Source organism: Amphiprion ocellaris, chromosome 2 (assembly GCF_022539595.1).
Source record: "Amphiprion ocellaris isolate individual 3 ecotype Okinawa chromosome 2, ASM2253959v1, whole genome shotgun sequence".
Classification (NCBI taxonomy): Eukaryota; Metazoa; Chordata; class Actinopteri; family Pomacentridae; genus Amphiprion; species Amphiprion ocellaris.
The window spans coordinates 37,254,284-37,499,015 of NC_072767.1; the positions used below are offsets into that span (position 1 = coordinate 37,254,284).

The 244,732-nt window shown below is 39.2% G+C and overlaps 16 protein-coding genes, 2 long non-coding RNA genes and 1 pseudogene across 22 annotated transcripts; 11 read left to right on the top strand and 8 right to left on the bottom strand.

The window, feature by feature from the left end:
- Positions 1-383: 383 nt before the first annotated feature.
- Positions 384-27,522, top strand: LOC111564995 (importin-13). Of its 3 annotated transcripts, none has more exons than XM_023264913.3 (23): positions 384-503; positions 940-1,026; positions 6,827-6,952; positions 7,058-7,414; positions 7,901-8,154; positions 11,422-11,562; positions 12,528-12,669; positions 13,502-13,668; positions 13,916-14,036; positions 14,324-14,471; positions 14,611-14,792; positions 15,582-15,608; positions 15,828-15,962; positions 17,683-17,835; positions 18,992-19,072; positions 19,189-19,326; positions 20,774-20,870; positions 22,823-22,875; positions 24,406-24,472; positions 24,632-24,690; positions 24,790-24,879; positions 25,011-25,192; positions 25,329-27,522. In XM_023264913.3, the coding sequence occupies exons 2-23, from the start codon at positions 958-960 to the stop codon at positions 25,423-25,425; spliced, it is 2,886 nt and encodes a 961-aa protein (XP_023120681.1). In that variant the 5' UTR covers positions 384-503; positions 940-957; the 3' UTR covers positions 25,426-27,522. The 3 variants fall into 3 exon arrangements, 2 of the variants coding, with proteins under 2 accessions (XP_023120681.1, XP_054875353.1); XM_055019378.1 differs by lacking the exon at positions 384-503 and adding an exon at positions 516-623; XR_002745836.3 differs by lacking the exons at positions 22,823-22,875; positions 25,011-25,192; positions 25,329-27,522 and having other exon boundaries at positions 389-503; positions 24,790-24,870.
- A 931-nt stretch (positions 27,523-28,453) lies between these two features.
- Positions 28,454-47,696, top strand: pfas (phosphoribosylformylglycinamidine synthase). The gene is made up of 28 exons (XM_023264900.3): positions 28,454-28,649; positions 30,907-31,029; positions 31,193-31,328; positions 34,120-34,225; positions 34,314-34,512; positions 37,417-37,522; positions 37,644-37,784; positions 37,874-37,998; positions 38,092-38,220; positions 40,204-40,341; positions 41,023-41,151; positions 41,267-41,340; positions 41,426-41,582; positions 41,672-41,733; positions 41,834-41,995; positions 42,141-42,377; positions 42,478-42,708; positions 42,901-43,081; positions 43,576-43,659; positions 43,877-44,032; positions 44,237-44,356; positions 44,453-44,598; positions 44,693-44,900; positions 45,956-46,047; positions 46,138-46,252; positions 46,343-46,486; positions 46,631-46,771; positions 47,070-47,696. The coding sequence occupies exons 2-28, from the start codon at positions 30,909-30,911 to the stop codon at positions 47,381-47,383; spliced, it is 3,954 nt and encodes a 1,317-aa protein (XP_023120668.1). The 5' UTR covers positions 28,454-28,649; positions 30,907-30,908; the 3' UTR covers positions 47,384-47,696.
- Positions 47,697-47,718: 22 nt separating this feature from the next.
- si:dkey-183n20.15 (RING-HC_RNF170 domain-containing protein) lies at positions 47,719-51,969 on the bottom strand. Its single transcript, XM_023264901.3, has 6 exons — positions 51,846-51,969; positions 51,284-51,373; positions 50,789-50,900; positions 49,786-49,859; positions 49,597-49,707; positions 47,719-48,660 (listed from the first exon to the last, which is right to left on the bottom strand). The coding sequence occupies exons 2-6, from the start codon at positions 51,296-51,298 to the stop codon at positions 48,325-48,327; spliced, it is 648 nt and encodes a 215-aa protein (XP_023120669.1). The 5' UTR covers positions 51,299-51,373; positions 51,846-51,969; the 3' UTR covers positions 47,719-48,324.
- A 3,048-nt stretch (positions 51,970-55,017) lies between these two features.
- On the top strand, positions 55,018-68,910 carry hook1 (hook microtubule-tethering protein 1). Its single transcript, XM_023264899.3, has 22 exons — positions 55,018-55,184; positions 55,921-56,006; positions 56,764-56,836; positions 57,412-57,462; positions 57,855-57,987; positions 58,296-58,363; positions 58,599-58,661; positions 60,176-60,259; positions 61,738-61,901; positions 61,984-62,124; positions 63,045-63,246; positions 63,395-63,505; positions 63,621-63,708; positions 63,794-63,860; positions 63,958-64,098; positions 65,180-65,267; positions 65,472-65,503; positions 65,610-65,692; positions 65,782-65,882; positions 66,001-66,102; positions 66,198-66,266; positions 67,199-68,910. The coding sequence occupies exons 1-22, from the start codon at positions 55,140-55,142 to the stop codon at positions 67,355-67,357; spliced, it is 2,151 nt and encodes a 716-aa protein (XP_023120667.2). The 5' UTR covers positions 55,018-55,139; the 3' UTR covers positions 67,358-68,910.
- Positions 68,911-69,063: 153 nt separating this feature from the next.
- Positions 69,064-75,856, bottom strand: LOC111564998 (cytochrome P450 2J2-like). Its single transcript, XM_023264917.3, has 9 exons — positions 75,625-75,856; positions 74,369-74,534; positions 74,133-74,285; positions 73,882-74,042; positions 73,513-73,686; positions 71,937-72,078; positions 71,661-71,848; positions 70,487-70,628; positions 69,064-70,382 (listed from the first exon to the last, which is right to left on the bottom strand). The coding sequence occupies exons 1-9, from the start codon at positions 75,817-75,819 to the stop codon at positions 70,207-70,209; spliced, it is 1,497 nt and encodes a 498-aa protein (XP_023120685.3). The 5' UTR covers positions 75,820-75,856; the 3' UTR covers positions 69,064-70,206.
- A 6,483-nt stretch (positions 75,857-82,339) lies between these two features.
- On the top strand, positions 82,340-93,462 carry LOC129349893 (uncharacterized). Its single transcript, XR_008603075.1, has 3 exons — positions 82,340-82,923; positions 88,172-88,476; positions 92,807-93,462. It is a non-coding gene; the product is annotated as an uncharacterized LOC129349893 (long non-coding RNA).
- An 11,772-nt stretch (positions 93,463-105,234) lies between these two features.
- LOC111564991 (cytochrome P450 2J6-like) lies at positions 105,235-111,460 on the bottom strand. Its single transcript, XM_023264908.3, has 9 exons — positions 111,131-111,460; positions 110,400-110,565; positions 110,163-110,315; positions 108,488-108,648; positions 108,135-108,311; positions 107,893-108,031; positions 106,128-106,315; positions 105,890-106,031; positions 105,235-105,795 (listed from the first exon to the last, which is right to left on the bottom strand). The coding sequence occupies exons 1-9, from the start codon at positions 111,320-111,322 to the stop codon at positions 105,620-105,622; spliced, it is 1,494 nt and encodes a 497-aa protein (XP_023120676.2). The 5' UTR covers positions 111,323-111,460; the 3' UTR covers positions 105,235-105,619.
- A 1,039-nt stretch (positions 111,461-112,499) lies between these two features.
- Positions 112,500-120,231, bottom strand: LOC111564992 (cytochrome P450 2J2-like). Its single transcript, XM_023264909.3, has 9 exons — positions 119,977-120,231; positions 119,459-119,621; positions 118,166-118,315; positions 117,909-118,069; positions 117,649-117,825; positions 115,105-115,246; positions 114,788-114,975; positions 114,540-114,681; positions 112,500-114,412 (listed from the first exon to the last, which is right to left on the bottom strand). Exons 1-9 carry the CDS (start codon positions 120,157-120,159, stop codon positions 114,237-114,239), a joined length of 1,482 nt encoding a protein of 493 aa, XP_023120677.1. The 5' UTR covers positions 120,160-120,231; the 3' UTR covers positions 112,500-114,236.
- A 2,666-nt stretch (positions 120,232-122,897) lies between these two features.
- Positions 122,898-130,355, bottom strand: LOC111564988 (cytochrome P450 2J6-like). The gene is made up of 9 exons (XM_023264905.3): positions 130,043-130,355; positions 126,929-127,094; positions 126,686-126,838; positions 125,948-126,108; positions 125,632-125,808; positions 125,391-125,529; positions 124,125-124,312; positions 123,886-124,027; positions 122,898-123,390 (listed from the first exon to the last, which is right to left on the bottom strand). The coding sequence occupies exons 1-9, from the start codon at positions 130,232-130,234 to the stop codon at positions 123,215-123,217; spliced, it is 1,494 nt and encodes a 497-aa protein (XP_023120673.1). The 5' UTR covers positions 130,235-130,355; the 3' UTR covers positions 122,898-123,214.
- A 2,736-nt stretch (positions 130,356-133,091) lies between these two features.
- LOC111564990 (cytochrome P450 2J6-like) lies at positions 133,092-139,054 on the bottom strand. Its single transcript, XM_023264907.3, has 9 exons — positions 138,719-139,054; positions 136,409-136,574; positions 136,166-136,318; positions 135,245-135,405; positions 134,931-135,107; positions 134,690-134,828; positions 133,902-134,089; positions 133,663-133,804; positions 133,092-133,568 (listed from the first exon to the last, which is right to left on the bottom strand). Exons 1-9 carry the CDS (start codon positions 138,908-138,910, stop codon positions 133,393-133,395), a joined length of 1,494 nt encoding a protein of 497 aa, XP_023120675.2. The 5' UTR covers positions 138,911-139,054; the 3' UTR covers positions 133,092-133,392.
- A 2,129-nt stretch (positions 139,055-141,183) lies between these two features.
- LOC111564983 (cytochrome P450 2J2-like) lies at positions 141,184-145,492 on the bottom strand. The gene is made up of 6 exons (XM_055005772.1): positions 145,253-145,492; positions 143,748-143,889; positions 143,432-143,619; positions 143,182-143,323; positions 141,422-141,561; positions 141,184-141,189 (listed from the first exon to the last, which is right to left on the bottom strand). The coding sequence occupies exons 1-6, from the start codon at positions 145,433-145,435 to the stop codon at positions 141,184-141,186; spliced, it is 801 nt and encodes a 266-aa protein (XP_054861747.1). The 5' UTR covers positions 145,436-145,492.
- Positions 145,493-146,486: 994 nt separating this feature from the next.
- LOC111564989 (cytochrome P450 2J4-like) lies at positions 146,487-154,104 on the top strand. The gene is made up of 9 exons (XM_023264906.3): positions 146,487-146,757; positions 148,302-148,464; positions 148,570-148,725; positions 149,265-149,425; positions 149,762-149,938; positions 150,030-150,168; positions 150,357-150,544; positions 151,307-151,448; positions 152,357-154,104. Exons 1-9 carry the CDS (start codon positions 146,557-146,559, stop codon positions 152,530-152,532), a joined length of 1,503 nt encoding a protein of 500 aa, XP_023120674.2. The 5' UTR covers positions 146,487-146,556; the 3' UTR covers positions 152,533-154,104.
- A 1,718-nt stretch (positions 154,105-155,822) lies between these two features.
- On the top strand, positions 155,823-172,410 carry LOC111564993 (cytochrome P450 2J4-like). 2 transcript variants are annotated; one of them, XM_055014668.1, is made up of 9 exons: positions 155,823-156,076; positions 157,491-157,653; positions 157,759-157,908; positions 158,448-158,608; positions 160,175-160,351; positions 160,443-160,581; positions 160,770-160,957; positions 161,897-162,038; positions 171,933-172,410. In XM_055014668.1, exons 1-9 carry the CDS (start codon positions 155,876-155,878, stop codon positions 172,106-172,108), a joined length of 1,497 nt encoding a protein of 498 aa, XP_054870643.1. In that variant the 5' UTR covers positions 155,823-155,875; the 3' UTR covers positions 172,109-172,410. The 2 variants fall into 2 exon arrangements, with proteins under 2 accessions (XP_054870643.1, XP_023120679.2); XM_023264911.3 differs by lacking the exon at positions 171,933-172,410 and adding an exon at positions 162,180-162,375 and having other exon boundaries at positions 155,824-156,076.
- Positions 172,411-173,048: 638 nt separating this feature from the next.
- On the top strand, positions 173,049-182,034 carry LOC111586280 (cytochrome P450 2J4-like). The gene is made up of 9 exons (XM_023295984.3): positions 173,049-173,322; positions 175,718-175,880; positions 175,980-176,129; positions 176,457-176,617; positions 176,936-177,112; positions 177,191-177,329; positions 178,724-178,911; positions 179,877-180,018; positions 180,706-182,034. The coding sequence occupies exons 1-9, from the start codon at positions 173,122-173,124 to the stop codon at positions 180,879-180,881; spliced, it is 1,497 nt and encodes a 498-aa protein (XP_023151752.1). The 5' UTR covers positions 173,049-173,121; the 3' UTR covers positions 180,882-182,034.
- Positions 182,035-186,142: 4,108 nt separating this feature from the next.
- LOC129349889 (cytochrome P450 2D17-like) lies at positions 186,143-188,722 on the top strand. The gene is made up of 3 exons (XM_055014687.1): positions 186,143-186,325; positions 187,065-187,206; positions 187,515-188,722. Exons 1-3 carry the CDS (start codon positions 186,191-186,193, stop codon positions 187,688-187,690), a joined length of 453 nt encoding a protein of 150 aa, XP_054870662.1. The 5' UTR covers positions 186,143-186,190; the 3' UTR covers positions 187,691-188,722.
- Positions 188,723-190,649: 1,927 nt separating this feature from the next.
- Positions 190,650-197,927, top strand: LOC111586282 (cytochrome P450 2J4-like). The gene is made up of 9 exons (XM_023295986.3): positions 190,650-190,888; positions 192,370-192,532; positions 192,638-192,787; positions 193,136-193,296; positions 193,592-193,768; positions 193,858-193,996; positions 194,184-194,371; positions 194,809-194,950; positions 197,206-197,927. The coding sequence occupies exons 1-9, from the start codon at positions 190,688-190,690 to the stop codon at positions 197,379-197,381; spliced, it is 1,497 nt and encodes a 498-aa protein (XP_023151754.2). The 5' UTR covers positions 190,650-190,687; the 3' UTR covers positions 197,382-197,927.
- A 7,545-nt stretch (positions 197,928-205,472) lies between these two features.
- On the top strand, positions 205,473-219,085 carry LOC111586281 (cytochrome P450 2J2-like). Its single transcript, XM_023295985.3, has 15 exons — positions 205,473-205,612; positions 206,786-206,948; positions 207,053-207,970; positions 208,240-208,416; positions 208,506-208,644; positions 208,832-209,019; positions 211,179-211,280; positions 212,834-212,996; positions 213,101-213,250; positions 214,969-215,129; positions 215,426-215,602; positions 215,696-215,834; positions 216,014-216,201; positions 216,629-216,770; positions 218,371-219,085. Exons 3-15 carry the CDS (start codon positions 207,959-207,961, stop codon positions 218,544-218,546), a joined length of 1,914 nt encoding a protein of 637 aa, XP_023151753.3. The 5' UTR covers positions 205,473-205,612; positions 206,786-206,948; positions 207,053-207,958; the 3' UTR covers positions 218,547-219,085.
- Positions 219,086-224,795: 5,710 nt separating this feature from the next.
- On the bottom strand, positions 224,796-228,213 carry LOC111586284 (cytochrome P450 2J2-like; annotated as a pseudogene).
- A 1,114-nt stretch (positions 228,214-229,327) lies between these two features.
- LOC129349890 (uncharacterized) lies at positions 229,328-234,598 on the top strand. Of its 2 annotated transcripts, none has more exons than XR_008603073.1 (4): positions 229,328-229,585; positions 230,508-230,608; positions 234,196-234,319; positions 234,383-234,598. It is a non-coding gene; the product is annotated as an uncharacterized LOC129349890 (long non-coding RNA). The 2 variants fall into 2 exon arrangements; XR_008603071.1 differs by having other exon boundaries at positions 229,333-229,585; positions 232,364-234,319.
- Positions 234,599-244,732: the final 10,134 nt, after the last annotated feature.

Here is a 244,732-nt window from a genome sequence, read left to right on the forward strand (position 1 = left end):
GTAATAATTAACAACTAACTGACCAGTTGTTGCAGCTGAAGTTTAATTTTTCCAGAGGCAACCAATGAGATACTGTATAGTAAATATTCTCTAGTTCATTGCCTCTGACACCATCTTAAACTCCATAATGTGAAGATTTTGCCTCATTAAATTTATGTGAAAATGCCGCATTCAAATGTAAATACTTACATATGACACTTGATAAACAAACAAATAAAATGAACAAACTAATAAAGTTTAATCTAAATAATTTGGCGACAGTATAGAAAGCTAAATTAACTAACTAAAGGTTAATAACAGTGATACACAAAGACTACCATTAATGTTTTTGAAACCTTTAAAAATCGCTGTCTCATTTACTGGGTGGTGCTTGACCGGTTACGCTTCGATTCCGGTTTTTCCCACAGCGCCTGAATGTAGCAAAGAGCTCCTGGTGACGGAGAGGAGGCAGAAAAGCGGCAGGGAGCTGCCAGCATCGTCTCATACCGTCGCAGGACAGAAAGGTGTGGAAATATCGGACCTCTGGATAGCCTAGAGATAATACACGGGGACGGCATTGTTTTGATAACATTGTCACACTCGGAGTATACTAGTCAAGCCGTCTCGCTCGGTTTTATTTGGCGGTAGGGCTGCGTCAAGTTACACTGCTACGTTAGCTAGTTTGGCGTTAGCATAGTGGCGCTAGCTGTTGCTATACTATTATGCTGTAGTGGAGGTTAGCGACCACTAGCCTGCTCTTAAGTTGGGCGAGCTAACGTTAGCTTGCCGGTTAGCCTCTCGTGTCATCCATAAATTAGTGAATTAGTAAAACCGCGTAGCTAACTTTAACGTTCCTATTGCCACAGTGGAAATATTAACGGAGACGACACTGTTTTTTTTAAAGGCAAGTTTAAAGGTGGCTGCTTCTCAATGTGTTGCTCCTCTTTGATCGTTTGACAGCTCCGTGTCCGCGGAGATATGGAGACGCCGGCGAGAATAGCAGCCACACCGGACGCCCTGGACTTCACGGTGGAAAACGTAGAGAAGGTGAGTTTTTGGGTCAGCTTGTCCCCGTCTGCTCATGCAGCACCGGAGAGGGTTTATGGACCAAAAGATACAAAAAAAAAAAAAAGAAAAAGAAAGCGCTTGTGTTTTGGCTGATTACTTGAGAGGGAAAGCAGAGGGGCTGCATTTGCCTTGTAGCCATATAATATTACGTTAATTAACACTTTTTTTTTTTCAGAACTGATTTAATCTGGAGAGGTGACGTTGCTCTTTTGAGGACTTTAGCCGTGACTGAATGTCCATAATGCACATCAAATAAGAGCAAAATAACAGTTTGCATATAATTCTTTACAACCTCTTGTCACTTTCTGTACCATGCTTATTTTTGGATGTTGTTATTCTTCAGTAATTTAAATATATATTACGCTGTGTTTGTGTTTTTGCCTGTGCATGCTTGTTGACTGCCAGGTTGCTGTGGTGCATCTCGCTGCTGGGTGGCCGCTGACTCCGGCAGGATGGGGATGGGTGGGGGGAGACAATGGAGAGGATGGAGAGGGAGTGAGAAAAAGGTGGTGCTCCTGTGGAAGAGCAGAATCGATGTGATGAGATGGAGAGAGGGGGGGTGAGGTGACGGAGGGAGGGAGGGAGGGAGAGGAGGGGTCGATGTCTGTGACAGCGCCAGAGAGAAAGAAATGAGGAGGAAGAGGGGGTGAGAGGAGGATGGCGATGCGACAGAAATGATTGGAGGCAGGTTTAAGGGAGAGATGCACATTCCTGTAGGGGGAAATGGTTTGGCTTGATTCTGTGGTTTTATGGTGTAATAAAAGAGGAGGAGGAATAACAGCCAGTATGCACAGTCCTGTCTGCCGTGGGATAATCTCCGCTTTCATTTCTTCATATTTCATTTCCACAGGTGGAGAGAGGGCTGTCTGTAGGAATTTATTTTCATTTGGCATTAGTAAAGGAAAAAACAACAACAAAAACGCTTCCTTGCCATTTTGACTAAAGTTGGAAAAAGCACTAGTACATACTGTATGGATACCTAAAATGTATAATTAATGTAACTGAGAGTGTCATAAATAGCTAACAATATATGACCATAAATGTAGTGAAAAGCAACAAACACCCAAGCGTGTAGATATGGACTGTTTTTCAGTTTTAAATGTCTCTGCTACACTGAAAGTGATACTTTGCATGCCAGACTACCCCAAGAGAGGAAACACAGCGCAAGATATTCAACAAAAAATAACCTGAACCACGTGAGTCATCATCTGTAGCAGTGTATGATGGTTTAATGTCAGTGTCGCAATTATTTCATGAATAATACATTTAAGAAATGTTTAGAAGCGTCATCTGTGATTTTGTACTCCTATTTTTTTTTTTTTTATGTGTGGGCGGTTTGTACAGTTTAAGATGCTTTTTCAGACTGTTTGACAGCTTGCATCAGCATTTAGTCTGCTCCAAGTGGTATAGCGCTATCAGTAATCTCATTAACTGATACAACACGGCAAACAGCATCTGAAGTATCATTTCCCATGAAGGCTACATGCGCTTTTGTATTCATGCCACACTTGTACTTCAAACCTGAAAAGATATTGTTCTTCTATGACTCTGCTATTTTTAGAAAATATATTTACCTTCTACTAAGATGTTTTTTTTCCTTTCCATTTTCTCCTTGTTTGTAAAGAATTTGACTCGGATGACACTTCATCAGTAGGATGCTAAGAGGAAGACAAAAGGTTTCTTTAGAAAATATATATTAACCTAAAGTATCATATCAGCATTTGCGTCAGACTTTCAGCTTAATGACTCAGATGCTGCTTTCACGAGTAATTGTATTATTCTTTTTGCCAAACAGTCCCAGCAACAGGTAATTGTAAATATACATGCAGGGAATTTAGAGCGTAGAGGAATTTTCAGCAGCTCCCAAAGAGGTTTTAGCCAAATCACATGTTGCCAGGATGATAGAAATTGAAAATTAAAGCAATCGTTTCTTTAACCAGTTTTGTGAATTGAGGTTTCTTCTATTCAAACATATCAAATGGTAGATATAACAGGAAAATTGATAGATTTATGTGAAACAAATTAACACAGTGTCATTGCTTTTACTGTACGTGCAGTAATATGCTTACTGTCTTGCATAGTAACCCCAAAATTTCTAATCTGACCCAAGAAAAACCCTGTATACCACCAGCAGACATATAATATTGTTTATTAATAGAAAGGCAAATTTTGCTTTCCCATAACAATATTAGAGCGTATGCCGTTGCTATAAGAGCGAAATAAAAAGATAAACAGTGCCAAATTGTCACTTTGGTACAGTGGGGTGCTGGTAAGTGTGGGTTTATTGTACACATGGTGGTGGAGATGATGGTTCCTGGCCCAGTATTTGTATGCGTCCAATAGAAAGCTCTTTGTTCGGTCTTGGGTCTGTGAAACAACGTATCACATTGTCAGTATCTTCATGTGTATAATGAAGGGGGGATCGTATACTGCCTTACATTTCCGCCCAACTATAATTAGCTTTAGAGTGAATATCTGCCAAGCAAGTGGAATTTAGAGGAAATTCATAGCTCTGCACTGTGCTGTTGCATTTCTCCCCCGAGACAAACTACTGTACCACCAGAAGGAAAGGCAGCATAATACTGGGTCAGTCCAGGTCTGCATCTTGCTCAAGGGCACTTGGATTCTGTGACTCCTGCTATCACAACCATCTGAAATCACGTCACACTTACACAGGATGCTATTGAAGCCTATTCAGTAGAGCTTAGTTCCTGGGTTCCCTCTTTCTCTGCCATTTGGAAACTGTAAGTAACATTAGGATATGATGTATGTGACAGGAAGGGCTGTCTCATTATTAAGTAGTTTTATGGAATTTTAAAGCGTAGGAGATGATTCAGCCTCTAGCGAACGAATTATGGAACATAGCGGGGCAGCAGAATCTGTCTCAGAGAGAAATGATACACGGTGTGTTGAGTAGCATTTTGGTAGTCAGAGTGGGAGGGTATTTTCATCCACTTATTGACGAAAATACATGTAGCTCAAGGTGGAACACATTTCTTGTAGGTTAGATGATGCACACATTTCCTAGTGTGAGTGTTTTTCAGTTTTGTGTCAGCAGCCCATTGATTCAGTGACTGGAGGTGATCAGTCTTCTGAATTATGCAGTGAAAAGGGAAATTGTTGAGACACTTGGTGCAAAGGATTATTTTCTGTTCATGTGCTGAGATTTCACCACTATTGGCAACATGGTATTCTTAATTTCTCTCTTGGCAGTTTGCTGTCAACAACCACCCGCGCACACTCTCACACAAACTATTGTTCTTTGTTCCCTCATTAATCATCATTCCTCTGCATGTCTTTGATTCTCACAGTTATAGTGCAGTGTCATGATGGGTCAGTGGTGTGATGATGCCTTCTGCATCACAGCACGAGCATTGCCCTCCCACTGCCACAATAGCTTCGAGAGTGACGCCCTGGTGGACAGATGGCTTGCAAACACAGTGAACCTATGGCCATCGCCTGCTGTGTGTGAACACTGTGTCCAAAGTATGTTTAGGCTTGTGCACTTGTGCCTCTTAAAGATGTGGGGACAGAGAGATTTCTCTGATACACACTGAAACATCATGAAAAAGGCTGACCCTTCTCTTTATCCAAACATCCTGCCTTGTACTTGATATTCATTTTAAGAAGAGAAACAATTACTTAGGGATTCATATTTGTCCTTGATATTCTGTATAGTGAAGGTATTGTACTGTTCTTTGTGGCTCAGGAACTGCTCTGTCCTTATTCTCCTGGGTTTGAGTATACAAGTGTATACAGCTAAATCCTTTGTAGTTGTATGGAAGAGCCGACAGTGAATCTGTCTAACTGAGCTGTGGTTTTTCACTTGCATTCCCATTTTCTTCCTTCTCCTGTTGAAAAAGGACCATAGAGGAGGTTAATGATCTTTGACAGTGTCTGCCAAGAGCGTGCCATCCTCAGGTGAAGCTCGGTGGTTCAGGCAGTTAGATACCATCTGTAGATACAATTAGTTGCTTCGGCTGTAAGTAAAACAAAAAGCTGCTATTTCTAGAGATGCATATGTTTTTTCTCTTGTTGTAAAACCCACTTAACAACAGACAATTAAACAACGTCAAGATCACTGCTAAGATGCCTTGTGTGATTTATAGGAAAAGACAGGCAATGCTTCTTTGTGAGAAGATTAAAGCAGCCAAATGAACAGACTGTTTTGCTTCTTGTGCTTTGATAATAAATCTCGGAAGGACAGACACGCTCAGACACAGCTCTGTTTGGGATTGGATGAGGAGAGGTCTGCGATCACACAGTGGACTGCAGTAATGATCCGCTGTTGCTTTGAACTGTAATATCACAGCCTCGTTTATAGACAGGGCAGAGCCGAGCTGACTAACAAAACCATCCTAACACTTTTTACAATGAACGCATAATAATGACCCTTAGACAGGCAATGTCAAATCACAACACAACAACACAGTCATGTTTCATAAGTTCTATCCTGCAGGTTTGTCTGTATTAACCTATGTGGATAAAGAAAACCTTGTATAGCTTGTTTTCACTTGTGTAGTGGTTTCTCTTTAACAGCTGAAATTGTAGTTACATGTGAATTGAAAACAGAAACCTAAAAGCTAAGAATAAGTGAAAGGCAAACATCTACTACACGTACAGTACTTCGCCACACATGCTGTAACTGAACCTATAGCTCTCTTTCACACATAGAATGCCACTCTACAAAGAAACATTCATTAACACCCAGCCAGTCATGCTCAGTCTCATAGAGTAAGTGGAGATGGATAATTGGATTGGAGGATGACAGACGTAGAGAAAACGCCACCTGAGACTCTGCTTCCAGTCAGCATTGACGTTGTATTGATGTTCTCTTCTTTACAGCTGCACTCGCGTCATTGTGCTCTGTGACCAGTCGTGGTTTCTTTACAGAATTGTTCATCCTCCGTTGTTAAACAATATAAATATTTCTCATTAGTGAATGGGTAAAATGTAGATCTTAGAAGATTAAGATCAATATCGAGAGCTGAGGGGTGGGATGAGACTGGGTGGACAGTTTAGGCAGGAAGAGGGTGGATAGAGAGATGAAATGAGAGGGAAGAAAGATGAGAGAATGGCGGTGAAGGAATTGATGTGAGCAGGCTTTAGGGGTAAAAGACAAGGATCAGAAGCTCGCTGAATAGATTTTTTTTTTCCCAGTGTTGCTTGTGAGACAATTTGCGCTAGCAGCCAGCAGTTTTAGTTCAATGAGCGTGTACATGTGCATGTGTTTGTGTGTAAGACAGCGAGAGAGAAATAAATAGACATTTTGCAGAGTTGTGCCTAAACCTTCTGGCATTGCTAGGATTAGAGGTGTCTGTTTAATTAATGCAACTTTTTCCTTTCTTTTATTTCCCCCTCTCTCACTCATCCTTTATCTCCTGTGTCTTTGGCTTGCTCCTTGTTGTTCTCCCTGCACTCAAGTACTCAAATTACTCAGAGCTTTGCTTCAGAGAGTGCTGTTTTCAGGTCATTGCTTTCTCGACTGTTGAGGCTTTGGAGGTAACCTGTCTTACTATGTGTCTGCATGTTTCCAGGTGAGAAAAGATGTTCCTTTCTCAAGGTAACCAACTCTTTCCAGCAAGCAAGCGCTCAGAGGACTGCGTTTGTCTACTCTCAGTTGGTCTGTTTTCTCAGACACCCACTGGAGTGTGGAGTGTAGCTGCAAACATTTCTCACAAGAGCATGTTCAACTCCTGCATGGTTCGACCATCCACAGATTTTATGGATTTGTGCGACTGTTCTCACTGTTTTTCTGCTTTTTCTTCTTTGTTCCTAGGCCCTCCACCAGTTGTACTATGATCCCAATATAGAAAACAAGAATCTGGCCCAGAAATGGCTAATGCAGGCTCAGGTCTCGCCTCAGGCTTGGCAGTTTTGCTGGGCCCTACTGAGCCCAGATAAGGTACAGGGTACACATGCACGCACGCACGCACACACACAAAGATGCACACGTACACAAACACTAAAAGAAACGTGTCATTCACATCCTTCTTATTTTCTCTCACAGGTGCCAGAGATCCAATACTTTGGTGCCAGCGCACTTCACACCAAGATTTCTCGGTACTGGTCCGACATCCCCACAGACCAGTATGAGTCTCTGAAGAGCCAGCTGTTTTCCCAGATTGCATGCTTCTCCTCTGGCTCCAAGATGGTGCTCACCCGGCTGTGTGTGGCGCTGGCCTCTCTGGCACTTAACACAATGCCTGAGGCCTGGCCTGGCGCAGTGGCAGAGATGGTGCGGGTGTTTCAAGAGGAAGGGGGAGGGGTGGATGGACGGGCACGCTGCCTGGCATTGCTGGAGCTGCTCACCGTCCTGCCCGAGGAGTTCCAGACCAGCCGCCTGCCACAGTACCGAAAGGGACAGGTACGTCACCTTCTTCCATCTGTCCACAGGTTGTCTTTGCATTAACCTTCGCAACAAAAGGTGTCAAGCCTCTACATGAGAGAATTAAATTAAATAAGTATTGAAAATGGTCAAGTCTTGGAGATAAATGCTTTTTCCAAATAATAGCTTTCTTTAATTCATATAATTCCTGTTATACCATTTAAATCTCGATTAATTTTAGACTTTTTTATGTTTTGTTTTTAAGTTCATGTACAGACACTTGTGTGAAATAATCATGCTTGGCTTGATGTGTTAAATAAACAAAAACTGAAACAAATATACATATATATATATATATATTCCAAAAATTAAGGTTTCAAACAATAAAATCAGTGTCAGTGCAAAATAGAATCACCAGCATGAAAACATTTTCAAGGATCCTTAGCTTTCATCATCAAGCTGAGAAACATAACACACATGAGCAACACTCCAGCAGTCTAATCCTTATTATTTTTGTCCCTCAAGGTTCGGGGAGCCCTGGGCCGGGAGTGGGGGTCAGTGTGTCCCTTATTGCAACAATTGCTTCGAAGGACGGACAGCCCAGGGGCAGTGAAAGCTCGCGTGCTGCGCTGCCTGTCATCGTGGGTGCTGCTGGATGTGCCCCTCAGCGAGAGCGAAGGCCTGGTGCACGACTGCTTCAGCGCCCTCCCTGACCCAGAGCTCTTCGACACAGCGGTGGAGGCGATAGTTAATGCCATCTCGCAACCCGACTCCCAAAGGTATGTACACAGTATGCTTGCCAATGTGTACTCATGCCAACCCAACAAAAAAAAAGGACAGTAGAAATGAAATAACAATATTATGGCATGAAAACTCATCTTGTTAATAACTGGAGAAATTACAAAGGAGCAAAAATGGAGGTAGAGGGAGAAAAAAAGAGAGGGAATAAAGAAAGATGTATTAGCCAAAGGCAGGAAACAGACAGGGTGGGCACTAGAAGGGCATCAGGGAGGGATGGAGGGAAGGAGGGAGGGACTGATACAGGGCAAGCTGACAGCCAGGGGGAGGAGAATGGCATTTCTCGGTTGGCTGGCGTTGCTATGGTTACAGAGCTGGGGAGAGATGTCATCATGCCCCGTTTGATTCAGACATGGCAGGCACCCATTACCCCTCCCCTGGAGACAATGAGAGAGGGCGGGGGTGACGGGACAATGCAGAGAGAAGAAAGGATGCTAAGAGAGGAAGGAGGAGGAGGGCAGGGGAAGGTGTGAAAGTGTGCAAGAATAAAAGACTTCGTCCTCCATACCTCTGCACTGCTTCACAGACGGGGGGGTTGGACCTGTGAAGTTGCTGCTGACAAGTCAGTTTAAGCACAGTGAGCAGATGGTAGGAAGACGATTAATGGCAGCGGAGTTACAGGTAGAATATCTTCTGTCTCAGAACAACACAAGTGTTGCTAGGCTCCCAGGATAGATTGTTGGAAATGGGGTCCTGATTTCTTTTCTGAATTTCAATTCTTAGCACAATCACTTACTTTCAATATGGATTTTTCCATTTTTTATTTATTTGTTCTGTTACTCATGACTGATCACAGCCCTGTGCAATGTATGCTTGCTGGTGTGTGTTCATCAGGTCCTCCCAAAGTGGTGACTATCTCACTTGTAGCATCCATTGAGCCACCGTTATGTCGGGGCATTGTGTGATTTATGGGGTTACAATGGAGTCACTAGAGAATATTGTGTGTCTCGTGCGTTTATGAGTGTCAAGGAAACAGATGAATCTATTACAAGACTAGGTGTCAGGTTTTTTCTTCCGACATCCTTAGAAGGTCAGTCAAAGTCCACATTTTTTTCATCCTGTAGATTCTCCTGTCTGTCTGTTCTATATATGTTATATTTCCTCCTACTCTACCTCTGTTTCTTTGTGCTCTTCCTTGCCATTTTCTCATCTCTCACCATCAGTACTAAGCCCTCCTCCCTGTTTCTTGTTCTCTCTCTCTGTTTAAACACATTACAGTCAACTCATTTGGGGGGATGCTATTGGTCCAGCTGCATCCTGTTGCCAGGCAACCCATTTCCCCTGTCTCAGAGTGTTGCAGTAATTGCAGAGGGGATCAGAGGTGGGGAGAGGGATGTGGGGGGAGGGAGGGAGGAGGTGGAGTGAGAGGGAGAGAATAAAGGAGGAGTCAGGAAGGAGGCAAGAAAGTGTATAACGGCAGGACAGGGGCAAAGGAGGAGAGGATGGACAACTGTGAGTTAGAGGAGAGGAGACTGCAGCAGACAGTCTCCAAGGAATCTCCAGAATGTCATGTCTTACGAGGGAAATGGAGAAAGGCATACAAATCCATTTTGCTCTCTTAATCGCATCACATGCACACCAAGTCCTCTTTTCCCAAACCAAGAGTGCATGACCTGCATCTGCAAAGCACCTTATTAAAAATGAATGATCCTCTGAGTGCATGAGTGCAGTCTGCTGTTCACATGTGTATAAACACACACAGACAGTCACTCAGTTGAGTGCAGTTTCTGGTGCTGCTCTCAGAGAGTAACTCAGACAGCCAAACACAGAGGATGTAGGCCAATAGGCACACAGGTATGGGCTTATTAGACGGAGGCCAGATTCATACACATTACATTTCAGCAGGGTGTAGTTCCCTCCAAAGATGGCTGAATCAGCGTGCGCTGCTGAAAAGGGGACTTGGCTTCATAATGCAGGACCATAGAACTGGCGCCTCGCCTCATAAGAGGGCCTGAGGGAAATTAAAATGAAAAATGCATCCCAGGACCGCGGTAAGAGATGCATTTAACCTGCAGAACAGAAGGTGCATATCATTGTCATTTTTTTTCTGGCCACTGTTTTCCTGTTTTTCCAGGCTGCTCCTGTTCTGTCAGGAATGAATCAATGAATCAACACAAACAATTAGTTGATTAATCAATGGGCTAGGAAGCCAATCAGCAGTTTTAATTATCTGGGCAATTGTTTAAGTTGTTTTGTAAGGCCAAAACTGAAGATTAAAATGATTGATTTAGAAAAAAACACCTGTCTGCTGTTGACAGCTGAAATAATCATTAGTCACAGCATTAGATTCAGTCCTGTGAGAAACATAGTAAGTGATAGTATAGTTTCAAATGCTGGGAAAGACACACAACCTTGCTCTGTCATTGATGAATATTCATCGACCTGGACGAGCATCCTTATTGACATTCTCATGAAAGATGAAGCACAGCCTGCATACGACAAAAACCTCCTGAGACGCACATAATATAGTTTACATGTAAGCATTCACACATGCACATAATCTTCTCGGTGACATCCAGGGACACACACAGACGCCCTTCATCTCCAAATGTCACCCCTTCTCTTGCTGTCATTAAGGATGACAGGAAGAGCGACGCTGTCTGATGTTGTCACCTGAGCAGATCTGAAAAGTGCATGTATGCGCGTCTGTGTGAGTTTGTGTGCATGTCAGCAGCACACGTGTGTTTTAGTCAGAGAGGGAATTATAAATGGCTGAGACAGCAGGAGGAAGACAGAATAATAACGGACAGCGGTGGAGCTCTGAGAAAGGAGCTTTGAATAGATTTTCCGGTTCTCTGGTAGATGTGTGGGATTTTTAGGGTGGGTGTGCTGGATCAGAGGTTGGACTGACTTGGATTGAGATTTGATTTGAAATAAACACTTGTCTTGGGAAAGAGCAATAAATACATCAACCTAGCGATGTGAGTCAGTTTTATATTCACCAGCAGATGTACAGTCTCTGGCTGAGGCTCCCTGGCCTTACATCCTGTGTCTTTCTCCACTCCATTTTTTTAAAATTTATTTTCAAAAACAGAAAAGCTCTCGGGGAAATTGTTTTGTAACAGTTGCTCAAGATTGTGGAAATTATAAATTATACAGGAATAAAGGAAAATGCTAGGATGCATTTTCTGGTGTTATTAAAGACCCCTTTTGTGAAAAAATTTAATCAGTGACTGTAGAGGTCCTTTCAATGCGCTGAGGCACTAAATGTTGACTGTGGTGTTTGTTTTTCTGTCGATGTGTTCTAGATATGTGAACACTTTGCTGAAACTGGTTCCTCAAGTGCTGGCCCTCCAGGAGCAGCTCCGAGAGGCTGTTCAGAATGGAGACATGGAGACGTGTCACGGTATCTGCCGGATCGCTGTAACACTGGGAGAGAACCACTCCAGGTGTGTTTGTGTGTTTGTAAACGGTATAATATATAACAATAAACATGTAATAATGCCATCATCTTGGCCAATGCCAGTGTCCTGAATGAGGCATCTATTAATTGCAAGCGAAATTATTTGAGCTTAAAATCATAATATTAAACAAATTTTAATGTAAAATACACAATACAAAACTTTTTATATTAGTCTAAATTTAATGACCTGCTGTGTACGAGAAAAAGGTTCTTAAAGGTGGAGTTTGTAAGTCTGGATTAATACTGTTGATATTAAGCTAGTTGCTGTATTTAGATGGTTAACGTGCCAGATTTACAGATATACCCCTCCCTTGTCACACACATTAGAATAGTGTTGTGTGGATAATTTTGAGGCACTTTGTTTATTTTCTATTTAAAGAACTATGGCTGTGTGTGTGAACTATGTCTGGCCAATTTATTTTTCGTCAAAGCACAAACAATATATTCAGTAAGTCATAGAGGCTGCAACTTAGATTACATATGTATATGTTAAGCAGTGCATCTAACTCAGAGTTTAAACTGTTGTGCCAATGGTTTTATGATTTCATGCTGTCCTTCTTGTGTCACAGTCACACTTTTGATGGTACCTCATGTGGTAGTGCTCCATCACGTTTGTAATCTATTACACAGTGATTACTGAAGTGAGGCTTGACTTTGAAAAGGTTGAATCACAACTCAAATCGCAGTATCTGTGAGAGAATTTTCAAATAGATATTTTCCCTGACTCATTCAGGCATAGTATGAACAACTGATTTGTGTTTTAGCACACCCAGAACAGACAGCTCGCAGACCATGAGGGGATATTCACTGAATTTGACAAAAATTGTATTGCATTAGAATTGCATACTTGTTTTAGTATTAGTTTAAATGTGTACTAACAGCACTGTGCAGCTGCCAAATCACACCTTTCCTCTTTCTTTCCTTTACACCCCGTTCTCTTTCTCTCCCTAGGACTCTGTTGGAGCAGGTGGATCACTGGCAGAGCTTCCTGGCTTTAGTCAACATGATCATGTTTTGTACAGGCATCCCCGGCCACTACCCGGTCAATGAAACCACCAGCTCCCTCACACTCACCTTCTGGTACACACTTCAAGTAAGACATGCCATCATATTACGATCTGTGAGACAGCGTTTAAGTAATATAGTAGTAAGGGTCTCTGCATATTGTGTTTTCCAGCTACTCAGGTTTCGTTTTTCATCATCTTTTCTTGGCATGTAAAACCAGCCTTGAAAATTTTGCTCGCTGTGACATGGTTTGGCACTATTTTAGAATAGTTGGCTTTGGACTGTATAAAACTGTGAACATGTGGTACATAAATGTGCTGCTTGTCTCTCACTGATATTCTGAGAACATATCTGAAATACATTTGCTATTTGCCTTTTATGTGATCTATTATATGTTTAAGTGAAGTGGCAATGTAGACGTGCTAGAACTAGGGATGTGAATGATTATTTGCTAACATTTTGATTGATTATCCAATAAGGCAGAACATGTGATCTGGGTTTATGGCGCCAGATTGCACCACTAGGTGAAGCCTCTCTTGTTAAGTGAGATGGAGTTGCAGATGTGTTGGATGATGACACCTAAAATATAGAATAATAATGCTGTATAACTGCTAGCTGTGCCAGTCGTGTAGATGAACTGTGCAACTTAAAGTCGTGATAAAGGTGTCTGGCAGCTGTTGGGTTTAGGGCTACCTGAAACTCATGCTAACGCTAGATATAAACAGTTTCACTGGCATATGGGAAAATGTTCAGTGTGCTTAATTAATTTCAATGATTAATCAATGATTGACTGGTTACGTGGATGGCTAACAGTTAAGGTAATTCTTTTAAAATTGTCTCGCTAGCCAGAACACTCGTTTTTGGTCTGAAAGGTCAAAGACTAATTCTTCTTTTTCATGATTATTCTCTCATTTTCTTAGGATGAAATCATGTCCTTTGAGTCGGATAAGCAGGCAGTTTATCTGCAGGTCTACAGACCAGTGTATTTCCAACTGGTGGATGTTCTGCTGCACAAAGCTCAGTTTCCCTCTGACCAGGAGTATGCATCGTGGTCCTCAGACGAAAAGGAGCAGTTCAGGATCTACAGGTGTGCATGATTGCATCTCCATGATTTGTACATCCTTATTTCTTCTGCATGCTACTGTGTGTTACGGTGATGATCTAAGTGTTTCAGAAATTACCTGCTGACAGGATGATTGGTCAGCAAATGAGTGTGTTTTTCTCTAATAGACTCACTGCACTGGCAGCTGAGAGGGCAAAACCTGTCTGGCAAGTAGACTGACAGATCTTTTGCGCACCCCTAAAATGTCTGTTTGTGCATGTCTGTCCTTCAGGGTGGACATCTCAGACACACTTATGTACGTGTATGAGATGCTGGGAGCAGAGCTGCTGAGTAACCTGTACGATAAACTAGGGAGACTGTTGACTAATGCAGAGCAGCCCACATCATGGCAGGTGGGTGAGACTTACACACACAGACGAGCAAAGAAATAATATGAGCTATTTTCTGTTTCTTTGAGTGTTGCACAGAAGCCTGTACTGAAAAAGTGTCATACTTATATTTGGGTACTTGTGATGGCTTGCATAAAGGCTCAACAGTCAAATCAAAATCAAGACAAACTTAAATGAGTGAACTCCTTTTCCACTGTAATTTTTTCAATTCACACCTCAAGTTTTTGCAGACTAATGCAACATTTTTATTGCCAGTTTATGCTTACATATAAACTGACTGCATCCTCCAGCACACAGAAGCTTTGCTATACGGCTTCCAGTCCATAGCTGAGACGATAGATGTGAATTACTCCGACGTCATCCCGGGCCTGATAGGACTCATCCCGAGAATCAACATCAACAACGTCCAGTTAGCAGACACAGTGATGTTCACGATAGGTGAGACAATACACATGATATAATAAAAGTAAAGATCAAATAAATGTAAGTTATAGACAATGCTGTGCAGGATAAACAAATGTTGCACTGTAATTAAATGGTTTCTCTTTCCTTATCTGAACTGTTATTCTGTTACTAGGTGCTCTGGCTGAATGGTTGGCAGACCACCCCGTGATGCTCAGCAGTGTCCTCCCCTTGGTGCTACAAGCTTTAGGGAATCCAGACCTCTCTGTTTCTTCTGTCTCGACACTCAAGAAAATCTGTAGGGAATGTAAATACGACCTGCCACCATACGCAACCAACATAGTTGCCGTCTCTCAGGTATGTGGACATTTATATGCTGTAGGATTTTTCTCCCAGTTGATCCAACTGTTTCTTTCTTACTTTAAAAGACCTCCTACAGTGAATATAAAGTGCTTTAAGCATCCATAGGGTGTTTTTATATGCTGGATGATGCATCATAAGTAAATAAGACCTACAAACTGTAGTGTACCATGTACTGCAGAGTAACAGTCTCAAAACCATAAATTCAGGTAGTGAGGGTTTCATACATTACAAAGCTAAGGAGCTAGTCCTGTCAGCTTGCAGCTTGTATTTGTTCTTCAGTGTCACTTTCTGATTAAGACTTTTATGACTGGAATACTCCACAGTATTGCAATTTACTGATCTGTAGTGAGTAGTTTTACTTTGTTTCAGTCAAAGATGAACTGGTGTGCTTGAGTTGCAGTGAGTTTTGAGGGAGGGATGTAAATAACGGTTGAGAATTCATAGATCTATATATTCTGAAGGAAGCAATAGTGTCAAATTACATCTGAGCCATTTTAAGGTAGGCAGGGAACATTTTTTGTGGGGAAAAAAACCCTTCTAAATATGTAACCTTGAGAAACAGATCAGTTTTTAGGGGATTAAGCAATGACCAGAGAGGGACTTGGAAAAACAGAGGTGTTGGAGGCTTTTGTAATGTTCTCACTCTCCAGAAATAACATTTACTCTTTGAAATCACTTCAGTTGTTTTATTTTGGAGATACTTTTTATAGCTATTTTGAGAAGGGTTTTGTTGTGCTTTCAGGCTAACCAAGTCTTCTCTCTAAATCTCTTCTTTCTCTCAAGGAGGTGCTTATAAAGCAGATCCACAAGGTCAGTGCTTGTATCTGTTCATATTCACTATCTGTTTCTGTCCTTGTACTCAGTTCAGAAGTGACATTTAAATAAGGAATGCTGTGAAAGAATTACATAGCATATTTGCAGCCCGATGTGTGAAAAATCTGTTGTTGTTTCTGTATAGAACTGTTCAATGACTTCAACCTCAGTGTTTGCTAAAGCTGAAGCTAAACCTGTGATGGTCTCTTCCTGCAGACGAGTCAGTGTATGTGGCTGATGCAGGCTCTCGGCTTCCTGCTCTCGGCTCTCCCGGTGGAAGACATCTTAAGAAACCTTCACTCCCTCATCACTCCATACATTCAGCAACTGGAGAAGCTAGCAGATGAGACGGTGCATACACAAACCAGTGTGAAACAGTACACACAAACACAGCACAAGCACAGTTGGACTGTAGCCAATAGGAACAGGCCTTGTGTCTGTGTGGTGTCACTGCAGTGGAACATTTCTCTGCAGGACCAGATTGGATCTGACCCTGCACCATGGGCTAGTGACTCACATGGAAGTAGCAAAGACACACTTTCGCTCACTCATGAAAACGTTCAGAAAAGTGCCTACACAAACGAGCTTACAGTAGGTCACGCTGATACACGTGTGAGTGCACAGTCATGAAAAAGAAAATCCTTGTCTCTGTTTAAATGCCACATCTAATAGAGCATGGTTATTCAGACTGTCACGCTGGATAGTACAAATATGGAGCCGGCCTTATCTAAAAATAGTCTGATATTTACTGTTTGTAGGACGCGGTATAAACTCTCCAAATGTCTTGTTCTGCCATCAGTAAAGAATAGATGGAGTCAATAGAGATGTCAGTTTAGATGAAGCTTTTCATTTCTCTCTGTGTTTGTGTCACCTCCCCTACCCTTCACATAACACACGACTGTCACACAAAGTCTCATCCATCCTCACTTCCTCCCTCTTTTATTGTTTTCTGTCTCACTTTTTGATGTATCAGCATTACATCAGACTATTAAATCAGGTGCTGTGTCTGGAGCTGGACAAATAGTGGCACCTAGTGGGGAGACCTTCAGGTTACGTTACATCAGGGGTGAATGACCGTGATGTCTGGAGGGGAAAAAACATGGTGTCACTGTGATGAGGCTGCTGAGCAGGATGTGCACATGTTATCATAGTACAGGCAGATTTGAAGGAGGCATTGGAGATCTGTTCGAGGGTGTGGCAGCCACATCATTTACCTCTTTGTACTCTTCTGGCTGTTGTATCACCATGGAGACAGAACAATGATTAATCACTGACAGCGAAACCCTAATTAATGTTTTTACCTGGGGGAGGTGTGTGTGTGTGTGTGTGTGTGTGTGTGTGTGTGTGTGTGTGTGTGTGTGTGTGTGTGTGTGTGTGTGTGTGTGTGTGTGTGTGTGTGTGTGTGTGTGTGTGTGTGTGTGTGTGTGTGTGTGTGTGTGTGTGTGTGTGTGTGTGTGTGTGTGTGTGTGTGTGTGTGTGTGTGTGTGTGTGTGTTTGTGTGTGTGTGTGTGTGTGTGTGTGTGCGCAGACGTGAGAAAACTGGCATGAAAACAAGTCATTACCTTCTTTGATCACCTTGCTGAAATATCTGCCCATTGACTTGTGTTTTAATTTCCAGCTATGACTGAAATTGTTATAGATCTGCTTTGTTAATAGAATGATATATATTATCTCTCATCTTCTGTATTTATTCTTAAAATGGTAGAGAAATGCCCTAAGTCAAATCCTTAGTTAGTTTCTAATCAGCTGAAACCCCCCCCCCTTTATTTAATGTAGCAATTTATTTTAATTGAATTATTTCTCATCAGAATTTCTAATTTGACTGTCAGCTCTCTACCTCATATTCCTGAGTTGTTGATACTTTACAGCAGTTTTTCTTAACTGTTAAACTGCTTAATTGTGGTATATTGAGTGTTTAAGGTTTGTCTTCTTAAATATTTCAGCAGCTAATTTTTAAGGCAGACTCTCATGCACTTAATGAGCCAGAAGAATCGGGTGTTTGAGTGTAAACAAGTAAATACCGTAATGGAAGTAATCTGTTTCTTCTTTCTGTTTTTGTTTCTTTGTACAGCCTAATCCCTCCAATAAGCTTGCAATCATACACATCTTGGGGCTGCTGTCCAACCTGTTCACTACGCTCGACATCAGCAAGCAGGATGACGAGTCAGCAGACAGCTCAGCGCCACCTGTCAAAACAGCTCCACCTCCACCTGGACCAAACCCGGTCAGTCACCACACATCCCCATCACTCTCATTAGTTAGGCTCTCCGACTGAACACCCAGAGGCATTTAAGGCTTTATATTACAGTATATTTCAGTTTAGTACACATAAAAACAGACCTTGGCAGTGATACAAAAGTGATTATGTAGCAGCAACAGACACTTACTCAACTGCAATAGGAAGGTTGTTTGATTTCATCGTTTCAGTTACATACATTATGCAAACTGCCACGAAGCACAAAACGAAAATGCAAAGTTTGGTTGTATAAACAAGCTTCAAGCACGCTGCCGCCATGGCTCATAAACAGCCAACAATATTAGACCCCCTTTGGATTTTCGTTGCTTTCCCAGTGGCTGCTCCTTGGCTCTGTGCTCAAAAAACACTCATGACTTTGTGCCCCCAACACCCCCAAATACAGCGGCGCACTCCAAGCGGCCTCCTTCAACTTATCAGGGTGCACTTGGAGGCTGATGTGGGATTACCTATCCAGTAATACCAGATTCTGGCTAGCCCCTTACCATAGCAACCTTAACCTCAGCACGTTGCAGCAGCTTCACATTAGTTGCCCTCAGAGCACCTCGAGGTTTACTTGCTTTCTTCATTTATTATATATGCAGGAAAGATTATTTCTTTATTCCTGTTTTTTATTTATGCATTTATATCTGTTTTACATTGTTATGTTAACATTAGAATTATTACTTGTGCACCTTAATAAATAGGCTAAAGCAGTTAAAATCAAAGGAAGATGGTTAAATTCATACAGTCCTATTTTCCTAATCTTTCTTAGAAATATTCCATTAAATATTATCAATAATTGTCGATTTCAACTAATATAAAAACTGCATTTTAATAAACTTTTGAGCTGCATCGTCCAGCCTTTTATTAAAAGCAGGGGGCACTTGGACCTTGCAGTCAAATGAGCTCAATATCTCACAACCCAACCCCCTGCTGTCTCCATCTCTGAATACATCGGCTATCACTGACTAGAGGCATGAGGGTGGCCAGCAGGAAAATTGTGCCCTGTCACTCAACCATAGTCATTAGTAATTCTGCTGAGAGGCAAGCACCCATGTATAAATGTTAATGCAGTGGTTCTTCTTGTTCATGACTTTGGTTTCTATTCATTTTACTTGATTTTAATAAAGTTTCTGTGTTTCAGGTGGTGGTGGTTTTGCAGCAAGTCTTTGCCCTTATACAGACAGTACTCAGCAAGTGGCTCAACGACTCGCAGGTTGTTGAGGTGAGATGTTTGAGATGTGCATCCACATACTGTCAGAACGCTGCTTTGTTACAACTGGTCCGCATACTCGGATACGATGGCATTTTCAGTCGAGCTGATCTTGTGATTTTCCTCAGGCGGTGTGTGCCATCTTCGAGAAGTCTGTGAAAACTCTTCTCCACGACTTTGCTCCGATGGTTTCTCAGCTAAGCGAGATGCTTGGGCAGATGTACGGTACAATTCCCCAGGCCTCGGCCCTCGACCTCACACGACAGGTACACACTCGACTTGTGCACATAGACACTAACGCACATTAGTAGTTGTTTTTTTTGATAGCTTATGGTTATGTGCAGAGAAATTTTAGCACTTCGTCAAAAAGGGCTGTGTATAAGCTAATGAGCTATGCACCAGTGAGTCTGAGGTTAATGAGGATATAGTAGAAGTCTGTAAAACTTCTTCCACAGTTAGAGTTTGTATGTGTGACTAAACTCTCAAGCATATGTTTTGTAGCCATATAAACTAAACTCAGTTTTCAATCCTTTAATATCTCTATATAATAATATTACTTTAACCAGCCTACTAATTCCAATTGCCTTTACAAAAGTAATCAACAACACTAAATATTCTGCAATTTTGCATCATGTAATTTCCTTATGAATTCACAATCAACTCCTCTTGTTTATAAACACTAATAGTTTCGTGATACTCATTTATAGCATTAAATGAATTGCATTTTTGCAGTAACCAGGCTTTTTAAAATGTCATACCAACTGTAAGAACGATTTCTTTAATCAAGCTAGAGGTGTTAATGCAGGTACAATTCTGCGCTTGGTGACAAATTAAAGGAAAAACCTGAATCCTTGACTCAAACAGTAAGAGGATCTGGTGGCTTTGTTATAATGTGGGGGGTGTTTTGCTTTCATGGTTTGGGTTCACATGTTCCCTTAGAGGGAACGGGTCACTACAAATCAATACAAAGTTGTTCTGAATGTCTGACATCTATCCTGATGATAGTGGTTTCTTTAAGGATGACAATGCCTGTGGGTTAATGAAAATGATGTGAATCATTTGCTATGACCTTCATAGTCACCAGATCTCAGCGCTATTTAACACCTATTTTTGCTTTGGACTGACGTGCTAGACAGCGCTTTCCAACACCAGCATCAAAACAGCGAATGGGGTAATATCTTTTGGGAGAATGGTGTTTTGTCACTCCTGTAGAGTTTAGGAGAGTTGTTGAATCAATGCCAAGGCGCATTGAAGCTATTCTGGCAGCACATTGCAGCCCAGCACCTTACTGAAACACTTGAAGGTAGTTTTTCCTCTAATTTGTCTCCTGTCTGCATACAAATGCTCTTAGATCTGTGTATGTGTATGACAGAAATTACAGGCAGGAAAAGCGATGCTGTGGCAGCAGTGTGAACAGATGACAGATCATTACTCATAGCGGTGTATGCATTAATTCAAGTCCAACTGAAACTGAAAATGACACTCAAGTAATTAAGTCTAAGTATGCCAGAATCCACAGTTGAGCTGAAGGCTATTTGTAAAATTCAGACACATTTGTATAATAAAAAACACTTGTACTCTCCTCACTGAGTGTTTTTTTTCCACTATACCAATAGACAATAGTGACAAATATCAGAATGTTTTCCTCTAATAACTTGTTTTGCTGTGTACAAGCAAAAATAGTGTGTCTGATTTGAAGACCTGCTGTTTCAGATGGTGCATATCTTTGCCAGTGAGACAGACCACTTCCCACCCATCAAGGCTCTGTTTGAGCTGGTTACCTCGGTAACACTGTCCATCTTCCAGCAAGGTAGGGGGTCCAGCAGGGGCGGGACTGTCAGTACTGTGAACTGTTTCTGTTCAAATGAGAAATGGATGTTTCTGATCATATTCATTTTCACAGGGGTCCAACATCATATCTTGGTATAATAAAATGAAAGTTTTAAACATATTTGTAAAAACACAAGAAAACAAATGTGTTTTGTATTTTAAATATTGACTTATGTTGCCATTTTCAGCTATGATTCTGTATGACTGATTTGCTGACACGTCACTAGATTTTGCTCAAATAGCTCAGCCTGGGGGCCTTAAAGTTAGAGCTCATTGGACAGTTGACCTTTAGACGTTTGCTCTTATTACTCATTAATGTAAGTGGAGCCACACAGTTGTCTGTGTGCTTGGTGTGTTAACGAGACAAAGTCTCAAGTGATGACTATATCGATGCAGACCTTTTCTCCCACTTATCATTGATTAAATCATTTTCAAACTATTATGATTTGCTTTAAACCTATGAAATCAACATGTTGCCGTGTTTTCTGTTCGTCAGCCTAGTCTTTGCTTATTTCATTTTTCATTATTTTTTTACATTTACAAAGTTGTGGATGAATTTATGGTTACAGTGTTTTGGGCTGCATGAAAATGAATTTCTTTTTGTGAAGTGCTCAAAGTTGATCAAACGTTTCCATATGTGTGAGACCACATGGCCAACCAATGTTTTGACTTCAATTCAAGATAAAATGAACATTAATGTGGTGATATAATATCATTCAGTGAAGCTGGCTTTGAGTATTTGTACCAGGTCTGTCTGATGCTCCCCTTCCCTTTGTTTTGTCCCTTTTTACCTCTTTTCCTGCTTTGACTGGTTAAGTAATGGCTGCCTCTCCTCCTGCCTCTAAACTCTTTTTTTCTGAGCAGGTGCCCTTCAGTAGACAGTATCAGTACAGGATACAGTCACAGCACAGAGACCACTAGCTTATTCAGTTGGCTGACATATAACATAGCAGAGAGGGCCAGCTCGATACGACTGCAGCCACTGCTGTGTTAGGATTAGAGTCGGGCTCTCCATCACAGCCCTCTGAATAAGCCCTGTTTTCTCTTGAGGAGTTGTGTGTGGATGAGGGCTGGAGGGGGATATTGAGCAGGGAACTTGTTTGGAGTCTGGGAACAGCCAAAGCTGGGCGCTCACTACGGACATTTGTTCTGTTTCATTATAAGTTTGATGTTGGAGTCCCTCCAACATCAAACTTAAACCAGAAAGTCGGAAATCTTAATGTGAATTCTTCATTTCAGAAGCGTTTACAGGAGATGTGTGTTTAATTGTACATCATTTGAAATCTGTTATACATTTTAAAGTCTCGTAGTTTGTGTCCAGCATAAGGGAGGTAGTGATATCAGAACCTATCCGGATCTTTGAGTGTGATTCTTACTGATGCTCTGGGTTCACCTTTGAAGCAAAGGGGACCAGTTGACCAGTTCTGAATGGACTCTTTACAGTAAACCTCCTCCTCTGAGGCACTTCCTTCAATCTAAGAGGAAATGCTTGTTATTTGATCACGACGATGCCGGCGGTGCCTCATGGGAAGGAGGTAAAAGAGGGTTCATTCAGGTTTGGTGCCTCTTTTCCTCCAAACTGTAACAGTAACAGAGGTGCCTCCTGGGTTCCCACTCCAAACCCACTTTTGTTTTTTTAGGTTTGTTCTTTTTCTCTCGTTACTTCTTTCTTTTTTTTCTCTCCAAACAGACCCATGTCTTTGTCTTCTGCCTGTTTTTTGTTTTTGGTTGGTCTCTTCTTCCAAGACTCTGCCAAAGCTTCATATGCCCCCCCTTCTCCCCTTTGTTCCTTACTCACGTGTGAATTATTTCAATGAGATATTTTTGAGTTCTCTTTTATTTCCACATGACTGTTGAATCTATTAAGTTGCTGTTTGTATATTATTCTTATTCTCTTATGATTTCTTAAGTTTCATCTTTATTATATTTTAGGACCCAGGGATCATCCTGATATTGTTGATTCATTTATGCAACTCCAAGCTCAGGTGTGTTTTTGGTTTCTTATTTCATTCACTTTGGGTTTCTCTCTCTCTTTCTCTCTTTTTCTACTCTCTTGCTGTTTCTCTGTCCTCTTCTCTCTCTCTATGCCTCTTTCTGTTCTTTGTTACTGGGCCCTAAGGTGTCCCATCACATAGGTGAGGCAGCGGAATGAAACACGAGGGGAACGTTTGAAAAAGCGACAGTTTGTCTCTTGTCAAACGCTTTTGATTCTAACAGTCACCTCCCCACGTATACACAGTCCTGAGCTCATTTAGTTTTTATTTTAGCTGCAGAAACCACTTTAAAGTTCACGCACAAATCATTATCTTGTGTGTTAAGAATACTTTCTTGTAAAACTTAAGCTATGTTCAGACAAATAAACACTGATAGAGATTTTTTACGGCTGTGTTCTCACTAACAGGATACCTTTGCTTTTGAATGATAATTAACTGAGTTTTATAAAATTTTCATAACCTAAGGTGTAGGTAAAATTCTAATGACTCAAATAAATCCATGTAATCCTTCAAATAGCTATGATTTTAATGTATTACACTGCTGCACATGCTGCTTAGAAAAAAATGAAATGAGCACTTGTGTGAAGTGGACAGATTTTAAGTGAAAATCCGCTTTTTGAAGCACTTCAGTTTGACTGGATCTTTTCCCTTTTTTCTGTAAAGTCAACATCAGGGCACATTTGCTCTTTGAAAAAAAATATCAACACACTCAGAGCCTACGATGAAATATTTTAGCTGATGCAGCGCTCTCAGGGAGATGATGCAACAGCATGACTATCAATGTTGTGGTCCCAGGTGACTGGTTAGTCTCTGAGCCCAGTCCTCCTCTGAAGTCATTCCAGCCCAGAGCCAATCAAAGCCCAAATGAATTAATATTCAACTAATATTAATCAGTTCAGACAAATTGGCTGATGGCTCTTCTGTTTTATATTTTTGTCTTTCGTCTTCATTCTTCTTCCTTTGTTTTCTATCTTTGGATAGATCTGACCTTCATCTCTCTCCCTTTCCCTCTCTCCCTCTCTCCTCTCCTCCATCCTGAATGAGTTCATTATTATGAGATGAGTTGTCTTCCTCTTTATCTGCACATGTTAATTACTTACACACTTCTGTTGCATATTCAATCCAGTCAACCAAAAACAAGGAAAAGTAATGTTGCAAATATAATTGATTTCAAGAAAACAAAGCCTAAACCACCATTGCCTTTAGTTTGACTTAAGTTTCAAATGATTTCAAAGTTTGATTTTTTGCAATTTGTTTGTTATACCTGCTGAGTTCTGCATTGGAGGATCTCTGTATGAGTTTGGATATAGTTTTTTTTAAACAGATGGAGAGAGTACTCGAGCCTGGTAGGCAGATCTGGTCCCAGTCCTGTATTGCTGTCAGATCCGGCTACCAGGCTTAGTGGGTATTGTTGATAGCAGTATTTTGAAGGAGCTTATGCAGTGGAATGTGGTGAAGCAGTACCGATTGGGTCGGGCCGACAGAAACATACTCTGTTTAATGCCTTTATCTGCCTCTTAGGCCCTCAAACGGAAGCCCGATTTGTTCTTGTCTGAGAGTCTTGACGTGAAAGCAGTGTTCCACTGTGGTAAGTTTGCACATAATTTACACAAACACACACACCCCTACACACTGTTGTGCTGGGTGTTTTTGCTTCAGTTTCTGTGAAATACGTGCTTGTCAGTACAAAGTACAAACTGTAAATGTTTGACACCAGCCTTCAGTTGTTTCTGTCTCTCTCTTCCAGGAGTTTTGTCACTCAAATTTCCTGAGGCTCCGACAGTCAAGTCGACGTGCTTGTTCTTTGTAAGCACACACACTCACACAGCTGAAACTGTGCTGGCATGTTTACAGATGAGTCCTTTGTCTTCATATTTGATGATTGCCTGTGTGTCTCTACTTCAGACTGAACTGTTACCCCACTGCTCAGATGTGCCTCCATTAGCCAGAGTGGTGCAGGAGGACGGCAAGCTGTTGGTGCAGGCCGTTCTGGAGGTGAGAAGCTCTGCATTACACGTCATGCCACCGAAATGTTTCATCATTTCACTGATCCAGCAGCCAAACTTTACTTCCTCTCCTATTGTAATTAAGTCCCTGATGTAAAACGCCTCCTCCGCTGTCTGCAGGGCATCGGGGGCGGGGCATCTCGGAGTCTGATGGACCAGTTTGCAGAGGTGCTGTTCTGTCTGAACAAGCACTGCTTCTCTCTGCTCACCGTGTGGTTGAAAGAAGCTCTGCAGCCTCCAGGATTTCCGTCATCACGGGTCACAGCTGAGCAGAAAGACAACTTCTCACAGCAGATACTCAGGTAACACCACTGGTGGTTTGTTTACAGACAAACAGGTCACTGCAGTTGCTCTATAGTGTGATCTTCACATACACTTTATAATTGTATGTTTCCCGTCTTTTCTGATTCCCTTTGTACTACATCTTTTGTTGTGCAGAGAACGAGTGAACAAGAGGAGGGTGAAGGACATAGTGAAGGAGTTCACACTATTGTGCAGAGGTCTCCATGGCACAGAGTACGCCGCTGAATACTAAACTCTACCTGGGAACTCTCACCTAACCGTGACCTCTGTCCTCAGTGCAAAACAGCCGGATGCCACAACAACACCGTTCTCTCCAACCCCATCAGCGAAGATATCATGATTGTACTGATAAACCCACACCATCGCAGGACAAGACATGGAAGCATTCCAGCACAGACCTGCCATCGGATTAATGGACAAACATTAAATCCCTGGTGGCTTTAGAAGGCCATCCTCTGTGCTCCAACGATTTTTCTTTTTGTTAAGAGATTGATTGTTTCTCCCTCCTTCCTCTCAACTCTTATTTAAAGGTCTTTTTGTTGGAAGAACTTTGAGCAGCACACCCAGCATGCTGCCTCACGCCTCCTCCTATCTCTGTCTTGTCCTGCCTTTCTAGATCTTCCTGGGGTTTCCTAGGTTGTTTCCTGGTGATTAGCATCCATATGAAATGATAGTGGTATCGTACGTAGCTACTTGACATTATTTTTCAGAATAAATCAAATTAATTATTTAAATGTATATGTATACACACATAGAAAGATAGTGGTTTTCAGTCCTGCTGCTGCTAATGGAAAGAGAGAAGGACCAATGTCAGGAGGGGATTCTGCAGGAAGAACGACATTAATACAATAATATTTACTCCTTGTCATGCCCCTATGATATCTGCATTTGCCAAATTATCATGAATAGTTTTGTGGATTTGTCTTTTTTTTTTTGTTAGTTTTTTTGTTTGTTTTTTAATCAATGCCTTTTAGGGGGTATGAGTGGAGACAGAAAGACTGCGTAACCAGGACTAAAGACAGTCTGCTTTTGTGCCCAGCCCTCTACGTATGGGGTTGTACCTCATGTACATACAATCCCACCAAGTCCTACTGCAGTCTCCTCGGGTCGTAGATCGTGGTTTTTATTCAGTGGTCCCTTAGATAAAGCAGGACTGCCTGGAGCGATGGCTGGACGGAAAATGGACTAAAGTAGCTGGAGGCGAAGGAAAAGGCACAAGATGGAAACTGAGAAGGGAACTGAGCGTTTGGAGGGATTAATAATCCTGACGGTGGACTGCTTAGTCACTGTAATCGTGCAAAAATATTAATCAAGTTGTGCATATTAACAGTTTTTGCTGAACACTTCTGTGTATTTGAGTGTATGCGTGTGTTCATACCTGTATGTATGAGAAGTTGTGCGTGCACAGATGTATCTTTTTCCACTTGTTCAGTGCACTTATATCGGACCTACAGTACACATGCACCCCCCCCCACCCTGTCTTTTAAACAAAGAGCCTGTTCATTTCTTCACCACTCTTTCAGACTATTCTTCATAAAGACTGACCAGGCACGTCCAGTATTTCCCCTCTGCTGCTCACCAGCAACTCATCTATTAAACCTCCTTATCATCCGGATAATCAATGACCAGACTCAACCGTCTATCTGTTATTGACACCGACTACTGCTGTCAACAAAATGAAAAAAAAAGCTTGTGTACAAGCTACCCAGAACCCTTTCACCCATCTGGGTCACTGCCTTGGAGAGGACCGAGAAGGATTAGAACATGTAAGACCTCTGAGAAAGTTACTCTACACCGACATTCTGTGCTCATCCGTTATTCCTGAGACGTTATTGGTGAAGTGATGGCTGTAAAATACAACGTCTTGTGAACCAGCAGGAGCAGACATCTAACAACTCTCGGCATTGAAATGTACTTTGTGGTCTCTGATAAAACTTTATCTCAGTCTAATCCCTCTGTCTTATCCGAGGTGCCTGCAGACATGTAGCATGTATGTGTTTTGTGGGGGGGTTTTGGGGCTCAGGGGACAAACATAACACGGTGTGTCAGGCTGCAGAAAGACGTGATTTAGACCGAGACTGGAGGCGGGAATCGGCTCTGCAGTGAGCTGTTCAGCTTCAGAGGCTGAACTGTGAATGATTCGATGTGCGTTCATTGCTGATCCCTGGTCTGTATTGTCTTGTTCTGAGGTGAGAAAATGAACAATGTTTGTCACAGTTTAAAGAAAGAGGTGAAGATGGAGGAGGGGAGGGAGGTTTGAAAATGTACATTATTTTTTTTTGTACCTTGGCTTTAATTTATTAAATATATCTAAGACTGCAGCTCTTGACTTTTTCTGTGTGTGGGAGTAGTTTTGTTCTGTTCCTTCAGTGCTTCCATCAAACTGTCTGCAGTATTTCCCCAGACCTCTGAAACAATTAACACAATTACCAGAGTAAATGAAAGTAGAAAATAGAAATCTATCTTTTATTTGCTTTAATTGCTTATTTTTGAGGTTCAGGTACATTCAGTCATTTAACTGAGAATGATTTATTGAGCTAATTAAGTTATTTATGGTGCACATTTGAGTTGACCCGAAGTTTCTTCATCTAGAGAATTAAAACCAAATTCACTTAACGAGTTTAAATATTCAGCTTACGATCCTATAATGTTAAAATTACCCAAACTAACTTAAATATCAATGCCAAAACCCTGCAACACAAATATTAAGAAACTACAACATCATACTGTATAATCACTATACAAGAAGTAGCTACACAGTGGGTCTTAGAAATATTAGAAATACTCAGTGCAGGTTATCATTATTTTCTGGTCGAAACTTACTATTTCCATTGTATTAACATGAATGGAAATACAAGAAAGAAATGCTGAAAATGCAGTCAATCCCAGAGAATAACTGCTACTGTAGTAGAGTACGGAGAACCATGGAAAATGTTACTTAAAAGATACTTTAAACTTGGTTTTAAAATAGTTGGAGTGCATTTTCATTCAATTTTGACTCCCAAACTGTTGCCTGTTGCCTTTCAAATGTAAATATTTTTAACTGCATAAGAGCATGGTAGCATGTAAATGTAAATGTAAAAGTCTGTGGGCTTATTAACAGGCAGAAATATGCCCCCCAAGAAACTGAGACACAGCAGAGATTAGATATTAAACATGTTGCAACTGCATTCATTCATTCATTCATTCATTCATTCATTCATTCATTCATTCATTCATTCATTCAAGGCCTTTCCAAACTGCCCCTTTTGCGCATGCGTGGTGCAGTTGCAGCAGCTCGCGTGTGAGCAGAGGTCCATCCTCCATCCAGTCCTGTTAGTTAGTCCACCCAGCTTCTCAAGTTAAACCTCCTCCAGTCCGTCCCAGGGGAGCAGAACTTTCTCCAGGACTTCCACAACCCAGCAGAACCTCAACTTTTCACCCCAAACTAAGAGCGAACCGCTGAAACTGCCGCGTGTAAGTGAGCTAACGAGCTTTCTGCTAACTTTTAGCCGTTTAGCTTCCACACAGTAAACTGAGGAAACAGCATGAAAAACAAAGTTGATGTCAACACACCGTGAATGTGTGTTAATGTCGTCCTGCTGTGTGACTTTTTCGACTAGTTAAGAAGTTGTGTTCTTCTGTTGTTGTTGTTTCCTGAAACATGCTAGTTGATAACATCAGTGTTGTCATAATGAGTGTTGATGAAGAGGTGTGTGAATGTGTTGCTCCATGTGGTTAACAGAAAGCTCCTGACCTACAATATGCACACAATCAATGGGGCTGTATGTGTGAGTTCATCTTAAAATGTAACCACGACTTCACAAAAGTTTTTAAGTTTGCCAGAGTTCTGATTTCTGAAGATAGTGTTCATTCATTGCATCAAAATGCTGTAGAAAAACAAAACTTTTAAGCAATGAAAATAAATCAAGGTTGCTTTTAAAAATGTTAAGAATCAGTTTATTCCATACAAAGTGCAAGACGTAGAAAAAAATCTAATTAGTATTGGATTTAAGGATCTATATTTGCCTCAAAAAAAGTATGTAGTCCTAGTGTTTTCCACTCCCAGAACTTATTGTAATGAACAGTTGAAAAGGGTGTTTAGTAACTTGCCTGAATCTTAAAGATCCAATCTCACTAAATTAATTTAAAGCAAATTTACACAACTTTCAGGCAGCCAGATGTTCATGTTAATACTGAGTCAGATTGGTCTTTGCCGGTTAATCATTGATGACTTAAGACATATATATTTGCAGTTTTATGATACTATATTACACTCATAATTAGGGATCAGATTTTTAGTAATCAGGACATCCAATAGTTGGACCCGATATACAATAAACGTAACGTATAAACATTGTGTGAAAGCAGGGATACGTAACTAGGTTTTTTCATGAATCAATAATTAGAACTACTATAACTGAATATATACAGTAGAAAGAGGTTTGATAAGATCAGTGTGTCATGTGACAGTAGAGTTGATTGGATTTGAACAGTTTCTCTCCTCTTTTCCTGCAGTTACTCTTTTTCTCTGTTTTCCTAATCGTCACATTTATCACCCACTAAGGTCCAGATCTTAAAGCATTATTAGACACTGTTTTGGGGTAATAATCTGTGGCTACTCCCTAACTTGCTGCCCATTACAGAGAAAGCGAGCTGACTGCATTAGCATTAACGTAGCACATTTAATTAACTGTAATCGTTTAATTAAAATAAAAATACAGATAATTGGAAAAATGCGGAATATTGGCTTAAATACTGAGCCTGGCCTATAATCGATCGATCTCTACTCTTAATCTTTATTTAAACCTCGTTTAAACTGTTATGTGTCTGTAACCTGTTGATTTGTGCCGCTGCCTGTCTTGGCCAGGATGCAAAAAGATTTTTAAAGTCAATGAGTGATTTCCTGGTTAAATAAATACTTAGTGTGAGCACCAGTTCACAACAGATGTAATCTCGAGGCACTTCACAAAGTATAACTGCAAAATTCATACAGACAAATCCAACGTTTCTTCCCCTTTGAGCAGCATTTGGCAACAGTGTCTTTAAAATGTCTCCAATTCTCCTAAATTTGTACACAGTTTTTCCATCGTTAAGAACTTGCTGCAGTCCGTCTCTGGATTTCGAGTGTCTCGGTCTTTTATCACTTCATATAACTCCCACTGACTCCTTAAGATCAGGGTTCTATGGGAGCGACAAACCTCCCTCTTCTTGTCCTTGAAGGCAGCTTTTCATGACTGTGGCTGTATGTTTGGTTTCATTGTCCTGCTGCTGACTGCACCGATGATGTTGCACGATGCATACGAACCAAAACGTATAAACATTTCCACAGCGCTGTGTGTAAACTGAGATTAGGTTTGATGCATCATGAGACGACTGCAGCATCCACATGTCCTTTAGCACACTGAGATGTTGCCATTTGTAGGCTTCACATGGCTTTCTGAGCGTCCCTCTATCTCATTATCGGGTTGTCTTGACCAGAAGTGATCTGAAGACAAAGGTCAGCGTCAGTGAGAAGATGTGACGGTACTTCCTTACAATTGATTACCAATAGTGACCTTTGGCCTCGGATTCAGAGATCGATTACCTTACAAGATGCAGCCTGCAAAAGAGTACATCAATTTTATCGACAAATGGTGCCTAAAATTCATTATCTCAGGTGTCTTATGATCGATGTTATGAAGGGGAGGCTCTCCATCTTTAACCTGGATTTATTTGTGCGACTCTCCATCAGTCATGGCTGTGGTGCGGTTCTACAGTAATGAAGCTGTGGATGGGCGGGCCTTACAGAGGGCAGCCAAGCTCTACCCGCATCTGTCAATCACTGCTGAGCTGTGCTACAACGTGGAACTGACAGGTGAGTGTGGAACAGCTTGTCAATTCATGATGAAGATGTGGATTCAGTGGACAGCAAGAGAATTGTGATAAACTGAGGTTTTTTGTTAGTCTCCCACATGCTGCTTCAGTCTGGCTTTCATCCTCTTTGCCACGTTGTTGTTTCTTCCTGATCTTCGTTGCAGGCTGTGAGAGTCTCGACGCCAAGCAGAAGGAGGTTCTCCTCTGGTTGTTTTGTCCTCCTCTGCAGGCTGAGCCACTGTCTGAGAACCCAAACCTCACAGAGGGTAGCGGGGAGAAGCTGGTGGAGATCGGACCAAGGTACCTCTACTGGTTCCAGTTGGAGCTGAAGGATATTTTGACAGATGTTGCGATATGAGTCACAATTTTGGTTGAAATTGTAATTTTTTTTCTCTGCACAAAATCTAAAAATTGCAATGTATTGCTTTGCATTGGTCTGCACCAAACCAGGACACTCCCTCGTGTTCAGGGAGCAGTACAGTTCATGTATAATGGCAGATGAAAGGCCTAAAAGACTCACAATACTCCTAACTAATCAAGTCATTCAGAGGTTCACTGGTTCTGATGTGGAATGGGAACTTAACTCTGTCCACAGGCAGCAAGAGTTCTGCTGAGGACCCCAAAAGTATCCTAAATAAAGGCCTCTTCTCAGCCAAACAAGTTCAGCCTCATTTGACATAGATCCGATGAACAATTGTTGAGATTTGAAAATAACAGAAAGACTCAAAGGCTTCTTTGTTTATTGGTGAAGTATATTATGTTGGCAGATAACTTTCAGAAACACATGAAAACAGAAACTGCTACATAAGAAAACAAAACGCAACTGCACTAAAACTGCTAAAACAACTCCAGCTTACTGCTTTCAATGTTTTTAATATTATATTGAATGTTGCCAACCTCAGAACTTAAACACAGAAAAGGTGTGAACAACATATATATGAAGACTATATATTTTTTTTCTGTATTCATTTCACATACATTTAATTAATCATTGCGAGAGGTAAAACAAGAAAAATTGCATTGTAAGGTTTTTATTTTATATTACATTATTTTATAAGTTCCCCTTCTGGAGAAGTGACAGAATCTATTCTTTACAGATTTTTTTTCGTATCATCTATATCTTGTTTTGTAATTCCACAAGTCGTTCTTCAACTCACGTGTGGACTTTTCCCTTTTCTCCTTCTTCTCTTTGACCGCCCACGTGAGACAGCTTGTAGTTTTAAAACGGTGGGATCTTCCATGGTGCCACTGGTGTCTTTCATTCTCCCGGTCGTCCTGAACCTGGACTTCAGCCGCCTTTATGCTTGATGTTGTTTGTAGCTGTTTTTGTAGTCTTTGGTTTTCTAGCCGCTGTTTTACGTTGGCCAGTGCAGCTTTCATTTTGGAAGTTTCTTCCAACTTTTGCATGAGGCAGATCTCAGCCTCCTTCGTCTTGTCCTTTTCAGTGCGTGGAGATGCTTCCAGTTATTCAGTTTCGAGGGAAGCATCTCTGTACATCTTCTCTTTTTTTATAGAGATCTACATAAATATCAGCCATCTGTTGTTTTGCTTCAGCTCACTAAGTTTTGAGTAGTTTTTTCAAGTACTCTGTCTCTCATTTAGCAAGCCAACCTTTTGTAGCTCTAGTGCAGTGACCTTTTTTTGCCCGATCATCTAAGATCTTATGAAACTCTGCCTTAGAGATCCGAAACATTCCAGGTGCTGTAGCAGCCTCCATTTTCCCAGTCGGCTCGATACGCAGCAGTTTGAATGTCATACAAAATCTTTCTCTGGCATCCTATATAGCATGGTAGGACGTATACTGGAACGTACTTGAGATAACTAAGACAAGAAGTCTGAAGCACCAACTCTAGAGGCTGCAGTTTTCATTACCACCCTGACATCTGAAGACCCGTTCCCATTGCACATGTCGTCACATGGACACAAACAAATTAAAAACTATTGCAGCTGGGCGCCCTTCTAGCTCAAAAGGTTGAACAGGTGACCCATAAACAAGGTCTGCAGTCCCGACGCAGTGGTCATGGGTTTGAGTCCGACCCATGGCCATTTGCTACATGTCTTTCCCCTACTCTTCTCCTGTCTCTCTCTAGACTGTGCACTATAATAAAGGCCAAAAAATAAGTTTTACAAGAAAAAAATAAATAAACCTACTGCAGCCAATGAAACTGTTCCAATTAAATGTGCATATTTTGTAACGTTGCATCATCAGAATCAAAGATTTATCATCTGTGTAAGCGATGGTGAATTTCAGCAGCCCTTACAGACGATAAAACTGCTACTTTTATCACGAGGTGCATCATTAGCAACTCTGCGTTGAATCTAAACATGCAATATGGCTTAATATCTCCTGGATCCTGTTCTGCATGAATTCTATAGAAGGTGGCAGCAGATACCCGTTAATTGGAAGTTTTTGTACCTGAGCTGCCCGTCTTGATTTGTTCTGCGTGCCATGAAAGTGCTGTAATTGAAATACGATTCTCTAAAAGCTTTCAGTGTGAACTCATTTTGGAGGATGCGTCTGAAATGTTAAGAGATGGCATCTGGGAATTAATTTTGTGCTCAATAAATCAAGTCAAGTAGAGCACGAATATTCATCCTGGGCTGATAATGCATATTTCTAAGCAGGTCTCATGTTCCGAAAGACTCAGAAAACGCCAAAACATGTCAGAAATGAATCAGATTCTAGCTGGTTCCAGCAGAGTGAAAGGAAAATATGTGGATGCAATGTCCAGGTAGATAAAAAGTTCAGTCTAGAAAAGGACACACAAGGATGAGTACAGGATGCTTGCCAAGATGTGGTTTATGACTCCCGGTAGCACATAAAAGCTAAAACAGATATTTCTACACTGAAGGTCTTTTGAGGTAGGCAGATGTTCACTGTGTCCAGGAGTACATAATGTGGATATCTTTAAATGATAAGTTTAAACAGACCGTGGGTGAACGTAATTTGCATTCTAATTAATTCGTGAAGAAACATTGAATCATTTCAAATAATTGGTAACTAGAAGATTTGTGATATCAGACACCAGCAAGGTAAACATCAAAAAGAACAGTCCTTCAAAGTGTTTCCTGCATGTTGCTGCATTTTTAGGTTGAATTTCTCCACCGCCTGGTCCACTAACGCCGTGTCCATCTGCCAGAGCGCCGGCCTCGCTTTCGTCACACGAGTCGAACGGTCTCGCAGGTTTCTCATCAAGGTTTCGAACAAACACACAAACGCAACGATTCGATCAGTGGTCACTTTATTTTCCTGACCCTGATGTTTTCCATCCATCTCCTCTTCAGCCCAAGAATGGAGAAAACCTCACTGAGCTTGACGGAGACGTGAAGAAGCTGATCGAGTGTCTGTACGACAGCATGACCGAGTGCATCTACCAGCGTCCCATCACCTCCTTCGCCGTGGAAACCAAACCGCAGTCGGTGTTCGAGGTGGACATCCTGGGAAAAGGTCGCGCAGCCTTGGAAGCGGCGAACGACGAACTCGGTGAGACTCTTCAGCTTCTCTCCGCCTCTGCTTTTACTTCTCTGACTCAGACTCTTATTGAATTTAACGTAATGTGACCTTTTCTTTCCTTCATGCTTCTTTCCAGTCTTGCAGGAAACTGTGAGTAGACTGTGTGTTGGTGGACATCGTGATGTCACATGATGCATGACATTATTACTTAGCAGCTTGAAGTCACAGGACAGCAGTGATGCCGCTCATTATATCACTCATGCATGTTTGTGTTTAGTGTCTGGTGTGATGAAACCCAAAACAGGATCAGCTTTTGATTGGTTGAATGAGGTCAAATTCCAAATAAGTTATTATTTGCAGCCAAGATTTTACGCTTGGAGGTGGCTGATGCAGTAAAAAATAGCCAAATCTCAGTGTGAGGTCATTGGTATGATATCTGCTTCTGTACTGACCCAATTAGGGCTGCATTTTATGGTGAAAGTGGTAAATATTTTCTCAAAGTTCAGTCTAAAACCATGTCAGATAATGGTGAGAAGTGCTACTACTCACATTTCATTTGTTTAATGAAGAAAGATCTAAGTTGGTCATCTATGAAGAGAAAAGTAAATCACTTTCTTACTGCGCACATAAGTTTATATAATATTGGCAAAGTCTCACTTCTGCTCCAATCCCTTCCCCTCAGGTGGACATTGATATTACTACTATTAGTTTGTGTGCATGCACTACTGTTGTAAAGTTTGGGGTCACTTAGAAATGTCCTTATTTTTGAAAGAAAAGCATGTATTTTTTCAATGAAGATAACATTAAATTAATGATAAATCCAGTCTAGACATTGTTAATGTGGTAAATGACTATTCTAGCTGGAAACGGCTGATTTTTAATGGAATATCTCCATAGAGGTACAGAGGAACATTTCCAGCAACCATCACTCCTGTGTTCTAATGCTACATTGTGTTAGCTAATGGTGTTCAAAGGCTAACTGATGATTAGAAACTGCTGTGCAGTTATATTAGCACATGAATAAAAGTGTGAGTTTTCATGGAAAACATGAAATTGCCTGGGTGACCCCAAACTTTTGAACGGTAGTGTACAAAATATGAATGTCATTAATTAAATTATGAATGATTAAACTTGGAAACATGACAAACATACACATGTAGAAGATCACTTTTTCAGTACACTAGTCTGTAAAATGTCCCAAACCCAAAGACTTTATTTGACATTAGTGAGCCTCCATGTGTCTTGCTATCTTTGCACTCTTTGCCTCTGTTGTTGAGACTCAGAAACAGCTTGCAAATGGCATTTAGTGGTGCAATTTAGTGCCAGCTCCCTGCTGCTTTTTCACACAAGGCAAATTTTTATTGTTTCTTTTGCGTTCTGACTGCAGTTAAGCACAGAAATGAGCTGAAATCGCATCAGTAATCTCCATCCAGGGATACTTGCGGGCTGATCTAATCATTCACCAACATTTTCATTCCAGTTTGTTTGCATGTGGTTGGACTTCCTGACGAGGATGGATGCAGGGGCAGAAACACAACATTACATCCTGAAAAGCTATGTAGCTCAGGAAACTAGTGGTGTTCATGTACTCTCTGCTTTAACTCGCTGTTTTCACCTCTTAAATATCTCCATGTGTCCATTGATAAGAAGTAGCCTCAGCTGTGCAACTACAGCTAGTGAATCTGCAGCTTTATGAGGCATCGCCGTCCTGGAGATGGTGCCAAACTCAACTCTGAGCTGTATAAACAATAATTAAAAATCCTATTAAAGGTGACTCATGTTAAAATCAGCTTTTTTTGGAGAGCTGCAAGGAGCTCAGGTTTCCCACAATTTCTGGATGGAAAGCACACCACGTTCAAAGTCTCTGAACCCTAAAACCCACCGACGGGTTTGAAAGGTGTGTCACCTTCAAAAAATGAAACCATTTATCACAGCCAGCAGGAATCATACAAACAGAGATGACTGTCAGGTTTCCAACAGTCCTTAAATTACTCATCTGTGTCATTTCTTATATTAGATGAACCAAAGCTAAGCTTGAAATCATGACATTTCATTAGAATCCCTCACATTCAAATAAAAATGACAAAAAATATGCTGTTTGCTCTAAACAAAAATCAAAAAAACATTTAGCTTTTGTCTTTGCTTGTTGTGATTTATGCTGTTACACCTGTGTTATACAGCATAGAAGAGAATTCTGAGTTTTTTCTCCTTCTAGTTATGGTTTCCGTAGAGGTGCAGGACTTCTTATTGCAATGGAAAGCAACGAATCCTCTTGTTAAGTATTTGGAACTAGGTGGTAATATAATATCATAAAAAATGGATTTAATTTTTTGGTCCTGACGGTGTTTGTTCACTGACTGTGGTTATTTCTTCTTTTTCTATGCAGCAGGTTTCAGTAGCCACAGTGACAGAACGTGGTGTGCGTACTTATATTCATGCTCTGCTTATTCACCCAGCTTCATTAATATTCACAAGCAGCTCAGACAGATGAGAATAATTTCAGCACACACTTTGCAGGCTCTGCCACGCTCATCTGGCAAATTGAGGCGATAATTAAGAAGTGGTACATGTGGAATTTACTGAGACTATAGCTGCTTGAAGCGTTTATCATGCGCTCACTGTTCTGCCTCCCCAGTTGAGCTAAATATGTTGTTCAATAGACGGGATGCAAATTATTCTAGGTGGTGTGTAGTTTTTCATAATAATTAATCTTAGCAGTCTTTGTGAAGTTTAAGTGCTGTGGAAATTGTCTAACTGTTTTGCAATTGAAACTATGTCAAGTAGTTGCTGGATTTCTGGATTCTTGGAGAATGCAGGTGTGCTTTTGTTGCATCATTGTGTGCATTGCCGTTTGAAAGATCATATATGACGATGGAATCTTTTCCACCTGCCTGGTTTTGATATTCAGGATGCCGTGTTTTGTGCTTGACGCAGGTTTGGCCTTTGACTCCTGGGATCTGGACTACTACACATCGATGTTCCAGAGGATTGAAAGGAACCCCACCAGTGTGGAGTGTTTTGACCTGGCACAGTCCAACAGGTGGGGATTGTCTGCAATGATTAGATCAGCAGGACTGCTTTGTGTCGTGTGCCTCCGTAGTTTTTGCTTCTGGGGGTTTTCTTTATTCTCCAATTCTTTCTTTTGCACCTCGGCGTCCCAGCGAGCACAGCCGTCACTGGTTCTTCCGGGGGCGGATGATAATCGACGGGCAGGAGCAGAAGGAGACTCTTTTCAGCCTCATAATGGACACACAGCGGCACAGCAACCAGAACAACGTCATCAAGTTCTGCGACAACAGCAGGTAGTTCTGGAAACAGCGCAGCAACCACAGATGCTGTGAGTGTGTTTCCACCCAAACTGACTCACTGTGAAATGTGTGTGTGCGTCCAGTGGCATCAAAGGCTTGGAGCTGGAGTGTGTTTATCCGAAAGATCCGTCCCAAGCGAGCGCTTACGAGACACGGCGTTCACTGCGACACGTCATCTTCACTGCAGAGACTCACAACTTCCCGACTGGTCAGGACACAAACAACAGTCCACATATTTAAACATAAGCGTTCATTTTTTAGTAAGTGGTAATTTTCACTCGTATCTGTATGGGCCTTTTAGGTGTAGCGCCGTTCAGTGGTGCCACCACAGGAACCGGAGGTCGAATCAGAGACGTGCAGAGTGCTGGACGAGGAGGCCACGTCATCGCTGGGACTGCAGGATACTGTTTCGGAAACCTTCACATACCAGGTCAGACACTATGGACCTCCCCTGTAAAAATAATCTATAGCACTTTTTTTATGACTTGTAATTTTTTTTATTTTTTTGATTTTAGAGTCAACAAACACATTAATCAACATACAAACCATCAACACCCAAACACCCACATCCCACCCACCCACAACCAAGAAGGGTCCATCACTCTCAGAGGTGATTTGCATCTCAGCCTATTATGGAAGGCAGTACAAATAATGAATAAGCTGGCTGAATAGTAAAGTAAATAGAACAAAACAAAATACATCTGGTACTAGCTCATTGACATCCTTGCCCTTATGTCCCAATCATTACTGTGACATCCAGATACTGTCGAGGTACATGCCCCACTTTAGATCATATTTTTCTGTTCTGTCCAGGATGACATTCTTTCATAAGCAGCAGCTCTGCCTGATTCAATTGTCCAGTCCTGAAAAGACGGTTCTCCAGGTTTCTTCCAGTTTCTGAGGATGATCTGTTGACCAATCATGATATAATCTATAGCACCTTTAAAAACACTAATGATCTTTACACAGGACTGAAAATTGAACTCAATAAATTAGAGACCAGAGACCCAAACCAGCAAATGGGCAGGGAGCAACAATTTTGTTGTTGTGGTGAAAAAGTTGTGCTGAATGGGTTTTCTCAAGAACCCTCAGGACCTGATTCACCTTCTGCAATCGTAGAGACTGCAGGTTCTTCCACTGGAAAGACCTTTGTTTGGTTTCTAGCTGATCGTAGCCGAACACCCGCTTCTTGTGACCAGTGATGATCCTCAATACGAAGGTTGGCTCCGGATTTAGATCCATGGTCAAATGACAAACGTGCACCTACCAGTGGTCACAACAACACATGCAGCACAGGTCCCACTGGTGATAGTGCAATGTTTCATTAAATCCTGACTCATGACGGCGACTGCTTGGCCCCGTGCACATGACACACAACAGTCCTAAAAGTAACCAGTGAGAGTGAATAATTTCTAAAACATACTGGGAAACAGGAAGCTAAAATAGTAACACCAGATAAAACCCTGCCAGCTGAGTTTTATACAGATAGATATCGATTATTACATTTCTCGTTAAGTAAAAAGGCAGTTGAAATCAAGCAAGCAGCATATAAAAGGGTCTGGGTGGTAACTCCCAGTGAAATATGATTGAACACGTTTTTGATGATGTGCTGCTCAAAACTATAATTTCTATCAAATAATGGATTAGATTTATATAGCGTATAAATTATATTTTTTCTGTCTTGTATCACTCCCCTTATATCCCCTGCAGCTTAATGGGAGAACTGAGCTGCAGCTGCCAGTATTTTGAATGTCAGGGCCGTTCTCAAACACATTTTGAGGAGCTCATTGGTGAATCTGGAACAATATTTAGTTTTGATTGTGTTCATAGTTGAGAAAGCTTCATCCTCTCAGTGTCACTTTATTTATTTTTCTTGTTCGTCTGCCCTCCTGTTGTCCATCCGTCGCCTCTCAACTGTCTTCTGATAAGAATGCTGTAAACACTGGAAAAGGTGCGCCGGTAAAATAGGAGCAACCCTTCAAATTTAAAATCCTGTTACAATTTACTGATTACAGGTCCGTGTACGTATAAGACGGCGTCTGGCTCCGGATCCGGGCCACCAGTTAGTTATCCTTGGTTTAAAGAAATACAGTGAAGCCAGGGCGTTAGTGAGGTGCAGCCAGACCGTTTTGCATTAGAGAATAATGTGGCTGTGTGAGAATAGTGACCCAGTGACGAAGATCCCAGTTGCAAGGGTCCAAATGTAAGACACATGTTGGTAGCATCAGAATAACAGTGAAAAGTGAAGAGATGTCTACAAATTATGTGGAGTTTGTAAAAGGAAAATAAAAATTGGTTCCAGAAATAAACCCTGAGTGATGAGTCAAAGTTGGTAGTAAAGATGTAGAAAACTAACTTGGACTGTGCAGCACAGATATTGAGTGGACACATCTTGTCTCTCTGTCCTCTCCAGGTTACGTTCTGCCCTGGGAGTCTGAAGGTGAAGGCTGGGAGTATCCGTCCAGCTTCGCTCCTCCGCTGCAGGTTGCCATCGAGGCCAGCGATGGAGCTTCAGACTACGGCAACAAGTTTGGAGAACCTGTCCTGTCAGGTATGAGCATCTGCCACTCCATGTACAGAAGCATTGCTAAATTATATTTAACAGTTAATTCTTTAACATCCACACAGGCTTGAAAATTAAATATTTAATTAATTATCGTAGGAAATTAGTTTGCAGAGGTAAACAAAACCACAGTGTGTTATTAAAATGTTTTCCTGAGGCTGTTTAGTTGGAATAAATGAAGTGTGAAACAAGGGAAAGGAAAAAACAAATTGCTGCATCTGTAAAACTGTAGCCTATTAAACGCAGCAATCAGTCACTTATGAATTATTCTAGTCTATTTTCTGAAAGTCTTCGTATTCAGAAGATTAAAATATTAACCCCTAAGGAAATTTTCCTGCCGGATATTGCTCAGGAAGCAAAATTACATACTATACGAATAAATGTACTGGCTCATTGAAAGGCAATAAGACATAAGTATGACACATTACTGAAAATGTAAATAAAAAAACTAAAATAAGACTAGAAGAGAAAAATAAGAAGTAATATTGGCAAGAATTCTGAAGTAGTGAAGTAATATTACACATGAAATTACAATATTGCACATTTTAAATGAATTATTGCACATGAAATTGGAATATCGCACATAAAAATAAAGTGATAGAATAATACTGAATCGTTTCAGCACTTCTACAGAAGTTTAACTGTAAAAATACTTCTACCCCCCTCTAGGTTTTGCTCGTTCCTTCGGGATGCGCCTCGCTAACGGGGAGCGACGGGAGTGGATCAAGCCGATCATGTTCAGCGGTGGTCTCGGTTCTATTGAAGATACGTATGTGAAGAAAGAAGAAGCAGAGCCTGGTAATGCTTTAACACAGCACCAGGAATGAGTTTAATCAATTCAGAAGCTATATTTACACGTGTATCGATCAGTGAGTCAGTGTCTTGCTGCTCCTCTGCTGTGCTCTTCGATCAGGAATGGAGGTGGTGAAGATGGGAGGACCGGTGTACAGGATCGGTGTAGGAGGAGGAGCGGCCTCTTCGGTTCAAGTATGGCCTCTACAGTAAATCAAACTGAGACTAGTGGTGACCTCAGCAGGTGCAGATGTGTATTTAAATATATTTTGGCTTTTAGGTGCAGGGGGACAACTGCAGCGACCGGGATCTGGGTGCCGTCCAGAGAGGAGATGCTGAGATGGAGCAGAAGATGAATCGAGCTCTCAGGGCCTGTTTGGAAAGAAGCAGCGGGAACCCAATCTGCAGTATACATGACCAGGGGGCAGGAGGAAACGGTACAAAAACTGTGGCCTTTTTGAAGGATCTATATAAAGCTCAGAAATGAGAGCAAAGTTACAGTATTGAGCCACATTCTCATTTCTAGGTAATGTGCTCAAGGAGCTCAGTGAGCCAGCTGGAGCTGTGATCTACTGCAGTAAATTCAAGGTAATCACGAACACAGATGAGCTTTTTGTTCTTATTTCCTTTTACAACCCATAAGATCAATTGCTATTGTTTGCTTTTCCTCTGTGTGTCTGCTGTGTAGAAAGGTGACCCCACACTGAGTGTGCTGGAGCTGTGGGGAGCCGAGTATCAGGAGAGCAACGCTCTGCTGCTGCGTCCATCAGACAGGTCCTTCCTGGAGAGAGTCTGTCAGAGGGAGAAGTGTCCTGTTGACTTTGTGGGAAACATCACAGGAGATGGAAAGGCATGTTTCAGCCGATAAAAGTACACCCACTCTGCCAATCAAACCACTTAAGTAATCAGTGGTTGTGTCATACTAAAGAGAGAACCTCAAGTGTTGCATTGAATGAGAGTCCAGTGTGTTTATTTCAGTCTAATTTCTCACACAGATTGTGCTGGTGGATGATGAGGGAGGCAGTGGTGACCAGTCAGGTGGGGGGCGTCACCCTGTCGACCTGCAGCTGGAGTGGGTTCTGGGGAAAATGCCGCAGAAAGAGTTTAAGATGGAGCGACTTCCCCCGAAACATCAGCCTCTGAGTCTTCCTGCTGGACTGACAGTCAAAGATGCTCTGCTCAGAGTTTTACGTTTGCCTGCTGTGGCGTCCAAACGTTACCTGACCAACAAGGTGTGTGTCACATCCCCGTCTTACATGTCTCTGTCTTTACAACTGAATGTGTGCACACACTTTGTGACTCTCCGTGGTTTTGCTGCCTCCCCTACGTAAGGTGGACCGGTCTGTCACTGGGCTGGTTGCCCAGCAACAGTGCGTCGGCCCTCTTCACACCCCATTGGCCGATGTGGCTGTTGTTGCTCTGTCGCCATTTAGCCTGGAGGGAGCAGCGACGGCCATCGGGGAGCAGCCAATTAAAGGTCTGGTCTGCCCTGCAGCAGGGGCTCGCATGGCAGTCGGAGAGGCTCTGACCAATCTGGTGTTTGCCAGAGTCACAGCACTGAAGGTGAGCAGATCATGGAGCCTGTGGGGAAAAAAATGGAACACAAACAAGAAATATATATAATAATAAACAAAAATATGTCGATCCTCTCAAATTGTCGGCATATACACGATAAAATGACGCCTCTGTAACCCTGATCCTCTTTAGGTTAGAACTGACATAGATTGCAGCTGATATGTGCTGCTGTTTTTTCAGGATGTGAAGTGTAGCGGTAACTGGATGTGGGCTGCCAAGCTGCCCGGTGAGGGGGCGTCTCTGTGGGAGGCCTGCAGAGCCATGTGTGAGGTCATGGGCCAGCTGGGGGTGGCCATCGACGGAGGCAAGGACTCTCTGAGTATGGCTGCCAGAGTCGGGAAAGAGACGGTCAAAGCTCCAGGTACGATGTGTGCACCTCTAAAAACAAATAAGATATACATCGTTATTTTTGAGTTACGGCAACTTCTAATGAAATTAAGTTCAACCAACAAACTAGATTGAGTTTTGGAAATTAGTTTTTTCTCTACAATCAATGGCATTTTAAATAACCAATTACTTAATAATTGGTTGCATAAAGACAAGTTTTTAAAGAAAAACAAGGTGAAGAAAAGTGTAATTATCAAGCCAGTTTCATTAATTTACCACAACTTGAATTTAGTTTCAAATCACCTAAAGCAGAACTTTTAGTTTTAATTTACACACAATATTAAATTAGAGTAATTAGCATTATTTGTCAACACAGCTCATCAAAACAAGTTCACAAGTTTCCAGTATAAAAGGTCTTTCTATATCAGTAAATTGGAATTTTACATTTTTTAAGTGGTAGTAACAAGTACACTGAATTACTTTGTAGAGTTTTAGTTAAGAGTTGCTTTTGCTCTGCTTCTGTTTCAGGCGCTTTGGTTATTTCTACATATGCTGTTTGTCCTGACATCACTGCAACGGTGACACCAGATCTTGAGGATCCAGATGGCAAAGGTATGACACAACACATAAACACTGCTTGTGATTAATACAGCAGTGTATGTTTGGCTGTCATAGTTTTCAGTTACTGATGGCAGAAGCAGGATTCACAGTTTCAACATCCGCATTGTTCAGCTTCTCTCGCCCACGTTACACACATCTCACTCTCAAACTCGCTCCACACACTCAGTAACAGACGGCCTGAATCTGACCTTCTGTCCTCTGTCTGCAGGCGTGTTGTTGTGGGTTCCTCTCAGTCCGGGCCGTCACCGTCTAGGAGGTTCTGCCCTGGCTCAGTGCTACAGCCAGCTGGGAGACTGCTCTCCTGACCTGGATCAGCCACAACTATTGACTGCCTGCTTCAGCACCACTCAGGAGCTCATCTGCGGTCAGTTTGTGCTCGCAGGAAACCTACCTGCCACGGAGGGAAAAAAAGTTCAGCATTGTTTACTGTGACTCAGTCTGTGAATAAACTTTTCTCGGTGTACAGCAACAGCTTTGTACTGTGCTGAGACCGCCACCTAGTGGTTTCACTCTTCAGGGTTTTGTTTAAAAACTTGTTGAGGAAGAATATTTTTTCTGTTTTTATCAGATCGTCTGCTGAGTGCAGGACATGATATCAGCGATGGAGGCCTCATTTCCTGCTTGCTAGAGATGGCGTTTGCAGGAAACCGTGGGATTGACGTTGAGTTGTCATCAGAAGGAACTGGAGGTTAGTCAGTCGATGCTTCATCTGTTTTAGTTTTCCTGTAATTTACCAATACAGCTTATAAACTGTGGTTGGAATCAGATTTTGTCTTCTGTACAGTCATGGAGCTGTTGTTCAGCGAGGAGCTTGGTTTGGTTCTGGAGGTTTCGCACTCTGATTTGGAAACTGTATGTCAGAGATACAGCGATGCAGGCGTTCAGTGTCGTCATATCGGCAGGACATGTGGCTTCGGACCAGAGGCGATGGTGAGCTGTCAACCTTGGGTTGGACTTTGGCTCAAAACCTTTCCTCTTCCTCTATGATGACCGCTGTCTTCTGTTTCCATCACTTGTCTTCCAGGTTAGTGTCCGTGTGGATGGACAGGAGGTGCTGAGAGAGTTGCTGCCTGACCTCAGAGCTCTGTGGGAGGAAACCAGCTTCCAGCTGGAGCGCCTCCAAGCCAATGGGCTCTGTGTTAAACAGGAAGAGGCGGGTCTATCCCGGAGGACTGAGCCGTACTTCAAACTGACCTTTGACCCCTCTGAAACGCCCAGCATCAGGCAGCTTAGTAAGACTGAAGAGGATTTTTACCATTATCAAAGATTTTGTGCATTCTAGAAATACAGCTAAAGGATATTGTCAACATGAAGTCATCTTTTAATTAACCCTCTGAACTCCAAACAGTTTCTTGCCGTTTTTTTACTCACTGTGGCCTCATTTTTAACTGCAATATATTCTACATAATCCTGCACCTCTTTGGAAACACCACAGCCATGTTTAGAAGCAGAGAGAACTCAAAGCTCTCTCTTGTGCTATATCAAAAACGTATAATGCCACAAATCATAACAAGACAAAAGGAAAGCTGAATGTCTTTGACTATTTATTTTCCAAAAATTGCAAAAACGAAGCTGGAACTTGTATGTAAAACACAGGTTTTACCAATACTAGATAAAAAAAGCTCCACATGCTGTAGATATTTTAGTACTTACATTTTAAATTTGTTTCTATACTTGTCTCCCATCCTTTCTGTGTCAACACAGCCTGCAGTTCAGCCAAGTCCAGCTGAGAAGTCCCTGAATTTTGTCATCTGACTGTTACTTGCAGCAGAGTCATTCATGGTTTCTTGGTTGTTTGTTTGTTTGTTTGTTTTTTGTTTTTTTACAGATTTTGGTGAGAAACTGAGAGAGCTGTTTGTTTTTGACAAATTTTTAACAGATATTTAGGAAAAAGGTATTTTGATGAAATATCACAATTTTAAGCTTCTTTTTGGATAATTTTCCAGATGAAACGAAGTCATACATGATAAGTTAAAGGACAGTCGGAAAGTTGAATTTCCGACAATTTGTCCTGATTTTACAGCTTCTAGATCTAATAAATGGTGTAATTTTGGCAATTTTTAAAAAGATAGCTTTCCTTTGAAAACCTGCCGCCAGGTTTTGGGGTTCAGAGGATTGAATCACTTGTCTGTAAAGTACACTTTTTTTTGATTTGCAGTTAAAAAACACATTATTAATTACTGTGACATTCTTATCTTTAGGAAGCAGTGATATTTGATAGTATTGTGATGCTTGTCAATTTTTTTGTGCCACTTGCTAATCTCTGTGACATGTTTTACTCTTTCAGCTACAGAGAAGCCACATGTTGCTGTGATCAGAGAGGAGGGCAGCAACGGAGATCGAGAGATGTCTGTGTCTCTGTATATGGCCGGCTTTGAGGTCATTAGTGAGAATTTCATGAAAAGAATATTTGCTCATCTGAGCAACATTTCTCATGTTCATTATTTAACCCTCTTGTTGTGTATGCAGGTTTGGGACATCACCATGCAGGACTTGTGCTCGGGCTTCGTGACCCTGGACCCATTTCAGGCAGTTGTGTTTGTCGGTGGATTCAGCTACGCAGATGTCCTGGGATCAGCTAAAGGCAATTAAACACGCATGCTTTCAGCCATGGACCGCTTTGAGGTACAACTGTTGTTGTGTAATGTTGTGTAACGATGTTTCTGTCATGAAGGCTGGGCTGCTACTGTCGCATACAACCCCAGGGCCAAGGCTGAATTTGATCACTTCCGCCGTCGGATCGACACATTGAGTCTTGGCGTCTGTAACGGCTGCCAGCTGCTCGCCCTGCTGGGCTGGGTGGGCGAGGATGGAGCAGGTAAGATGAGAAAACAGTGACAGCAAGCAGGCAGAAAAAATGAGACAATGTAACAGAAACACACACACATAATACCTTTACAATAGGTTCTGATTCTGATGTTTTTTGTTTTGTTTTTGTTCTTTTCTTTTTATTTTTCCCCAGAGTCTGAAGTGGTGCTGACTCATAATAAGTCTGGCAGGTTTGAGTCCCGGTTTGTCAGCGTTGGGATCCAGGAGTCTCCGTCCGTCTGGCTCAGAGGCATGCAGGGCTCTGCTCTGGGAGTCTGGGTTGCACATGGAGAAGGTAAAGTCAGGATCCAAGTCAAATCTGTTACAGAGTTGGTCATATAGCAGTGGTGGTGGTAGATTTGATTTATCACAGTGTGTGCAGTGAGTCCACTAACCATCAACAAATATTTTACCTGCTGTGGAATGCAGTGCTGAACTGTGACTGAGCATTCTAAGGTTAATTATTGTGAAAGTTTTAAAGTTACACAACAGCGATATATTCTGCTGACTCACAAGTCACAGGTCAGTGTGTTCTGTAATCGGCAGCTGTGTTTAATATTGATTTTCCCCTAACTTTGCTCTCTCCCTGGCAGGTCTGATGCAATTTCGTAGCTCCCAGGCCCAAGACCGGATTATTTCTGGAGGGTTCGCTCCGATCCGTTACCTTGACGACCAGGGTCACCCGACTGAAGAGTATCCTCTGAACCCCAACGGCTCTCCGCTGGGCATCGCGGGGCTCTGCTCCAGGGATGGGAGGCATCTGGCCATGATGCCCCATCCGGAGCGCTGCACCCTGGGCTGGCAGTGGCCCTGGGCCCCCAGAGACCTCAGACCTTCTCTCGCACCTTCACCTTGGCTTCGTATGTTCAGAAACGCAGCTGCCTGGTGCAGCAGCATAGAGGGATAAAAGCCCATTTATATATTGCTGTTCAATTAGTGGCGGTGTGTCAACTGGAACTACAAGGCTTGTTTACATTGTGTAATACACTTTCCCACTCACTGCGGTGCTTGTTTTAGGTCTTAATGCAATGTTACTTCCTGCTGTACTTTATACCTTTGAGGTTGTTATGGATTGATGACTTAATATACATTCCAAGCCTTTAATTCTAGTCATCACTGTATGTTTTAAAAAACTGCACTAATCAGGTCTGCTGATTTTATCACTGTTGCTGCGCTAAAGCATCAAAAACTGAACTTTCTAATAAATAAATGAAACAGAACCACATGTAGTATGACATATGATAAAGGAGAGCCAATAAATATTCTTTATTTTATACATAAAAACATAAATTCATACAAATAACAAGTATTTACAGGTATGTCAACATTACAGTACTAATGTGACAGCTATTCTTTAGCTCACTGAAACAAAGTTGCTGCCCACTTAGAGGAGTAAAAATGACAATTTGATCACTTTTTGGGGGTATGATGCTAACATGTGGATTATAGAAATACACTGGATCAATTTACAATTCCAATTGATATAATGCCCCTTAAGTGAACAGACGCTGAGGATTTTGCCTGTGGAACAAGGATTAAAAAGGCCTCAAACACTTCAGGACACAAGGACTGGAGGATTTGTAACTGCCGTTGAACCAGCACGCTGCATAACTTTTGTATTTCAGATTTCGCTCTCACACAGGCTCTGTAAACACTTATCAAACAGACATGGAGTCTGAGTCCATGTTCTGAGCAGCTCAGACACCATCTGACGTCGTGACTGTTACATGCTGTGTGGCTGTCAATATTCTTGCATCCGCTAATCCAACCAGCTACAGCCAGAAGGGAGAAATCCAATAAAAGTCCATGCTGAACAGCTTGTACTGACGCTCTCCAGCTGCGTCTGTCTCACAGTGAATTCCCCATCACTCCCTGTGAGGTCGGAGCAGAGTCTCTTCTCTCTGGCGCCATTTGCTGGTTGATGTTAATAACGCAGGTGAGGAGCAGGAAGACCACCACCAGGTCGTCCAGGACCCCCAGAAGTCCACACAGGGAGGGGTCTGTTTCCAGAGGACTGTCTGATGAAGACACCTGGTCCAGAGGAGGGGAGGAGATGGACACGACAGTCCCAACACAGCACAAGGCCACCCTGAAGAGGAACAACCACACCAGGCCTCCCATGGTGCCCAGACCTCGAGCCAGTAACTGGAGAAGAAGTGGAGCATCGCAGAGGTAGTCCGTCACCTGCAGGGGTCAGAAATCATTGCAGATCATTTACACATTCAAACATGATGTATAAAAATCTGATTTTTGAAGATACAGCTTCTCTAGATAGTCTTTTCGTACAAATGAAATGCAACACAAAGTGCTTCACAGACGAAAGTAATAAAAATGCAACAAAACGATACAAACAAACCCCAACATCATGTTATAAATGAAGGACTCAAAAAGACAGGAATTAAGGAAATGCCAATCTAAATAACACCTGCAATGAGGAAGATGAGATAAAATGAAATAAAATATCTGTTATTATAGATAGGTAAAGGGCAAAATAGAAGTAAAAATGGTGCATCGAATAGACTAAAATACGTAACTAAATGAATAGAGAAATGGAAATAAAATCAGTTCTAAAAAGAGTAATAATATCCACAAAAGCCTGATTAAAAAGGTAGATCTTTAGTTTGCCTTTAAAGAGCATCACTCAAGATTTCCTAATATAAATAGCCGTATATAGGGATTTATTATTTGCATTTGGCTGAAAACAGTCACATTTGCTATATTTTTTGTCAGATTATTCTCCTTTAAGCTGCAACAAAGCCCCTCTACTTTCTCAGTTCACTTATGTAAGAGTGTGTGAATAAGACCCATGTGGGAAATCAGATCTACAGAAACAAAATACACATCCAAAGTAGGCCACATTGTGAGGTGTTAACAAGATATCTCTTTTGTCTGGTATTGGTACTTGTACAGGACAATAAATGCATGAAGTTGCATAAGAGGTCTTCCTGTTACCAAACCTTTTATTGGACAAAATACTGGAATTCTCCTCCTCCTTTTTATCTAACCTGATGTAACTTTCAAGGCCTCACACCACCTGACACCTTTACACAACCAGAAACAAGCCCATTGGGAGGCGTCGACACAGTGAGGTTGTGTCTGAAGGTTTAGAGAAGCTCTCACCTTTCGTGGGGCTCCAGAATAACGTTTGTTGTAGTCGCTGATTTCCCCAAGAACCTCCTTTGACCGCTGGTCTGATCGGCTCTCGTTGAACAGGTGACACAGAACGCTGACCTGGACAATCAAAGGCATTTTTAATTGCATGTCTCACCTTAATATGTGTTTATAACATCCAGACAAACTATTATGTACCTTCTGTCTGCAGAGAGGGCAGCTGATTGCATCCAACCACGGCCCATGTCTCCAGTAGGCTATCAGACAGGGAGCTGCAGGGATAAATATGCAACTTTTTAACATCTTCTCTATTGAAGTCATTGGCTGTTTACATTACAAAACTGAGAGGCATGCAAAACTTTCAATGTTGTGTGATTGTTAATGATAAGGAAAAGAAGTGTTTGACTGGTCGAGGGTAGAAGAGGCTAAGATCCAGGTAAGTGAGGCAGGTGCAGCTGTGACACAAAGTGTCTGCTGAAACAGAAATAATCTGTAATCTCTAATCGATAATATCAAGGTTAAACAGGGGTTCATCTGCACCATAAACATGTACTGTAAGCGGTTTTCTATTTGGAGCAACAATAAGAAGAGTCCTTGTCAAAAAACAGACCTAAAATGACTGAAGTACTAAAATAAGTTGCACGTCTTTCCTCGAGTTACAGTTCATTCAGAAGGCAAATTTGCCTTAAAATTACTACACTGGCTTGCTTAATCCACTAGAATTAATATTAAGGTTGTCTGTAAATTCCACAATAAATTATGGTTATACTTAAAAGCAACAAGCCACCCAGACTTCAAGTGACGTTCTGCTTATCTTACTGCACCAAATTACTCATGTTTGTGCTCACCCCGACTTCATTTTAAAGCAGTAAATTACAATAAGCAAGTAAGAGTAATAATAGCGAGCAGACAAAGTGAAGTATTTCCTGTGATTTTCTCCACTGTCCAGGAGCAGAGCTTGAAAACCATGGCAACAGTTAATTATTGAAAGCCGAACCGACGAGGCCCCCGAGGCTTTAAAACCCACTGATGCTACAGCGGTCAGCCAATGAGTGACACAAACTCAAATATAAACACATGATGTAAGAGATGAGCAAGTGTGAGAATGATGAAAAATGAACAGATGTATGAATAAAAGAACAACTGGAGCCTGATGTGATACTGAGCAAGTAAAATGGCCAACTTGTGTGTGATCTCGTACCACAGAACAAATGGCCACAGTTGGTCTGGACTGGGAATCTGGCCGTCTGCAGACAGACCGGACAGTTCAAGTCTCGTCTGCTGCTTGTGGACGGACATAACTGTGTAGGTTCCTAAACAGGTGAGAGAGAAAAAAAGAGACAAATGTTTAAAGAAGCTGAAAAAATGCTGATAAAACTCCAATCAAATGTTCTATTTCTGATAACGTGTGCTGCGTAATCTCTGATAAGCTTAATAATAGATCCACAGTACGTGTCAGACGTGTAAACAGTGAGATTATTGTCTTGTTTGGGCGACACCAGACCTTGATAAAAGCAACAATTATCACCTGACAGGAGTCTCTTGCAGTTGTTGTGAACTTTTCTATGTGTCAAGTTTGAGAATCTCCAAACTTTCTGATTTTCACACTAATAGAAACAGTGACATGAATGGTTTTAACCCTGTTTAGAATAACTCAGCACTGGAGAACCTGCAGAACATCAGCTGTGAAACTCACCTTGTGGCAGCTCATGTCTTCACACTGAAGATCTGGGTGTCCCTAGATGACCCTTAACCCACTGCACCTTCAGAGAGGAGATGATCTGATCTGCAACGTGAGGATTTTGAACACACCTTCAATGCTCACAGATTTGGTGGAGGAGAAACACAGACACATACAGGAACTGAGGATTTGTGAGATAAGGCTGATGTAACTCGACTATTTTGTGAATCCCAGATACTGATAGCGCAGTCTACTGGTTTTCTGAAATGATTTTAAAGCTCATCCTGCATTTGGAGTGTAGGAAATGTAAATTTAACAATAGTATAAGTGCTCAAATGAAGGTATGATGCAGTTCTATCAAAGCTGTCATCTGGCTGGTGCATTCTGACTTTGATCACCAAATTACTTTTACAGTCAGTGTATTTATCAGGAAAAACATACAGAATTACATAAGCAGATCATGAATATTTAAGTTTTTGGTTCAAAATGCTTTAGGTGAAGGGAACCCGGGTGTCCTGGCTTCCAAACATGCACAACCTTATTTCTGTTCAAGAAAGCATAAGAAAATGAGACTCACCTGGATTGAAATCTGTGGTAAAGGTGTGTAGTAGTTCTAAAAGCAGCTGTTCCTTGTATTCGCTGTCTCCCAGAAGGAAGTGAAGTGCTGCACGACAGCATCACTGTACACAATAAATTAGAGCTGCTTGTTAATGATCAACTACACTCCAATATCAGCTGCTCTCGGAGTCTTTCTGCTTAAAGGGAGCAGCAGTTCAGTCGGATCAATACAGCAGTGTTTTGTTTATCACGAGGACGACTCTAAAACACACTTACTCAACTTCACAGCAGACTGTGTCTAACTTTCAGTGTAAAAAAAAAAAAGATTCAGATCAGTTAAATCTTAAAATGTTCACTTTTGTCCCCTCAGAGTGGTCAGAGCCAAACCATTTCTATCACGTGACCGCAGATCAAAGCCAAGAAAGATTCCTCCCACGCTGTGTTTAAGTAGGTTAGATCTGAAATCGCCAATCATTTACCCACAGTTTACTCTGCCAAAAACCTGTGCACACAACGCTTCTCTTACCATAACCGACTGGGCTGTGAAGTCAAAAAGATTAACAGTGTCTGCCAACGAGGGCGCTTTATGTGTAAATAATCAACCCAGGAGACCTAAAATTTTGAAAGCTAGTATTTTAGTGAGGAATGTCTCAAATGTTATTCTACAGTTCTTTTAAAACGGACACAAAATGATTATCCTGCATGCTGTCAAAGCTGCAAAAACACATTTACTTGCAAGGTTTCATTGCTAGGCCTTCTTCATGAATGTTTTTTTTTTTTTTTTTTTTTTTTACAAAGAGAACCCATGTCCAATAGGAAAGCATGAATTACAAAACATTATTATTTCCTCCAATAACTATAAGCAACATAAAAATAAGAATCACGTTAATATCCTGAAATCATTTACACTGAGTGGGTAAAATACCAAGATTTGAATGCTTAATATCCTCAAGGAGCAAAGTGCATTTTTAAAAAAAAGCATAAAATTACAGATTACATATGTAGAACAACCTGCAATTGCAATGAAGAAATGACACAAAATACTCTAATTAACCAGATATAGTTTAAAATTGCAAAGAAGAATAATTAACCACTTAAATAATTAACTCAAGTACACTATATATAGCATCTTAACCCTAAAGAATTCATGTAGCACTGAAGTATATCAATTAATACAATCAACAATTCCCACTGGTGAGTGAGAATGATTTATATTTATCTGCATCTCAGAGTGTCTAGAACTGGACAAGGAACCCCCCATTCTGCTTCTCAGAGTTTTTAATATTTTATTTTGCACTTAGACCCTCAGATCAGAGAATCAATGCTGCCTAGCCCAAACACTCAGGAACAAACTGTTTCTTACAGCCACAACAGCTCATTCAGTTCTTCAGTCAATAAAGAACTGTGAAGACGGACATTTGTGTTATGTTTTATCTCTTCTTTTAAAGTTTTCTTATTGCCCTTTGTGATGTTTCACCGTCTTTACTAATGTTTTAGTGTCACTTTCAAGTGATTTCTTTCTATTTTTATGTATTATAAAACACCCTGTAACTCCAGATTTGAAAGGTTCTGTAGAAATAAAGTTAATTATTATAGTTTTATTTAGAGATCAACTGAAGAATGACTCAAAATCCAGTAAGAGATCAGGAAACGAAAACAACTTTTCTTTACTCTACTAAATGCCGGCAGTTGAAATAAAAGCTGTTCAAGTGAGCAGCGATGTAACGGCCCTCACATATTTCATCAGGGCTCTTCAGTGCACCTCAGATAACAATGAGAGAGTCAGTGTAGCTCAGGTCATCTAAAAATAACTGACATCTCTCAGTGAGGGTCAGGGTGTCTAAGTGGCACAGTTCAGCAGATAAAACAGAGGCGCTCATTCACTGACAGGTAAACACATGACAGAGGCTGCTCCTGCAGGCCATGTGGGTAAAGTCCAGCTTCAGCTCTTCCACACACTAATTTTAGGATTTTGTGACATATGTGTTACGTTCAGTCGGTCGTTTGCTCTCACAGACTGTATACATGCTATGTTTGCACTATACATGATGTAAGAATTCCTCGTAGCAAATGTAGATTTGTTTGTAATTTTCCATAGTGAGGCTCCAGAGAGCAGTGACACACATAGAGTTTCTTATCTTAAAGTAGCTAATAGCAGACAGGACTCACCTCTGCTGTCAGTTACACATATCCTCACGTGAGATATGTAAATGTGTAACATGAGGCAGTTTATTATATTCTTGAGAAGTAATTTACCTTCAGGGGATGTTGCCAGGGGTTTGGTGGCTTTAGTGGAACAGTCTCTGTTACAGAAACTGTTTATTGTTAGTATTGATGGAAAAGCGAGGCGAGGGATTAAAGTTCCAATATTTTTTCAGCTCTAAACAATTCCTGGTAAAACTGGCTGAGCAGGATTTTTAGTCTGTTGGGTTATTGGGTGAGGTGATACAGTATTTTACAGCAAATCACGTAGTCAAACATGAAAGACACTGCAATAAAAACTTCATATTGGCTGGGAAGGCACTGGGAGCCAGACAGAATGTAAAATAATAATTTTGGGGAGGTGTTTGCAGGTTTTTTCTTTGCAAGCCGCCCCCCATTCTTTTTTCTTTCTTTTTCTTTTTTTGTTTGTATTGACTGTAACTTTGATTGATTTTTTTTTCTTGTCAATCATCAGCGTCTTCGTGGAAACTCTACATTGTCTGCTTTCTGTGTAATCACAAGCAAACGTGTGTAAAGATTTTTGCCCGCATGTTTCACAAAAGGCCATTTTTATCTGTCAATTTATGGCCGAGGAAAAAAGAGATTTGATACTGTAAAATTGGTAAAATTCAATAAATCAGACACGTTTAATTTCACTTTATCCTCTTGTATATATCGCATAGTATCCATCATTACAAAAACAAGCGGTCTGATAATTGCTCCACAATGTTATGTTTTTGTTCAGGAAATTAAGGGGAAAACAAAATCCAGATCAAGCTCTGTGATTGGTCACGGCGTGGTTTAATGGACGTCAATCTTCACAGATCTCTGTGCGGATTGGATTCAGTTTGTATGATCCCGCCCCCTCCTCCGCTTTACTTCAACTCAACCTGTGCGCAAACTAAGAAGCTGCGCCATTCTCGTACAGTTTACGTTATTTTATAGTGTAAAGGCCCTTCATTGGTCACCGAGCTACGTATCTGTCGTTAGAGATCTACCTTTGGCAGCAGGTGAGGTCAAATGCAGAGGAAGGAGCGGAAGAGCTTTGCGGACAGGTGGTAAGAAAAAATATTTTAGGTTTTAGCTAAAAAAAAAAAAAAAAAGGCGACAAATGGACGACAACAAAACGGCGCTGGTCGAGAGCCTCATCATCTGGGTGAGTTTATTTGCTCCTTTGAATGAGTCCTGAAGCCACCGGAGCGGTTTAATTTAACTGTTTGGAGCTGGTGGAGGTGTCAGCGATAGTTGTCCTCACAGGCTGAGAGGAAACGAAGCAAATATGAAGCGGAGTACACGGTGGACAGGTTAGCTAGCAGCACCTATTAGAGAGATTAGCTTCATCTCCTGCTCATTTCTGTGTCAGTCCAGCGGTAAGAATAGCACCGAGGTGAGGAACACAAATCCTCCTTCATCCTGCAGGGCTCTGTTGAATATCAAGTTATCACCCTGCTCATACACAAATACAACAATATCATCCACTTTACCCTCACTGGACTTGCTAATCCCATTAAACAGGAGATATTTGTGGAATGTGGCTCTTTGCATGTTTTGTTATGTAACTGATTGAACGTAGCTAACACCAGCCACCCATTTACCCCAGGCACAGCTAGCTAGCTTAGCATGGTTTGCAGCTGTTTATGGGTGTGAATGCACCTTTTATTGTGTGGTTTCCTTGCTGCTGTTACATGCAGTCTAACCTGTCCCTATCCCTCTATTCACTGAGCACTTCCTCCCTGTCCTGTCTTCACCTCTCACCTTTACTTGCTCTCAAAGAAGTTTTGAAACACTTGAACTGTCTCTCAGCATTTGCAGAACTGTGCATAAACTGTTGACTGATAAACTCATCATTGTTTATCGATACTTGTAATAATCCTGTGTTTTCTGCCTCTCAGCTGCAGACCTTCAACACCCCTGCACCCTGCACAACGGCGGCGGAGCTGACCACTGGAGCGGCAATGTCACAGGCGCTGAATCAAATGTGAAACAGCACATGCATTATTTAGTTACAACCAGTTTTGTTGAGCTTGAGTAATTCACGTTACACACTACAGCCCGAAGCCATGCATTGGAAATGCTAGGGACATTATACTTTTTCACAGATGTATTAAAACAAAAGTAAATTATTTTGTTTTCAAGGTAGCCCCAATTAACTGTTCTAGTGTGGCGCACAATGTCCTGATTCCACTTTAAAACACAAACAAAAGACACTCCTGCTGTTCTTGCATTTCTGGTTCTGTTTGTTGTTTTGACGAGCTGTTTTTCCTTTACATAAGCCTTCAGCAAACCTAGGATAATGTCAGACAGTCACACGATCAGTGAGTTAGTTCAGTTTACACCAGTTTGCGGACAAAGATTTTGCCAGTTTGTCTTAAGTGTCCAACATGCGTCAAAACTAGAAAAATCTTCTTCTCTTTTCACTGTTATCATATCATACTTTCCTCCTGATGCGAAACTAGCTCTTCACGACGTAAAACCCACAGCTAAATGAAACAACAAGGGATTGTTGAACATATTTCTGTCAAATGTATGCATTCAATAGCTTTAGTTAAAAAAAAGTTGAGAGACAGTAGAAAACAGCATTGAATAAAAAATACCATCTAGAATACACTCGGCATGATTCAATGATGATAATATAATAATGTTTATGATATCTGGTAAAGAATTTGTCAAGATGTCACATCACTAAAGTAAAAGTAATGTGTAGATTAACTATTGTTGCCCTCTGTGTGCTACAGAGACCCAGCGTGGTTCACTGAAGCGTGGCTCGGTCGTATAAAAACGGATGTTGAGGACAACTGGAGACTGAAGGTACAAAGCCCTGTCATTTTCGCCGTCCACTGTATGTCCTCTCTGACTTTACTCTTTATGTTGCACTAAACTGCCCTTGGCACTACACTAACCTCCAACCTCCTCCAGAGGTGCTGCTTCTGGCTCAGCCCACACTCTGACCCTGTGCTCTGACTCCTCTGGTGAAATGTGTCCATGTATGTTTGCTCAATTATGCCAGCTCTGTGTAATATAAGGTGGATTTAAAGCGAAAGGGGCATTCTTCTTTCCTCTTTGTAATGGTCTCTGCTGCTGCACTTTTTTCTCAGCAAATTAGCAAGAACATTACTTTTGTAAATGCAAATAATAGCAGCTGTATTCCATTTAATTCTGTCAGGATAACTGTTATGTTTTTGTTCATTCTGGTTGTATGAGTCACTTTTTTGGGACTTTGTTCAGGTTGTTATTTACTTTATCCACTTTGACAACTCAAAATGCCTGCTATGATAAAGACCTATTTTTACATGTGTGTGAAAAGTAATTTATGATTGGTCCTCTTGATCTATATTTTAAACAAACCTAATAATATTTCACAACCGTGTGTGTGTTTTCCTCAGGTGAATAACCTGAAGAAGATCCTTCAGATGGTGGTTGACTATTATAATGAGGTATGAAGTAAACAACACGCCCCTCCATGTTGTAAAGTGAATGCTGAAAACACCTGCTGTACCTGAGACATGAACTCTATGTGCTCATTCAAGTCTTTTGGGAGTTGTATTATGCACTGTTAACAAAGCCTGGGGTGACTTGACCAAAAGACAGTGCAGTGTGTGATCAAAATACACATCAAGCAGCTGAAGCTTGTACACAAGGCATTTTCAGTGTCATACAGCAAAGACATCCATCAATTTTTGTATTTATTTTGCTCTCCTGTACTACCACAGCTGTTATTGGGTGTTGCTGTGGAAGTCAGTGCAATTTCTTACTATATTTGTAATCTTTCTTCTGTTTTGTAAAGTGTCAACACTTGGTTTTAGTACATATGTTTGTGTACCATCAGGTCTTAGGCCAGGAAATCTCCAACTTTCCTCTGCCCGAGCTGCCCCTGGTAGCAGAGCATTCAGACCCAGTGCAGCTGGGGAGGCTGCTGCAGCTCATACTGGGCTGCGCTGTCAGATGTGAGCGCAAACAAGGTATGCTCTATACACAAATCAGACCCTAACAGAACCCATGTACAGACGTAGCTACACTACACATGTTGCTCAGTATAGATTGGGAAGGGGAATTGTTGTCGTCAAAATGCAGTTAGGTTAAAGCCGTCAGCCAGACAATGTTTAATTATTGCCCTGCCAAGCCACAGACAAAGGCAGAGCTCATCAGGCAGCCTGGCTGGGAAACCAATGAGGACAGTGTTGCATTTGGGAGCTGCTATGCAAGATTATTAAAAAAAAAATGTGTGTGTGTGTATGTGTGTCATGAATCTCTCTCATAATGTTGCCAGAATACATTCAGATCATCATGACCCTGGAGGAGTCTGTGCAGCATGTTGTCATGACAGCCATCCAGGAGGTCAGTTCATCTTAATGCCAGATTTCTACCTTACTCAAGTTAGATGCATTAATAATATCCAGAAAAGCTTTGTTACGCGGTTGTACCTTTGAAGAATGACGTGTCTTAAAAGGGCCTCAGCAGAAGGTGTTGAAGGAGGGCAGAGTGCATGCTTTCATGTGGTTAAAATAGGTTGACGCACTGAAGCTCTTTTAATGAGTGTGTGTAATAAACCCAGTGACATTTTCCCCCTCAGCTCATGAGTAGAGAGACCATGGGCCCATTTGGAGCAGAGCTGTCAGGGGACTTGGAACAGCAGGTCAGTGTTATTACTACAGAGATTCCTCTGAATGGATTCATTAATGTTGGGACTTTGTGCTGTGAGATTCTCCAACGAAGTCAATATGGAAATGCAGCTCTAAATTCCAGTTGGTTGGTGGTTCTAGCTTTAACCACCGCAAAAGAAAAATTTATAACAATAGCAATCAAACATCTACTTTCATTTGCAGTTAATGTGTAAAACGATGTTTACATAATCGTTTCAAATGTAGTTCATGTGACCTATAAATCATCATATACAGGCATCATCAGAGCCAGAAACCTTCAAGTAGTTCAGTCTGCAGTAATCTACCTTTGCTGTGCCTATCAAATGACTTGAACATGGACACCCATCAGCCACAACGTTAACACCACAGACGGAATAGTGAATAACCTCGATTATTCCATTATAATGGCACCTGTCAGGCGGACGGCTGTATTAGGCAGCAAGCGAAAAGTCAGTTCTTGAAGTTGATGTATTTTAGAGAGGAAAACGGGCAACGTGAGGGCTGAGGAACATGTCCAAAATGACTGCCCCTGTCAGGTTTTCCTGATACGAAATAGTTGGAAAAATACCAAAAGCAGTCCAAGAAAGGTTGACCGGCGTAACAGCAACAGGATCATGGACACCCAACGCTCATGGATGCTCATTGGAACTGGCCTAGACTGATAAATCACGTTTCCCTCTGCGATTTTCTTTTACGAGGATACGGACTTGGATTCTGGATGCCACCTACCTAAACATTGTTGCACATCATCGTGGCAGCTTTGTTTCCTGAAGGCGGTGGTCTACTTTAGCTCGATATTGCACACTGTAAAAATGATTCAGACAGTTTTAGGAGCATTTCAGAGAGTTTAAGTTGATGTCTTGGCCTCCAAATTAACCAGATTTCTGGCCAGTTGAACATCTGTGGGATGTGTTGTGAAAAAGCATTGCGATCCATGGATGCTCACCTCATAACAACAAGGATCTGCTGCTGACATGCTGGTGCCTGAACCTGTAGGACACATTCAGAGGTGTGTGGATTTCAGGCCTCGACTTTCTGGGGTACCAAAAGGACTTTGGGAATATTAGGCAGGTGGCTTCAATGTTGTGGCATGTCTGTGTGATTGAATACTTGGCTGGACAGCTCATCATTGTATTTCACACTGTGCACTACCACTGTGCAGAGAATCCCAGAGCTCAAATATTGTCATGCGCTGCACACTGTAACGCTCTGGGCTCAGCAACCTCGACAGGAAAATGAAATGAGGGGTCAGTCCTGTGTAACAGGCTTAACATTGAGTAAAAAAATGAAAATTGCTATCCCTTGATGATTTCACACTGGTTTTACTTCAGTCAAGTTGAAAAATATATAGTGCATGAACATTAGTTGACAGTTGAAGAAGGGTTTAAGAACCCTTTGAGCCTTCTGACTGCAAAAAAGGCAGTAAAAGGAGTCTTTCTTTGCTTTTTCTGATGCATGTGGCCAATATATTATGTTAGTTAATTCAACTTTTTATTCATGTATTCAGCTTAAAAAAGCCCTGGAGGACCTTGGTGAACTTCTTACAGAAAAGGAAGCACTCGCCCAACGCTGTCAAGAGCTGGACATACAGGTGAATACAAAGCTCACACACACACACACACACACACACACACACACACACACACACACACACACACACACACACACACACACACACGGACTCGGACGCACAGAATTGCTATAGAAAAATATACATTAACATCATTCATTTCAAGCTGTCCACCCTCTGCTCCATCTTGTAAGTTGCAGATATTCAGCTCTTCTTATGTACACACACACACGCATGCCTTGGTAGAGTATAAACAGGAGTTGTGTAATTTGCTGTAATGCTGGGGTCCATTGTCTGGAGCTGCTGTGGCAGAATAACTGTGGGCTTACAGTCTGGGCTCTGCTAGTCCCACCGTGGCATCCAGCCCATCCTCTCCCACTGCTAGAAGGCCTCATCAGCACTGTAGACTGGCAGACTAAATTTAGCAGAGGCACTGATCATCTGTTCAACTGGACTCTCGACAGATTGATTTGTTCTGTCCCCAGTCTTGCTCTTCTCTCGTCGCAGGAAGGTAAGTCCACCATGGCTGACCGTCGGGCAAAACTAAACCCATCTAAACCAACTGCTCAAACGTTGACTCTAACTCAGCTAACAGACGGCTCAATGTGGGTTCTGTTTGAGACAAGACATGCAGCAATTTGTCAATAATTTTCTTTATTATTCCAGTAATTCGTACTACAGCGTCTCTGTTATATTAACCATTTGTCATCTTGTTTTGGAGAAAAACAGCATCACGTTATTTTACAATTAATCTTTGTGTCACACGGTATGGTATCATTCATAGGATACATATTACAGATAATTTAATATCATTGGGTATAAATATGCCATTGGACTGTATTGTCATGATTGTATGTAATGATTTCAAGCAAACTGAAATCTGACGGACACAATGTGAGTCATTATATATTTTACGTATAGTAACTTTGCCGTTGTATTGCATGAAAGTAGAATACAAACTGCACATGCAAGTTCATTCTGTTGTTTTACATACTTCTTTCATATGTATTCTAACAGTGTTGGTTTCAACCATACAGTCCAGCCCTAGTTAAAGGTGTAAATTCTTATGTTGGTGGTCTTATTCCTCATGGTTGTTTTCATCTACGTTGTGAGCATGTTGTTAGTAGGACTTCAACAATAACATGCTCAGGTCTGGTAAACTGGTAAAGCAGACTTGAGGAAATGACCGTGGAGAAGGAAAACTAACTGACTGTGAATTAACATGTTTGCTTGAAGTGCACTTTGTCTGTGCTCTGCTTCCAGCATGGATTAACTGCACTGTTTGCTTAACAGCTGGGAGAGGAAGACAGTTATCTGAAATGGAAAGGGTGGCTCTTATGATGCTCAGATGTGACTTTTCTGCTTTGCATGCAATAATTGACTGAGAAGAGAATTAACATCACTTTTTTTTGTCCTTCTTGGCTGTAATTCCCCTCAATGTTAAAAATGTACTTTCTTACGAGTGAAAGTGGCTCCCTCACCTCATTGTCTCTGGACAGGTGGCTGTTCTTCAGGAGGAACGGAACAGTTTATTGGCTGAGAATGACGTCCTAACAGACCGAGCCAATCAGCTGGACACGTTCGACGACCCAAGCACTCCCTCAGGAAGAAAACACAATCAGTTACAGCAGCAGCTCGAATCACTGCAGGAGGAGAACTTCAGGTTTGCTGTTTTCCTCTTAAATGGACCTCAACCGTCTTATTATGATAAAGTCCAAACAGTTGCATGTATTTGCTTCAACTAGGCTGGAGGCTGCTAAGGATGATTACCGGATCCACTGTGAAGAGCTGGAGAAGCAGCTGATTGAGGTTCAGCACCGTAATGATGAGCTCACCAGCCTGGCAGAGGAATCAAGAGCTCTCAAAGATGAATTGGATGTCTTGAGGTTTGTGTCGACGGGGGGATGTGTGCTGCAGCGGGTCGAGTGGATTTGGAAAAATATTATCTTTTAATGCAGAGTGCAGAGCTTAAAAGTACCTGGCAAGGTTAAACAGCAGTGCTGGAGGAGCAGTATACCTGCAGACATCTTCATGAGAAACTAGGAGACAGCTTGGTCAGTGAGGTGGAGAAGAAATGCCAGAATGCTTTTCCACCACAAAAATTCTGGTTCTAGATTTAGCTCTATTCTGGTATCGTGGAACCAGGACGCCACCGTGCGAACCAGCCGGGCATTCACCAATTCATAACAGACTTTTTGTCCTACACAGCACGTTTATATCAGAGAAAATGAAACAACATGGCAGACCTCGTATTGTTTACCTGCAAGCTTTTATTGCAAAAAATGTACTTCACATTGTTCAGACACAGTTAAGCGAGCCAATAATGAAGAATGAGTTTGTTCAAGAGGAATGGTATATTCCTTTTTTATTTTTTTATTTGCAAACTTTATAGCTCCACCCTTTAAAACAGGAAGTGCCCACTGTTTGTGTTTGTGCTTATCAGGTTCAGAACCTTGTTAGTTTTTTGGTGGAAACACATGGAATTAGTTCAGATGACACTTGAGCGTCAACCGTAATCAGTCTAGAGGAGCTAATCAGGGAAGCTTGCTGATGCTGTGTTTCCTGACCTTGACGGTGAGAGCTGACTTTTTGCTTGAGCAGAAGCAGCAAAACATCAGCTCACAATGTATTGTTCTGACACGGAGCAAGATAATACATTTTAACAAAGCTAAGGTATATTTGAAACCCACCATTCTTTGTCTGTACTATTGGAGACCAGGGATAAGGCTAATATCTGAAGCAGTATTTTATACCTGTCTTATGATTTTGTTCACTGACATTTGTGTTTTGTTTTGAAACCCTACAGGAACTGCTCTGATCGGGTGGTGATGCTGGAGGCCTCGGTGGAAACGTACAAGCGTAAACTGGAGAATCTGGGTGATCTAAAGAGGCAGATGAAGCTGTTGGAGGAGAACAATATGACCTACATGCAAAACACTGTCAGTCTGGAGGAAGAGCTGCGCAAGGCCAACGCTGCCCGTGCTCAGCTGGAGACGTACAAGAGACAGGTAAAATATGTGCAAAGCATGGTTGGAAACTAAAGGGAAAATTCTCACAGTTTTCTAAGTCTCACACGTTACAGATCCAGCAGAGATTTCTTGTTGTCATTTGCTGGGAAAGCGTGTTTTGGTGCCACATGTTGTTTTGCTTGTTTAGGTCCAGGAGCTACACAGGAAGCTTTCTGAGGAGACCAGGCGAGCGGACAATCTGGCTTTTGAGATGAAAAAGTTGGAGGAGAAGCATGAAACTGTGATTAAGGAGAAAGAGGTACAGCAGATTTAAAATAATGTTGTTTTGGTTGTTTTTTTGTTACTTTTACTCTCCTGCCGTACAGTTCTTTACTAATAGTTGGCTTGATGGTTTAAAATCTTTCCTCCTTTAGAGGATCATCATTGAGAGAGATTCTCTGAAGGAAATCAACGAAGAGCTGCGATGCACTCAGGCTCAACAGCACCAGCTCTCTCAAGCAGGTATCTCTGCCAGTTTCTACCAGTAATTACACTGTTTATCCGTGTTGGTTTGATACTCTAAAGTTCACATGCTTTTGTGACACAGGGATGCTTTCCTCTGGCAGTCCCAGCCACGACAACCTGGCAGCTGAGTTAATACCTGTTGAGTACAGGTAATATCTTATTGCTATTACTGCACATCATATGATTTGTATCTAGTCTGCTCCAGTGGGGGGTGTGAGTGCTTACATTGTTTGTGCGGTTGTTTAGAGAAAAGTTCATCAGGTTGCAGCATGAGAATAAGATGCTGAGAGTGCAGCAGGAGGAATGTGAGCGTGAGAGGATCGCTGCTCTACAGGCTCAGCTGGAGGAAGCTCATAAGACTCGCAGTGAACTGGACACCGAGAACAGGTTAGCAGAGTTCATGTCTGATGTGAGTTAGCCATTGACATCTGATAGAGGTTCTTTTCTCCATATTTTTTTGTTCGTATTTTACAACTGTCATGTTGTCTCTGCTGTATGGTCAAGGTGGACTATGTGATTCTACACCGATACACTTTTTCAAATTCTGTGAATATCTCCTCACAGCTGTCAGGTCTGTGTGTGATGGAGAAAAAAATGCATTGTATGCACACAGTCCTGGATCTGTAAATGGATATTTCATCTCGAATCATAAGGGGCCATCTGCTCAATCATCAAGCTAACAAAAACATTGTTATTACACACATATAATGTTGTTTTCAGTCATTTTGGACGTCACATATTCAGCCCATTGCACTGTCCTACGACTGAAGATGCTTAAAGATATTAACCCGGTAAAAGGCTATTTTACCTCAAACATTTATCAAAGCAACTTTTTCATTTTATAAAATGAGCTCAAGAAAGTTAAATGAAAATTCTAACCAAATGTGACCAAGTATTTCATATTAATAACTATCCCATATGTTTTGTTTTTATTGTAACATGCAACTACATGTGGTATAGAAAATCTGACCAGTCGATTCCACATTAGCAATTATATTATTAATTTGTGCTCAACTTTTCATCATAGCTTCAACATAAATTTCAACTCATGCATAATCAGACAGTATTTGATCTATTTGTCCAATACTGCACATTCTGAATCAACAGAATGTTGAGAAAATAACAAGCAAGAAGAACTAAAAATTTGATGATTTCTGATTTGAGATGAAGTGACCATAAATGAGAAACAAACTAAGTGGTTCAGAGTCATCCACACAACACTATTTATTACCATTACTTTGCATGTTCCTTGTGCCATTTCGTCCTCTTGCACAGGACAGGAAGATAGGGGCAAAAGGGGAGCATAAGGGAGGGTGAATGTGTTACATGTTAACTATGTAAATATCCCAAGTGTCTAAATATAGACTGTCTTTCTGCAGAATCACAGACTCCTCCTTTACTTTCCTTTTCAAACATGTGCTTCCTACATGTTAACATTTCCTTCCTCTGCGTGGTGTTTAATCTCCAGATTGAGCCGAGAGCGGATCAGTGAGCTGCAGCAGCAGGTTGAGGACCTTCAGAAGGCTCTGCAGAGTCAGGCAGCCAAACCCGATGATGTAAGTGTGCCAACATGCCCTGGCACCAACACAGAGGAAATACCCCACAGAGTTAATCTTAGACTGAAAATCACAGTGATGATCTTCTGTCAAAATGTTAAACCGATAGCAAGGTTAAAAATCACTTTCATAGAGTTGTATTTGTTTATTATGCCGTCCAAAATGATTTGCTTTAATGACTTGTACTTTACTTTTTATTTTCAGTCAAACTTGAAGCGGAAACTTGACGCGCACATGTAAGTGTGGCTCTGGTTTGTGCTGGGAAAAGCTGAGTGAAGTAAGATGGATATGTGTTTTCTCCGGGAGGTGGAGTTGAAGAATCTTTTTTTTTTTCCCCTCCAGGGTCCAACTGAACGAGGCTCAGGATGAAATAATGAAGAAGAAAGAGCTGCTGGAGGACCTTCAGCCTGACAACACTCAAACCTGTAAGTTTTATGTAGTGCAATCATCACACAACCGCTGCTACCCTGTCACCGTGCTCAACAAATCATAATCACAATTTCTCAATCCTAAGCCTTGAAGGTGGATGAGCTGATGGCTGCTCTGAAGAAGAAGGATGATGACATGCGGGCCATGGAAGAGAGGTACAAGATGTACCTGGAGAAAGCTCGTAATGTGCGTACCTTTTTGAAAATGTATTTGATTGTTCCATAAATCTTTAAACTTGTTGTTGAGTCCAGTAGTTTGGCTATTTCACAGTATTTCACTGCTGTTCCTTCCTTCCTGTTTGCAGGTTATCCGAGCATTGGATCCTAAGTTGAATCCTGCCACCGCTGAGATCCAGGCTCTCAGGAACCAGCTAGCAGATCGGGACAAGCAGATTCTCAACCTGGAAGTAAATCGACACTCTGATTTTAATCAGTGTTTGTCACATGAATATCCAGGGGCTGTTTTCAAATCTAACTGATGTTTGACTGATTTGTCTTTTAGCGTCAGTGTGAGCAGGCCAGGCTGAGAGAGTATGAGGAGAAGCTGATCGTCACAGCCTGGTATAACAAGGTAAAATAAAATCACAGCAAATGATACATTGCATATTTACAGATGAGTGACGATTAAAGGAAAAACAGACAAAAAGGGTCTCGGTAAGATGTGGGGCCACTAGGACAGTTTCAGTGCACCTTGGCATTGATTGTCTAAGTGTCAGTAATTCTACTGGAGGGATGAAACACCGTTCTTCCAAAAGATATCCCCTCATTTGTTGTTTTGATGATGGTGGTACAGAGCGCTGTCTAATATGATATGTAGGTAGAATCTGCCGTTGGTGTTCAGGTCTGGTGACTGCAAAGCCATAGCATGTGATTCACATCATTTTCCTCAAACATTTTATTGACTCCTTGTGCACTGAGAATAAGGGCTTCATCACCCTGGAAGACACCACGTACATCAGGATAGAAATATTTCATCATAGCATGAAGACAATCACTCAGAACAACTTTGTGTTAGTTTGCAGTGATGCGTGTTTTCCAGACATAACACACACTCTTCTGCTCTTTTTAAGATTGCACTGTCTTCAATAGCAGTTTGCAAGCACCTTGTAACTCCAGGTTCAGAAGGTGCTAGAGAGAGAGATAAAGTTTATCTTCTTCTTTTTTTCCTCCTCTTGCTTCTTCTTCTAGCATTAGCATTATTTAGCATAACAGAGCTACCAGATGATGTAGGGATCAAGGGTTCAGGTTTTTACACCATGTAACTCTAGTTTCAAAAGGTGCTAGAGATATAAAGTTGATCTTCTCCTTTTTCTTCCTCTTCTCCTGCTGCTTCTTCTCCACCTTTTTCTTTTTGCATTACCATTATTATAGCATAACAGAGCCACCAGATCCCCTCACTGTAGCGATCTAAGGTTCAGATTTTTCCTTTAATGTGTCACCCGTCTGTACATCCTGCCTTTTATAATCTAACTTGCAGTTAGCTTACTGTTTCTCTGTCCTCAGAGTCTAAACTATCAGAAGTTGGCCATTGAATCCCGCCTTGGGGGTCGCGCTCCCTCCGTGTTATCCCCGGGCCAGTCCTTCCTGTCGCAGCAGCGGCAAGTTTCCAACGCCCCTCGCCGAGCGCTGTCCATCAGCGTGCCAGCCACTACCTCCAAGTAGACCACGCCACGGAGCCAAACGTCTTTCAGCGAAGGCAGACATCCTCTCTCCCTCCCACAAGTGAGCACTCAAGTGACCTTAAACACATCTGCTCTCTGCACTTGGGGACGAGTCAAGGATAAGCTGATTGGGATCAATGAGCACTTACTAGTCAAACACAACCCTAAAGGTCGCCCACCTGAGGCTACAGTAGACTGTCCCACTATTTCCACTAGCCTGAAAGCTGACCTTACATAGCACATTAACCCACAACCTGCTTTCACCTCACTGGCTCTAGTAACGCACAATTTACTGCATATTCCCATTTTGCCCTCGTGTTTGTGCTTTATCTCCTGCAGACTCAGCTAAATACTTGCTATAATCAGTTTAGCCTTGTCTCATATCCTGTCGTAGTTTGTCAGGAATGAGAAAAATGTATATGACTGCTTAGCATTTTTGTTCCAGATTAGAGCCTGTTATAGTAATGAATGTGATTTTTTTTTTTTAAAGGGTTACTTGAATGCTAATCAACTAAATGTGACTTCAGATTATTGTAAGTACGAACCGTACCATCATACTATGCAGTGAAAGAGTGGTACTGATATTGTCACCCAGCAGACTGATGAAACAAGCTTTGAGAAAACGTTAAATGCTATATTTGGTGCTGGCCGCCAACTGCTTTTACGGATTTAACATCAGTCTCTTACAAAGGTTTTACTAAAATGGAACAAGCTCCATCAAATGAAGCTGTGAAAATCCTATAAGTCATATTAACCATAAACAACCTTCGAGGTGCTGCAGCGACAAATCTTATAGAATAAATTCAGGAATAGTGTATTTATCAATTATTTTCTATATTCCCAGAGTGTGATTTGACGTCTGCACTGGCAGCAAGTTCTCAATAACTTTCTATTCACTGAATCTTATGGAGTAAAGAGTAATAAAGACCATAATCTATGAAGTTGTACAATTGTAATGTAAATGTGATTTTAACACCAGCTTTTGATCCAAATGTCAGAACCAGGTTAATCATCATACAGTACCTGCAAATTGTAACTCAGTGACTGTAGTCGGTCTTTAATCACAGATGTGTTTTCAGGCCATTTGGTGTCAGTTCGGAGTAAAGAGTGCTGTAGAGAAGCAGGTAATGTCTTTGATATTGTGGTTTATTAGCTGTCTGATGCTACGGAGTTTAAACTGCACTAGTTTCACAACATAACATGGCTGTTTGATTGCCTTCTCTCTTTGTATGTTTGCAGCAACACTAAAGAGGCATTCTGTTGTCACGGTTTCGCTATATGTGATGAATAGATGTACATTAAGGCGCTTTGATTTTTTCCTTTTGCTGTGGGTGATTCTTATCGATTGCTGATTTCAAAGCAGTTTCACTCATGAAAATAAGAAGTCTGATCAAACGTAGCACAGCACACAAACTACATGAGAGGAGTCGTATGTTTTGTGTGTAAATGAAGAAACATGAGAAAGGCATTATGAATTTTCAGGAATTTAAGAAGGTAACATTTTAAAGCCTTTGGTTTTCTTGTGAATAAATAAACTCTTTTTCTAAAAGTGTATTTTACATTCAGTCGTGTTGATCTCAGTTTGGGTCCAAAGAAGAAAAAAAAACACTCATCAGCACGTTCATGTGACAATAAAGCAGCAATTTACCACTCAGTCCCATCAAGTGAGATCCATCCAACAAGAAACAAAAAAGAGAAAAAAATCTGGCCTTTCTAATATCATGTTTATTTTTATAGTTTGCAGTAGTCCAATGAGATTGAATCACTCATAATATAACAAATACAAAATACCAGACTTCATTGTGAGAGTTGTTGAACTTGAGTTTTGCTGCTGCTTGTGGCCACTGGTGAAGAATTTTTACAGTTTCTGATTCTGGCTTCTTTAATATTTTCTAGTTTCTTTCCCTCTCGGTGACCTTCAGCTGAATGTATTTGTGTTGTGGGTGAAACCAGACATCTACAGGCTTTCTCTTAGGCTCTGGAAAAAATCAGATCAACATCTTTCACCATTTTGGGACATTTCAACTAACTGAGAAAATGTTTGACAGATTAATGAAAATAAATGTTAGACCTAGTAAGAAATAATCTCAAAAACAGTGTTGAAAGCAACGAAGTACATTTACTTAAGCAATGTGTTTTAGTACAGTTCTGAGGTACTTGAGTATCTCCATTTTATGTTACTTTACACTCCCATTCTCCAGAACTTTAGTTCTTTTTTTAGATTAACATTTTACATAATACATAATATATTAAACTTTTAAAATACAACACAATGTTAAATATCACACGGTGGTTTCTAACGTCCCCTCCTCTTGGAAAAAGCTGTAGATCACATTTCACATGTCTGAGCTCCACCAAACTGTGATTGTTTTCACTCCAAACATCTTACATGGTTTCATTTCAGTAAATGTTCAACTAATCCAACATCTCACCAGCAATCAAATATTACAAAAATGACTAACAACTGACAACCCGCCCTATTAATCATGTGATAATCTGCTGTCCTTTAATAGAAAACTGGATATAAAGGAGTGCAGACCTGCAACAACTAGGTACTTTTTCGTGCTGAACTTTTTCTCATTATCAAATCATTTTCACATTGCTGTATTGGTACTTTTGCTTGAGTAAAGGATCTGAATACTTCTTCCATTGTTGTAGCTGAACAAACAGCACACCATAGTTCCTCTGTCTTGCCTGTTGTTAAGAACATTTCCTTGTACCACCATCATCGGAATATAAATGGTGCCAAGATTTTAGAATTTACAGGAAAACTATCCATAACTACAACAGATATGAATGAAAGTAAGCTTTACTGCAGCATTCAGTCTTTAAGGGGATGGTTTGCAGGGTTTAGCGGGACTTTGCATAGATCTTAAAGGGAAACGGTGTTCGTGTGGCTCCGGTGATTCCTTCTGTACTCAGCTCAACTCCATCCAGGGTGGAAAAATTAAACCTCTGCAACAAACTGACAAAAAACAGGAACAGCTCCGTCCTCGCCAGGCCTTCACCGAGACACGCACGCCTTCCTGGTAAGAATAAGCACAAGTTCTATTCAAATTTATTTACTGTTATTCCAGAAATATATTATTTTGGTGCCTGAACAGAGTCAGGTTTACTGTGTGAAAGTTACCTGCAGAGAAAGGTAAAAATGCCTCCCTCCTTACAAACCTCCCCTCAGCATCTAGGAAGTGTTCAGGGTTGAAGGTTTTTGGAGTTTCCCATTCATTCTTGTCAAATAGCACAGAGGTCAGGTTCGGCATCACAGAGGTGCCCTGAACACAGCAAAAGAAAACAATTAAATTACTGTGGCAGTATTCAGATGACTGGTGTATATTGCAGGACATCTGTAAGTAGAAATACAACACTTTTAATTATATTGAGAAAAAAATCACTGTTTATGGATAAAGGATTAGGAAATCTGCTTTACACCTAAAGTACTGCCATGTCTTGTTGACAGCCAGCACTTTGTCACGTGTCATGTCAACAAGTGGGTGATAAAATGGAATGATAATGATGAGGAAACTCCACAAAGTATTGTCTGCATACATACATGAAAGATAAATTAATATGTAATGATTACCATCTTAAATGTTCTGTTCCAACTATTTCAGCAGAGTTTAAAGTCACTTTAATCTTCAGACAGCAGCAAATATTGGTCAATGCACACACTAAAATACCTTTAGTACTATATATGACAGCCTCGACAATTACTGAGTGGAATAAGATGAATCTTAGAAACGTTCAGTGAAAAAGGAGATCAGTGCTGCCGGAAAAAATAAATAAATGAACACACTTAGGGCCTGAGCTTTAAGTGACAAACCTCAAAATGGGGTTGTGAGGAGTTACAGATTGTAGAATATACACATTTTTGGGTATATTCTTCTTTTTGCAGTATAAATCTCAAGGTAGAACATTTTGCAGCTGATTCCAACTTTTCCTGTTACTGTTTTTCAGGCAGAATCATGTTAGTTTTCTAATTAACATGCAGTGGACTCCAGCTGCTCTTCTGAGTAGATGTGCCCATTTTGCATTTAATTCTGCATATTAATGGCAGTACACTTTTAAATTACTACATTTTTTCTTATTGTTTTACTCTTATTATCTTGTCATCCTGGCTGTAATATTGATGTTATTTTGACATGTACCACCTCCAAAAACATTGTTGCAGACCTCGGTGACACAACGGGGACCTACACAATATTAGGATGGTGGTTTTAATGTTGTGGCTGATGACTGTATATCGTTTTTATAGTGAGCTGCTGATGCAACTCTGGAGTTTCCTGTTGGGGATGAATCAGATGCACCTTTGGTATTAAGTAACCTCCCAGCATTGTGTCTTTAGCAGCCATCCTGAGTCCATTCAGTGGAACGATGTTTCCCATCCTCTGGATCTCGTGGATGACGGCGTCAGTATAAGGCAGGTTTGGTTTGTCGGCCATGGTGGGCTGTCTGGTCTGTCCAATCACTCTGTCAATCTCTGCCTGGACTTTCTCTAAGAGGCAAACCACACTCATTCATTCATTTTTAACATATTCTTGTATCTGAGAGGTATTTTTTGCCTATTTGCTGTGTGAACCCACCCTGGATGTGAGGGTTCTGGATGAGGTAGATGAGTCCCCACTGCAGAGTCTTTGAAGTGGTTTCACTGCCAGCCAGGAACAGATCCAGACAGCACAGAGCCAGGTTTCCTTCATCAAAGCCCTCTTCGCTGTTTCTGTTGTGCTGTTGAGCAGAGTGGAGGGAAAAATGTACAGTCTATTAATATAAAAGGTGCTTTCTTTACGTAATACTTTAAAATAAGGGCACAAATCATACACTTAAGTAATGCTTCACTAATGCATGGTGATTTAATGCACAAATTACTTGCCAGTAATAATTGATCAAGTCATTCTGTGATTAGTTTATTCCTTATAGGTGATTATTTCAGGAGTGTAATTGCTTTATGCATGACCTGATGTGCGACCCATATTGCGATTAGCTGGATTCCAGTTGAATAAAACCTTTTTTTCAGAGCCATGTATTTGCTCAGTCTCTTGGAAAGCAGAGCAGTATCTCTTAGAAATATAAAGCTTGTTAAATCAAACTGGTCATGAGATGCAAACAAATTAAGCTATATAGTGTAATGTAATTTGTAAAGTTAGATAAATTTTTATGTAATGGAATTGCAGCTAATGTGACTGCATATCAATTAATGCATGAAGTAACTGAATTCATGTTCCTTAGCTAAAGATCTATTAAGTGTTGGCTTATCACATAAAATGAGTGACCTGATTATTCATCAATGGTGTGCAACAGGAAGTCATGATACACCCTACATTAATGTATTATATCATCATAATTCATGCATTTGTTAAGTATTACTTAATTATATGATTTGCACCCTTATTGTAGAGTTTTACAGAGCTTATGAAAAGTATTCAGTTTTTCTCTTTTAGTGTTTTTTCATTTGTCAAAACTTTCTGAGAGAAGAACAAAAAAAGTCACTAGAAATAAGCTCATAATGAATCTAAACTAGAGTTCAACAGAAGGCATGTGTGAGACTCTGAAGACAACTGGAAAAAGGTTCTTTGGTTTGATGAGAGCAAAATTGAGCTTTTTGGCCATCATGCTAGACACTGTTTGGAAAGCACCAAACACTGTGCATTATCACAGACACACCAACTCAACCGTAAAGCATGGTGGTGGCAGCATCATGATGTGAAGTATGGTGGAAGCAATATGATGTGGGAATGCTTCGGGGCAGCAGGCCCTTGAAGGTTTGTAACGGTAGAGGGTAAAATGAATACAGCAGAGAATAGGGAAATCCTAGAAAACAAACGAATGCACTCTGCAAAAGAACCGTCACTTCAGAGAGGATTTGTTTCCCAGCAAGGCAATAACCTGAAGCTACGGCCAAAGCTACACGGAAATGGTTTAAAGACAACAGGGTGAATGTTCTAGAGTGGCCAAGTGAATAGTTAATTGACATTATGTGATAGAAATCTGTCTTGTTTTGAAAATTCTTATCAACAAAAGCCAAATTATTGTGATCCTGTTTCGATGTTGAAAAGCAATAAAAAGGGTAAACTTCCTAGAGGGGGTTGAGTACTTATAAAATTCACTGTAGCTTTGCTCTCATTTTCAACAATTCTGTTGATCCGAACATAAACACCATACTTTCTCCTCTATGAGGAAGTTGTCGATGTAATCCCGTGGGTTGCTGGGGTCCAGTTCCAGCTTGTGTCTCTCAATCTCTCTTCTGATGGATGCTTCCAGAGATCTGGCGCTGCTGAAGATGCCGTTGTGAGGCCCTGGCAGGTGTTTCATAAGTGCTGGAAACGCATCATACAGCTGTTAGGAGAGGAATTAAACAGCTTAGTCAGAGGTGGTGTACTTTCAACTCACAGTATTCTCAGCAAACTATATTTTTATATCTGCATAGAAAGCATTTTTCTGCTTTTTTATATCCCTAAGTTAACTCTCTAGTTATGGCTTTGTGGTTGGATGTAGCCATGTAGAGTTGTTGATGTGCCTGAGCTGACTTACTAGAGCCCATATTGAGCCTTCCAGATAGGCCATCTCGGTGAGATTCTTCAGCATGCTCTGGAAGTTGTGGTCATTGTAGTCAAACCGCCTCCCGAACACTATCTGGCAGATGATGTTGGCCACGGCGTTGTTCAGCAGCGGCACAGGGTCGAACGGTTCACCTGAGCAGAGGAAATATCTTCAGCCTCAGTACACTATGTGAGTATTCTGCTTCCACTTTCTTACATTTTGGTCTCTTTTTTGTTGTCAACCTTCCTCCTCCTCCATCGCCTCCTGCAGATGCTGACTCTCGTCACAGATGCTCTGCTCCACGGAGCTCTTGGCCAGACCGAAGGTGCGTAACGTGGTCATGGCAAAACGCCGCTGTCTCCTCCACACCCTCCCATTACTGAAGAAAAGACCAGCTGACATAGAGAGAAAGCAGGTGTTACTTTTATGGAGCTCCAGAGGCAGATTTATTCACTATTGATACAGCTGTTTAATTCACCTGAGTTCCCTGAATATATTCTGGTCACCATCGGGCTGTAAGGTCGGTCCACAAAGCTGTCAGCCTGCGTCACTAAAGCTTCCTTCACCATCTTCCACCCGGACACAAACACTGTTTTGTGTCTTCCCAGACATATGCAGAACACATTCCCATAAACATCAGCCAGCTGTGGGAGAAAATAAGTGGCTTGTTGTCGAGCATGTGACTCTGATGGGAGACATAATTCAGCACAAAATGCTGTTAACACTGTGACTCAACATCGACAAGTTTTGGAAATAGGTGGAAGCAGTAGTCCAATCTTGTTTTTGAATAAAAGAACTACTACAGGTACTGAAATTTAAATGTAAACTTCAGGAAAATAATAGAATTTCATATTTTAGAATCATGTATATTTGCAGAATATGAAAAAAGTATATTTTTTGATTAGAATTATTGATGTATTAATATTTAAAGGTGATTTAACTCCTTCATGAAGTTTGTTTGCTGGGCAGCTTTTAAATCGTCCCTCCTGGGCCACTTTTCTCATTGTACAACTTTACACAGAAGTTTATTAATTGGTTTTGTTTTATATTATTAAACTTAATCTGCATATTAGCTTGTGATTAAGCTGACAATATCGGCCTCTTAATTGTAGTAGAATATTAGTATAAAGTAGTGAAAAATAGAAATATAGCTCAAGTAAAGTACAAGTAACTTGAAGTTGTACTTAAGCAGAGTACTTGAGTAAATGTACCTAGTTTCTTTCCACCACATTTTTTTTTTTAAATTTTAACATTTTCATATATTAGGGCTGTACATGAACAATTATTTCTTTTTTCCAATTCATCTGTCAATTATGTTGTCAATCGATTAGTTGTTTGGTTTATAAAATGTCAGAAAATGACAAAAGATGTCGATCAATGTTTCCTGAAGTTCAATATGATGTCATCAAATATTTTATTTTGTTCACAACCCAAAGATATGCAGTTTACTGCATAAACATTAAACATTCACATTTAAGAAGGTAGAATAAGAGAATTTAGACTTTCTTTCATTAAAAATGCATTAGTTAATCATCAGTATAGTTGGCCATTCATTTCATACTTGATAATTAATCATCAATTGCAGCTCTATTTAATACTCTAAACTTTATGATATTCAGTTTGTCTCAAATAAATGCCAACAGCGATTTCTTTCCTGTCGTTGAACATGCTTAGGTTGTTCAGGTGGACTTTTCAGAATCAGGTAAAACCCATTACAGCCTGCTGTCAGCTTACCTTGGTGAGGTAAATATGAGGCTGTTTGGATTCAATGCTGAAGACGTTTCCTAAGACAGGCAGAGCCGGTGGTCCTGGAGGAAAGTTCGGTGGATCCTTTTTGTGAAGAAAATATACTACGAGGAGGAGAACAGCAAAAATAAAAAGCAACATACCCCTCAGATCAGGCCACAGAAACAAATCACACAGCCACATTGTGAAGCAGAGCAGAAAAGTGATGAGGAGCTCTGGCCTCATCGTTCATTCCCAGTTAGAGACGTCCTGGTATTCTGCTGACTCACCGCTGAGGTAAATATGATGATGATGTGTGTGTGTGTGTGTGTGTGTGTGTGTGACAGTGAGTCAGGCCTCTGTTAACCAAGTGCAGAATAGAGAATGGTCTGAGAACATTTAGCTACATGTAAAATACAAAAAGCTGTAAGATAAGGCTAAATTCTACCTAGATAGCAGTTTTATTTTCTTCTAAATGTCCAAAAATAACACTGAGATTCAGCATTGAAAAGTTACTAAGTACATTTAATCGACTACTTAAGTAGAAGTTTGAGGCATTTGTGTCTTACTTAGTTTTTATACTTAATACTACTTTATACTTATACTCCACTAGATTTCTGAGAGACATATGATACTTTCTACTCCATTATGTTTATCTGACAGCTTTGGTAACTTTTTAGATAAAGATTTCACACACTAGGGAATGTAATAAGCATTTAAATCCTATCACAGTTCTGAAAGAAGAACTCAACCAGTGGTCTCCAACATTTTTGACTCAATACAAAAGTGAAAAGTTTGTAGTCTGATTCTTATTTCGGATGTGAATGAGTTAGCAGCTCCAGAAAATATTGATTTTTCAGTGTAAACTTCTCACATGGTTTATTTAATTATATGTTTAAATGAGCCAATATCGCATCAAAAATTAAAGCTTAGAGAAGAAAATCTAATATCTTAAAGCAGATTTGTGTATCAGAACTGCACTATTAATGATGTCCAAACCAGTACTTTTGCTTCATTCTTGAACTACCTTTTGCAACTAATATAGTTTTTCCTGCAGGTCTATTACGTTTACTGTATTAGTGCTTTTCCGATTAACTCTGAATAATTCCTCCACAAAACACTGTGCACATTTGTCAGAAATTGTGCGACATGAGTGCTGTACTCAAACATTTCATTTGATGAAGGATTGTTGTATGTTTACCACCATTTTATCTGTTTTTAGAGTGGACAGATGTACATATTGTGCAATGTTCCCTGTCATTTATGTAACTACCACTAGATGGCGCCAGATTCAAACATCATATCCCCCCCAACCCCCTTAAAAAAAATAAAATAAAATAAACTTTTATTTTGAAGGGGCAGAACAAAGCTCAAACATAACAACTGTACCAGATTATAGTCAAGATAACTTGCAGCAGTAGTCCCTTGGCAAGTCAGAACAAACAACAACAACAACAACCCCAAAGCAACACAATACAAGGCAGTACAGAAACATAAAAAGCCCAAAGCTCTTTGGAACAACCTGCCTGAGGAGATAGGGTTTGCAGAATCCGAGACCTCTCATAGGAAACTTTAAGATTCATTTTTAAAGACTTGTTTTTACATAATGTCATCTTTTGACAGCTTATTTAACTTTTTGTTTCTTTTCAAGGTTTTATTATTTTATTTGTATGTTTTAGTACTGACACTGCATTTGGCATTTTTGCATTTATGGTCGGTCCGTGTATATTTTGGCAATTGGATTTTCCGTACTGAAACTGGTATTAAAAAACAAAAAACAAGTGGTTATTTGATTTTCGTTTTAAAAGACAAAAATTAAAATTGAAATACAAGGCGTTTTTCCTTTTCATGGTCAAAAGGGGATATATGAAATTTTAAAAATGCTTTGATTTTCATTTTGTATTTAGAATAACAAAAAAGTAAAATCAGTAAGAGACAGAAACGAAAAAAGGTCAGTTTTTTCATTTTCTGAGACAGGAAGTGGTCATCAGCAAGTGTGGAGCCAAACAGAGTACGGTGCATAGACTGTATATATATATATTTTTTTTTCGTTAGTTTTCATGGTCAAAATGAGAGATCAGGTGGCCGATCTTAAAATAAATCAATATTGATTTTTTTATAGAGGTTAAAGTTTTGCGAAGCCAGGGGGCGGGGCTACTTGATTGACAGTCTGGTCTGGAATGATTGACAGGTCCTATGGAGGAGGGCAGCAGAGACTCTGCTCTCATCGTTTGGATTAATTCTGATATAATAACTGTTGGTTTATTTATCGGTGGAGCAGCAGAACCTTTTCCACAGACAGTTTTCCTGCCTGTTGGCTTGTTTTAACCAGTTTTCTGCCTTCGGCTGATTCTACCAGCAGACACTTAAAGGACTCTGATAGTTCGGTAAGTTAATGTTCATTTTCGTATCGGTGCCGCTTGTAATGCACTTTATATGCAGCTTTAGTGTCAGATATAATGTGTGCCATGCAGTCCAGATGTTGGTGGAGTTTATTTCTGTGTGTGTTGACCAGAGAAGAAAGTTAGCATCCAGTAAATATTAGTTTTAATGTTAGCAATGCTAACCGAGCTAGCTGCTCAGTCGTAGCCTGATTAAAGCTAATGTAGCATTAAGCTAACGTAGCATTAAGCTAACGTAGCATTAAGCTAACGTAGCATTAAGGTAACGATGTTTGTGTTGAGTTTCATGTAAACAGCTGGAGTGTGTTGTGTTACTGTAATGTACATTTAGTTAATAAAACTGTTTATGGAGACGCTGGTTCACATTAATGTAACATTTAGAAAACCTAAATGTGATTCAAACAGTGAGGTTAAGGTTCTGTGTTGTCAATAGTCCTGAATATCTGCTGAGTCTCTGAAGTTCAACTGGAGAAAACAGTAAATCTACTCTCTAGTCATTAACGTTGTTTAATGATTGATTCACATGTTGTAGTACATCTTAGTGCAGATTAAAAAAATAACCTCCCAGAATATGTCCAAAGTAATGATGAACACTACAGTTATTACATTTAAATTACAGCACAGAGAAGCTGGATAATAAAATCCTCTCCTCTAAAGCTAAAGTGACTACAGGCCTTTCTGTCTTTCAGTGCTTGGAAAACTATATGACAGAGGGAATCTTTCCAGGGTCACTTTAAAATGAACCTCTGCTGTTGATGCTGATACTGTGACGTCTGTCTTCTGCTCAGGTGTCTCATGTTCACTGTGAGGATCTTCTGAGTGAAGCCAGCAGAAGGAAAACCTCATCTGGATGTGAAGAAGGAAACTGAATGGACAACATCCTCAGTGAACCACTTCCTGTTTAGCTTTCACTTAGAGAAGGACAGACCAACTTTTTCAGCTGTTTATTATTCTCTGTTCTTAGTATTTGCAGGTTCCATTTATCACCTTTAACTTCATCTCTGCTGTTGTAGCAGAAACACAATATAAAAAGTCCATGTTATTTATAGCAGATATGCAGCATTAAAACATCAACACATTCAAGTCAAGAGCTTCATTATTTCCTTTATTGCATATTTAAAAACTACATTGTTTAACTATTGTGAACTGTAAAGATGTGTAAACACATGTAATAAGTGGATGAAATAAATAATGTGCTGCTGACAGTGAAGTGTAAAAACTGAACAGTCACAAGACAAGTTGTATTCTGAAGAGAGGAGCTGAATTTGCAGCATTATTGTTATTAATGGAAGGATGAGGAAGACATCAGTGCTGCTCTTCCTCACAGTGATGAAGGAGAGAAGACTCTTCAGACAACCACAGCTGGATGTTCATGTTCTCTGGAGCTCTCAGTCCATCAGACCAGATGTTCCCAATGATCCAGACCAAGGCTGGAAGGAAAAGACACTAACAGTGAGGAAACGATCCACAAGGTTCTTTCATTCCACCTGCAGGAACATTAAATATCAGTGAACACAGCAGAATATGAATGGAACATACTAGTGTTGTATTTTGTCCTATTTTTTAATCTTATGGAAATGTTTGTTTTCCTGGTTGAGGCTAAAGACCATTTTACTGCCTTAGATGGACAATAAAGTTTATTCTATTTTATTCTAATGTATCATTAGCATTAACATGAGCTCCACAGTTATCTCACCATACACTGTTGGAGAGAAAAAAACTGAAGCAAAGAACGGAGATATTAACTTAGAACTGAACTGAGAGATTAACATTCATCAGTAACAGATTTATTTATATCTGCTGATAATTAAAACAGCAGTTATCGATCCGTTATGATTGATCAGCTGTGATCTGCAGGAAACTTAGCTACAGCTAACAGTTAACTAGTTTATGACACTGATAAACCTGATTTAGCATCAGCGTTAACACTAAATGAGGAAACGCAATCTCACATTTACAGAACAATTTTAAAACACGATGTTAGAACATGTTTATATCAGAGGTTACAGTCTGATGTTAACTTACACTAACTTCACTGCTTTATATGAGATGTTGTCCAGATGCGGAGAAGAGTACAACTAGTTACAAAAATGACTTACCTGCAGAGTTTATGTTCACTTTCGGAGGCTAACGTTGTTAGCAGCAGCAGGTAAACAGCAGAAGTCGTAAATGTGGGCGGGACAGAGAGTCCTCGGCACTCAGTCAGTCTGACCAATCACTGCTCTCCGGCTCTCAGTCTGACCAATCACTGCTCTCCGGCTCTCAGTCTGACCAATCGCTGCTCTCCGGCTCTCAGTCTGACCCATACATAGATATTCATATTTCTGGTAGCTGCAGCTCCCAGTGAACAGGAGGATTTTATTAGAGGAAGTCAGACACAGTCACACAGAGAAACATTAGAGCTCACACTGAAACGGAGCTACAGCTCTGTGTCTGGTAGAAGATTTATTTTCAAAGCTACATGTGTGACGGTAATAATCCGTGCCAGAGCAGACCTCATTAGCATTTCCGCTAGGTCGGCTAACCTTTCCGGTCATTCCAGGGACGCTGCTGTCGGTAATGTAGCCAGAATATGGATTCATTTTTTACAAAAATATTCAGAGCAAGTGGAGCAGCGAGCTAACGCTTATTACAGTTTTATTTACATTTTCAAAATCACATTTTTGAAATCACGTAATTTTTCTGTTAAACAAATCACGGCTTTTATCTTACAAGAGATAACTGGAAATGTTATTTATCCGTAATTCCGCGAATTTGACTGAACGTGGGCTGCAGTTCCCGTTATTTAACCATGAATATGATGTATAAATGCAGATGGACTTCATATATTTCACTATGCAGACATTTTTATTGATGTCCAGTATATTTTATAGACATAAACATATTTGATAGAAATATTAGAACTGGATTTCTGTTCCCTCATAATAAGTTCGTTAATGCAATTAAATGTTCATTAGTGATTAATCTTTAGTGTGAAACTTTTGCTTTGCACCTGTATTTTTTAAGGTAAGACATTAAAGGATGGTTTTCTCAGATAAATGAGTTTAAGGTTTAATTGACTGAAATCTTTCAGTCAGTGTTGTGTTTCTTTCAATTTGAAATATCTCGATTTAATTTTATTAATCAGTCAGTTACATTTTATATTATTAAGAATTCTTATTTTAACACTAGATGACATCAGTTCATTGAGTATTTCAGTCAGGTTTTCTTTTCAATTATCTGTATTTAAAGTGATATTATTAAAATATAATTGCAATGAAACAGCAGCAACATAAGAAACGACCAAATATACAAAGGAAGTGCAGCTATTTTAATATAAAATGATCTATCCGTTAGAACATGGTGAAATGCAGCTAAAGTTAAGTTAGCGAAACTACGGATAAGCAACGTTTCCTTTTACTTCCAGAAAAATAAAAGCCTCATATTTGCTCTTTATTAAAAAATCACAAAAAGCAACACTTCCACCAAGTTTGTTTTAGTTTGTTGGTATTTATCAGTGGCACAGCAGCACATTTTCCACAGACAGTTTTACTGTGTGTTGTCTTGTTTTAATCAGTTTTCAGTTCGGTAATTCAGTCCTTCGGCTGATTGGACCAACAGACACTGAAGGACTCCGACAGCTGGTCGGTAATAAATGATAATTTACTGATCGGTTCCGGTTTTAATGAACTTTATGTTCAACTTCAGAGTCAGATATAATGTGAGCAGTGAACCCCAGGAGTTGATGGAGTTTATTTGTGTGTGTTGACCAGAGAAGAGAGTTAGCATCCAGTGAATATTAGCTTTAATGTGAATTAGCGATGCTAACAGAGCTAGCTGACCAGTCCTGATTAGCAGCTAAATGTAGCATCAAGCTAACGATGTTTGTGTTATTTCCTGTCAGCAGCTGAAGTGTGTTGTGTTCTTGTAATGTAGTTCATTAAGTTCATAAAACTGTGGCTGGTTGACGTTAATGTAACGTTCAGGAAACTTAAATGTGATTAAAACAGTAACGTTAATGTTCTAGTTGTCAGTAATCAGCTTTAATTTGACACTACAACAGACTCTGATAGTTTTAAATGACATCAGTTTCATGAATTTGTTGAAAATTGTCTCATTTGTTGTTGTGATGTTGCTGCTGATTCATTAAAACCAGATGATCCCTGTTGAAGTTCTAGTATCAGAAGTACAAGAAGGAAAATGGAAGTTTAGTTCTGCTATGTCAAAGATTTCAGGAATAAAATAACTAAATGAGTCTTTGTGCCTCAAACTTTAATTTACAATAATGAAATAATGAAATAATCACACGTAATACAAATACAAATAGCAGAGAAACCTGAGAGAATAATTTCCTGAAAAGTCTGTGAAGGAAAAGCAGCTTTTTATCCTGAAAGATCAGAATCAGCTCCAACATCTGCATCTGACAGCATCAAGTCAACCAGAAAGAAAAGAAAAAAGAAAATGACTTGTTTCTGATCACATCTGTTCTGCTGCTCACAGGCTGCTGCTGTTCACATTCTTCACATTTATAGTCCACTTTTAAAAGTCCAGCAGACAGGTGCTCTGCTTTGGAGTGTGACGATGTCATCGGTGATGTGGAGAGTGAAGTTTCTGTTTCACCCACAGCATGCTTTAGGGCAGCCGGGTCGCACTTGATGTTTGAAATACTGACCGACATCTCAGATTTAACTGTCTGTAGTTCTGTTTTGATGGATGTTAAATTTTCACTCAAAGCCGCCAGGAGCTGGGTCTTTAAAATAACCGCCGTCTCGTTACAGAGTGAAAGTAGCAGTTCCTCCTTAAGGTCAGAGATTGCAGCAACTGAGGGCCTCTTCAAAAGAAGACATAGTTGATGAAGGCGTTCTGGAGCAGGACCAGAAAGACCACGACCAAGCAGCCTTGAGATCTTAGGCAGCGTCTCCCTCAGGTGGGTGTCAACGGTGTTCACGGTCAGCTCCGTGGTAGTCCCATCAAAAAACAAAACAGAAAAAAATCTATGCTTCAGATGTGTGGTTGTTCTCCCACCAACTGGTCTAGTCTCCATCTGTGGGATGCTGCTGCTGACCTTCCTCCAGCCCACTGCTTCCAGCTGCCCATTTCCACTTGAAATGAACCAAAGCACTCTGTGTATAATGCCATAGTATAGGATGTAGTTGAGAAAATGTCAAAGTATAGTTTTCAAGAATACCATAGTATGGCCTGTAGTTCATAGTATAGCATGTCGGCAAAAAACCCCCTATAGATTATTATGTGGTTCAAAAAGCGCAAAATGATAGGATGTTGCCTAAAATTGTCATGTATGATATGTGGTTCAAAAAATGTCATAGTGCAGTATATTGTCAAAATAGTATGTTATTCAAGAAAATATCAGCGTATAGTATGTCGTCTAAAAAAATGCCATAGAATAATATTTCATTGCACAAGTAAAAGTATAGTAATTTTTAAAACTGTTCAAATTCTTATAAAATGTTGCTAAAAATCTAAAACAAAAACAAAAAACCAAACGTCATAGTAATATGTCAATTAAAAAAGCCTATAGTATAGTGTGTCACCCAACAAATGTCATACTATAGCGTGTCGCCCTAAAAACGTCATAGTATAGCATGTCGTCCAAAAAACACCATAGTATAGCATGTCATCCAAAAAACATCATAGATTAGTATGTCGTCCAAAAAACATCATAGTATAGCATGTCGTCCAAAAAACATCATAGTATAGCATGTCGTCCAAAAACATCATAGTATAGCATGTCGTCCAAAAAACATCATAGTATAGCATGTCGTCCAAAAACATCATAGATTAGTATGTCGTCCAAAAAACATCATAGTATAGCATGTCGTACAAAAACATCATAGTATAGCATGTCATCCAAAAAGCGTCATAGTATAGCATGTCGTCCAAAAAACATCATAGATTAGTATGTCGTCCAAAAAACATCATAGTATAGCATGTCGTCCAAAAAACATCATAGTATAGCATGTCGTCCAAAAAACGTCATAGTATAGCATGTCGTCTAAAAAACGTCGTAGTATAGCATGTCGCTCTAAAAAACATCATAGTATAGCATGTTGTCCAAAAAACATCATAGTATAGCATATCATTCTACAAACGTCATAGTATAGCATGTTGTCCAAAAAACGTCATAGTATAGCATGTCACTCTACAAACATCATAGTATAGCATGTTGTCCAAAAAACATCATAGTATAGACTTTGGTCCAAAAAATGTCATAGTATAGCATGTTGCTCTAAAAAAGTCATAGTATAGCATGTCGCTCTTAAAATGTCATAGGATAGTATGTCCCTCTAAAAAAGACATAGTATAGCATGTCGCTCTTAAAACGTCATAGTATAGCCTTTGGTCTAAAAACGTCATAGTATAGCATGTCGCTCTTAAAACGTCGTAGTATAGCCTTTGGTCTAGAAAGGTCATAGCTTAGCATGTCGTCCAAAAAACTTCATAGTATACCATGTCGCTCTAAAAATGTCATAGTATAGCATGTCGCTCTACACACGTCATAGTATAGCCTTTGGTCTAAAAACGTCAAAGTATAGCATGTCACTCTACAAACGTCATAGTATAGCCTTTGCTCTAAAAAAGACATAGTATAGCATGTCGCTCTACAAACGTCATAGTATAGCCTTTGGTCTAAAAAGTCATAGTATAGCATGTCGCTCTAAAAACATCATAGTATAGCATGTCACTCTAAAAACATCATAGCATAGCATGTCGCTCTTAAAACGTCATAGTATAGCCTTTGGTCTAGAAAGGTCATAGCTTAGCATGTCGTCCAAAAAACGTCATAGTATAGCATGTCACTCTAAAAATGTCATAGTATACCATGTCGCTCTACAAACGTCATAGTATAGCCTTTGGTCTAAAAACGTCATAGTATAGCATGTCGTCCAAAAAACATCATAGTATAGCATGTCGTCCAAAAAACATCATAGTATAGCATGTCGTCCAAAAACTTCATAGTATAGCATGTCATCCAAAAAACGTCATAGTATAGCATGTCGTCCAAAAAACATCATAGATTAGTATGTCGTCCAAAAAACATCATAGTATAGCATGTCGTCCAAAAAACATCATAGTATAGCATGTCATCCAAAAACATCATAGTATAGCATGTCGTCCAAAAAACGTCATAGTATAGCATGTCATCCAAAAACATCATAGTATAGCATGTCATCCAAAAAGCGTCATAGTATAGCATGTCGTCCAAAAAACATCATAGATCAGTATGTCATCCAAAAAACATCATAGTATAGCATGTCGTCCAAAAAACATCATAGATTAGTATGTCATCCAAAAAACGTCATAGTATAGCATGTCGTCCAAAAAACATCATAGTATAGCATGTCGTCCAAAAAACGTCATAGTATAGCATGTCGTCTATAAAACGTCGTAGTATAGCATGTCGCTCTAAAAAACATCATAGTATAGCATGTTGTCCAAAAAACATCATAGTATAGCATGTCACTCTACAAACGTCATAGTATAGCATGTTGTCCAAAAAACGTCATAGTATAGCATGTCGCTCTTCAAACATCATAGTTTAGCCTTTGGTCGAAAAACGTCATCGTATAGCATGTCGTCCAAAAAGCATCATAGTATAGACTTTGGTCCAAAAAATGTCATAGTATAGCATGTTGCTCTAAAAAAGTCATAGTATAGCATGTCGCTCTTAAAATGTCATAGGATAGTATGTCCCTCTAAAAAAGTCATAGTATAGCATGTCGCTCTTAAAATGTCATAGGATAGTATGTCCCTCTAAAAAAGTCATAGTATAGCATGTCGCTCTTAAAATGTCATAGGATAGTATGTCCCTCTAAAAAAGACATAGCATAGCATGTCGCTCTTAAAACGTCATAGTAAAGCCTTTGGTCTAAAAACGTCATAGCTTAGCATGTCGTCCAAAAAACTTCATAGTATACCATGTCGCTCTAAAAATGTCATAGTATAGCATGTTGCTCTATACACGTCATAGTATAGCCTTTGGTCTAAAAACGTCAAAGTATAGCATGTCGCTCTACAAACGTCATAGTATAGCCTTTGCTCTAAAAAAGACATAGTATAGCATGTCGCTCTACAAACGTCATAGTATAGCCTTTGGTCTAAAAACGTCATAGTATAGCATGTCGCTCTAAAAACATCATAGTATAGCATGTCACTCTAAAAACGTCATAGCATAGCATGTCGCTCTTAAAACGTCATAGTATAGCCTTTGGTCTAGAAAGGTCATAGCTTAGCATGTCGTCCAAAAAACGTCATAGTATAGCATGTCGCTCTAAAAATGTCATAGTATACCATGTCGCTCTACAAACGTCATAGTATAGCCTTTGGTCTAAAAACGTCATAGTATAGCATGTCGTCCAAAAAACATCATAGTATAGCATGTCACTCTAAAAACGTCATAGCATAGCATGTCGCTCTTAAAACGTCATAGTATAGCCTTTGGTCTAGAAAGGTCATAGCTTAGCATGTCGTCCAAAAAACGTCATAGTATAGCATGTCGTCCAAAAAACATCATAGTATAGCATGTCATCCAAAAAGCGTCATAGTATAGCATGTCACTCTTAAAACGTCATAGTTTAGCCTTTGGTCGAAAAACGTCATAGTATAGCATGTCACTCTAAAAACGTCATAGTATAGCATGTCGCTATAAAAACGTCATCGTATAGCATGTTGTTCTAAAAACGTCATAGTTTAGCATGTTGCTCTTAAAATGTCATAGTTTAACCTTTGGTCCAACAAACGTAATAGAAAAGCCTTTAGTTCACAAAACGTTGTTATGTCCCTGCTGTCTGAAGTAGGTGAGGAGCAACACAAAAACAGTCCAAATGCTGGTTTCCAGAGGGTTAGACGAGTATTTATTTGAAAGAGTAAGTTTAGAACGACACAACATGTGAGGGGGTTAAAAGCAAATGGGTGTTGATAAAATAAAAATAAATAGTATAGCCTTTGGTCTAAAAACGTCATAGTATAGCATGTCGCTCTACAAACGTCATTGTATAGCATGTTGCTCTCAAAAACATCATAGTATAGCATGTCGTCCAAAAAACATCACAGTATAGCATGTCGTCCAAAAAACGTCATAGTATAACGTGTCGTCCAAAAAACGTCATAGTATAGCATGTCGCTCTAAAAAACATCATAGTATAGCATGTCGTCCAAAAAACGTCATAGTATAGCATGTCGTCCAAAAACATCATAGTATAGCATGTGGTCCAAAAAACGTCATAGTATAGCATGTCGCTCTAAAAATGTCATAGTATACCATGTCGTCCAAAAAAAAATCATAGTATAGCATGTGGTCCAAAAAATGTCATAGTATAGCATGTCGCTCTAAAAAACATCATAGTATAGCATGTCGTCCAAAAAACGTCATAGTATAGCATGTCGTCCAAAAACATCATAGTATAGCATGTGGTCCAAAAAACGTCATAGTATAGCATTTCATCCAAAAAATGTCATAGTGTAGCATGTCGCTCTAAAAACATCATAGTGTAGCATGTCGCTCTAAAAAAGACATAGTATAGCATGTCGCTCTTAAAACGTCATAGTATAGCCTTTGGTCTAAAAATGTCATAGTATAGCATGTCGCTCTAAAAAACATCATAGTATAGCAAGTCATCCAAAAAACATCATAGTATAGCATGTCACTCTACAAACGTCATAGTATAGCATGTCGTCCAAAAAGCGTCATAGTATAGCATGTCGCTCTTAAAACGTCATAGTTTAGCATGTTGCTCTTAAAATGTCATAGTTTAGCCTTTGGTCCAACAAACGTAATAGAAAAGCCTTTAGTTCACAAAACGTTGTTATGTCCCTGCTGTCTGAAGTAGGTGAGGAGCAACACAAAAACAGTCCAAACGCTGGTTTCCAGAGGGTTAGACGAGTATTTATTTGAAAGAGTAAGTTTACAACAACACAACATGTGAGGGGGTTAAAAGCAAATGGGTGTTAGTAAAATAAAAATAAACAAACAGAACTAAAATTGAACTTCACGTTGACATTGATGGGCATTCCAACCAGGAACAAAGTAAAAGATAATCAATACGAAAAAAAACCTCTTCCTGTTCACCTCTTAAAACCCCCAAAACACACCACAGTAGCGCCCTAAACTAAAACCAGCAATGGGTTCCCTGTTTTCTTTTCTGAACAATTAAAAGGTCCCTCTATATCTCCCCACACATCCACCAACCACTGGAACACATCTCCAAAGTTCTGCTGGACCAGCTCAGCTTCCTCTCAGAAGAAGTGCTGCCACCTGCCAGATGAAGGAGCCTTTTGAGAGGCAGCTGGCATCGTGATTGGACTGTACTTTGGTCTGTTCCAATCCAGCTTCAGCTCCAGAGACGGCAGGCGGGACGAGTCAACGGAGGCCGGGTGGACGAAGGCATGCAGCTGAGTACAATCCAGAAAACAACAGAGGAGGAGTGCAGCAGCCCAGGGCCAGAACAACCAGAGTAGCATTGTATGTCTCTTAGAAAACATCATAGTATAGCCTTTGCTATGAAAAGACGCCATCATATACATCGTATATTGTACAAATAACAAGTCAAAGGAAAGAGACATACATTGTAGAATTGTAGTAATTGTGGGCTGACTGATTTACTGCTTATCAGTATTTTATTGTTTACTGATTTACAGTAATAAATACATTTAAAAATGGCGCTACTTTGGCTCTGAACCTTTATCTACCTGTGGTCGCTCTGTCTTCTGGAGTGATTTGATTGATTATACGTCACGAATAAAACTCCTTTAACTTAACATCTGTAAACAAAACAGAAACGTATCAACAAAGTTTTCTGTCAGAGTTCTTGTTCTTCTAAGTTTAACTCCAAGATTTTAAATACTTTCATTTACTGCAAATGAATATCGACTCCAAATTTCTCACTATTAATCATTATCAGCCATCAAAACCCACAAAACACCCCTATATACTTGACCACACTTAGTACAGTCCGGTTCCCCCTTCTATAAATCTGCTTGGAATCGTCTAATTCCTGTTTGTCAAAGTGGCCTTCTACCTGGATAGGTTTTGTTGGAGCACATGCAACAAACATTTTGGGTAAGTGCACTTTAATATGGATGGATGACACTGAATTAGAGTCTGTTTTAATGAGACTGAGTTAAGATGTGCAGCTCTGTCATTAAATAGTAAATTATTTCTCAGAATTCACAGAGAAAAGTGTGAAATGTTTGCTAGGTTAGCATCCCACATGTTCTTTGGCTCAGCTAAAGCTAACTCTCTCCAACTTGTGGATCTCTTGAGTTGCTTGTTGTTAAAATATCTTGCTAGAGGTGCTGAAGCTCAGAAAGTCTGAGATGTTTGTTCAAAATTGGCTCATTCTCAAGTCTGATCTGAACTGTCCTCTTTTGTTTGAACTTTCCCTAAACTTAGGAGTTAATGACAGAGCAGCACATCCAGACTCAGTCTCATTTATGTAGAGATTAAACTTCAGTGTCATTCATTGATGTTAAAGTGCACTTTTTCAAAAGTTTGTTGCACATGCTCCCGACCAAACCAGTCCAGGTGGAAGACGATGTGAAGAGAAAGCTCCAGAGGATGAATATCATACATTTACGTTGGAAATAAATGTCCTTTAATTAGACATTGTCATGCAAAAGTTGGATTTCCCTTGAATGATGTTCAAATCTTTGTTGAATGTTTTGTTGATGTTGGTTTCTAAATGTTTTTTGACACTCGGCCCCAAAGATTAAAACCTTTTACTGCTCACAAGCTGCAACAATTCACACATGATCAACTATCTTTCTGACTAAACTAAGATAAAAAGTGAAAAACTGTCTGATTCCTGCATCATGAATGTAAATCTTTTTTGGTTTTTCTGACGGTAAACTGAATATATTTGGGTCTGATATTTTATGAACCAAGACAAGAAATGAATTAGTGGAGAAAACAAGCAACAGATTAATGGACAAAGAAAATGTGTTTTCCAACATATATGGCTGAATTACTCCAACATTACAAGATACATACAATTTTAATTCAATTTTATTTATATAACGTCAATTACAGGTCAAATTTTCTAATCTAAGACTAATGGACAATTAAAATAAGTTTCTCCACTAAAACTAATAAACATGCGGTTAAATAGAAGGAACAGTTGTAAATACTGCAGTCCCATGACGGCAAGAATAAAGTTTGTCAAGAAAAAGTAAATCTGCTGGTGGATTCCATTAAAGTCCTAATAAATGATAATAAAGTGTGATACTAAAGGTTTGTGGTGCTAAAAATCTCAAACATATGAAGTTGAACATGTGGATGGAGGTTGATAAAAATTGACCAACTCCATGGATTTTCTGGATGGTGGTTAAAGACCTGCTCTTCTAGTGGTCTTCCTTCCAGTGGTTGTAAAAAGTCAGTCCATCCTGGCCGACTTCAACACCTCTTCATGACAAGTTGTTGTGCCTTGGACCTGGTGGAAACTCCAGAAACTGGGGAAAACCTGTGGAGACTCGAAGAACTCGTGACGACTCGAAGAACTCGTGGGGCGGGGGAAGGTGTGGTGGGCGGTGGGGGGAGGCGGGGGAGTAGAGGGGGGAGGCCGCCACCTACCTCCCCACCCACTCTCCGCCCTGACTCCACCCAGGCTCCGCCTTGGCTCCGCCCATGTAGTCACTTGAGGAACTACGATGCCAAAGGGACGACGAAATCATTTCTTTTCATCTGATCTGTAGCTCAGTGAGTTAAGGATTTGCCTATGGAGCTGCAGGTCGCTGGTTCAAGACCAGACACTTCTTAAGTTTTTTCAAAATCCTGACAAAGACAAAGAAAGAAAAGTGCCGGTGGTGGGTCTCGAACCTGCGACCTTCCACTTGGTAGTCCATCCTCTTATCCCCCTGAGCTACTCGCTCAGATACTAATTCTTCTTTTTTTTGCGCATTTATCATCTATTTTTTGTCGTTTTCGAGTTTTTTTTTAACTCGAGTCTCGACTCGACCGTTTTTCTCAGGAGGTTGGACTTGCTGGAGGGTTGAACCTTCAGTTCCAAGACTTTCCAAGCCTCCACACCTACCGAGTCCTCAGGACCTGAGCTTTCACACAGTCTGAGGGCTGAAATTTTCTAAGTTCCACACTAGTTCTCTGTTGGATTGAACTTTCACACAGTCCAAGGACTGATATCTTCCAAGTTCCTCAGTAGTTCTCTGTTAGTTTGAACCTTCAGACAGTCCGAGGACTGAAATTTTAAAAGTTCCTCAGTAGTTCTCTGTTAGTTTGAACCTTTCCACAGTCTGAGGACTGAAAACCTAAAGTTTCTCAGTACTTCTCTGTTAGTTTGAACTTTATGGTTAACAGAAGCCTTAAAACTTGTGACCATGAGTCTTGATTTCACATTTAGACCATCCATCTGAGTTCTTCTCAGACCTTCACCTGTGGGTTTTTTAGAAATCCTCAACAAACTTTGATTCTCTTCACTGAACAGTAAAGTTTGTGGCGATCAGAAGGTAACATTAGTTTGATCCATGCCTTCAACTACTAGTAGACTTTATCTGGAAATCAGTTTTCTGAAATGAGTTCTTAGTAAATCTGTCCACAATCAAACCAAGAACATAGAAAGAGGAAATGTTTGAAGAAACAACGATGTTTTCTTTTCAGACTAGAAAACACTGTAAGACCTTTATCTGTTTTTGCTCTTTTTGATCATTTTATTGTCTCTTCTGTTTAATTTGATCTTCTAAAGTCTAACTAGTGTCTTTTCAAATGCTGTGTCTGTGGTTTGATTCTTCTTAAATGTTTAGTTTTGCTCTTTTCTCACCTTTTATTCTTTTCTAATGTCTGATTTGATTTCCAAATGTTTTGTCTTTTTAATGTTTAATTGTTTTTTCAAATGTTTTATTGGCTTGTTTGAAAAAATGTCCTTTTCTTTCCCAATGTTTAATTTTTCCATTAAATCTTTAAGGTTTTTCTTTTTAAATGTTTAACACCTTTTAATGTTTAATTTTGTTTTTAAATGCTTCATTGTATTTTCTGTTTAATTCCTATTTAAAGTTTTATTGTCTTTAAGATTTAATTTTCTAATTAAACATTTAATTTTTTAATTAAATGTTTTGTCTTTTCAAAGGTTTAATAATCTAATTAAATGTTTAGTATTTTTTAAATGTTTAATGTTATTGTTTAATTGTATTTTTTAAATGTTTAATTATCTAAAATATTTCATCTTTAATGTTTAATATTTTTGTTTTAAAATTTTGTTTTTCATAATTACATGTTTTGTATCTTCTGTTTAGTTATGTAATTCAATATTTTGTCTGTTTAATATCATTTAATTTAATGTTTAATTTTCTTTTTAAAAGTTTTATTGTATTAAATGCTTTTTTCCTTTGATTTAATTGCTTTTTTAAATGTAGTTTATTTCTTTAATCTTTTTTTCTGTTAAGATTTTAATCCCAACTTTAAAAATGAAACAAACCCTTAAATCACAATGAAAATACTTCTATTGTCACAATCATGAGTTAGTCAATTATTCAGTTTATCAATTCAACTTTATTTGTTTAGCACGTTTCACACAGATGACAAAACTAAACAAGCAAAGAGAGAAAAAACTATGATTAAAACTCAATAATATATATTTTTTTCAAAAATTTAACATGGTAATAAAATCTGTTATGTACAGGGGATGGAGGGAGTTTATTGAAGTCTTCTTGGGCTCACATGGGAAATCACTTAAAATATAAACTTGATATTCAGTCTAAGGAAACTGGGAACAGCAGAGCGACAGAAGAAGCAACAATATCTCCTCTTTTCTCCTTTAATGAGTTGACTCTTCTTGTGCTTTCAGACCAAAGAACTACAGACTCTTCACAACCTGCTCAAACTCTTGGTACAGGACCTCACCACACGGGTCAAGAAGGTTTCTGTCTCATTTCTACTCTGAAGCTCACCTTCTCCTGTTCAAACTGCTGACAAATGTTTCTGCTGCTCTAAAGTCTGGTCTCCAGAACTTCCTAAAAACTCTCAAAGTCTCTTCTGCTGCAGGTTGCTTTGTAGAACTGTTCCAGAAAACCTCACTAAACCACATGGAAGGGCCTCAAGATAGTCGTCCAAATGAAACCATACAAAAACCAAACTAGCACAACCCAAACACTAAAGTCTCCTGCAGCCTACCAGAGAACCTCTGAGAACAGAGAATCAGGACAGGAACTCTTACCTTCTGGACAACCAACGTTGGTTCTCAAAAAAGAATACAGAATGTGTCTGACCAAAAACCTCTGAAGACTCACTACAGCCAAGATAAAGACACAACTCACCTGCACCAAATCCACTAATCACTGCACACAGTAGCACCATGTGCTAACTGTGGCTAAAGAACCACATTTACCAAGACAACTATCCGGTACAAAGCCCTAAAACACACCAAGAAACACATTAAAGACGATTTTACTGCTGGAAGCTGCAAGCCAACGCCTAAAGAACAACCTAAAGCAATGGAGCCAAACCCGGATCACTGGTGAAGAGAAACAGAGTAAATGTTTGGCTGCAGCTAAATAAAGCAGGAAGACAGTGAGCTGCTCAGGTGTTCCTGATAACACCAAGCAGCCACCTGGACAGCCAATAGGAACACAGCTTACTGGAAGTCCAGGAGGCTGGCTTAGTGAAGGAAATTTAGTTTAAAGTTGAAGCAGAAAGTTAACAAAGAAAGTTGAAAACCACCTGCTGATACCTGAAATCTCTGAGTTTTCACACAAAGAACACCTGAACATGTCAAACTGGTTCCATAGTAGAACCATCATTGTAAAAACGTCATAGTATGGTGTGTTGCTCAAAAAATATTACGACCCAGCTGTCTAGAGTCGCTGAGGAGCAACACAAAAACAGAACAAACGCTGGTTTCCAGGGGGTTAGGAGGATATTTATTTGAAAGAGTGAGTTTACAACAAAACATGTGAGCAGAAAAATCACAAGTTCAGCTGAAAATATTAGTTTTTGTCTTTTTTATTGACCAAACTTTTCAGGAAGTAGATGAAGAATAATTAAGGCTCTCATGTAGAAGTCCAACTTATTTTGGATCCTTGTGGAGAGTTTAATCTTGGAGTTAGTAAAGCTGTTGAGTTTTTAGAGTCACATGGATTGTTTTGACATTTAATAACCGAGTCCTGAAATAAAATTACAGTTGTGGATTTCTGTCATTTAGTCTGGACTAAGCAAATAACAGCAGCATAAATCTCAAACGTCATTATGAGGAGTCTGGATTGAGGTTTCTCACTTGATAATGATCAGAACATGAAATTCAGGTTGGTTTAAAGGAATATTCCACCGTAAATCTTTGAATGTTGACCTAAAAGGTTGGTTTCCGGAAGTATTCCATCCACAAGGTCCTCACACATCCACCTTAAAGGAACATTCCACCAAAAATCCTTAGACATGCACCTAAAATGTTGGTTTAACCGAGTATTCCATCCAAAATCCTCAAAGAGACCTGAGCGGCTGGTTAAAAGGAATATTCCACCTCAAACCTCAAATATAGACCCGAAAGGGTGGTTTAGAAAAAAATCCTTCAATGTAGACCAAAAAGTTAGCATGGAGGAAAATTCCACCTATGGCATTTTTTTTTTCGCCAAATTTCGCCAAAATTCATGATGATTTTTTTTCAAAGAAAACCTTTCTGGAGTGTTTTTCACGGCCTCCTTTACGTTATTTCATCATATGGCACGTTTTTACAACATGTTGAAAAATCGCATTTTTTTTATTCGACATAGTATACTATGGCGTTTTTTGCGCCAAAATTCATGATGATTTTTTTTTCAAAGAAAACCTTTCTGGAGTGTTTTTCACGGCCTCCTTTACATTATTTCTTCATATGGCATGTTTTCACAACATGTTTAAAAATGACATTTTTCGACATAGTATACTATTGCCTTTTCTTGCGCCAAAATTCATGATGTTTTTTTTTTTCAAAGAAAACTTTTCTGGAGTGTTTTTCACAGCCTCCTTTACATTATTTCATCATATGGCATGTTTTCACAACATGTTGAAAAATGACATTTTTCGACATAGTATACTATGGCGTTTTTTTTTTGCGCCAAAATTCATGATGAATTTTTTTTCAAAGAAAACCTTTCTGGAATGTTTTTCACGGCCTCCTTTACATTATTTCATCATATGGCATGTTTTCACAACATGTTGAAAAATGACATTTTTCAACATAGTATACTATGGCATTTTTTTGCGCCAAAAACAAAACGTATCAACAAAGTTTTCTGTAAGAGTTTGTGTTCTTCTAAGTTTAACTCCAAGGTTTTAAATCCTTTCATTTACTGCAAATGAATATCGACTCCAAATTTCTCACTAATAATCATTATCAGCCTTAAAAACCCACAAAACAACCCTCTATACTCCACCACACTTAGTACAGTCCGGTTCCCCCTTCTATAAATCTGCTTGGAATCTTCCACTTCCTGTTTGTCAAAGTGGCCTTCTACCTGGACAGGTTTTGTTGGAGCTCATGCAACAAACATTTTGGGTAAGTGCACTTTAATATGGATGGATGACACTGAATTAGAGTCTGTTTTAATGAGACTGAGTTAAGATGTGCAGCTCTGTCATTAAACAGGAAATTATTTCTCAGAATTCACAGAGAAAAGTCTGAAATGTTTGCTAGGTTAGCGTCCCACATGTTCTTTGGCTCAGCTAAAGCTAACTCTCTCCAACTTGTGGATCTGTTGAGTTGCTTGTTGTTAAAATATCTTGCTGGAGGTGCTGAAGCTCAGCAAGTCTGAGATGTTTGTTCAAAATCAGCTCATTCTCAAGTCTGATCTGAACTGTTCTCTTTTGTTTGAACTTTCCCTAAACTTAGAAGTTAATGACAGAGCAGCACATCCAGACTCAGTCTCATTTATGTAGAGATTAAACTTCAGTGTCATTCATTGATGTTAAAGTGCACTTTTTCAAAAGTTTGTTGCACATGCTCCCGACCAAAGCAGTCCAGGTGGAAGAGGATGTGAAGAGAAAACTCCAGAGGATGAATATCACACATTTACGTTGGAAATAAATGTCCTTTAATTAGACATTGTCATGCAAAAGTTGGATTTCCCTTTAATGATGTTCAAATCTTTGTTGAATGTTTTGTTGATGTTGGTTTCTAAATGTTTTTTGACACTCGGCCCCAAAGATTAAAACTTTTTACTGCTGACAAGCTGCAACAATTCACACATTATCAACTATCTTCCTGACTAAACTAAGATAAAAAGTGAAAAACTGCCTGATTCCTGCATCATGAATGTAAATCTTTTTGGTTTTTATGACAGTAAACTGAATATACTTGAGTTTGACATTTTATAAACCAAAACAAGAAATGAATTAGTGGAGAAAGCAATCAACAGATTGATGGACAAAGAAAATGTGTTTTCCAACATATATGGCTGAATTACTCCAACATTACAAGATACATACAATTTTAATTCAATTTTATTTATATAACGTCAATTACAGGTCAAATTTTCTAATCTAAGACTAATGGACAATTAAAATAAGTTTCTCCACTAAAACTAATAAACATGCGGTTAAATAGAAGGAACAGTTGTAAATACTGCAGTCCCATGACGGCAAGAATAAAGTTTGTCAAGAAAAAGTAAATCTGCTGGTGGATTCCATTAAAGTCCTAATAAATGATAATAAAGTGTGATACTAAAGGTTTGTGGTGCTAAAAATCTCAAACATATGAAGTTGAACATGTGGATGGAGGTTGATAAAAATTGACCAACTCCATGGATTTTCTGGATGGTGGTTAAAGACCTGCTCTTCTAGTGGTCTTCCTTCCAGTGGTTGTAAAAAGTCAGTCCATCCTGGCCGACTTCAACACCTCTTCATGACAAGTTGTTGTGCCTTGGACCTGGTGGAAACTCCAGAAACTGGGGAAAACCTGTGGAGACTCGAAGAACTCGTGACGACTCGAAGAACTCGTGGGGCGGGGGAAGGTGTGGTGGGCGGTGGGGGGAGGCGGGGGAGTAGAGGGGGGAGGCCGCCACCTACCTCCCCACCCACTCTCCGCCCTGACTCCACCCAGGCTCCGCCTTGGCTCCGCCCATGTAGTCACTTGAGGAACTACGATGCCAAAGGGACGACGAAATCATTTCTTTTCATCTGATCTGTAGCTCAGTGAGTTAAGGATTTGCCTATGGAGCTGCAGGTCGCTGGTTCAAGACCAGACACTTCTTAAGTCTTTTCAAAATCCTGACAAAGACAAAGAAAGAAAAGTGCCGGTGGTGGGTCTCGAACCTGCGACCTTCCACTTGGTAGTCCATCCTCTTATCCCCCTGAGCTACTCGCTCAGATACTAATTCTTCTTTTTTTTGCGCATTTATCATCTATTTTTTTGTCGTTTTCGAGTTTTTTTTAACTCGAGTCTCGACTCGGACATTTTTCTCAGGAGGTTGGACTTGCTGGAGGGTTGAACCTTCAGTTCCAAGACTTTCCAAGCCTCCACACCTACCGAGTCCTCAGGACCTGAGCTTTCACACAGTCTGAGGGCTGAAATTTTCTAAGTTCCACACTAGTTCTCTGTTGGATTGAACTTTCACACAGTCCAAGGACTGATATCTTTGAAGTTCCTCAGTAGTTCTCTGTTAGTTTGAACCTTCAGACAGTCCAAGGACTGAAATCCGAAAAGTTCTTGAGTAGTTCTCTGTTAGTTTGAACCTTCAGACAGTCTGAGGACTGAAATCTTAAAAGTTTCTCAGTACTTCTCTGTTAGTTTGAACCTTTTGACAGTCTGAGGACTGAAAACCTAAAGGTTCTTGAGTACTTCTCTGTTAGTTTGAACCTTCAGACAGTCTGAGACTGAAATCTTAAAAGTTTCTCAGTACTTCTCTGTTAGTTTGAACTTTATGGTTAACAGAAGCCTTAAAACTTGTGACCATGAGTCTTGATTTCACATTTAGACCAGCCATCTGAGTTCTTCTCAGACCTTCACCTGTGGGTTTTTTAGAAATCCTCGACAAACTTTGATTCTCTTCACTGAGCAGTAAAGTTTGTGGAGATCAGAAGATGACATTAGTTTGATCAATGCCTTCAACTACTAGTAGACTTTATCTGGAAAGCAGTTTTCTGAAATGAGTTCTTAGTAAATCTGTCCACAATCAAACCAAGAACATAGAAAGAGGAAATGTTTGAAGAAACAACGATGTTTTCTTTTCAGACTAGAAAACACTGTAAGACCTTTATCTGTTTTTGCTCTTTTTGATCATTTTATTGTCTCTTCTGTTTAATTTGATCTTCTAAAGTCTAACTAGTGTCGTTTCAAATGCTGTGTCTGTAGTTTGATTCTTCTTAAATGTTTAGTTTTGCTCTTTTCTCACCTTTTATTCTTTTCTAATGTCTGATTTGATTTCCAAATGTTTTGTCTTTTTAATGTTTGTTTTTTCAAATGTTTTATTGGCTTGTTTGAAAAAATGTCCTTTTCATTCCCAATGTTTAATTTTTCCATTAAATCTTTAAGGTTTTTCTTTTTAAATGTTTTACCACCTTTTAATGTTTAATTTTGTTTTTAAATGCTTCATTGTATTTTCTGTTTAATTCCTATTTAAAGTTTTATTGTCTTTAAGATTTAATTTTCTAATTAAACATTTAATTTTTTAATTAAATGTTTTGTCTTGTCAAAGGTTTAATAATCTAATTAAATGTTTAGTATTTTTTAAATGTTTAATGTTCTTGTTTAATTGTATTTTTTAAATGTTTAATTATCTAAAATATTTCGTCTTTAATGTTTAATATTTTATTTTAAAATTTGGTTTATTTTCATAATTACATGTTTTGTATCTTCTGTTTAATTATCTAATTCAATATTTTGTCTGTTTAATATCATTTAATTTAATGTTTAATTTTCTTTTTAAAAGTTTTATTGTATTAAATGCTTTTTTCCTTTGATTTAATTGCTTTTTTAAATGTAGTTTATTTCTTTAATCTTTTTTTTCTGTCAAGATTTTAAGCCCAACTTTAAAAATGAAACAAACCCTTAAATCACAATGAAAATACTTCTATTGTCACAATCATGAGTTAGCCAATTATTCAGTTTATCAATTCAACTTTATTTGTTTAGCACGTTTCACACAGATGACAAAACTAAACAAGCAAAGAGAAAAAAAAAACTATGATTAAAACTCAAAAATATATATTTTTAAAAAATTTAACATGGTAATAAAATCTGTTGTGTCCAGGGGATAGAGGGAGTTTATTAAAGTCTTCTTGGGCTCACATGGGAAATCATTTAAAATATAAACTTGATATTCAGTCTAAGGAAACTGGGAACAGCAGAGCGACAGAAGAAGCAACAATATCTCCTGTTTTCTCCTTTAATGAGTCGACTCTTCTTGTGCTTTCAGACCAAAGAACTACAGACTCTTCACAACCTGCTCAAACTCTTGGTACAGGACCTCACCACACGGGTCAAGAAGGTTTCTGTCTCATTTCTACTCTGAAGCTCACCTTCTCCTGCTCAAACTGCTGACAAATGTTTTTGCTACTCTAAAGTCTGCTCTCCAGAACTTCCTAAAAACTCTCAAAGTCTCTTCTGCTGCAGGTTGCTTTGTAGAACTGTTCCAGAAAACCTCACTAAACCACATGGAGGGGCCTCAAGATAGTCGTCCAAATGAAACCGAACAAAAACCAAACTAGCACAACCCAAACGCTAAAGTCTCCTGCAGCCGACCAGAGAACCTCTTTAAACAGAGAATCAGGACAGGAACTCTTACCTTCTGGACAACCAACGATGGTTCTCAAACAAGAATACAGAATGTGTCTGACCAAAAACCTCAAAGAGACCCGAGGAGCTGGTTAAAAGGAATATTCCACCAAAAACCTCAAATATAGACCCGAAAGGGTGGTTTAGAAAAAAATCCTTCAATGTCGACCAAAACAGTTAGTATGGAGGAATATTCCAACTGAAATGTAGATCTGAGAAGTTGGTTTGGAAGAATATACCATCCTAAACATCCTTAAATGTAGACTAAAAGATGGTTTGGAAGAAAATTCCACCTAAAATCCTCCACTGTCGACCTAAAAGGTGAGTTTAATGGTATATTCCACCTAAAATTCACTACTGTAAACCTTGGAGGTTGGTCTGATGGTATATTCCACCCAACATCGTTGAACATAAACTTAAAAAGTTCGTTCAAAGGAATGTTCCACCTACAATCCTTCAATGTAGACCAAAAAATCTTGGTGTAAAGGAGTATTCCACCTTAAATGTAGACCTAAAGGATAGTTTGGAGTAATATTCTACTCTAAAATCTTCCAATGCAGACCTAAAAGGTTGATCTGATGGTATATTCTACCCAACATCCTGGAACATTTACCTAAAATGTTGGTTTAATGGTATATTCCCAGAAAAACCCTTGAACATTAGGCTTAATGGTATATTCCACCCAAAATACTTGTACATATACCAAGAAGTCAGTGTAAAGGAAATGTAGACCTAAAAGGATTGTTTAAAGGAATATTTAAAGGATTATTTTCATTATTTAATAATCTGTTATCAGTCAGAACCCTGGCAAACTTATTTTCTTCAGTTTTTTTTAGTGGAAGTCACAAATAAAGGAGCTCTTGGTTTTTCCCGGCGTTACTGAGTCCAAAGCTGCTGTTTCAACACAGATACGTTCACATGCATCCACAAACCTCTCAGCACTCAAACACCCACAGACAGGAGGCCGGCTGGACCGAGGCTCGGCGGCGTCCTCAGACCCACGAGTCGGGGAGTCGCTGAACTTGTTGGTCCGGTTTGAAGGCCTCCGTGTGGTCCAGTAGAAGTCCACGTAGTTGGTGTTGGCTTTGAACTGCAGCGACTGGCCTCCATCAGGTGGACCGGCTCGTCCTCGTAGGACTCCTCCTGTAGCCTTGAGGGGACCACAGGAACATTCAGTAGCTGTTGGAGTTCTTCCTGTCAGGCTCGTGGTAGAACGGCTCTGAAGAATCTTGTACTTGTCTTATCTGGAACAATCTAACAGCCTAAACTGTTAACAGCGGTGTAAAGAAGCAAACACACAGGCATAGATTAGGACTCAAACTAGATTTATTTTAGAAAACAAATCAGCTTAGAGGCATTTGTTCACACATGTGGCTGAATAGGAGGCCGTCCAATCAGATTGGAGGTCTTCAATCTGTAGGTTGTTTGTTGGGTGAGACTCTGGGACCTCCATCAGCTGACATGGATGTTTGATGGTCTTCCTCTCTAGTGCCAGATGATTCATCCATGAATTCAGCAGCTACAGACTGAAATGAAGCTCATGCTGCCGTTATTGAATTCCTGTTCCAGATCAAACGTTCAGAGCTCACCTTGAATGCAGCCGTCTGCTGTCTGATAGTTTTTCTCATTGTAGTCTTCAATAAAGTCTTTTTCCTCATGTCAGGATGTGGTGAGACTCTTTCTCAGTCTCTGCAGACGTCCCTCATTGTGCATCTCCAGAGAAGAAACAGAAAAACTGATCACTGCTTCAGCATCACAAACGCTCTCCAGCATTCAGAGTGTTTTAGGAATTCATTCATTGTGTTGTGAACTTTGAAGGAGCAGAAACTTTACAGCTGCCAAAGATATGAGCTCCAATTCTGGATGTTTTAGGAAATGAAGTTCATCAAATGAACACTTGATTTTTGCTGATAACTCATTAAATTACTGAAGAAATCTAACATAAAAACCTGTAAACTCTCAGGCAGCTTTTGTTAAAGTTTGTCTATAATTCTATCATCATGTTCTGGAACCAGGACTCTGCAGAAGTTCCTTCAATCAGACACTTGTGTGTTTCTATTTAAGGCCTCAGGTTTGAACGTACAGCAGAGGATTAGAAAGGAGTGATTTTAATATTTAAATCAGTCCAGTAAATGTTTGTAGGAAAAATGATTAAAATTTTGATTTAGATAGATGTGTCAAATAATATTGTAGAGTCTCACTTAAATATCTCCAAATGAGTTCAGTGTATTTACATTTTATAGAATATATGATTTCTTAATCTCAATACTGTAGTCTGACCCTAAATATTATAATAATGATGTAAATTTAAATAATATTGTAGTGCAGTCATAAACTTTAATCAGCTAAACTTACATAAAAATTTCACTACATAATCTTAACCTGAACATTCATATTATTGAGGTAAATTTACATAAATCATGTTATTCTAGAGTCTTAACTGGAATATGTCTAACATGAATCTTTTTGTATTGTGCTGATAAACAACAATAACCTGACATTCAGATAATATTTATTGTCTGATTGTGAGACTAAATTCCTCCACATTCTGGAACTTTACCAGCACCAGCTGTAGGAATAAATAAAAATAGAATCTGTTCATTTCCACATTATATACATTTGTTTATTCTTAATATCTCAGACTGAATGTAGCTGGCAGTAAAAACAAACTCATTTGCTGGACTGCATTGATCAGGAAAAAACAAACTATCAGTTCATTCAGAAACTGTGGGGTTAAACCTAAAAACACAGACCTCAACAGCAGTTTGTTTCAAAGCAGAACACCAGCCGGTTTTCACTAAAGAAGCTTTCAGAGCAACAATTAAATGACAGTTTTGTTCTCATTAAGTACAGAGTCAACCAAAAATAATGTACACACATCAGGAAAAGAAAAACTTTTACAAATATTTCATTTGTATAAGTACTTCTATACATATAGATTCCTCTTTCAAAGTTTGATTAAATCACGCTGTCAGAAATCACAGAAATGTCTGGAAGCCAGTGGCCACCACTTTGAGCACCTCTTGTAATTGTAGAGGCCAAAGATAACTTTTATTAATCTGGTGATGTATGAATAAATTTGGTATTGAAATATTTATGCAAGTTTTTCTTTTCCTGATGTGTGTAAACATTATTTTTGCTGACTCTGTATGATGGGTTTCTGACAGGTCACCAGGCAACATCTTTTTATAATAATGACAAACATACCTGCATTCTACAGGAGTGATTTTCCTCATGTGCAGGTAAAGATGTGTGAGGAGCTTAGAGATGACAGGAGCAGGAGTCATCCTCACTAATTCAGCTTCCACCTAGAAACAGAAAGACCACAAACAAACACACTGATAAACTCTCAAACGTTCAACCTCACAGCCTCAAAATATCTGTTTAGGAAGTGTTGTGTTTCTAAATTCTGCTGAAAGCGTTGACAGACATTCTCTTACAAGGTTGTGTAAAAAGCAGCCTGTCCTCTGAGCTACTGACAAATCTTCCTGAACAAAGTTTCTACGTGTAAATCAGCTCAACAAAAACTAAAGCCTCAGTCAGATATAACAGGTATCACAAATTATAAACAACTTTCTTTGTTAACTCAGACTTTCTGCTTCAACCTCACATAAAAAGGGGAGTTTAACTCGTCAGGTGACTGAAAATGAACGGCTTGTGCAGTTCTAGATCCAAAAGTAGGATGTTTCCTCTCATGTTTTACTACAAATACATGCAATAATAAATAAATACAATGGCTGGTTGTTAGTTTATTCACTATTAATGTCACTTTATATACTGGATTGAACTTGAGCAGTGGAAGAGAAAAGGAATTTAATGAAATTAAAGGGGGGGTAATGTTGCGCAATGTTAAGTTAAGCACGGTTTAATTCAAACCAGCTGAATGTTAAACTTCAGTGCAGCTGAACGAGTTTCAGTTAACCTTAAAGTAAAACAACGTTTTTTAAAACCTAAAATACACAGCAGAGAAATACAGGTTGAGAAGCTCATTCTAATAATGACGGCCGCTGCAGCAGCAACTAATACAGTTGTTCAGCGGTAAGTTAGCCACCTGTGTTAATTAGCCCGCTAGCTAACTTAGCCGCTTAGCTAGCTAACTAAGCCGCTTAGCTAGCTAACGCGTCCGGACCAACTGCTCAAACACGACAAAACACAACTCTTCACAAGTCGCTGACTTAACGTACAACAAAACAACGCTACTGGTTAGAAATATTTATCTTCTTACCGTGTTTTACTCCAAAAACAAGGTCAACAGCAGCCAGAGATGCTACCAGACGTGCCGACCATAGATATATACAGCAGACGAGATCCGCTAGCGCGCTGTCTTCCATATAGTTCTGTGGTCTGACAATCACTGCTCTCTGGCTCTCAGTCAGTCTGACCAATCACTGCTCTCTGGCTCCGCCCTCTGAGAATCTTGTTGTCGTTTGGCTCCACACTTGCTGATGACCACTTCCGGTCTCAGAAAATGAAAAAACGGACCTTTATTCGTTTCTGTCTCTCACTGATTTTATTATTTTGTTATTCTAAATATAAAATGAAAATCAAAGCATTTTTAAAATTTCGTATATCCCTTTTTGATCATGAAAAGGACAAATGCCTTGTATTTCAATTTTAATTTTTGTATTTTAAAACGAAAATCAAATAACCACTTGTTTTTTGTTTTTCAATACCCGTTTCAGAACAGAAAATCCAGTTGCCAAAATATACACGGACCATGGTCTTACCTTTTCCTTAATTGTCGTGTTGCCTTCTGGATATTCTGCATTTGCTTTATCTGTCAAAGCACTTTGTTGGTTTTAAAAGTGCTATGTAACTGACGTTATTGCTTTTATAAAATAACAAAACTGCATCTAACTGTCCAACAGAAATAAAACCTCCCAATTTTAGCACTTAAAGTTAACAACTTTTCCTAGCATCATTAAGATTAAGAATTAGTAAAGCATGATGTATTCATACGATTATTCATCTAGTATTAAATGGTTTTATACCCTTTTATTCAAGTCTTTCAAATCACCTCTAACATTTGGAAATTTATCACAATGTAAACATTAAGGTCTTAATATTAAGGTACAGACTCTTAACTCTCATTTTCTTTGAATTAATCAGGTAAATTTGTAGAATAAATAACATTGTAGGGCCCTATTTTTGAATTAGCTAGGTTTATTTGTAACATTAATCTTACTTCACTTGACTTGACAAATGTATGCTTGTCAGATAAATACAATTCATGAAGACGATAGGACAGAAAATCAAAGTCAGTGTAGAGTTCAGCAGCTTTACAACAAATGACTCTTATGCAGCCCCTCACATTTTCAGGCTGAATTGTAAATGATGCCCCCAACATCAGTGTATCTCTGAATTAAACTAAAGGTTCAATGAATGATACATGATAATGCTATTTGTTATAGCTGACTTGGAAATATGTCAAATTTTAAGGGTTCTCATTGTGTAGCAACAGTGAACGTAGAGTAGCTCTATTATGTTGTTTTTTCTGTTTTTTTTTTTTTTACAAATTACTTGAACACAGATTTATGACATAAATCATCAAATCATTTATTAGTCATTAACAGATGTTTTCAAATGGGTGTTCACTGTAAACAAATGGCCTACTCAGTCACATAACTGATTGATACAAAAAAAACAGTACAGCCTTATAATTTTTCGGTGTGCCCGTTTACAAAATCTTTATATAGATTTTGTTAATAGGGATAATAATACAAGAACATTGTTGTGTGAAAACAACTTTGTGACAGAAAATTTATTGTAGAGGGAGAGAATGAACAGGTTCAATCATCCAGGGATAAAAATCTCTCATTAAAAAGTAATTACATTTTTATCTACTAAAGCATTTGCTCAGTTTCCTCAGCTACATGTTATTTAATTGGAGAATGGTTTTGTGAGATGTTACATAATTCAGTGGGCCTTTGCACAAACGTTGAATGGAACAGGTACACGAGTAGTTCCAGTAATGCCTTCTGTAGTCAGCTTAACTTCAACAGGAACAGAAAAAGAGAACTTCTGCAATAAACCGACCATAAAAAGGAACAGTTCTATTTTGGCGAGGCCTTCTCCAAGACACACACGTTTCCCTGAAGAGTCCAGAAAGACACGCAGGTTTCAAATCTTTGGATAGGAATTTATATTATGTGTTGAGCTGTAAAAGGTGAATGTGGTGGTCTGTACCTGCAGAAAAAGGCAGGAATGCTTCTCTCTTCACAAATTTCCCTTCAGCATCTAGGAAGTGTCCTGGATTGAAGGTGTCTGGAGTCTCCCATTCGTTCTTGTCAAACAGCACAGAGGTCAGAAAGGGCATCAAGGATGTACCCTGAAAAATGAACAAAATCCACACAGAATAACACTGAGGTACGCTGCAACACTTGGCTAATTACGAACACTTTAAATGGCTGTAAAGCAAATGAACCTTTGGTATGAAGTAACCACCCAGTGTTGTATCCTTGCAAGACATCCTGAGTCCATTGAGTGGAACAATATTTCCCATCCTCTGAACTTCATGGATGACGGCATCAGTGTAGGGCATGTGTGGTCTGTCAGCCATGGAGGGCTGGCGGTTCTGTCCGATCACTCTGTCTATCTCAGCCTGGACTTTCTCTGTAGAAGTAAATTGACAAACCAAACCAGTATAATTTGTTTACCAGGTTTCAAGCATTGATGTGCAGGTCTTTTCATATATGGTTTACCTTTTAAAGATTACTTCAAAAGGTCTATTTAAAAGGTTTATTTCTGCCTGGACTTTCTCTGTAGAAGTAAATTCAATTCAATTCAATTCAAAGAATTTTATTTTTCCGTTAGAAACTTCATTCGTGCCAGAGCATCTGTGTGTATACTGTACATACAATTCACGTACACGACAACAGGACATGCATAATAAACACAAGAAATATACTATACACACAACACATCCAACATACCAGAGATAATAGATAAAAAGACTGGTAAAAATTTAAGATAAAAAAAAATATATGTTATCCTTACAAAAGTGTGAGGTGCCAAATACATAAATAATTAAAAAGATTCTAAAGAGGTGGTAGTAAAATAAATAAAATGACTCAGCCATTCATAAGTCTGATGGATGTAGGCACGTCACATAGGCATGGATGAAGGACGTCAGCATTAACTTCGGGAGAGAATAATTCCCTTAATTTACAGTTTTTTACTTAATATTTCATTTCTCCATAATGTACATTGAACCCAATAAACAGCTGTGTAATTCCCGTTGCAAAGGGCAGTTATACATGACACTGGAATATAGCAACGCTCCCCTAACTGATGCCTACTTTCACATAAATTTGATGGCCGTGTGTCATTCAGTGTCAAAAAAGATTTTGTCATGGTGCCCCTCTACTAGCTAAACCCTAACAACACTCTCTACTTGCCAACACAGAACTGTCCTGTGATCACTACAGTTTTAATGAGCAAGAGGCTCCACCTGGTGGTGCAACCCGGCACTACAGCTAATTGTAATGCTGGAAGTACAATGTCAGCAGATGCTAAGTATGAAATTACACAGACTGTATCAAAATTAAGTGCTAAAGTTTGTTGATTAGCGTGAAACTTTGGCAAAACTGAACAAGTGCTGCATGGACTTCCATGAAACTTTGTACTAGTGGAAGTGATGTCCAGATTTGAATTTGTTTTCTTGTTTGTTGTCTGTCTCTGCTTTGTTTTACCCTCACCCCAAGCGGTCGAGGCAGATGGCCGCCCTCTCTGAGCCTGGTTCTGCAGGTGGTTTTCTTCTCCACTGACACCAGTAAGTTTGCTCATCATTGGATTTGTTGGGATTTCTGTGTATAATTTTGTCTGGTCTTAACCTTAATATTTAATTTCAATATTAAAATTTCTTTTTATGCAATATTGTCAGCTCTTAACCATAATATTTGAACTTGATAGGAGACTTTATAATGGCAGTTTCATTTCACTATTGGAAAGTGCATTGGCTCAGCTGCTCACATTTTACATGCGCCACACAAATAATGATGACTTAACTTGCCTTATTAGCAAACATGCTAGCATTCTACTTTAAGATGGTCATCACAGGAAATATAATTTAAGTTAAACACCAGCATGTTGGCTTGCTGATGTGAGGCATTTATTATAGTCTCACAGAGCTGCTACCATTGTTTTCTTGCTACTTCTTATCTCCTTGTAGAGTCCAACATGTCACCTACCCTGGATCTCAGGATATTTCATGAGGTAAACCAAAGCCCACAGCATAGTGGTGGAGGTTGTTTCTGTTCCAGCCAGGAACAGATCCATAGAGCACAGAGCCAGATTTGTGTCGGTGAAGCCCAGTTCACCCTCTTTGTACTGTTCAGAAAAGCAGAAAAAGACACATTTCTGAATGACTGGTAGCTTGACAGAAATGGACATGTCGTACGGTGCAATATCTGCCGTGCAGTTGTCCACTTACGTTCTCCATCTCAATAAGGAAAGTGTCAATGTAGTCTCGAGGATTGTTGCGGTCCAGGTCCTTCTTATGCCTGTTCACCTCCTTTTTAAAGAAGTCTTGGATTGTGACATGATGGCTGAAGAGCTGGTTGTGAGGACCTGGCAGGTGTTTCATCAGTCTGGGGAAGGAATCATAGAGCTATTCGAAACAAAACAGGTGATAAAAGAGACTTTTGTTAACACCACTTTTCAACTTTAGAAGAAAACTCTGACCACCAATGTCATGCAGTCAGTTACAGAGGACTGAATCTGACAGTCATGTCAGAATGTTGTGTCTCTGGTAATGACTGAACTCAGTGGATGTTATTGACTTACTAGAGCCCATACGGAGCCCTCCAAGCGAAGAATCTCAGCCAGATGCTTCAGCATGATCTGAAAGTTGTGGTCATTGTAGTCAAACCTTCTTCCCATCACCATCTGGCAAATAATGTTGGATACAGCATTGTTGAAGAGGGTTGCTGGGTTGAAAGGTCGACCTGAGGAAGAGGAAGTCAATCATTTAAAATATGGATAATTAAGTTTTTGCTGTCTCAACTCATTCTCTTAAGTCAGTTCAACTAAAATGCTGGATGTTCTTGAAATATCAAGCTCAACGTGTTTGCAAACAGGACTTATTATAAGCACTTAAGATATTTTCCCGTAGAACTTCTGATCTGATATTAGAGATGTTAATAATTAATTGTTAATTAATTAATTTCCATTAATAATTTAACTGTTGTACATTAGCTGTAGTAGCTGTTTGTGTCACCAAGTGCAGCCTCTTACAGTTTAATGAGAAGCAACACTGCAGCTCATTTTCGGCTTTGCGCTGGCAGAGCAAAGAATCATGGGAATGCTAATGTTCAAACCCAAATAAGTAGTTTTGTGATTGTTGTTTCAGTTGTCTTGTATTTGAATTTTGATTGCTGTTGATGGGTGAAGTGGTTTTCAAAGTTTGTGTGGCTGAGGGCATAGTTAGCGGTTAGCTAGCAACTGGCCACCATGACAGACATTTCTGCAGCGTTTAATGTCCTCTGGCCAGCACTCATGTACAGAGAGAAGGCTCTATTTGACCTGATGTTAAATAAGAAAACATTTTGAACATTGTTTGATGTTCATGACTCAGTTTTATGTGTAATTTTGTTTCTGCAGTACAGGAAGTTCCAGTTTCAAGGCTGTAGTTCTAGAGCCGAATGTCAAGGACCCTTGCTTCTCATGACAGTCCCACCTACTGAATTAGATGATAACTTAAGTCTGTGTCTTTTGGATTTTAGAGTATATTTCAATCAAATAGTACTTTCTATCTGACCCTAACACCAGTTTCTGATCTGCAATTGAACTTTGTTGCTAAGAGGTGCATGTTGGACAGTTTATCTAATTAGTACAATTCAAACAGATATTTGATAAAAGGGAGACAAGACTCTATTCGTTTAAAGAGAAATATATACGCACATCAACGGAAAAACAATAAAACTTGAATATCCCTCTAATTATTGTTCATCTTGTCCCAAAATGTGTCTTAACTGAATGCACCACTCTCTTAGTTATCTACTGCACTAAGTGGTGCTGTCACGAAAAAGAAGGGTTCTAGTAATGTGGTCCTGAAATTAACGTTTAAACCAAGATTAACTATTCCTGGAAATGGAACTTGACTGCCTTCAAAACATGTTAATCCATTTAGATGCTTGAGTCAAGTGAGTTTTACGCTTGTGTTGTCAAGATATCTCAAGATATCAATGGAAGGTTTGGGTTTTATGCGTCATTTTAAGTTGCCAACTTTGTTGTTTGTTGTTTAATCAACTTTGTTTATTAAATTTCTATTTTGTCAGCTTCGTTTGTGCAACTATTTATTCTAAATTGGAGGAACGCAGATATACATGCAAACAACTGAAATTGCTAAGCTTGTGTAGATTACACATTATTTTAGATTGACCATGTGTGTTTATTTTTGCAGTGTACCTGCTATCGCTTCTGCTTGTGCAAAGTTTATGTTGTTCCCAGTGTAAACCACCTTTTTCCTTCTCCATCTCTTCTTGCAGGTGTCGGAGCTCCTCACAGATACTCTGTTCTGTGATGTTTTTGCCCATTCCAAAGGTACGTAGGGTTGACAAAGCAAAGCGTCGCTGTTTCCTCCATGTTTCACCATTGCTCACAAATAGACCACCTACGGACACAAGAATGCAGAGGTGAAGATTAATTAGTGTGCAAGTAATTTCTATATAGAATATGACAGAGAGATTTTTTTCACCTGATGCTCCTAAGTAAAACCTTTCAAACATTGCACTGTATGGTCGATCCACGAAGCTTTCAGCTTGTGTTACTATGGCTTCCTTCAGCATCTTGTAGCCACACACAAACACTATCCTATCACCACGCATGCGGACACTGTACACATTCCCATAGGTTTCAGACAGCTGTGGACAAGAAAACAAGTACCAATGAACCACAGCATACATCAGTCATTTCAAGAAATCAACAAGAAAACTACCAAATGTACATTTATGTTTACAGTTAGACCCCCAGACATCAGTAAGTGCAACAGTTTTCTCCATAAAAATCACAATTTAGAACCCAAATACAGACTTTCCTATGTAACTGATTTAAGGTTGAATTTTTGTGGTGAAATAATTAAATATATATATATTAACTGCAATAGCTTAATAAAAAAAAAAAAAAAGAATTGTTATTTTCCACATGTGCTGCTATCCTGAGTAATTGTTGATAACTTTTGGAAAAATTTTAACTTTTGAATTAAATCCTATTATTTGTATTTAATTATTTACTGAGATTTATCAAATTATCTCAGTACTTGATGAAAACATGCATAGCAGGGAATAATTTAAAAACACAACCTGACTAACAAATAAGCTCTTTCAAAGTAAAATTTTATTAAAGATGCATTAACAAATATCAGGACTTTTACTTTTATCCTTACTACTTACTAGCCCTTTAAGATTAAATCTGTATATCAACCAGTACCTTGGTGAAATAATTGTGTGGGTGTTTGCCATCCACACTCAAGACATTCCCCACGATGGGTAGACCCCATGGTCCTGGAGGAAAATTAGGTGGACTCCTGTTTTTGAGGTAGTCTGCTATTAGAATAAACAGAAGAATAAATAGGAATAGTCCCTTCAGGTCAAAAGTTAGCAAAAAATGAAAAAGCCACATGGTTAGATGGCGCTACTCCAGCAGCAGGAAGACTGTGCTTTCCAAGACTTTCCTCAACCTCTGGTATTTAACTTGAAATCCCAGTGTAGCTAATTGTACAGTATAAAGTCCACCCTGTCCTGATTTAACCATTTTCCGGTCCACCCACTCATTGCACAGTGGGGAAAAAACAGAGCATTTGCACAGAGAGGCTTGTGATAGTGTCCTTGCATAACAAGGCACAAACTCCTCCTTTCTCCAACAACCGAGACCTCAGCTGTTGGAACTGAGACCTCAGCTGTGCATGTTATGCAATATTATGGCAATCAATCATTAGCAACAATACTTTCAGCTCAGCAGTATATTTAAAGGGCAGTCATGTTAATGAGGAGTTCACTGTCGCCAGATACATTTGTATTTTGTTGCAGATTCTCAACTTTAATGTTAATACTTAAGTTAGTGAAGTTACTTTGCATTGTATATGATATATAAACTTATCCTGTAAATTTTTCAAGTCATAAAAACAAAGTGCAGTTGTGACAAACTGGATCTGTTTCATTTTGTTGTTGCATGTAAATCAGTGGCATGTGCTGAGCTGATTTTATATCTAAAAGCAGACAATCAAGTGGACAAACAGGCAAAGTCTAAGTTAATGTTATAGGGTGGAGGTGCACACAGGGAGCAAATCTTCTGCCAAAGACAATGCAATGCAGTCTTGAAAGTTTTTATCATTTGTACGAAAGTGTCCTGGATCTGACTGGACAGCAGAAGCTCCCTGTGGATTCAGATGCAAGCCAGATGTTTTCTCACTGGCATAGATAAGCACTTCTGAAAAACATTATATAACTCATTCAACTCTGCAAACTCAGTGTGTTTGTGTAAAGTGTTTCAATCTCGCCGCTCTGTGTTTTTAACCCTAAGCCTGACTGACCGTCTAAACTATCCTCAGTAACCTCATGTAAATGCACAACTCCAAGCCTGGAGCAGTTTAAAGATTTGTTTTGCAAGAAAGCATGAATGTAACATCCCTTTGACAGAGACTTAAAACATTTACATCCTTAAAACTTTTTATGCTGTCTTGTAGTTGTGCTTCTTCTTTTGCCTCCCTGTTAAATGTCTGTACACATGACCCAGGCTTACCAAATATATATACCCAACAGAGTTAATTTTTCATCTGACAAAATAAAAGACACTCATCTTTAAATGTGTTCTTTTTACTCCAGCGAGGATGCACATCTCCAAAAGCAGATCATTCTTCAAACAGTCACAGATGCAAATTCAGTCGTTGTAAAGCTATTCATGCTTACACCACATTAGTGTTTGATAGAGGTGTACATATATATGTATATATATACATATATACATATATGTATATGTGTGTGTGTATATACACACACACACACACACACACACACACACACACACACACACACACACACACACACACACACACACACACACACATATATATATATATATATATATATATATATATATATACACATACACACATCCTAAGGCCTAAGCCCCGTGATCTTAGATAACACAGAATACAGGATCTAAATTTTGATTGATTACTTTATGGACTATGTATTTTGTTATCACCGACTATTTAAAGAAGCAAAGTTCACAAAATTGTTTGTGTGTCAGAGTATTATTGTGTCACATGTTAAAAAAAGTCTTGTCCACATAACCACAAAACATTTAGTAAATGAATATAGACCTCCCGCATGAGATATTATAAGCTAATTGAGAATTAAATGGATAAAACATTTTGAACTCCTGTGGCTCAATACTGACAAATAATCAAGGCAAGATATTACATGCAGGTCATTTAGAGATTCATTGTCAGACTTGTTGACAGAAAATCTCAAAAAACACATTGAGGTGTTTATCCTAATACATTTTCTATAATGAACATTTACTCAAATTGTAAATATATCAGAAAATGTGACATATATAAACTGTCACTCAGCTGAAGAAGTTTCATGGTGATATCTATATCTATATATCTATATCTATATCTATATCTATATCTATATCTATATCTATATCTATATCTATATATATATATATATATATATATATATATATATATATATATACATGTTTTCACTATAAATCATCGTGTACAATACAAAACGTATAGCATTTTTTGATACGTATATTTACAGGCTATTTTCCCAACATTACATTTTTTTTCTTATACTAAGCCAGAAATCTCCACTTCAGTAGCAATTATGTACACCATATTACTAGTTCTAGTTCTATCTATATTCTGAAGGTTTTTACAGAGTTGATTGATTCATAGCCTGATTTAAAGAACATCTACAAACTTGGTAAAAACTTCTTTTTTTCCATTTACAGTATTTTCTGACTCATCAAGTGATATACAGAAATATCCAAAAGCCCCTCTGTTAAAACCTTTGACTGTAAAATGTCAGCAAAAGCAAACAGAAATTCTGAAGCTACCTGTAGCCATTATTTAGATTTTTGTTATGGAAAGCATGCAAACTGGGACATTTTAGATGTATAATACCCATCAAGTATACTATATCAGAAAACTTGTAATATAAAAACATAATCATTGCCTTGTTGTAAGTATTCACCTTGGGATGGTGATATCTATTAGTTAAAAAATGGCCCTGCTAACCTGTAGTGTCTCCCCTCCAATATCACGTAACACAGTAAGTGCCAATGCTAAGGACTTTGTCATTATACAAGCTTGTAAAACTACTGATAGGTCTTTTATATCTCACTTGTGTTCTGTTTTAGTTCTGTTCATATCTTGGATTATACAAATGATGTAGTAGTTGCAGGTCAGATAAGCGACCATCATGCTATTGCTTCACTGAGGATGTCATTTCCCATGATTGTTAAGCTGGTGATTATTTGGTCTCAAAGCAAATGCGGAGATTTGGTTCCTGTGTTTGGTTCAGCGAGGTACAGCCAGCATCCTGAACTCTTCGGGGGAATAAGTGAAGCCCATCACACCCTCCAGACTGGGCATTTCTCCGGGAACAGCAGAGAGTGTGAAGCGTTGGAGGAGAGACGTAAAGAAAAGGAACAACTCCATTCTGGCCAGATGTTCTCCGATACACACACGTTTACCTGAAGGGAAAATCACAAAGATTTGTTATTGTGGTATCAGTGTTGTTGCAGTTTCACTGTATCTTAAAGAACAACCTGTTGTAAATGCTTCTCTCTATATTTAAACCCTGATCACTGTAAAACAGACCTGCTGAAAATGGTAGGAAGGCATCCCTTCTAAGGAACTGGCCCTTTGAATCCAAGAAATGCTCAGGATTGAATACATCTGGAGTCGCCCACTCATTCTTATCAAACAGTGCAGACGACAGTATCGTAGTAACAGATGTGCCCTGGAAAAGCAGTTGAAATATTTTCCATATCAGCTCTATATAAATAATCTACAGAATTTACAGCTTGACATTTGTCCCTGAGTGAGTCTGGTTAATAGTCCTTTACCTTGGGAATGAAGTATCCTCCCAGTGTACTGTCTTTACTGGCCATTTTTGGGAATCCCATGGGAACTACGTTTCCCAATCGCTGGCTCTCATGGATGACAGCATCAGTGTAGGGCAGGTTGGGTCTGTCGGCCAGTGTGGGTTGACGAGACTGTCCAATCACTCTGTCTATCTCCGCCTGGACTTTCTCTGAGAGGGGAACCAGAATAACAACCATAACTGGCAGCTCAGTGGACATCAGCGTTGAACTCACCAAAAAAAAATCAGTAATCTTAATTGAAATGCTCCAGTGCTTAATGCGATTGATCAAATACTTACCCTGTATCTCTGGGTAGTTCATCATGTGTACGAGGGCCCAACGTAAAGTTGTGGCAGCCGTTTCTGTTCCAGCCTCGATCAGGTCGAGGGTGCAAACTGCCAGCGTTTCCAAGTTGAAGCCAGCCTGGGGATCCTGTTTATTCTAATGTGGCAACAGAAAATTATGGTATGACACTATACCACTGTGGCTACTTTATGCATCATTAAACGAAGCTGGAAACAGGTCATTTTACTCTAATCATTCTTAGTGTAGTGCTCATTCCTTCAGTCGAATTTAACCTCTTACTGTCCTTGTAAAACATTACAAATGTGTTCGTCTCAGCATGACTCATTGAAACTCTTGGTTTGTAGCTGCAAAGACTAGAAACTTAGACAAAGGTCTTGCCCATTTTTAAAATGACACTGTACTGTAGCAGAAAGGAGAGAGAAATGTGTAGAATAACCCTTATATTTTCTATCTGGGCAGGAAAAGAAGGAAGGAAGGAAACAAGTCAGACATTCCTGTGAGTTGAACAAACTAACACAAGCAGCACCAGAGAAGAGAGTGAGAGGTGAAAACAAAGATCTCTGGAAGATTAATGCAGTTTCTGGTCATATCTACTTATAAAAGTAAACAGAGTTGCTTTGGAACCAAGAAGCAGCTGGATTTGTGAAAGGTTAATATTACATAATGTCCTGCTGACTGAGCCGTTTACAGGAGCAGAGCTAGATGAGCTTGTAAAACTCCCTATTGAGTCAGTTCAGATAGTGATGGATGTCTATGTTTTTGTTGGAATCTGGTTAAGATAAACTTCCTTTTCTTTTGCAAATCTCCAGGCCTCTCCCCTTCTATTGCTTCAGTTTTACTTTGTCCCTCCTACTTGCTTCTTCTACTCCCCTTGCTTCCTCACAAACACACTCTCTCAGCCCTGAAGTGAACTCAGATGAACTGATATGAACTGATCCGAACAGACCTGCAGCTGATCTGAAGGACTACAAATGGTTTTCACTTCACAGGTGGGCCTTGTCAAGGTTAATTTGTGGATTTTCTTGCCTTCTTAATGGGGTTAAGACTCAGTTGTGTCATGCAGAATTCAGGTTGGTACACAGTTGACAGCCCTATCTGACAACTGTTAGAATCCATATTATGGCAAGAACCAATCAGCTAAGTAAAGAGAAATGACAGTCCATCATTACTTTAAGAACTGAAGGTCAGTCAGTCTGGAAAATTGCAAAAACTTTGAATGTAGCCTCAAGTGCAGTCGCAAAAACCATCAAGCGCTACGATGAAACTGGCTCACATGAGGACCTCCCCAGGAAAGGAAGACCAAGAGTCTCCTCTGCTGCTGAGGAGAAGTTCATCTGAGTCACCAGCCTCAGAAATGGAAAGTTAACAGCAGCTCAGATTAGATAAATGCCCCACAGAGTTCTATTAGCAGACACATCTCTACATCAACTGATCAGAGGAGACTGAACCAATCAGGCCTTTATGGTCAAACAGCTGCTAAGAAACCACTACTAAGGAAAAACAACAAGCAGCAGAGATTAGTTTGGGCCCAGAAACACCAGGAATGGACATTAGACCAGTGGAAATCTGTGCTTTGGTCTGATGAGTCCAAATCTGAGATCTTTGGTTCCACCTGCTGTGTCTTTGTGCGACATAGAAAAGGTGAAGGGATGGTCTCTACATGCATGGTTCCCACCATGAAGCATGGAGGAGGAGGTGTGATAGTGTGGGGTGCTTTGCTGGTGTCACTGTTGGGGATTTATTAAAAACTGAAGTCACACTGGACCAGCATGACTACCACAGCATCCTGCAGTGACATGACATCCCATCTGGTTTGGTTTAGTTGGACCATCATTTATTTTTCAACAGAACAATGACCCCAAACACACCTCCAGGCTGTGGAAGGACTATCTGACCAAGAAGGAGATGATGGAGATGACCTGGCCTCCACAGTCACCTGACCTAAACCCAGTCCAGATGGTTTGGGATGAGATGGACCACAGAGTGAAGGCTAAAGGGCCAACAAGTGCTCAGCATCTCTGGGACTCCTTCAAGACTGTTGGAAAACCATTTCAGGTTCTACCTCATGAAGCTCATCCAGAGAATACCAAGAGTGCAAAGCAGTAATCAAAGCAAAGAGTGGCTGTTTTGAAGAATCTAAAATATCAAACATGTTTTGACTTATTTCACACTTTTTTGTTTCCTGCATAATTCCATGTGTGTTCATTCATAGTTGTGATGCCTTCAGTGAGAATCTACAATGTAAATAATGAAGATCATAAAGAAAAAACATTAAATGAGAAGATGTGTCCAAACTTTTGACTGGTAGTGTAGGGTAATTGTTTATAGCCTCTTCAAAAGTTTAGTTTTTTGTACATTTTTTTTTTACTGAAAATGTCTCTGTCTGGTATCTTTGGAGCCTCTAAAGTCTAGGAAGGTAAAATTTTCCTCTTTCAGGACTTCACTCTGCATGTCCCTCATCACTAAAACTTAAAATGGTGCAAACCTACTGTTTATCACAATTTGTGAGTTTTACTGAATATGCGGAAACATGTTACCTTCTCCATCTCTGCCAGGTACACATCGATATAATCACGAGGGTCCTCTGGGTTCCACTCCTCCTGGTGTTTTTGTATTTCCTTCTTCAAAAAAGCTACGATATCCCTGTAGTTGGCAAGGACAGTCTGGTGTGGTCCTGGCAGATAATTAAACAAGCTAGGGAAGGCATCATACAGCTGTTGATGGGACAAACACTCAAATCAGACCAACAACCTGCTTTATTGGGAAATCACAGCAGATTAGTTTAGTCAGGATTTACCTGAGTCTGAGCTGAACCCATCAGAAGAATGGCTTCGTTGTCCAACTCTAGAACCTTACGAAAGGTTGGATCGCTGTATTCAAAGCGATGTCCAAAGACCACAGAGGAGATGATGTTACTCACTGCATTTGTTAAGGTGTAGTGGGGGTTGAATGGCTTTCCTGAAATATGTTGAATTCAAGTCATTATAAATCATACAAAAACAAAACAATGCTCAGCAAACGCTTGAGTTAAGTGAAATCCACTAATCTGCTTGCCTTGCTCATCTTTGAAGGCCTCACAGAGGAAGTTACTCTCCACTTCAATATATTTCTCCAGTGACTTCTTGCCTTCTCCAAAGTATCGCAGGTGAGCGTTGGCAAACTTCCTCTGCTTCTTCCACAGGTAACCATTGCTCAGAGCTATACCTGTGAGGATGTTACATCAAATTGATTACGAAGCAGTCTCTGCACAGATGGTGACACGTAGTTCAGAATAATAATGTGTTGTGTTGTTATCTACCCTCTGCTTTAACATGTTTATTAACTTTCACCTATGACCACCTACACTGAAAAAAAGAATGCTTATTAAGTTTTTAATTGTATTTTTTAAAGTATTTATTGTTATTTTACAGTTTTCTCCTGTTTTGTTATAGTTACAGATAAGTAGTAAAATCACACAAAAAAATTATCAATTTAAATTTTAAACCTAAAAAACAGACCAAATCTGTAGATAATGGCAACATCAAAAAATGTTGTCATTGTAAGCTTTAAAAGCTGTCAGCTCACCTCTCCAGGGCTGTGGGTCAGGCGGCTTACAATTCTATAATGTTCTTACATTTTGCTGTCTTCTGTGCTAATACATAACCACAACGGCAGGACAGTTTTCCTGTCAGCTTTTATTTCAGCTCCCCACAACAACTCTGACCCACGCTCTCACTCTCGGTGTCGCGATCACAAAGGTCGTACCAGAAACAACAAGAAACCGGAACTAGCTGAGCATGGCAATAAGGAAACACAATAAACTATCAAATACCGTAATCCACGAAATAAGATTGAAGACACAACATAAATAAACACTAAAATAATAAACAAAATAAGGTAAATGTAAATGAACATAATTACACAGAAATCCAATGCTACATTAGTATTATTTATTTATTTATTTATTTATTTATCAAACAAAAACTAATTTGGTCTTTAAAGGATTTATGATCCTTTTAAACTGTCTTTATATCAGCCAAAATGTTATTGTTTTACAAATATTTGCCATTATTTTTAAAATTGTATATGTATATTAATATTTGAAAATGGTAAGTGATTTTTTTTAACCGCTCTTTTGCAAATTTTTTACTATTTTGTTAAATTATAGATATCTCATAAAAACACAGAAAAAAATGGATGGAGGGACAACGTCAGACTGCAATTGCAAAATTATCAACATTTTTAAGGTAAAAACCTTCCACACAGAATAAATATATTTAGCTTTGTCCTGGAGATGGAGCCTAATACTGTCAAAAATAATGGTTACAGCATACATTCACGTTTACTTGAACTCATTTAACTGCTCACCGATGCCTTTGAAGATAACATGGAACAGAGGGACAACTGGTCGATCAGTGAAACTGTCGAGCTGGTTTACAAGGGCCTCTTTGATCATCTTGTATCCCGAAACAAACACCATCTTCTCACTGCCTTTCCTCAAGCTGAACACAGAGCCGTACTCTTGAGCCAGCTGCATTTAAAAAGAAATACTTTTCAAGAGAAGGAATATTTCACAAAATGCAATTTTTGTCCGATGAAATGCTTTAAAGAAGACAACAGCAACACGTTGTTAAATAGAACTAATCTTAAAGTAGTTAAATCTTCGTCACAACCACTGCTGTAGACAGTCGATCTTAGCTTAAAAACATTTGGAGTTGCTGTTAGTGTGCACTTATTGTTATCTCTTGTTCACTGTTTTCACAGGGCTGCAGTCTGTAAGATGGATTGCATCGTGGATATTAAAGGATCTGCTCTATTATTTCACACTCTGCCGTTGGAAAACAGCCGCACATGAATGCATATAAAACTGTAACTGTTCACTTCACCTTCTCCATTGTTTTGAAGTCAAGCGGAGTGGAGATATTTCCCACAAAAGGCATAGCCCATGGTCCTGGAGGAAAGCTGCGAGGTCTCCAGTTTCTCACCACATCAATCAAAAGCAGCAATGCAAAAGCAAACAGCAGCCAACTAGTAAAATCCATAGAATCAAATAGAGTCTGAAAAATCATGTTGAAAATATGACAAAAAGCCCTCTGAGGAGCCACAGTTTGACTCAGCTGACAATATGGTGGTTGTCTGATAGTGTCTGGGTGAGATGGGGGTCGAGGAAACCAAGCCTCAAACATGTTACGTAACACTGGTGTCCTCTTTTGAACTCCTTTGAAAGGGGAAAAAGAAAAAAAGGCTGAACCTTGAACTCTTCCTGTTGCTGCTCAATGGAGGAATGTGAACTGCACTTTACAGACACAATGATGTGTTAAAAATAACTTAAATTATGCAGAATGCTACACAATAAATGATTTCTCAGTGAATTTATGATGCATTTGACAATGTATGGTAAAATATGGAGAGGCACATTTTAATATAGGATTTGTACAGAAGATTAGTGTTTTTGAAGGTAAATTTAATAGGTATGTTTATCTGCCAGAATCAAAGGGTGCAGGTTTAAAGTAGTTAGCAGTAATAATGTCATGATGCTTTCAGTGCTTCGCCATTCAGTTTCCAGACCTATATTCTTTGCAAGCAGCAGCTTCCGAGAGTAAAATATTACGGCAGCATGGAAGTGCAAAAAAGTGCAGTTCCTTAAGACTGCCTCCAGAAGTGAGTTAAACCCCATTTGTCTCACTCACCTGGTGTAGGCTGCAGGTAAAAGGCTGCCATTGTTTTGACCTCCCCTTTCATCTGCTCTCTGAGTTTTACCATTTTCAAAATTTCCTTCACTACAGACAACAACAACAACCTCCAAGTGGCAACCTCCATCCATCCTTCCATTATCTATACACCGCTTGATCATCATTAGGGTCGCGGAGGGCTGTAGCCTATCCTAGCTGACTTAAGACGAAGGCAGGGGACACCGTGGACAAGTCGCCAGTCTCTCGCAGGGCTACACATAGAGACAAACAAGCACACTCACATTCACACTGATGGACAATTTAGAATTACCAATTAGCCTCAGCATGTTTTTGGACTGTGGGAGGAAGCTGGAGCACCCAGAGAAAACCCACACATGCACAGGGAGAACATGCAAACTCCATGTAGAAAGGTCTCGGGAAGACCGGGACACAAACTAGCGATCTTCTAGTGAAAGTGCTAACCACCTAGCCACTGTGCAGCCCCAAGTGGCATCCTGCACACTGAAACAACAAGTTCTGATAAGGATCTGGGTTGTGCACTAAGACAGGACTGCTTGATTAATTTGGTAAATAACTGTAAAGATCTACAAACAACATGTTTACAACATTGCCTGTCAACAAGGGTTTTTTGAATGTGCTTGCCTTCTCATTATGAAAAAAGTTTGATTTTCCAAGCATGGCCAATTCTCTGCAGTGAGCTAGCGAAGTTAGACAAAGACAGATGGTGTAAACAGTCACAGATTTGGTTGTGTCCTTATTGGTAGTAGTAATGATAGGCCAAATGATAACAGTCAAGGGGGGTAGCTGCAGATCCAGACAAGAAAATAGCGTCTGGCCTGTATTCTACTGTATGCACATCTTCTGAAGTATCAGTTTGCAAAGATAGATGGAGATGTGTTCATGTCTGAGACAGATTGGTGTGGATGAACTACAATCAACAATACTGGTGTGATAAAGTTGGGCAAGAGCCACATACTGCTAGTGAATAATCTGGATTTACAAAATACAGGCAGGCTTGACCTGTTAGGCACCAATTATCAAATTATATTTGTCTCTTTTATTAGTAAAAATCATATCACAATGTTGACAGATGTTGTTTTTTCTTTTGTGGTGAATTAGCCATTATAATGTTGAAGTTTTCCTCATTGCCAATGAAACTGTTCCCCTCGATCACTATTTTGCAGAGACACAGTTACAGCATCCTGTTCTTAGCCTCACCCAAGACTGTCTGGTTTGGAATCGGCTTAAAGAAATACAAACAAGCCAGAGCTGTTTGCTTACCCTTTAGCAGAATGGTAGTAAGGTGCAGGCAGATCAGCTTACTACCCAGACAAAACATAGTTTTGTGTCTTCCCAGACAAACGCAGAACACGTTCCCATAAACATCAGCAAGCTGTGGACTCAGAGAATTGGCTTGTTGTTGAGTATGTGACTGTGATAAGAGGCATAATTCAGCATTATGTGTTTATCGCAATAACGTTGGAGCAGCATTATCAAGTTTTTCTGCTGTGCAGTTTGTGAATCTCCCATTGTGGGGCCAATAAAGTTTTATTTTAATCATTATGAATGTAAATCTGTAAATGAACTAGTAAATCATGTTATTGAATAAACATGGTAGAATAAATGGGACAATAGTTGCATCTGAATTGTAGTAGAGCAGAAGTATAAATGAGCAGAAAATGGAAATACTCAAGTAAAGTACAAGTAACTCAAAATGGAATTTCAGAACAGTACTTGAGTAAATGTACTTAGTTGATTTTAAACCACTTTTCTAAGCTTTTTTTAAATATTAATATAAAATATTCAGTTTTGAGCCGTTCTGTTTGAAGTCTCAGATAAACAATGATATTGTGATAACTTCATTCTTGTCTATGAACAGAACATCTATTTATTTTCCAGTCAAACATGCTGAGGTTGTTCAACAGGACGTTCTAGAATCAGTTAAAACACAACATGGAAATGCCTCGATGCTGTCAGCTTCACTGAATAAATGTCAGGCTGTTTAGATTCAGTGCTGAAGATGTTTTCTTAAATATGCAGAAATGGGGGTCATACATAAAGTAAAATGTGGTGGATCATGTTTGCATAAATAATATAAACAGAGACAACTAAAATAAAATGCAACATCTCTTCAATTTATATAACTGATTGTCACAAAAACAGTACAGCTTCATTGTTATTTCACAAAAGGCAGGTTTGCAATATCATCAGAAATGTTTTGTTGACAATAGTGCTAAAAATAAAAGAATATTATGTAAAAATGACTGTCACTCAAAATTCTGTGGAGAATTAAAAAAAAATTGAACAGGTCCTCCTCACAGACATCAGTCACATGAGAATGAAAAGTTCAGATTACAACTTTATCTCCTAAAGCATTTTGCTCAGTCTTCCCTGCTAGACGGGATTCATGCATCATGAGATGCTGCATAATTCAGCGGACTTTGGCATGAAGTTTGAAGGGAACAGGTGCACGAGTAACTCCAGTAATGCCTTCAGTTGACAGCTCATCTCCATCAGGAACAGAAAAAGAGAACTTCTGCAGTAAACCGACCAAAAACAGGAACAGCTCCATCTTGGCGAGGCCTTCTCCAAGACACACACGTTTCCCTGAAGAGTCCACAAAGATACGCAGGTTTAAAATCTTTGGATGAGAGTTTATATTTTCTACCTGGAGCCTCCCCCTCCGCTCCACCAGACTGGTGAACAGCTTCATCCACCAGGCTGTCAGGATGCTGAACTCTGCCCCTACCTCCCCCTTCTGCCCCCAATCCCTGGCTTGTAACACACCCATTTACACAAGGAGAGCCTCATATCACTATTTGCACTACTGTACATCTCAACAAGCTGTTACAATATCTGCACGACTATCACCTCAGTAAGCTGTCCTATGTTGCACTACTGCCAGTTCAGAGGCTGATTTTTGTGTATTTTATTTATTCTATTTATATTTGGTCCTTTTTTAGAAATGTATGGTGCTAATACAAAGGCGTGAGACAAACGTCTTTTCAGTTCCTCTGTATGTATTGGATGTATAGAAAAATTGACAATAAAAACTTCTATTCTACCTGTTAAGTTGTAAAAGGTGAATGTGGTGGTCTGTACCTGCAGAAAAAGGCAGGAATGCTTCTCTCTTCACAAATTTCCCTTCAGCATCTAGGAAGTGTCCTGGATTGAAGGTGTCTGGAGTCTTCCATTCGTTCTTGTCAAACAGCACAGAGGTCAGGAAGGGCAACAAGATTGTACCCTGAAAAAGTAACCAAAATCCACACAGGACAACACTGAGGTACGCTGCAACACTTGGATAATTACAAACACTTTAAATGACTGTAAAGTAAATGAACCTTTGGTATGAAGTAACCACCCAGTGTTGTATCCTTGGCAGCTGTCCTGAATCCATTGAGTGGAACAATATTTCCCATCCTCTGAACTTCGTGGATGACAGCATCGGTGTAGGGCATGTTTGGTCTGTCAGCCATGGAGGGCTGGCGGTTCTGTCCGATCACTCTGTCTATCTCAGCCTGGACTTTCTCTGTAGAAGTAAATTGACAAACCAAACCAGTATAATTTGTTTACCAGGTTTCAAGCCTTGATGTGCGGGTAGATCAGAATACTCGAAATACCCAAATACTTGGCGGACTCTAGCAGAGTCCAGTTTAGCACACTTGGATGGTGGAAACAAAACTGTGACCGCTATCGTAAACTGGCATTAGCAACCAAATACTGCCTGTGCATTCATTCCACTTCCACCCCATTTTCTCGAAGGCTGGCTCCACTGTGAACAAAAGCAGGATTTCACTCATGCCTGAAAATGTAGATCTGCTCATTTTCTGGCACGTAACATGAAGAGGGTGTAGGTAGGCTACTGAAATGTCTGTTCTTTAAAATATATGCCACTGTTTTGCACTACTTGTCTTTTATATACACACATATGTGTGTGTGTGTGTGTGTGTGTGTGTGTGTGTGTGTGTGTGTGTGTGTGTGTGTGTGTGTGGTTATTGTAATATAATTCATTAGGTAAATGTGTCATTTTCTAAATTAGTACTTAATTTGACTTTGAATTTGTTTAAATGCCCGTTCCTGTGTTAATAAGTAATGAAACGACTCAGCCCCCCCCCGAGCTTTAAAGTCTCATTCATGTCTTTAAGTAAGTGAATAATTAGACAAGAAAACAAACACTATCATTTTAAGTCTTAATGTTGGTCTGTTAATCAGTCCAGCTCTTTGATCCAGACTTAACAATTACATAAATTGCCATAAAACTTTGTACTGGTTGAACTAACCTTCAGAGTTTTTTTCTGGCACCACCACAAAACACGTAGGCGAGGATTATATGAACTGTGTTATCTTTGGAAATGTTTCGTCATCATAAGGTACAAATTTCAGCAGTCCAACACTAAACTTAACCCAACAGTGGTCTCATCAACATGATGCACTTTGCATTTGGTGCTAATGCGCAAAAACTAAAATGCTACTCTAAGATGGTGAACATAGGAAACAAAATTTCTGATAAGCATCAGCATGTTAGCCTTTAGTGTAGCCTCACAGAGCTACTAGCATAGTTTTCTTGCTACTATATACGTTCTTGTACAACCTAACACATCACCTACCCTGCATCTCAGGGTATTTCATGAGGTAAACCAAAGCCCACAGCATAGTAGTGGAGGTTGTTTCTGTTCCAGCCAGGAACAGATCCAGAGAGCACAGAGCTATATTGGTCTCAGTGAAGCCCAGATCACCCTCCTTGTACTGTTCAGAAATGCAGAAAAAGACACTTGGTAAGTCAGTGGTAGCTTGACAGAAATGGACATGTCGTACGGTGCAAAATGTGTGAAGCAGTTGTCCACTTACCTTCTTCATCTCAATCAGGAAAGTGTCAATGTAGTCTCGAGGATTGTTGCAGTCCAGGTCCTTCTTGTGCCTGTTTACTTCCTGACCGATGAAATCTTGGATGACGTTGTAATTGGAGAAGATTTTATTGTGAGGACCGGGCAGGTACTTCATCACTCCAGGGAAGGAGTCATAGAGCTACTCAAGATAAAACAGATGAGAGAAAGTTTTGTTAAAATACAAATTTTACATTTTTCGTAAACCACAACATCTCTCAGTTACTTACAGAGAAGTGACTCCCACAGTAATACCAGAGTATTGAATGTTTGTGACTTACCAGACCCCATATGGTCCCCTCCAGACGAATGTTCTCAGAGAGATACTGAAGCATGATGTGGAAGTTGTGGTCGCTGTAGTCAAACCTTTTCCCCATCACCAGCTGGCAAATAATGTTGGATACAGCGTTGTTGAAAAGGGTTCCTGGGTTGAAAGGTCCACCTTAAGAAGAAGAGACCGCTGCTTAAAGTATTAACTAAGTAAAAGGCAATTTTGCCTGCTTACTGTTGCTGCCACTTGTGCAGGATTATAAATGTATTGAAATCAGTTCAATCACTGTTTTAATGCCACCTGGTGGCATATTTTATGTTCCTTGACATAGTTGTAAGCATCTGTTCATGAGTGTATGTCAGTAATCTTTTCTGTACTGATGTATTAGAGATATTGTGTGATATTTTCAAAGATAATTTGTTTTGTATTTTGGTAAATTGTAAATAGTCTGTATTTATATAGGGCTTTACTATACCTGAGATGATACCCAAAGTGCTTTACATTAAACATCATATTCACCCATTCACACACACACATTCGCACACTGATGGCGGAAGCTGCCACGCAAGGCGCTTGTTGGCAGTTTTATAAGAAAAAAAGCAATGTTTTCCTGATTAAATCCTGTCCAACACAGCAAACGATCTGTTCCTTGGAGCATTTGTTAAGCTAGTTGTATAACTAAAAATATATGTAGTGACTTTTACTGAGAACAGCATGATGATCCTGTGTTGTGTTTAGTGTAAATCACCTTTTTCTTTCTCCATCTCCTCCTGCAGGTGTCGGAGCTCCTCACAGATACTCTGTTCTGCGATGTTTTTGCCCATTCCAAAGGTACGTAGGGTTGACAAAGCAAAGCGTCGCTGTTTCTTCCATATTTCACCATTGCTCTGGAATAGACCACCTAAAGGTACAAGCATGCAGAGGTGAGGAAGAACTTGTGGCAGTTAATTTCTGTCGAGAATGTGACAAGGAACAGAGAGATTTTTTTCACTTGAGGTTCCTGAGTATATCCTATCAGCCATTGCACTGTATGGTCGATCCACAAAGTTCTCAGCCTGTGTCACTATGGCTTCCTTCACCATCTTGTATCCAGACACAAACACCCAATTATCACCACCAAGGCGGACGCTGAATACATTCCCATAGGTCTTCGCCAGCTGTGGACAAGAAACAAGTACCAATGAATCACAACACACGACTACATTAGTCATACAAAAAAACCCAACAAACTATCAACGCCCAAAGAAAAAGGAATAAGCTACCATTTCAAATGGGTTGCCAGGTGTGTTCAGTTGTCAGGATTTACATTGACAGACTTGAACAAAAGTGGACTTGCACTTGTAAAGACCATGTCTTTCAAGGTAGTCTTGACTTTCCAGTCACTCCTTTAATTATTAATTTTCTGTGATAAAATCATTGAAAACCCCACATCTTTGTCACAACAACCAATCATACATTTTGGTTATTTCATATTTTTTTTACAGGTCTTCTGGAAAAAAAGACAAAATCTGCTGAATCAAAAATATACATGCAGAAATGCAAATATCTGGTTAATTGTCCTTTGGCCATTTTCACATCATCTAGGCACTTTTAGTAGCAATTCACAAGTTTCTGGTTGTATCTTTGACCACTCCTTTTGACAGAATTGGTTCAGTTATAGTAAATTTATTAGCTTTCTGACAGATTTGTTTCTTTAACACAGTCTACAAGTTCATGACGGTGTTTCAGTCAGGACTTTGGGGAGAACAGTCTAAAAGCTGAACTGTAGTCTTACTTAGCCAGTTCTTTCTATATGTTTGATGTGTGTTTGGGGTCGCTATCTTATTGGAACCCAACTGTGTTGAAGATCCAACCTTCTGACTGATGATTTTAAGTTTTCCTAAAAAATGAGGAGATAATTCTGTTTCTTCATTATTCAATTTACTTTGTGTAAAGCACCAGGTCCACTGGCAGCAAAGCAGCCCCAGAGCATAATACTGCCACCACCATGCTTGACAGTAGGTTTGGTGTTCTTGGGGTTAAAGTCGTCACTGTCTTTCCTGCAAACATATTGAAATGAGTCCGTGACCTTCCTGTTTAAGTAAATGATTTGTTTTTTTTTCAGATCTATATGGAGCTCCTCAAACTTTCCCATTGTAATGTCTGTGGTTGAGTCTATTGAATGTACACTATATTGCCAAAAGTATTCGCTCATCCATCTAAATAATCAGAATCAGGTGTTCCAATCACTTCCATGGCCACAGGTGTATAAAATCAAGCACCTAGGCTGCAGACTGCTCGTACAAACATTTGTGAAAGAATGGCTCGCTCTCAGGAGCTCAGTGAATTCCAGCGTGGAACTGTGATAGGATGCCACCTGTGCAACAAATCCAGTCGTGACATTTCCTCACTCCTAAATATTCCACAGTCAACTGTCAGCTGTATTATAAGAAAGTGGAATTGTGTAGGAACGACAGCAACTCTGCCACCAAGTGGTAGGACATGTAAACTGACGGAGTGGGGTCAGCAGATGCTGAGGAGCATAGTGCCAAGATGTGGCCAACTTTCTGCACAGTCAATCACTACAGACCTTCAAACTTCATGTGGCCTTCAGATTAGCTCCAGAACAGTGCTTCAGCAGAGAGCTTCATGGAATGGGTTTCCATGGCCGAGCAGCTGCATCCAAGCCATACATCACCAAGTGCAATGCAAAGCGTGGGATGCAGTGGTGTAAAGCAGCCACCACTGGACTCTAGAGCAGTGGAGATGCCTTCTCTGGAGTGATGAATCACGCTTCTCCATCTAGCAATCTGATGGACCAGTCTGGTTTTGGTGGTTGCCAGGAGAACCATACTTGTGGAACTGCATTGTGCCAAGTGTAAAGTTTGGTGGAGGAGGGGATTATGGTGTGGGCTTGTTTTTCAGGAGCTGGGCTTGGCCCCTTAGTTCCAGTGAAAGGAACTCTGAATGTTTCAGCATACCAAGACATTTTGGACAATTCCATGCTCCCAACTTTGTGGGAACAGTTTGGAGCTGGCCCCTTCCTCTTCCAACATGACTGTGCACCAGTGCACAAAGCAAGGTCCATAAAGACATGGATGACAGAGTCTGGTGTGGATGAACTTGACTGGCCTGCACAGAGTCCTGACCTCAACCCGACAGAACACCTTTGGGATGAATTAGAGCGGAGACTGAGAGCCAGACTTTCTCATCCAACATCAATGTGTGACCTCACAAATGCGCTTCTGGAAGAATGGTCAAAAATTCCCATAAACACACTCCTAAACCTTGTGGACAGCCTTCCCAGAAGAGTTGAAGCTGTTCTAGCTGCAAAGGGTGGACCAACGTCATATTGAACCCTATGGATTAGGAATGGGATGTCACTTACGTTCATATGCGAGTCAAGGCAGGTGAGCGAATACTTTTGGCAATATAGTGTATCAAATGGGCCCTATTTAAACTGGCTCAGAGCAGTCAGCAGCTGTAGTCAACTGTAATCACTCACATGGAGTTTAGAGGCCATTACACGAAGGAAATTTGATTAAAACAACTTTCTACATCACCAAAACTGAATATGCATGTTGCTGTTTGTATATTTTTGACCAGCAGATTTGGTTGCTTTTCCAGAAGACCTATAACAAATCCATGAAAGAAACAAAATGTATGATTGTTTGTTTTTGAGGGGGGTTTTGTGACAAAGATGCATAAGTTTTAATGATCCCATCATAGAAAATGAGGAATTATAGCAGTCATTGGAAACTCAAGACTGCCATGATACACATGATAGCCTTTAATTTTTAAAGGATTGCTGTTATTTTTCACACATGCTTTCATCTTAAACAATTGTGCTAAATTCTTTTGAGAAACATCATGAAGTCTTTAACTTAATTCTATTCAATTGATCTAATCAGTCACCTAGATTTATCAGAATATCTCAGGAGAATTCACACCTGATGAAAACATGCACAGTGACAATCAGTGTTAAAAACACAACATGACAAAATGATGTAACATTTAAATTTAAAGTAAGAATGAATAATGGATGCATTAACAAATAATGACTTTATATTTTTTGTCTGCAATGCTTACAAACCCCTTACGAGGAAATACATATATCAATCATTACCTTGGTAAAATAATTGTGGAGGTGTTTTCCATCCACACTCAAGAAATTCCCCACGATGGGTAGACCCCGTGGTCCTGGAGGATAATTTGGTGGATTCCTGTGTTTAAGGTAGTCTGCTATTAGAATAAACAGAAGAATAAACAGGAATAGTCCCTTCAGGTCAAAACTCAGCAAAAAATTAAAAGGCCACATGGTTAGATAGACAACAGCAGCAGCCAGGAGGATCGTCTGTGCCTTTGAGATTTTCTGTCGTTGCTTGAAAAACTGGTGTTGCGGAGATTTATAAAGCCTGTCCACACCTGATTTAAGCTCATCCACTCAGGACAGTGGAAAAAAAGCCACAGAGTACACGAAGACAACTGTGATAGGTGACTTATGTAACCACACCCTACTCCCCTTTGACAACCAAGATCTCTGTTGTGCACATATTATGTAACCTAGCAATATCAATACCTAGCACTGGAGCTAGTCATGTGACCTGCTGACAATAAGCAGCATGAACTCTGAAACTGAGGATGAAATTTCTTCAAGTCTGAAAAAAAATGTCTTTGTTGTTCAAAGTGATCTCATATTTTTCTTTTTTACTGCAGTAATATAAAGTAATAGGGCAATCAGAATGTAAAAACTTTGATGGGGATAATGCGCTTGGAGAGTGAGGGCGCTGCTCGTGTAGCGACCAGCAGGAGGGTGAACGTCTGTGTGCTTGCTGTGTGAGTCTGTTTGATCAGGTAATCGTCCTGATCTTGGTTGCGCCACTAGTTTGTCACCTGTCTTGGACAATCTCTGGACATACACACTGAAGGATAACTGGAAATGGAGCTGTTATTCGCATTCATTTGGTGGACTACAATCGCCATTTCCCTGGCTGTCAATGACTTCTGTCACCACCTGCACCCTGATGTCTCCTCCAAACTACTATACACCAAGAGCATGTTGCTGCATTTGAACAAACTTCAACCTCTATCAGATTCGCTTGTTCTGCACCTGAAAAATAACTCCATTTATAGACTCAATGAAAGTTTTAAGCACGCTAAAACACGGAAGAGGGGTAAGAGGGGCGGTGTCCGCCTGAGGCTGAGGCGTCAAAAACTGAACCGCATCCTGCTTCCAACAATGATCCTGGCTAATGTGCAGTCCCTCCGTAACACAACGGACGAGCTCCAGGCCAACGTGCACCATCTCCACCAGTACAGGAACGCGTGTGTGCTGGCCCTTACTGAAACCTGGCTCTCTAACAGCGATCCTGACTCGGACCTACTCCTTGATGGCTTCGGGACTCCCTTCCGCACGGATAGAGACAGTGACGTCACCGGGAAATCCCATGGAGGCGGGGTCTGCCGCTATGTCAATCAAAGGTGGTGCAACAATATCACTTTTAGGGAAAGAATATGCACCCCTGACATTGAACTGCTGTCTGTGTCAGTCCGCCCGTTTTATCTCCCAAGAGAATTCCCCCAAATCTTTATCACTGTGGTCTATATTCACCCTAAAGCCAACACCAAAAATGCAGCACAAGTGATCAGACAAGCCACATAGGGACTACAATCACTGTGTCCAGATGCTCCTGTTTTTATTCTTGGGGATTTTAATCAGTGCAAACTGAGATCAACTCTGACTCACTTTTATCAGTATATCACCTGTCCAACCCGTTTTAATAAGACTCTTGATCTCTGCTATGGGTCCATCAAAGATGCTTTTAGATCGTCCACACTGCCTCCCTTAGGATCCTCAGACCACAACACCATTCTGCTGGAGCCTGCCTATAAGACTGTGTTAAAGAGGGAGGCTGCCAAATTTAAGTTTGTTAAGGTGTGGTCTCCAGGTGCTGTCCAGTGCTTGCAGGGATGCCTGGACTGTACTGATTGGTCTGTGTTTTACACATTTACGGCGTCCTGTTCTTAGTCTCACCCAAGACTGTCTGGTTTGTGATTGGCTTGCCTCTCTGACCGTGGGATCGTCCAACCTGCAATACTTCACCTTCAGTTCACAGAGGTGGGAGTCCATATAGAATAACAAATAATATTGTTATGATATAATAGTGAATAAAATGTCTGAGGCCTAATAAACCTCATCATTACCGCATCATCTGATGAATTTTGTTTTTTACCTTTTCCATTGCCTTTCCTTAATTCAAAATTATATTGTAAATGGCTTTCTGAATTTTACAAGAATAATTTTTTAAGTAAAATTCTGACTAAAAGTAGAAATCTGTATCACCACAGCTTACTACCCAGACAAAAAACTGTTTTGTGTTTCCCAGACGAACACAACACGTTCCCATAAACATCAGCAAGCTGTGGACTCAGAGAATTGGCTTGTTGTCAAGCATGTGACTGTGATAAGAGGCATAATTCAGCACAATATGTTTATCATTTTAATGTTGCAGCAGATAAAGGGGATTTAGTTACATGATAAAATGTTTCTGCTGTGGTCTTTGTGAATCTCCCACTGTGGAGCCAATAAATTTATATTTTAATCTATAATATTACACCATAATTTATTTGTTGATTATATTTTCTATCATGAATGTAAATCTGTAAATGAACTAGTAACTCATGTTATTGAATAAACATGGTAGAATAAATGGGACAATATGCGCATCTGAATTGTAGTAGAGCAGAAGTATAAATGAGCAGAAAATGGAAATACTCAAGTAAAGTACAAATAACTCAAAATGGAATTTCAGCACAGTACTCGACTAAATGTACTTAGTAACCACTTTTATCGGCATTTTTTTTAACTATAAATCAAAAATATTCTGTTATGAGCCGTTCTGTTTTCAGTCTCAGATAAACGATGACATTGTGATAACTTCATTTTTGTCTATGAACAAAACATCTATTTATTTTCCAGTCAAACATGCTGAGGTTGTTCAACAGGATGCTCTAGAATCAGTTAAAACACAACATGGAAATGCCTCGATGCTGTCAGCTTCACTGAATAAATGTGAGGCTGTTTAGATTCAGTGCTGAAGACGTTTTTTTAAATAGGCATGGAAGAAATTGTGGTGCATCATTTTTGTGTAAATAATATAAACAGACAACTAAAATAAAACACAACATCGCTTCAATTTATAGAGCTGATTGTTACAAAAATAGTACAGCTTCACTGTTATTTTACAAAAGACATATTTGCAATATCATTGGAAATGTTTTGTTGTCAATAGTGCTAATAAAACAAAAATATTATGTAAAGATGAGTGTGTCATTCACAAAAAAATTGAACAGGTCCTCCTCACAGACATCAATCACATGAGAATGAAAAGTTCAGATTACAACTTTATCTCCTAAAGCATTTTGCTCAGTCTTCCCTGCTAGACGGGATTCATGCATCATGAGATGCTGCATAATTCAGCGGACTTTGGCATGAAGTTTGAAGGGAACAGGTGCACGAGTAACTCCAGTAATGCCTTCAGTTGTCAGCTCATCTCCATCAGGAACAGAAAAAGAGAACTTCTGCAGTAAACCGACCAAAAACAGGAACAGCTCCATCTTGGCGAGGCCTTCTCCAAGACACACACGTTTCCCTGAAGAGTCCACAAAGATATGCAGGTTTAAAATCTTTGGATGAGAGTTTATATTATCTGTTAAGTTGTAAGAGGTGAATGTGGTGGTCTGTACCTGCAGAAAAAGGCAGGAATGCTTCTCTCTTCACAAACTTCCCTTCAGCATCTAGGAAGTGTCCTGGATTGAAGGTGTCTGGAGTCTTCCATTCGTTCTTGTCAAACAGCACAGAGGTCAGGAAGGGCAACAAGAATGTACCCTGAAAAAGTAACCAAAATCCACACAGGACAACACTGAGGTACGCTGCAACACTTGGATAATTACAAACACTTTAAATGACTGTAAAGTAAATGAACCTTTGGTATGAAGTAACCACCCAGTGTTGTATCCTTGGCAGCGATCCTGGGTCCATTGAGTGGAACAATATTTCCCATCCTCTGGATCTCATGGATGACGGCATCAGTGTAGGGCATGTTTGGTCTGTCAGCCATGGAGGGCTGGCGGTTCTGTCCGATCACTCTGTCTATCTCAACCTGGACTTTCTCTGTAGAAGTAAATTAAACAATTTTTGCAATCTGTGCAAACAGTCTCCATCATTTTAAGCCAGAATGTTTTTTTTTCCTACAATATATTTATTGGGTTTTCAGATTTTAACACAATTACATCAATGAAAACACAAACATCATTAATGAAAACAAAAACAGCTCAGCTTACCAATATGTACAATATATACTTCCACATACATACATATACACACATACCCATACACGCAGATGCATAAATAAGAGGCCAAAGGAAAAAGACCACACCCACGTACAAATTGTTATTACTATTAATAAAGTGTTACGGGTCAGACAATTCCTTGTATGGCAATAGATGAAAGTTCTGGTCCAAGACAGTCTAGGTAAGACTGCCAAATTTTATAGAATTGATCCGTTTTGCTGTGTACAGTATTTGTAAGATATTCCAAAGGAAGCAACTCATAAATAACATTAAGCCAGCTCTTAAGACCAGGGGCCTTGTCACTAGTCCTTTATAGTAGCATGCCTTTCATGCAGCAAAAGTAAGAATATTGTATAACCTTCTGTCAGCTGCAGTCGCTATATTCCTATTTGGAATTCTCAAAAACAGAGACATCACCTACCCTGGATCTCAGGATATTTCATGAGGTAAACCAAAGCCCACAGCATAGTAGTGGAGGTTGTTTCTGTTCCAGCCAGCCAGAGATCCACAGAGCACAGAGCCATATTGGTCTCAGTGAAGCCCAGCTCACCCTCCTTGTACTGTTTAGAAATACAGGAAAGGATAATTGGTTTGTGAGTGGTAGCTTGACAGAAATGGACATGTCATACGGTGCAAAATGTGTGAAGCAGTTGTCCACTTACCTTCTTCATCTCAATCAGGAAAGTGTCAATGTAGTCTCGAGGATTGTTGCAGTCCAGGTTCTTCTTGTGCCTGTTTACTTCCTGACCAATGAAGTTTTCAATGAGTTTTGCACTGGGGAAGACTTTATTGTGAGGACCTGGCAGGTACTTCATCACTCCAGGGAAGGAGTCATAGAGCTACTCAGGATAAAACAGATGAGAGAAATTTTAATTAATAATTATAATTTTCCATCTTTTGTAAACCACAACATCTCTCAGTTACTTACAGAGAACTGACTCCCACAGTAATACCAGAGTTATTGTTATTGACTTACCAGACCCCATATGCTTCCCTGCAGGCGAAGGGTCTCAGAGATATACTGAAGCATGATCTGGAAGTTGTGGTTGCTGTAGTCAAACCTTTTCCCCATCACCAGCTGGCAAATAATGTTGGATACAGCGTTGTTGAAAAGGGTTCCTGGGTTGAAAGGTCCACCTTAAGAAGAAGAGACCGCTGCTTGAAGTATTAAAATACATTTTAAATTTTGTCTGCTGGCTGTTTCTGTCACTTGTGCAGGAATATAATTGTACTGGAATCAGTTCAATCACTTTTTTTAGTGCCACTTGGTGGTAGTAGCAGTTTAGCAGCACCAGAAATGAAGTGAGCTAATAGGAACAAGAAGTACTGTTCAGGAAGTTCTTTTCCATATGATGTGATCACAGTCAGAATCACAGAGCATCAATTTTCTTCATCCTGTGCCTTAAAGTCCAGAAAACGACTTCAATTGTAAGTCATCAGCTGTTTACAGTTCTAGTAATGTGTTTCTGTGAGTATTTCATGGGTTGAGGAAATTATGTTTGATGATGTTTAGTTTTTATAAATGGATGCATTAGTGTTTGGTAGTTACAACACAGGTGCATATGTAAATGGTATTAACTGTTGTTTTTTTTTATATTTTATGTTCCTTGACATAGCTTTAAGCATCTGCTCACACGAGTGTATGTCATTAATCTTTTCTCTACTGATGTACTAGATATATTGTATGATATTCTCAAAGATTACTTGTTTTGTATTTTGTGCTTATTGGCAGTTTTACAAGAAAAAAAGCAATGTTTTCCTGATTAAATCCTGTCCAACACAACAAACCATCTGTTCCTTGGAGCATTTGTTAAGCTAGTTGTATAACTAAAAAAATATGTAGTGACTTTTACTGAGAATAGCATGATGATCCTGTGTTGTGCTTATTGTAAATCACCTTTTTCTTTCTCCATCTCCTCCTGCAGGTGTCGGAGCTCCTCACAGATACTCTGTTCTGCGATGTTTTTGCCCATTCCAAAGGTACGTAGGGTTGACAAAGCAAAGCGTCGCTGTTTCTTCCATATTTCGCCATTGCTCTGGAATAGACCACCTAAAGGTACAAGCATGCAGAGGTGAGGAAGAACTCAAGGTAGCTGATTTCTGTCGAGAATGTGACAAGGAACAGAGAGATTTTTTTCACCTGAGGTTCCTGAGTATATCCTATCAGCCATTGCACTGTATGGTCGATCCACAAAGTTCTCAGCCTGTGTCACTACGGCTTCCTTCACCATCTTGTATCCAGACACAAACACTATCTTATCACCACCAAGGCGGACACTGACTACATTCCCATAGGTCTTCGCCAGCTGTGGACAAGAAACAAGTACCAATGAATCACAACCCATGACTACATTAGTCATACAAAAAAAAGCTACCAAAGCCCGAAGAGAAAGGAATAGGTTACCATTTCAAATGGGTTGCCAGGTGTGTTCAGTTGTCAGGATTTACACTGACAGACTTGAACAAAAGTGGACTTGCATTTGTAAAGACCATGTCTTTCAAGGTAGTCTTGACTTTCCAATCACTCCTTTAATTATTAATTTCCTGTGATAAAATCATTGAAAACCCCACATCTTTGTCACAACAACCAATCATGCATTTTGGTTCTTTCATGGTTTCATTATCAATCTTCTAGAAATATGACAAAATCTGCTGAGTGAAAAATATAGGGACAATAATGACAAATATCTGGTTATTTGTTCTTTGGCCATTTTCACATGATCTAGGCACTTTTGGTAGCCATTCACAAGTTTCTGGTTGTATCTTTGTACATTCCTCTTGACAGAATTGTCTCAGTTCAATTAAATTCATTGGCTTTCTGACACAGATTTGTTTCTTCAGCACAGTCCACAGGTTTCTGATGGGGTTTAAGTCAGGACTTTGAGGCCTAAAAGCGTAATTGCAGCCTCTTTTTTCCCTTTTTTTTCTTCAATATTTTTGATGTGTGTTTGGGGTCACTGTCTTATTGGAACCGAACTGTGTTGAAGATCCAACCTTCTGACTGATGATTTTAGGTTTCCTTTTGTAGTGTCTGATGTGTTACTTATCATATGGAATCTGGAATGAGTTCTCCTTAGGGACTCTTGGATCTAGGAGAAAGAGTGACGGGGCCCTCTGTTTGCTATTTTGGTCTTTTAGCTGAAACCATTTGTTGTGACCTCATACTTGACCTTCTTGTCCAAAGCATATAAAATGACCACCAGCCCTTTGTTCGAGGGGAGATTCATATTGGCTGGGGAACTCTCCACAGGCAAACCATGGAGCCTGTTCAGATGCTGTCTTTTTATATAATAAATCATATTATGTTAAGCAACAGTGTCAACGGACGTTTTCTTCAACATTTGCACATCCTTGATGGCTAAGAGAAACTACGACACCTTAAAAGTGTGGAGATAATTCTCTTTCTTCTTTATTCCATTTACTTTGTGTAAAGCAGCCCCAGAGCAGAATACTACCACCTCCATGCTTAACAGTAGGTTTGGTGTTCTTGGGTTTAAATGCCTCACCTTCTTGCCTCCAAACATATTGAAGTGGCTCCAAGTGATTTTTCTGTTCAAGTAAATGATTTGTTTTCTCAGATCTATCCTGAGTTCCTCAGACTTTCCCTTCATAGCATCTGTGGTTGAACCTAATGAGGGTCTCAGAAGGGCACTATTCAACCTGGTTCAGAGCAGTCAGCAGCTGCAGTCAATCATATTCACGCACATGGAGTTAAGAGGCCATAAGACGAAGAAAATTTGATTAAAATAATTTTCTATGTCACCCAAACTGATAATGCAAGTTGCTGTATGTTTATTTTTGACCAGCAGATTTTGTCATATTTCCAGAAGACCTATAGTAAATCTATGAGAGAACCCAAATGTATGATGTTTTTTTTGTGACAAAGATCTATAAATTTCAATGATTCCATCATAGAAAATCAAGAGTAATGCCTTGATATGCACGATTTTTACAAGTGTATGTAAGGTTTCATTCACAACTGTAACTTTAAAATGGGAAAACCAGATGTGTATCGGTGTGTGCATTAAAGCTGCTATCTAGAATCTGAATGCACACTTCTCAAAGTGAATGATACAAGGTTGTTCTTTTTTTGGTGAACTGATTAAAATAACTGCTTTGGCTTGATTTTTTAAAGGACTGTTGTTATTTTACATAATCTTGAAAAATTGTGCTAAATTCTTTTGAGAAACATCCTGAAGTCTTTAACTTTCTTCTGTTCAATTGATCTAATCAGTTGCCTAGATTTATTAGAATATCTCAGGAGAATTCACACTTGATGAAAACATGCACAGCAACAATCAGTGTTAAAAACACAACATGACAAAATGACGTAAAATTTAAAATAAAATAAAACTGAATGATAGATTCATTGACAAATAATATGACTTGACATTTTTGATCTGTAATGTTGAGAAACCCTTTACAATGAAATCTGTATATGAATCATTACCTTGGTAAAATAATTGTGGAGGTGTTTTCCATCCACACTCAAGAAATTCCCCACGATGGGTAGACCCCGTGGTCCTGGAGGATAATTTGGTGGATTCCTGTGTTTAAGGTAGTCTGCTATTAGAATAAACAGAAGAATAAACAGGAATAGTCCCTTCAGGTCAAAACTCAGAAAAAAATTAAAAGGCCACATGGTTAGATAGACAACAGCAGCAGCCAGGAGGATCGTCTGTGCCTTTGAGATTTTCTGTCGTTGCTTGAAAAACTGGTGTTGCAGGTCGTTTAAAAAGCCTGTCCACACCTGATTTAAGCTACTCTGTAAAGGACAGACAGTGGACAAGAAGCTTTAGAGTGTACATGAAGGTGCCTCTGTCAGGTGACTTATTTACCCACATGGTATTCCCCGTTGGCACATATTATGTAACCTAGCAATATCAATACCTAGCACTGGAGCTAGTCATGTGACCTGCTGACAATAAGCAGCATGAACTCTGAAAGTGAGGATAAAAGTTCTTCAAGTGTGAAAAATAAATGTTTGTCTTGTTCAAAGTGATCTCATATTTTAGTTTTTTCTGTAGTAATATAAAGTAATAGGGCAATCAGAATGTAAAACTTTGATGGGATCATAAACAATAGCAAATACTGTACATGGACTATAACTTATGACAGGACAATTCTTAATCTCATAATAATATATCAGCATGAATTGTTTTCCCAATTTCAAGCTAGCTAGCTGTAAATTATAAGGTTAAAATCCTGAAAATGAATGTATATTTGGTAATTATAAGGGCTGATGTTGTGCTAAAACATTTGTCATTTAAAATGGAAAACAAACATGTATGACATTTTTTACAGTATTTTTTTCTTTGACAAGGACGTTTTTAATAAATATATAATAATAATAGTAATGCATCGCAATCACTGTTGGTGCTAAACATTGTTATGTCCCTGTTCAACTGTAATAGTGAAAAAATAAATTTGACTTTGCACTTATTTCACAGATATTGCTAATTTTAAAAAATGTTTTATGTTTTCATTAAAAACAACAGTTTTATCATGTACACAAATGTACACATGTACACTGAAAGGGTTAAAATCTCGAAAATAAATAGTTCTTTCATAGTTCTGATCTGGACTGATGTTGGTTTAAAAATATGTCATTGAAAGTAGAACTTGTTAATATACAACATCGGCTATGATGCAGACATTTTCGTTTGTTTGGATCTCTGTGTGACATTTTGACGCCTCAACTGATGTCTAAATGTTAACATTCAACCGACTCATACTTGCATTATACATAACAATATAGGGACTTAATCTTAGTATTTAAATTAGTAAAGTTACTTTGTAATATCCATAATATTTTAATCTTAACATTTAATTTAGACAGGTAAATTCATATTAGAAATGAAATTGGTTGTGTCACTTTGTATTTTATATGATATCGTAGGGTCTTATTCCGATTTTAAATGTATAATCTGTTGAACTGACATCAGCATGACAAATAAATGGTGAAGTATGTGCCAAAGAATTCATTTTTCATTTGACAAATTAAAAGAGACTAATTTTAAATTTTATTTATTTACTCTTTACTCCAGTGAGAATACACAGGATCTCCCCATGCAGATACAAAACCCTGTGTGGATCTCCTGAACCGCATGACAAACTTTTGATGACAGAGAATACAATAAATAATTATTTATGTTCAATTGCCTCGCTCAGAAGTGTACTTTATTATCGTGGAAGCAAAGTGCAAAAGCAACTAGATTAATTAACAGATCCAAAGTCCACAGAACTGTTTGTGTGTCAGAGTACTATAGTGTCATTCACATAAGAAAATCAAATTTTATCCACATGGGACAAAACTTTTCTTGAACTAATGTGAAGCTCATGTGTGAGATATCAGGAACTAATTGAAAATTGAATGGATAACATATCTTGAAGTCTTGTATCTCAGTTCTGACAAAGAATGAAGTTACTATTAGCTGTTGACATCATGTTATTATATGTTAACATGTTGAAATGCTCATATCTTGTATTATACAAATCACTTCTTGGGTGCAGGTTGGATCATCCTGTTATTGATTCATGGAAAATGGCCTTTCTCACAGTTGAGTAATGGTAGATAGTAGAGGTGAATGTTAAACCATGTCTGTCTGTCCGTCCGTCCGTCCATCTGTATGTCTATCTTAAACCCCGTGACCTTATATCACATAGAATACAGGATATGAATTAATTACTTTACAAACAATTTATTTGTCTTGTCATGGAAGAGAAATGCACCACTGACTATTAAAAGATGCAAAGTCCACAGAACTGTTTGTGTGTCAGAGTGCTATAGTGTCGTAAACACGGTTTTAGCCACATAAGCCCGAAACTCTTTGGTGAATAAATGTGAAGCTCATGTATGAGATATCACAAGCTTATCAACAACTAAATGGTGAATACATCTTGAGTTCTTGTGGCTCAAAACTGGCATTAAACAGGAAAACATTTATTTTTCAGGCACTGCTGATTTTGAGACTTTCAGATATTTTGCCTCCAAAACCTTTTTTCAGCCTAGTGGAAAGAAACTCTCTAAATACACTTAGGTGTTCATCTTACTGCACTTTAATCAATTTAGACCATATTTATTCAGATAAAATTTCATTTGAATATAAACATAAAATATCAAATATCAAAAATAATTGTTACTCAGACTTACTTCATGAGTGAAGCCCATCACACCCTCCAGACTGGGCATTTCTCCGGGAACAGCAGAGAAGGTGAAGTGTTGGAGGAGAGACGTAAAGAAAAGGAATAACTCCATTCTGGCCAGATGTTCCCTGACACACACACGTTTACCTGAAGGGAAACATCACAAAGATTTTTCTTGCTGTTATTGTAGCTGACAGAACAACCTGTTTTACAGTTTTTCTCAGTCGCTTTGGTACATTTCTTGAGTCATCCTCGACACTTGCAAAACAGGAAGTGCTTTTGTCAGAACAACTTGTACAAATAGCAAAACACCATGGATTACCTGCAAAAGCCAGTCTCTTGCTCAGAATCCTTAGTTCATCTCTCAGAAGTAAATATCTGTGTCAATGAACATGTCAGTGGCATCAGAATGACCAGTCATGGTGTCATTGTGTGGATCAGACAGTCAGATTACTCAGTCATGTTGTCATTAGAACAATGTTCTCTGGAGGGATGTTCTGATGTAAACTATGGCTAAAGTTTTGATGACAGTTATTGTAAATTGTAAGTTACACCTTAGTTTATGTGGGAGATTGATTTCAAAAGACTGGACAAGATTCACATTTATGCTTTTACTGTTTGTATTGTAATTTGTTGACAGACCACGTTATTGTGATACAGAAAGGAAAACAGCGATGCATAGCACAAAGAAAAAGCAAAAAAAACTAAAGCAGAAATGTGAACATAGGACAGTCTCCTTAGGGAAAACTATACGTGCAGTGCTGTAGGAATTACATTACAGTCTTCCTACACCTCCTGATGTTCCTGTCTGTTGGGCCACTAATTCTCATCCCCAGCATGAAATATCTTCTCTTGCGTCTTTGAGCGATTTCAGAAAACTCTAACCCTTCACACATTTCTCTTCGTAGAGAAAGTGTTACAGGAAGGGGTCAGAGAACCCAAGCGCAAGCACACAGAAACTGGCAGGGAGTGAATGAAAGCACAGGGCTTAAATAGCAGGAGGTGAAGTAGAGAACAGGTGAAAAGAGTGAACTAATTACTGCAGCTGATGTGCATTACAGCAATCAGCAAGATGCAGGCAGGTGAGTGAAACAAGGGAGACAGACAGACGCACAGACCAACAGATGCAAACAGAGGGAGCCAGAGGGACAAGACAAGGACAGAGAGACAACAGGGAGAGAGATGACAAACAGAGAGAAATACAAAGGAGACAGATGACAAGGACAGGAGGAAGAAGGGAGAAGAAAGAAAAGAGGAAGAAAGAGAAAGAAGGGCAGGAGTTAGAGCAGGATCATAACAGAAAGTCAAGATTCACCTGGGAGCAATTTACCAATTCAGGACGGATTTAGAAAAAAAGTCTAATGGAAATGTATAGAAATATCCTTGACATATTATGACAACTTGTTCAACCATTTTGCATGTAAAGACTGATGCAATGAACTAATGCCTAAATGTTGTGGAGGTTGAGACTATTCAACAGAGCCCCATTATAATACATTTAGATCAACAGGACAGAAGCAGTTAATAATGTAGGAAACAGCAGAGAATTGTACAGAATCATTTGCATGGATGAATCAAAGCATTTGCAGCTTGCTCAAAGAAATGAGAAACTGCTTTTTTGATGTGCACAAGTGACACAATGATGTGAAGAAGTTTTGAGAGTAGTTGTGAGAATTTCAATTCTGATCTGAGAAATGTACCAAAGCAACTGAGAAAAACTGTAAATGTTTCTCTCTGCATGTGAACCCCGATCACTGTAAAACAGACCTGCTGAAAATGGTAGGAAGGCATCCCTTCTAAGGAACTGGCCCTTTGAATCCAAGAAATGCTCGGGATTGAATACATCTGGAATTGCCCACTCATTCTTATCAAACAGCACAGATGCAAGGCTCGTACTAATAGCCGTGACCTGGAAAAGGACTGATCAGATGTTTTTGATTATAGCTGTGTGTGATTATTTTACAGAATTTACAGCTTGACATTTGTCCCTGAGTGAGTCTGGTTAATAGTCCTTTACCTTGGGAATGAAGTATCCTCCCAGCGTACTGTCTTTACTGGCCATTTTTGGGAATCCCATGGGAACTACGTTTCCCAACCGCTGGCTCTCATGGATGACAGCATCAGTGTAGGGCAGGTTGTGTCTGTCGGCCAGTGTGGGTTGACGAGACTGTCCAATCACTCTGTCCATCTCCGCCTGGACTTTCTCTGAGAGGGGAACCAGAATAACAACCATAACTGGCAGCTCAGTGGACATCAACGTTGAACTCACCAAAAAAAATCAGTAATCTTAATTGAAATGCTCCAGTGCTTAATGCGATTGATCAAATACTTACCCTGTATCTCTGGGTAGTTCATCATGTGTACGAGGGCCCAACGTAAAGTTGTGGCAGCCGTTTCTGTTCCAGCCTCGATCAGGTCGAGGGTGCAAACTGCCAGCGTTTCCAAGTTGAAGCCAGCCTGGGGATCCTGTTTATTCTAATGTGTCAACAAAAAATACTTCATGACATTTTTCGTCTGTGCTAATTTATATTATTAAACAAAGCCGGAAAATGTAAGTTTACTTTAATCATTTACTGTATAGTGTACATGCTTTCAGATACATTTAACTGCATGCTTTCCTTGTAAAATATTACAAAAGCATTGTTGCAACATGGCTCTTCGAAACCACAAGTACTGATAACTTGTGGTGTATTTTTATGGTGACTTTGCGAATCTTTTATCTTTTGTACTTTTATCTATTTTTTATATCTTCTCATATGTATTTCATTGGCACTGGGCTTTGTCCAGTTGTTGGTGTTCTGGTGCCAAGATTGTGCATTTGTGCAGATAGGCATGTTTTTGTTGCAAATGAGGTCTGTTGTTGTCAAATATACAAATGTACCCAGACTGATGGAACTTTTTTAAGGTGAGCTATCTTATATCTGAATGGTGCCCTCATTAAAGGAGAGAAATTTCAAAATATGAATGTGGTTATGCAACAGCCTGCCTCATTTTAGAACTCTCACCCATGACCGACTCCTTCATAAAGAAACAATGATCGTCACTCCCTTATCGCTGCCGTGCTGAGTTTGGAGTTTTATTGTGAGGGTGGAGTAAGTGTGAGTGTAGCTGCCAAAGTATTGCACTATTAAGATAAACCCTTCAGCACGTATTAAATAAATGTAGTAAGAAGAAGGAGCTGGACATCGTCTTAAATATCAATTACAGCTTGCAATCATGCTCTCCTGCACTCATTTAACTGCTCACCAATGCCTTTGAAGATAACGTGGAAGAGAGGGACACCCTCCACCTTCTTTATCTCTACTCCCTGTAACCTCGCCCTTCCACTTGGGTCCCTCTCGTTCAACTGTCCAGCAAAACTGTCGAGTTGGTTGACAAGAGCCTCTTTGACCATTTTGTATCCTGAAATAAACACCATCCTCTCACTGCCTTTCCTCAAGCTGAACACAGGGCCGTACTCTTGAGCCAGCTGCATGTAAAAGCAAATACCTTTCAAAAGAGGAAATATTTTGCAAAGTCTTATGATAAATACATTTTTTTTTGTCTCAAGTGCTTTGAAGAGTAAGACATAAACGTGTTGTTAAATAGAAGTATTTCTGAAGTAGTTAAATCCCCATTGAAGCTGCTCCTACAGACAGTCAGTCTTGGCTGTTTTTACAGATAATGCAGTTTGTTTCGTCTTGTCATTTGTATGTTTAACTTTGAATTGCAGTCTTCCTGTATTGTGCATTTCCTGCTATCTCCTGTCCACTGTGTTGTAAACATTAAATATACCTTCACATTCTCTTTGAAGAACACATACATGCACATACTGTAAAGCTGTAACTGTTCACTTCACCTTCTCTGCTGTTTTAAAGTCAAGTCCAGTGAAGATATTTCCCAGAAAAGGCACAGCCCAGGGTCCAGGAGGAAAGTTGTGAGGCTTCCAGTTTTTCATCACATCAGTCAAAAGCAGCAATGCAAAACCAAAAAGCAGCCGACTAGTGAAGTTCATTGAATCAAAAATAGCCTGAAAGATCATGATTAAAATATTTCAGATACCCCCCTGAGGAGCCACAGTTCAATCCTACATGCAGGTGGTGTGTCCCATAGCAACTGGTTGAGCAGTTCAGGGGATGAGGTAATGAGACCCCAACAATGTTATGCAACGCTGGAGGCCTCTTGGGGCCCCTGAAGTGGAAAAACAACACTGAAAAAATGAACTCTTCCTGCTGCTCAGTGTAAACACATGAACAGGACACACTGAGGTCTTTAAGATAAATATTTCAATCATGAAATGCTATTTGACAAACAACTTTTCAGTGAATAAACAATGAAGTGTTGAGATCCCTCCCTAGAATGTTCCACCATCACCTATGCCTGGACTCACCTCCGACCTGGCAGTTTTACAGCTATGAGGCATGCGAGTTTGGGGTCATTAACGGGTCATTAGTCATGTGACAATGTGAAAACACACATCTGGGTCTTCAGTCAGTAACTGCAGAAGCCTCTTAGGTGGTCTTCAGCAACCAAAATAAAAGTGTAGCTCCTTTTAATTTAAGCTTCTAGGATTACCATGGCCTGAAGGAGTGAGAATCTGCAGAGACGTATCAATCATCAAATATAGTTTTGTACATAGACAGACGTTTAGGAAGATGTATTAATAGTTATATATTTTTCCACATTACCCAGATTAACAGATAAATGTAATGGTTTTGGGTTTTGACCTCACAAAAATCAACTTGCATTCAGTGAACTTTCAACTTTAAATCTGGTTCAGACAGAAGCCTCCACTGAATTAATGGCCAGTTACCAAGTCAAAGCATTCATAGAACACTGAAGTATACCTATTTGAAGTTAGTCGAGACCTTCAAAATAAGAGCATGTGTATGTGTTCATGTGTCTCATTTTTAATCACATAAAATATATAAATACATATATATATATATACACACACACAAATATGTGTGTGCGTGTGTGTGTATGTAGGTATTTATATATTTTATGTGAGTAAAAATGAGACACATGCACACATACACATGCTCTTATTGTGAAAGTCTCATAATAAAACATGATTACACCCGCAGCTATGTGGTCATTCCAGAAGGATTTTTACCTGACTGAACTCTGCTCAGTCCTGATCGCTGTGATTATAGTGAAGAAATGGAGGCAATACTCAGTGTTCTCGGCTTGGAGTGGATAGATGGCACAAGTTTGTTAATATTTTTCTGTGTTTTTCTGCTGCTGGCTGATGTTTGGAAGAACAGAGTGCCGAAAAACTTCCCTCCTGGACCGTGGGCTCTACCTTTCATTGGTGATCTTCATCGCATCCAACCTGCAAGACTTCACCTGCAGTTCACAGAGGTACGAATCTATATGGGAATAGGAATAATAGTAGTAGTAATGCTATTAGAAAAGAAAGAGTCTGAGACTTCAGAAACATCAAAAAAACTGATGTGATCTGCTATTTTTCTCAAAATGATTAAATTAGAAATTACTTTCAGTGTTTTGGAAAAAAAAATAGTGAAGAAAAATTGTGACTGTGAAAGAAGCATTTCAGAGCTTCCATACAACAAGTTCAGGCAAAGTCCAATTGGAAGCAGAGGAAATCATTAACTCAGTTTTAGGAAAATAGAAAAGGACAACAGAGATGGTTTTCACATCTTAGAGTAAAAGTAAAAATACTCAATTGCAGTGCATCGTATGTTAAAAGCTTGTTATGTTATCAATTGGTGAAATCTGTAAGACAATCCAGATGCAGAGCATAAAGTACAATATTTCTGTCTGAAATCTCACTGAGTGGATGTATAAAGTATCATAAAATGGAAATGCCCAGGTACAAGTAAATCTAAATTATACTGAAGTCCAGTACTTGAGCAAATCTACTCAGCTGCTTTCCATCATTGGAAACAACAAAATCAAGCACCTTGTTACACTCAATTCACCTCCACCTAAACATTCCCTGAATTAGAGTTAATAATTAGTCCACTGACTTAAAGTGAATTAACAGCAATTTTACTGCATTAAAAATGTAAATATTTAACTGTGGATTTAATCTCCTTCAGTTTTGGAGGCAAACAAAACAAGAAACGACGATATATCACATTTTTCTGATTGATTTGGGCCATTTTATTGGCAAATCAAACAATCAATCTAAAAAATATAACCAGCTGATCAATCAGTAACGAATACAGTTGTTATTTGCAGCACATATTTGCATATTTGGCGGTTACATAAATGCAAGCAGCAATTATTGGGTCCATTGAAGGGTTCAAATTCTGACAGGGAGGATGTTATCTTGACTATTTTATTTGGACCATATAATAATTCTGCATGATATTTGGGAAAACAACTGTCTTACTTATGCATATTTTAACTTTTCTGCCATGTATAGTGTGACCTGAACAAATCAGGGAATTTTCTACAATTGACTGGAGTAACTATTTGGAAATGGGAAAAAGAAATCTTGAATGATTGGATTGATTGTTTGTAATGTGTATCACCTCTTGCAGCTGGTAGTGTTGATTTAAATGGTGAAATAAATTTGTTGTGTTTCCTTGTAAAGTGGCAACAATTGCAACTCACTGCTGACAGAATACCTGGTTTTAGACAATGTCATCCTTTCTGAGTAAATAATGTTCTATCTGACAGATATCTCTGACTCTGACAAATAATGTCGAAAATTATGTGGTGTACAGTTCTCCCATAATGCACTATGTCTTCATAGTTCTAGCTGTCCTCCTCAGACAATATGTCATTTCAGTTCTGCACCACAAATTGTTAAATGATCCATTGTGCAACATGCAGAAGAAAATACAGATGTAAAATCAATACATTTAAGTAGGACCTGACCTCACTTGAGTCACCTCATAGTTTCACCACAACACCAATCTGCTGTCTGTGCTCAGTTTGCAGAGAAATATGGAAACATCTTCAGCCTTCGTCTCTTTGGTGGAAGGATTGTGGTCTTAAATGGCTACAAATCTGTGAAAGAAGCCCTGGTCCAACGAGGAGAAGACTATGTAGATCGTCCGCCTGTGCCCTTGTTTGAAGAATTCGCTGGGAATGAAGGTGATGTTTGTTGCATTTTGTTTGAAAAGTTCTTAATTGGTGTTTTTTATGAGACCACCTGCATCAAATGATTTCTGATCTAATGTTGTTTTGTGTTTCCAAAAGCAAAAGGTATTGTGATGTCAAATGGTAATCTATGGAAGCAGCAGAGGAGATTTGCTCTTCATACACTCAGAAACTTTGGTCTGGGCAAGAAGACTCTGGAGCTGTTTATCCAGGAGGAGTGTCGATATCTCACAGAGGCTTTTGCAGATCAGCAAGGCACAAAAACTCTATTTTACAATGATACATTGCTCTTCACTACCTAAGACATAGACATGTGATTGCACTTTTAACTCCAAAATTGCAACACAAAAGCATGCAACTTGACATTTTGGATCACGAACTAAAATAATGCAAGACTGATAATTTAAAGGAACATCTGCATATTGGAACTAAAACAATGAGTCAGGGGCTCGGTGGTTAGCACCGTCGCCTTGCAGCTAGAAGAGCCCCAGTTCGCATCCCAGCCTTGGCCTGGGATCTTTCTGTGTGGCTAAATTTTGTATATTTTTTTGTATTTTTATGCAATGTATAATGGAGGTTGACTTGTACAGCTCTGAGAACTTTTCTAAATATGTCTAGTTTGTATCTACTATAGAAGCTGTTGCTGCTCTGTAACCTACTAATGTGGCCACAACATGTACTACAGAGACAAACTTTTTATAGCTTTCAAACCATAAAAAACACATTCCTTGAAAACATATACTCCGTTTTTGACAAAGTTTCTGTCTGATCTATATTTTCTCTTTATTTTACAGCAAAGCCTTTCAGTGCCCAGAAACTGGTTAACAAAGCTGTATCCAACATCATCTGCTGTTTGGTGTTTGGGCATCGATTCGAGTACAATGATAAGAATCTCCAGACTATTCTCGACCACTTCAATGAATTACTGCTCTTACAGGGAGGTTTATTCATCCAGGTGAGCCACCAGCATCCAACAATCTTATTTGAATCAGGATTCATGCTGAAAACATACAGTAAGGCAAATGTGGATTTAAATAACAATATTGTGAAACGATTCACCTACAAATAAAACAGATACAACACTGTAAAAATACTGTTACATGAAACATTCTTCATTTCAAATCCTCTTTTCAGTAAAACTACACAAATATTGTCACCAGCAAGTATGTAAAGTATCAAAAGTGACAAGTGCTTCTCCATCCACTGATGATTTAATTAGACAAAAATGTCTTAAGTATTTCAGATGATTTAATATTTCAGATGATGTAATAACTGTCTTCCTCCTCTGTAGATTTACAACATGGTCCCCTGGCTGATAAAATGGCTGCCTGGACCTCATCGGAGGATATTTGCTCTGCAGAATAAAATCATGGACTTCACAAAAATCAAGGTCAAAGAACACAGAGAAAACCTCGACCCCTCATCACCAAGAGACTACATCGACTCCTTCCTCATAGAGATGGGAGACGTGAGTGTTTCTGTGTCTTTGTTTTGTGTTTGTGCCTCACAGATGAAATTTATTAGCTGATTCTCACTTCTGTCTCTTGTGTCATTGATAGAAGGAGGACAAAGAAGCTGGTTTTGATGTCACCAATTTGTGTTTTTGCACTGTGGACCTATTTGGTGCTGGAACTGAAACTACTACCACTACTTTACACTGGGGGCTGCTGTACATGATCCACTATCCTGACATACAGAGTGAGTGTTTCAGTAATATCTGCCATGGCTGCATCTTTTATCAGCATCTTACTCTGATTTAATATTGTCAGAGGTCAATCACTGGTCAGTCCTGAATTGGGGAAGAAGGTGTGTGATGTGTAATTTCCCCTCTCAGTCATCTTTTCATCACAAAGACTGACCTTGTTTTTTAATTACACTTTGTGCAGAGAGAGTCCAGGCTGAGATAGATGCTGTGATTGGTTCATCCAGACAGCCCTCCATGACTGACAGAGAAAACATGCCCTATACTGATGCAGTCATCCATGAAATACAGAGAATGGGCAACATCCTCCCACTGAATGTGGCCCGCATGGCAAACAAGGACACCACACTGGATAAGTACACAATCCCAAAGGTACACAATCCACAGGTAACACTTAAACATGAAAATGAGATTAATTACCAAATAATGTGTGAGAAATGCATTAGGAATGATATAATAGATATGGGCCACTCATAAGTACCTCTGTGATAACTTCTAATCTGGGACTCTGTTCTATAAATCAACTGTAAGATACAAACGGACTAACAAGAAAATACCGTAATAGTTACCGTAGAGATTAATTTATAATAATCGATAAATCAATCAAGTCTTTCCAACATTGAGAAGCACAAGACCGTAACCTCTCATTCTTTACTGATTAATCCAACATTAATTACACTTCTTCTGTCCACTTAAGCAAAATGAAACATCATACTGAGTAGTTACTCTTCCTGATTATTCCATTATTACCTGATGGTAATGTGTCCTTTTTAGTAAAGTGAAGCATTTGACTGGGTAGTTCCTCACTGCCTTCAAAGTTATTTCTCAGAATTCTCACTCAGCCATATTCACATTAATTTTACAAATTTACAAATGAATCTGATTTATCAAGAAAACTATTGGTGACATACCAACGCTGATCACTTTAGAATTTACCCAATTAACAAAATTTCTATTCCACAATTAATTAAAGTATTTTCAGAAAGCATAGTTATTTTGTCAACTCTTTCAAAGGTCAAGAATGAGCTCAACTTTTAATCCAACGTGGATCAGAAATTATTAATTTTTGCTTTTTACTATGATATTTAGAATATTTTTCAAAATGCAGGTTAATTAACCAGTTTTTCCCTTCAGGGCACCATTTTAATGGCTACACTGCACTCTGTCCTGCATGATGAGTCCATGTGGGAAACTCCACACTCCTTCAACCCTCAGCACTTTCTGGACAAGGACAGTAAATTTAGGAAGAGAGAGGCCTTCCTTCCTTTTTCTGCAGGTGAGTCAGTAGTTAGAATCCTGTATCATGCAGCTTTAGCCAAGGACTATTAAAAGGCCAAATGACAGAAAGATAAAACATGTCATTGTGTGGCACCAGTTGTTTTTATTAGTAACCACTCACTATTTGTATCTCTTTCAGATGGATGTGCATGTGTTGAATATAATAATAATAATACATTTTATTTCAAAGTGCCTTTCTTATAATATAACCTTTCCCTTTAACTGTGTTATATTGAACTTACATTGTCATTTCAGCTCTGCTTAATGTTAGTTACATATATAACTGGTGTTGCAGAGAAGCTCTTTTATAGAAGACAAACAACAAACTAGATTTAGATATCAGTCTTCTTATGATATATAATATCATACTATAAATTTTCCACTTTTATTTGGTTGTTGATCGAAGAGGTTTAACAGCTCACAGGTACAGGTTAATGCTTGAAAAGGGTCACATCCACAAACCAACACTAAAGACAGTTTAAGGCTGAAATGTGTTTATATCCAGTTTAAGTGACTCCAACGCCTGTATCTTGCTGAATGATCACTGTAGACTCCTGATCTAACATGTAGATGTTGTGAACTAGCATCATGTGCAGCTTATGCACCATGACACACAGGGTGCAGGGAAATAAATGAATGAAAAACAAGGCAAAGAAGGTAAAATCACCATCAGTGTTTTTAATGGATTACATTCAGCTTCCACCTACAGCCCTGTAGACACTTTGACCAAAATACATTCATTTTGGGTTTCTGCCATTTATCATAACATTATCTAAATGATTTGGTTAGTAATTTAGGGAAGGGATCAGTGTCTGTACATTATTCTGACTTTGTTCCTGAGCTGCAGTAATAAAATGTGATCAAATTGTGTGAATGAAACTCATCTGCTTTATTGTGTGTTCTCAGGAAAGCGGGTTTGTCTTGGTGAACCTCTGGCCAGGATGGAGTTATTCCTCTTTTTCACCTCCCTCCTTCAGAGGTTTTCGTTCTCAGCGCCTGCTGGAGAGAAACCCAGTCTGGAGTTCATCCTGGGAGCTACTCACGCTCCCAAACCTTATCGCCTCTGTGCCACACCACGATAAACAACAACTCACAATCAAACACTGTGTGCCACTACCTTTATCTTGTTTTGCATCAAGAATATGTGATAAACATTGCTGAACAATTTTATTCAACCACCTGTCATAAAAACAAGAAAACACAAATATTTTACAAATCTGTCAACAAATTGTTTCAAACTAAAAAATGTATTGTTTATTATTAGGCAAATAGCAACCTGGAACAAGTAAATAGTTCTTATTCACATATATTAACCAAAAATCTTAATATTTAGTATGACCTCCTTTGTCCCTGATAACAGCTTGCATTCCTGCTGGCATTATTTTTATGGACTTTTCAACAGTCTTTTTTGTTATTGAGTTCCAAATAGTTTCTAGCTCTTCCCAGAGACTTGCTTTAGACGAAACCTTTGTGTGATGTGTTTTTGAATTCAATAAATCCCAGATCTGTTCAATAGGATTCAAGTTCTGAACTTTGACTTAGCCAGTCCATCAGTCCCAGTACTCCTGATTTTAACTGATTTGCCGATGCCGCTTCTACAAATGGAACCTCTTATCATAATGGAATCTCCACTGTTTTTCAGTGTGGGTGCAATGCATCGAGCATCAAAAAGTTCCCCTCGCTTTTTTGCGGACATAAACACAACGCTGCTGACTGAAGGGTTGAAACGTGGACTCGTGTGTCCAGAGTATCTTTTTCCAGTCATCTCCAGTCCAGTGTTTGTCCTGTGCTATTCTTCCCTTTGAGCTTTGTTCCTTCAGTTGTCTGCTTAAGGTCATTCTGGAGACTTTCTCACATTCTGATCTGGAAGCATTAATCTCTGTCTGAAGATCAGCAGTGGTCTTCCTTCTGTCTCTAGTACTTCAAATCTTGAGATTCTTGAAATCTGCTTCGGTTAGCTTTTGTTTTCGGCCTCGTCCTCAGCGCATTTTGTAAGTATCAGTCTGCAGTTGATTCCAAGGCATACTTGACCATACTAGAAGAACACTTTATGTCTTTCTCTGTTTGTCTCATCCAGCATCATGAAGTGCTTTAATTCAGACTCCGTCTTTCTCAATGAGTTCCCTACATTTCACAGTTTCAAACAGGAGTGAGGAATTTCAAACTGAATTCACGTCTTTAGACCCAAATTTGAGCCTCTGAGAAGTCCGAAATTAATTAAGAAAAATATGCAACCACTAAAATTTTTTTGTCTGTTCAGGAATGCAAGCAAATAACTGTAATCTGGCATTTCAATCAAAAAATAATAATGTGCTTTACTAATTTTCCTGCTTTTTTGTAAAGCTGTAAAATGAAAAAATCATAGATGACAACACTAATTATATTTTAGCATTAAAATATTTGGATTAAGGAGCTTGCACACACTGGTGGATTAACCATTGAAGAAACATACAAAATATTTAGGTAATCGGCAATACTGTTAATTTTGGCCAGTGGTGGCAAACACCGTACTCTGGGTGGTGGACTGATTCAATTTGTTAAGCACTGTATGTATGTATGTATGTACGTATGTATGTAGTGTAAATCTAACACAATTTGAAAAGATTTTCCACCAATGGTCCTCTTTAATAAACCATTATACTTTATTAAAGTAATCTCCTGTATTGAAAGATCTTATAAATTCCTATGAACATTTTAGTTTTGTACCAAAAATCACAGCCCTGTACTCACCTTGAGAGGAGTCAGTGAGAAGATAATGTTTATTTAAGGACACATGATGATCAAACAGGCTTCTGTAAACCAGCTCGATAGTCAATTAGAACTTAAGGAAATTCTTGGATGAGCAATGAAATGTCTTCAACAACCAAAAAGTGTTATAGGGGAAGTCCGAGAACCCAGGCGCAGACACAGAAACACACAAACTGGTTTTGGCAGGGAAAGGAATCTTTATTAGAACAAACAAATCTAAGGATCCAAACTAAGGGGGAACTAGAAACAGGATGGATGACTGGATGGGAGGATGGGCTGAAAACTGACAAACAGCAGGAAAAACTAGACAGAAGGAGCAGGAAAGCAGGCTCAGGGAATCCGGGGGCAGGAGGAATGGAAGACAGAGTTACAGCAGGCTGAGGCAGAACAAGACCGGTCGGACTGGACCGTGAAGATTCAGAGAGCAGAGAAACACAGGAGAGAGGAAGACAGGCAGACAGACAGACAGACAGACAGACAGACAGAGCCAGAGATGCAAGGCAAGGAGAGAGATGACATGGGACAAGTGAAGGGATATGAGAGAGAAATCAGAGACAGTGAGAATAGGGAGAGACAGATGACAGACAGGAAAAAAGGAGGGAGAAAGAAAAAAGAGGGAGAAGGAGAAAGAAGGGCAGGGGCTGGAGCAGGGACCATAACAAAAAGACAGTTGTCTAGTTTCTTTGAACTGAAGCTCTGAGGATTACCGTGACCTGGATGACTGAGTATCAACACAAATACAGATTTTGTAGCAGCTGGGTGTTTATGAAGATGTATGTTGTCACTCTGCTAATCAGCACCTCTGTATATGACCTCCAGCATTCCAGCGTTCAGTTACAGCAGAAATAAACATGGTAACAGCCTGCTACAAACAACGACTTCGGTCTCTATTGCTAATTCCCTTGTTCATGACAACTGTACATGGGGTGAATTTTTATAAAACTCATTAATTTAAGTTGCATTAAGTCTTAAAGTCATGCATAACTAAGGGTGAGGCCTCCTTCAGTGAAAGGTAGGTGCCATCATAGGACGGTCCATGACCCAGAAATGTTTGCAAGACCTGCCTCAACTCCGCTAATGCTGCACCTCATTGTTTACTTTTGTATTAGTCCAGAGTTAGGAGGAGCCTGTCCAACCAGATGTAGGCTGCAGGTTCACTCATTCATTCAGCCCTTTGTACATGAATTATTGCTGCCATGCCCTTATTTTCAATGATGTTGAGAGTACAATCAAAACAGAATGAACAGGGTAACGAGATGATAAACATCAGATCACATTCTAAAGCAACTACATTCAGGAACTGGGTAGTTTGTAATCATGGTTTTGAATTGACCTACATTGGTCCTTCCTTTCCATTATTGATGTTAGAAAATTGTTTTCACTACAGGACACAACAACAACATTTTCTGCCCTAGCAGCCTACCACAATGAGAATTTCAAGTGTTACTGAGGATTTAGACTGTGGTAAGGCAACTCTGGGATTTTTTTTCAATGTATTGTTCATTTTAATGACAGTATTTGTCTGCCTGCATGCAAGAACAAAGGTGAGGCGCAGTCACTTCAGAATGTACTGTAGAATGGGCAGGTTCAGAGAGACTGGGAGGAGTCAGTTCATTTCACTAAACAACTTAAAAGGAATGAGGCTCCATTTATACATAGCACAGTTCTAATGAAGAAATGGAGGCAATACTCAGTGTTCTCGGCTTGGAGTGGATAGATGGCACAAGTTTGTTAATATTTTTCTGTGTTTTTCTGCTGCTGGCTGATGTTTGGAAGAACAGAGTGCCGAAAAACTTCCCTCCTGGACCGTGGGCTCTACCTTTCATTGGTGATCTTCATCGCATCCAACCTGCAAGACTTCACCTGCAGTTCACAGAGGTACGAATCTATATGGGAATAGGAATAATAGTAGTAGTAATGCTATTAGAAAAGAAAGAGTCTGAGACTTCAGAAACATCAAACAAACTGATGTGATCTGTTATTTTTCTCAAAATAATTAAATTAGAAATTACTTTCAGTGTTTTGGAAAAAAAATAGTGAAGAAAAATTGTGACTGTGAAAGAAGCATTTCAGAGCTTCCATACAACAAGTTCAGGCAAAGTCCAATTGGAAGCAGAGGAAATCATTAACTCAGTTCTAGGAAAATAGAAAAGGACAACAGAGATGGTTTTCACATCTTAGAGTAAAAGTAAAAATACTCAATTGCAGTGCATTGTATGTTAAAAGCTTGTTATGTTATCAATTGGTGAAATCTGTAAGACAATCCAGATGCAGAGCATAAAGTACAATATTTCTGTCTGAAATCTCACTGAGTGGATGTATAAAGTATCATAAAATGGAAATGCCCAGGTACAAGTAAATCTAAATTATACTGAAGTCCAGTACTTGAGCAAATCTACTCAGCTGCTTTCCATCATTGGAAACAACAAAATCAAGCACCTTGTTACACTCAATTCACCTCCACCTAAACATTCCCTGAATTAGAGTTAATAATTAGTCCACTGACTTAAAGTGAATTAACAGCAATTTTACTGCATTAAAAATGTAAATATTTAACTGTGGATTTAATCTCCTTCAGTTTTGGAACCCCAGCACTTATTTGTATATTTGGCCATTACATAAATGCAAGCAGAGATTATTGGGTCCATTGAAGGGTTCAAAATCTGACAGGGAGGATGTTATCTTGACTATTTTATTTGGACCATATAATAATTCTGCATAATATTTGGGAAAACAACTGTCTTACTTATGCATATTTTAACTTTTCTGCCATGTATAGTGTGACCTGAACAAATCAGGGAATTTTCTACAATTGACTGGAGTAACTATTTGGAAATGGGAAAAAGAAATCTTGAATGATTGGATTGATTGTTTGTAATGTGTATCACCTCTTGCAGCTGGTAGTGTTGATTTAAATGGTGAAATAAATTTGTTGTGTTTCCTTGTAAAGTGGCAACAATTGCAACTCACTGCTGACAGAATACCTGGTTTTAGACAATGTCATCCTTTCTGAGTAAATAATGTTCTATCTGACAGATATCTCTGACTCTGACAAATAATGTCAAAATGATGTGGTGTACAGTTCTCCCATAATGCACTATGTCTTCACAGTTCTAGCTGTCCTCCTCAGACAATATGTCATTTCAGTTCTGCACCACAAATTGTTAAATGATCTATTGTGCAACATGCAGAAGAAAATACAGATGTAAAATCAATACATTTAAGTAGGACCTGACCTCACTTGAGTCACCTCATAGTTTCACCACAACACCAATCTGCTGTCTGTGCTCAGTTTGCAGAGAAATATGGAAACATCTTCAGCCTTCGTCTCTTTGGTGGAAGGATTGTGGTCTTAAATGGCTACAAATCTGTGAAAGAAGCCCTGGTCCAACGAGGAGAAGACTATGTAGATCGTCCGCCTGTGCCCTTGTTTAATGAATTCGTTCGGAATAGAGGTGATAATTGTTGCATTTTGTTTGAAAAGTTCTTAATTGGTGTTTTTTATGAGACCACCTGCATCAAATGATTTCTGATCTAATGTTGTTTTGTGTTTCCAAAAGGGATTGTGATGTCAAATGGTAATCTATGGAAGCAGCAGAGGAGATTTGCTCTTCATACACTCAGAAACTTTGGTCTGGGCAAGAAGACTCTGGAGCTGTTTATCCAGGAGGAGTGTCGATATCTCACAGAGGCTTTTGCAGATCAGCAAGGCACAAAAACTCTATTTTACAATGATACATTGCTCTTCACTACCTAAGACATAGACATGTGATTGCACTTTTAACTCCAAAATTGCAACACAAAAGCATGCAACTTGACATTTTGGATCACGAACTAAAATAATGCAAGACTGATAATTTAAAGGAACATCTGCATATTGGAACTAAAACAATGAGTCAGGGGCTCGGTGGTTAGCACCGTCGCCTTGCAGCTAGAAGAGCCCCAGTTCGCATCCCAGCCTTGGCCTGGGATCTTTCTGTGTGGCTAAATTTTGTATATTTTTTTGTATTTTTATGCAATGTATAATGGAGGTTGACTTGTACAGCTCTGAGAACTTTTCTAAATATGTCTAGTTTGTATCTACTATAGAAGCTGTTGCTGCTCTGTAACCTACTAATGTGGCCACAACATGTACTACAGAGACAAACTTTTTATAGCTTTCAAACCATAAAAAACACATTCCTTGAAAACATATACTCCGTTTTTGACAAAGTTTCTGTCTGATCTATATTTTCTCTTTATTTTACAGCAAAGCCTTTCAGTGCCCAGAAACTGGTTAACAAAGCTGTATCCAACATCATCTGCTGTTTGGTGTTTGGGCATCGATTCGAGTACAATGATAAGAAGCACCAGACTATTCTCGACCACTTCAATGAAATTGTGTACTTACAGGGAGGTTTATTGGTTCAGGTGAGCCACCAGCATCCAACAACCTTATTTAATTCAGGATTCATGCTGAACACATACAGTAAGTCAAATATGGATTTAAATAATATTGCAAAAAAATTCACCTACAAATAAAACAGATACAACACTGTAAAAATACTGTTACATGAAACATTCTTCATTTCAAATCCCCTTTTCAGTAAAACTACACAAATATTGTCACCAACAAGTACACTATATTGCCAAAAGTATTCGCTCACCTGCCTTGACTCGCATATGAACATAAGTGACATCCCATTCCTAATCCATAGGGTTCAATATGACATCGGTCCACCCTTTGCAGCTAGAACAGCTTCAACTCTTCTGGGAAGGCTGTCCACAAGGTTTAGGAGAGTGTTTATGGGAATTTTTGACCATTCTTCCAGAAGCACATTTGTGAGGTCACACACTGATGTTGGACCAGAAGGTCTGGCTCTCAGTCTCCACTCTAATTCATCCCAAAGGTGTTCTATGGGGTTGAGGTCAGGACTCTGTGCAGGCCAGTCAAGTTCATCCACACCAGACTCTGTCATCCATGTCTTTATGGACCTTGCTTTGTGCACTGGTGCACAGTCATGTTGGAAGAGGAAGGACCAGCTCCAAACTGTTCACACAAAGTTGGGAGCATGGAATTGTCCAAAATGTCTTGGTGTGCTGAAGCATTCAGAGTTCCTTTCACTGGAACTAAGGGTCCAAGCCCAGCTCCTGAAAAACAAGCCCACACCATAATCCCCCCTCCACCAAACTTTACACTTGGCACAATGCAGTCCCACAAGTATGGTTCTCCTGGCAACCTCCAAACCCAGACTGGTCCATCAGATTGCCAGATGGAGAAGAGTGATTGGTCACTCCAGAGAAGGCATCTCCACTGCTCTAGAGTCCAGTGGTGGCTGCTTTACACCACTGCATCTCATGCTTTGCATTGCACTTGGTGATGTATGGCTTGGATGCAGCTGCTGGGCCATGGAAACCCATTCCATGAAGCTCTCTGCTGAAGCACTGTTCTGGAGCTAATCTAAAGGCCACATGAAGTTTGAAGGTCTGTAGTGATTGACTGTGCAGAAAGTTGGCCACCTCTTGGCACTATGCTCCTCAGCATCTGCTGACCCCGCTCCATCAGTTTACATGGCCTACCACTTGGTGGCAGAGTTGCTGTCGTTCCTACACACTTCCACTTTCTTATAATACAGCTGACAGTTGACTGTGGAATATTTAGGAGCCAGGAAATGTCACAAATGGATTTGTTGCACAGGTGGCATCCTATCACAGTTCCACGCTGGAATTCACTGAGCTCCTGAGAGCGAGCCATTCTTTCACAAATGTTTGTAAAAGCAGTCTGCAGCCTCGGTGCTTGATTTTATACACCTGTGGCCATGGAAGTGATTGGAACACCTGATTCTGATTATTTAGATGGATGAGCCAATACTTTTGGCAATATAGTGTATGTAAAGTATCAAAAGTGACACGTGCTTCTCGATCCACTGATGATTTAATTAGACAGAAATGTCTGCACCTGTCAGATGATTTAATAACTGTCTTCTTCCTCTGTAGATTTACAACATGGTACCCCGGCTGATGAAATGGCTGCCTGGACCTCATCGGAGGATATTCAGTTTGGTTCAGAACATAATTGACTTCACAGAAATGAAGATCAAAGAACACAGAGAAAACCTCGACCCCTCATCACCAAGAGACTACATCGACTCCTTCCTCATAGAGATGGGAGACGTGAGTGTTTCTGTGTCTTTGTTTTGTGTTTGTGCCTCACAGATGAAATTTATTAGCTGATTCTCACTTCTGTCTCGTGTGTCATTGATAGAAGGAGGACAAAGAAGCTGGTTTTGATGTCACCAATTTGTGTTTTTGCACTGTGGACCTATTTGGTGCTGGAACTGAAACTACTACCACTACTTTACACTGGGGGCTGCTGTACATGATCCACTATCCTGACATACAGAGTGAGTGTTTCAGTAATATCTGCCATGGCTGCATCTTTTATCAGCATCTTACTCTGATTTAATATTGTCAGAGGTCAATCACTGGTCAGTCCTGAATTGGGGAAGAAGGTGTGTGATGTGTAATTTCCCCTCTCAGTCATCTTTTCATCACAAAGACTGACCTTGTTTTTTAATTACACTTTGTGCAGAGAGAGTCCAGGCTGAGATAGATGCTGTGATTGGTTCATCCAGACAGCCCTCCATGACTGACAGAGAAAACATGCCCTATACTGATGCAGTCATCCATGAAATACAGAGAATGGGCAACATCCTCCCACTGAATGTGGCCCGCATGGCAAACAAGGACACCACACTGGATAAGTACACAATCCCAAAGGTACACAATCCACAGGTAACACTTAAACATGAAAATGAGATTAATTACCAAATGCATTAGGAATGATATAATAGATATGGGCCACTGATAAGTACTTTTGTAATAACTTCTAAACTAGTACTCTTTTTTATAAATTAACTCTAAGTTACTGAAGAACGAACAAGGAAATATCGCATTAGTGAATCACTAGGTAGAGATTAATTTATAATAATCGATAAATCAATCAAGTCTTTCAAACATTGAGAAGCACAAGACCATAACCTCTCATTCTTTACTGATTAATCCAACATTAATTACACTTCTTCTGTCCACTTAAGCAAAATGAAACATCATACTGAGTAGTTACTCTTCCTGATTATTCCATTATTACCTGACGGTAATGTGTCCTTTTTAGTAAAGTGAAGCATTTGACTGGGTAGTTCCTCACTGCCTTCAAAGTTATTTCTCAGAATTCTCACTCAGCCATATTCACATTAATTTTGTCATTTTGTATAACATCAGAGCTACAAACACAGAAAAAAGAAAATGTAACACACAATGTTTGAACTGATTCAGTGAAGCTCAATGTTTGAAGTTGGGCTTCTGTGAGAAGTAGTAGCAGCTGGGTTTAGTGTGTTAGTGTATTGAATGTTTTCATCTTTACAGTGTCTAGAAAATACAAATTTCCAAATTAATCTGACTTACCAAGAAAACTATTGGTGACATACCGACGCTGATGATTTTAGAATTCACCCAGTTAACAAAATTTCTATTCCACAATTAAACCAAGTATTTTCGGAAAGCATAATTATTTTGTCAACTCTTTCAAAGGTCAAGAATGAGCTCAACTTTTAATCCAACGTGGATCCGAAATTCTTACTTTATTTTTGTCGGTATGACAAACTATGATATTTAGAATATTTTTCAAAATGCAGGTTAATTAACCAGTTTTCCCTTCAGGGCACCATTTTAATGGCTACACTGCACTCTGTCCTGCATGATGAGTCCATGTGGGAAACTCCACACTCCTTCAACCCTCAGCACTTTCTGGATAAGGACGGTAAATTTAGGAAGAGAGAAGCCTTCCTTCCTTTTTCTGCAGGTGAGTCAGTAGTTAGAATCCTGTATCATGCAGCTTTAGCCAAGGACTATTAAAAGGCCAAATGACAGAAAGATAAAACATGTCATTGTGTGGCACTAGTTGTTTTTATTAGTAACCACTCACTATTTGTATCTGTTTCAGCTGGATGTGCATGTGTTGAATATAACCTTTCCCTTTAACTGTGTTATATTGAACTTAAATTGCCGTTTAAATTCTATTATATATGTTAGAGTAATATTATATATTAGAGTGATGCTTTATTTACTGTAATTTCAAGTATGGTATTATGTTTCACATTACAAATTTAATCACCAAATAAAGTTAAAAAATGAGAGAGTTTGAGTAGTTAATAGCTTCATTTGCCTATTTTTAGATGTTTGTGAGCATCCTGCAAACTTTGAGCGCTGATATAGTGGTGAAAACATCCATCCATCCATCCATTATCTATACACCGCTTATTCCTCACTAGGGTCGCGGGGGGGGCTGGAGCCTATCCCAGCTGACTCGGGCGAAGGCAGGGGACACCCTGGACAGGTCGCCAGTCTGTCGCAGGGCTACATATATAGACAAACAATCACTCACACATTCACACCTACGGGCAATTTAGAGTAATCAATTAACCTCAGCATATTTTTGGACTGTGGGAGGAAGCCGGAGTACCCGGAGAGAACCCACGCATGCACAGGGAGAACATGCAAACTCCATGCAGAAAGATCCCGGGAAAGCCGGGACGCGAACCAGGGATCTTCTCGCTGCAAGGCGAAAGTGCTAACCACTACGCCACTGTGCAGCCCGTGGTGAAAACAAATAATGGAAATTTAAGGAGGGATTTAAACAGAGATATGTAGAGAGATAAGTATGCATTATAAAATACTGTCTAGCTCACAGTTTAAAAACATTGTGTCACGGTTGACATTTGAACATAATCCCTGAACTACATACAGCTATTTTGAAGAATGGTGCTGAAATCCACAAGCTGGTGTTGCAGGGAAGGTCTTTAATAGAAGATAAGATAAGATAAACTTTATTGATCCAATAGTGGGGAAAGTTCACCATTACAGAAGCTCAAATGACTGGGGTATAAGGGCAGTGTGAGAATATAAGACAAACAGCAAAACTATATTTAGATATCAGTCTTCTTATCATGTATAATATCATACAATGAGTTTTCTACTTGTATTTGGTTGTTGATCGAAGGAGGTTTAACAGCTCGTTGGTAATCACAGGTCCTGGTTAGTGTTTGATAAGAGTCACACCCACAAATATCTAACAAATGCTAAAGAAGTTTAAGGCTGGAATGTGTTTATATCCAGTTTAAGTGACTCCAACGTCTGTATCTTGCTGAATGATCACTGTAGACTCCTGATCTAACCTGTAGATGTTGTGAACTAACATCATGTGCAGCTTATGCACCATGACACACAGGGTGCAGGGAAATAAATGAATGAAAAACAAGGCAGTGATCTAGTAGATACAGATTATAGAAGTTAAAAGCTCAATCACTTTTTTCAGTGGATTATATTCAGTTTCCACCTAGAGCCTGGGAGACACTTCTAACAGCAGATCAAACCCAGAAAATACCTTCATTTTTGGTTCCTTCCAATAACATTATCTACACTGTAACAAATTGCTGTAAAAATACAGCATATTTTGTACAGTAATATACCGTTCTTTGTAAATACAGCTGAATACTGTAAATTCACGTGTTTTTCAAGAACAAAATACTAACAGCAAGCTACCGTACAATCTTACAGCAGATTACAGTATTTTTCTGGTTTGGGTTGATTTGAGTGTAACTGTTGCTGCAGTCCGACCGTTACTCGTCTCGGCAAATCTTCCTGCATATCACCGCATTTAGCAAACAGTCAACACAAAGAAGTGACGAAATAGGTTTAAAATAGTATGTATCAGTGATTTTACTCATTACTGAGGGAAGATGTGGAGAAAAGGAAGAACTGAGGACGATGATTTTCGGCCCTCAGACCTGCAGGGACCACCTGTAGCTGATCCATCCTGCTCCGGTTCACTGAACAAGGTAACTGTGATTATTAAAAAGTCAGCCTTACTTTTATTTCTGTCAGTCTATTTTATGTTTTATTCTTTGACAGTAACATAAACATAGCCAGTTAGTCACTGCTTGGTGTTAGCCACGAGTCGCGAGCATGAATGCTAACGTTTCCCACACTGTTAGCCACGAGTCGCGAGCATGAATGCTAACGTTTCCCACACTGTTAGCTAGCAGCTAGCATGAATGCTAACGTTTCCCACACTGTTAGCTAGCAGCTAGCATGAATGCTAACGTTTCCCCACACTGTTAGCTAGCAGCTAGCATGAATGCTAACGTTTCCCCACACTGTTAGCTAGAAGCTAGCTAGCTAGCAGCTAGCATCCTCCCCTTTGGCTGCAGAGTGGACAAAACTTTGGCTCTTTCTTTTAAACCAGACCAGGAAAATGAATTTCTAAGCAACCAGATCCAGCTAGGTTAGGTTAGCTATCTCTGTCTTTCGTGTAATTTTCCATTAAATATCCAATGTGATGCTCCACTGATCTGTTATCACATCTCCACATGTACTTGTCTGCTTTTGAGCATTTAGGTAATTTCAAGTTTTAAAAAGGATTGTAGGATGTGTCATGTTGCTTTTCTCTCCACTTAGGAAAGATAAATTTGCTTGTTATGCAAACGGCTGCAAAAATTAGATTTAAATGTGTATTGAACTAAATAGCTGTTTTAAGTGGAAGCCTCTGTTTTGCTTAATAATTTGAGTTTCCTGTTTGTTTGTTTGGTTTTTTTTTGATTAATGTGACAGAGTTCCATATTAAGTTTAAGGGATCTTTGCCTACACACCTAATATATTCTTTCTTTGTCATTCCGTTGTAGGCTCTTTCTTGGTATCAACCCTGAGAGGGGAACAAAGGCCAGCCAGGAGAAGATGATGTCCAAGAGGTCAGGAAGCTGCTTCAGAAAAAGACATCTACTTTAAATCCCCATGTAGCCTCCTTTATAAAAACACTGATGGACTCTGAGTGGGACTTCATGTAAACCCACAGCTCCTGTCCACACAGGTAGTGATGGTCCTCTGATACCCGAGGCTTCGACACATGCGCTGTAGCTCATGAAGCAAACGTATCGAGCCACTGTGCCGAGGCGTGGTTTGGTCACGTGACTCGTGACGTTTGAATCACTTCAGTGACGTTTGAAGCACTCAACTGCTTCGAATCACCTGATTGGTTCGGTTTGTTATGTGAATCACTCAGCGGGATCGAGTGTTCCGGGATAGGAGAACCCTATTCAGTGTTGTTCGTTTGAATTGTTTTTCGCAGAATAGATTGTTTTTTTGCTGTTGTTTTTGCTTTGAGAGTTAGTAGTATGTCAGATTTCGTATTTCGTAGAGAATAGATAGATAGATAGATTATATATATATATATATATATATATATATATATATATTATATATATATATATATATATATATATATATAAATATATATATATATGTATATATATATATATATATATATATTCCCAACTCACCACCCCCATGCCACAACACCTGGCACAGAACCTTGTCAGGTGCTTAGCTGACAGACTACAAACCAAAGAAAAGAACAGTTCACTGACTGTTGCTACACTTGTGGCTCTGCAGTTCAAAACTTTTGGATTCACCAATCAGAGTGGCAGCCAGTGTGAAAGAACGTTTAATAACAGAATGCACAACAATTAACATAAAGAATACCAAGCAGCAGTCATCTACGTCACAAGCACCACCACAGCCTCGTCCTCCACCACCAGCAGCACCTTCCACAGGTATTTTTTTTCTCTTCTGAATAGGGAATGACTGACATTTCTGGTGATGATGATGATGATCTTCAATATTTTTCAGTTCAACTGTGGAGCCTATTAGACGAAGACGCAAGTAGAGCCTGGCAAATGCAAAGCGCCACAGCGAATGCAATTGTAGAAAGAACGGCAGACCCACTGGCTTACTGGGCAACCCACAAAACTCTTTACCCAAACTTGTACAATGGAGCCAAACATTTCCTGTGTACCTCAGCCTCATCTGTGCCGTGTGAACAGGTTTCTTTTTTTCTAAGGCTGGGGAGATAGTGAGTAAAAGAAGGAACTGCTTGAGTCCCAAACAATGTTCCCTGTAATTTTTCCTGAGTCTGAGCAAACACACAAACTCCCTGAGCGTCCCTTGGACCACTGTGAGCAACATCAGACATGTGCACTGTGGTCACACCAGCATCACATCCATTCAAGTTACATGGTTCATTAAAAGAATCAAATTACAGCATTTACATTTCTGTTAAAACACTTTGTCAACAGGAGCCAGTTGAAGGCTGCAGTGATTTTAGTGACACTACAATGTATAAGAGTGAAGTTATTGAATATTTGTCTCTCTTTACTGTTGCAGCAGGTTTTGCAAATTGCAGACGGACCCTGTTCACTCCATAGACACCAATGTTATTCCTGTAGCTTGAAAGACAGCTACTTTTGATAAAACTGGGCTTGTAGCACATTGTCTGCCTTGCAACAATGGGAAAGAGGCACCGTTTATGTTTTGACAACCTATATCTAATGAGTTATTGATGCTGGAAGTCCGAATCTGTGAATATCTTTCCAACTTTACTGAACTTGGGGCCACTACCACCTAAGGAGTGATATATTTAATTTTGAAAAAAGCATTTAGCCATACTTAAAGCTTTAAGTGCTTTATTAACACGGAACTAAAAATTTTGTATTGTTTTATTATCACAGGTTCTGTCTGAAAAGAGGTGGCATCATTTTAAACAGTGAAATCAAACTAATAAAATGTAATGACCAACCAGTGAGCAATACTGGATTCTGCAAAAACATAAACAACTTTTTTTAAAAATCTAAATCTTATCTTAACACAGTTAATGTATTAACTTATTTTTGTGTGTATGCATGTATTTATTGATTTATTTAGTACTGTTAACATATCAGAGTTCTGAGTGAGTTTTTCGTAAGATAGGCAAAGGCCATTTATTGATTACATATAGGCTGTTAAATGTTTATTAAAAACTAAAAAGCATTTAAAAAAAACAACTTAGGTATTTATTGAGTCACTAAAATACTGCAGAGTACAGACCACATCAGCATGATTATAAGCATCCTCTGGTAAATTAACAACCAGATACTGATGTCTCTCACCATATGGACTTCAGGAGATGACTGGGGGATGATAAACTGTGACCTACTGGTTGGGTTCTCTCTGTTCTCATGTTTCTTACATGTTTGTCCCCTGACAGCCGGGTCCTAATGTTTTTTGAGCAACACACCATACTATGACGTTTTTACAATGATGGTTCTACTATGGAACCAGTTTGACATGTTCAGGTGTTCTTTGTGTGAAAACTCAGAGATTTCAGGTATCAGAAGGTGGTTTTCAACTTTCTTTGTTAACTTTCTGCTTCAACTTTAAACTAAATTTCCTTCACTAACCCCGCCCTCTGGACTTCCAGGAAGCTGTGTTCCTATTGGCTGTCCAGGTGGCTGCTTGGTGTTATCAGGAACACCTGAGCAGCTTGGTGTTATCAGGAACACCTGAGCAGCTCGCTGTCTTCCTGCTTTATTTAGCTGCAGACAAACATTTCCTCTGTTTCTCTTCACCACAGAACTGGGTTTGGCTCCATTGCTTTAGTTTGTTCTTTAGGCGTTGGCTTGCAGCTTCCAGCAGTAAAATAGTTTTTAATGTGTTTCTTGGTGTGTTTTAGGGCTTTGTACTGGATAGTTGTCTTGGTAAATGTGGTTCTTTAACCACAGTTAGCACATGGTGCTAATATGTGCAGTGATTAGTGGATTTGGTACAGCTGAGTTGTGTCTTTATTTTGGCTGTAGTGAGTCTTCAGAGGTTTTTGGTCAGACACATTCTGTATTCTTGTTTGAGAACCGATGTTGATTGTCCAGAAGGTGAGAGTTCCTGTCCTGATTCTCTGTTCTCAGAGGTTCTCTGGTAGGCTGCAGGAGACTTTAGCGTTTGGGTTGTGCTAGTTTGGTTTTTGTACGGTTTCATTTGGACGACTATCTTGAGGCCCCTCCATGTGGTTTAGTGAGGTTTTCTGGAACAGTTCTACAAAGCAACCTGCAGCAGAAGAGACTTTGAGAGTTTTTAGGAAGTTCTGGAGACCAGACTTTAGAGCAGCAGAAACATTTGTCAGTAGTTTGAGCAGGAGAAGGTGAGCTTCAGAGTAGAAATGAGATGGAAACCTTCTTGACCCGTGTGGTGAGGTCCTGTACCAAGAGTTTGAGCAGGTTGTGAAGAGTCTGTAGTTCTTTGGTCTGAAAGCACAAGAAGAGTCGACTCATTAAAGGAGAAAACAGGAGATATTGTTGGTTCTTCTGTCGCTCTGCAGTTTCCTTAGACTGAATATCAAGTTTATATTTTAAATGATTTCCCATGTGAGCCCAAGAAGACTTCAATAAACTCCCTCCATCCCCTGGACACAACATATTTTATTACCATGTTAAATGTTTTTGTTTTTTTTTTTTTTTTTATTAATGTTTTTGAGTTTTAATCATAGTTTTTTTCTCTTTGCTTGTTTAGTTTTGTCATCTGTGTAAAAGGTGCTAAACAAATAAAGTTGAATTGATAAACTGAATAATTGACTAACTCATGATTGTGACAACAGAAGTATTTTCATTGTGATTTAAGGGTTTATTTCATTTTTAAGGTTGGGGTTAAAATCTTGACAGAAAAAGAAGATTAAAGAAATAAACTACATAACAAAAAGCAATTAAATCAAACAAAAAAAATAATACAATAAAACTTTTGAAAAGTTTTATTGTTAAAAAGATTTAAGAAGTTTAAGATGTAATTTTCTAATTAAACATTTAATTTTTTAATTAAATGTTTTGTCTTTTTAAAGGTTTAATAATCTAATTAAATGTTTTGCATTTTTTAAATGTTTAATATTCTTGTTTAATTTTATTTTTTAAATGTTTAATGATGGAAAATACTTTATCTGTAATTTCTAATATTTGTATTTTAAAAATTTTGTTTAATTTCATAATGACATGTATGTTGTTGAATTATGTAATTCAATATTTTGTCTGTTTAATAGAGTTAAACATTAAATACAATTAAATTATATGTACATATACCACCTTTTAATGTTTAGTTTTCTTTTTAAATGCTTCATTGTATTTTCTGTTTAATTCCTATTTGAAGTTTTATTGTCTTTATGATGTAATTTTCTAATTAAACATTTAATTTTTTAATTAAATGTTTTGTCTTTTTAAGGGTTTAATAATCTGATTAAATGTTTTGCATTTTTTTAAATGTTTAACATTCTTCTTGTGTCATTGTATTTTTTAAATGTTTAATGATGGAAAATACTTTATCTGTAATTTCTAATATTTGTATTTTAAAAATTTTGTTTAATTTCATAATGACATGTATTGTATCGTGTTGAATTATCTCATTCCATATTTTTGTCTGTTTAATAGAATGTAATGTAATTTAATGTTTAACTCTATTAAACAGACAAAATATGGAATGAGATAATTCAACACGATACAATACATGTCATTATGAAATTAAACAAAATTTTTAAAATACAAATATTAGAAATTACAGATAAAGTATTTTCCATCATTAAACATTTAAAAAATACAATGACACAAGAAGAATGTTAAACATTTAAAAAAATGCAAAACATTTAATCAGATTATTAAACCCTTAAAAAGATAACACATGGGTGCCCATATAGCTCAACGGGTTAAGCGGGTGACCCATGTACAGGGGCTGGTCCCCGACGCAGCGTCCCGGGTTCGAGTCCCGCTAGTGGCCCTTTGCTGCAAGTCTTCCCCCGACTCTTCTCTCCTGTTTCCTGTCTGTCTCTTACTACACCTATCCAAAAAAAGACAAAACATTTAATTAAAAAATTAAATGTTTAATTAGAAAATTATATCTTAAAGACAATAAAAGTTCAAATAGGAATTACACTGAAAATACAATGAAGGATTTAAAAAGAAAATTAAACATTAAAAGGTGGTAAAACATTTAAAAAGAAAAACAAAGATTTAATCGAAACATTAACAGACTGTCTGAAGGTTCAAACTAACAGAGAACTACTCAAGAACTTTTAAGATTTCAGTTCTCAGACTGTCTGAAGGTTCAAACTAACAGAGAAGTACTCAGGAACTTAGAAGATATCAGTCCTTGGACTGTCTGGAAGTTCAATCTAACAGAGAACTACTGTGGGACTTAGAAAATTTCAGCCCTCAGACTGTGTGAAAGCTCAGGTCTTGAGGACTCGGGAGGTCTGGAGGCTTTGAAAGTCTTGGAACTGAGGGTTCAACCCTCCAGCACAAAGGCTAAAGTCCAACCTCCTGAGAAAAACGGTCGAGTCGAGACTCAAGTTAAAAAAACTCAAAAATGGCAAAAAAAAAAAAAAAAAAAAATAGATGATAAATGCGCAAAAAAAAAAAAAAAGTATCGCGCGCAGCTTAGAGGGAACAGTGGTCCCAATACTGTTGATAAATTATTTCTCAATAAAACCTCATAACCAGTTACATAAGCACACCCTCTTTACTGACCTCTTTACCAATAAACCCCAAGACATACTTTGCCAAAATCCATAATAATCCATAAAATCTTTATTTGCACCAGCCCCATGTGAAAATGACATCAGTCTGTATTTGTAGAGCATCTCATGAATGTAGCAGCACCGTTTAAATGTTTCATAACACAGAATATAAGCAAAGAGTATATAGGGATACAGACAAACATGGGAAATAAGAAACGTGCTCTTCAATAGTTATTGTCATTATTATTACTAGTAATATTATTTTTGTGTCCACTACAACCCATACAATCATCTAGTGTAGTCAAACAGGAATGTGTGCATGGCGAATCAAATCCAAAACAATCCATGAACCAACGACCACGTCTTGATTGCACTTCATTTTATTGACCACTAGATGTCCTACTCGAGCACTGTGTGTCATTGAGGCCTCGAGTAATGAAGCATGTTTTGAATGAAGTGTCGAAGCTTCAACAAACCCTCGATCAGCCATCACTACACACAGGACCTCACTTTCACAAAGCAAAAGCCCAGTCTGCAACCAGATGTTCATGTTGTCATTTTAAGGTAACAGGTCTCAGTATTGTGTTGGGTTCAGAATAAAATACTTCAGTTCCAGGTTTGTTCCATGACTAGGTGTTTATTGAACATGATCGAGTTACGAAAGACTGATTCTAAAGGCAGGGTTCCTGAAATATGATATGCAATTTTTAAACAGATTGTTGACAACCTGTTAAATATCATTAATTGTTTTTATAGATTTTATTTTACAAGACTTGAATTACTTGACATTTGTTAGCTGCTGAATGTGTTCAATCAAACTCAGTGTACCTGAACTAGAACATGCACAATGGGAACCTGTTCAGCATGAGCAAATGATTGTATGTTACTAAAATTGAATGGGTTAGATAGGTCAGTTTTTGAACTATGTTTGATACAGAGTTGGCTTTAATAAAAGCTTAATGTTGAAAAGTCATCTCTTGTCTGAGCCATTTCTATGCTATACTATTTCCTGGGGCTTTCATTTTGAAAGCCCTAGGAAATAGCTCTCTAAACAGCATAATACCGTAATATTTTTTACAGTAATAAACTGTTGTTGTAGAATACGGTACGATTACTATAAAATAACAGTGCGCTGCTGGCAACTTTAGCTGCCAGCTCTTTACTGTAAATTTACAGGGAAATTTCTTAGAGTGTATACTATTTGTTTAGTAATTTGGAAGCGTATCAGTGTCTCTGCTGTATCCTGACTTTGTTCCTGAGCTGCAGTAATAAAATGTGATTAAAGTGAATGTCTTATAAAATGAGTGAAGGAAACTCATCTGCTGTATTGTGTGTTCTCAGGAAAGCGGGTTTGTCTTGGTGAACCTCTGGCCAGGATGGAGTTATTCCTCTTTTTCACCTCCCTCCTGCAGAGGTTTTCATTCTCAGCGCCTGCTAGAGAGAAACCCAGTCTGGAGTTCATCCTGGGAGCTACTCACGCTCCCAAACCTTACCGCCTCTGTGCCACACCACGATAAACAACAACTCACAATAAAACACTGTGTGATGCTACATTTGTCTCCTAAAACATCAAGAACAGCTGCCGTATATTTTTCTTTTTCTGTGCTGTAAAAAACACATAATTTGAAAGTATTTTCAGCCGGTACACATTTTCAATCAACTTTTATGCAATATTAAAGTAATCTCTTGTTTTCAAAGGTCCACATTCTGGTTGTTGACAGAAATCACTGGGAATCATGTTGCTACAGTGATTTTTACAGCACACAGACTCACAATAACTTAAATTTTGTTTAAATCAATAAACTGAGATGAACTTGTGCTTCTTGTGCAGACTGCTGTGTGTTAAAGTTCATACTGTTGTTTCAGTGGGTCACAGGTGACACAATGGCAATGACTCTCAGTGCTGCTGATAACTGTATGAATTTATTATACCTGCTTCTCCATTTAGAGTCTGTGGAGGTGGAAGTTTGTACAACAGGATATTTGAATAAATTTTGAAAGCTTTTCAAATTGTCTGGTGTTAATACATCATGTACCAAATTTTATCACTTTACATATAATATAGCATTTTTTGGTTTTGTTTGTTTGCTTGTTTTGTTTGGTCTAAACAGAAAAGTAACATTTTTAAAATAAGGAATGTTTATTATGAAAATTACCAGTCCTCAAACTTGAGGTCTATTTTATCTTGGCATGAACATGCACTGTGTCAAACTTATATTGATCTAGCAGTAGTTAGCAGTTACGCAATAAACATCACTTATTAATACCAAATATAGGTTTATTTTAAATACATTTTTGCACAATTTAAATACTTTTTTGTGCTTACTTACATGTAACAGAGGTTTTTTTTAATGAGTAAAGGCTATTACTCTTCAGTGACGAGCACACTTGCATACATTCACACACGTGCTCTTATTTTGAAAGTCTTATAATCAATTCAGAGCACACCTGCAGACCTGTCGTCGCTCCAGAAGTACCTTTACCTGACTGAACTCCACTCGGTCCCAGTTGCTGCAATTATAGCAAAGAGATGGAGGCAATCCTCAGTGTTCTCGGCTTGGAGTGGTTAGATGGCAGAGGTTTATTAATATTTTTTTGCATTTTTCTGCTGTTGACTGGTATTGTGACGAACAGAGCTCCGAAAAACTTCCCTCCCGGACCGTGGGCTCTGCCTTTCATTGGTCATCTTCATCGCATCCAAGCTACAAGACTTCACCTGCAGTTAACAGAGGTAAAAGTCTATATATTCTTCTTCTTCTTATTCTCTTGTAATAGAAAATAATTCAGCCTTTAGAAACATCATTAGAACAATCCCTCATGCATCACACCTTGATACCTATTACATCTGCTTAGTTGAGGATTAATTTGTAAATCAGCTCATGCATTTTGAAATAAATAAATATTAAAGAAAAAAATCTCACTGTGAAAGTAACATTTCAGAACTTCCATACAACAGGTTCAGGCAAGATCCCATTGGAATAAGAAGAAACAATCAGCTCAAGGAAGCTGTACTCTATAAACAGCAGAGGTGGATCAAATATCAAAGCCTTAAGTAAAAACATACACAGAGCAACGTAAAAATATGTATAAAAAAATGTAAAAAGTAGCAAAATGTGGTTACAGTATTAAAGTAAAAGGCTGCTTCTGTCACTCTGACTGATAATTATAAATGGCATCATTAGAAATTAAGGGTGAACCTGCTGCAGACATGAACTACTTTATGTACAGTTAATTTTTCGGGACAAAAGATAAATCTGAGGAGGATGTGAGTGGGATAGGAAAGAATAATTAGCAAAATTCTAATGTTGTGTTGACTATTCCTCTAATCTTTGTTTTTTGGTGAGAAATTGGATCATTGGAAAATTAGTTAAAATGAATTGTATCTGAAATGTAACAGTGACTACCCACTACGTCTTATAACAGACCAAGAAAGCTGAAAACCACTGGTTTAATCCAAACATGGATTTCATTATAACAGCTTGTAACATTAGAAATTGTATAACGTAAAAGAAAATATGGATGTCAAATAAAGTGATATAGTGGTGGTGGAGTAGAAAGTACAATATTTCAATTTGAAATCTTGTGAAACAGACATATGAAGTATGATAAATTACAAATATTCAACTACAAGTACCTCAAAATTAGTGCAGCGCCTGAGTAAATGTACTCCACCACTTCCCACTACTGATAAAAAGCAATATCAACCACATTGTCAAACTGGATTTACACATGGTTAAAAATCTCTTGCAATATTTAACCAACTTCAGTGCCTCCAATAAAACTTTGATAGTGAGCCAAAGGAGCGAGGAAATATCCATGGTAGAGGTCACTGTATCAAGTGTCTGGCTGTATTTAGCGAACATATCCTAGATGAACACCACACATAAATTAAATGAAATAATGGGTTCTCTATCATATATTTATTTCAGTGTCTCACTCTGGGGAATGTTTTCTCAGCATTATCCTCAGGAGCCTTTATATAATTACTCCAGCTACAACTGGTGACTCTTTATTTAAAACAAATAGAGACAGAATCACCTGTCATTTAATTTCCTTGCTTTTTTCTCCTGACTACCAGTAGAAATGCCTCGCTTAACCATCCAAATGAGCAAGCGAACACCTTGGTCACTGTAGAGCCTTGGAGAGTGTTCTAGTTGCCACCAGACACCTCACACAGCATTTAGCTCACCAGGCTAACTGCTGTTGCTACACACGCTCACAAAGCCCAGCTGCACAAGCGCTAGCAACCATACTAGCAAGGTCACTTTAGCCCATCATAGCTGCCCGACCCCATTTTAATTCAACAACAACTTGTACTGCCTGACTAAGCTTGTAACACCTGGCTGAAAGGCAGACCGTAAGCCACCACCCAGAATGCGTCCCTGTGGTTCCAAAATTTCAGGTGCAAAGCTTGTATACTGGATACTCTCGAAGCTCATGAGGAGCACCTCACTGATGCTTCCAAAGGAGGACCTTGAGTCGGACGAGGAAGATGTCCCCTTTGCTCCCTCAGGTCTCTGTGCTGTGGAGATAGCCGGGACTGATTAAGAAAACACTTCCACACAGTTCCACAGCCTGGAGCTGCCCAACGTTGCATAACATGCAGTTGAAAAGCTGTCAATTCAATGTCCATGTTATGAGGGCCATGTAGGCTTCACAGTCAAGACAGTCAGCTAGCACCCTCTGGTCTGTTGTTTTATAAAAGGAGCAAGATGTCTCCACCTCAGGAGTCTGCAAATCCCCATCACAGGAACACTGAAATGAACATTCGAAATAGAACTTGAGGTTTCTTATCTTGTAGTCTGACTCACGGGCTGTAGGATGGGTGTATAAGCCCCTATCATTTCAATCAGCTTTGTCCCCTTCGTTCTGCACTGCGTCTATTCCTTTAAAAGGGAGAGAGCAAGTCTCCACCGTAATGATATAGATAGTTCTGAGGATAACACTGAGAGAATGCTCCCCATAGTGAGACACCAAGTTATCAGAGAACAGGGATTATCAGATATGTAATCTCATGCTAATCCACGTGCCGTAAACTTCACGTTAAACATATCAAAAGTTGCCTTTCTCAGAAAGTATGTCACCTCATTTCTACGTCACAACACCAATCTGCTGTCTGTGCTCAGTTTGCAGAGAAATATGGAAACATCTTCAGCCTTCGTCTCTTTGGTGGAAAGGTCGTGGTCCTGAATGGCTACAAGCTTTTGAAAGAAGCCCTGGTCCAACGAGGAGAAGACTATGTAGATCGTCCCTCCATACCGTTGTTTGAAGAAGCAGTTGGGAATAAAGGTAGGGTTTGTTGCATTGTGTCTTTAAAGTTGTTGGCTTTTAATAAAACCAGCACCATCAGGCTAATTCAGGTCTAATGTTGTTTTGTGTTTCCAAAAGGCATTGTGATATCAAATGGTAATCCATGGAAGCAGCAGAGGAGATTCGCTCTTCATACACTCAAAAACTTCGGTCTGGGCAAGAAGACCCTTGAACTATTCACCCAGGAGGAGTGCCGATATCTCACAGAGGCTTTTGCAGATCAACAAGGCACAAAAAAATCACATTATTTTTGCCACGATGCATTGTCTTTTACTTTTATTATATTTTTCTGTTTATCACATGGACATGCCATTTTCCTTTTCCCTTTGACTTTGTAACATGGGAGCATGCAACAAGATATCTGTGAATGAAAGGTGTCTGTGAAGACATGAATGAAAATATGGCAACAGCTATAATTTAAGGGAAGATGAGGAAGGGATGAGTCTGTTACTATATTTTTTTTGTTTGTTTTAAAGATGTCATGAGGCTGATGTGAAAGGGTCTAAGAATGTTTTCTTTTGTCGCTGTCTTCTCAATGTTTTGTCTTTTCTACAGGGAAACCTTTTAATGTCCAGACACTGATAAACAATGCTGTGTCCAACATCATCTGCTGCTTGGTGTTTGGGCATCGATTCGAGTACACTGACGAGAAGCACCAGATTATTGTAAATAACTTCAGTGAAGTACTGCAGTTGCAAGGAGATTTCTGGATCCAGGTGAGCATCTATTTATCTTATTTAAATCTGGACTTAAATAAGATAATTACACAGAATTCAAATGTGCATTTTAATAACAACATTGTAAAAGCATTCCAGCACAAACTGAACAAATGCAACAATGTAAAATACTCGATTACATGAAAAAAAATTCTGTATTCAAAATCCTCTTTTAGAAAACGTACAACAATATTATCAGCAGCGAATTCTCAGGGAATCAAACGTGACAAGTATAGCTTAATGTACTGAAAGATGATTTAACTAGACATAGCTCTTTTGTCTCATAGATGATTTGATAACTGTTCTGTTGCTCTGTAGGTTTACAACAGCATGCCCTGGCTGATGAAGTGGCTGCCTGGACCTCATCAGAAGATACTCACTCTGATAAACCAGAACATTGACTTTGTAAAAATCAAGATTAAAGAACACAGAGAAACCCTCGACCCCTCATCCCCAAGAGACTACATTGACTCCTTTCTTATTGAAATGGGAGATGTGAGTGTTTCAGCGTGTTTGTTATATGTTTGCTCTTTGTGCCCTTTCAATTAAATATTTCTTTTGTGTCACTGATAGAAGGAGAACGAAGATTCTGGTTTTGATCTCAATAATTTGTGCATTTGCACTCTGGACCTGTTTGGTGCTGGAACTGATACTACTGCCACCACTTTACGTTGGGGGTTGCTGTACATGATCCACTATCCTGACATACAGAGTGAGTATATAAGTAATATCTGCCATGGCTGCATCTTTCTTAAGCACCTTGCTATGACTTTATATTGTCCTTACTTGATGGAAATGTGGCTGTGTGAATGGATCTTCAGAGTGGATTGCCACACAGTGCTTTCTGGTAAGAGTAGGGGGGATTTTTTTTTTTTTTTTTTGGACCACAGGCCAATGTGTGGTAGGCATGAAGACGAACTTTCCCAGCTGTCTGTGCATGTACTCTACCTGCAGGTGTATCACTGACTTTTTGTCTAAAATGACGCAGCTTGTGAAGTTGGGGAAAGATGTTTCTGACTCCTGTACTATAAGCACCATGTCACCACTAGGCTGCATCCTTTCACCTCTGCTCTTCTCCCTGTACGAGGATGCTCCAAAAAGTTCTCAGCCTTTCTGCTCTCTTCCTTCATGTCCAATGAGGCCAAGAACTTTTTGAAGTACCCTCATAAACCACAGCTGACCTTGAGTCACCCATCTGTCAAAGTCTTGAAGATTGCAGATGACCCCACCCTCTTTGGACTCATGTCTAGTGGGGATGAATCTGTCTACAGATTTTAGATTGACATTGTGGTGACCTGGTGCAGTCACATGGCTGTATATTTCACCAAGGACCCAGCCCCACCCGCCCCCATTACCCTGTGGAACTCCCCAGTCAATACCATGGAGCACTGCCACTTCCTGGGAACTGTTATCACTCAGAACCTTGAAATGAACATCAGCTTCATTAGCAATAAAGCTAATGAGCAATAAAGGTGATGAGCTGTAATCTCCAGTCCCTCCTGGATCCTGAGGCTAAGAAGGTTGTGGTTGACCCTCCCACTCTGGCCACAAACTGCTGGAGCCCCTCCCCTCTGGCAGGTCCATCAGGACCAGAACAGCTTCTTCCCAACAGCAGCTGACCTCATCAGTAAAGAAAAATGAATTAAAATAGAATTATTATCTTTTTTCATATATCAGGTTGTTTACACCATATTTTCATCTTACAATTTGTATATTCCTGCATGCTGTAAATATTTCTGTTTTTCTTTGCAACTATTATAATTCCTTGGATATGCTACATTCACTGCTGATTTGTCTTGTAAAATTTGTTCCTTTTTGGCTTGTAACACCTTCTGCCAACTAACTTGCAACTCTTTCCTTATCTTTTCCTTTTTTGACATCTTTTTGTCCTTCAATATAGATTTTCTGTTTACTGTTTTACACCAAAGCACCACATTAAATTCCTGTCTTCTTGTGTGTAAGCGTGGCAGTCAAACTGATTCTTAATCCGGTTACCTAACAGGTCAGGCATGTGTTGATGGACAAGATGTGGAATGTGGAATTTTCCCTCTCAGTCATCTTTTCAGCACATAATCTGACATTGTTTCCTGCTTTCACTTTGTGCAGTGAGAGTCCAGGCTGAGATAGATGCTGTGATTGGTTCATCCAGACAGCCCTCCATGACTGACAGAGAAAACATGCCCTATACTGATGCAGTTATTCATGAAATACAGAGAAAGGCCAACATCTTCCCGCTCAATGCAGCCCGCATGGCAAACAGGGACACCACACTGGATAAGTACACAATCCCAAAGGTACACAACTCACAAGTGACACCTAAACACAAAAATGAGCTTAAAAGTACACAATAACTTCTAATCCCGCACAATGTAGAAGAAAATTACAGGCTACTACAGAAGTGGCTGGGAGATACTGTATTAGTGAATGATTAGGAAGAGATGCGCTCATAATTTCTATTAATCAATTAATTAAGGTCAGTAACGGCAAACACAAACTATGTTTTTACTGAATGCTCACCTACCACTTTATTAGGTACACCTTGCTGGTAAAAGGTTGGACCCGCTTTTGCCTTCAGAACTGCTTAAATTCTTTGTGATGTACTTTCAACAAGGTGTTGGAAACATTCCTCAGAGGTCCATATTGACATGATAGCATCACAGTTGCTGCAGATTTGCACATCCATGATGCCAATCTCCCACTCCACCACATCCCAAAGGTGCTCTACTGGATTAAGATCTGGTGACTGTGGAGGCCACTGGAGTACAGAGAAGTCACTGTCATGTTCAAGAAACCAGTTTCAGATGATTTGAGCTTTTGAACAGGTGTACCTAATAAAGTGGCTGATGAGTATATATTGAGTATTGTAAGTACAATGTTTTGCAAAATACCAATTTATGGATTAATGTGATTTATCAAGAGATTTACTGGAGACCTACTGACATTTATCACTATTAAATTGTCTTATTAATAAAATTTTCATTTAAAATCTCTATTCTTATTTAATTTTCTATGTATATTGAGGTAGAATGATGATTTTGTCACCTGTTCATGAGTCAAGAATGAACTCTAAACCTTAACTTTGAATCCAACATGGATTAGAAATTCTTTTTTCTTGTCTTTTTTTGTTTCTTTTTAAAATTATGATCAAATACTTTTTAAAAGATCAGAAGTTCTTTCTTTATTTTTGTTCGTATGACGATCTATGATATTTTGAATATTTGTCAAAAGGCAGATTAAGTAATAATTAGTTTTTCTTTAGGGCACCATTGTATTGGCTACACTGAACTCTGTCCTGCACGATGAGTCCATGTGGGAAACTCCACACTCCTTCAACCCTCAGCACTTTCTGGACAAGGACAGTAAATTTAGGAAGAGAGAGGCCTTCCTTCCTTTTTCTGCAGGTGAGTCAGTAGTTAGAATCCTGTATCATGCAACTTTACCCAAGGACTATTAAAAGGCCCAATGACAGAAAGATAAAACATGTCATTGTGTGGCATCAGTTGTTTTTATGAGTATTCACTCTCTTGGGGTATTTGATGTACATTTGTATCTGTTTCAACTGGATGTGCATGTGTTGAATATAACCTTTCCCTTTAACTGAGTTATACTGAACTTACATTGCCGTTTAAATTCTATTATATATGTTAGAGTAATATTATATATTAGAATGATACTTTATTTAGTGTAATTTCAAGTACGGTGATTCAGCCAAGGACTTCAAAGAGGTCAAATGATGGGAAGCTAATACATGTCATAGTTTGGCATCAATTGTTTCTCTGACTGACCACTCACTTGGAGTATTTGCTGTCCATTCGTTTTAGTCCATTTATACTATTCTAAACTGGATGTGCGTGGTTAAATATCACTTTACGGTGTTAAATTAATAAACCTTGCCATTTAAACTCTTTACATATGTTAGTGAGTATGAGTGAGAAAATAAACAAAATAAGGCACAAGACTTTATTTTTTAAATATGCAATGTCCCCTCATGTACTGTGTTATGTGTAATATACATTATGGAGTGCAATATACAACAATATAAATAAACTATGTGAATGAAACTCATCTGCTATATTGTGTATTCTCAGGAAAGCGGGTGTGTCTCGGGGAACAGCTGGCCAAGATGGAGTTATTCCTCTTTTTCACCTCCCTCCTTCAGAGGCTTTCATTCTCCGCACCTCCTGGAGAGAAACCCAGTCTGGAGTTCAACCTGGGAATCACTCACTCTCCTAAGCCTTTCCGCCTCTGTGCCACACCAAGATAAATCACTGTGTTCCCCTACATTTATCTTGAAGAATTTCTTCTATGTATCTTTCATTTTCTATAATGTGAGAAAAACATAATTTGGAAGTATTTTCAGGCAGTAGACCTTTTCAATAAATCATTTTGCATTTCTGAAGTAATCTACTACAGATGTGAAAAAAACATTTATGTGCACTTGTAAAGACCGTGCATATCATGGCAGTCTTGAGTGTCCAGTCACTCCTAGAACTCATTGTTTTTTGAATGATGGAATTACTGAAACAAGCATATTCCTCATGACACAATATAAGTATAGTGAGTCTAATGAGTGCATCAAATGGGCCCTATTTAAATTGGCTCAGAGAAGTCAGCAGCTGTAGTCACTGTAATCACTCACAAGAAGGTAACATTTGATTAACACAACTGTCTACTGTCTATACTATAAATTGCTGGCTGCATATTTTTGACCCGGCACATTTTGTCATATTTCCATAAAATATCATGGCCCTGCTCTTCTATGGGCGGCGCCCCTGGCCCTCTGACCATCCAGGCTGATGGGACACAGCTGCTGATGGAGCACAGCTGTGCCAAATCAGTAATCAGCGGCAGTCAAAACCAGACTCACCTCACCAGGTGTTGCTGGTTCATTGTCTCTGCTGGCTCCCCATCAGTCGCTCTGCCCAGGTCTGCCTCGGTTCCGGTCTGTCGCCCTCCTAGTGAACATTTGGACTGTGAGTTAAGCCGTTGCATTTTAGTTTAGGTTTCAGCCCGTGTGGTGGCCAGTTTTTGTTGATTGGCCTTGTTTAGTTTGAGCCTTGCTTAGTTTTAGTTAAATTCATTGATTTCTGTGTGGAGTTTGGTTTATGTTGGTCTGCTCAGCCAGGGTCTTATGTTTCCTTTTCTTTGAATAAATTCCTGGTTTATAAGAACTTCTGCCGTCTGTGTACCTGCACTCTGGGGTCAAACCCCCCCCGGGACAGAAAACCTATGAGAAATCTATGAAAGAACCATAATGCATGATTGTTTTTGTGACAAAGATGAATGTGTCTCAATGATTCCATCACAGAAAATTTAAACTCAAGACTGCTATGATATGCATGGTTTTTACAAATGTGTGTAAACTTTTGTTCATATCTATATATTCAAACTTTCAATAAAATCCTATTGTCCTAAAATCCTAAGTCTTTTTGAATATTTTGTGGTCTGAAGCTTAATGCAAATATGCAAATTTTAGCTCTTTGCATATATACTCAATAGCGAACGCAAACCTTCAGAATTAGGTTAATTTTCTCATACAGGCAAGACAGTTGCATCATCACTGTAAAGGTGGGCAGTAATATTCCCACTGATGGCAACCAAAAGAGCTCTCCCATGTTCCCAGTTCTGCTGGCCCTGACCATAACTCTGGCACCACCAATCAACTTGACGTATGCAACACTCCACATGACTTTCACCACATCCTTGTCACACATGTTCACGTTCATCAGTTCCCAACTGTCAAACTTGCGATTCATCTGAGAAATTGTTCCCCCTGGCATGCCGTCTTGGCCATTAGATGGTGAAGCTTTGCTGTCAGGACATTCCCCTGACATGGTCTTGCGAATGAAGGTCACACCCACTGAGGCGTTTCCTCACAGTATTGGCAATTAACCATTCCTGCTGTCTTCAAGGAGTTTCCAGAGACATTTGGGTGGTTATATGAAACCAATATCTGAGATGGTACAACACATACTGGTTTTGATGAACCGTGGTCATAATTCACAACCAGGATGTGGTTTGTCCTTCATAGATTCCTTTTTGTGATGCCACTATGTCAGCCTAATGATGGTAGAGATGTGACAGCTCAGAGTACTACTTGTCGTGCAGACATTCCCCTCCTCAGTGCTCTCAAAGTACAACTTCCCTTACATTATTCTGTATTCTAGCTGTCACTCATTTGGATAATTTGCTTCATTTGTTTTGTGAACAAAACATAAAGAAAAAATTTTAAAAGACATGATTGCTATCAGCATATGTGCAGTAAAGCATGAAAATTACTCAACATGACAATCTTTGAGCAGACGAGATGTCTGCAGATATTACGCGGTCAAATGTTGCAACTGTAACATCTGACGACAATTTGTGTTTTCATCGACACTGAGTCTAATGCTGCACCATGTTTTCTAAAAGGAACAGTTATCTTTTTGAATGAAGGAATAATATGCCTGATAATTAGCAATCCTAAAACTTCAGGACTAAAATTTTTACATGAACATGTGCTCTGTCAAACATCTGGGTTTCAGTGTAAAGCTTTTGAAGTTAGAGATGTAAAATAAGTAGTGCAAAAAAATTCAGAAAGTAGGGTACTGTACCTTCAGCTGTGATAGAGGAAGTATCCAGATCCTTTACAAAAGCAAAATGAGAGCAATAACTGATTGTTTCTTTTTTGAAAATTAAAAGCAGCTGCTTGACTTCGAACGGAATCATTTTGACAAATAGGATAGTTGCTGCCATCTATGTGCTTGTATGATAGAAATAACTTTCCCTTAACAGCAACTGTCTTGACAAAAGCTGGCCACAAAATACCCAGAGGAATAGGAGCAACAGTATGGAGACACATCTAAGGCATTTTAAGGCAGGGATGGAAAATCTTCATAGACAAAAACTTCTACGTACAGTATGTAAGTTTGATACACAGTGATTAGTTTTTCAGCGTTAAATCAACAATGGAGGTATTTCGGTTGTTTTTTTTTTTTAATTTTGAGCAGGTTTTTGTCAGTATATTTTTTGCATTTTCTGTTAGGAGGGCTTGGAGGCATATGTAAATGTGTTTAAAGGGGTTTTGCTCATGAAGTAGATTTTGTTTTGTTTCTAGATACTATCAGTTGGATAACTGGACAGTTACCTTAACCATATTTTTACTGCAGTTAAAGTTGAAGCTAATGACCTTCATGACTATGAATCATTTGTTAATAATTCATAGTAATGAATGCTAAAGTTCACTAAACTGTTTGTGTGTCAGACTACTATCATGCCATATAAATTTTTAAAAAACTGCAGTTGTGTCTACTTAAGAATAGAATGTTTTTGAACTAATGTAGAGCCTCAGCCTGTGTTTTATTAGCCTGCAAGTTTTTTGTAATCTTTTGTCAGCTTCTTGTACATAAAGTTTACTTTTTCCTTTAACCTGCTTCTGTGTTATGCTGAACTGAGCTGCAATATTAGAAATAATTCACCTCCACCTCCTGGTTTCACTTCTATCATCTGTGGCCCCTTAGTACTGAATTTCTGAACCCCTAACTGATATTAACAATGACTACTATATGTTCCATGTTTTATGATTTTTTAGTTTTTAAATTATGTTTCTGGATGTCTTTAGGTATCTCTTGGATCTTTAGTTAGGATTTTTTTTTTGTTGTTGTTTTTTTATCAGAAACCCTGGTCAACCTTTGTTTGCTGCCCTGCCAGCCTGATCATTGTGTTTTGTTTCACTTTTCTCAAAGTTCATTTTATTGTTTTAATCTGTCTGTCGTGTCTGTTTTTGGGTCTTTTTAGCTGGGGAGGAGAGCCCCTTGTAATAATTATGAGGAGGCAACAGAGGGGCAGCACTGATGCCTTGGCTGAGGAGTTCTTTGCCTGGATGGATCAGGGACTTTTAGTTACACACCCTTGCTTTCCAGCATTCTTTCAGATCATCTAACCACCTGTCACCATCAGCTGCTGAGTTGGCTAGCCATCAACCTGCCAGCCTCCTGCCAGCTTCAGTTCTTGTGTTTGTTTGTCATTGTTCTGCTAGTTTTGTGCAAGCTCTAGAATCAGACAACCTTTATCCAGCTACGCCTAGATTGTCCCAGTTCCTGAGCCTGATAGCTGCCTACCAGCTGAACACAAAATCAGCCAGTTTTCTGCCTGATCCTGCCCTGCACCCTTATCCTCTGAAGCCTTTCAGAAGGAAGTGTGGTTCAACTGACCTTGGGTATCACCACTCCCTAGCTCCCTGTCCTCACAGCTTCCCAGCACTCAGGTTTCACCACTCTCCAGTGTCATGGATGGCCTGGCTCTGCTGCCGAACATTTTGGAGGTCCTGTCCCCACAGTCCTGCACCCTGGTTGACATTTCAACTGTTCCCAGGTTGTCCAACGTTTAGTCTGTTCTACAGTCTGGACTGGTCAATGCCCTTCCTGTTCTTCAGCGTGTACTTGTGTCTACGGTTGATTGAAACCTCTCCTGTTCTGCATCTGTTTCTGCATCTAAGGATGTCAAGCTCAGGCCCCGTCACATTCAGCTGACACAAAGACTGTTCCTAAGTCTGTTAAAGTCTCCCCTTCCAGAGGCTGTTGCTGAGTCGTTCAATGCCTCTCCAGGTTCCAAATATGTTTTTAGACTGGTTTCTGCATCTGAGAGTGCCGCTGTCTCTTCTGTGCCCAACTGTCAGAGGGTTGCTGTCACTAGTGTCCCTGTGTCTGAGACAGCCACCATCTTTTCTGTCCTGGAATGTGCCACAAGGTTCACCCTACATCAAGCTCGGGCCCTGCAATGGCCAGCTGACACAAAGACTCTCCAGAATCAGCTGACATTTCCCCTGCTCTAGAGTCTAAGTTGGCTATAGCAGAGACATCTCCTGAGATAGGTGACAGGTGCTTAGCCTCTATGTCAGCTGACACCAAGACTGCTCCTGAGTCACCCTAGGGCCTGCCTGTGCCTACAGGCTGGCCTCCTAAGTAGCTCCACACACCCAGCCAACCTTCGGGCTGCTCATCCCAGTGGTCCCAACCTTTTGCCCTGCCTTTGGGAATCTTTCCGACTGCTTGGTGTAGCTTTGGTTAACTCATGTCTCAAGAGTCATCGTGTCTTGACTCCTCAGTCAGTTCTCAATGTATAAATAGTCTTGTCTTTCTCGTGTCACGTGACATTTTGTTCTTGTTCTCCTCCTGTTTTCATGCTTAAGCTCCATGCTTGTGTTCCATGTGCTCTCAGGTTGGTGTTTTTTGGATTTCTAATTTTTGGGTTATGTTTTTGCATATCTTTATTTGTCTCTGGGACTTTTAGTTGGTATTTTTAACTGTATCACCAGCTCTCACCTTTTGTTTAAGTTATATTGAAGTTTCTCTTGTCATTTTCATCCGTCTGCCACATCAGCATTTGGGTCTTTTCCCTCACCAATTTGTGACACCATTCCTGCGTCTTTTGTGAGCATTGTGCAATGACTTTATATTATCAGAGGTCTCTCACAGGTCAGTCCTGTATTGGGAGAGAAGGTATGTAAACTGATGCTGTTTCCTGCTTTCATTATGTGCAGAGAGAGTTCCGGCTGAGATAGATGCTGTGATTGGTTCATCCAGACAACCCTCCATGACTGACAGAGAAAACTTACCCTATACTAATGCAGTCATCCATGAGATTCAGAGATATGGCAACATTGTCCCACTGAATGTGAGCCACATGGCAAGCAGGGACACCACACTGGATAAGTACACAATCCCAAAGGTACACAACCCACAAGTAACACTTATACACGGAAATATGATAAATTACCAAAGAACGAGTGAGGAATGATCAGGAATGATCTGATTGTCAATGTGTTGTTGATAAATACTTCTGTAATAACATCAAATCTCATATTATATATTAGACAGTTAGACATTTTTAAAGAACCAACTGGAGATACTACAGTAGTGAATCATTAGGTACAGATTAGTTCAGAATTATTGATAAATTGATTGAGTTTTTTTTAAACATTAAGCAGCAAAAAATAGTAACTACTCATTCATTACTGATTATTCACAACAGTAGTTGCTCTTTTTGTGTCCCCTTACGTAAAATGAAACATCATCCCTTAGTAGTTACTGTCTTCATAGTTATTTTCAGATTTCTCACCAAGTCATACTCACATTAATAGTCACAGCAGTGTAATTATTTCTAACAGCAGAAATGCAGAAACACAGTTTGCACCAATTTAACTAAGTTTGCTATTTGATGTTGGACTTGTGTGGAAAGTTAATAATGGCAAACATAAACAACTTTTTAAAAGTATACTGTGTCTTTTTATATTGACTGTGTAAAAAGTGACTTACATAGAAATACACTTGCATTTTAAAGTAGTGTGATCATTCTGTCAATTGTTTCAAAGGTCATGAATGGATGATTTACTGATATGACTTGTGATATTTCAAATATTTTTACAAAGCAGGTTAATTTGCCCTTTAAACCTTTGTTGTTTCTTCAGGGTACAGTGATAATGGCGTCGCTGCACTCGGTCCTCAATGATGAGTCCATGTGGGAAACTCCACACTCCTTCAACCCTCAGCACTTTCTGGACCAGGACGGTGAATTTAGGAAGAGAGAAGCCTTCCTTCCCTTTTCTGCAGGTCAGTCAGTGGCTGTATTATTGTGATGTGGTGATTTAATGAAGGACCTCAATGAGGCCAGATATCACTTTTTCCTTTCAATGTGTTAAATTAACTTACTTTGTCATTAAAACTCTCTTGACATATGTTAGCATCTTGACGAGTGAACTGTCCTGATAATGTACAAAATAAAAATATTTCACTTGCGCAAAACCTTATTTTTATTTTTTGAATGTGCAATTTCATTTCAGGTATTTCATTTTGTTTATTATAGCAATGTATAAATATATGAATTATGTGAATGAAACTCAACAGTTGTGTATTCTCAGGTAAGCGGGTGTGTCTCGGGGAACAGCTGGCCAGGATGGAGTTATTCCTCTTTTTCACCTCCCTCCTTCAGAGATTTTCATTCTCTGCGCCTGCTGGAGAGAAACCCAGTCTGGAGTACACCATGGGAGGCATTCGCTCTCCAAGACCTTACCGCCTCTGTGCCACACCACGATAAACTACTGAAGACAATAAATCACTGTGTTCCACTATGTCTGTCTCATAATTCATCAATAATATCTGCAATAAACTATTGTGCATTGCTACAGTAGTCTACTAGTCATGAAATAATGTTTACATATACTTAGAAACACCTGTATATCAAGGCAGTATTGAATGTCCAGTCACTCCGAGAACGCTAAAGTTTTAATGATGGCATTATTCAAACACATCTCTGAAAAAACAATCATACATTTTAGTTTTTCATAGATGTATTATAGGTCTCCTGGAAACATGAAAAAAATCTGCTGGCTCAAAAATATTCATGCAGCAATGCATAGATGTCTCTTGGCCATTGCACTTCAACTAAACGCTTTTGGTAGCCGTCCACAACCTTTGGGAAAGCTTCTGGTTGTATCTTTGACCACTCCTCTTGACAAAACTTGTGCGATTCAACTAGATTTATTAGCTTTTGACACTTGTTTCTCCATCGTAGTCCACAGATTCTTGATGGGATTTAAGCCAGGACTTAAACCTTAATTCTAACCTGATTTAGCCATTTCTTTGCTACCTTTGATGTGTGTTTGGAGTCATTGTCTTGTTGGAGACCATTTTAGGTGTTCTTGAGGAATGTGGAGAAATCTTCCTTATTCTTCATTCTGTTTACTTCTTTACACTACTTCTACTGCTGGTAAAACAGCCGCCGAGCATAATACTGCTACCACCATGCTTGGTGTTTCAGGGGTTAAGATGCTCAGCCTCTCTTCAAATCATACTTCTGGTCATTGTGGTCAAATTGCTCCACTTTTGTTTCATCTGATCACAAAACTTTCCTCCTGAAGGCCTTTTCTTTGACAGTGTGACACAACAGTCTACGCCACCAAAAGTGATAATTCAAGTTGTTGTGTGTTTTTGATCCAACACATTTTGTCATATTTCCAGAAGACCTATAGTCTATCCATGAAAGCACCAAAATGCATTTTTCATGACAAAGATGCATGTCTTCCATTGACTTCATCACAGAAAATTAGGAGTTCAAGCAGTGATTGGAAATTCAAGACTGCTATGATATTCATGTTTTTTTCAAGTGTAAACTTTTGGTCATGCCTGTATATTCAAACTTGCAATAAAATCCTATTAACATTCCTCTTGTTGACAGAAGTCAGCGGAAATCCTGTTCCTACAATCGTTTCGACAGCACATTGATTCTTTTAAGATTAGAAAAAACTTGATTTGTGTGTAAATCAATTAAACTGAGACAATTTCATGTTTCTCATTCAGACAGCTATGTGTTAAAGCTCACGCTATAGTTTCAGTCAGACAATTTATAATATCTGCTGTTATCAGCACTTCAGACTGAAGCATATTGGATTCCTCAGTAAGAAATTGTGGAGTCTGAAATTTTTACAACAGAAAATTTGAATAAAATTTTGTCTTTTCGAATATTTTGTGGTCTGAAGCTTAATGCACCAAATTTTAGCTCATTGCATATATGCTCAATAGCACGCACAAACCTTCAGACTTTGGTTAATTTTCTCATACAAGCAACACAGTTTTGTACACCAACAATCCTTGACTATCCATGACAGATGTGAAGGAAAATAGAGCTGTGAATTGTATGGCAACGGAAATTGGGTTGGCACCAGATCCAATGTACTCAAAACTGGGAAATGCAACAAGTTGTGTACAAAATATGTCCTCCATTAGAGTTGAGACAAGCAGTGATCCCTCAGTTCATGGAACCTACAAGGCGTCTGATGTTGTCTTGTGGGATGTTCTTCCACCCTTCCTGCAGTGCAACCACCAGCTGCTGCCTGTTCTATGGCCTTGGAATTTAGGTGGCAATAAGCTGACCAAGTTGATCCCAAAGCTGTTGTATTTGCAATAGATCTAGAGAATCAGCAGGCCACAATGTCACGTCAAGCGTCTGCTACTTCCAGTAGTTACTGGTGATATGTGCGGCTCAAGCTGAAGTACACTGTCAGTGTAATGATGGGCAGCTTTATTCCTACTGGCAGCATCCAGAACTGTTGCTGACCCTCACCATACCACTCAAAAAAGCATCAATGTGGGGACACATGTAAGTCATTTTAAGGCAGGGAGGAAACATTTTCATGTTTCAGTTACATATGTAACTTTCATAAACAAATTAGTTTATTGGGGTTAAATCAATGACAGTACAGTTACTTCAATTTTTCAAACTTTTGAGGCAGTTTTTTTCCGTATATTTTCAAAGCTTTCTGTTAGGAGGACTTGGAGGCTTGCCTAAATGTATGTTGGGGGGGTTTGTTTTGACAGAGGTTCAATTTTGTTTGTACATGCTGTCGACTGGACAGTCGGACACTTGACGACTATCACATACACACAGTGCTTTTACTGCAGATAAAGTTGAAGCTAATGACCTGCATGACTATAAATCATTAACAAATGCAAAAGTTAACCAGACTGTAAATGTATCAGACTACCATGGTGTCATGAATCTAAAGTTGCAGTTTTATCTCCCTAAAAATGAAAATTTATTGAGCTAATGTTAAGGCTCACCTTGTGTTTTGTTAGCCTGTCCGGTTTTTTAGTAATATTTTGTCAGCTTACTGGAAGTAGGGTTCAGTTTTTGTTTTCTTTTGCCTGACTAATATGCCATGTGTTTGAGTCCTCTGAACTGAGCCACAGCATAAGAAGTATATTATCATCATTTATTGAATTGGGATTGAATGCTTATGCCCAACAGTTATGACCTTCAAAATAAGAGTACCTGTATGTGTATGTGTGCTCTGTAGTACTACCTTTACAATGACTAATAATTTTTACTTGTAGCAGAGTATTTGAATGCAATTATATTACTTCTTCTTTTTCTTTCTTTTTTTTTTACAAAAGTAAAAGTTATTATTCATCACTGAAGAGCACATGCACACACATGCTCTTATTTTGAAGGTCTTTTGAAGGTCGTTATGAAACAAAGAGTACTTTTAGTTGACTGACTGTGTTCAGTTGAGATAGCTGCAGTTGATGTGAAGAAATGGAGGCAATCTTCAGTGCTCTTGGCTTGGAGTGGTTAGATGGCAGAAGTTTGTTAATATTTTTCTGTGTTTTCCTGCTGTTGGCTGATGTTTTGAAGAACAGAGTGCCGAAAAACTTCCCTCCTGGACCGTGGGCTCTACCCTTCATTGGTGATCTTCATCGCATTCAACCTACAAGACTTCATCTGCAGTTCACAGAGGTAGAAACCTATAAATATGCTGTCCAGAACCTCCTGACAATAAACAGGTGACTGACTTTCTTGCACAGACCCTCTGTGGTTTTACTCCAGACAGGTGCTTCTTATCTATGTTCTGGTAATCCTTGACGAAGTCCACATCAAGAGTGGCCTGAAGTGACATACAGTCTTGAGCAAAAGTTTATATAAACTTCACAAAATCATGTATGTCATGACAATCTTGAGTTTCCAGTGACTTCCATGACTCTGAATTTTCTATGATGGAATCACTGAAAAACACACATCTTTGTCACAAAAACATTTATGCATTTCAGTTCTGTCATTGATTTATTATAGGTCTTCTGGAAATATGACAAAGTTTGCTGTGTCAAAAATATCTGTGCAACAATGCTAATATTTGGTCAAACATCCCTTTGCTATTTTCATCTCAACTAGGCACTTTTGGTAGCCGTCCATCAGTTTTTGGTTTTATTGGACCACCAATTGACCATTGACTTGTTCAAGTCAAAGATATCCTTTTTCTGATCTTTGCAGAACTCCTCAAACTTTTTCACTATAGTGTTTGGTGCTGTTTCCAGTAAGTGTAGCAAGTGGGCTCTAATAGAATTGGCTCGGAGAAGTCAGCAGCTGTCGTCAATCATAATCCCTTGCGAGAACATGAGAGGCCATGTCACTAAGAAAATTTGATTAACCAGACTTCTGACATCACCAAAACTGATCATTCAAATTGCTGTTTCTATATTTTTGACTTTGCAGGTTGTGTCTTATTTCCAGAAGACCTACAATAAATCTTTGAAAGAACCAAAATGCTTGAATTTTTTTGGGCCGGACGAAAACACATGGGTTTCATTATAGGAAACTTGGAGCTATAGGAGACTCAAGACTGCCACAATGTACATGATCTGTACAGCAGAATGTAAACTTTTGTTCATGACTGAACATACTCAGGCTGAGACCCAACAGTGTTAATAACTGCGGCAGATAACTGAACTATTGTGACAATATGACGAAGACCCTCAGTATTATGAACCACAGAACTTAACCTTACTACCATTAATATTATGGCCAGACCTGACAGCATCATGAATTATGGAGATTAGCAAGACTAATGGAGAGATAAATTTTGACAGGACAAAAATATTTAATCATAAATTATATTATATTATATTATATTATATTATATTATATTATATTATATTATATTATATTATATTATATTATATTATATTATATTATATTATATTATATTATATTATATTATATTTCATTGTAGGAAATCAGAAGTCTGAGGCTTTAGAAACAGGAGGACCCCTCATGTGATCTATTTATTTGTTCCAAATACTTGTTACATTTCCTTAGTTGATGAATGAATTCTTATATGTTTGTGTAAAACAGGTGTAAAATGAATGCATTGCAGTAGAACCTGACCTCACTTGAGTCACCTCATAGTTTCACCACAACACCAATCTGCTGTCTGTGCTCAGTTTGCAGAGAAATATGGAAACATTTTCAGCCTTCGTCTCTTTGGAGGAAGGGTTGTGGTCATCAATGGCTACAAGCATGTGAAAGAAGCCCTGGTCCAACAAGGAGAAGACTATGTAGATCGTCCCTCTGTGCCGTTGTTCACTGAATTGTTTGGGAATAAAGGTGCTGATTGTTGCATTTTGTTTCAAAAGTTGCTAGTTGGTGTTTTTACAAAGACCAGCAGAATCAAATCATTTCAGGTCTAATTCTGTGTTGTTTTCCCAAAAGGTATCGTGATTTCAAATGGTAATCCATGGAAGCAGCAGAGGAGATTTGCTCTTCATACACTCAGAAACTTTGGTCTGGGAAAGAAGACTCTGGAGCTGTTTATCCAGGAGGAGTGTCGATATCTCACAGAGGCGTTCGCAGATCACCAAGGTACAATACATTATGTTTTTTTCCCCTCTTTTTTTTCGCATTGATTCATTCATTTTTTTATATGTTTATTTCATAGACATGTCATTTTCCTTTTCTCTCCAACTTTGGAATGCAGAAGCATGTAACAAGACATTTATGAATCACCTCATGAAACAAAATATGGCAACAGTCATAATTGAAAGTAACATCTGCATTCTCTGTATTATAACTAAAATAATGAGTCAATTTACATTTTTTTAATGTAAAGTTATGATGAGACTAGTTTGTACAGCATTAAGAACTTTTCTAATTATGGTCTGACATGTATTTCAATATTTTCCCTCTTTTATTTATTTGTTTATTTTACAGGCAAGCCTTTTAATGCCCTAAATTTGATACACAGTGCTGTGTCCAACATCATCTGCTGTTTGGTGTTTGGGCATCGATTCGAGTACACTGACAAGCTGTACCAGTCCATTCTCCACAACTTTAATGAGGTAGTGCGCTTACAGGAGGGTATATTGATCCAGGTGAGCTTCCAGTGTCCAATAATCAGATTTAAATCAGGATTTATTCAGAACACAGAAGTAAAATGTACATTTTAATAGCAATATTGTAAAAGGATTCCTCCACAAATGCTAAAGCAACCTATTACATATAAAAATCTGCATTTGAAATTCTCTGTAAGTAAAAGTAAACCAATATTATCAGCAACAGATACTTACAGTAATCGACGACCAGACCTTTATCCAGTAAAAGATAATTTAACCAGACATTACCATCTTGTCTGATAGATGATTTGGTAACTATTCTCCTGCTCTGCAGATTTACAACACAGTACCCTGGTTGATGAGGTGGCTGCCTGGACCTCAACAGAAGATATTCAGTCATTTCAAACAGAATATGGACTTTGTAGAAATGAAGATCAAAGAACACAGAGAAACCCTCGACCCCTCATCACCAAGAGACTACATCGACTCTTTCCTCATTGAAATGGGAGACGTGAGTGTTTCAATGTGTTTGTTCCTTGTGTCTTTCTAATCAAATATGTCAACTGATTCCTGATTCTGTTGCTTGTGTCTCTTGTACAGAAGGAGGACAAAGAAGCTGGTTTTGATCTCAAAAATCTGTGTGCTTGTGCTCTTGACCTGTTTGGTGCTGGAACTGAAACTACTACCACTACTTTACGCTGGGGTCTGATGTACATGATCCACTATCCTGACATACAGAGTGAGTATATAAGTAATATCTGCCATGTCTGCATCTTTTCAGAGCATCTTCCTATGACTTCATATTGTCAGACATCTCTCACTGGTCAGTCCTGTATTTGGAGAGAAGGTGTGTGATGTGTGATTTCATCCTCAGTCATCTTATCAGCACACAGACTGATATTGTTTATTACTTTCATGTTGTACAGAGAGAGTCCAGGCTGAGATAGATGCTGTGATTGGTTCATCCAGACAGCCCTCCATGACTGACAGAGAAAACATGCCCTATACTGATGCAGTCATCCACGAGATACAGAGAAATGCCAACATCGTCCCGCTCAATGTGGTTCACATGACTCACAGGGACACCACACTGGATAAGTACACAATCCCAAAGGTACACACTCCGCAGGTAAAATGTGAACATGAAAATGTGCTAAATTACCACAGAACCAATAAGGAACGAATCAGGAATGACCTGTTAGTTAATGTACTGTTCATAAATACTTCTATTCCTAAACTATGTAATAGATAATTATAGGTTACTTAAGATGATTTAAACCCTGAGCAGCACAAAACTTGATACACTCACACTTTACTGATTATTCGAAATTACTCTTTTTGTTTCCTCCTTAGGTAAAGTGAAACCATCATTCTGAGTAGTCACTCATCTTTCTGATTATTGTGTTATTACCTACTGTTTTCTAACTGTCTTCAATTATTTTGCAGAAAGTCAGATTGACCTTAGTAGTCACATTGTTGTAATTTTGTGGAACATTAGAAATGCAGACACCTCCAAAGTAAATAAGCCTTTTAACAGTGTTATTTCCTCAGGGCACCATGATAATACCGTCTCTGCACTCAGTCCTCAATGATGAGTCGATGTGGGAAACTCCACACTCCTTCAACCCTCAGCACTTCCTGGACCAGGACGGTAAATTTAAGAAAAGAGAGGCCTTCCTTCCATTTTCTGCAGGTGAGTAATCCTATAATGTGATGTTCTACCCAAAGGCCCTAAGAGCTACTGCATTGCATGAGTTGTTTCCATGGGTAACCACTCACTTGAGGTATTCAGTGTATATTTTTATTTGTCAACTGTGTGCAAACATCTGCTGATGTTCTCTGGACACAGCATCAGTAATGTTCCTGGAATCTCCTGGTGTTTCCAGTCTTTCAACATCATACAACGTCTTCCAGTTGACCCAACTTGGGTTGATGTATTTAGGGATCTTCAGCTGTTCTCCTGGTCCACCAACAGCTGTCAGTCTCTTGCAGAGGTCAAGATGCTCTCAGATATTCTTTTGGTGGCATTTAGGTTATCCTCAGCACTGACAAAGGTAATGGTTGGATAGTTGGCACCATTTTACCTACTCACTTCCTATGCTGATAGCTTTCGTGATGGCCTTCATGAATTGACTGCGAATGGTACCACTCTCTAAGGGATCCATGCCGACCACCCTCTTTCATACTGCCCTGCCTCTGCTTCCTGAACAGCCTCTTCTGTCCTCCAGTCCCTGCCAATCCTCATTTGGATCCCCGTTTTAGTCACCTTTGGACCCTTTACATGGGTCCCCACTGTTCCACCTCTATGGATTTTGTTTCTTCCAAGGATTTGAAAGGCAGTTGCACTTTTTTGTGGTGTATGTGGAGTGCAATGCTGGTCAGACTATTTGGCAGCCCCAGCCATCTCCTCAGATGGTTACTGACCCTCTTCTCGGGGTTTGACATTCCCAGGTGAGCCAGAGGTGTCCACTGTTTTCAACCAACCATCCAATTCAGGACAGGTCAACGGGATGGATGCAGTGTCCTTCTGAGAGTTGTCATAGATGTCACCCAAGCTTCTGACTGGCTTTACTGTGTTTTTTGGGATTTCTGTGCCATTCATAAATCCAGCCATGCGTCTGTCTGTCCCTCTCCTCAGCAATACTTTCCAGGTCTCCCTGGGGGATCCCAGGTCAGATAGTTGTGTAATCCCTCCAGCGAGTTCTGGGTCTACCCTGTGGTCTCCTCCAAGGCAGATGTGCTTGGAAAAGCTCCAAAGCAAGTCTCCCAGGAGGCAGATGAATCAGATGTCCAAACCAGGATGCAGGAGGAACTCTGAACTCTGAACCATTTTACCTGCTCAGTTCCTGTGCTGATAGCTTTCGTGATGGCCTTCATGAATCAAATTGCACCTCTTTCCTCCGCCTGACCTCCTCCTTCACCACTGGCATCCACCAGCAGGTTTTTAGGTTGCCACCATGACATGCACCAGTGACCTTCTGGCTGTAGCTCTTAACAACCACTTCTGCAATGGAGGCTTTGAACATGGCCCACTCAGAAAACATATCCCCGCCGTCCTCCAGGATGCAGGAGGAACTCTTCCACATTGGATCCAACTAATCAGCAGGTGGTGATCAGTTAACAGCTCCACTCCTCTCTTCATCAGAGTGGATGCAAAACCAAACACATCACTGAAGAAAATGTTTGTCTCAACACAAAACAAGGAGATGATACAGAATCTTTCATTATGGGTGAAGTTTTCTTCAATCAGGATCCACACAGTTCCACAAATCTCCATTGTTGTGGGATTGGCCCCCTTCTCCAGATAATTCTTGTACACTTTGTGCAAAGGGTTGCTGTCTTCTGGAGCAGAGCTTTTCCTTGCTTTGTGGACAACCTCTCTGACTTTGTTCAGCTGCAGGTCAGATATATCAAACTGCTTGTCTGTTCAGAGGGGTCAGTTAGGATGCCACATTGACTTTATGTTAGCTGTTGGTCATTTGATCTGCCTCCCCTCAGACCTGATAATGAGGGATTAGCTTGCACCACTTGGAGGTTCTGAGCATTTTGGAGTGACTTTGGACATGGACCATTCCACATATCGCCAGATTGGACACCTGTGGGTTACTTTGCATCTGGTCACATCAGACACTTCATCCTCACTTGGTGGTTCTTCAAGCCATGCTTACAAATTCTGCCATCTACGCTGGATGTGCATGGTTAAATATCACCTTTCCTTTTACTGTGTTACATTAAGTTACATTACCATTTGTACTCTCTTCACATATGTTAATAAGTTAATGAGTTAACTGTTCTAAAATGTACTAGATAAAAAATCGAACTTGCACAACACTTTTCTTTTTTAGAATGCACATAGCCAGTTCAACAGCTACATTATGTTTAATAGATAAAAATATACACATGTAAATTGTGTGAATGTAACTCATCTGCTGAATTGTGTATTCATAGGGAAGCGGGTGTGTCTCGGGGAACAGCTGGCCAGGATGGAGTTATTCCTCTTTTTCACCTCCCTCCTTCAGAGATTTTCATTCTCTGCACCTCCTGGAGAGAAACCCACACTGGAGTACACCATGGGAGGCATTCGCACACCCAAACCATACCGCCTTTGTGCCACATCACGATAAACCACAACTCACAATAAATGATTGTGTGTTCCACTACATTTGTCTTGTAATGCATCAAGAATGTCTGCTGTATATTTTTATTTGTCTATGGGTTGAGTTAAAATATCATTGGAAAGTAATTTCAGTCAGCAGACCTTTTCAATAAACCATTTTACGTTGTTAAAGTAATCTACTGCAGTCGAGAAAAAACTTTTACGTACACTTGTAAAGACCGTTTATATCGTGGCAGTCTTCAGTCCAGTCACTTCTAGAACTCTTAATTTTTTAGGATGGAAGTACTGAAACGTGCCATGACAAAATAATCATACACCTATAAAAATCATTTGAAAATATTTTAAACCATTATGCCTTTTCAATAAACGGTTACACATTATTGAAATAACCTATTGTATTCAAACATACAATAAAATCCTGTGAACCTTACACTTCTTAACAAAAATCGCTGGGAACAATCATTTCCACAACAAATTAATTTTGTCAGACTTGGAAAAACATGATTTGTGTGTAAATCAATAAACTGTGATGAACTCATGCTTCTCATGCAGACTGTTGTGTGTTAAAGTTCATTGTGTTGACTTTTATGATGAGAGCTTCACCAGAGGGATACGACTAGTGACAGCTTTAATAATTGGATTGTTGATATCTAAAACACACATACAGTGCTTTTACTGCTGCTAAATTTGAAGCTAATGACTGACACGACCAATGTTCCCTGTAATTTTTCATGAGTGTGAGCAAACACACAAACTCCCTGAGCGTCCCTTGGACCACTGTGAGCAACATCAGACGTGTCACTGTGGTCACACCAGCATCACATCCATTCAAGTTACATGGTTCATTAAAAGAATCAAATTACAGCATTTACATTTCTGTTAAAACACTTTGTCAACAGGAGCCAGTTGAAGGCTACAGTGATTTTAGTGACACTACAATGTATAAGAGTGAAGTTATTGAATATTTGTCTCTCTTTACTGTTGCAGCAGTTTTGCAAATTGCAGACGGACCCTGTTCACTCCATAGACACCAATGTTATTCCTGTAGCTTGAAAGACAGCTACTTTTGATAAAACTGGGCTTGTAGCACATTGTCTGCCTTGCAACAATGGGAAAGAGGCACCGTTTATGTTTTGACAACCTATATCTAATGAGTTATTGATGCTGGAAGTCCCAATCTGTGAATATCTTTCCAACTTTACTGAACTTGGGGCCACTACCACCTAAGGAGTGATATATTTAATTCTGAAAAAAGCATTTAGCCATACTTAAAGCTTTAAGTGCTTTATTATCACGGAACTAAAAATTTTGTATTGTTTTATTATCACAGGTTCTGTCTGAAAAGAGGTGGCATCATTTTAAACAGTGAAATCAAACTAACAAAATGTAATGACCAACCAGTGAGCAATACTGGATTCTGCAAAAACATAAACAACTTTTAAAAAATCTAAATCTTATCTTAACACAGTTAATGTATTAACTTATTTATGTGTGTATGCATGTATTTATTGATTTATTTAGTACTGTTAACATATCAGAGTTCTGAGTGAATTTTTCTTAAGATAGGCAAAGGCCATTTATTGATTACATATAGGCTGTTAAATGTTTATTAAAAACTAAAAAGCATTTTAAAAAAAACAACTTAGGCATTTATTGAGTCACTAAAATACTGCAGAGTACAGACCACATCAGCATGATTATAAGCATCCTCTGGTAAATAAACAACCAGATACTGATGTCTCTCACCATATGGACTTCAGGAGATGACTGGGGGATGATAAACTGTGACCTACTGGTTGGGTTCTCTCTGTTCTCATGTTTCTTACATGTTTGTCCCCTGACAGCCGGGTCCTAATGTTTTTTGAGCAACACACCATACTATGACATTTTTACAATGAGGGTTCTACAAAGCAACCTGCAGCAGAAGAGACTTTGAGAGTTTTTAGGAAGTTCTGGAGACCAGACTTTAGAGCAGCAGAAACATTTGTCAGCAGTTTGTGCAGGAGAAGGTGAGCTTCAGAGTAGAAATGAGACGGAAACCTTCTTGACCCGTGTGGTGAGGTCCTGTACCAAGAGTTTGAGCAGGTTGTGAAGAGTCTGTAGTTCTTTGGTCTGAAAGCACAAGAAGAGTCGACTCATTAAAGGAGAAAACAGGAGATATTGTTGGTTCTTCTGTCGCTCTGCAGTTCCCAGTTTCCTTAGACTGAAGATCAAGTTTATATTTTAAATGATTTCCCATGTGAGCCCAAGAAGACTTCAATAAACTCCCTCCATCCCCTGGACACAACATATTTTATTACCATGTTAAATCTTTTCTTGTTTAATGTTTTTGAGTTTTAATTATAGTTTTAGTATAGTTTTTTTCTCTTTGCTTGTTTAGTTTTGTCATCTGTGTAAAAGGTGCTAAACAAATAAAGTTGAATTGATAAACTGAATAATTGACTAACTCATGATTGTGACAACAGAAGTATTTAAGTATTTAAGTACAACAGAAGTAAGTAAAATATTGTAAAATATTGAATTAGATAATTAAACAAGATACAATACATGTAATTATGAAATAAAACAAATTTTTTTTTTCTTTCCCAATATTTAATTTTTTGATTAAATCTTTAAGGTATTTCTTTTTAAATGTTTTACCACCTTTTAATGTTTAATTTTCTTTTTAAATGCTTCATTGTATTTTCTGTTTAATTCAAAATTCTTTTATTAGTTTTTAAATGTCTTAATGGCCTTGAGCCTTCTTATTTATCTGATCTCCTTTTAACATATCGACCCTCGTAGATCCTGAGGTCTTCTGGCAGTGGCCTTTTATCCAGACCACAAGCCAGGACAAAAACCCACGGTGAGGCAGCATTTAGCTACTATGGCCCCCATCTGTGGAACAGCCTGCTGGAGAACCTCAGGACTGCAGAGACCGTCGATGTTTTAAAAAGAAGGTTAAAGATGCACCTTTTTAATCAGGCTTTTAACTAACCTTTTAAATCCTTATGTTCTTATCATTTTCTATTTATTATCTTATGTATTTTTACTCTTTTAACCTTTCACCTTTTTACTTATCTTACAGGTATTTTATTCTATCGTATAGTTTAAAATTTTTAGTTATTTAACTCCAGTGTTTCCTCATGGGGGTCCTCCACACTGGGGGCTGTATGCGGTCTCCTGCTGGGGGTGCTGTCCATGGGTCCCTTCGGCCGGCTGGTTGGGGGGGCTCCCCACCTCGGTGTGGGGGTCTCCCTGTCTGTCGGGGTCAGGGGGTCTGGGTGCCAGCGCCCCCAGCGGCCATGGCCTGCAACTCCTCCCAGTGTGGATGACCCCAATGGAGGCGTTTTCCACAATCATCAGTGCCATGCCTTGTCTCCCTACTGTCAGTGGTGGGAGTGTGTGTGTGTGTGTGTGTGTGTGTGTGTGTGTGTGTGTGTGTGTGTGTGTGTGTGTGTGTGTGTGTGTGTGTGTGTGTGTGTGTGTGGGCTTCTGCAGTTGTGTGCATATATGTATATATGGATGGAGGGAGCAAGGGATGGGCTTTCTTGTTTTTAATGTTTCTGATGTTGTAACGCACTTTGCGTTGCATTTTTTAACTGTATGAAAAGTGCTCTATAAATAAAGTCTGATTGATTGATTGATTGATTGATTGATTGATTGATTGATAATAATTTCATAACAGTTAAAAGGTTACAAATGAATTCATAGTGTGTAATTTAATAAGTTGATTTCAGGTTGAAAACTGTTGAAGGACAATAGTTAAAAGGTTATCGGAGTGAAACACTTCTTCATAAAAGATCGTCTTGATTATTTTTTTTTTTTTTTTTTTTTTTTTTTTTTAGAACGAGTGTTCATCTTGCATATAGACAATCTTTGACGTTTTGACGTCAGACAGACCAACAGTACGGCAGAAACAGTTGCAAAGACTACAAGTATACGCTGAAGCGGCTAAACGTTTGAGCCTAGAGAATTTTTCGCCTTTGTAAGTGTCAAGTTTACAAAGTACTCGTATAAAGGCCACGAGGCTATGAATTGTTACTTCAGAAAGTTTTGTAAATTCTGTCGTGTTTTCATTGTCAGCTACCGATGTTAGCGGCGTGTATCAGTTAGCTGTTGTATTAGCATATCACGTACAGAGATGTTGATTGCAGTTACATGTTGTGAGGACAGCACAGTAAAAAGACGCGTAAAGACGTCCGAAGTAAGAAGACGTCTTCTCAGCGGGTTCAAGCAACACAGCAGCACTGAGCAAACATGAGTTTACGTTCAGGAAGAGACTATTTGAGAAACTATGAGCTGCAAAATGGAGCAGAAGCAAAGCATTGTTCAGGCCAACCATCGGAGCAGCTAGGTGCTACAGGACAACTGTCGGACATACAGCAACCTCCACCCTCACTAGACACCAGGTCCAGGGCTACCAGCAGACGGTCCCATGCATCATCATCAGGGTCTTCAGCCGCTAAGGACTACGCCAGAGCTCAAGCAGCCAAGGCTCATCTAGCATTTGCTGAAAAAGAGGCTAGCATAATAAAGCAAAGGGCCGAGTTAGATGCCAGCCTCCATATTCTGAAATCTCAAAAAGCAGTGGCTGTAGCCGAAGCAGAGGTTGCTGCCTACGAAGAAGTAGAGAATCAGAGCAGGGAGAGAAGCATAGGACCCCCTACTGAAGCTGAGCCTCTTGATACAGTACAGCGCACCAGTGAACATGTTGTACAACAATGTGAGTTACTCTTTTCTGAAGCTTCAGACAGACCACAATGGCTCACTGAAATGAGAAACAGTCAGTCAGCTAACCAGCTGACAACTGCAACCCAGTATGTTCCTGCTCCAATGAAACCAGACATAAAACAAGAACAACAGCTACCTGAGGGTACATACGCCCATCTGTTGAACCCCCTAGCTCACACCTTTCAACCTACAAGCAACAACTTGACTGACACAAATGGAGCACAAGAATTTGCAAGGTATCTCATCCGCAAAGAACTAGTCAGTGCTGGCTTACTGCATTTCGAAGACAAACCTGAGAACTACTGGGCATGGAAAGCCGCATTTGTTAGTGCAACTAAAGACTTAAATCTGTCAGCTGGAGACGAACTAGACCTGCTCACAAAGTGGTTAGGGCCAAAATCTTCAAAGCCAGCCAAAAGGATGTGTGCAGTACACGCCCTCAATCCTTCTGCAGGTGTGAAGATGGTCTGGCAGTGCCTTGAGGAGTGTTATGACTCCTCGGAGGCCATTGAGGACGCACTTTTAAAAAAAGATAGAGGACTTTCCAAAACTATCAAACAAAGACAATCATAGGTTTAGAGAACTTGGTGATCTCCTTTTAGAGTGAGTGTGCCAAAGCAGATGGTGCACTACCAGGTCTTGCGTATCTGGACACAGCTCGAGGGGTGAGACTAATAGTAGAGAAACTTCCCTTCAACCTACAGGAAAGGTGGACAACTGTGGGGACGCAATACAAAGAAACTCCTAGTGTGTCATTTCCCCCTTTTCCAGTTTTTGTGCAGTTTGTGCAACAACAAGCTAAAATGAGCTTCACTACATCCACCTATAATAGTCAAGCTTCTGCACACACAGAAAAGTCCACACCATACAATCGCAAAGCCACTGTGTCAGTACACAAAACAGATGCTGCAGATAAAGCTCAAAGTGGTCCTGAGCGAAGGAGAATAGAGGAACCGGATCGACAGTGCCCGATTCTAAAAAGCCACATCCGCTCAGAAAATGTAAGATGTTTGGAGACAAACCTATCGAGGAACGACAAGCCTTTCTCAAAGAGCATCACATTTGCTACAGGTGTTGTGGTTCAGTTCAACATATTGCAAAAGACTGTACAGTGGCAGTTAAATGCATTGAGTGCAACAGTCCCAAGCACGTATCAGCACTTCATCCAGGTCCTGCTCCTGTCCCCAAGGGTGCCACATCAGAAAGTGACGAACAAAACAAAGGTGAGGAGCAAACGGAGAGCTGTCCTTCTGTCATGTCCAAGTGCACAGAGGTATGTGGTCAAAGTAACAGCCCATGTTCTAAGATGTGTTTAGTGAAAGCCTATCCAGAAGGTCAAAAAGACAGAGCAATTAACATGTATGCCGTGATTGACAAACAAAGAAATAGGTCTCTGGCTAAGACAGAGTTCTTTAACCTGTTTGACATCAAAACCACGCCTGCTCCATATACACTGAAAACCTGTTCATGAAAAGCAGAAACCACAGGCAGGAGAGCAGTGAACTTCTTCATACAATCCATGGACGGAAAAACAGATATCCGGCTACCTCCCTTGATTGAATGTAACTCGGTGCCAGATGACAGAACTGAAATCCCCTCACCCGAGATTGCTCAGCACCATCCCCATCTGCTCCCAATTGCAAACAAAATCCAACCTGTGGACCATCATGCTCCTATTCTCTTACTCCTGGGAAGGGACATCCTCAGGGTACATAAGGTACAGGAGCAGATTAACGGGCCCAATAATGCTCCTTATGCACAAAGATTGGACTTGGTTTGGATTATTGTGGGAGAGGTGTGCGTAGGGAAAGCTCACAGTACATCAGAGATGAACGTTTACAAGACACACACATTGGACAGTGGTCGCACGTCTTATTTTGAGCCATGTCCAAACGTTATTAAAGTGAAAGAGAACTATGGTGTCACGTCACACCAAAACACACTGGCAGTCACAAAGTGTATGGACACTACTGACTTTACATACAGCACAGACAACCTGGGTCACTCTGTGTTTGATAGGTCCGAGTCAGATGATAAGGTTGCACTGTCTGTAGATGACAAAACCTTTCTTACTCTCATGGAACAATGCAGTATCAGAGTCACTGTTGAATTCAGGGCGTTTCAAAAGATTCTCAAGCTGGACAACACTATGCAGAGCAATAGCCAGACTTATCCATGTTGCTGCATCTTTCAAACAAAAGTCAAATGGACAAAAAGGATGGAAAAGCCTCAAAGAATGTACAAACATGAAAGAATTCACTCAAGCTGATAACATTGTCATTCGCTCAGTCCAGCAAGAAGTATACAAAGAGACATTCAAAAAGATAAAAGAGAACGGATAAACTCCAAAAATGACACTAAAAAAAAGCTCAGTCCAGTTGTGGACAAAGATGGACTATTACAAGTCGGTGGACGCCTCTCCTCTGCCGACCTCACAGACAATGAAAAGCACCCTCTGGTTATCCCTTCTGCCAGCCACATTGCCACACTTCTTGTAAGGCACTTCCATGAATGTTCAGCTCATCAAGCGCGGCATGTTATGGAGGGAGCTGTCCGCGGTGCTGGTTTTTGGATAATTGGAGGCAAACGTCTTGTGTCTTCTGTCATACATAGCTGTGTCACCTGCCACAAGCTGAGAGGTAAAAAGCAGGGCCAAAAAATGGCAGACTTGCCCAAAGACCGTGCAACTCCTGAACCTCCCTTCACTACTGTGGGTTTAGATGTGTTTGGGCCATGGACTGTAGTCACCCATCGTACTAGAGGAGGTAGTGCTCAGAGCAAAAGGTGGGCCGTCCTCTTCTCATGTATGTTAACCAGGGCTGTACACATAGAACTGATCGAAAGCATGTCCAAAGATAGTTTTATAAACGCACTGAGAAGGTTTTTCTCTGTTCGTGGCCCAGCAAAGCTTTTGCACTCAGAGGGACCAATTTTGTAGGAGCCTGTAAGGAACTGAATTTAGACACAGACAATAGAGTGGTAGAAAAGTACCTCCAGGAGAAGGGGTGCTCATGGACATTTAACCCCCCGCACACGCCCTGGGGGGTGTGGGCGTGCGCATGTGTGTGTGCTTCTGCAGTTGTGTGCATATATGTATATATGGATGGAGGGAGCAAGGGATGGGCTTTCTTGTTTTTAATGTTTTTGATGTTGTAACACACTTTGCGTTGCATTTTTTAACTGTATGAAAAGTGCTCTATAAATAGAGTTTGATTGATTGATTGATTGATAATAATTTCATAACAGTTAAAAGGTTACAAATAAATTTATAGTGTGTAATTAAGTTGATTTCAGGTTAAAAACTGTTGAAGGACAATAGTTAAAAGGTTATCGGAGTGAAACACTTCTTCATAAAAGATCGTCTTGATTATTTTTTTTTTTTTAGAACGAGTGTTCATCTTGCATATAGACAATCTTTGACGTTTTGACGTCAGACAGACCAACAGTACGGCAGAAACAGTTGCAAAGGCTACAAGTATACGCTGAAGTGGCTAAACGTTTGAGCCTAGAGAATTTTTCGCCTTTGTAAGTATCAAGTTTACAAAGTACTCGTATAAAGGCCACGAAGTTATGAATTGTTACTTCAGAAAGTTTTGTAAATTCTGTCGTGTTTTCATTGTCAGCTACCGATGTTAGCGGCGTGCATCATTTAGCTGTTCTATTAGCATATCACGTACAGAGATGTTGATTGCATATGTATTTGTATGTTACATTTACCACAAGTTCAAAAGATGCCTTCATAAACCCAAGAAAAGAAATCCTTGTGTGTGGAGTATCTTTTGACGGTTCGCTGGCTGTCTAGCAGTACAGTTACGTGTTGTGAGGACAGCACACATATAACAATAAGTCTCACAGAGACAATATACCAGACATGATATGGATATTGTGACATAGTGGAATTTTTTTATATGGATAAGTACAGCTATGATGTGGTGAGTTTACATGTGGATTTCTGCACATATGATGAATTACATATATACAGGTATGGCATGGAGGATAATGTACCCACAGTTCTGTTATTGCTGTTGAAAAACATCATTGGCAGAAAAGACCAGTGGTTAACATGATATTATTACACATGAAAAACTGTAAGAGAACTGAGTTATATGTTGTTGAACTGGAAGAGCTGTAAAGAGAGAACACAGTTTGAGATTTTTTTCTTGGGTTGTACAGGAGCAAACTTTGATAGTTGGCAAAGAACTGCAGTAAAAACAGTGTTACGAGATGAAAAGAAGAGCCATAGAGGAGAGAAAAAAAAGTGCTAGATGATGCTGTGGCAAAATGGAAGAGTTACAGGTTAAATAAACACTTTTAACTATGTAGCTGCACTGGAAGAGCTATAGGATAAAAACTGTGTTACATGATTTAGACTGTTGCTCCTGAAATGCTTTGAAGGGAGTTACTGGAATCATTGGAAATTCAAGACTACCATGACATACATGGTCTGTACAAGGAATGTAAACTTTTATTCATGACTGTCTGAGGAAGTCTGAGACTTCAGAAACATCATTAGCATTATGTGATCTATTTATTTTTCTAAACACTTCTTATATGTCCTTAGTTGAAGAATAAATTGTTATATGATTAGATAAAATGTTGAAGACAGCATAGATGTAAAATCAATGCACTGAAGTAGAACCTGACCTCAGGAGTCACTGAAGTGTTTCACCACAACATCAATCTGCTGTCTGTGCTCAGTTTGCAGAGAAATATGGAAACATCTTCAGCCTTCGTCTCTTTGGAGGAAGGGTTGTGGTCATCAATGGCTACAAGCATGTGAAAGAAGCCCTGGTCCAACAAGGAGAAGACTATGTAGATCGTCCCTCTGTGCCGTTGTTCAATGAATTTTTTGGGAATACAGGTGCTGTTTGTTGCCTTTTGTTTCAAAAGTTGCTAGTTGGTGTTTTTACAAAGACCAGCAGAATCAATTACTTCTGGTATATTTCTGTGTTGTTTTCCCAAAAGGTATTGTGATGGCAAATGGTAATCCATGGAAGCAGCAGAGGAGATTTGCTCTTCATACACTCAGAAACTTTGGTCTGGGCAAGAAGACTCTGGAGCTGTTTATCCAGCAGGAGTGTCGATATCTCACAGAGGCGTTCGCAGATCAACAGGGCACACTAAACTACTTTTTTATTTTTTATTTTTTTACGATGATACATTAATTCATTAATTTATTTTTTATTCCATGTCATTTTCCTTTTCTCTACAACTTTTCAATGCAGAAGCTTGCAACAGGACATTTGTGAATCAGCTCATGAAACAAAATATGGCACCAGTCATAATTTAAAGGAATATCTACATTCTCTGTATTAGAACTGAAATAATGAGTCAGGGACTGCACAGGCGCTCGATTGTTAGCAGGGTCAACTCACAGCTAGAAGATCCCCGGTTCATGTCTCAGCCTGGGCCTGGCATCTTTCTGTGTGGAGTTTGCATGTTCTCCCTGTGCAGTGTGGGTTCTCACCAGGTTCTCCGGTTTCCTCCCACTGTCAAACAACATGCTGAGGTCAGCTGATGATTCTAAATTGTTGCATCTCTGTGTAGCCCTGTGATGGAGTGGTGACCTGTACAGAATGTCCTGTTTTTCCCTTAAATCAGGTGGAATAGACTCCAGCCCCCCTGCAACCCTCAAGAAGAATCAGCAGTATATAGATAATGGATGGATGGATGTTTTTCTGTCCTTCTGTCTTTTATGTATTTATTCGTATTTTTTTGGCAGGGAAGCCTTTTGATGCCGTAAAATTGATCAACAATGCTGTGTCCAACATCATCTGCTGTTTGGTGTTTGGACATCGATTTGAGTAGACTGACAAGCTGTACCAGTCCATTCTTCAAAAATTTAATGAGTCAATACGCTTACAGGAAGGCATGTTTGTCCAGGTGAGCCTCCACTATTCAATAACCATATTTAAATATTCAGAACACAGAAGTAAAATGTGCATTTTAATAGCAATATTGTAAAAGGATTCGTCCACAAATGTGAAAGCAACCTATTACATATAAAAATTTGCATTTGAAATTCCCAATATTATCAGCAGCAAATACTTACTGTATCTGAGTGACAGACATTTATTCAATAAAAGATGATTTAACCAGACATGATTGTTTTGTCAGATGGATGATTTGGTAACTATTCTCCTGCTCTGCAGATTTACAACACAGTACCCTGGTTGATGAGGTGGCTGCCTGGACCTCAACAGAAGATATTCAGTCATTTCAAACAGAATATGGACTTTGTAGAAATGAAGATCAAAGAACACAGAGAAACCCTCGACCCCTCATCACCAAGAGACTACATCGACTCTTTCCTCATTGAAATGGGAGACGTGAGTGTTTCAATGTGTTTGTTCTTTGTGTCTTTCTAATCAAATATGTCAACTGATTCCTGATTCTGTTGCTTGTGTCTCTTGTACAGAAAGAGGACAAAGAAGCTGGTTTTGATCTCAACAATTTGTGTATTTGCACTCTTGATCTGTTTGGTGCTGGAACTGAAACTACTACCACTACTTTACGCTGGGGTCTGATGTACATGATCCACTATCCTGACATACAGAGTGAGTATATAAGTAATATCTGCCATGTCTGCATCTTTTCAGAGCATCTTCCTATGACTTCATATTGTCAGACATCTCTCACTGGTCAGTCCTGTATTTGGAGAGAAGGTGTGTGATGTGTGATTTCATCCTCAGTCATCTTATCAGCACACAGACTGATATTGTTTATTACTTTCATGTTGTGCAGAGAGAGTCCAGGCTGAGATAGATGCTGTGATTGGTTCATCCAGACAGCCCTCCATGACTGACAGAGAAAACATGCCCTATACTAATGCAGTTATTCATGAAATACAGAGATATGCCGACATTGTCCCACTCAATGTGGTTCACATGACTCACAGGGACACCACACTGGATAAGTACACAATCCCAAAGGTACACAATCTACAGGTAACACTTAAACATGAAAAAACAATAAATTACTGCAGAATCAAAAAGGAACGAATCAGGAATGACCTGTTAGTTAATGTGCTGTTCATAACTACTTCTGTAATAACTTCTTATCCTGAACTATATAAAAGATATAGGTTACTGAAGATGATTTAAACCCCGAGCACTGCAAAATATTGTATACTCACCCATTACTTCTTCCATACTGGTCCTATTCAACCTGGTATCATAGTCCAGATCCTCAGTCCAGTGATGCTGCATTTCTTTAATATTCTGATATAAACTACAATTAATTCCTGTGTAGAAAGTTCTGTGTATTAGCTAGGATGAAGTCAGAAGGTCACCATAAAGAATGCAATCTCCTCCTGTCCTGAGGTGTGGTTATTCTCACAGTTGACACTTCATGACCTTCATCAGGTTCTTGTGGAGGTAGGAGAGTCCAGTTGTCTGAAAGATGGCCGTGAGCGGTCCTTTTCAAGACAACATCCGATCTGCAGATGGTCCATTTAGATGAGAGTTTTGGGATAGCTGTCCTCTGAATTGGTTTCTACCAAATTTACAGCTTTGAGAAAAGGTCTAAGGACTATCTGTATGTTGCCTTGGAATGTTCTGCTCCTCAGCCAACTACATATATGTTATATTCCATAGTCATAGGTACTTGACACTGTGGAATAGGTCTCAGTTACAGTCACTTTGGAGCATCACAATCTGATCTATTTATCCCCTCTGTGCAAGCTCTTGCTTCTGTAATGCATAAACACATATATATTAATGAAAGATTATGCATATATATATATAAGCACACGTTTCAGGTGTTTTGTTAAGAAATCAATCATCCTGTGAACTGCCATGTCTAAACAGATCTTCCATGGTCACATTGTGACTAACCTGAGCTGACTATATTAAGTCTCTTTTTCTGATTTTGTAGTATCTCCTTGAATTAAACATTTTGATCCACTGCCTCTAAAGATGTCTGACCCTACATGCAGATAATATTTCCTGGCTTTGTGGTTTGTGGCATTCAGGCTTTATCTGGCAGTATGCAGGTGACCCTTGTCTTTGTTTTTAAAGAAAGTGAGAGAGTGCAAAGCTCAGTGAGAATCTGATAGGGGTGGACGACGCCCTGACTAAATATGACCTCCGGATGAGGACATGAACTCAGCATTAGTGCAAAGAAATGGATGATTCTGACACATTGGTTAGATTCTGACACAGAAAGGGTACACTGGTCGCTAAGTAAATGGGTAATTAGTTCTCTTGCTGAGGTTTAGATGACAAGATTGGTACCACTGTCATGCATGTATGACAAAAATAACTTTTATTGATAGTGTCTCCATGGACAAAAGCTTGAAAGGAAGCAGTGGTGTGGGGATGCATGTAAGGCCTTTAGAGGCAGGGAGAGAACATTTTCACAGTAAAAAATTAAAAATATATAACCTTGATACACAGGGATTACTTTTTGAGGGGTTTAATTAAGGACAGCAGAAGGAATCTAATCTAAATATATCCTGGAGGTTTTGTGTTGTTTGTAGATTCTGTCAACTACCAAAATATATATATATATTTGAATAAATAAAATGAAAATAAAACAAAGAAATTACTATCTTCTATGAACCTAAGCATCAACCAAATCAGTATCATTGATTTTTTTTGTTGTTGAGAGATTAAATAGAGATAAAGCTAGTGGTAACTTTAATAATTGGACAGTTGATATCTTAAACGCCCACACAGTGAATTCTTATGTCTAACAAGTTGAGACCTTCAAAATAAGAGCACGTGTGTGTGCTCTGCAGTACAATCTGTAGTATGACTAATAATTTTAATTTGTTGCCCAGTATTTTGACACAATATTACTTTTTCTTTCTTTTTTTTTTTTTTTTTTTTACAAAAGTCAAAGTGATTATTAATCACTGAAGAGCACATGCACACACACATGCTCTTATTTTATAGGTCTTGATAATACTATCTTTGTTATGCAACACCATCAACTACTTTTACTTGACTGACCTGTGTTCAGTCGGGATAGGTGCAGTTCATGTGAAGAAATGGAGGCAATCTTCAGTGCTCTCGGCTTGGAGTGGTTAGATGGCAGAAGTTTATTAATATTTTTCTGTGTTTTTCTGCTGTTGGCTGATGTTTTGAAGAACAGAGTACCGAAAAACTTCCCTCCTGGACCGTGGGCTCTACCCTTCATTGGTGATCTTCATCGCATCCAACCTGCCAGACTTCATCTGCAGTTAACAGAGGTACAAGTCCTTTTAAACACAATAAGAATAAGAATAAGAACAATTGGAAGATTACATTCAATTGCTCTCTGCCCCACCTGGAAAATGTCGTGTCCTCCCTCTGCATCAGCAGAGGAAAAATAGATCTGGGCAGACAGCACACACCCTGGCCAGCAGCTGTTCAACCTGCTGCCATCAGTTAAGAGACTCAGATCCTAAATATGCAGGACCAACAGGCTGAGAAACACATTCTAGGCACTCAAAACAATAACGCACAGTGTCACTTTTAATAATGATGCTTACGTGCAATCTCCTGCCCATATTTATACAGTTTAATTGGTTTTTATTTGATCTCATTACCTCCTCAATGTACTGCTTATATCTTGCCTCTTTTGCGTGTGTTGGAATTCTTAATATAGATGTGTTTATATGTAAATTCCATTTTCCTTTTCATTGTTGTTAATATAGCTTGTTTCAATGCACCGTCCAGTGGCAGCTACTTATATTTTCATCATGCTCCCATGTAGGATGACAATAAAGCTATTTTATTCTATTCTAATTGTTATCTTCAAAGAGTTTTTCTTTGAGTAACTTTTTATACTCTGTTCCATTTAAGAAATTAAGAAATAATATTGCTTATCAATTTGTGAAAATCATCTTGGTTGTAGGGCTGCACAGTGGTGTGTTGATTAGCTAAAAGATAAACATATAATAATTAAAAAGGTCTCACAGAGACATTATACCAGGCACGCTGAATCTACATGCGGATATGTATTTACATATGGATAAGTACAGCTATGATATGGTGAGTCTACATGTGGATTTGAACACATATGATGAATTACATATATACAGGTATGGTACAGAGGAAATTTCTGTTATTGCTGTTGAAAAACGTCATTGGCGGAAAAGACTAGTGGTTAACATGATATTATTACGCATGAAAAGCTGTAAGAGAACTGAGTTATATGTTATTGATCTGGAAGAGCTGTAAAGAGAGAACACAGTTTGAGATTTTTTTCTTGGATTGTACAAACTTTGATAGTTTGTGAAGAACTGCAGCAAAAACAGTGTTACGAGATGAAAAGAGCCATAGAGGAGAGAAAAAAAAGTGCTAGATGATGCTGTGGCAAAATGGAAAAGCTGTGGTGGGAAAAAAAAGAGCGATTAAAAACAGTTACTAACTCAGAAGAGCTAACACTGTTAACTATGTAGCTGCACTGGAAGAGCTATAGGATAAAAACGGTGTTACATGATGTAGACTGTTGCTCCTGAAATGCTTTGAAGGGAGTTACTGGAATCACTGGAAATTCAAGACTACCATGACATACATGGTCTGTACAAGGAATGTAAACTTTTATTCATGACTGTCTGAGGAAACATCATTAGCATTATGTGATCTATTTATTTTTCTAAACACTTCTTATATGTCCTTAGTTGAAGAATAAATTGTTATATGATTAGATAAAATGTTGAAGACAGCATAGATGTAAAATCAATGCACTGAAGTAGAACCTGACCTCAGGAGTCACTGAAGTGTTTCACCACAACATCAATCTGCTGTCTGTGCTCAGTTTGCAGAGAAATATGGAAACATCTTCAGCCTTCGTCTCTTTGGAGGAAGGGTTGTGGTCATCAATGGCTACAAGCATGTGAAAGAAGCCCTGGTCCAACAAGGAGAAGACTATGTAGATCGTCCCTCTGTGCCGTTGTTCAATGAATTTTTTGGGAATACAGGTGCTGTTTGTTGCCTTTTGTTTCAAAAGTTGCAAGTTGGTGTTTTTTCAAAGACCAGCAGAATCAATTACTTCTGGTATATTTCTGTGTTGTTTTCCCAAAAGGTATTGTGATGGCAAATGGTAATCCATGGAAGCAGCAGAGGAGATTTGCTCTTCATACACTCAGAAACTTTGGTCTGGGAAAGAAGACTCTGGAGCTGTTTATCCAGCAGGAGTGTCGATATCTCACAGAGGCGTTCGCAGATCAACAAGGTACAATAAATTACTTTTTTATCTTTTATTTTTTGCAATGATATATTCTTTTTCTTTCTTTCTTTCTTTCTTTCTTTCTTTCTTTCTTTCTTTCTTTTTTTATTCCATGTCATTTTCCTATTATCTCCAACTTTGCAATGCAGAAGCATGCAACAAGACATTTGTGAATCAGCTTATGAAACTAAATATGGCACCAGTCATAATTGAAAGGAATGTCTGCATTGTCTGTATTCACCGTCATAGCAGTCTGCTGTGGTGGTGTATGTTCTGATTGATACACTTTTCTTGAACTTGTTTCAAGCAGAAAATCATGTCCATTTTGCTTCTTCTAAAGCCGCACTGTGTTTCCGATAGTCCATTCTGCGAGATGTGTTCATTGAGTCTATTTAGTAGTACACATGAGAATATCTTCCTAACAATGGCTAGCAGTGATATACCTCGGTAATTTCCACAATCTTTCCTGTTACCTTTCTTGAACAAAGGCACCATACTTGCATCCTTCCAGTCTTGAGGTACTTTCTGGGCATATCATATCTCTTGGATGAGCTTGTGCAGGCAGTTGGTCAGCTGAACATCACCAAATGTCCACACTTCTGCTGGAATTCCATCCCTTCCTGGAGCTTTACCATCCTGTGTTGTCCTGATAGCGGCCATTAGTTCATCAAGATTTGGTGGTTCATCCAGACTTGATACAGCTGGTCACTATTCTCGAGCTTCTTTAGCCTCTTCAGTGAGATCTCCCCGGTTGTTTAGTAGTTGGTCAAAGCGGTCTGCAAATATGTCCAGGATCTTGTCTTTCTCCTGCAAAACCGTTTGACCATTTCATGAAACAGCTTGCAAAGTATTTGAGTACCGCTAGCTTTTGCTGGACTGACAGCACATTCTTGGCAGAAAAAGGAATTATCAATGGTAAGTATAAGCAAAGACAAACTGACTACAGTATCTGTTGCAGTGACAGACCAGATGATAGGTTTGTTCATCCCTGCTCTTTGTGTAGTGCATGTCACGATGCACCGACTGGCACAGTCCACCATAGACCTTGTGACAGATGTGTTTATCTGCCAGGATGTCCAGTCTCACCCCATATAACTGGGAGTGGTCCACCACAGACCTGTGGCAGATATTGTTTTTAGTTCTGACAGTTTCACCCTCCACACCCTGGGAAGGGCAGGGATGTGGGTCGAGTCGCCAACAGCCCGACCCATGGAACAGGTAGTACAGGTTTTCATGGTTATTCGGTAGCAAGCAAGCCAATGCCTGACCTGACTGGAAAATTGTCTGTATTAGAACTGAAATAATGAGTCAGGGACTGCACAGGCGCTCGGTTGTTAGCACAATCACCTCACAGCGAGAAGATCCTCGGTTCGCGTCCCGGCCTGGGCCTGGGATCTTTCTGCATGGAGTTTGCATGTTCACCCTGTGCAGTGTGGGTTCTCACCGGGTTCTCCAGCTTCCTCCCACAGTCCAAAAACATGCTGAGGTCAGCTGATGATTCTAAATTGTCCATAGATGTGAGCGTGAGTGTACTTCTTTGTCTGTATATGTAGCCCTGTGATGTACTGGCGACCTGTCCAGGGTGTCCCCTGCATTTCCCCCAAGTCAGCTGGGATAGACTCCAGCCCCACAACCCTAAAGCACAATCAGTGGTAAATAGATAATGGATGGATGGATGTATTTCTGTGTTTTCCCTCTTTTATGTATTCATTCTTTTTTGGCAGGGAAGCCTTTTGATGCCCGGAAATTGATCAACAATGCTGTGTCCAACATCATCTGCTGTTTGGTGTTTGGGCATCGATTCGAGTACACCGACAAGCAGTACCAGTCCATTCTTCAAAAGTTTTATGAGGCAGGGCGCTTACAGGAAAGCATGTTTGTCCAGGTGAGCTTACAGTATCCAGTCAGATTGACATTAGGTTTTATTCAGAACAAAGGAGTAAAATGTGCATTTTAATAGCAATAAAATCGATCCTTGTAAAAGGATTCCTCCACAAATGTTAAACCGACCTACTGCATGTAAAAATCTGTATTCAAAATTCTCTGTAAGTAAAAGTAAACCAATATTATCAGCAACAAGTACTTACAGCATCTGACGATCAGACCTTTATCCACTGAAAGATGATTAACGAGACAGATCTCTCTTGTCTGATAGATGATTGGATAACTATTGGTCTGCAGGTTTACAACACAGTACCCTGGCTGCTGAAGTGGCTGCCTGGACCTCATCGGAAGTTACTCATTGTGTTTCAAGTGATAGTTGACTTTGTAGAAACTGAGATCAAAGAACACAGAGAAACTTTCAACCCCTCTTCACCAAGAGACTACATCGACTCCTTCCTCATAGAAATGGGAGACGTGAGTGTTTCTGTGTCTTTCTTTTGAGTTTGTGCCTCACAGATGAAATATATAATAATATCTAATTCCTGCTTCCTCTTGTGTCACTGATAGAGTGAAGACAAAGAAGCTGGTTTTGATCTCAAAAATTTGTGTATTTGCACTCTTGATCTGTTTGGTGCTGGAACTGAAACTACTACCTCCACTTTACGCTGGGGTCTGCTGTACATGATCCACTATCCTGACATACAGAGTGAGTAATATCTGCCATGTCTGCATCTTGTATAAGCATCTTGCTATGACTTCATATTGTCAGACATCTCTCATTGGTCAGTCCTGTATTTGGAGAGAAAGTGTGTGATGTGTAATTTCATCCTCAGTCATCTTTTCAGCCCATAGACTGATATTTTTTCCTGCTTTAACGTTGTGCAGAGAGAGTCCAGGCTGAGATAGATGCTGTGATTGGTTCATCCAGACAGCCCTCCATGACTGACAGAGAAAACATGCCCTATACTGATGCAGTCATCCATGAAATTCAGAGAATGGGCAACATTGTCCCTCTCAATGTGGGACACATGACTCACAGGGACACCACACTGGATAAGTACACAATCCCAAAGGTAAACTATCCACAGTTAACACTTAAACATGTGCTAAATTACCAAAGAACCAATAAGGAATGAATCAGGAATGACCTGTTAGTTCATGTGCTGTTCATAACTACTACTGTATTAATTTCTTATCCTAATCTATGTAATAGATAAATATAGGTTAGTTAAGATGATTTAAACCCTGAGCAGTGCAAACTATTTTATACTCACCCATTATTGATTACTCCAACTTACTCTTTTTGTTTTCTCCTTAAGGCATGTGAAAAGTAGTCACTCTGTAGACTGACATTTCTTTCTGATTATTACATTATTACCTTCAATTATTTTGTATGAAGTCAGATTGACATTAGTAGTAACACGGTTTTAATTTTCTGGAACATTAGAAATGCAGACACCTCCAAAGTAAATAAGCCTTTTAACAGTGTTATTTCCTCAGGGCACCATGATAATACCGTCTCTGCACTCGGTCCTCAATGATGAGTCGATGTGGGAAACTCCACACTCCTTCAACCCTCAGCACTTCCTGGACCAGGACGGTAAATTTAGGAAAAGAGAAGCCTTCCTTCCATTTTCTGCAGGTGAGTAATCCTACAGTGTGATGTTCTGCCCAAAGGCCCTCAGAGCTACTGCATCGCATGAGTTGTTTCCATGGGTAACCACTCACTTGAGGTATTCAGTGTATATTTTTATTTGTCATCTGTGTGCAAACATCTGCTGATGTTCTCTGGACACAGCATCAGTGATGTTCCTGGAATCTCCTGGTGTTTCCAGTCTTTCAACATCATACACGTCTTCCAGTTGACCCAACTTGGGTTGATGTATTTAGGGATCTTCAGCTGTTCTCCTGGTCCACCAACAGCTGTCAGTCTCTTGCAGAGGTCAGGATGCCCTCAGATGTTCTTTTGGTGGCTTTTAGGTTATCCCCAGCTCTGACAAAGGTAATGGTTGGATAGTTGGCACCATTTTACCTACTCAGTTCTTGTGCTGATAGCTCTCATGTTGGCCTTCAGGAATTGATTGCTCCTGAAACGGTACCACTCCTCCAAATGCCTTTGTACAGGAGTTGATGATGTGATCCAAGGTTCCTCACTTGGAAGAAAGTGGGAATGCTGGTGACTTTGGTTTGCCCAAAGTGTGTTGAAATCATGGACTTGGAAGCACATCATACACTGCCTGGATCTGAAAATTTATGTGGTTCAGCTCAGCTTTCCAGAGCTCAGGTCTCAGCTACATTTTCTCATCTTGTCCAAACTCCTTGTTGTTTCATTCCCACCAAACGGCAGGTTTCTACACTGCTGCTCTCACTTACTCCTAGACTGGGCAACCCCTTTCCTTCACTCTGATGGTGTCATCCAAGGTGTTGGAAAGGATCCACGCCCACCACCCTCTTTAGTACAGCCTTGCCTCTGCTTCCTGAACAGCCTCTTCTGTCCTCCACCCCCTGCCAGCCCTCATTTGGATCCCTGATTTAGTCACCTTTGGACCACTTGAGTCCCCACTGTTCCACCTCTATGGCTTTTGTTACCTGGAAATCTTCCTCCAAGGATTTCAGAGGCAGCTGCACTTTCTTGTGGTGTCCATACAGTGCAGTGCTGCTCAGACTATTTAGCAGCCACAGCCATCTCCTCAGGTGATTAGTGACCCTCTTCTCAGGGTCTGACATTCCCATTTAGGTTGCCACATGACAGGCACCAGTGGCCTTCAGGCCATGACTCCTAACAACCACTTCTGCAATGGAGACTTTGAACATGGTCCACTCAGATTCCATGTCTCCGACCTCCCCAGGATGCAGAAGAAACTGTCCTAGCAACTGAACTAGATAGGGATCCCTTTCACCTGGATCTTCTTTCTTTCAGCTGCACATCAGCTGGGTCACGTCAATGCAATCTTTTTTCTACCATGAGCCTTCAAGTCTTTAACATCCAGCCTGATGTTGTGGATCCTCACTGCTCAGTCGTTCTTTGGTTAAATTACCGTGAAGATTCCTGTCAGCTTCTACTGTTACCATTGCCTCCAGAATACAAAACTTTAAAATAAATAAAATTTTGCACAAAACTTTATTTATTTATTTTTAGAATGCACAAAGCCAGTTCAAGAACTGCATTATGTTTAATAGAAAAATATCTAAACATGTAAATGATGTGAATGAAACTCATCTGCTGAATTGTGTATTCTCAGGTAAGCGGGTGTGTCTCGGGGAACAGCTGGCCAGGATGGAGTTATTCCTCTTTTTCACCTCCCTCCTTCAGAGATTTTCATTCTCTGCACCTCCTGGAGAGAAACCCACACTGGAGTACACCATGGGAGGCATTCGCACACCCAAACCATACCGCCTTTGTGCCACACCACGATAAACCACAACTCACAGTAAATCACTGTGTTCCACTACATTTGTCTTGTAATGCATCATGAATGTCTGCTGTTTATTTTTATTTGTCTATGGCATGAGTAAAATATCATTGGAAAGTAATTTCAGTCAGCAGACCTTTTCAATAAACCATTTTACATTGTTAAAATAATCTACTTCAGTTGTGTAAAAACATTCACCTACACTTGTAAAGACTGTGTATATCATGGCAATCTTCAGTCACTCCTAGAAGTCTTAATTTTTTAGGATGGAAGTACTGAAATGTGTCATGACAAAGTAATCAAACATCCATAAAATGTCATTTGAAAGTATTTTAAGCCATTATACCTTTTCAATAAACAGTTACACATTATTGAAATAATCTACTGTATTCAAACATGCAATAAAATCCTGTGAACCTTACAGTTCTTAACAGTAATCACTGGGAACAATCATTTCCGCAACAAATTCATTTTGTCAGACTTGCAAAAATGTGATTTGTTTGTGAATCAATAAACTGAGATGAACTTGTGCTTCTCATGCAGACTGCTGTGTGTTAAAGTTCATTGTGTTGACAGTCTAAGGTGTGGCAGTTCAGACAATGCAAAGACTCTCAGTGCTGATGATTAGTTTGAGAATGTATGACATCTGCTGTTATCAGCTATTTCATTTGGATGTAATCTGGATACTTCAGTTCTGTGAAGTGTAAAGTTAGTAGGACAGAAAATAGGAGTAAACCTTATTGGCCTTCTGAATATCTTGTGGTTAAATTACATTTTGCACTGAACTTTAGCACTTCACATACGTGTACTAATATTTGTTTGTAGGAAAAAGCCTCATACGTGGAAGTATAATTATATGTAGCAAAAATGTGTAGCCTAATGCAGCCACACCACATATTTGTAGAAAATACACTTCATGATTAAAATTGCCCCTCGTTTATCAGGGGCACCACTAAGGTATTTAATGTAGGCCACCTAAGAGACCTTTATCAAGAATATTTCAGGTTCAATAATCATTAATTCATCAAATCTACTTGTATTTATCAGTCTCATAATCAAATGTCATAACCTCTGATTTCATTGACCTCTAGTTCCCCAAACAAAGAAATACACAGTAGAACTGACGATAATTATACACAATCATTTATTAACTAATACTACGAACAATCTATAAAAGTAATGATGAAACAACAACAGACAGTGAATAAATGAATAAATGCAGATAAACATGCTAATTAACTGTGATCATCATTGGAAGCAGATGATAGAAAGGTGATGAATATAGAATCATTCTGGAATTGGAAAACCAACTGTAATTTGTAAATTCACCCTTTTAACAGAAGGAAAATGATACTTGCATAGCCTGTATAGGAGGGAGGTGGAGGCCGCTGCAGAATGGCACTTTGACATGTTTGTACTGCAAATGTGTGCCAAAGTAAAAACTGTCAAAACTCATAGATACAACTAAAATATTCGTGCTGTTGCATTATTAAAGTTAAAGTTCTTCAATCTCGCTGTACACTGTATAATGACAATAAAGCACATTCTATTTAACTTAAAAGTCCAACTTTTAGTAATGTCAACTACTTTACCTAAAAATGTATTTATTTAAATAAACAAAATGAAAATGAAGCAAAAAATAAACTGTGTCTGCTATGAACCAAAGCACCGACCCAATCCGTATTATTGATTTTTTTTTTTCCGATGAGATTAACTAGAGGTACAACTACTGAAATCTTTCATAACTGGACAGCTGATACCTAAAATGCACACACCATGCTTTTATTCCAGTTATAGTTGAAGCTAATGGCCTTCATGACTATGAATCATTGACAAATGCAAAAAGTTCACAGAACTGTTTGTGTGTCAGACGACTATAGTGTCATAAAAATCTATAATAAATTACTCTTACACTGGTGTTTTCGGTTCTGTTTTTCCATTAAGTCACCAAAACTCCACAAAACTTAGGAGGTGAGGATGAAATGTATGTAGGGAATAACCTGAAAACACTTCTGTGGCTGTAGCATGGGTGCACAAGGCAAGTCACCAATATAGCAAATTTAAAACAAAGATTAGACAAGATGTTGAGCCAAAGTACTTTCCAAAGACTGTTATGAACCAAATTAGCTGCAACTGGGCTTGTCAACTGACAAGCCTCCTGACAGGGAATCTTAGCAGAGACTGTAATCTGATTTATTTTTTCATTGACATCCTAGACAGGTCGTCACTTTATTGGAGAGACAGACAATCAACCACGCTCACTCTTGTACATTCATACCTATGGACAATTTAGAATCACCAATTAATCTCAGCATGTCTTTGAACTGTGAGAGGAAGCTGGAGCACCTGATGAGAACCCCTGCAGGCACTGCTAGAACATGCAAGCTCCACACCGACTTCAGGCTGAGATTCGAACCCAGGACCTTCTAGCTGTGAGGCAACAGTGCTAACCGCTGCTACACCGTGCTGCCCCCTTTGAGTTGCAGTCTTTTGTTATTGTTCATTTATTGTCATTTCTTGTGTATTGTGGTCACAAGGCTGCTGTCTGCAAGCCAAATTGCTTCACTGATATTAAAGATTTGCTCTGTTTCCTCAACCTTCTCTGGGGAAACACTGAGGCCACATGCACATCTTGTGAAACTGCCAGTGTCCCTTCACCTTCTCCATAGTTTTGAGATCAGCTCCAGTGAAGATATTTCCTTGAAAAATCACAGTCCAGGGCAGCCAACCAGTAAAGTTCACTGAATCACTGATTTTTTATTTTTTTTTAAAGCCCTCTGAAAAACCACAATTTAGTTTGATTCTGCTACCAGGACTGTAGTGTGTCTGTTAATATCTGGGTGAAGAGTTGAGAGTGAAAAAAAAAAAAGAAAAAAAAGCCAAACAATGTTATATAACACTGCTGGCAACTTCTGACTAGTGAAGTGGAAAACAGCAAGAACTCTTCCTGCTGCCTCCTGATTGTAGGCTTGTGCATTGCATTATTTTACGATATTACAGATTGAGCTACTCAGCAGTACATAAAGTAATGACAAAAGTCCCACCTTTATCAGCTACAACATTTAAGTAATGCTTATACATTCATATATTTGTAGTAACAATCCATTTATTTACTATATGAAAAATCAGTATAAAGGACTTTTACTTGAAATTTATTATTGGTACACTGTAGTATTGCTATGTTTGTGATGGGTAAAAGATCTCAGTAACATGCTTTTATTTTGAAGGTCAGCCCCACAATGCAGTGAGACTTGGATAGAGAACCATGATTGTTATCCTGTTTTTTTTTTTTTTTTTGTTTTTTTTTTAGAAGCTGTTTACTAGGCTGAACCCTCCTTTGAGGTGGAAGCTCAGTTAAAACTCTAAAATAAGTATTTCAGCTAAAATAAGCGAAGAAATGGAGACAGTGTATGATGTTCTTGGCTTGGAGTGGTTAGACTGGAGAAGTGCTATTGTATTTTTCTGTGTTTTTCTGTTGTTGGTTGATGTTTGGAAGAACAGAGTGCCAAGAAACTTCCCTCCTACCCCAGGACAAGTTACATCTATCTGGAGAAGTTTTGCAGATACTATATTATCTCAATCTATGACAAAGTATGATCATATAGTCTTTGTCAGGGCACCTTAACCATGCGACAATCATTTTTCAGGTAGTTCTTTTATTTCCAGACTATTGAACCTTTCTAAATTGTGGATATGTTTCTTATCATCTTGATGTGAGAACTCACAATCACATTCACAATGGGTCACCACTATAACGGCACTGAAACAACCTTCTTTTATAATGACACACTAGAATCATTGGTCATCATGCGTCACTGGTTAGCTGACGCTGCTAACAGGTTTGGGGGTTTTCTTGAATAAGTAACATTTTGCAGCTGTATGGCCATTGCATGACCTTACCATGTCTGTCTTCTCGTAAGATAAGCGTGAGCAATCCAATTTCTGACCTTCATTGCCAGTGCTCATATGCTTTCTGTCCCTGCTCTTCTATGATTCGGTGCCTGGAATGGCAAACCAATGTAAATGGATATGAGTCCCTGTTAAACATGGCCGTGGTCTCTTCCCTAAGCTACAAAACCTGTTCCTTCTGCTCGTCTTCCGCAATGTACGAACATTTCCTCTGCCAGCATGCCATCAAATATTGCTCAGAAGCCACAAATAGTTCATATTATATGTAATCTGCCATAAATACATATAATTGGGGCACTGTTTTATGTCAGTTCTTGAAGGTTGAGTGCATGCTTGCACAAATGCAAAAGAAATGTGTCCAGCTAGACGCAACACATAGTCCCATATCTCACACAGTATATTACCTTCGTATCAAGTCACTATAACAGTACCTTGCCAGATGTCCATCTGTGTACATTCAGCATGCCGCTGATCGTCTACATACAGATGTGAAGGTTGTGCATATCTGTACAAATTTAAAGGATATGCATCCTGCTTGATGCCACACGTAGTCTCAAATCTCACATAATACATTTCCTTTGTATAAAGTCACTATAATAGTGCCTTGCCAGGTGTTCATCTGTGTACATTCAGCATGCTTCTGATCCCCTGCATCCACATTTGAAGGTTGTGCATGCTTGCATGTATTCAAAGGAAATGTACCATTCTTGACCCCATACATAGCCCCATATCTGACTTACTATATTTCCTTTGACTCTAGTCACTATAATAGTGTCTTGAAAAAAAAAAAAAAAAAGGAAATGCAACACACTTGCCACTACACTTAAGCTAATTTCATGAAACTACATTTCATTTCAAGGTGATTCTGCTCATCTGTTCCCTTTGGGAGCACAGGTGTGGAGGTTTGTGATCTCATGGATGGTCTGTGTCAAACCTACTCAGATTGTTCCTGAGCATCGCTTGAGCAGAGTCACTGCCAAACACAAGTGTATGTCATTCTGAAATAAATGGCTAAATTTGACGAAGTATCTTGTCTGAAATACAGGCAACACTTTCTGGCTTTGTGGCATTCAGTCTTTATCTGGCAATGTGCAGGCAACCTTTGTCTTTGTTTTTTTTTTATCAAGTAAGAGATTACAGAGCGCAGTGAGACTGATATGAGTGGGCGACACTCTGACTGATAATGACCTCCAGATGAGGACATGAACTCAGCATTTGTGCAAAGAAATGTATTATTCTGACACATTGGTTAGGTTATGACACAGAAAGGGTACAGTGGTCATGAAGGACTAGGAAAGGCTCTGGATAATATGTGTTTTTTGCTCTCTTGCTAAGATTTAGATGGTAAGATTGGTACCACTGTCATGCTTGTATGACAAAAATAACTTTTATTGATAGTGACTCTGTGGACAAATGCTTGAAAGGAAGCAGTGGTGTGGGGATGCATCTAAAGCATTTTATTTTTATATATTTAATGAATCAAAGTCGAGACCAAATCAATATTATTAATTTTTTGATAAGAGATTAACTAGAGCAGTACGACCAGTGACGGCTTTAATAACAGGACAGCTGATACCTAAAATGCACACACAGTGCTTTTACTGTGGTTAAAGTTGAAGCTAATGACCTTCATGACTATGAATCAAATGCTAAAGTTCAATTGTTTGTGTGTCAGATGACTATAGTGTCATATAAATCTAAAAAAAATGCCATTGTATCCACTTAAAAAACACTTAAGAGTAAACAACTGAAGTAATGTGGAGCCAATGCATGATCTAATAAAAATAGATTATTCATTAACACATTATTGTACATGTTAATGATTATGCCATTAAATTATTTGAAAACCATCAAATACAATGTTGCAGAACCAGTGATAGATTCTGTCAATGCGCACATATGAAATTCCTGTATTCATACACTGGTGTTTTTGGTTGTGTTTTTCAGTGAAATCACCAAACTCCAAAAAGCTTAGGAGGTGAGGAAGTAATGTATGCAGGGAATAATCTGAAAACACTTCTGTGGCTGTAGCATGGGTGCACAAGTCCAGTCATCATTATTTATATAGCAAATTTAAAACAATAGATGTTGAGCTGGGCTTGTTGTTTTGATCTTTAAACAGAAGACAAACCTCTTGACAGGGAATCTTAACAGAGATTACAATCTTGTATATTTTTCATTACCAGTGAGAGGTAAAATGTTCATATCTTGTATTAAACAAAGCATTTCTTAGTTGCAGATCAGATATGTGATCATCATTTTATTGCTTTATTGAAGTGATTGGTTTTTAATATGTTCCACATGAAGCTTGCACTCACTGATGCTTATGTTTGGCTGGGATGACATCAGCGAGGCACAGCCAGCACTCTAAACTCTTTGGGAGTATAGGTGAATCCATTAATGCCCTCCAAACTGGGCATTTCTCCAGGAACAGGAGAGAAGGTGAAGCGTTGGAGGAGAGACGTAAAGAAAAGGAACAGCTCCATTCTGGCCAGACGTTCCCCGACACACACACGTTTACCTGAAAAAGGAAACATCAGAAACATTTGTCCTGTTATCATCAGAGTTGGTGCACTTTGATTGCATCTTGCAGAAAAACCAGTTGTAGATGCTTCTTTCTTTATGTGAACTATAATAACTGCACATAAGACCTGCTGAAAATGGTAAGAAGGCATCTCTTTGGAGGAACTGGCCCTTGGAATGCAAGAAATGCTCAGGATTGAAGATATTGGGAGTCACCCACTCATTCTTATCCATCAGCACAGACCCAAGGATTGTATGAACAGCTGTGCCCTGGAAAAGAAGTCATTAGATGTTTTCCATATCAGCTGTGTATAAATAATTTACAACATTTAAAGTTTGATATTTGTCCCTGGGCAAGTCTGGAAAGAATATACAGCTTGAGATTTATCAGTGGGTGTCTTGTCAATAGTCCTTTACCTTGGGAATGAAGTATCCTCCCAGGGTGGTGTCTTTAGTGGCCATTTTGGGTATACCCATGGGAATAATATTTCCCAACCTCTGGCTCTCATGGATGACAGCATCAGTGTAGAGCAGGTTGGGTCTGTCGGCCAGTGTGGGCTGACGAGACTGTCCAATCACTCTTTCTATTTCGGCCTGGACTTTCTCTGAAAAAGGAAACATAATAAACCCACAACTGGCCACTCAATGGTATTTGAGGTTCACCTCATCTACAAACGTCTACAACCTTCACCAGTATGCTGCACTGCTGTGATGTGGTTAATAAAACACTAACCCTGTATCTCTCGCTAGTACATCATGTATATGAGACCCCAGTGTAAAGTGTTAGCAGTTGTTTCTGTTCCAGCCTCAGTCAGGTCGAGGATGCAAACCAGAAGCGTTTCACTGTTAAAGCCAGCCTGAGGATCCTCTTTTTTCTAAATTCAACAGAAAATATTGTTATTTTAAGAATTTCTTTGGTGCTGTGATGTTTTAAACTACTTTACACATTAATCAGAGTTAGTAGGGGTTGGCCTGCAATAATGTTTATGTGGATGGTACGTGTCATGGGGACATTCACATGAATGAAGGTTTTTCTAAAGTATTGAGCAGAGCATTGCTTTGTAACAAGCTGATCAATGTAACTCTGTTATCAGCGTTATCCCATTCACCTGGAAGTAGTTTTAATGTTGTGATTCATCAATCTGTAAATTAATGTTACATTTAAGTCCTTGCCAAAAGAGTGAACACATTGCTGTTGTTCTTTGTAAAACTACTCAAGCTCTGTCATGTTACATAGGGATTGAGAGTAAACTGCCCTTTTCAAGTCAAGTCAGATTCTTAAATGGACTGAAGGTTAGGCTGTGACTCAGCCAGTCCAGAACATTCACGTTGTTATCTTGATATTGCTTCACTGTCACTGTTATATGCTGAAAAACAAATCTTCCAAGTTGCAGTTTTCTTGCAGACTACATCAGGCTGTCACCCAGGATTTCTCTATACTTTGCTGCATTCATTTTACTCTATAGCATTATGAGCTTCCCAAGGCCTTCTGCCATGCAGCATCCTCTTATTATGATGCTGCCACCACCGTGCTTCATGGTGGGGTTGGTGTGTTTGTGGTGATGTGCAGTGTTTGGTGTCCACCAAAAATAGTGTCCAGCCTGATGGCTTAAAGGCTCAATTGTGGTCTCTTCAGAACACAGAACCTTCTTCCAGTTGACTTCAGTGTCTCCAGGATGCTTTTTGATGAACTCTAGTTGACAATTAATATGAACTTTTCTTCAACAGTTACTCTCTCACCACTCCCTCCGAAAGCTTTGACTGGTGAAGAACTCTCATTATGGCATTATATTTTTGATTATTTGAAAAATAAAATTTGCTTTCACTTGGACATTTTGGAGTCTTTGGTGTAAATTCTTGTAATAAAACCAAATTAAATTAATGTTGAGACAATGCTGAAAAGTAAGAAAAGGAGAAAAATCCCAAGAAGTTAAGTACTTCTATTGGCACTGTAAAACTCCAATGCAGAGCAATTTACCTGGTACTGATAGGCTTAATTAATATTTGATGCATGTGGCTGAAAGGGGCTTGAATGTAACAGACATTTACTTATTTGTAAAAGTCCTACACTCTAGCCTTAATTTTATTTTTCCACTTGTGTTTTACCAACCATGACATGCCAGAATGTCTTTCTATCTGGGGGAAAAATGCTTATCATACCTATAAAGAAACGGATCCTCATTTTTAGTCCTGGCAGATACTTCATCAAGCCAGAGAATGCATCATACAGCTGTTAATGGGACAAAATCTCAGATCTGTAGCAGACCAATGATATGGTATCTTTGGAAATCAATGTACAATAGTTTAAACAGGAATTACCTGGCTCTGAGCTGGGCCAGAAAGTGCAATGGTGTCATTGTCCAGCTCCAGAAACCTGCGAAAGCTCTGATCGCTGTATTCAAAGCGATGTCCAAAGACCACAGAGGAGATGATGTTACTCACTGCATTTGTTAAGGTGTAGTGGGGGTTGAATGGTCATCTTGGAAATGTGTTGAATTTAGTTCAATGCATTATAAATCATACAAGAAAAAAATCACTTCTTTGCACTTGCATGTGAATCCCTATAATCTGCTTGCCTTGCTCATCTTTGAAGGCCTCACAGAGGAAGTTACTCTCCACTTCAAAATATTTCTCCAGTGACTTCTTGCCTTCTCCAAAGTATCGCAGGTGAGCGTTGGCAAACTTCCTCTGCTTCTTCCACAGGTAACCATTGCTCAGAGCTATACCTGTGAGAATGTTAGACTGAATTATTAACGGAGGAGTTTATGCACACAAATGTTTATGCATGTATTTCCAAATAAAATGGATTTTGCAGCATTTTTTTATCCTCTGACTTTACATATTTTATAACTGTCACTTGTGACTATCACTTCAAAAAGAAACAGTGATTTTGAGTGAGTTGAGTTCTGTGTATCTCTGTGAGTGTAGATGCAGTAATATCAACACTTCTATAATAAATCGTTCAACAGTATGAATAGATTTTGTTTTGTCCTGGAGAATTAGCTGGACACAGTTAAAAATATGAGTCATAGCATATACTCATGCCCTCTTGCACTCTTATAAGTACCTACCAAGGCCATGGAAGATATCATTGAAGAGAGGGACAACAGGTCGATCCACAAAGCTGTCAAGCTGATTGATAAGAGCCTCTTTGACCATCTTGTATCCTGAAATAAACACCATACTCTCACTGCCTTTCCTCAGGCTGAACACAGGGCTGTACTCTTGAGCCAGCTGCATTTAAAAAGAAATTATTTTTCAATACTGGTAATGTATCACAAAGACTTTAAATGCCGAATACTGACAAAACCAAGAAGACAGAACACATTACTCCAATTGCCAGATCCAAATAAATATAGAAAAGGCACAAATTATTTTCTCTAAGTCTCTAAATGATGAGGGCACAAAATGTATCAGATAAATGTTTACTGAGTAGAAGCCTGGTAGGAGTTAGAGATCTGCAGCAGATAGTCCTCTGGTAATACCCACAGTTCAAACCAAACATGGTGAAATGGCACTAGACTGCTCACTGCTGAATCAGCTCCCTACTGTCCCACCTGTAGCCATTTTAAAAGCTAAAGATTGATCTTTTTCTTCTACTTTCATATCAAATGCCATTTCTATGCATCCTACAAATTCTGGTTAAAAATTCCAGTGCCTTCACTAAAGTTGTCTGTACTTTGATTTATTTTTATACTTTACTTTCAAATCTTTATATCTTCAAATTAGAAAGTTAGTTTTACACTTTTTTGTTCTCTTTCAGCATTTTATTGCACAAGATATAACAGTTTTTGTAGTATGAAATGCTTTGAAATTGAAAACAGGGACAAACACATTGCAAAAAGGATTAATTTTAAGTAGCTAAATCCTCTTTGTAACCACTGCTACAGACAGTTGATCTTAGCTGGTTTTGCTCATATTTCACCGTGTGAATGCTGTTCTCTGATACTGATGTGATTTGTACATTGATGTTGATTTGTGAAAATGTTGAGAACAAAAACCTTTGAGTTGCAGTCTTTTGATATTGTTCATTTATTGTCATTTCTTGTGCATTGTGTTGATAAGTCTGCTGTCTGCAAGCCAAATTGCCTCATTGAAATTCGAGATTTACTGTTTCGTCGGTCCGTGTATATTTTGGCAACTGGATTTTCCGTTCTGAAATGGGTATTGAAAAACAAAAAACAAGTGGTTATTTGATTTTTGTTTTAAAATACAAAAAATAAAATTGAAATACAAGGCATTTTTCCTTTTCATGATCAAAAAGGGATATACGAAATTTTAAAAATGCTTTGATTTTCATTTTATATTTCGAATAACAAAATAATAAAATCAGTAAGAGACAGAAACGAATAAAGGTCCGTTTTTTCATTTTCTGAGACCGGAAGTGGTCATCAGCAAGTGTGGAGCCAAACGACAACAAGATTCTCAGAGGGCGGAGCCAGAGAGCAGTGATTGGTCAGACTGACTGAGAGCCAGAGAGCAGTGATTGGTCAGACCATAGATACTATAGAAGACAGCGCGCTAGCGGATCTAGTCTGCTGTATATATCTATGGTCGGCACGTCTGGTAGCATCTCTGGCTGCTGTTGACCTTGTTTTTGGAGTAAAACACGGTAAGAAGTTAAATACTTCTAACCAGTAGCGTTGTTTTGTTGTACGTTAAGTCAGCGACTTGTGAAGAGTTGTGTTTTGTCGTGTTTGAGCAGTTCGTCCGGATGCGTTAGCTAGCTAAGCGGCTAAGTTAGCTAGCTAAGCGGCTAAGTTAGCTAGCGGGCTAATTAAGACAGGTGGCTAACTTACCGCTGAACACCTGTGTTAGTTGCTGCTGCAGCTGTCCGTCGTTAGGATGAACTTCTCAACCTGTATTTCTCTGCTGTGTATTTTAGCTTTTCCAAAAAGTTATTTTACTTTAATGTTAACTGAAACCCGTTCAGCTGCACTGAAGTTTAACATTCAGCTGGTTTGAATTAAACCGCGCTTAACTTAACATTGCGCAACATTACCTCTCTGAATCTCCATAATTTCATTAAATTCCTTCTCTCTTCCACTGCTCAAGTTCAATCCAGTATATAAAGTGGCATTAATAGTGAATAAACGAACAACCAGCCATTGTATTTATTTATTATTGCATGTATTTGTAGTAAAACATGAGTTGAAACATCCTACTTTTGGATCTAGAACTGCACAAGCCGTTCATTTTCAGTCACCTGACGAGTTAAACTCCCCTTTTTATGTGAGGTTGAAGCAGAAAGTCTGAGTTAACAAAGAAAGTTGTTTATAATTTGTGATACCTGTTATCTCTGACTGAGGCTTTAGTTTTTGTTGAGCTGATTTACATGTAGAGACTTTGTTCAGGAAGATTTCTCAGTAGCTCAGAGGACAGGCTGCTTTTTACACAACCTTGTAAGAGAATGTCTGTCAATGCTTTCAGCAGAATTTAGAAACACAACACTTCCTAAACAGATATTTTGAGGCTGTGAGGTTGAACGTTTGAGAGTATATCAGTGTGTTTGTTTGTGGTCTTTCTGTTTCTAGGTGGAAGCTGAATTAGTGAGGATGACTCCTGCTCCTGTCATCTCTAAGCTCCTCACACATCTTTACCTGCACATGAGGAAAATCACTCCTGTAGAATGCAGGTATGTTTGTCATTATTATAAAAAGACGTTGCCTGGTGACCTGTCAGAAACCCATCATACAGAGTCAGCAAAAATAATGTTTACACACATCAGGAAAAGAAAAACTTGCATAAATATTTCAATCCCAAATTTATTCAGACATCACAAGATTAATAAAAGTTATCTTTGGCCTCTACAATTACAAGAGGTGCTCAAAGTGGTGGCCACTGGCTTCCAGACATTTCTGTTGTGTTGTAGACGTCACTTGTTGATGCTCCATTCATGAGGGTAGCGCCATCTGTTGGGAAAACATCGTACAACAGGACACACAGTTATCGTGATTTGATCAAACTTAGAAAGAGGACTCTATATGTATAGAAGTACTTATACAAATGAAATATTTATAAAAGTTTTTCTTTTCCTGATGTGTGTACATTATTTTGGCTGACTCTGAACTTAATGAGAACAAAACTGTCATTTAATTGTTGCTCTGAAAGCTTCTTCAGTGAAAACCGGTTGGTGTTCTGCTTTGAAACAAACTGCTGTTGAGGTCTGTGTTTTTAGGTTTAACCCCACAGTTTCTGAATGAACTGATAGTTTGGTTTTTTTCCCTGATCAATGTGGACGTTATAATTGATGGTAACATTTACTGATCATATAATCAGCATGACAATATACCAGTATAACATTCTGACCACCTGACTAATAGTGTGTTGGTCCCTTTATGCTGCTAAAACTCCTCTGACCCAGTGGTTCATCAGAACCTCTGGGGATCCTGTGGATTCTGTGGGTCCTGTGGGTTGCAGGGTGGGTTCTACCTAGACCAGGCTGATCCTGGACCATCCCACAGATGCTCCATCAGATCTGGATGTGGGGAGTGTGGAACCCAGGTGAACAGCTTAGCTCTGTCGTGTTCCTCGGACCACTCCTGAACAGTTTTAATTTGTCCTGCTGAGGGTGGCAGCTGGCATCAAGGACTGCTGTTGCCATGGAGACTAGGGGATTGTTTGTCCTGCAGTGTTTAGGTGGTGGTACATGTCAAACATCCACATGAACGTCAAGGTTTCCCAGCAGAATGTTGCATTAGAACAAGATGATGGATGTTGTTCTCTTCAGCTGTCAGTGGTCAGAATGTTGTGGCTGATTGGTGGATCTGTCTGCCTTTACTCTGACATCCAGAGTTATACAAAAGTGTAGTATGTGTGCAGTGCAGAAGAGATTTACTTTATTGGATGCAGTTTTAGTGGTCCCATCAGAGAAAATCATATCCATATACAGATTTTTATTAATTCCAGGGCTGGTTCAGTAAAGATTAAAATAATAACTACATCAGATAATTCTTTGTTGCAGCTGGAATTTTACAGACTGAGAGATGGTTGAGAAGGTTTCAGTTCTTGTTTTAGCAAAATATGTTATAATAGAAGATCTTTATTGCCATTGTGCATGAAATTATCTGCAAACCAGCAAAGTGCATCAGTCTGAGGAATCTAAAAATAAATAAGTGAAGAAAAATGCTTCTAAAGCCAATAATAAACAGAATATTTTGAGGGAATATTCTAAAAAGGAAAGAAAAGCTCCATTCTCACTCCTCTCAGGATAAACTGTCATTAAAATTGACTTTAAATTTAGCTTCAACATGAGATAAAAACATTTACTTTCATTACTGATGTTGTCAAGTTTTAATAAAGTTCACGCTACTTTTATAAAATGACCAAAGTGAATAAATTGTATTTCTGTGATCTGTGTTTGATTTCTGTCTTTTCTCCTGTCATCCAGATGTTCAGAGGGAGATGATGCCACATCTGGTCCAGCTGATGGAAGGTCTTGAAGTTCTCTGACTGGCCTCGACTGAAGATGGTCGTCTCACTGGATTTAAGGTTCAGATGCTCAGTAACAAACTCCACCAATGAGCCAACAGGGAAGCTTTAGGTTTATTAAATGTTGCTATGAAGGTATCGCTGTTTTTCTTTGTGAATGCAATGTGCTCCAACTGAAACTTGAATTAGAACTTAGAAGTAAATCTTCCATCTGAAATGATTTAGTTGCATTAATAACCTCATAACATTCTAGTTTTTATTCCAGTCTTGGTTGGAAATAGAATCTCTGTATTGATTCAGGTAAAAACTGAACTTCACAGCATGTTGAAGCAAAACATCCAGAGGAAAACTGTGATGGTGTTGGATTGTCAGACCGTAATGTTGCAGCTCAAAGCAGCTTTTCTATCTCAGTTCATTCTGACATTCAGCTATGAATCAACACAGCAGATGGTGATCCATGCTGTGGAAGTCTCACATCTCCTGATTTAATGGAGCTGCTTTGCACTTTTTACACTGTTTATTCACCAACACTTTATTTAATAAAAGTCCCATCTAGTTTTTATGAGGAATGTGATGTTTTAATTTCTCTGTGAATAACTGCAGTCTAATGGAACAGCTGGAGTTGTAACATCTGTCCTGATATTGATCATGAAGTATTGATCAGAATACTTATGGTTAGCAGTCATCCCTGAAGTTTTACATTAAAATCTTTACTTGTGTTGTGAACTTTGGTAAGAAGCAGAAACTTTAGTGTTGCCATGGATACATGAGTGTTAAATTCTGTCCATGTTTCCATTTTGCGAAATGCAGTCCAGCAGATGAGTTTGTTTTTACTGCCAGCTACATTCAGTCTGAGATATTAAGAATAAACAAATGTACATAATGTGGAAATGAACAGATTCTATTTTTATTTATTCCTACAGCTGGTGCTGGTAAAGTTCCAGAATGTGGAGGAATTTAGTCTCACAATCACAGACAATAAATATTATCTGAAAGTCGGGTTATTGTTGTTTATCAGCACAATACAAAAAGATTCATGTTAGACATATTCCAGTTAAGACTCTAGAATAACATGATTTATGTAAATTTACCTCAATAATATGAATGTTCAGGTTAAGATTGTGCAGTGAAATTTTTATGTAAGTTTAGCTGATTAAAGTTTATGACTCTGTACTACAATATTATTTAAATTTACATCATTATTGTAATATTTAGGGTCAGACCCTACAGTATTGAGATTACAAAATCAAACATTCTATAAAATGTAAATACACTGAACTCATTTGGATATATTTAAGTGAGACTGTACAATATTATTTATGACACAAATCTATCTAAATCAAAATTTTAATCATTTTTATTCCAAACATTTACTGGACTGATTTAAATATTAAAATCACTCCTTTCTAATCCTCTGCTGTACGTTCAAACCTGAGGCCTTAAATAGAAACACACAAGTATCTGATTGAAGGAACTTCTGCAGAGTCCTGGTTCCAGAACATGATGATAGAATTATAGACAAACTTTAACAAAAGCTGCCTGAGAGTTTACAGGTTTTTATGTTAGATTTCTTCAGTAATTTAATAAGAGTTATCAGCAAAAATCAAGTGTTCATTTGATGAACTTCATTTCCTTAAACATCCAGAATTGGAGCTCATATCTTTGGCAGCTGTAAAGTTTCTGCTCCTTCAAAGTTCACAACACAATGAATCAATTCCTAAAACACTCTGAATGCTGGAGAGCGTTTGTGATGCTGAAGCAGTGATCAGTTTTTCTGTTTCTTCTCTGGAGATGCACAATGAGGGACGTCTGCAGCGACTGAGAAAGAGTCTCACCACATCCTGACATGAGGAAAAAGACTTTATTGAAGACTACAATGAGAAGAACTATCAGACAGCAGACGGCTGCATTCAAGGTGAGATCTGAACATTTGATCTGGAACAGGAATTCAATCACGGCAGCATGAGCTTCATTTCAGTCTGTAGCTGCTGAATTCATGGATGAATCATCTGGCACTAGAGAGGAAGACCTTCAAACATCCATGTCAGCTGATGGAGGTCCAAGAGTCTCACCCAACAAACAACCTACAGATTGAAGACCTCCAATCTGATTGGACGGCCTCCTATTCAGCCACGTGTGAACAAATGCCTCTAAGCTGATTTGTTTTCTAAAATAAATCTAGTTTGAGTCCTAATCTATGCCTGTGTGTTTGCTTCTTTACACCGCTGTTAACAGTTTAGGCTGTTAAATTGTTCCAGATAAGACAAGTACAAGATACTTCAGAGCCGTTCTACCACGAGCCTGACAGGAAGAACTCCAACAGCTACTGAATGTTCCTGTGGTCCCCTCAAGGCTACAGGAGGAGCCCTACGAGGACGAGCCGGTCCACCTGATGGAGGCCAGTTGCTGCGGTTCAAAGCCAACACCGACTACGTGGACTTCTACTGGACCACACGGAGGCCTTCAAACCGGACCAACAAGTTCAGCGACTCCCCGACTCGTGGGTCTGAGGACGCCGCCGAGCCTCGGTCCAGCTGGCCTCCTGTCTGTGGGTGTTTGAGTGCTGAGAGGTTTGTGGATGCATGTGAACGTTCTGTGTTGAAACAGCAGCTTTGGACTCAGTAACGCCGGGAAAAACCAAGAGCTCCTTTATTTGTGACTTCCACTAAAAAAACTGATGAAAATAAGTTTGCCAGGGTTCTGACTGATAACAGATTATTAAATAAGGAAAATAATCATTTAAATATTCCTTTAAACAATCCTTTTAGGTCTACATTTCCTTAACACTGACTTCTTGGTATATGTACAAGTATTTTAGGTGGAATATACCATTAAGCCCAATGTTCAAGGGTTCTGGGAATATACCATTAAACCAACCTTTTAGGTAAATATTCCAGGATGTTGGGTAGAATATACCATCAGACCAACCTCCAAGGTTTACAGTAGTGAATTTTAGGTGGAATATACCATTAAACTCACCTTTTAGGTCTGCATTGGAGGATTTTAGGTGGAATTTTCTTTCAAACCGTCTTTTAGTCTACATTTAAGGATGTTTAGGATGGTATATTCTTCCAAACCAACTTCTCAGATCTACATTTCAGGTGGAATATTCCTCCATACGAACTTTTTTGGTCTACATTGAAGGATTTTTTCTAAACCGCCCTTTCGGGTCTATATTTGAGGTTTTAGGTGGAATATTCCTTTTAACCAGCCCCTCAGGTCTCTTTGAGGATTTTGGATGGAATACTCGGTTAAACCAACATTTTAGGTGCACGTCTAAGGATTTTTGGTGGAATGTTCCTTTAAGGTGGATGTGTGAGGACCTTGTAGATGGAATACTTCCGGAAACCAAACTTTTAGGTCAACATTCAAAGATTTAAGGTGGAATATTCCTTTAAACCAACCTAAATTTCATGTTTTGATCATTATCAAGTGAGAAACCTCAATCCAGACTCCTCATAATGACGTTTGAGATTTATGCTGCTGTTATTTGTTTAGTCCAGACTAAATGACAGAAATCCACAACTAATTTTATTTCAGGACTCAGTTATTAAATGCCAAAACAATCCATGTGACTCTAAAAACTCAACAGTTTTACAAACTCTAAGATTAAACTCTCCATAAGGATCCAAAATAAGTTGGACTTCTACATGAGAGCTTTAATCATTCTTCATCTACTTCCTGAAAAGTTTGGTCAATAAAAAAGACAAAAACTAATATTTTCAGCTGAACTAAAGACAGACTTTGTGATTTTTCTGCTCACATGTTGTGTTGTTGTAAACCTTCTCTTTCAAATAAATAGCCGCCTAACCCCCTGGAAACCAGCGTTTGTCCTGTTTTTGTGTTGTGACTCTAGACAGTCGGGTCCTAATGTTTTTTGAGCAACACACCATACTATGACGTTTTTACAATGATGGTTCTACTATGGAACCAGTTTGACATGTTCAGGCGTTCTTTGTGTGAAAACTCAGAGACTTCAGGTATCAGAAGGTGGTTTTCAACTTTCTTTGTTAACTTTCTGCTTCAACTTTAAATTTACTTCACTAAGCCAGCCCTCTGGACTTCCAGTAAGCTGTGTTCATATTGGCTGTCCAGGTGGCTGCTTGGTGTTATCAGGAACACCTGAGCAGCTCAGTGTCTTCCTGCTGTATGTGGCTGCATTCAAACATTTCCTCTGCTTGTCTTCACCACAGAACTGGGTTTGGCTCCGTTGCTTTAGCTTGTTCTTTAGGCGTTGGCTTGCAGCTTCCAGCAGTAAAATCGTCTTTAATGTGTTTCTGGGTGTGTTTTAGGGCTTTGTACTGGATAGTTGTCTTGGTAAATGTGGTTCTTTAGCCACAGTTAGCACATGGTGCTGATGTGTGCATTGATTAGTGGATTTGGTGCAGCTGAGTTGTGTCTTTGTCTTGGCTGTAGTGAGTCTTTAGAGGTTTTTGGTCAGACACATTCTGTATTCTTGTTTGAGAACCAACGTTGGTTGTCCAGAAGGTAAGAGTTCCTGTCCTGATTCTCTGTTCTCAGAGGTTCTCTGGTAGGCTGCAGGAGACTTTAGCGTTTGGGTTGTGCTAGTTTGGTTTTTGTATGGTTTCATTTGGACGACTATCTTGAGGCTCCTCCATGTGGTTTTGTGAGGTTTTCTGGAACAGTTCTACAAAGCAACCTGCAGCAGAAGAGACTTTGAGAGTTTTTAGGAAGTTCTGGAGAGCAGACTTTAGAGCAGCAGAAACATTTGTCAGCAGTTTGAGCAGGAGAAGGTGAGCTTCAGAGTAGAAATGAGACAGAAACCTTCTTGACCCGTGTGGTGAGGTCCTGTACCAAGAGTTTGAGCAGGTTGTGAAGAGTCTGTAGTTCTTTGGTCTGAAAGCACAAGAAGAGTCGACTCATTAAAGGAGAAAACAGGAGATATTGTTGGTTCTTCTGTCGCTCTGCAGTTCCCAGTTTCCTTAGACTGAAGATCAAGTTTATATTTTAAATGATTTCCCATGTGAGCCCAAGAAGACTTCAATAAACTCCCTCCATCCCCTGGACACAACAGATTTTATTACCATGTTAATTTTTTTTTTTTTTTAATATGATTTTCAGTTTTAATCATAGTTTTAGCATAGTTTTTTTTTCTTTGCTTGTTTAGTTTCGTCATCTGTGTGAAAGGTGCTAAACAAATAAAGTTGAATTGATAAACTGAATAATTGACCAACTCCTGATTGTGACAACAGAAGTTTCATTGTGATTTGAGGGTTTGTTTCATTTTTAAGGTTGGGGTTAAAATCTTGACTAAAAAAAGTTTAAAGAAATAAATTACATTTAGAAAAGCAATTAAATTAAAGGAAAAAACATTTAATACAATAAAACTTTTAAAAAAGAAAATTAAACATTGAATACAATTAAATGATATTAAACAGAAAATATTTAATTAGATAATTAAACAGAAGATACAAAACATGCAATTATGAAATTAAACAAAACTTTTTGAACAAAAATATTAAACATTAAAGATGAAATATTTTAGATAAACATTTAAAAAAATACAATTAAACAAGAATATTAAACATTTAAAGAAATCCAAAACATTTAATTAGATTATTAAATCTTTAAAAGGAAAAAACATTTAATTAAAAAATTAAATGTTTAATTCGAAAATTAAATCTTAAAGACAATAAAAGTTTCAATAGGAATTGAACAGAAAATACAATGAAGCATTTAAAAAGAAAATTAAACATTAAAAGGTGGTAAAACATTTAAAAAGAAAAACCTTAAAGATTTAATCAAAAAATTAAACATTGGGAAAGAAAGGGAAGTTTTTCAAAGAAGCTGATAAAACATTTGAAAAAGCAACAATTAAACATTAAAAAGACAAAATATTTTGAAATCAAATCATACATTAGAAAAGAATAAAAGGTGAGAAAAGAGCAAAACTAAACATTTAAGAAGAATCAAACTAAAGACAAAACATTTGAAAAGACACCAGTTAAACTTTAGAAGATCAAATTAAACAGAAAAGACAATAAAACGATCAAAAAGAGCAAAAACAGATAAAGTCTTAAAGCGTTTTCTAGTCTGAAATGAAAACATCAAGTTGTTTCTTCAAACATTTCCTCTTTCTACGTTCTTGGTTTGATTGTGGACAGATTTACTAAGAACTCATTTCAGAAAACTGCTTTCCAGATAAAGTCTACTAGTAGTTGAAGGCATTGATCAAACTAATGTTACCTTCTGATCTCCACAAACTTTACTGTTCAGTGAAGAGAATCAAAGTTTGTTGAGGATTTCTAAAAAACCCACAGGTGAAGGTCTGAGAAGAACTCAGATGGATGGTCTAAATGTGAAATCAAGACTCATGGTCACAAGTTTTAAAGCTTCTGTTAACCATAAAGTTCAAACTAACAGAGAAGTACTGAGAAACTTTCAAAATTTCAGCCCTCAGACTGTCGAAAGGTTCAAACTAACAGAGAAGTACTGAGAAACTTTTAAGACTTCAGTCCTCAGACTGTCGAAAGGTTCAAACTAACAGAGAACTACTGAGAAACTTTCAAAATTTCAGCCCTCAGACTGTCGAAAGGTTCAAACTAACAGAGAACTACTCAAGAACTTTTAGGTTTTCAGTCCTCAGACTGTGGAAAGGTTCAAACTAACAGAGAACTACTCAGGAACTTCGAAGATATCAGTCCTTGGACTGTGTGAAAGTTCAATATAACAGAGAACTACTGTGGGACTTCGAAAATTTCAGCCCTCAGACTGTGTGAAAGCCCAGGTCCTGAGGACTCGGGAGGTGTGGAGGCTTGGAAAGTCTTGGAACTGAGGGTTCAACCCTCTAGCACAAGGGCTGAAGCCCAACCTCCTGAGAAAAACGGTCGAGTCGAGACTCGAGTTAAAAAAAAAACTCGAAAATGACAAAAAATAGATGATAAATGCGCAAAAAAAAGAAGAATTAGTATCTGAGCGAGTAGCTCAGGGGGATAAGAGGATGGACTACCAAGTGGAAGGTCGCAGGTTCAAGACCCACCACTGGCACTTTTCTTTCTTTGTCTTTGTCAGGATTTTGATAAAACTTAAGAAGGGTCTGGTCTTGAACCAGCGACCTGCAGCTCCATAGGCAATTCCTTAACTCACTGAGCTACAGATCAGATGAAAAGACATAATTTCGTCGTCCCTTTGGCATCGTAGTTCCTCAAGTGACCACATGGGCGGAGCCAAGGCGGAGTCTGGGTGGAGTCAGGGCGGAGAGTGGGCGGAGAGGTGGGTGGCGGCCTTCCCCCCTCTACTCCCCCGCCTCCCCCCACCACCCACCACACCTTCCCCCGCCCCACGAGTTCTTCGAGTCTCCACGAGTTCTTCGAGTCTCCACAGGTTTTCCCCAGTTTCTGGAGTTTCCACCAGTTCCGAACAACTTGTCATGAAGAGGTGTTGAAGTCGGCCAGGATGGACTGACTTTATACAGCGACTAGAAGGAAGACCACTAGAAGAGCAGGTCTTTAACCACCATCCAGAAAATCCATGGAGTTGGTCAACTTTTAGCAACCTCCATCCAGATGTTCAACTTCATATCTTTACTTTGAGATTTTTAGCACCACAAACATTTAGTATCACACATTATTATCAATTATTAGGACTTTAATGGAATCCACCAGCAGATTTAGTTTTTGTTGACAAACTTTATTCTTGTCATCGTGGAACTGCAGTATTTAAAACTCTTCCTTCTATTTGACCTCATGTTTATTAGTTTTAGTGGAAGTTATTTTAGTTGTCCATTAGTCTCTTAAAAACCAAATAATAAATTTGATTAGTCAAGAGGTTGAAATTTCTTACTTTGTCATATTTTAAATATGACAAAAAAATATTAAAATAAAGTGTCTTGAGACAATTTGACCTGTAATTGGCGTTATATAAATAAAATTGAATTAAAATTGTATGTATCTTGTAATGGAGTAATTCAGCCATATATGTTGGAAAACACATTTTCTTTGTCCATCAGTCTGTTGATTGTTTTCTCCACTAATTCATTTCTTGTTTTGGTTTATAAAATGTCAAACCCAAATATATTCAGTTTACTGTCATAAAAACCAAACAGATTTACATTCATGATGCAGGAATCAGACAGTTTTTCACTTTTTATCTTAGTTTAGTCAGAAAGATAGTTGATAATGTGTGAATTGTTGCAGCTTGTGAGCAGTAAAAGGCTTTAATCTTTGGGGCCGAGTGTCAAAAAACATTTAGAAACCAAAATCAACAAAACACTCAACAAAGCTTTGAACATCATTCAAGGGAAATCCAACTTTTGCATGACAATTTCTAATTAATGGACATTTATTTCCAACGTAAATGTGTGATATTCATCCTCTGGAGCTTTCTCTTCACATCGTCTTCCACCTGGACTGGTTTGGTCGGGAGCATGTGCAACAAACATTTGAAAAACTGCACTTTAACATCAATGAATGACACTGAAGTTTAATCTCTACATAAATGAGACTGAGTCTGGATGTGCTGCTCTGTCATTAACTCCTAAGTTTAGGGAAAGTTCAAACAAAAGAGGACAGTTCAGATCAGACTTGAGAATGAGCTTATTTTGAACAAACATCTCAGACTTTCTGAGCTTCAGCACCTCTAGCAAGATATTTTAACAACAAGCAACTCAAGAGATCCAGAAGTTGGAGAGAGTTAGCTTTAGCTGAGCCAAAGAACATGTGGGACGCTAACGTAGCAAACATTTCAGACTTTTCTCTGAGAATTCTGAGAAACAATTTCCTATTTAATGACAGAGCTGCACATCTTAACTCAGTCTCATTAAAACAGACTCTAATTCAGTGTCATCCATCCATATTAAAGTGCACTTACCCAAAATGTTTGCTGCATGAGCTCCAACAAAACCTGTCCAGGTAGAAGGCCACTTTGACAAACAGGAAGTGGAGGATTCCAAGCAGATTTATAGAAGGGGGAACCAGACTGTACTAAGTGTGATGGAGTATAGAGGGGTGTTTTGTGGGTTTTTAAGGCTGATAATGATTATTAGTGAGACATTTGGAGTAGATATTCATTTGCAGTAAATGAAAGTATTTAAAATCTTGGAGTTAAACTTAGAAGAACACAAACTCAACAGAAAACTTTGTTATGTTTTTGTTTTGTTTACAGATGTTAAGTTAAAGGAGTTTTGTTTGTGACGTATAACCAATCAAATCACTCCAGAAGACAGAGCGACCACAGGTAGATAAAGGTTCAGAGCCAATGTAGCGCCATTTTAAAATGTATTTATTACTGTAAATCAGTAAAAAATAAAATACTGACAATCAGTAAATCAGTCAGCACACAATTACATACGTACAATTCTACAATGTATGTCTCTTTCCTTTGACTTATTTGTACAATATACAATGTATATGATGGCGTTTTTTCATACCAAAGGCTATACTATGATGTTTTCTAAGAGACATACGATGCTACTCTGTTTGTTCTGGCTCTGGGCCACTGCACTCCTCCTCTGTTGTTTTCTGGATTGTACTCAGCTGCATGCCTTCGTCCACCAGGCCTCCGTTGACTCGTCCCGCCTGCCGTCTCTGGAGCTGAAGCTGGATTGGAACAGACCAAAGTACAGTCCAATCACGATGCCAGCTGCCTCTCAAAAGGCTCCTTCATCTGGCAGGTGGCAGCACTTCTTCTGAGGGGAAGCTGAGCTGGCCCAGCAGAACTTTGGAGATGTGTTCCAGTGGTTGGTGGATGTGTGGGGAGATAGAGAGGGACCTTTGAATTGTTCACAAAGGAAAACAGGGAACCCATTGGTAGTTTTAGTTTAGGGTGCTACTGCGGTGTGTTTTTGGGTTTTAAGAGGTGAACAGGAAGAGGTTTTTTTGTATTGATTGATCTTTTACTTTGTTCCTGGTTGGAATGCCCATCAATGTCAACAGGAAGTTCACTTTTAGTTCTGTTTATTTATTTTTATTTTACTAACACCCATTTGCTTTTAACCCCCTCACATGTTGTGTTGTTGTAAACTTACTCTTTCAAATAAATACTCGTCTAACCCTCTGGAAACCAGCGTTTGGACTGTTTTTGTGTTGCTCCTCACCGACTTCAGAAAGCCGAGACAAAACAACGTTTTGTGGACTAAAGGCTTTTCTATGACGTTTTTAGAGCGACATGCTATACTATGACGTTTTTTGGACGACATGCTATACTATTACTATACTCTGATGTTTTCTTGAATAACATACTATTTTGACAATATACTGCACTATGACAATTTTAGGCATCATCCTATCATTTTGCGCTTTTTGAACCACATAATAATCTCTGGGGGGGTTTTTTTGCCGACATGCTATACTATGAACTACAGCCCATACTATGTTATTCTTGAAAAGTATACTATACTTTGACATTTTCTGAACTACATCCTATACTATGGCATTATACACAGAGTGCTTTGGTTACATGTTGATTTATAATCTAGATTTTGTTCTGTTTTGTTTTTTGACGGGATTACCACAGACCTGACCATGAACACCATTAACACCCACCTGAGGGAGACGCTGCCTAAGATCTCAAGGCTGCTTGGTCGTGGTCTTTCTGGTCCTGCTCCAGAACGCCTTCATCAAATACGTCTTCTTTTGAAGAGGCCCTCAGATGCTGCAATCTCTGACCTTCAGGAGGAACTGTTACTTTCACTCTGTAACGAGAAGACGGTTATTTTAAAGACTCAGCTCCTGGCGGCTTTGAGTGAAAGTTTAACATCCATCAAAACGGAACTACAGACAGTTAAATCTGAGCTGTCGGTCAGTATTTCAAACATCAAGTCCGACCCGGCCTTGATGAAACAGAAACTTCACTCTCCACATCACCGACGACATCGTCACACTCCAAAGCAGAGCACCTGTCTGCTGAACTTTTAAAAGTGGACTATAAATGTGAAGAATGTGAGCAGCAGCAGCCTGTGAGCAGCGGAACAGATGTGATCAGAAAGAAGTCATTTTCTTTTTTCTTTTCTTTCTGGTTGACTTGATGCTGTCAGATGCAGATGTTGGAGCTGATTCTGATCTTTCAGGATAAAAAGCTGCTTTTCCTTCACAGACTTTTCAGGAAATTATTCTCTCAGGTTTTCTCTGCTATTTATATTTTTATTATCTGTGATTATTTCATTATTTCATGATTGTAAAATAAAGTTTGAGGCATAAAGACTAATTTAGTTATTTTATTCCTGAAATCTTTGACGTAGCAGAACTAAACTTCCATTTTCCTTCTTGCGCTTCTGATACTAGAACTAAACGTATCTTCAACACGGATCATCTGGTTTCAATGAATCAGCAGCAACATCACAACAACAAATGAGACAATTTTCAACAAATTAATGAAACTGATGTCATTTAAACTATCAGAGTCTGTTTTAGTGTCAAATTAAAGCTGATTACTGACAACTAGAACATTAACGTTACTGTTTTAATCACATTTAAGTTTTCTGAACGTTACATTAACGTCAACCAGCCACAGTTTTATGAACCACATTACAGGAACACAACACACTTCAGCTGCTGACAGGAAACAACACAAACATCGTTAGCTTGATGCTGCATTTAGCTGCTAATCAGGACTGGTCAGCTAGCTCGGTTAGCATCGTTAATTCACATTAAAGCTAATATTCACTGGATGCTAACTCTCTGGTCAACACACACAAATAAACTCCACCAACTCCTGGGGTTCACTGCACACATTATATCCGACTCTGAAGTTGAACATAAAGTTCAATAAAACCAGCACCGATCAGTAAATTATCATTTATTACCGACCAGCTGCCAGAGTCCTTCAGTGTCTGTTGGTCCAATCAGCCCAAGGACTGAATTACTGAACTGAAAACTGATTAAAACAAGACAACGGACAGTAAAACTGTATGTGGAAAATGTGCTGCTGCTCAACCGATAAATACCAACAAACTAAAACAAACTTGGTAGAAGTGTTGCTTTTCGTGATTTTTTAATAAATAGCAAATATGAGGCTTTTATTTTTCTGGAAGGAAACGTTGCTTATCCGTAGTTTCGCGAACTTAACTTAAGCTGCACTTTCACCATGTTCTAACTGATAGATCTTTTTTTTCATATTAAAATAGCTGCACTTCCGTTGTATATTTGGTCGTTTCTTATGTTGCTGCTGTTTCATTGCAATTATATTTTAATAATATCACTTTAAATACAGATAATTGAAAAGAAAAAAACTGGCTCTGAAATACTCAATGAACTGATACGTCATCTAGTGTTAAACTGAATCAGAATTCTTCATAATATAAAATGTAACTGACTTAGCTGTATTAATTAAATCGAGATATTTCACATTGAAAGAAACACAACATTGACTG

What these genes read in the sequence shown, in the direction of transcription:
- LOC111564991 (XM_023264908.3), bottom strand. Translation starts at nt 111,322, where the DNA reads ATGTGGCTTTTTCATTTTTTGCTAACTTTTGACCTGAAGGGACTATTC. An exon ending in AGAGATGGAGAAGGAAAAAG is followed by an intron (nt 108,649 to 110,162) that starts GTGGTTTACACT and finishes CCTCTTCCTCAG; the next exon opens with GTCGACCTTTCAACCCAGCA. An exon ending in GTGGTTACTTCATACCAAAG is followed by an intron (nt 106,032 to 106,127) that starts GTTCATTTGCTT and finishes TTCATTTTTCAG; the next exon opens with GGTACATCCTTGATGCCCTT.
- LOC111586280 (XM_023295984.3), top strand. Translation starts at nt 173,122, where the DNA reads ATGGAGGCAATCCTCAGTGTTCTCGGCTTGGAGTGGTTAGATGGCAGA. An exon ending in TTCACCTGCAGTTAACAGAG is followed by an intron (nt 173,323 to 175,717) that starts GTAAAAGTCTAT and finishes GTCTGTGCTCAG; the next exon opens with TTTGCAGAGAAATATGGAAA. An exon ending in GGCTTTTGCAGATCAACAAG is followed by an intron (nt 176,130 to 176,456) that starts GCACAAAAAAAT and finishes TCTTTTCTACAG; the next exon opens with GGAAACCTTTTAATGTCCAG.
- LOC111586282 (XM_023295986.3), top strand. Translation starts at nt 190,688, where the DNA reads ATGGAGGCAATCTTCAGTGCTCTTGGCTTGGAGTGGTTAGATGGCAGA. An exon ending in ATAAGTACACAATCCCAAAG is followed by an intron (nt 194,372 to 194,808) that starts GTACACACTCCG and finishes TTATTTCCTCAG; the next exon opens with GGCACCATGATAATACCGTC. An exon ending in CTTCCTTCCATTTTCTGCAG is followed by an intron (nt 194,951 to 197,205) that starts GTGAGTAATCCT and finishes GTGTATTCATAG; the next exon opens with GGAAGCGGGTGTGTCTCGGG.
- LOC129349889 (XM_055014687.1), top strand. Translation starts at nt 186,191, where the DNA reads ATGACTGACAGAGAAAACTTACCCTATACTAATGCAGTCATCCATGAG. An exon ending in ATAAGTACACAATCCCAAAG is followed by an intron (nt 186,326 to 187,064) that starts GTACACAACCCA and finishes TTGTTTCTTCAG; the next exon opens with GGTACAGTGATAATGGCGTC. An exon ending in CTTCCTTCCCTTTTCTGCAG is followed by an intron (nt 187,207 to 187,514) that starts GTCAGTCAGTGG and finishes GTGTATTCTCAG; the next exon opens with GTAAGCGGGTGTGTCTCGGG.
- pfas (XM_023264900.3), top strand. Translation starts at nt 30,909, where the DNA reads ATGGCTGTGGTGCGGTTCTACAGTAATGAAGCTGTGGATGGGCGGGCC. An exon ending in GAGCGGCCTCTTCGGTTCAA is followed by an intron (nt 41,341 to 41,425) that starts GTATGGCCTCTA and finishes TTTGGCTTTTAG; the next exon opens with GTGCAGGGGGACAACTGCAG. An exon ending in AACGTTACCTGACCAACAAG is followed by an intron (nt 42,378 to 42,477) that starts GTGTGTGTCACA and finishes CCCCTACGTAAG; the next exon opens with GTGGACCGGTCTGTCACTGG.
- hook1 (XM_023264899.3), top strand. Translation starts at nt 55,140, where the DNA reads ATGGACGACAACAAAACGGCGCTGGTCGAGAGCCTCATCATCTGG. An exon ending in GAACTGGACACCGAGAACAG is followed by an intron (nt 64,099 to 65,179) that starts GTTAGCAGAGTT and finishes TTTAATCTCCAG; the next exon opens with ATTGAGCCGAGAGCGGATCA. An exon ending in GCCTGACAACACTCAAACCT is followed by an intron (nt 65,693 to 65,781) that starts GTAAGTTTTATG and finishes CTCAATCCTAAG; the next exon opens with CCTTGAAGGTGGATGAGCTG.
- LOC111564990 (XM_023264907.3), bottom strand. Translation starts at nt 138,910, where the DNA reads ATGTGGCCTTTTAATTTTTTTCTGAGTTTTGACCTGAAGGGACTATTC. An exon ending in GATATACTCAGGAACCTCAG is followed by an intron (nt 136,319 to 136,408) that starts GTGAAAAAAATC and finishes TTGTACCTTTAG; the next exon opens with GTGGTCTATTCCAGAGCAAT. An exon ending in GAAATATCCTGAGATCCAGG is followed by an intron (nt 134,090 to 134,689) that starts GTAGGTGATGTC and finishes TTACTTCTACAG; the next exon opens with AGAAAGTCCAGGTTGAGATA.
- LOC111564988 (XM_023264905.3), bottom strand. Translation starts at nt 130,234, where the DNA reads ATGTGGCCTTTTAATTTTTTGCTGAGTTTTGACCTGAAGGGACTATTC. An exon ending in GGAGATGGAGAAAGAAAAAG is followed by an intron (nt 126,109 to 126,685) that starts GTGATTTACACT and finishes CTTCTTCTTAAG; the next exon opens with GTGGACCTTTCAACCCAGGA. An exon ending in ATTCCTGCCTTTTTCTGCAG is followed by an intron (nt 123,391 to 123,885) that starts GTACAGACCACC and finishes TGGACTCTTCAG; the next exon opens with GGAAACGTGTGTGTCTTGGA.
- LOC111586281 (XM_023295985.3), top strand. An exon ending in ATAAGTACACAATCCCAAAG is followed by an intron (nt 209,020 to 211,178) that starts GTACACAATCTA and finishes GATGTTTTGAAG; the next exon opens with AACAGAGTACCGAAAAACTT. An exon ending in CTTCCTTCCATTTTCTGCAG is followed by an intron (nt 216,771 to 218,370) that starts GTGAGTAATCCT and finishes GTGTATTCTCAG; the next exon opens with GTAAGCGGGTGTGTCTCGGG.
- LOC111564989 (XM_023264906.3), top strand. Translation starts at nt 146,557, where the DNA reads ATGGAGGCAATACTCAGTGTTCTCGGCTTGGAGTGGATAGATGGCACA. An exon ending in AGAATTCGCTGGGAATGAAG is followed by an intron (nt 148,465 to 148,569) that starts GTGATGTTTGTT and finishes TGTTTCCAAAAG; the next exon opens with CAAAAGGTATTGTGATGTCA. An exon ending in GGCTTTTGCAGATCAGCAAG is followed by an intron (nt 148,726 to 149,264) that starts GCACAAAAACTC and finishes TTTATTTTACAG; the next exon opens with CAAAGCCTTTCAGTGCCCAG.
- LOC111564993 (XM_055014668.1), top strand. Translation starts at nt 155,876, where the DNA reads ATGGAGGCAATACTCAGTGTTCTCGGCTTGGAGTGGATAGATGGCACA. An exon ending in AGGGAGGTTTATTGGTTCAG is followed by an intron (nt 158,609 to 160,174) that starts GTGAGCCACCAG and finishes CTTCCTCTGTAG; the next exon opens with ATTTACAACATGGTACCCCG. An exon ending in CTTCCTTCCTTTTTCTGCAG is followed by an intron (nt 162,039 to 171,932) that starts GTGAGTCAGTAG and finishes GTGTGTTCTCAG; the next exon opens with GAAAGCGGGTTTGTCTTGGT.
- LOC111564983 (XM_055005772.1), bottom strand. Translation starts at nt 145,435, where the DNA reads ATGATCTTTCAGGCTATTTTTGATTCAATGAACTTCACTAGTCGGCTG. An exon ending in ACTTTAAAACAGCAGAGAAG is followed by an intron (nt 143,890 to 145,252) that starts GTGAAGTGAACA and finishes TTGACACATTAG; the next exon opens with AATAAACAGGATCCCCAGGC. An exon ending in GAGGATACTTCATTCCCAAG is followed by an intron (nt 143,324 to 143,431) that starts GTAAAGGACTAT and finishes GTCCTTTTCCAG; the next exon opens with GTCACGGCTATTAGTACGAG.
- LOC111564998 (XM_023264917.3), bottom strand. Translation starts at nt 75,819, where the DNA reads ATGTGGCTGTGTGATTTGTTTCTGTGGCCTGATCTGAGGGGTATGTTG. An exon ending in CTCATATTTACCTCACCAAG is followed by an intron (nt 74,535 to 75,624) that starts GTAAGCTGACAG and finishes TTTCTCCCACAG; the next exon opens with CTGGCTGATGTTTATGGGAA. An exon ending in GAGGTTACTTAATACCAAAG is followed by an intron (nt 70,629 to 71,660) that starts GTGCATCTGATT and finishes TGCTGTGTTCAG; the next exon opens with GGCACCTCTGTGATGCCGAA.
- LOC111564992 (XM_023264909.3), bottom strand. Translation starts at nt 120,159, where the DNA reads ATGATTTTTCAGACTCTATTTGATTCTATGGATTTTACTAGTTGGCTG. An exon ending in TGTTATCTTCAAAGGCATCG is followed by an intron (nt 118,316 to 119,458) that starts GTGAGCAGTTAA and finishes ACATCCTCACAG; the next exon opens with GTATAGCTCTGAGCAATGGT. An exon ending in GAGGATACTTCATTCCCAAG is followed by an intron (nt 114,682 to 114,787) that starts GTAAAGGACTAT and finishes CTGCTTTTCCAG; the next exon opens with GGCACATCTGTTACTACGAT.
- LOC111564995 (XM_023264913.3), top strand. Translation starts at nt 958, where the DNA reads ATGGAGACGCCGGCGAGAATAGCAGCCACACCGGACGCCCTGGACTTC. An exon ending in ACGACTCGCAGGTTGTTGAG is followed by an intron (nt 19,073 to 19,188) that starts GTGAGATGTTTG and finishes GATTTTCCTCAG; the next exon opens with GCGGTGTGTGCCATCTTCGA. An exon ending in ACTGTCCATCTTCCAGCAAG is followed by an intron (nt 20,871 to 22,822) that starts GTAGGGGGTCCA and finishes ATTATATTTTAG; the next exon opens with GACCCAGGGATCATCCTGAT.
- si:dkey-183n20.15 (XM_023264901.3), bottom strand. An exon ending in CTGTGGCCATTTGTTCTGTG is followed by an intron (nt 49,860 to 50,788) that starts GTACGAGATCAC and finishes TTATCCCTGCAG; the next exon opens with CTCCCTGTCTGATAGCCTAC. An exon ending in GCCCTCTCTGCAGACAGAAG is followed by an intron (nt 49,708 to 49,785) that starts GTACATAATAGT and finishes TTGATTGTCCAG; the next exon opens with GTCAGCGTTCTGTGTCACCT.